The 208,795-nt window shown below is 45.9% G+C and overlaps 7 protein-coding genes, 1 non-coding gene and 2 pseudogenes across 22 annotated transcripts; 5 read left to right on the top strand and 5 right to left on the bottom strand.

Moving 5' to 3' along the window:
• Positions 1-11,313: 11,313 nt before the first annotated feature.
• Positions 11,314-12,136, bottom strand: LOC112298441 (14-3-3 protein theta; the record flags this gene model as incomplete). Its single annotated transcript, XM_045189645.2, is given in 2 exon segments — positions 11,314-11,836; positions 11,839-12,136. Coding segments are annotated over 2 exon segments (546 nt in total), but the record flags the coding sequence as incomplete, so codon positions are not given.
• Positions 12,137-15,086: 2,950 nt separating this feature from the next.
• On the top strand, positions 15,087-35,986 carry SLX4 (SLX4 structure-specific endonuclease subunit). Its single transcript, XM_053928799.2, is given in 16 exon segments — positions 15,087-15,138; positions 16,988-17,715; positions 19,135-19,359; positions 21,291-21,480; positions 22,375-22,593; positions 24,716-24,924; positions 25,051-25,370; positions 25,961-26,177; positions 26,593-26,681; positions 27,650-27,796; positions 28,632-28,804; positions 29,289-31,525; positions 33,715-33,817; positions 34,383-34,793; positions 35,246-35,582; positions 35,584-35,986. Coding segments are annotated over 15 exon segments (5,490 nt in total). The 5' UTR covers positions 15,087-15,138; positions 16,988-17,369; the 3' UTR covers positions 35,851-35,986.
• Positions 35,987-39,611: 3,625 nt separating this feature from the next.
• On the top strand, positions 39,612-72,970 carry NLRC3 (NLR family CARD domain containing 3). 7 transcript variants are annotated; one of them, XM_071222121.1, is made up of 23 exons: positions 39,612-39,899; positions 41,933-42,116; positions 52,290-52,327; positions 53,475-53,577; positions 53,774-53,834; positions 54,651-54,712; positions 54,961-55,162; positions 55,321-57,070; positions 58,093-58,179; positions 60,114-60,197; positions 60,659-60,742; positions 62,096-62,179; positions 63,513-63,596; positions 64,257-64,340; positions 65,011-65,094; positions 65,621-65,704; positions 66,304-66,387; positions 66,896-66,979; positions 68,876-68,959; positions 69,349-69,432; positions 70,140-70,223; positions 70,649-70,732; positions 71,023-72,970. In XM_071222121.1, the coding sequence occupies exons 7-23, from the start codon at positions 54,985-54,987 to the stop codon at positions 71,111-71,113; spliced, it is 3,198 nt and encodes a 1,065-aa protein (XP_071078222.1). In that variant the 5' UTR covers positions 39,612-39,899; positions 41,933-42,116; positions 52,290-52,327; positions 53,475-53,577; positions 53,774-53,834; positions 54,651-54,712; positions 54,961-54,984; the 3' UTR covers positions 71,114-72,970. The 7 variants fall into 7 exon arrangements, 6 of the variants coding, with proteins under 6 accessions (XP_071078222.1, XP_071078221.1, XP_071078220.1 ...); XM_071222120.1 differs by lacking the exon at positions 53,774-53,834 and having other exon boundaries at positions 41,951-42,116; XM_071222119.1 differs by lacking the exon at positions 53,774-53,834.
• Positions 42,950-43,632, bottom strand: LOC112298440 (large ribosomal subunit protein uL15 pseudogene; annotated as a pseudogene).
• A 6,313-nt stretch (positions 72,971-79,283) lies between the features above and the next one.
• On the bottom strand, positions 79,284-122,732 carry CLUAP1 (clusterin associated protein 1). Of its 6 annotated transcripts, XM_045189806.3 has the most exons (15): positions 122,180-122,583; positions 121,776-121,932; positions 119,124-119,235; positions 118,162-118,246; positions 116,542-116,721; positions 115,426-115,521; positions 110,504-110,587; positions 98,442-98,575; positions 96,338-96,479; positions 94,220-94,292; positions 93,303-93,380; positions 86,942-87,049; positions 84,974-85,029; positions 84,631-84,687; positions 79,284-81,578 (listed from the first exon to the last, which is right to left on the bottom strand). In XM_045189806.3, exons 3-15 carry the CDS (start codon positions 119,222-119,224, stop codon positions 81,432-81,434), a joined length of 1,341 nt encoding a protein of 446 aa, XP_045045741.2. In that variant the 5' UTR covers positions 119,225-119,235; positions 121,776-121,932; positions 122,180-122,583; the 3' UTR covers positions 79,284-81,431. The 6 variants fall into 6 exon arrangements, with proteins under 6 accessions (XP_045045741.2, XP_045045742.2, XP_024409060.2 ...); XM_045189807.3 differs by lacking the exons at positions 121,776-121,932; positions 122,180-122,583 and adding an exon at positions 122,596-122,732; XM_024553292.4 differs by lacking the exon at positions 121,776-121,932.
• Positions 122,733-122,865: 133 nt separating this feature from the next.
• Positions 122,866-131,758, top strand: C1H16orf90 (chromosome 1 C16orf90 homolog). 2 transcript variants are annotated; one of them, XM_045189805.2, is made up of 4 exons: positions 122,866-122,956; positions 126,284-126,383; positions 129,888-130,241; positions 130,625-131,758. In XM_045189805.2, exons 3-4 carry the CDS (start codon positions 130,103-130,105, stop codon positions 130,810-130,812), a joined length of 327 nt encoding a protein of 108 aa, XP_045045740.1. In that variant the 5' UTR covers positions 122,866-122,956; positions 126,284-126,383; positions 129,888-130,102; the 3' UTR covers positions 130,813-131,758. The 2 variants fall into 2 exon arrangements, with proteins under 2 accessions (XP_045045740.1, XP_053784741.1); XM_053928766.1 differs by lacking the exon at positions 126,284-126,383.
• A 4,183-nt stretch (positions 131,759-135,941) lies between these two features.
• Positions 135,942-159,722, bottom strand: NAA60 (N-alpha-acetyltransferase 60, NatF catalytic subunit). Of its 3 annotated transcripts, XM_045189804.3 has the most exons (7): positions 159,559-159,722; positions 152,757-152,957; positions 142,076-142,191; positions 140,525-140,654; positions 138,606-138,702; positions 137,567-137,801; positions 135,948-136,244 (listed from the first exon to the last, which is right to left on the bottom strand). In XM_045189804.3, exons 3-7 carry the CDS (start codon positions 142,183-142,185, stop codon positions 136,088-136,090), a joined length of 729 nt encoding a protein of 242 aa, XP_045045739.1. In that variant the 5' UTR covers positions 142,186-142,191; positions 152,757-152,957; positions 159,559-159,722; the 3' UTR covers positions 135,948-136,087. The 3 variants fall into 3 exon arrangements, with proteins under 3 accessions (XP_024409058.1, XP_045045739.1, XP_053784727.1); XM_024553290.4 differs by lacking the exon at positions 152,757-152,957 and having other exon boundaries at positions 135,942-136,244; positions 159,559-159,721; XM_053928752.2 differs by lacking the exon at positions 159,559-159,722 and having other exon boundaries at positions 152,757-152,960.
• An 11,101-nt stretch (positions 159,723-170,823) lies between these two features.
• On the top strand, positions 170,824-175,710 carry LOC112298483 (uncharacterized). The gene is made up of 3 exons (XR_011651483.1): positions 170,824-171,240; positions 172,827-172,908; positions 174,811-175,710. It is a non-coding gene; the product is annotated as an uncharacterized protein (transcript).
• Positions 175,711-182,427: 6,717 nt separating this feature from the next.
• On the bottom strand, positions 182,428-193,381 carry ZNF174 (zinc finger protein 174). The gene is made up of 4 exons (XM_053928721.1): positions 193,325-193,381; positions 192,123-192,854; positions 190,935-191,157; positions 182,428-187,706 (listed from the first exon to the last, which is right to left on the bottom strand). Exons 2-4 carry the CDS (start codon positions 192,528-192,530, stop codon positions 187,111-187,113), a joined length of 1,227 nt encoding a protein of 408 aa, XP_053784696.1. The 5' UTR covers positions 192,531-192,854; positions 193,325-193,381; the 3' UTR covers positions 182,428-187,110.
• Positions 193,382-203,604: 10,223 nt separating this feature from the next.
• LOC128779603 (zinc finger and SCAN domain-containing protein 32-like) lies at positions 203,605-204,291 on the top strand (annotated as a pseudogene).
• The last annotated feature ends 4,504 nt before the right edge of the window (positions 204,292-208,795 follow it).

Below are 208,795 nucleotides of genomic sequence, written 5' to 3'. Positions count from 1 at the left end.
CATGCCTGGGTTGTAGGCCAGGTCCCCAGTGGGGGGCGCGTGAGAGGCAACCACCCATTGATGTTTCTATCCTTCTCTTTCTCGTTCTCTTCCCCCTCTCTAAAAATAAATAAAATCTTTAAAAAGTAAATAAAATAAAAGGTATGGACTTTTTGACTGTTTGCACTGCCCAGATACCACACAGGCCGCTGGCACTGGTGGATCCGGACTGTGGAGTGCGTCTTTGACCACCTGTGGGAACTGTTAGCACAGCTGCCATACAGAAATACCCAGACCCTGTATGAACCCAGGCATGGTTAGAGTTGGTGTATCGGACATACATATAGATCCTTCTGGAAAGTTGCACAGCCATAAACTTGTCAGCACAGAGTGTGGACTGCCTTCCAGTGTGAAATCTCTTATTGGTGTGGCAAGAACATTCTGTAGTTAATCCTGTAGCAAAAACAATGGAACTTAAATCCACTAGTATTTCATTTACAAATATGGTTTCAGTAGATGAGAGACTTATACATAAACCACATCCTCGGGACCCAGAAAAAACTTTTGACTCAGAGTCCATAATCACTGTGAGTGGAGTGAGTCTCCATAGTTCTATTGAAGGGCTGATGGCAAACATGATGTCTTCAAACGCTAATAAAGTGCTACATGGAGTTCCAGGAGAGAATGGTCGAAGAAGTCAGGGACTGGATCTTTCAGGGCTTTGGTTTAAAATCTTTGGCTGACACTTTTGGCCAAGATGGAGGTGTAGGTAGACACACTGCACCTCCTCGCACAACCAAAAGAAGGACAACAACAATTTAAAAAGGAAAAACAACCAGAACTGACAGAAAATCGAACCACACAGAAGTCCGACAACCAAGAAGATAAAAAAGAAACATTCATCCAGACTGGTAGGAGGGGCGGAGATGGGCAGCCGGGGTGGAGAAGGGTGGAGAAGACTCGCAGCAACGCAGCGGGACTCAGAGAGGTGGCAGATTGTGGAACGAATGGGGCAGGCAGTGTGACCGCTAGCAGACCCCGCGGCCCCACATTCGTGCACAGATAAACCGGGAGGAACAGCAGGGGAGCGAAAGAGACCATGCCACCCAGGGCTCCAGCGCGGGGAAATAAAGCCTCAAATCTCTGATTGAAAACACCTGCGGGGGTTGAGGCGTCAGTAGGAGAAACTCCCAGCCTCACAGAAGAGTTCGTTGGAGAGACCCACAGGGGCCTAGAGCGTGCACAAGCCCACCCACTCAGGAATCAGCACCAGAGGGGCCCAATTTGATTGTGGGTAGCGGAGGGAGTGACTGAAATCTGGCAGAGAGTGGGGCAGGCGCCATTGCTCCCTCTTGGTCCCTCCCCCACAGCACTTCGACCAGTATTACCCCACCCTGGTGAAAACCTAAGGCTCCGCCCCTTTACATAACAGGTGTGCCAAGACAAAAAAAAAAAAATGGCCCAAATGAAAGAACAGATCAAAGCTCCAGAAATAATACAACTAAGCAGCGAACAGATAGCCAACCTATCAGATGCACAGTTCAAAACACTGGCAATTAGGATGCTCACAGAATTGGTTGAATTTGGTCTCAAATTAGATGAAAAAATGGAGGCTATGCTAAGAGAAACAAAGGAAAATGTACAGGGAGCCAATAGTGATGCGAAGGAAACTGGGACTCAAATCAACAGTGTGGACCAGAAGGAAGAAAGAAACATCCAACCAGAAAAGAATGAAGAAACAAGAATTCAAAAAAATGAGGAGAGGCTTAGGAACCTCCAGGACATCTTGAAATGTTCCAACATCCGAATTATAGGGGTGCCAGAAGGAGAAGAGGAAGAACAAAAAATTAACACTTATTTGAACAAATAATGAAGGAGAACTTCCTTAATCTGGCAAAGGAAATAGACTTCCAGGAAGTCCAGGAAGCTCAGAGAGTCCCAAAGAAGCTGGACCCAAGGAGGAACACACCAAGGCACATCATCATTACATTCCCCAAGATGAAAGAGGAGAGAATCTTAGAAGCAGCAAGAGAAAAGGACACAGTTACCTACAAAGGAGTTCCCATAAGACTCAGCTGATTTTTCTAAAGAAACCTTGCAGGCAAGAAGGGTCTGGAAAGAAGTATTCCAAGTCATGAAAGGCAAGGACCTACATCCAAGATTACTGTATCCAGCAAAGCTATCATTTAGAATGGAAGGGCAGATAAAGTGCTTCCCAGACAAGGTCAAGTTAAGGGAGTTCATCAGCACCAAGCCCTTATTATATGAAATGTTAAAGGGACTTATCTAAAAAAAAGAAGAAGATCAAAAATGTGAACAGTAAAATGACAACAAACTCACAACTATCAATAACTAAACCTAAAAAAACAAAAACAAACTAAGCAAAAAACTAGAATGAGAACAGAATCACAGAAATGGAGAGCAGCACATGGAGGGTTATCAGCAGGGAGGGAGAGAGGGGAGAATGGGGAAAAAGGTACAGGGAATAAGCAGCATAAATGGTAGGTACAAAATAGAGAGGGGAAGTTAAGAACAGTATAGGAAATGGAGAAGCCAAAGAATTTATATGTAGAACCCATGGACATGAACTAAGAGAGTAGAATGCTGGTGGGAGAGGGAGTGCAGGGCAAAGGGGAATAAAGGGGAAAAAATGGGACAACTGTAACAGCATAATCAATAAGATACACTTAAAAAACTGTAATGTGTTTTTAAAAACAAGCTTAAAAACATTAAGACTGTTATACATGACATGATAGAATATTATAACTCAGAATTTTAAAAATTCGGAAATTCAACAATTTAAGAATTAGAAATAAAAGAAAAAAATTCTGAAAGAAACACAAAAGTAGAAAAAATATGATAGCAAATAAACACTTCACTACTCTCTTAAGATAACTAGCAGGTAAAAAAAGACTTTAATAGAAAACAAAAATAAAGATTAAAAACAATCTAAGAGAAAGTTACAAATGTTGAAGATTGGCAAAAAAAAAAAACCCAAACCAAAACAAAAAAACAACCCCAAGATTCAGATAATGGCGTTTCTGGAAAAGAAACCAAAGCTAGAATTAGAATAAATGCTAAAAACTAGAAATGAGCCTGTCTGGGTTGCTCACTTGGTTAGAATGTTGTCCCATAAACCAAAATGTTGCAGGTTCAATTCCCAGTCAGGGCACATAACTAGGTTTTGGGTTTCATCCCCATAAAGGTGTGTACAGAAGACAACCAATCAATGTTTCTGTCTCACACTGATCTGTCTCTTCTCTCTCCCTTTCCCTCACTCTAAAATCCATAAACATATCCTCAGGTGAGATAAAAAAAAACATTAAAAATGAGTATGTGACTCAAAAGGAAAAGAAAGCTATAAATATATTTTAAATAATTTTCATCAGACTCTGACAGTGACACTTGAGCCAGAAGAAAATGGAAGTCACAGATTTAAAATACCCAAATTAGAAAAAAGTGTGATCCAAGAATTTTCTAGCCAGGAAAACCAAAGACCTTCAAGTATATATGGCACCATTACTAACATGCAAGAACTCAAGGAATATTGTTCTCATGAGTGCTAAATAAAGAACATATTAGAGAACCACACAGAGTAGACAGAAGACATCAACATACGGAACTGATGAGTTAAATATAGTTACTTATAAAACAAGACAAGATGAGGGTTAAAGGAGATAATATTATGTAATGCCTATATGACCTGACAATGCAGACACAGTACACTGTAAAAATCAGTGAAAGGAGAGTGGAAATAGTATAAGCAAATTTTTTTTTAATGTTTCCAATAACCACAACCAGTTGTGACAGCATTTTATATAAAGACTGCTGTATGTGTAATATAGAATAAAACAAAAATAATTCTGGAATATTTTCTTTTCTTTCTATCCTCTCCTGTGTCCTTGAAAATCAGGATTCTTAATATAGGACAAATAGATACATATGTCACATAGAAGTCATGAAGTAAAAACCCTGAACTCAAATAGAAACAGTACGAACCCACAAAGTATTTTTTATCTTACACACACACACACACACACACACTTTCCTAGCTCTGATCACTGAAAAGTCCTAGAAGCAATGGCCGATCCAGTACCAAAGAGCATTCCTAGCACCAAGGTCGTGGTTTTGAATGACCATTTCCCACTAAAAGAAACCAGGGTTTCTTGGAGAAATACCTAATTCCAAGTCTGGAGACGGGAAATGAATGCGTCCAAAACATGCTGACATACCAGTGAGGGGGGTCGGAACATGCCCCTCCAGAGTAAGTGGCTTTGGCATATTGATGATTTGAGTTAAAGGGACTTGAAAACAGCAAATACCAAAAAAAAAAAAAAACCCACACTCTGATTTTTCTTCTTTTTCTCAAAATCGGGAGATGAAATTCCCATATGAGAGATGTCCTCCCTACAGCAGAAGGAAAGTAACAGTCTCATCATCAAGGAGAAGTTGAGACTGAGGGAATTCTATAAAAAAAAAACCTTGTTAAAAATAATTCTTATCTTTCTTTAGCCTTCCCCTACAGTTTAGTCACTTTCCACAACTGCCTCTCTCTGTTTAATATAACAGCAAGTAAATTTTATAATTTCCTTGGGTCTTCATTATAAAGGTTCCTGTGTCACGTAAAATTTGCACTAAGTATGTATGCTTGATCTGCTTTACATCAATTGAATTCTCAGGCCCAGACAAAAAGAACCCTAGAGGATATAGGTAAAAAGTGTGCCTCTCCTACTCCAGATTTCAGGGAAGCAATCAATGACTACTGGGACTGTGTCAAAGGGACTCAGGAGCCAAGTTAAAGAGGCTTCCCCACCAGCCACAGATAGGATCATTTGAGCTTCAATAAGGATAGTAACTTCAATGAATTGAAAACCATTGAATAATTTAAATCCATTAATGAATAATGATTTTTTTCAAGGTATAAGAGAAAGTTACTTAGAAAGTTACGGAGGTAGTAGAAGTGAGCCAGCTGCAGTGTGTGGGCTCAGGAAACAAGTTACAGAAGCAAAGGAAGGGCTGGTGGAGTTTAGGAGAGAGAAAGGCAGAGGCAAGGCACCTGGGAGGAAGAGAGGGAAGGGAAAGTTACAGGCATGCTCCCGAGAGGGACAGAGCGCTCATAAGGATGTTTTAAAAACTACTGGTTACCTTCTGGAGATGACAAAACCAATTCATTACTTTGAAAACTGGACAAAGGGAAGAATCAAAGATTACCCTGCCTTTCCTATGTGAACTATACCACTGAGTAACTTAATAGTAGATATGGGGAAGGTTGGCCTTATAAAATTATTCCAGCTAATATTTGAAAATAAAATTATATTTAGAATATCACTATCATACAATCTCCAGTGAAGAAACAGATCTAGGGACCGCATATCAATGGCAGCTATTACGAAAAAAAGCCAATCCCCAAACCAGACATTATATGCACCCTGATAAATACACCACTCTCTGTAGTCACGCCAAAGGGATTAAACCCGAGGCTGATCCAGCTGTAAGTTTGCAGGAATTATAGAGGGCAGAGGAACACATCAAACTGTACTACAAATATGGTAATGAACAAAACCTACACTGGAAAACCCTACGAATCAACCTGCCAATGTCTGTCAGCAGACGCATTATAAGGAGATATAAAAAGATTGAGGGGAAGTACGTAGATTAAGAGACTTGAAAAGGTATATTGACTTTTTTTTATTAATGGATAAGACTAAACATAGGAGGCTAAGGTAGGGTACTGGTGAGAATATTACGGACATGATGGCCCACAAGCTGTGTAAGAATGTGAAGGGAAGGCTACAGGGTCAGTGGATTAGAAGTTCCTATTAAGGTTAAAAAAAAAAAGATGTAGTAGTAGTCGACCCCCAAAATGTAAACCTCAGATTCCCTGGGGTGTGGGGAAGAAGGATAATTTGGTGAAGCGATCAATTTGTATTTAGACAGATCTGGGCTGAGTTCTGGATCTGCTTTATTAGCTTTGTGACCTCACAAAGTTATTTACCCTAGGCCAACTTCCTCATTTATAAATAAGTACAATAATATTTATCTCATAGGGCTTTTCAGAGGATTAAAGGAGATAATGGATGGAAAAGACCAAAGAAAATGGGGAGAACCAAGATGGCGGCGTAGGTAGACACACTGCGCCTCCTTGCACAACCAGAACTGACAGAAAATCGAACGGCAAGGGGGTCCGACACCAAGGAAATACAAAATAAACATTCATCCAGACCGGTAGGAGGGGCGGAGACGGGCACCGGGGTGGAGAGGACTCGCGTTGCGTGGCGGGACAGAGACTGGCGGAGAGTGGGACAAACGGCGCAGGCAGTCTGACCACTAGCAGACCCTGCGGCCCCATATTCGCGCACAGATAAACGGGAAAAACGCCGGGGAGCGAAGCAGACCATGCAACCCAGGGCTCCAGCTCGGGGAAATAAAGCCTCAAACCTCTGATTGAAAACGCCCGTGGGGGTTGGGGCGGCAGCAGGAGAGACTCACAGCCTCACAGGAGAGGTTGTTGGAGAGACCCACAGGGGCCTAGAGTGTGCACAGGCCCACTTACTCGGGAACCAGCACCAGAGGGGCCCAGTTTGATTGTGGGTAGCAGAGTGAAAGATTGGAGTCCGGTGGAGAGTGGAGCGGGCGCCATTGCTCCCTCTCAGCCCCTCCCCCATGTACAGCGTCACAGCGCAGAGACCAGCGTTACCCCGCTCCAGGGAACACCTAAGGCTCCGCCCCTTAAAGTAACAGACGCCAAGACAAAAAAAAAAAAAATGGCCCAAATGACAGAACACTTCAAAGCTCCAGAAAAAATACAACTAAGTGAGGAAGAGATAGCCAACCTATCGGATGCACAGTTCAAGACACTGGTTATCAAGACGCTCACAGAATGGGTTGAATCTGTTTGAAAACCATATGAAAAAATGAAGCCTATGCTAAGAGAAACAAAGGAAAATGTACAGGGAACCAACAGTGATGCGAAGGAAACTGGGACTCAAATCAATGGTGTGGACCAGAAGGAAGAAAGAAACATCCAGCCAGAAAAGAATGAAGAAACAAGAATTCGGAAAAATGAGGAGAGGCTTAGGAGCCTCCAGGACATCTTGAAACGTTCCAACATCCGAATTATAGGGGTGCCAGAAGGAGAAGAGCAAGAACAAAAAATCGAAAACTTATTTGAACAAATAATGAAGGAGAACTTCCCCAGTCTGGCAAAGGAAATAGACTTCCAGGAAGTCCAGGAAGCTCAGAGAGTCCCAAAGAAGCTGGACCCAAGGAGGAACACACCAAGGCACATCATCATTACATTCCCCAAGATGAAAGAGAAGGAGAGAATCTTAGAAGCAGCAAGAGAAAAGGAGACAGTTACCTACAAAGGTCTTCCCATAAGACTGTCAGCTGATTTCTCAAAAGAGACCTTACAGGCAAGAGGGGGCTGGAAAGAAGTATTCCAAGTCATGAAAGGCAAGGACCTACATCCAAGATTACTCTATACAGCAAAGCTATCATTTAGAATGGAAGGACAGATAAAGTGCTTCTCAGATAAGGTCAAGTTAAAGGAGTTCATCATCACCAAGTCCTTATTATATGAAATGTTAAAGGGAGTTACCTAAGAAAAATAAGATAAAAAATAGGAACAGTAAAAATGACAGCAAACTCACAGTTATTAACAACCACACCTAAAACAAAAACAAGAGCAAACTAGGCAAACAACTAGAACAGGAACAGAACCATAGAGATGGAGATCACATGGAGGGTTGTCAATAGGGGAGTGGGAGGGGGAGGGGGTGAAAGGTACGGAGAATAAGTAGCATAGATGATAGGTGGAAAATAGACAGGGGGAGGGTAAGAATAATGTAGGAAATGTAGAAGCCAAAGAACTTATAAGTATGACCCATGGACATGAACTATAGGGGGGGAATGTGGGAGGGAGGGGGTGGGCAGGATGGAGTGGAGTGAGGGGGGGGGAATGGGACAACTGTAATAGCATAATCAATAAATATATTTTTTAAAAAAAGACCAAAGAAAGTGTCTGAGACACAATTCATAAATGTTCTTTTCTTCCTAGAGGTAAAATTCAGTATTTATTTGGGGCCAGTTCAGGTTCAAAACTAAAAGGTTCCTATACTAACTATATGCAGCTTTTCAACCTCTGAAAAATGTTTGTTACCCAATCACGTGAATGGGACTACATATGATAAATGTGACTAAAGGAATGTGACATAAGCATGAAATGTGAACTTTTTGAAAGGAAATGCGTACTCATGAACTTCCCTTACACCACTCGGCTAACCCAATGAAGGACTTAGTGGGGCAGTAATGAAACCTGGCACACTTTTAGAAATAAGGCTCATTAGTACAATCACTAAAAATAAGCAGATATATATTGTAACATGTTTTCCACTGTATATACCACATTTTGTTTATCCATTCATCCACTGAAGGGCATTTGTGATGTTTCTACCTTCTGGCTATTGTTGAGTCGGAGTACAAGTTTTTGTTTGAACACCTTTTTTTTTTCAGTTCTTTTAGGCAAATACCTAGGAATAGAATTACTGGGCCGCATGGTAATTCTGTTTAACTTGTTGAAGAACCACCAAATTGTTTTCCACAGCATCTACACCATTATGAACCCCTAGAGATACACGAGGGTTCCACTTTCTCCACATCCTTGCCAGCACTTATTTTCTGTTTTGGGTTTTTTGGGGTTTTTTTTGTTTGTTTGTTTTTTTAAACGGCTGTCCTAGTGGATGTGAAATGATATCTCATTGTGGTTTTGACTTGCATTTCTCTAATGACTAATGATGCTGAGCATCTTTTGGGGGGCTTGTTAGCCATTTTTGTATCTTTTTCAGAGAAATATCTTTTCAAGTATTTTGCCCATTTTCTAACTGGGTCGTCTGTCTCTTTGCCGTTGCGCTGTAACAGTGCTGTGCATACTAGACCCCACTAGACACAAGGTTTTCAAATACTTTCTCCCATCCTATGGATTGTCTTTCCCTTTCTGGATAGTGTCCTTTGATGCACAAAAGTTTTAAATTCTGATGAAGCCCAACTTATCTTTCTTTTGTTGCTTTCCTTTGCTTTTGGTGTCATATCCAGGATCCATTATCACATCCAAGGTCACCCCAGCACCATTCCTTCAAGGGATTATTCTTTCCCCATTAAATGGTCTTGGCACTCTTGACCAAAATCAATTGTCTGTGAATGCGTGGGTTTATTTCTGGACTCCCGATTCTATTCCATATCTATATGTCTAGTCTTATGTCAGTAACACAGTCTTGATTACTGTAGCTTTATAGTAAGTTCTCAAATCGGAAGTATGCATCCTTCAACTCTGTTCTTTCCAAGATTATTTTGGCTATTTATCATTCCTTGAAATTCCATATGAATTTTAAAACCAGTTTTTCCACTTGAGGAAAAAATGGCTATTGGAATTAAAAAAAATTATTTCTTTTTAGAGGGGAGAAGGGAGAGAGGGAGAAACACCGATGTGTGGTTGCCTCTCACATGCCCCCTACTGGGGACCTGGCCTGCAACCCACGAATGTGCCTAAACTGGGAATCGAACTGATGACCCTTTGGTTTGCAGGCCAGCACCCAATCCACTGAGCCACACCAGCCAGGGTAAGGCTATTGGAATTTTGACAGGGATTACATTTAACCTGTACATCACTTAGGGGAGTGGCACCATCTTAACTGTATTAAGTGGAAGATGACTTAATTTTAACATTGAAATTATGAGTGCCATTATTAACTTTATTAGGGAAAATGCTGCTTTGCAGTTGAGGCCGGCAAATCTGCATGGAATCTCCCCTTAAGCCCATCTAGCAAAATTAATAGAGCTGTATTACACAAAAGATGGTAGTGGTAGACGACAGAAATGTGGCATAATCTAGAATGATTTTGGTCCATTTTGACATATAATAGTTACTTCCCCTCCTGATTCCCACAATTTTGGCAGTGCAGGAAACAGGATTATACAAGAGTAAAAAGCACTGGGAAGACAGACAACTCTTCCCTTGTTCAATCTGCTCTCTTCCCAACCCTTGCCAAGATAAATGAGCGGGAGCTGGGCAAATTTTGGTTTTGTGACTTATAACCAAACCACAGAACTGGAACAAGGGCCTTTCACTTCTTCCACAGAACTGTTTAAAACATTAACTCAATGGAAGATGCCAAAAGTTTTCAAAGGAAATATTTCAGGAGGGTAAGGAAGTGACAATCATAGCATATTCAACCTTTGCTTATTCCCCCTGTACCCCAAAAATGATCTACTGCTATGGGCCTGGAAAGAGCCTCTACTTGGAATACATTGTCTTAATTTTTCCACCCATTTCTGCATCCATTTCCTCTGATAAACTTCCAAAGCTTTACCAGACATAAGGATAATCCTAGCCCTTTTAAAAAAAGATTTTATTTATTTTCAGAGAGAAGGCAAGGGAGGAAGAGAAGGAGAGAAACTTTTATCAGTTGCCTCTCATATGCACCCTTACCAGGGAGTGAACCCGCAACCCAAGCATGTGCCCGACTGGGAATTGAAACAGTGACCTTTGATTTCATGAAACAACGCTCAGCCGAGCCACACCAGTTAGGGCAATCCTGACTTTTTAATATATTAAATGTTCCTTCATGTTATTGGCTTACGGGTTTTGGCAGTGCAGCTCTGCCACAAATGCTGGCAGGAAACATGTAGTATTCCCAATGAAATAACATGGATCTAGTAACATTGTTTCTGGACACTCCCTTCAGTTTAGTCACATTGAGTGACTCCTGCCTAGTTCTAGTGGGAGAGTGTGGACCTCAGACTTCTGCTGAAGATAAATCACAGTGAGATCCAGCCAGGTCAAAGGGGCTCCCATGGCTGACCTTGGCCCAAAGAGAAAGCTGCCCCAGAACTTTGTTCCCTGAAGGAAAGAATTGTGTCTCATTCTAAATCCCAACTACCCCTCACCCAGTTTTTTTTTCCTGAGGTTTAAGTGAACTTTTATTAGGAAGGGAAGCTGTCAACTGAAACAGCAGCAAATGAGTAAAGAAGGAAACCTCCTGCTGCTACAGATACACAAGCCCTCCACCGTGTATGACCCAGGAGGCATTTCAATTTGTGACCCCTAGCCCAGAAATGCCAAATGCTTTTTCATTCAATCTAATCTTCTGGAGTCCTACCCAAAAGGAATACATGAACATGGAGAAGTTGCTTACTGAAAGGAAGCCCCCAAAGAAGAGCAAGGGAGAGAACGTAGAAATTACGAAGTTATGTAAAACACTCTTTAAACTGTAATTAACTACCTTTTCATATCTTCACAGTAATGTAAGATGGTCATTTGCAGAATTGGTTCAGATTACTTTAATACCAGATACATTTTCAGTCCTCTATGTGTTTGGAAGTTACTTATGTTTATGTGAAATGAAGCTATTAGTACTTTTCTACAGCAGTAACTGCACACCTGGAAGGCCGAGGCAAATACAAATCAAGGAATTTTTCCCAAAACTGAAGTGTGAAAAGACTATAAACAGTTGATTCCATACACATGAATGGGTTTCTTTGCTCTAGCAAATCCAAATGGAATAAGGAATGGAGAAAGGCTTCTGGAGGGAAGGACAACACCCTGTATGTAGTTAGTTTTCTGCCCATTCTGCCACATCGCATTCTTCTCCGGCACTGTCTGATGTCCATAATGTGAGGCTGTCCCTAAGCAGCTGCATGACGAGGGTGCTGTTTTTGTATGGGTTTTCATTCAGTGTATGGAGTTCTGCAATGGCCTCAATGAAAGCCATTTCAGCCAGTGTGCAGCCAAGCTCTGGGTTATTCAGGATCTCACAGCAGAATACAGAGAAGACCTTACTCTCTGGATTAGTTGCGTTGGTATTAAATACTTATTCAACAATTCCAGGACCGTGGTGCAGATGGATGGCAGCTCCGACTCCACTTTCTCCCCATAGTCCTCAATCAGCTGCAACTTCTTGTCTGAGGTTCGACAGGTGGACCAGTGGCCCCCGACTACATTCTTGTAGGCCACCAAGAGCAGGCTGCACTCCTTGTTGGACAGCTCAGTGCTCTGCTCCGTCACAGCCTTCACGCAGGTGGACATGTCATTGTAGCGCTCAGCCTGCTCTGCCAGCTTCGCCTTCTGGATCAGCTGGAGCAGCGATGGTGAGTACCGAACGGATCAGAGGCATTGGCGGTGCTCTGACTTCACGTCTCTGTGGCCACCTAACCAGTTCCACCACTTTGATCTGCTTTTCCTCACCCAGTTTTTGACATCTCTTTTATATTTAGCCTATGAGATTTGTCCAGCAGGTATTTCTTAAATGTGGTGAACAATCAGTCTCTAATCTAGAGGCCATCAAAATCATCTGTAAAACTTTAAGACACAGGTTGGAAATTCCCCAAGATTTATCAGCAGGTCTAAGGGTGGTGTCCAGGCATTTCCAGATTAAAATATTCCATAGGTAATTAAGTTGAGAATGTAAGGTTTAAGGAACACTCCTTTCTCTACATTTCAGCTAACTCATTTTGCTTTAAAAATACTCTATGGTCAGATTGCGGGAGAAGAGGAAGGTTTTCTTACACGCCTTCTAAGAGATTTAAATCCTAAATTAGACTCAGGCCCTTAATTTTCAATTTGGAGAAAAATAAGCGCCACCTTTACAACTGTCCTTCACATCATCCCAGCCACATCCCTGTGCTTTAATCATGTTTTAAAAAAGTGTTTTTCAGTATCTTATGATGTTTTGACATCGTAAAAATCTTGCTGGTGGGAAGACTGCCCTTTCCAGGGCTAGCTAATTCCTAAAGATAGTGATCAACTTACTTGGGAGCAGCCTCTCATATGCAAAATAATCAACTCATTTAAGTCTCACAGACCAAGCAAGTATTACCCCTGCCCCAAATCATCCCAGGACTAGGTACATGGCAACTAGAAACCATTCCTATTGCCCTAGACCTGCCAAAATTACTCACACTAGCCAGTCCTAAAAGGTTTACCCTGCCCGGCCTTGCCTTTCTCACAGAACAGAGGGTCTGCCCTAAGCTTTCCCCTAGCTCCTGCTTCTGCCTCCTGGCCAAAACCATTCTGTGGTGTGGCGTGCCTCTTCTCTCCGGAAATGTAATACCTTCTTCTTTCAATGGCATTGGCCTCTCCATGTTGTCACTCAGGCAATTCTATAAATTAAAATCCTGCCCCTGAAAATGAGACACCTCACCCTACCTATTCCTCTGTGCTGCCTACAACTCTCGTGCTAACTGATCCAATCAATTGGAAATTATATTACAAACTAACTTAGGTTTCCAAAACCAAGTAACATCTCCTAAGCTCCTTCATAGAGAACAAGCTCTTGGGCCCTGCCTGAGTAGCTCAGTTGGTTAGAATGCCATCCTGATACGCCATGGTTGCTGGTTCCATCCCAGGTCAGGGCACATACGTATGAGAATTGCCAATGAATGGCATAAATAGGTAGAACAACAAATTGATGGCTCTCTCTCTAAAATCAATAAATAAAAATTAAAAGGAAGAAAGTTCTATTCCAAATGTAGTACGACCCAGCAATTACTCTCCTAGCTGTATGTCCAAATGAACTAAAAACACAAAACTTGTACCTGAATGTTCACAGCTGCATCATTTATAACAGCCAAATATGGAAACAGCTCAAATGTCTATCAACTTACAATAAACAAAATGTGGTACAGCCATACAAGGAAATATTATCCATCCATTAAAAGAAAGAAATCAATTCATGCTACAACATGAAACTGAAAATCAGTATGTTCAGTAAAAGCCGGACAGAAATGGCCACATACTGTATGAATGAATCCATTTATATAAAATGTGCACACCAGGCAAATCCACAGAAACAGGAAGTACAGTAGTGATTGCTAGGGGATGGAGTAAGGGGGTATGGGGAGGGATTACTAATGGTACAAAGATTTCTATTTGGGGGTTATAAAATGTTCTGGAATTAAGACAGTGATGACGGTTGCATAACCTTGTCAATGTCCTAAAAACCACTGAATCATACATTTTAAAAGGGGGATTTTTATATGTGAATTATATATGTTTTAAAAACCTCTACGTATTCTCTCCCCTCCAAAATTACTCTTCCTGTATCCCATTATTTCAGTGCTTTGGACCACATTCTACTCAGGTGCTCTGGCCAGAAACCTACAAATTCTAACAAATAATAGGTCGTGGCGTCTCAAATGCCTTACTATTTCTCCATTCCAACTGCTAATTCAGGACACCCTCATTTCTCACCTAGATTATAATGGCCTCCTAATAGGGCTCCAGTCTTGCTACTCCAGATCCATTTTCACACTGCAAGTAAAACTTTCTTTAAAATCAAAATCTTCAACCCCAGGTTGAAGTCCAAAACCTTAATGTGATTTGTAAACTACCTTAAATGGAGGCCAGCGGCGAACCCCTCCAGCCAGACTGGAGACTGTGGGTATCACCTCAGCCTCGGCTCGCACAGGATGACTCTCCAGCTTACACCTCCCAACCTCTAGGACTCCACCTGTTCGCTACCATCACCAGAAAGGAGGTCTCCCTTCCCGTCAGGCCTCATTTGGTGCGTCTCCAAGTCCCTCCTCCCTCCGTTTACTCGTTGGTTCCTCAGGCAGGTGTGATGGAAGGGCCACTACTGAATATGCAAACATATCCTGTGTACACCGTGGTGGACCCAAAATTCAGCTTAAAACTGCGGCGGTGTCCTGAACTCACCCCGACTTTTCCTCAACACTTAATACTTTCCTGGACGCCACTGCAGCAGCCGCAGCCACCGCCACCGTTCAGGACTGCGGCCACAGGGCTTTAAGACACCGCATTCCACCGCGCACGGCGGCGCGTCACCTAGCTACGCCTCACGCCCCCCCACCCCCCGAAACTACTCTATGTCTCGCGCGTAGGCCGCGGAGGAGGATGGGAAACAAGCCTCCCTGAATGCTCTGAGCCTGCGCCAACGCCTGCGCAGACGCAATTCTCTGCGGGGGGGGGGGGGGAGGGGGGGCTGGGGAGCCGGGCGGCGCATGCGCAGGCTTGAGACTCTCCGTTGAGACGGTGCCGCGGCGGCGCCGGAGGTAGGAGGGGCTGGGCTTTGGGGCAAGGAGTGTGCACCCGGTTGTTGGAGATCCACCCGACTCGGGCCTTTCTCACCCCCTTGCAGCCGCGGGGTAGACGCAGGAGCAGTGCTTGGGTGGTGGAGGCCTAGGCTGCCTGAAGGGAGGAGGTTGGGTGGGGGGGGATCCGGATACCCACGGAGTCACTGCTCGGGGGACAGTCTGGCAATCGGAATTAGTCCTCAGAGTCCTTGGCAGCCCTTCCCCAGGCTGAGCCCCCGGCCTGTTTGCCGTGTTACCGAGTTGGAGGGAACGGAATGGTCTGCCCCTCAGGTTCCCATTCATTCTGTGTTCGCTAGGAGCCTGGCGCAGCCGTAGGTACCAAAGCTGAGTAGGCAAAAGTCGCCGGCTCTCTGGAAACTTGAGGTCTCGTAGGACCGGCTACTTCGTTAAGCAAATGCTGATTGAGTACCTACAGGAGATGGGATGTCTTAGCAACAGAGATGTGGAGACAGCAGTGTGGAGGGTGGAATTTGCCTTAGCGCTCCACATCCAACAGGATAAAATTGTTTGGTTAGCTTAATGTTCCAAGCGCCAGGACACGGATCTCTGCTGAAGCCTCCTCTCCCACCCCAACTTTCTCTTCGCTCCTATTATACCAAGCTCTTTGCAGTTAATTAATTTAACAAATAATTGTCGAGTACTTTTACAATCAGGTGCCTATCAGCCAAAGAGAATACATAGTAAAATATATGAATCTGTGTGCCCTCCTTAAGTTTTGAGCTAGTAGGGGGCAGATAATAAGTAAATGAATAAGAGTTGATGCCCTGCAACCGTAAAGCCTGGGTTTGATCCCCGCCCTGCCATTTCAAAAGCTGTGTGAACTGGGGCCAGTTCCTCATTCTTATGCTTGATTCCTTGCTGTAAAGACAGGATGACAGTAGAGTCTACCGAATAAGATTGTTGCAAGGATTGAATGAATTAGACTTGTAAAGCAGTTACACTGGTGCCTGGCATATAGTAAGCATTCAGTAAATGTTATGTTACATATGATTATAACTTGTGATAAGTGCTATTGTGAAAACTGTGTGATGAAAGAAAATAATAGGGATGGAGAGAGTGTACATAGATAAAGGATGAGGGGAAGCATCTCTAAGGAGGTTCCGTGGAAGATGTGAATGAGCCAACCTTGCTAAGTAGATTGTGTCTGCGTAGCCCAGGAAAACTAGATGATTAATCGGATTACTTGGACAGTGGAGACTACATTATTGAATTTGAAATGACCTTTCTGCCCCTGAGTCATTCAATTTTGATTTTTGAATCCCACTAAACTGTGCTGATGCAAGTGGTCAGGCCCAGAAGGCCTCACCCTTGCATTTGGACAGCATTCTAGTCACCTGAGTTTGGAGCTCTTGCCGGGGTGAGAGGATGGAGAAAGTGGCCTTTTTTGACTTGGAAAAATTGGTTGTATCCATGAAGGATGAGCCTCCTGTGTTCTTGCCTTTTATTTGTTCCTATCTCCTGAGTGTTCAAGAGCATATTCATTCTCATTCTTCCTCTCTCATTGTGTTGCTTGCTGTTAGAGCCTGTGGTGGCTAGAGGCCTTGGACCAGCATAGACCTAAGAGATAGTTTTTCTAGATTTGGGAATCATTATGTTTTTGTGGTGACCGCTCTTCATGGGATTTATTCCCCAGATTTCAGTAAAAACAATACTCTTCCACGATGCCCAGGTGTTTCTGTCTGGGACAGAACAGGCTTTGATGGGTTTGGAGATAACCCCCGTGCCCACATTGTGTTGTGATGTCCTATAGGACGATGGGCCTGTGTTAACCAAGCTGTAGCTGAGTACTGACGGGTATTGTTACTCCCATACTCTGCATGCTCTTACGCCTTCTCAGAAGAAATGGCACAAAATGACAGTATCTGTCCGATTACACCTAGATGCTTTTGGTTTTCCACAGATGTGAAATTAGATGAACCAAGTGTGCTTTATCACCATGGAGATCTTGGACAATGACCTGAGAATCAACTTCATGTGTGTTCTATCTTGGAGGCTTCTGTTGGACAACGAAACCTCTCAAATGTGAACTTTTAACAGAGGGAAGCTTTAAATGTGCTGTTTAACACAGGATCAAATTGAAGAAAACTGTTTTAAATCATTATGGAGGGGAAAACAGTACTTTTTTTCTCAGTTGTGCAAATTTTCCAGGTATCTCAGTGAGCTTTAAAGAAGAACCCCAATGTAGCTGTGATTCTGAATGAGGCCCAGCCAGGCTTATTCTTGGGCCCCCAATTGACCCTCCGTTCTCTGAAAACCACTTTGAAATCCTTCAAACTGGTCAGATGATGGATGAGTCCGATGACGATTTTAAGGAACTCTGTGCCAGTTTTTTCCAAAGGGTGAAAAAGAATGGCTCCAAGGAAGTATCAGGGGAAAGGAAGACAAAAAAGGCCTCAAACAGCACTCAGACAACAAGCAAACCGAAAAGAGCCAAACCAGCTGCTACCAAGAGCAAAACCCCTCAAGGCCCTAGGGAGAGGAAAACCCGAACTGGCAGCCAGGCTACAAGGACGAGAAAACAAGGGGCACCCAAGCGGCGAGAGCGTGAACCAGCTCCCCCTGAGAATGGGGAAGGAAGTATGCCCGCTGCTGCTGTGCTCCGGGAGAGTGCGTGGGGCTCCCAGACAGGTAACCCAGCCAGAAGCACTGCCAGCGCTTCCAGAGAGGAAACCGTGGGTGATTCGTAGTATTTTAAACCAGGTGTTGGAAAATTTTCTGCGAAGTGCCAGGTAGTACGGTAGATTTTTTTGGCTTTGCGGGCCGTACAGTCTCTGTCACAACTCCTCGATTCCCTAGACAATATGTGAATGAATTGTGTTCCAGCAAAACTTCATTTACAAAATGAAGTTTTGTACAGGCAGCCGGCCCAAGGACCATAGTTTGCCTACTCCTGTTTTAAATAACAGTCATAAAAGGTAGAACCCCTGTGTGAGTTTTCCACATGATTATGTCTGGGGCCCTCTTCCAGTTTCCTGTGAATGTTTACCTTTATAGTTGCCTCACTCTGTATAGGAGTCACACGAACATGAAAATAACCCTGCTGCTCGCATTTTCTCTAAATCGTTCCACGGTGGGTGCCCTATGAGTTTAAGTTCCAGGAGAATCTTCAAGTTCTTCCTTTCTCCTCCAAATACCTTTTAATTTCCCCCGCCGTGTTTTTTAGTTGTTGTTCATTTGTTTAAAGCAGCTTTCCCACTGTGCCGCCCTTGATGTACCTAGCCGTGTGCTTAGCATCTATTCTCCATGCAGAACTGGAAACCAGCCTTGCATAGCTAATGCAGAGCAAAGTCTTTGGGTTCCAGACTTCTGTTTCTAAGTTTTTCTCACCTTCACTTCCTGATCTTAAATAATATTTTGTGCCCAGGGTGGCCGGCATGACCTCTGAAGGGAGTGGCGGTAGAGGCTTAGCTCCCAGAGGCTGTTGTGAGGCTTCAGCAATGTTGCCGAAATGCGTTGGTCCTTCATGCTCCTCACTGAGAGAGCGTGGCTCTGAGAGTCTAGTGAAAGGTATGCACGATTTCCACAGAAAGCTGCACCCCCACCATACCTGCGAAATTGACATACAACTTCAGGGGCTTCACGGGTCCCCCCTGGAGGCCACCCGCCAGGTTAAAGGAGAACTTCTGACCTAGAAAGATATAAATGTTTGCCATCACTGTCTCTTCAATAACAGCTTTATAGAGATATTCATAGGGTGTAAAATTCACTCTTTTGACGTGTACAGTTCAGTGGTTTTAGTATGTTCACAGCTGTGCAACCATCTCTACTACCTAATTTTAAAACATTTTATCACCCCCAAATAAACCCCGTACTCACTAGCAGTCGCTCTCCCTTCCCTCTCCTGTCACAGACCTTTACGACAGGTACACTTCTCTTACCACAAACAGCGAGGTTACCGCGAGATACTCAGTCCTATTCACACTCGTGGGTTAAACCTGAACTCGATGGTGACGGACCCCTGTGCATCTTATGTCTAACCTGTATTTGGTGGCCGAGTGTTTGGTTTCTCCTCCTAAAACGGGCGCATGTGAATATTTTTCTCCTCAGAGGCTGCTCCTAACAGCAACTCCCAGCCCCTTCCTCCCCATATGACTGCGACGGTGCCAAGTCCCTCCAAACCCCGGGCGGCCGAGGTGGTCCTGCGGCGAATGCAGCAGTTCAAGAGAGCAGGCCCCGAGCGTTTGAAACGTGCTTCAGATGGGTGCTCCCTCCAGGCTGCACTTGAAGAAGATGTCCCAGAGGGCCCTCGAGAGGCCATGATGGCGGGGAACGGTATGATGGGAGTTTCCTGTATTCCTAACAGGAATCAGTTCTAACCCTGGAGGAAGGGGAACAGGAAGAAACCAACCTTCACTGCATTGTCTGCGGAGGGGGGGCTCTGCCTGGCATTCTACCTTTGCCATTTCGTGTCGTCTAGCCAGAGAACAAAAGGTCCCTGGGTCATTACTCACTTAGTTTCTCTGACAAGGCACCTCCTTCTCTTGTTTTAATTTTGACTTTTTCTTTTGAATTTTTTCCACGTAGAAAAGTCAGAGAATATTTTACAACAAACCCTCTATGTCCTCAGCCGAGATTTAACAGTTGTTAACACTTTGCCATATATTTTTTTTATGTCTCTATAAAGGTACGTGCTTCTTCCGTACCATGTGAAAGTAGGCGGTAGGCATCACGGCGCTCTACCCCTGGGCTCTCCGTAAGCGCACCTATTTCCATAATGTTGCCTGGTACCCAGTTCATAGTCAAATTTCCCCAGCTGCCCCAAGGATGGCGTTGGTAGCTGGTGTCCGAGGGCTTGTCAGAACTATAAGTTCGTTCATTCTCTATGGCTGTAGCCAGTCGTCTCTTCAGGTCTAAAGCCTAGAACAGCCCCCTTGTCTTGTTTTTGTCTTTGTTTTAATGATACTTTTTGAAGAGTACAGGTAATTGTCGTAAAATTTACCACTTTCTGGATTTGCTTGACTGTTTCTTCATGATGTCATTCAACCCCTTCCTGCAGCCTCTGGGTTGCATCACACCGAGCAAATGGCAGGTCCCATTGGCTCCAGGGTAAACAGTTCAGCATCTGTGGTTTGTAGGTGCTGTGCACCACCCCAAGAAGCCCATGATGTCTGGTGGTTCCGGTCTTTATCCTCTGAACAGTATGAATCCTTATTTTTGATGAAAACATATAAAAGGAAAAGGAGTAGGAAGAAACTGTGTTGACAGGTGTACGGCTAATGGGCATGTGGTCTCATGGGACTGCATTTGCATGTTTCACCCTAGGAGAACTGATGATTCTCAGGTGACCCCAAAGCTCCACACAAGTAGCAAGGTGACATCTGCTGTGGCATCAGTCCTTGAGCCCTTGAGCACCCAAGGGGTGCAGAGGAGTTGCTTAGCCAGTATGGGAGCCCAGTGCCTCTCCCGCATGTGACTCAGTTGCCCCCATATATCTTCACGTCATACCCAGTAATGCTCAGGAGAGAGGAACCACTGCTTCACTAAAAGTAAAGGGGAGGGGACACAAAATAAACCATGATGCTTTTCTGTCTTTGGTGGAAAGAATGACAGGCCACTAGTAATATTCAAGAATTGGGAATTTATGAAGTTCCAGGGCACATCTGTCGTGAATGCCAAGGGTCTGCTTCAGCAATCTCAGATGTGACGGGGTGGCAGAGGTAGGCATGCTACCTTGGGAGCCGCCTCAAGGCGTTTCACTGTGACGTGATTCTTCCAGGATGGGCAACAAAGGTCATAGAGGTCGTAGCATTAGGAAAGGTTGAACTTTGAAGAGAAAATGTGGATTTGTTGGAACAGAGCCTTATAAATCTGGCATGTCCACGGCAGCTGACTTTCGCAGAAATGGGGAAAATGAAAGTTCTCTAGGGCTCGCTACTCAAAGAGTGGTCCTGGACCACCAGTGTCTGCCTTACCTGGGAGTTGTTAGAAATTCAGGAGCTCAGGCTCCACCTAGACCTTCGTAATGTGAACCTTCATTCAAGCCACGTCCCCAGGGGGGTTTACCCATATTAAAGTTTGGGAACTGCGGTTGAAGGAGCCCCGTTTCCCGCCCCACTGCCCTGGATGGTGCCTGCCACGAGGCAGAGTCGTACGGGGTCTAGTTTCTCCATGCGACACCCGCTGTCCTTGTTCTGTGAGATCTGACAGATGTGCAGAGGTCTGAGGATGAGCTCGTCCTCATGGACCTTCGTGCCTCTCCGCAGGGTCTGGGCCCTGGCTCCCTGCCACAGAGAGCAACGGTGCAGTGGCCTTGGCCCTGCAGCAGGAGTTTCAGCAGGAACGAGCCTCCGCACATGACGGTAGCCTGGAGGAGAAGGGATTGTTCTTCTGCCAGATCTGTCAAAAGAACCTCTCGGCTATGAACGTGACGCGGAGGGAGCAGCACGTGAACTGGTAGGAGCAGCTCAGCTGTCACCTTTCCCGTGGGCGAGACCAGGGCCGGGGGTCCCTATGGCTGTAGTGGTAATCTTGAGATGCCTTACAATAGCACCTCAGTGTTGGTGTCAACCTGCCCTTGCTTGTTATTTTTTAACAGCTTTATTGAGAGATAATTCACATGCCATACAATTAACGCATTTAGAATGATCAACTCAATGAACTTCATTTAGTAATACTCACAGTTATGCAACCATCACCATAGTCAATTTTAGAATATTTTCATCACCCCAAAAAGAAAACTTGTACCCATTAGCACTCGCTCCCCATTTCCCCCGCCCCAGCCCCTGGCAATGACTAATGTGCTTTCTGTCTCTATCGATTTGCCTATTCTGGACATAAGTGGAATCACACACTGTGTGGCCTTCGTGTGTCTGGCTTCCTTCACTCAGCATAGTGTTTCAAGGCCCCCCCATGTTGTAGCATGTGTCCGTGCTTGCTTCTTCTTTATGGCTGAGTAATATACCATCGTGTGGATTGACTACATCTTGTCTGTCTACTCATCCGTCGGCGGACTTTTCCGTTGTTTACCAGTTGGGTATTGTGAATAGAGCTGCTATGAATGTGCATTTCATGTGTTGGCTTAAGTGTCTGTTTTCAGGGCTTTTGGCTATACACGTAGGAGTGGAATTGCTGGGTCATATGGTGAATCTGTGTTCGATTATGTTTAATCTGTCCCTGCTTTCTTCAGTCACCTTTGCTAACAGATGCCGAAATTCCGTATCTCGAGGCTGACTACAGGTTGTGTGGAGGGACCGGCTTGCGGGGGATGAGGTTTGGCCCGCAGTGTGTCCTTGTAGATGTGGAACCACCAGGGAAGGCGGTTCTCCTGTGCTTACTGTCTTCCTTCAGGTGCTTGGATGAGGCTGAAAAGGCACCGAGACCTACTGCACCTCAGATCCCTGAATGCCCAATTTGTGGCAAGCCATTTCTCACCCCAAAGAGCAGAATTAGTCACATGAAAAAGTGTGCAGTGAAGATGGAGGTTGGCCCCCAGCTCCTGCTCCAGGCCGTGCGGCTGCAGGCAGCTCAGTCTGAGGGGGCCTCTGGCACCCTGGCGCAGGCATCGAGGTGAGTTAACTGAAAAGGAAAAAATCAAAGAAGTACTCTGATTTGTTCACTAAAAGGAAAGATAAAACCTTATGTAGTGTTGGAGGGTCATAGAGCCCTCTTTTGTTCTGGAAGTGAAACAGGAGGAAGAAATCGGCCATGGTCTCCACAGGGATTGAGTCGGGGACAAACTGCCTCCTGCGTGGCTTTGAAATGGTCCATGTGGGTGTGGCTGTGTCTGTGGAAATGACCAGTTGGACTGGTTTCCTTGAGATCCTTCTTTCTGAGAATTTTCCATTCCCAAGGCCCCACAGTCAATGCCCTCCAGAGCAGCTAAGAATTTGCTAATTCCCTTTACCACATCAATTTCACATGTGGTCCAGCCTCACTTGCATCTCAGCGTCGTCCGATTGTCACACTGTTAGTGTAAGATCACTTAGCATAGTTCAGAGTTGGTGAGACAGAACCGTAGGCCTTTAAAAATATTTGCATGAATTAAACGCTTAAGTGTTAAAATAGGAGGCCCTGCTGATGACACAGGTGTTCAGCACGCGAACCACAGGCGCACACGTGGCAGAGGGTCAGCCTTGTGCTGCATCGCCCCTGCCGCTATGGTGCCAGAGTAGACCCCAGCGTTACAGGGACCACGGGCAGCTTTAGCCCTGGACTGCTGACGGTGTGGGCCTTCCTAGACAGCTGTCAAGAGCAAAGGGAATGCCAAAGGCGGTTGGTTTGTCCTGGCCACTGCCTTGTACACAGTTTCTGGGCCTGTGTGCTGCGTCCATGCTGAGATGGGGAGGGCAGAGGCTGAGTCTTTGCTGGTGAGTCTGTCTGCATTTTAGCGTAGCAGCCCTAACTAGCATGGTAGACTTGGAAGCCTTAAGGCTGAGAATAGACATCACCTAAGCCATCACTTGCCTTTTGCCAGGACCATGCTGAATCTACCTACTCAGGTAAAATAAATCTGCTTTTGAAATCCCTCCAAGAAGTGAAGCAAGATGTGTGAGGGTTCTTCTGGAAGGCTGGTACAGTAGAAAGCCACAGATGGACCCCCTCACTGAGACTTTGAGCCTCCCCTGCCCTAAGGCCAAGCCTGGGGTGTTTGGAACTCTGGGGTGGTCATGACACCCTGGCCAGGGCACATGTGCTGGTCAGAGCACCCCACTCGCCTCTACACCCCTCGCCTGCTTTCATCAGGGCCCAGGCCCTGCCGGATGGGTCCAGAGGCACAGCCTACATAGTAGCCCCAGGAGGTTGGTGTGGCTCCTTTCCCTTTTGGAGGCTGTGGTTATTGGAAGTCAGACCTGAATTAGGGCTTGTTTAGATCTTCTGAGATGGTACCTGAGATTCTGGTATCATCGCTGGTCCAGTGGAGGGCATGAGACTTTGTGAAAGCCGGAGGTGTTTCCAGAATGCCCTACAGCTGCAGGGAGGGTGATCTTGGGATGGCTGTTGGTTTCTTTCTCACCTTTACCCTTCTGCTTCTTGCCCAGCCTGTTGGGCGTCAGCGGGCAGTCTAGGTTCTCTCCAGCCAGAAAATCTTTCAGTAAATCTTCTCCGAGCCAAATGAGTCACTGCACGTTGGCCTCCGAGCCCGCTGGCCACATTGGTGATCCAAACTGAGAGGCCTTTCCTTCAGGCCTTGGGCAGAGGCACTGCCCTGCAGCCCTGCAGCCCCTGTAGGAGGGAAGGAATCCTTTCCTGGCCATTGTGTCCAGGACCACCTAAGGGGCATCTGAAGTATGAATGGGCAGAAGTTGTTAGAATCCGGGGTGCTGACGCGGAGCCATCGAATGTTGACTTGACTGGAAGGGCCTGGCCGCCTCTAGGGTGTACAGGAACGACACTGCCCCCCCAACCTGGCTGGGCAGAATCGTGCAGCAGGACCGAGACCCTTCCGTGCCTGGACTGCGCTGAACTGTTGGCCTAGGATTGCGTGAGCTTGCATGAGGCATGGAATGAGCACAGTGAATTCCAGAGCATTTGATGCCTCTGTCTGGTGGGTCCACATTTACTCGTTTTCTCTTCCCCTAAGAGAGGAGAAAGGGGTCCAGCCCCCTCTGGTCCAGTGGGGACCACGTCAGAACAGAATGTGCTCACAATTCTGGCTGTCACTAACCTTTCTGTTTGGCTGCCTTTTAAGCTTCAGCAATCACGTTGGAGGTCTGAAAAGGAAGGGAGCCCCCAAGAAGAAGGAGCCACAGAAGAGGCGGAAGGTCAATGAGCCTGAGGTGCTATCCGAGGACCTGCAGGTGGCCATGGCTCTGTCCCGGTCTGAGATGGAGCATGCGGCTGTGCCCGCGGCGCTCACGCTGGGAACTGCTGGTTCGGAGAGGAGAAGGCTGACAACAGGTATATGTGTCCACAGGTGGTGGCTCCAGGGGAGCCTCGCCTTCCTGCCTGTGGCTGAGCGTTACTGCCGGGCCTCAGGCTGTGCGGATGACTCTGTTACTAACTGTCAGTTTTCCTTCAATCTAGAGAAGAGGGGTCGCAAGAAGAAAGCACCCCTTTCCCCACCCCAGCTGTTAGTCCAGGACTCGGAGACCACAGGAAGACAGATCGAGGATCGTGTGGCCCAGCTCTTTGTGGAAGAGGAAGTAGAGTTGTCCAGTACACCACCACTTCCTGCAAGCAGACTTTTAAAGGAAGAGCTAGGAAAGGCCAGCAGGTGTCTGCAACCACCTGAAGGGAAGCAGAACTTTCTGTGGGAGGGCAGCGCCCTGACTGGGGCCTGGGCCCTGGAATCCTTCTACACAGCAAGCCTGGTGCCTCCTGCGGCGCCCCAGGAGTCCGCCAAGGTGTGCCCTCCCCTCCAGACACACGTGGCTGGGCTCTGGGTGGTGCGGGGAGGGTTTGGCAGCTCTAGGATTATAGCACTGGGAATCAACAGCTGGGGGACAGAAAGTTCTAGGAGGAGGGGAAGGGAAAGGAGGAAGCCCGAGGGTGTCAGCCACAGGGTGTTTCTTCTGGCAGTCACTAGATGGCTCTCCTGGTAAGAACAGGGAGGACCATTGGTTCCCAAATGTATTGTATTCCTGCAGAGTTTGTTTAAAATGCATAATCCCAGGCCCCTTCCCAGACGGCTGACACGGTCTGCCTGTGATGGGGCTCAGGAATCAGACAAGCCTGATGCAGGTGGTCCTAGAGTCCATATTTACTTGCTTGAGGCCACTTAGATGATATTAGGGGGCCAGGGGCTCCCAGGAATCTTTCTGACAATGTAGATGCTATGGGCATGGCCTCTGCCATGACGGAGAGGCCTGCTAACGGGTGGTGATGAAGCAAAGCTTCCTGGGGCTCCTCTGGGGTGGCTGGCACCATCGGGGACCGTCTGGGTGGTGGGTGGTACGGCAGTCACACAGTCACTCTGGCTTCCGACTTCTTTCAGAGTCTCACGCAGGAGCGACCAGTGTCACCTGACCAGCCACAGCCAGGTGTGCACATGCCACCTGCTCTCCACAGCACCTGTCCCAGAAACCCACCGCCCTCTGGCAGCCAGAGGGAGTACCAGGCCCTGCAGGACCTCATGGACCTGGCAAGAGAGGGATTGAGCAGCAGCCAGTTGCCCAGCAGCGGGGCCCTGGCTGACTTGGGGGGAACCACAGGTGAGACACAGGATGGGACACGTGGGCTGACCCCGCCCTCTGGGCCCTCGCCACCCTGTGACCAAGACCATGAAGGCAGCTCAGATTTAAGGTTCCCTGGTGTGTTTGCACCAGGTGTGTTCCCTTTCATTTTTTTCCCCTCAAAGGTGAATGTGACACAGGTGAGTATCACCATTTCCTTAAACCGTAACCAAGGATAGAGCCGTTTGTCCAAAGCGAGTGATCGGTGGCCTAATTGTTTATTTTACTGCTTGTGTTCCTCTCTGTTGGAAGGAGGGGTGGTAAAAGTGGCTTGTGGCCATCACTTTCATTGAAGAAGTCCAAGGCCCCTCTGCGGTCGGCTCAGCCCACAGCTACGCTCTGAAGGCTGACGTTGCCCGGAGGTGATGTTCTTTTAACCTGTGAATTCTCTCAGGGATGGATCTGTTGCCCGGTGGCCTTCCACTGACTGGGTTTGTCCTGCCAGCTGAGGAGCAGCACTTGGAAATGGGCAGCCAGGCTTCGGTAAGGACCTCTGCGTGGGGCCTGGCCCTGCTCCGGCTGTGTAGCCCTGGCTGCTGGTGCTCATCATATGTTCGGTGCGGTCAACTCACCACCAGCCTGAAGGCCCTCATAGGAGTCCACTGGCCCCCTGGACTCTATTTGAGTCGAGTCAGGCAAGAGCCCACAGCAACCTCCTGTCCCCCTGATGGGATTCCGCCATGAGTCTTTGTCCCTTTTGTCACTGAACTGTGGGGGTAGCTCATTTACCAAGCCCCGGGAGCCTGCTCTGCCTGGGATCCCAGAGGGCCCGCCATTACTCAGAGGCCACCTCATTCAGCTGAGTGCTCTGTGTACTCATTGCTTAGAGTTTCATTCATTCATTCATACAGGATTCACTCTGCCCCTCTGACATACTGGTCTGGGCTGGCCTCCCCGTAATAGTTCATGTTCTGTGCTGGTGATGAATTACGTGAGAAATTGGTTTCCCTTAGAGTGGTTGTCACACCATGAGTATGTCAGCATCACACCCACTTCTCCTGGTGACCACAGCACATAGAGGACTTGGAGCTCCTCTCAGCCGGGTCCCTGAACCGTATCGGCTGGGGGTCCTCACCTGTTACACCAGGCTGGAAAGATTCTTCACAGGGCCACACAGCAACGTGAAACACCAGGCATGCCGCACACGGTGCTCCCACGGCCCCCACTGCTGCAGCTCCATCTTTTAGAACACCCGTGCCTCTCCATCTGCTGGTCCCTTCCACCTTAGGCCCGGGAACTCCATGGGGTAGAGTGTTTGAGAAAGAAGTTAGCGTTTTGCCGTTCTGTGTTGCTGAATGACTTAAGGTAACTTAAAGGTGGAATCCAACGTAGGGACCCTATCGAGAGGAGTGCAAGGGTCTGCCTGGCCACCCAGCATCATCCCAGTTGGGGAACTTGCACAGTTAGAGAGGCGAGTGAAGATGGAAGTGACAGCTCTCCTCCTGTTTCAGCTCTCCCTCGGTTTGCTGGTTGCTGACTTCAGTGCCATGGTCAACAACCCGCACCTGAGTGACGTTCAGTTCCAGATGGACAGTGGGGAGGTGCTGTACGCGCACAAGTTCGTGCTCTACGCCCGGTGCCCGCTTCTCATTCAATATGTAAGTACGTGGTAAACGAGCTGCGCCTCCGTGCAGCCCCTCCGTCCCCCCTTGAGCGGCTCTGTCCTTCTCGCTCTCCCTCCTCTCCCTCTGCCTTTCTCGCCCTCTCCCTGCCTTTCTGCCTCTCTGTCCCTCACTGCTCTTTGCTCAGGCTGTCTCTCTGTTTTCCTGCCCCCCTGGCTCCCCCCCCTGAGCTCCCTCACTTCCACTCCCCCCATGCTGTCACCCGTCTCACTCCCTGCTCTCCTCCCACTGCCTGAAACATTTTGTCCACAGTTGTCATAAGGTTACACTTCTGTGGAGAAGACATGTTTGATGATAGGACGTGGTATGAGGAGACGACCTCAGGCTGGGGAAACATCAGATTTTCTTGTTCTTGTGCCATTGAATAAAAATCCTCCCCCCCCCCCCGCCCCAGAATTTTCTGTTTTCTGTATTTGCATAACTATGAAGACTTATAATTGACGTCTTTAAAGTTGAACTGCTGACAGACATGTCCATGTTGACGTGTGTTTGACGTGAATATTGTGTTATTGGAACCCAAGAAACCGTTGTTGGTCTCTCAGAAAGTTCTAGTGCCTCTGAAATGTCTTGTCAAGAGGGAACCATCTGAATTCTTGAACATCTATCCCTGATTTGATTTTGAAAACAGAGATGTTTTATGGCTTAAACTGCAGAATTTCTGGTCAACAAAATGGAACGACAGGGGCTAATGCCCGTCCCTGGGCTGAGGCCATTTGTAAGACTTGAGACTCACAGGACTGCCCTCCCCAAGACCACCACCTTCGTCCCACGTCATGGCTGTCCAGTCAGCAAACCTATACTTCACTCTCAGGTAAACAGTGAAGGATTCTTCGCTGCAGAAGACGGTGACTTAAGAACCCAGCGCGTCCTGCTGAGTGACGTGAGCACGGGGGCTGCCCGTGCATTCCTGCGTTATCTCTACACTGCGGACACCACCGGCCTCCCTCCCCAGCTGGCCCCTGAGCTGAGTTCCCTGGCCTGCAGGTCTGCATTGTTCTTTCCATTTACTTCATGGCTTCCGACATTAACTGATGAGCGTTATCAGGTTGATGGCTCATGGGAGGATCAGGGCCGCATCCTTTCTGTTCCTTTTAGTACCAACTTTATGCCCAGTGGTGACCTTGAACAAGGCATATTGATAGGAAATCTGGCCAGAAGTGGGCTCTCGCAGGAATGCCGAGGCTGCTTGAAGAGTCCTCTGCCGAGTCATGTGGCTTTTAGCTCCCTGGATGTGATGAGAGAGTGGCCCTCGGCCTTGGCCTCCGCTCCCCCCGAACACTGCTGTTCCTTAGTTGTTCCAACACTGAGATTAAACAGTGGCAGTTCTTTCCCCGGTCCCAGAAACAAAAGTGGATAGCGGGCTTAGTCCACCTCCCGTGAATTTGCACCTAATTCTTGCCTGTGCCGGGGGCTCCCGGCTGCAGCCTCTGAGCAGGGTGGTGGTGATGCCTGGTGTTTTCTGTTGCAGGTTTGGTGTGAGTGAGCTTGCTCACCTGTGCAAACAAGCCCCTGTCGCGATGGACTCAGAGGGCAGACAATGGAAGGAGAAGGAAGATGAAGCTTGTGAAAGCAGAGCAGAGAACTTCCAAGAACTCTTAAGGTCAATATGGGTAGGTGAAGAGGAGGAAGCAGAAGCCTTGTTGAAATCTGAGGGCCTTGAAGAAGATAAAGAAAAGGTTAACGAAGCAGAAATGGAAGAAATTTATGAATTTGCAGCTACTCAGCGAAAGCTGCTCCAGGGGGAAAGAGCTCCAGAGATTGAGGAAGCAACTGATCAGCTTAGAGAAGATGGTCCCACTTCCGGGCAAATCCTAGCAAGCATCCAGCTTAACGAACAGTCAGGAAATGCAGAGCAGGTGGAATCATCTTGGCAGGGAGGTGATGAGGCCGCCGCCAAAAGGAAAAATGTGGGACAGTCCAAGTTCCTGCCACTCAAGGGCCAGTGTTCAGACGTGGGGGATGAAGCAGAGGCACCAAAGGAAGCACTGGGTCATACTAGCTCCTGTAGCCCTTCTCAGGGCTGCTCGGCAGAGAGAAAGGAAGGGTCCTTTTTGTACTCAGTTGATGTCAATGATTATAAACAGCCCTTTTTATCAACCCCAGGAGGACACCCTGAACCATCCCAAATAACAAGTGATCACAAGAGAGGCAACAGCACTGTCAGAGAAAGGGCGGGGAAGAACTCCCACCCCCCCACTTGCCAGCAGGAACCTCCATCATATCCATGCTTCGTCCCGTCACAGCCTCCTCCAGGCAGGAGTCCCCGCCAACCACACCCTCGCCCTCATCACTCAAGAGACTTGTCGCTACCTATACCGCAGTCACAGGGCAGAGCTTCCAGGGCAGCCTCCCAGGACTTACCATCGAAGCAGAGGAGGGGCCAGAGCCTTCTCACGCTACGTAACCATCCAGGCTGTGAGAAGGGCAAAGAACGTGGTTCCATGTCGGAATGCAGAAATAAAGGGGTCTCGTCAGAAAAGTCTCCGTCCATTGACCTTACTCAGGCAAAACCTGGCCGTTGGAGCTGTAGACCTCAGAATTCTCCGTCCAGCATGAACAGGGAAGATGAGATTATCCTTTTATTGGATTCAGATGAAGAGCCAGAGCTAGAACAAACCAACATAAAGCCAGTTTTTAATGGTTCCCTGGCAGAGGGGAATGTTCTAGAAGTTAGCCCCAAGTTCTCTGACCTGTTCTCCATCATCGATGTTGATGCAGACCAGGAACCTTCCCAAAGCCCACCAAGGAGAGACGCCCCAGTACAGTGGGAGGAGGGGTGGCTGTCAAGGAACCAGGGCTATGTGGGTGGCAGAGGGACCCCCCAGCTGTTCTCTAGCCCCAAGAGCAGCCCCGAGGACAGCACCACAGACACCTCATGGCTGGTGCCTGCCACCCCACTTGCCAGCAGAAGCCGTGACTACTCATTGCAGACCCAAACCTTGGGCCTCAGGTCCAGGACTTCAGGATATGAAAAGGCTCAGCGCAAGCCCAGAGCTCCATTAGAAAGCAGAGATGGACCCAGAGCCACTAGTAAATTTTCAGGAATTGTGCCCCAGACATCATCATCCTGCCCAATGCCTGTCAATCCTAGGAGCCCTTCTAGTCCCTGCCCCAGGAGCCACCAGCACTTTTCTCTGCTGGCCCCTTCTCCGACCTCAGGAGACCGCACTGATTTCAGTGGGCAGTTCCTGAGGCACTCGCTGCCTAGGCTGAGCCTGCTGAATCAGGGCACAGCGGATGAAGTGGTGGAGGTGGAAGACAGTGAAGATGAACAGGAGGTGGCTTCATATCAGGCGAGCAGCAGCCCCGTGCTGGACAGCGCCCCCCCCATTCCAACTGATGACTGCTGTTGGCACGCCGAGCCCCTCTCACCTATCCCAATTGACAGTCTGAACCTCGAACGGACTGGCCCCCTGAGCACCAGTAGCCCAGGTGGTAGGGCCGGGGAGGCCCCAGACAGCAGTGACTGCCGCTCCCCTGCACTCCAGGGCACCACCCCCATTCGAGGAAGCTGCATTGGCCGAAGGAAGTCTCAAGAGAAATCCCCTCAGCCCAGCTCCCCTGGGAGCAGCAGGCTGAGCTTCTTGAATTCACGTCTGTGGGACGATTGGGATGGAGAAGAACAGAAGTCTCCAGAGGTTCTTTTTCTGGCCCAGACACCGAGAGCTGATGGAGGTCAGAAATCAGAAGGGTTAGAGAAGCCAAGTGAGTAGTGGAAAGAGGTGTTTATCTTTTACACTAAGTGCCCAGGTGGAAATCGGTAGTGACAACATGGGTGGCAGTGCTGAAAGGCCTGCTGACCTGTGACAAGCCCCCTCATTGCCTTGCAGACCCCTGTCCACAGCTGAGGGAGAATAGGCTTGCTATCAAACATATACTTAGTAAGTCAGAGCTTCCTAAACTTGCCTGGGCCCAACAGCTCACCTGGGTACTCATTAAAAACCCCTGCCTGTGGACCGCACCCCAGACCACGGAACCCGCACCTCTGAGAGGCCAAGGTGCGCGCCTCAGGTGTGTCTTAAGATCGGGCAAGTGCAGTTCCTTAAAAAGTTAAACAGAATTGCCATTATGACCCAGCAAGTCCTACTCCTACTCAAACAGATCCTTGTTCACAAGTGTTCGCAGCAGCTGTATTCACAGTGGCTAAAAGGTGGAAACAACCCAAATGTCCCCCCACTGATTGAGTAGATGTATAAAATACGGGCTATCCAAAAAGTGGAATGTTACTCAGCTGTGAGAAGGAATGAAGCACTGACTTTTGATGCAACGTGGATAAACCTTGAAAACGCTGCACTGAGTGAAAAGTCAGTCACAAAAGAGCACATATGGTATGATCCCACTGATGCAAAAGAACCAGAACAGTCAAATCCATAGAGACAGAAAGCAGATGAGTGGTTCCTGGGGGCCTCCGGGAGGATGAGGTGCTTGCTAGCTATGGGATTTCTGCTGGGGGGTTAACACGTTTTGCAACTAAATAGAGGGGTTGTTGCACAACAATGTGAAGATACTAAGTGCCACTGAAATACTTTAAAATTTTATTGTGTGAATTTTATATCAATTTAGAAACAACAGATGGGGCTGAGAGAGAGGCCTGTTACGGGCCTCAGGCCTTTCATCCTCGGTGGAGGATGCCGAGTCCCAGCTCATTTCAGTCGTAAGGGAGAATCAAAGTACCTCGTGTAGGCCCTCAAGGTGCTGCCCCCTCCCCCAGCGGGCAGAGTGGCACTGAGCAGTGACCAGTAACGGGGAAGCAGAGCTTAAGGACAGAGCGTCTGCCTGCAGCCTGGTGTTTCGTTTCCTTTTAGAATCCTACACCAACCGGGCCCCATTGACCAGCACTTTCAGCCTTGAGCAGGCATCAGAATTGCCTGCAGGTTATTAAAACACATGTGGCCGGGCCCCACCCCAGAGTTTCTGCTTCAGAAGGTCTGGGGTGCGACCCAGAATTTGCATTTCTAGCTGGTTCCCAGCTAGTGCTGTGAGAACCACTGCAGGAGACACTAGCCCAGAGGCCTTAGTCTCGGTCTGAGGTGGGCTTTATGGGGTGACGAACTGTCTGAAATCACAGAGTTTTGTGTGTTTTTCAGGACGCGGAGCCTATTTGCATTGGAGTCTCAAACAGCTCATAAAAGGGATAAGAACCAAAGTCCATCTTCTAATTGTCCCATTTATCTTTAAAATTACCCATTTCTTTCTTTCTTTCTTTTTTTTTTTTTTACAGATTTTATTTATTTATTTTTAGACAGAGGGGAAGGGAGGGAGAAAGAGAGGGAGAGAAACATCAATGTGTGGTTGCCTCTCGAGTGCCCCCAACTGGGGACCTGGCCTGCAACCCAGGCATGTGCCTGACTGGGAATTGAACCGGTGATCTTTTGGTTTGCAGGCCGGTGCTCAATCTTCTGAGCCATACCAGCCAAGGCATAAAATTACCTGTTTCCTTTTTTAAGATAACAGCTTTATTGAGACATTTTTACATACCATAAAATTCACCCTTTAAAATGTACCATTCGTTTTTGGTATACTCGTGTCTTGCATCCATCACCACTAATTCCGGAACATTTATATCACCCAAGAAATAAATCCTGTATTTATTGGCAGTCACTGCCTTTGCCCCATCGCCCCAGCCTGTGGCAACCACTCATCGGCTTCTGCCCCATTCACACAGTGTCAGCATTGCACAAGGCCGCCATGGCCCTCACTGTGGGCTGAGTGACGCTCTCTAACGGGAAGACACGATGCCAGAGTCCAACGGTGAAGGGGTGGACATCACTGCTCTCATGGAGCAAATGGGACTGGACTTCTCCAAGTGCATCCTTCTCTTGGTTACACTAACATCAGAAGTGGTCAACCCAGGTCCCTCCTGCTGAACCCTGTGTTTCTTTTGTTCTACCCAGAAGGTGCTAATCGGAGGAAGAACTTGCCCCCCAAAGTACCCATAACGCCAATGCCACGGTATTCCATCATGGAGACCCCGGTACTAAAGAAGGAACTGGATAGGTTGGTGGTGGTCTTGAAAGCTTGCTCATCAGTGGTCCCCTCCTTGCGAGTGACCAGGCGTAGTGAGGCTGGGAGTTGTAGGACCTGCCGCCAGGCCCATCCTGGGCTGTGGTTTGGGGCTGCTGGAGGGAGAGGGCATGTGTCCCTGCCAGCTCTTCGCATGCTGTTCCCCCAATTACCCAGGCACCAAGAAGCTAAGAAATGAGACTCCTCCAGGTTACCCATCAGGTGGCAGGTCCCCATATGTCACGTGGGTGGAGATGGGACCATGGCCTTAACAATCTGTGTAAGGAGACATGATTTTTTAAAGAGATCAAAACTCTCATATCGTAATGAATGCTGCATTTCACGTTGGGCCCAGGAAAGTCACCGCCACCACCATTGCTCAGAGCATGGGGAGCAGCCTTTCTGGAGTATTCTTCAGAGTGAGCTCAGTTGGCACTCAGGATAAACACTCATCTCTGAATGGTCGTGGAAGTCAGGCATTTAGGATTTCAGCTGCACAAAGCCATTAATTTGTAGACAATTATTTGCTCTGCTGAAGTTCACCTGTTTCTCCATTCAGGTTTGGGGTGCGCCCTCTGCCCAAACGCCAGATGGTCCTGAAACTGAAGGAGATATTCCAGTACACTCACCAGACACTGGAGTCAGACTCCGAGGACGAGAACCAGTTCTCACAGGGGCCTCTGGAGGCTTCTCGCAGCCAGACCTGTGCCATCAAAACCACCAAGGAATCAAAGGCAGCGGGCTGTGCCAGCCTGGAGGCCCCTTCTGACCCTATTCCCCAAAGGTCCAAGGGGCCAGCTAAGACCAAGGGCACCCGACAGCAAAAGCAGCAGCCTAGTGGAAGCATCCCTCACGTGTCACCAGCCAAGGTGCTGCCTCTAGGCCCTGATGATGATGCCCAGCTCCCAGCCTCCCAGGAATCCACGGCCACCTCTGTGGACAGCAGTGACAGTTCCTTAAGCTCACAGAGGTAACCAGATCAAAGGACAGGGCCAGTGGCTTCATAGGTCCTCTGATCAGTGGGTCCAAGAGTTGGCATAAGCAAAGCGCAATTGCTGATGTTCAGAAACCCCAGTTTTCTGGGTGTGAACTACAGGCTATCCAGGTGGGGCTCAAGGGCAGCTTCCTGTGGGCCTCCAGAGCAGTCCTTCGGAGCTCCCACCTCCGCAGCCCGCAGGACACTCCCTTGAGTGGGGCCGGCCCAGTAAGCCGCCTTGGTGGGGACAGGACACTGTCGATGGAAGTTGCTGCTTCCTGCTCAGGCCGGCAGCTAGAGTGCCAGGGACACAGCACTGGGGGGTCATCCACGCCATGCGCAAGGCTTCTCAGGGGACAAAGAAACTCTTCTTCAAAGAAGCTCCTGGCCTTGGGGGAACTGGGAGGAAGGGGTGTCACAAAATATTAATACCTGGTTCTTTTCAGTTCTTCCAGTGAATTTGGAGTGGCCTTTGAGTCTGTCGGTGAAGATGAGGAGGGTGAGAAGGGGGTCAGTGCTTCGCAGGCAGTGGACGTGGAGGAGGCAGTGAGGTGCTACATCCGCTCCACCCCAGCCCTTTACCGCAAGGTCCTGCTCTACCAGCCCTTTGAGCTGTCGGAGCTGCAAGCAGAGCTGAAGCAGCAGGGCATCCGCATGGCCACGGGGAAGCTGCTGGATTTCCTGGACACCAACTGCATCACCTTCACCACTGCTGGGGCCCGGAAGGAAAAGTTTGAGAGGAAGAAGCAGCAGCCCATGGGCAAGAAGAGGAGGGGCAGACCACACCGACCGGCCCATTGCCCACTCCCCTCCCATGGCTGTTAGCAGAGCCCATGTGAGGGTGTGTGGCCCTTTGGTAATCCAGGCCTCCACACACATTTCTGGGCTGTGGGACCACATCTGCTACCCCTGTGAAATTGATGACGGCACCAACATGGATCAGCTTCCTTCCCACTCCATCTCCTGGAGTGGTCATTGGAACAGGCCACCCACTGGATTTAGGGCCCTTGGTTCCTCCCTCTATTGGTGCCTACTCTTTGTCTCCCTTTAACCCTGTTAAGCCCATGTGTGTTTCAGAGGGGCAGTGGGCCTCTGCCCGCCGTCCAGGGCGAGGCCTGACTTCGCACATCTTTTGCTTTCTACGCCTGTCAGTTGCAGTCCGTCCGTCCCTGAGATGGATGGCCAGCCTGCCCTGTCCATCTTCCTTCTGGCCTGCCCTGTCCATCTTCCTTCTCAGCACTCACGCTGTTACCCCAGCCTCCACCAGCAGACTAGGTGTCCACAGGCCTCCTGTTCTGCCGTGCGCCAGGTGCTCTGCTGGCCCAGCTGTCCTGCCTGGACACCTGTCATTGTCACCAGCAGTCTCCAAACTGGACAGTGCAGAAGGACCCAGCACAGCTCTGAGGTCCCCAGAACAAGCACGTTCTCTGTGACCTGGTTCGGTTGGTGTGTGTTAAAGCTGCCTCCAGCCTCAGGAGCAGTGTGGGACATGGGTAAGGCCTGGGAGAGAAGAATCGGGTCTCTGCACCTTGTGAATGTCTTGTCTCTTAAATACAGTGTAGTTCATTTTATACGATGTGCAATAAAAACAAAAATGCTTTGTGAAAACCTTCCGGATTTTCCACTGTAGAAAAATAATGAGAGAAGCTGGCCATGAGCTTCACCCACAGCTCCCTGCTGTCCAAAGTATGTCTGCAGGAGGCCTTCGTGCCTGTTCTTTATCTCAAGGGATAACCCAGGCCTGCCGGCTCCTCATTTCACTTTGGTTCTTTCCTAATAGATGTTCATTCATCCACGTTTGTCCATACAACCACATCAAGAGAGTCCTTACCAGGTACTGAGCTCCAGCCCTTAATGCTTAAACGAGGCCCAAAGCCCAGCAGCCTCACCTGGACTTTGCCACAGATGCAGGCTCAGGCTGCCGGACCCACAGTCAGAACCTGCATCTCAATAGGATGAGTGTGAGGCCTACTCTGGCCTGGGTGCAGGGCCCCAGGAGGGAGGGGAACAAGTTGGTGCTTCCATCCATCTAGTGGAACCTGTCCTTGTGCCCAGTGTGAGCGTGGCCCAAAGGGATGGCTTCCTGGAGAGGGGGTTTGTGAGCCGGGCCTCAGGCATGCAGAATTCAGGGAGGTGAAACGGGGTTCCCTGAACACGTGTGCCCTGGTTTGTGACCAGGTGGAGAGGACCTGGCCCCCGCACGTGCGGCACAGGGCCAGATGATCGGAGGAACAGCAGGTCTCAGATCCCAGAGCTGCTGGCAGGTGATTTGTTCAGACTCAAGATGGAGTCTTGCCTGGTTCTGAAGGTACCATGGGTTTCTTACATGAAGGGCTTGATCTCCCTCCCCCAGAATGGACTAGTTTAGGGAAATGAGGTGGAGTTAGGAAGGTAGGAGGCAATGGGGTCCTTACCCAGCTTCGCTGTCTCATGGTGGAGACCATGGACCCAGATGCAGTGGAGACTATGGACTCATGGCAGAGACCATGGACTTGGACATGCAGTTTTGGGTGCGTTCCCCTCAGAGAAGCCTGGGCACCCTTGCTCCTGGGAAGGCACGCCAGATACACAGAACATCACCAACTCATGGCTGATAAGGAGACATTGGGGGAGAGGTTTAAAGAGATACGAAGCTGAAGGCCAAGAAAGACTGATAAGGCAAAGCTTTGTGGCCGAACACCCTGGCTGATAGGGTTTGCATAGCATGCCCCCCAGAAGCCAGCAGGGGTCAGCAGTGGGCCTGGCCAGGGCTCCAGCTGGGTTGTGCAAAGCAGGAAGCGGGGTGAAAAACCAGCCACTGCAATATAGAAACCGCCACAATGAAAGCATCATTGATATCCAGGAAAATAACCTTGACCCTTCCATAGAAATTAGACCTGACTCGGGAACTGGGAAATTAGGGCCAACTGACTGGTTGAAAAGGAAAACAGTGGCAAAAGCTGCCCTCTCCCAGCTCCTACAGGAAGGCTGAAGGAGCCAGACCAGCAATGGGCCTTGTGGACAATGGGTACACAGTTCCCTCCCAGAGGCTCTGCCCTGCCATGAACGGGGCTGAGAATGAGAAGAAAACATACTGAGCCTGAAGCAGTGGAACATCCTCTACTCAGCGAAACTGCAACAACCACACTTTGCTGTGATGTGAGGATTTCCTGAGCCTGTCCCACTTCCGGTGGCCTGGCCATGGCCTGAGCATCGTCACTCAAGGCAATTAAAAGAACCACAGCCCAGCTCTATCAGGGCCCAGACAAGGGGGCCCTAGGGCCCTTCACAACCCCAACAAAGGCCCCGCCCCTACAGGCAGGAAGCCTCAAGCTATTGCTGAGTTGGAAAGGGCCCAGGCTATTGCCTGTCAGGCCGACCACAGCTCTGGGTGAACGGAAAGCCCCAGAGTGAGAACAACCAGGGAGACACTGCCCCAAACATGCAAACACCCTCAAGAGAGTCAGGAGAAAGTCCCCTAGCTTCTCTCACAGAGGAGCCCATGGACCAGCCTTGTCTGGTGGTGGAACGTGGCTTAGAGGTTGGGAGGAAAGGTGTTCGTAGGCAAGTGTGGAGTCCAGGATGTCCCCTGAGATCCCCATTGAGGAGGCTGTCTCCTCTTGTGCTCAGAAGCTATCCACTCTGAGTTATGAAGGAGGAAGAGAGGGGGCCTCTTAGCCTCTTTCAGGTGACAGATACCCCCCAGGCCCCTGCGGTTTCCAACATCCTGTGGGCGGCCTCATTTCAGCCGTCTTCACAGCACCTTGAGGCTGAGGCTGTAGCAGCCAGTCTGTGCTCTGCCTGTCTACAGCCTCATCGGGCTACCCCAGGACAGCCACTGCGTGTCTCCCAGCACGCAGCAAGGTGCTAGGTGCTCGGAAAGCACTGATGGGAGGAGCCACAGAAGGGTGCCACCATAAGGAGCACCTCTAATCTGCTGCCTCACTGTCCTCCCCTCCCCTCCTCCCCTCCCCTCCCCTCCCCTCCTACTCGCAGCTCTTGAGAAAGGGCCAAATACAAGCACACACACACTTCCCACCTCCCCTTATACACAGGGTGCTGCATGCATCCAAACCCACAACTCTCCTGCTCTACAGTCATCACTGGTTCCCACTTGCTTGCTGAGGGAAATTGAAGCCCCTATTACTTGGCTCCCACCTTGTCACCTGCTTCTCTCCATGGCTTGCTCCCTGTCCCTGGAGAATGTCCTCTACTTTTCCTCTATTGTAATTTTTCTCATATTTTTCACTCTGGGCCATGTCCTTCCGCCTCACATCGACCTATCAGTGCAGCCCGCTTGCTGAGGTCCAACTCTGGGACCTGAGTGAACTGCCACACTCTGCTGTTCCAGGGTGCAGGTGACCTGCCTTGACTCACAGGAAGACATTGTGGGGTATAGCTGGGTTCAAGGTGCCTCTTGGGAGCTAGAGAGAAGGAAAGCAGGGGGGTTAGAAAGGGCGACGAGGGCCCAGGGTATCAGAGCATGCCAGTCTGGGAGAGGACATGGGCCAAGCTCCGGGGAGATCAGCTTCCTTCTGTGTGGCCTTGGGCAGGTCACTGAACATCCTCACTGCTTTCCCTACCACCCCCAAAGCAAAGATCCGCTGATGGTGAGCCTGTTTTCCTTTGTAGTTTTGATTAGACCACTGTCCCCTGAGCATCGTGTCTGCAGGGGCACTGGGTCCTCAGATGAAGACCCTGGTGGCACCCCCTGCCTCTCTGACCTAGAGGGCGGTGATGTAGCCAAGAACCAGCAAAGCGGTCGTGGCTTATCGATTTGCCTGATAGGCTGTTGGCTTTTGAAATCAGACAGGAAGGAGGGTTGAGGTGGAGCCGGCACAGGAAGAGGTGAAGAGCCCTGGCTTCTGTGACAACGGGTGGGCTCGGGGACAGCAGGAGCTAGTGGGCTGTGTCCCTGCTGCCCTGAGTAGGACTTTACTCCTGCCCTGGACGGATCCTGAGGACTCAGGGCCCAGCCAGCTGGCCACAGAGAGACGCAGAACATCCCCACCACCGCCAGCTGTCCCTGTCCGCTGAAGCAGGGCTAAGCGTGGGACCACAGGCATGGAGCCCCCACCGACCCCCTAGTCTTGGCATCTCTGGGGCAATGAGGCCCAGGAGGTAAGTTGAGTCCAGGCTGCCTCAGTGCAAGATGGGGTAGGAAGAGGAGATGGCTGGCAGGTAGGACCATGATTTTTGAGGCTGAGCCGTTCTACAAAGAGGTGGCTGGGGTAACTCCAGCAAGGTGTCCCCATGGGTCCCAAGAGCTGCTGAGCAGGACTAGTTCATGGTGTAAAATAAACCAATGTGCCCAAGGATGGCAAAGGGGACAAAGAGCATCTCCCTAGGTATCGGTGGTGGGACAGGAGGAGCAGGAAGTAGCCAGAAAGTGCTGCTGCAGGCAGGCAGAAGGGACGCTGAGTGGTGCAGCCCACTGGTCAAATTGTGAATCAGTACACCTGAGCACCCCTCCTGTACCCCCTTCCACCATGACATGGAGGTTACCGTACCAGACCCACCCCAGGGACCTGAGGGCCCAGGGAGACAGTGCAGGTGGGGTGGGGTTTGGCACTCCATGCCTGCTCCATCAATGCTGCCCACCTGTTGGGCGAGCAGCCCCAGGGGCCTCTACCAGCACCACCCTTGGATGGAAATGAGGTTCATCATGCTGAGAGGAACAGTAACCACAGAGGCCTTCTTGGAAGAGGCACTGCTGAGCTGGGCCAGGGGTGGCTGTTGGCCATGGAGTCCTCCTCTATGGCCAGGCTCCTGGGGCCCTGGGGTTCCTCCTGGTCCCTTCGCACATGCTTTCCTTGAGCCCAGAGGCTCACTCTTGGCCACCACAGGCCACCCTGTGGCTAACTTCCAGGTGGGGGTATATAGATTGGGCATCCCCACCTGTGTCCCAGGGCTGCTGGGGTCCCCAGCACTGAGCCTGTCCCTGTCTTCCCACTGAGGCTCCAGGGCCCAGTGCAGTCAGGAGGGCCATGTCTGTGGCAAAAGCCACCCCTTCCTCTGGGAAAGGCTGTTTGGTCTCAAGTCAGGAGAGAGGAGCATCCAAGAAGCTGGGGCCAGACGCACGGACAGCTCAGGCAGGAGGTCAGTACTGTGGGCCCCCCACAGCCACCCAGTACAGGTGTGCAAGGCAGAGGCCACAGTGAACACACAGGCCAAGCAGACAGCTAGGGCTGAGGCCTCTGGAGGGAAACGTAGGACAAGACGAGACTCATTGGCCCTGGCTGGTGTAGCTCAATGGATTGAGCACGGGCTGTGAATCAAACGGTTGCTGGTTCGATTCCCAGTCAGGGCACATGCCTGGGTTGTGGGCCAGGTCCCCAGTAGGGGGTGCATGAGAGGCAACCACACATTGATATTTCTATCCCTCTCTCGTTCTCTTCCCCTCTCTCTAAAAATGAATAAATAATAAAATTTTTTTAAAAAAGGACAAGACTCATTGGTTTGATGAGTAAATTGGGACCTGGGTCTTCTAAGAGATGGGGCACAAGCCCAATTGTCAGGTCTGAGCGACACCAACAACAGGGAGCACATGTCCTTAGCTGTACCCTGCCCCAAGGATGAAGCTCTGGGGGACACATGAGAATGGGGAAACCCAGCCCCATGGAAGTGGCAGTTGTCCCCCAATTGTTCACCTGGTCTTGCTCTGCACCCTCCAGCTCAGACCCTCTGCAGAATGAAGGCTTCCAGCCTTTAGATCCCCAGCGGTGACCTGAGGCCCACTCACCCTTAGTCCTCCCCTCTTTAAGCTGGGCTTGCAGGGCCTCCTGCCACTCTCACTGGCAGCTGTCTGCACTGGACAGGGTCTACCTGACCATCCCTGGTGGCCTGTGGTATGTTCCACCCTGCAGGGGTGGCATCGGGGGCCAGGTAGCCACCCCATTGAGGGAGACCCCTCATCAGCCTCTGATGCTGGCCCCGGGAGATCATGGGAGTGGGGTACTTCCTGGCTCACCTGCTGGAGTCTCCTTCTCTGACCTTATTGAGATAAGGTGTCCAAAGGTAAAGGCCGGATGGGGAGAGGGAGTCTTCTCTGACTGGGGCCTGAGTAGGGGTGCCAGATAACATACAGGACACCCTATTAAATTTGGATTTCAGATAAACTATGACATTTTTTTTTCATTCTCACCCAAGGACAGTTTTTCATTGCTTTTTAGAGAGAGAGGAAGGGAGAAAGAGAAACATCGATGTGAGAGAGAAGAATTGATCGGTTGCCTCCCGTATGCGTCCGGACCTGGGATTGTACGCCGCCTGACCTAGGATCATACCTGACTGGACCAGGGATCATTTGCACCTGGACTGGGCACTGAACCCGCAACCTAGGTATGTGCCCTGACCAGGAATCGAACCTGCAACCTTTCAGTTATGGATGACGCTCCAACCAACTGAGCCACACCAGCCAGGGCAACAGTGAGATTTTTTAAAAAGTGAAAGTATGTCTGTCCAATTAAATAAAATATATACATGTTGGGGCCCTAGCCCAGACCAATTAAATCTCCAGGTGGTTGGAGTGAGCAGTAGCGTTTTAAAAATAGCACTCCATTTTTAAGGAAAGAATGCTCATATGACTCAGCAATTCCACTTCCGAGTATATGTACCCTGAAGAATTGAAAGCAGGTACTTGAACAGATATTTGTGCACCCACGTTCCTAGCTGCATTCATCACAAGAGCCAAACAGTGGAAACAGCCCAAGTGTCCATTGACAGATGAATGAATAAACAAAATGTGGCCTTCCATAAAGTGGAATATTATTTAGCCTCAAAAAGGAATGAAATTCTGATGCACGTTGCAACATAGATGAACCTGAAAACATTATGTGCAGTGAAAGAGCTAGAGGCAAAAGGACCAATGCTGTATGGTTCCAATTACATGTGGCCCCTAGAGCAGTCAGGCTTGTGGAGAAAGTAGAGTGGGGGGTGCCAGGGGCCGTGAAAAGGGGGACGGAGAGTTAGTGAGCACAGATTTCAATAAGCACAGATTTCCATTTGGGAAGATGAAAAATTCCAGGAGGCACGTGTTGGTGATGGTCACACAACAGTAGAGATGTGCTTACGGCCACTGCATCGTATGTTTAGAAAAGGTTAAAATGGTAACTTTCATTTGCTTATTTGTTTTTTCACTGATGAGCATTGAATGAATTCCCCTCTGTGTGGCTTCAAGCTACCAGCACACACGCCCCACCAACACTCTCAATCTTCTCCTCAGCCCTTCTGCTGAAGAACTTGGCCTTCAGAGTGACAGGCTGCTTTGGGAGCTTTCCCTCCCCCAGAACTTTGTCGTAGCCCCATCGCACCACATCAATGATGGGAGTGGCTCCGGTCTTGTTTTTGGCAGCGTTGACCCATGTCTGCTCACTGACCGAGGCCCACAGCTTATCCAGGTTGACAGTGGGGCAGAAGCTCTGGTGCCTCTTTAAGTGGTCGTGCCTCATAGCAACCTTCCCAAAGTGCCCTGGGTGACATTTGTCGAAGTTGACCCTGTGATGATGCAAGCCACCAGCATGACCTCGGGCTCCTGGGCGCTTCCTGTGCTTGCTGAAGCAGCCGTGGCTGTGGCTCACATGGCCCCGAAGTTTCTGGGTCTTCCTCATTCTGGATGGCACGTTGGTGGCCAAGATGCAAGAGCTACAATGGTAACTTCTATGTTATGCATATTTTACTACAATAAAAAATTAAATTAAAAATACAGTTCTCCAGAAAATGTCCTGCCAGAGCTGAGAAGCACTGGCTCTTCTTTAGCATGGTCTCCTCTTACTCTTGGCCACCACCTGACCGCCAGTGAACGGTAGCATGTCCGTCACCTGGTGGGCGCACGTGGCCATGGTCACCGCTGGGCCATCGCTTCCATCAGCCAGTCCAAGAGCAGGACAGAGACCTTAATGCACTAAGAGGATGCCATAGCATTGCTTTGTTTTGGTTTATGTACATTTGAATTTTTAGATAGCAGCTAGCACAACTTTTTTTAAATCAAGGTATAACTTACAGAGAATAAAGTGAGGTCAATAAATTTTTATGTTTATACACCTGTGTGTCCGAGAGCAATGTATAGAAGTTTCCAGCACCCTAGAAGACTCCCTCATGCCCCTGTTCAATAGAACTGCCCCCACGGGTAACCCCTATTTTGACTTCTATGAGCTCAGATTAGATGGGCCTGACTTCAGACGCCTCTGTGTGGTCACAGAGTGTGTTCTCTGGTGTCAGACTTTCTTCCCTCAGCCCGTCTGCGAGGGTCAGCCGTATTGCTGAGTGCATCAGTTGTTTATTCCTTCTCATTATTACATAGGGCTTGATTGTATGAGCACACCAAAAGCATCTCATTTACTGCTTTTTAAAGATTTTATTTACTCTTAGAGAGAGGGGAAGGGAGGGAGACAAAGAGGGAGAGGAACATCGATGTGAAAGAGAAACATCGATTTCTTCTGCAACCCAAGCATGTGCCCTGAGCGGGAATGGAACCAGTGACCTGTCGGTCTGCAGGATGATGCCCAACTAAATGAACCACACCAGAGAGAGGCCATGTTATTGTTGATGAACTTTGGTTGTTTCTACTTTTTTGGATATTATGAGTAAAACTACTATGAACATTCTGGTACTGTGTTTGGTGGACGTAAACACTCATTTCCATTCGGTGAATACCCAGAGGGAGAATTGCTGGGTCACAGAAATATGCATATTTAGCCTTATCACTACCAAACATTTTTCTAAAGTGATTTTAATTTGCATTTCTCTGATGATTAATGATATTCTCTTTTGTCTTCACATTTTTTGGCTCAGTTTTAATTGGGTGGTCTGTTTCTTACTGATTGTATGTGTGTGTGTTTGGGACATCTCCTAATCAGTGGTTTGCTGCTTCACCCTTTAAGGGCTGTCTTCTAATGACAGATATTCCTAATTTTGATGAATACCAATATATCATTCTTTCCTTTCATGGTTATTGCTTTTTGCATTTCACTTGATTTTTGCCTAGCCCAAGTTTGTAGAGATATTCTCTTGTATTGTGCTTTATTGTGTTAGCTTGAACATTTAGATCTATGGTCCAGCTTGAATTAATTTTATGTATGATATGAGGTAAGGGTCAAGGTTGACTTTTCCCATATAAACACACATTAGCCAGCACAACTTAATGCAAAATCATCCTCTCCCCACTGAATGTCAGTGGAGCTCTGTTGTAAAGCAGGTGACAGTTATGTGTGAGTCTGTTTCTGAGCTCTCTGTTTTATTGCATTGGCCTATTTGTCTGCCCTCGGGCCAATACCTATAGCTCTATATCGAGTCTCGGTACTGTTTAGTGGAAGTCCTCCAGCGTTGTTCTTTTTTTTAAAGTTTGGTGATTTCAGGGTCTTTTGCATTTACGTATATGTTTTAGAATCAGCTTGCCAATTTACCCCCTCCCCTTCCCTCAAAAACAGCCTGTTTGGATTTTTGTTGGGATGTTATTCAATCTATAGATCAATTTGAGAAAAACTGACATCTTAATAATTTGGAGTCTTTCTTTAAAAGAAAGATTTTATTTATTTATTTAGAGAGAGGGGAAGGGAGGGAGAAAGAGAGGGAGAGAAACATCAATGTGTGGTTGCCTCTCGCATTGCCCCCCCGACTGGTGACCTGGCCTGCAACCCAGGCATGTGCCCTGACTGGGAATCCAACCGGCAACCCTTTGGTTCGCAGCCCGAGCTCAATCCACTGAGCTACACCAGCCAGGGCAATAATCTGGAGTCTTTCAATCCATAAACATGGAAAATCGCTCCTTTAGGTCTTCTTTAAATCTCTTAGTATTGTTTTATAGTTTTCAGTGTAGAAGCCTTGCAAACTTTTTGTTAGATTTATCCCTAGATATTTGATTTTAAAATGGTACTTTAAATTTTTACTTTCAGTTTGATTGTTGCTAGTATATAGAAATATAACTGACATTTTGTGTATTGATCTTATGTCCAGAAACCTTGCTAAGTTCACATATTAGTTCCAATAATTCAATTTATACATTGGATTTTCAATGTATACAATCATGTCAACTATGAACAGTTACAGTTTTATTTTTTCCTTTTCCAATCTTGATATCTTTTATTTCTTTCATTTGACTTATTGCACTAGCACGAAATATTTTATTTTTTAAAAAGATTTTATTTGTTTACTTTTAGAGAGAGGGGAAGGGAGGAAGAAAGAGGGAGAGAAACATCACTGTGCGAGAGATACATGGATCGGTTGCCTCTCACACACCCCCAGCTGGGGCCCTGGCCCACAACCCAGGCATGTGCCCTGACTGAGAACTGAACAGGCGACCTTTCAGTTCACAGACCAGCACTCAATCCACTGAGCCACACCAGCCAGGACAAATAATATTTTTTAAAATCAAACAAACCATCTGCTATAAGAGGTTATCTCTGGGGGATGGAAGCAAGGTATATACTTACTTTTGTATTGTTTAAATGTTTTTAAGAAGCAAGTATTACTTTTATAATTATGTGATCAATTTATTTACTAATATATTTTATTGATTATGGTATTACAGTTCTCCCATTTTTTTTCTTCCCTTTATTCCCTTCTGCCCTGTACCTGCCCCCACCATCATTCCCCCACCTTAGTTCATGTCCATGGGTCACATACATAAGTTCTTTGGCTTCTACATTTCCTATACTATTCTGAACCTCCCCCTATTTTGTACCTATCATTTATGCTTCTTATTCCCTGTACCTCTCCCCAATTCTTCCCCCTACCCCTCCCGCTGATAACCCTCCATGTGATCTCCATTTTTCTGATTCTGTTCCAGTTCTAGCTGTTTGCTTAGTTTGTTTTTGTTTTTTTAGGTTTAGTTATTGATAGTTGTGAGTTTATTGTCATTTTACTGTTCACATTTTTGATCTTCTTTTTCTTAGATAAGTCCCTTTAACATTTCGTATAATAAGGGCTTGGTGCTGATGAACTCCTTTAACTTGACCCTGTCTGGGAAGTACTTTATCTGCCCTTCCATTCTAAATGATAGCTTTGCTGGATAGAGTAATCTTGGATGTAGGTCCTTGCCTTTCATGACTTTAAATACTTATTTCCAGCCCCTTCTTGCCTGCAAGGTTCTTTTGAGAACTTGGCTGATAGCCTTATGGGAACTCCTTTGTAGGTAACTATCTCAATTTCTGTTGCTGCCTTTAAGATTATCTCCTTATCTTTATCTTGAGTAATGTAATTATGTTATGCCTTGGTGTATTCGTCTTTGGGTCCGACTTCTTTGGGGCTCTCTGAGCTTCCTGGACTTCCTGGAAGCCTATTTCCTTTGCCAGATTGGGGAAGTTCTTCTTCATAATTTTTTTTCAAATAAATTTTCAGTTTCTTATTCTTCCTCTTCTCCTTCTGGTACCCCTATGATTTGGATGTTGGAATGCCTAAAGTTGTCCCAGATGTTCCTAAGCCTCTCCTCATTTTTTTTTTTTTTTGAACTCTTGTTTCTTCATTCTGTTTCAGTTGAATGTTTATTTCTTCCTTCTGCTCCAAACTGTTGATTTGAGTCCCGGTTTCCTTCCATTCACTGTTGGTTCCCTGTACATTCACCTTTATTTCACTTTTCATAGCCTTCACTTCTTCCTCTATTTTGCGACCATCCTCAACCATTTCTGTGAGCATCCTGATTACCAGTGTTTTAAACTGTGCATCTGATAGGTTGGCTATCTCTTCATTACTTAGTTGTATTTTTTCTGGAGCTTTGATCTGTTCTTTCACTTGGGCCATATTTTTTTTGTCTCAGCATGCCTGTTACATAGTAAGGGGCCAAGTCTTAGGTATTCACTAGGGCGGGGCAACCTATGTAGCTGTGTTGTGGTGTTGTATGTGGGGGAGAAGTCGGAGAGGGACAATGCCACTGGTTCAGATGTAGGCCAGGTTTCAGGCACTTCCTCCACTACCCCTTGGAGGGGCCCTTCTGGTGCTGATTCCCAAGTGGGTGGGTTTGTGTATATCTAGAACCCTGTGGATCTCTCCAACGAACTCTCCTGTGAGGTTGGGAGTTTCTCATGCTGCCTCAACTCCCACAGGTTTTTCTCAGCCAGAGGTTTTTGAGGCTTTATTTCACTGTGCTGGAACCCTGGGTTGCATGGTCTCACTCCCCAGTTGTTCCTTCTGGTTTATCTGTATGCAAGTGTGGGACCACCGCGTCCTCCAGCTGCTGCCTTGCTGCCAGTACTCTCCACCCTGGCTGCTGGCCTTGCCCCTCCTACCAGTCTGGTTGAATGTTTCTTCTTTAACTCCTTGGTTGTTGGACTTCCATACAGTTCAATTTTCTGGCAGTTCTGGTTATTTTTTTCTTTTTAAATTTGTTCTTCTCCTTCTTTTGGTTGTGCAAGGAGGCAAAGTGTATCTACCTACACCTCCATCTTGACCAGAAGTCCTGATCAATCTATTTAAATGAGAAGGAAGGAATACATGTTTGCTAGAAAAATCTAAGCAACTGAAATTCACAAAATAAGAAACAATTCCTTAATCCTGCTGTCATATATTTCTAATTTTTCTATAGCCAGACAAAAATGGTATCCTCTAAAGAAAGAAATTAGAATCCATCATAATTCTCCTCTGTACTTTACTATTTTTCACATAAAAATACCTTATAAAACATTAAGGAAGCTCAACACATTCCAAGTAAGATGAATTCAAAGAGACCCACACTGAGACAAATTATAATCAAACTTTCAAAAGACAAAGACAAAGAGAGAATCTTGAAATTATCCAGATAAAAGCAAATTGTCACACACAAGGGATCCTCAATAAGATTATCAGCAGACTTCTCATCAGACACTTCAGAGGCCGGAAAATAGTAGGGTGATATATTTAAAGTATTCAAAGAAAAAAAACCTGCCAGCTAAGACTCCTATATCCAGTAAAAATGTCCTTTAAAAGTAACATAGAAATTAAGACATTCTCAGATAAGCAAAAGTGGAGGGAGTTCATAACCACTAGGCCTGCCCCATAAGGAACACTCATGGAAATTCTGCAGGGCGAAATAAAAAGACAATAGACAGTAGTAACTCAAAGCCATATGAAGAAATAGAGATCTCAAAAAAGGTAAATACATGGGCAACTATAAACACTAGTGTTATTGTAACAATGGTTTTTAACTGTACTTTTTTGTTTTCTACACTATTTCAGAGATTATGACATTTAAAGAAAATAACCCCAATTATTAGTGTGCAAACTAGTACCGTATTACTGTAACTTTGGTTTGTGACTCTAAATTTTGTTTTCTACAAAATTTAAGAGTCTAATATATTTTTTAAAAATTATCAGTTTATGTTTTAGGGCACACAATGTATAAAGATGTAATATAGTAACATCAACAACCAAAAGGGGTAGGAACAGGGATGTAAAGGAGCAAAGTTTTGTATGTTATTGAAGTTAAGATGATATAAATTCAGATTAGAGTGCTATAACTTTAAGATGCTAAATGTAATCTCATGGTAACCAGAAAAGGAAATGAAAAAGAAATTAAAACATTTCACTACAAAAGATCAACTAAAACAAAAGACTGTAATGCAAGAAATGAGAGGGGAAAGCTATAAAGCCTAGAAAAAACAAGTAGTACAATAACAGAAATAAGTCTCTCCTTATCAATAGTTACTTTAAATGTAAGTGGATTAAACTCTCCAATCACAAAAATTGGCAGAGTGGATAAAAACATGTGATCCAACTATACGCATATACAAGAGACTCACTTGAGACCCAAAGCCACAAATGGTTGAAAGTGAAAGGATGGGAAAAGATATTCCGTGAAAAGTGAAACCAAATTAAGCAGGGGTGTGGCTATTCTGACATCAGACAAAATATACTTTAAATCAAAAAAGTTTATAAGAGACAAAGAAGGACATTATATATTAATAAAAGATTCAAACAGCAAGAAGATATAATAATTACAAACATTATGTACATTATGACAGACCCTCAAAGTGTATGAAGCAAAAATTGACATAACTAAAGGGAGAAGTAGACAGTTCTACAGTAATAGTTGGGGACTTCAACACGCCACTCACAATACTGGATAGAACATCCAGATAAAAGACATACGGAAATACAGAGTGCGGCAGAGTAAACACCTGCTTGAGTGCGGCTGGCAGGGTAATAATATGGATGTAATAATTTATACTTTTAATTTGAACGTTTCACATAAAGTGTCATATGGTGTGCTTGAGTGTGATATTGTTATGTTACAGAATTACATGCTTATGATTTTGTAATAAAAGAGTTTGTAATATAAAAAGGGGCGTTATTTGTGCCAGATGCTGTAGAAGACAACACAATAAATCAACTAGACCTAACAGACACATGCAGATCATGGTGCCTGACAACAAAACACACATTCTTCTCAATTTTCCAGGATAGAACATAAGTTAGGGCACAAACTGTCTTAACAAATTTTTAAAGATATATATTATTCCAAGGGTCTTCTCCAATGTGATGAAGTTAGAAATCACTAACAAAAGGAAAACCAGGAAATTTACAAAATGGTGGAAGTTAAACAACATACTTTAAAATAAATAACTAATTAATTAAAGAAGAAATCACAATGGAAATTAGGAAATACTCAGAGATGAATGGAAATGAAAACACAACATTCCAAACTTACGGGACACAGTGAAATTGGTGCTAAAGGGGAAACTGATAGCTATAAACAATATTTTAGGATCATCTTTGTAGCCGTATCTTTGTGCACTTGACTAATCATTTCTTTTTTATATAATTGATTTTAGAGAGAAAGAGGAAGGGAAAGAGAGCGAGAGGGAAACATCAATTTGTCCTTCCACTTATTTATGGATTCATTGGTTGATTTTTGTATGCACCCGGACTGGGGATTGAACTTGCAACCTTGGTGTAAGAAGATGACACTCGAACCAACTGAGCTACTCAGCCAGGGCTCCAGTTATTTCTTTAGGATAATCCCCAGAAGTGGGACTTTTAGATTAGAGAATATTGAATGGCAATAGATAATGACAAAGTATGATCCAGAACTGTACTAATTTAACCTCCCACCTACTACTCCCACATTCTTATGAATGCAGCCTGTTATGTCATTATAATCTTTGCCAATTAGCAAGTGAAAAACAATTATTCACTGTTTTTATCTTTAATGAGTTTGAGAATATTTTCAATATCTTAGTCATTTATGCTTCTTTGAATTATCCGTTTCCTTTTTTTTCTGTTTCTACTGTTTCTGTAATTATCTGTCTATGTTTCTAATTCTATTGTACTCATTTCACTCTTATTGATTTATAAAAGCTCCCTATATATTAAAGATATTAATGCTCTTTTATGTATTAATGTTGACTCCTGGCTTGAGGTTTTTGTCAATCTTATTTGAGACATTTATTATTATTTAGAAATATTAAATTAAGGCAAATCTCTTAGTCTTCCTCTTATGACTCCTGGATTTTTGGTCTTGCTTAAAAGAAGCCTTCCTGCCCTGGCCAGGGGGCACAGTTGGTTGGAGCATCATCCTGTGCACAAAAAGGTTGCGGGCTCGATCCCCAGTCAGAGCGCATGCGGATGGCAACTGATCAGTCTCTCTCTCCCTCTCTCTCTCTCCACTCCCTTCCCCTCTCTCTAAAATCAATGAACATATCGTCAGGTGACGATTCTTACACAAAAGAGTATTTTCAAATATTCTCGCCTATTTTCTTAGTGTGCTTTTATGGTTTTGTATTTATAATTCAAATTCTTTCATTCAAATTGAAATTAAATTTTGTGTTCAGTGTGCAGTAAAGCTCAAACAAAGTTTTTCATAAGCTAAACAACTGCCATAACAGCATTTCCACTGCTTTGAAATGCTGTTTTTGTCACCTTATTAAACTTCTTCATAGGTAAATAATGTAAATATATATTTGTTCCTGAACTCTAACCTATGTTCTATTGACTTATGTTCTAGTCCACCCTATTTTATATAGCTTAATATAAATGGGAGCTTGTATTCAACAATGCAAGGTTGGTTTATCGTTAGAAAATCTATTAGTATAGCTCACAGATTAAATAAAAGATCTGATACTCACCAGTTATGTCACTCCCTCCAGTGGCTTCCCACCACACTTAGAGTAAATCTAAAACTCCTTACAACAGTGACCAGGTCTCAACCCCACTAGGACATTGTTTGTGTCCTAACCCTTTTTGTGAGCCCACTCGCTTATTCACTGTGCCCCGTGACTCAGGCCTTTCTCTGTTCCTCTAGCATACAGGGTGTTTGCACTCGCTGTCCCCCTAGCTCTTTACCTGATTAACTCTTTCTCACCCTTTAGATCTCCGCTTACATGCAGTTTTCTCACAGAGGTCTTCCCTGGCCACTGTGACTAAAGCATCCCCTTCCCCCGACACCCCCATTTCCCCTTCATCACTCACGTGGTTTATTTCATCCACTAATCACCACCAGAATCGTCCTGCTTATCCACTTGCTATCTTCTTTGTTGTCATTTCCCCACCCCCACCACACTTACATGGTAAGGACTTCGTCTAACTTGTTCATCTTCACATCCCCAGGGGCTGGAACTCCCTGCTTCCCAGCTGTGGATCCTGAGGCAAGTTGCTTAACCTCTCTGAGCCCCGTGTCTTCACCTATAAGAATGGGAGAAATAATGGTAATAAGAGTGGTTAGAAGAAGTACATGAAATGATGTAAATACAGTGCCTAACAGAGTGCCTGGAACAGAGTAAGCCTTCAGTAGTAGTATAGAATGTTATTTGAATGGTAGTAGGAAATGAGGAGTTTAAGGGATCTTTTCTAAGAAGAGAAGAGAACTAATTAGAAATCCGCCACAAACATCAGGCCTAACGGTTCGGGCTGGAACCACTCCCGGTGGAGTCAGGAATGAGATGGGGACGCCTGCCGCGACTGCCGAGATCCAGCGGCGCTTGTGGGGGAGCAGCAGGGCCGGCCGATGTAGAAAAATTATCCAAAAGAAAAGTTATAGTTTTCAAAAAGAGATTAAATTCTTTGTAGCACAGAATGCAAAAGGCTGAAGAGAATTAACTCAAAAATGATAACTAATATGAATACTTAACATGTTAATGGAATATGAGATAAAATACAAAAAACCTGTCTTTTTTTATACCAAAAAAATCAGGAAAACAACACAAACTATTTAAAAGTACCTAGACACAAATAAAAAATTGGCAAGATTTAGACTTTAAAAAATGTAGTTTTACTAAAGGATCTAAAGAAAGACTTCAACAATACCCACATTAAAGCGACTTCAACCAAAACCCCATCTGTCTTTTTCAACCTTAGTTTTGACATTTAGAAGAATAAAAGAGTGAGAACAACCAGAAGAATTTTGAAGAAATATGAGTGGCCTTGCCCTGGACTATTTATAATGTTCCCAGATTAGTTCATCTACCACAAATTTGTTGTACTCAACTCTCCAACACCACTATGAATTAAATGGCTGGGAAATGCTATTTTACTTGTTACTGAACTTCTAGCATTTCCCAGGTAAAAAGGTTCATCCTGAGTTAAAATGTCCAGGAACCCCAACACAAATCCAAGGTTGATAGTTGAATCCTATGGCTGTAGCCAGGACCCCCCCCACCCCTTTTTAAGTGAATAACATTGAGACCCAGAGAACACAGGGCTGGAAGGCATGGCTGAAGCTAGTTCAACGAGCTGCTGCTCCCAAAGCAATAGGTTTGACTTCTGCCCAGCCCTAAGTCCAGTTTTCTCTTCTAGACCCCTGGAGGAGGATGGCCAGCCCTCAGCCCTTGAGTTCCTAAGGCCCTGCTGGAGGAGCTGTGGTGGGAGGACCTTGGGCCAGACATCCTGCCCACTGCAGGTGAGAAAGGGGATGAGGTGGGGGCAGGTTCAGAGTCCTCAAGTGTCTACCTTAGCTGAGGGAGGGATACACAGGCAGGGTAGCTGGCCTTGGCAACAGGACCCACTCATATCCCCAGAGAGGAAACGTACCGTGAGCAGGTGGGACTCAGACATGGCTTTGCCTCTTAGTGCTTCTGCATCACTGTCCCCTGCAGAAAACAGTGCTGCCAGTGGGTCAGGAGCCCCTGCTCTTCCGGGAGACCCCAGGAAAACAGAGTAAGAAAAGTAGCTATACAACTGCTCTGAGAACCAACTCTGCCCTCTCTCTTGACTTCTCCATTCTTTCTTTGTTCCCATTTAGAAGAAGAATCAATAAATAGAAATCTCTTCTTCTTCTGAGACAGAGAGAGAGAGAGAGGGAGAGGGAGAGAAAGAGATTTGTTCTTTCACTTATTTATGCATTCATTGCCTGATTCTTATATGTGTCCTGACCGGGGATTGAACCCGTGACATGGCATATCAGGATGACCCTCTAACCAACTCAGTTACTGGGCCAGGGGTATTCTTTGTTTCTTTTTTAATCACTAGACTTTAATTACTAGCTTTAGGTTTCCAGAAAACTTGAGAGAAAAGTAAGAAAAATTGAGTACAGAGATTTGCATATACCCCCTGCCCCCTGCATGCACCCTCCCCCACTGTGGACATCCCCACCAGAGTGGCACATTTGTTACGACTGATGGACCTACAGTGACACATCATTATCACCCTGAGTCCATGGTTTGCATTAGGGCTCACTCTCGGTGTTGTACGTCCTGTGCACTTGGACAAATGTGTAACGACATGAACCCACCACTGTGGTATACCACACAAAGTAGCTTCACTACCCTGAAAATCCTCTGTGCTCTACCAGTTCATCCCTCTCTTCTCACCCCGCCCCCTGGCAGCCACTGATCTTTTTACTATCTCCACAGTTTTGCCTTTCCAGGATGACGTAGAGTTGAAATCATACCGCATGTAGCCTTTCCAGATTGGCTTCTTTCATTCTTCCCTTCTTGTGAAGGGACCTGCTCATAACTGCACTGCCATTTCCAGGTTACAAATGAGGACACAACGGCACAGAAGGCTCAGGCGGCCTGCCCAGTGTCACACAACCAGTAAGTGGCAGAGCTCAGATTTGAGCTTGGGCCTGGGTTCTTGTCAATTTGGTCCCCTGCTCTCAGCATCCACAAACAAACAGCCCTTCCAACTCCTTCCTGGAGGCCAGACAGTGGGCCACTAGCTAGGGGAAGAGAAAGGGTGGGTCCCCAAAGGGTAAGTCCCCACACATGAGGAGGTTCCTTACTTGTCCCAGGCCACTGGGCAGGGAGACAGCAGGCAGCAGGTTCAGGCCCTCTCTTCACAGCTCCTGGTGGCAATCCTGGACTCCATGAGGAAGCAGGAGGTGCAGATGGGCGGGGAAGCTGGCCAGGGCCTCAGTGCTGGCTCCCCAGCTGAGCATGTGAAAGCCCTTGTGGACTTGCTGGCCGGAAAGGGCTGTCAGGGCTCTCAGGCCCCACAGACCCCTGAAAGGACACCTGACCCCACACAGGGGCCTCATGGCAATGGTAGGCAGATGGAGGGGTATTCCCAGGCCCTCTCCCGGCCTTCACCCTGCTCCCGACTCTACCTCTTTCCCCTTCCTTTCCCCTGCCCTCCCAGTCCTCCCCCTCCCCTTCCTTTCACCCACCCTACTCAGCCCTTCCCTCTGGCCTCCATCCCGCAGACTCAAGGATACAGAGACACCGAGAGGCCCTTCTGAGCAGGGCAGGAGGCAGCCTGGAGCTGGGTGGCCCCTCACCCAGGCTGACCAACCTCCTGCTGGTGGAGGGCCTGATGGACTTGCAGCTGAGGGAACACGACTTCACCCAGGTGGAGGCCACACGTGGGGGCTGGCGCTCCACCAGGACCATCGCCCTGAACAGGCTCTTCCTGCCTCTGTCTCGGGTGTCCATCCCACCCCGCATCTCTATCACCATTGGGGTGGCTGGTGTGGGCAAGACCACCCTGGTGAGGGACTTTGTCTGCCTCTGGGCCCGGGGACAGGTTGGCAAGGACTTCTCACTAGTACTGCCTTTGACGTTCCGGGATCTCAACACCCATGAAAAGCTGTCTGCAGACAGACTCATCTGCTCCTTCTTTCCACATGTCGGGGAGTCTGGCCTGGAAGTAGCAGCCCTGGCCAAAGTCCTCCTTATCCTGGATGGCCTGGATGAGTGTAAGACTCCTCTGGATTTCTCCAACACCTTGGCCTGCACTGACCCCAAGAAGGACATACAAGTAGACCACCTGATCACCAACATCATCCGGGGAAACCTCTTCCCAGAAGTTTCTGTCTGGGTCACCTCCCGTCCCAGCGCTGCTGGCCAGATCCCAGGGGGCCTGGTGGACCGGATGACTGAGATCCGGGGCTTTAACAAAGAGGAGATCAAAGTGTGTTTGGAGCAGATGTTCCCTGAGGACCAGGTCCACTTGGACTGGGTCCTGAGCCAGGTGTGGGCCAACAGGGCCCTGTACCTGATGTGCACCATCCCAGCCTTCTGCCGGCTTGCAGGGTTAGCACTGGGCCACTTGTGCCGCCATAGGCGGGGGCCCCAGGACACAGAGCTGTGGCCTCCAAGGACACTGTGTGAGCTCTACTCTTGGTACTTCAGGATGGCCCTCAATGGGGAGGGGCAGGAGAAGGGCAAGATGAGCCCTCGCATTGAGCAGCTGGCCCACAGTGGCCGTAAGATGGTGGGGACGCTGGGCCGCCTGGCCTTCCATGGGCTTGTCAAGAAGAAGTACGTGTTCTACGAGCCAGACCTGAAGGCATTTGGTGTGGACCTCTCTCTGCTGCAGAGCACCCTGTGCAGCTGCTTTCTGCAGCGGGAGGAGACCCTGGCCTCCTCAGCAGCCTACTGCTTCACCCACTTGTCCCTGCAGGAGTTCGTGGGGGCCGCGTATTACTACAGCGCATCCAAGAGGGCCATCTTCGACCTCTTCACTGAGGGTGGTGTGTCCTGGCCTCGGCTGGGGTTCCTCACACATTTCAGGAGCGCGGCCCAGCGGGCCATGCAGGCTGAGGATGGACGACTGGATGTGTTCCTTCGCTTCCTCTCCGGCCTCTTGTCTCCAAGGGTCAATGCCCTGTTGGCTGGCTCCCTGCTGGCCCCAGGCGAACACCAGGGCTCCCGGATGCAGGTGGCCCAGATCCTTCAGGACTGCCTACGCCCCAGCACGGCCATCTGCGCCCGGGCAGTCAATGTCCTGCACTGCCTGCACGAGCTGCAGCGCACAGAGCTGGCCCGCAGTGTGGAGGAGGCAATGGAGAGCGGGGGCCTGGCCAGGCTGAGCGGCCCCCAACACCGAGCCGCCCTGGCCTACCTTCTGCAGGTGTCAGACGCCTGCGCTCAGGAGGCCAACCTGTCCCTGTGCCTCAGCCAGGGCGTCCTCCAGAGCCTGTTGCCCCAGCTGCTCTACTGCCAGAGCCTGAGGTGGGTGCCAGGATGGGGTGTGCAGGGTGTGTTGGCAGAGGAGAGAGTAGAGGACCTGGAAAGTGCTTCCCCTCCACCATGACCCTCTGTATCAGTGTCCTGGGCTGTGTAACCAAGAACCAAGAACTGGGTGACTTAAAACAATAGAAACGTATTCTCTCACAACTCTGGAGGCAAGAATCCAAAATCAAGGTGTTGGCAGAGCTGTGCTCCCTATGACACCTGTAGGGGAGGATCCTTCCTGCCTCTCTGGCTTGTGGTGTTTGCTGGCAGTCCTTGGCTTATAATTGCATCACTCCAATCTCTGCCTCCATGGTCACATGACCACTTTCTCCATGGCTGTCTTCACATAGAACTTTCCTTGCTTGTAAGGACACCAGTCATATGGGATGACAGTCCTACCCCACTCCAGTATGACCTCATCTTACCTAATTACATCTGCAACCCCCCCATTTCCAAATCAGGCAGCACTATTGAGTCACTGGGAGGTCAGAATGCCAACACATCTTTGTGGGGACACAGTTCAATCCATAACACCATGTGAACCATTCCAGTGCCGACAGAGGCCACAACCACTCATTCTCGGCCTATGCTCTGTCCACTGCTCTAATCTTAGTAGGGGGTGAGGGGAAGGCACCAGGGCCATTCAGGACCTGAGAGCAGCTTCCATGTCCTCAGAAGTAAAACTAGTAGCAAGTGTCCCACAGATGCACACAGTACGTGGGGCTGCTGGGAAGACAGCCCTCAGGATAGGAACCCTAGGGCTTATGCCACTGAGCCTCCCAGTTCACCTTTGTAGGATAAAACTCTGTGAGCATGGTGGGTGTGCTGTCCGAGATCTCTGGGCCGTATGGGAGGAGCTACATCAAGATGGAGAGAAGAGAGAGGGAGAGGATCCCAGCCTGGTGTCTGAGCTTAGTGCCCCCTCTTGCTGCCCCAATGCCAACCAGGGACCTCATTCAACTTTCCTGTGTTGGGGGTTGTGGGGGGGAATACTCACTATTGCTGTTTGTCCCGACCAGGTTGGACACCAACCAGTTCCAGGACCCTGTGATGGAGCTGCTGGGCAGCGTGTTGAGTGGAAAGGACTGTCGCATTCAGAAGATCAGGTAACGCTGACCCAGGAGATTCCTCCCAGGGCAACACCCTGTCTCTCAGGGTCTGAGGGCTCCTTTCAGAAGCTCTGATGACTTAATTGAGGAAAGTGCTTTGGACAGGACAGGCACTGCATAAGGACCTGCTGTATTAGCAGGCCTGTCGTCTTACTAACCAGAGGTAGAAATGCAATTTCTTTGAAAGAAACATGATAATGACAACATCTCATTATTAATGTTTTTTCATTCATAGGAGCTGTCAGCAAAATAATCAACTTTCAGTGTTTGGCTTAAAGGAGTCTAGACAGTGCTCAGAAATTTTTCTGAACAAAGCTTAACATTTCCTCTATGGCCACATGCTTTTCTTGACCTCTCTGTAGTTGGTCCTCAGTACCACATCCCTGTTTGAAATGCCCAAGGGATGCCTCACAAAACACATTCAAGGCTCATGAAATATTACTCATAAAATATTATACAAATCTTGGGGTGAGGAAGGTGGGGGGCAGAGGCTCTCTAGAACCTGGGGACATTTATATAGAAGGTAATCTGGATAGTCTTCAAATGTTTTGAAAGCAGCAGAATCCTTTTATTTTTAAAGTGACCTAGCAAGCAGAATCCCAACAAGTCAAATAGACAAAAGCGGAAGGAGCTGCTGGAACTGACAGAAGAGGAGATGGGGGCTCGGAGTCCAGCACGTGACTCCCTCTCAGACTCCTGGTGGCTCCTGAAGCTTTCCTGTGGAAGCCTAGGGGCCCTTGAAACATGGCTTGAAAGCACTGGGGAATCTAATTGTATCCCATGATGCTTCCCACCATTTTAAATGTCTGAGAAACATTAAACTTCATCAGCTACCATTTCTGAAATTGGGTACATGAAGCAACATTAGGTTGATCCACCAGCATATTCTTGGAATTGCCCTTTCAAGGCAGATACAGATGTGCTTTTTTTATTTTTGAAAAAGATTTTACTTATTTATTTTTAGACAGAGGGGAAGGGAAGGAGAGAGAGAGGGAGAGAAACATCAATGTGTGGTTGCCTCTCATGCACCCCCCCACCGGGGATCTGGCCCACAACCCAGCCATGGGCCCTGACTGGGAACGGAAACTGCTCAACCCACTGAGCCACACCAGCCAGGGTCAGATGTACTTTTTGAAAACTTTAAAGTTAGTTCTGTAATAACTCTACCATTTTCCTTTCTTGCATTAGAAAAAGGGCTGGCACCTATGGTGTGCTAGAACTATGAGTTTATGAGAGATGATTTTTAAAAAATTTTAATCTGTTGATTTTAGAGTGAGAGGAAGGGAGGGAGACGGAGAGGGAAAGGGTGGAGCGGGGAAGAGAGATTGATTTGTTGTTCCACTTATTTATGCGCTCACTGGTTGATCCTTGTATGTGCCAACTGGGGATCAAACCCTTAACCTTGGCATATTGGGATGACGCTGTAACCAACTAAGCTACCCGGCCAAGGCCTGGGGGCTGATTGTTAAATTTTCAGGAATATTTGCAAGCTGTGAGTGCCTGAAACTGGCTATAGTGGAAGCATTTACACTGTAAAAAATGGCCAATGCTACAAACCACAGTTTTTGTATTTCGCTTTTTCCCGAGAACCAGTTTTCTGGCACAGCACTGGCTGGGGTGCATTGGTAGGCTTCTGTAACTGTCCGCCCTCTTTCCTGTGATGCGTAGCAGCTGTTGTGCCAGATTCTGGCCAGACTGGAACCCTTTGCCAGCATACAGGTCGGTCTGCCCACTCTGGTCCTACCTTGTCTGGCTCAGAGGCTTTCCTGGGCCTAGCATTTCTGTTCCAGGGTTCACATGATCTCCACTTGTGTCCAGGCCCTGGTGATTCTGGTGAGGCTGAGGGGTCTGAATCATGAGCCTGGAGTTGAGGAAGAGACAATGAGATTTATAGACTTAAAATAACCACTCCTTTTCCTCCCCTTGGGCAGCTTGGCTGAGAACCAGATCAGTAACAAAGGGGCCAAAGCTCTGGCCAGATCCCTTCTTGTCAACAGAAGTCTGACTACTCTAGAGTAAGTAAAACACCAGAGGCTAATCTTGCACTGTTGGGACAGGGGGTACTTGTGAGACATCCTGTAAAGTCCCCTTGACCACCTCTCCCTTGAGCGGGTGCGAAGAATAGCTGAGCAAACAAAGTAGGGTTCCTGCTCAGCTATTCCGACTCACCCGGGAAGCCCCAGAATACTAGCTCTGAATCGGGTGTTATCATTCCCCTTTCCATACTTGGCCCAAGCGCGCTCGTCCATCAGATCCTATTTTCTTCTCCCCATTACACAGGGCCACCTTCAGAATCTCTTTCTTTGTTTGCCTACATAAAAATCTCTGTCTCACTTCCACAAAATATGAAACCCCAAACCCTGATATATTCTGTTCAAGAAGCATAGATTTAGAGGTCAGTGTAACTTCTGTTCCTCCCTCCCTCCCTCCCTGGGAACTAGATGAAAGAGAATGGTTCTTTCTTTCCTTCCTCCAGCCTCCGCAGTAACACCATTGGACCTCAAGGGGCCAAGGCACTGGCCGATGCTCTGAAGATTAACCGCACTCTGGTCTTTCTAAGGTACATGTCACCAGCTTCCCTGTGGAGAGGGACCAGAAAACCTTCTCCTCGGGTGCCACCCATGGAGTGGGAGGTGATTCAAAATGTGGCCATGAGATATCAGCTCCCACTCAGTGGATACCGCAGGATCATGTATCCCAAGCAAGTTTCCAGGTTCCAGCTCCTCCCAGGTTATTGCGTCTGTGTTTATGGCCTGAGCAGGGGATAGAGGGGAAGGGGGTGGGTAGAGGTACGTAGAGGAGGAGGGGCAAAACGATCTATGAGGAATTCCCCAAGACCATGGTCAGAATGTCCCCCTGAGGTGTTTTTCCGAGACACTGAAAACCCATCCTCCAGAAGATTCTTATGGTTTGGTGTGGTCTGCTGTGCTTCTTTTAGGGGCCAGTGCTTGTACCCATCCTTAGCTGAGCGTATGCCACCATTTTGTTTTGTTTTGCTTTATTTATTTATATTGAGGTGAAATTCACACAAAATTCACCATTTTGAAGTGTGCAGTTTGAGGGCACATGAGACATTCACAACTGTGCAACTATCACCTCTATCTAGTTCCAAAATATTTTCAGCACCCTAAAAGGAGACCCTGTACCCATCAGCAGTCACTTCCCATTCTCCCCTCCCTTCAGCAACCACCAATCTGCTTTCTGCTCAGTGGATTTGCCTATTTTGAATATTTCATATAAATGGAAGCAAACGTGTTGTAAAGGTTCATCCACATTCTTGCATGTGTCAGTAGGTCATTCCATTTTATGGCTGAATAATATTCCATTCATCAGCTAATGGACATTTGGGCTGTTTTCACTGTTTGGCAATGCGAATAATGTTGCTGTACACACTTGTGTGCAGTATTTGAGTACCCATTTCTAATTCTTTTGGGTAAACATCTAGGAGTGGAATTTGCTGGTCACATGGTAACTCTGTGTTTAACCTTTTGAGGAGCCACCAGTCTGTTTCCTACAGCAGCCACACCACTTTACATTCCCACCAGCAGTGGATGGGGGCTCCGATTTCTTTACATCCTCGCCAACGCTTGGGTGCTGTGACTTTCAGCTGTAATTAGGATATGGATGACCTAGCTTCTGTCATCCAGATATCATGGGCACCTTGTCCCCAGTCCACAGGCAAGTGCTTAGAGACCCAGAAGGGAACCTAAGGCAGAGAAGCAGAGGGAAGGGCCAGTTGTTCCCCAGTGGCTATGTGGTGGGCATTGAGGGTCTATAGTGGTCAAAGTCCCCCTTCACTGAGGTCAGCTGCTGCCCCTCCTTGGGCATTGGTGACACTGCAGTGGTGGTTCAGGCCACCATTGGGTGCCCTCGTGCTCTCCATCAGGGACATGCCTCTTCCTTACCTCCACAGCCTTCAGAGCAACACGATCAAGGATGATGGTGCCAGGTCCATGGCTGAAGCCCTGGCAGCCAACCGGACCCTCTCCGTGATACAGTGAGTAGACATGTCGGCCATTGGAGAGCTCCCTCTGTATTCGCCATCTCTTCTTCCAAAGGCCTCTCTGCCTGTTTTCTGCAAGGAGGGATGGAGGGGGCAAGGTCCCGAGGCTTTCCGACTTGTCTGGACGGCCCTAGAGAACTTGATGTCCATTGCTTTTCCAGAGGACAGGTGTTGGGAAAAAAATTAAAAATAAAGCCTCCTGCAAATCCAGAAAATCCTCTCCACAAATGTGAGAAAGAACAAAACAGCTTTATTATTTGAATAAGCAGTCAGCTGGACTGTATGCGCATCATAGGCAAGCCACTGAGAAGATTGCAAAGACAGGCAGAAACCACACCCTTTTCCATAGCAAGCATAACATACATGTTTCCAAGATAAACAACTGGTCCTCAAGGAAGAGGACCGGACAGCACTGTTTGTCACACATAGTTCATCTTAAATTAGCCTGGCTCTTGGGCTACCCATCTGTGTTTGTTAATGGCCTTTAGCCTTAACTTTTAAGGGAAGTTAAGACCTCATATCTTCATAACAAGAAGGCACTTCCAACCTGGAGCCTGTACTACCTTCTTTGATGTGTACTTTTCAAAGAGATGGCTCTAAGGCCCTTACAAAAGACATTCCAAGTCTGTAAACTTTGGCAAGAGGTTTTTATTTACCTTTTAAAAATATTTACATACTTCTCAAAAGGACAGGGAAAGGATTCACAATTATAATGAGGAAATACACTGAGAAAAGGGAGAAGGATGTCTCTTTTTCTTTTGGAACCAGGGAAAATTCCCTTTTGCTTAGATTGTACTTACCCTCACACAGAAGAGGCCCTGCCCTGCCTACCCTTCTGGGATGAGCACGGGGTTCTCCTGTAGCATCCCCTCCTCCAGATTTAGTATAAGACGGAGTAGCTTTTGGAGAAGAGGAACCTAGGTAGAGGAGGGTCTGCCCTGGGAAGACTGTTGGGTTGGGAGACATGCAGGTAGACTGTTGAGTGTTGAGAAAGTTGTTCGGGTAAGGAGCCCGTGGCACTTCTAGGTGGAAGTTCCCACTCAGGAAGTTGCTAGATATTATCAGTGTCTACTGTCTCTGCTTTCCAGTTTCTGACAAGGCAGGGCCTGGCTGCCCTTGCCTCTTAGTCTCCATATAATGTTGGTCTGTTGGCATCACTTCGGCAACAATGGGCGGACCTTGCCTGGAGACCCCTCCTGCTGTGCTGTGATGTGTGGAGATGGCACTCAGCACTCAGTAGTCTCTGACCTCCCACCTTGAATCAGTGTCCTTGGCCTGGGAATGGCAGTGACCAGCTTTGCTGAAGGACCCCTCTCCTCTCTCACAGCCTGCAGAACACCACCATCGGGCCCACGGGAGCCCAGAAGATGGCAGATGCCCTGAAACAGAACAGGAGTCTGAAGGAGCTCATGTGAGAAATGCAGAAGGGCTAAATTGGTATCCTCAGTGACTGACACAACGCCCAGCCCATCATAAATATTTGTGAGCATGTGGATGGATGGATGGATGGATGGATGGATGGATGGATGGATGGGGAGATGGATGGATGGATGGGTAGATGGATGGATGCATAGACTAGTAGATGAGTTGGATAGATGGGTGGACAGTTGAATGGATGAGTGTGTGAGTAGATGGATGGATGGATGAATGTATTGGTGCAGGATACCTGACTTTGAACTCCAAAGCACTGGATCGGGAGAATGGAGACTCAGATTCCTGGGTCTGAGTGAGCTACGACTGTCTCAGGTTCACATTTGCTGCTTTCTCAGCTGGCAGAAGAAAATGGCATTTCCTAGCCACCTTCATATAAAGTTTCACAAATACCTCCCATTAAATGGGTGGTCCCACCCCCTGACCCCTACTGCCCGCCAGGGAGCCAAGAAGGACTTTGCTAACTTGATCTCTTATAGGAGGCAGGAGGCCTCTGGCCAACCAGCCTCAAGTAGGAGAAACTGTGCTGGAACCCTTGATACAACAGAGACAGCCCTCCCCTAGACCCTGATTTCCAGGCCTTACCCTGTCCAGCTGCTGCAGGAGGCTGGCTTACCAGTGTGTGTCCCATCTCTTACAGGTTCTCCAGTAACAGCATTGGTAATAAAGGTGCCAAGGCCCTGGCCGAAGCCCTGAAGGTGAACCAGGGCCTGGAGAGCCTGGAGTGAGTCTGCTTGACCACCCTCCGGGGGTGGCTGTGGGCGGGGGTGACTCCCCCTGTCCTACTCAGGTTCCCCATCCAGTAGGCGGGTGGGTCCCGGAGGAGGGCTGTCAGTCAGGGCTACTTCCCTGCCAGAACTCAACCAACCACCGACTCCGGGCATACTATGATCTACCCTGCCTCTTCCATCCCACCGCACCAGCTCTGTTTCCCTGGACTGTAGAGGTTGGTGTTGGCTCTGGAGTTATGAGAATGACAACAACCACTGAGAGTCCTTTAGAAGTTGGTGCAGGTAGCCAGAAAGGGGGCCAGCTGCAGTGGTCTCGGTGTGGTGTCAGGGAGATTGGCACCGCCCCATACTGGGGAGACTCAACTGTGCCACTTTCTCTGTAGGCTGCAGACGCAGCACATGCCTCCTCTCAGGGGCTGTTTGGAGCCACCCAAACCAAGGCAGAGCCTAAACTCTGGTGCTAGACTCACCTGCCCTGACCTAGCAGGGGCTGGAATGTGGGCGATGGGAGAGGAGAGAGGGCTGATGAAAAGAGCGATGTGGGGTGGCACCTGCCTCAGGGATCCCCCAACCCCCTGCTGAACTCAGTGCTTCAGCTGGACTGCTGGCTCCCTCTGGGTCCTGAGACAGCCACACCAAACGTGCCTTCTCTTCTGTATGCAGCCTGCAGAGCAATTCCATCAGTGACGCAGGAGTGGCAGCACTGATGGGGGCCCTCTGCACCAACCAAACCCTCCTCAGCCTCAAGTAAGTCCCAGCCTCCCTCTCCAACCAGGTATTCTTTTGGCCGGGGGTCTAAGGGAATTTTTTTTGGAGGGGGGGAGGAAAGGCTGCACTTGGAAGCCCACACCTACTCCTGTGGGCTGGTTTTGGTGAAGACCTACGGTTAGGCAGCTTGATTCTGGAGCTGACATCCTGTGCTCTTCCTGTTTTGGGGAGGGTGGGGGCAGCTGTGGCCATCAGCTGGCCAGTTCTGCTGCTCCCTGCCTGTACACAAGCTCTTTAGGTGCCCAAGCATGCATGCTTGCCCCGCACAGCTCTGAGGTCCCATTGTTTTATCCTCTTTTAACTGTTGACAGTCCTAAAGGGGAGACACTTGGCTGCCTAGCCACCAGAACCTGGGCTTGCCGGAGGCACACACCACACCCAGAGGCTCAGGAAGGCCAGGTTCCACCTGAAGTTTCTCTGGTTCTAAAAGCCTGAACACCTGGGCTTGTCTCCCCCAGAGGCCTCATCTGCCTGGTCAGCAGCTCAGGGTCTTCTCTTTCTTCAGCCTGCGAGAAAACTCCATCAGCCCAAAGGGAGCCCAGGACCTGGCTCGAGCACTCTGCACCAACAGCACCCTGAAGAACCTGGAGTACGTGAGTTGGGGGGGCAGGTTGTTTTTCTTAAGACTCCTTTATGCCAGGGCCCCAACCACACAGAGCACAGGGACTGATGAGCCAGGCCCTCGTCACCGTTGCCACTGTGAAAGGCTGAAGGAGGCTGAAGGCTGAGAGAAGGCAGCCGGGAGACTTGGACCCTGGTGGCAACCCTGACGCAAGTCCCCCAGTCTCACGTCATAAATTACTTGAGGATGAAGTCAGTGGCGACTCTCCGCCCACCCCCCTTGTCCCGTGGTGATGGACAAGCACGTGGAAGGGGCACCGTTATGAGGGGCAGCACAGTACAAGGATCAGGAGTGAGTCCCTGGTGCCTCTGCCATCTCCCGGTGGGTGATGTGTCATGGAACCTCACTGAGCCGAGCCTGGGCCCACTCTCCGTGGGGTTGTCAGAATTTATCACAACAGTCCAGGGCGTGTGCCTGGCACATGCTCCATAAGCGTGAGCTAGGCTATCCAGTGGAGCCGATGTAGCCCTTGGGTTGGAGGAGAGCGGTGTGGATTCCCTGGAGAGCAAGGACAGGGGACATCATGGCTGGCTTCTGCTCACTTGCCCCCATTCTCCTCCTCCCAGCCTAACAGCCAACCTCCTTCACGACGAGGGTGCCCAGGCTATCGCAGTGGCTGTGAGAGAAAACCACACGCTTGTGTCCCTTCAGTGAGTCCTCGGTGCCCGCGCCCACCCCACCCCCTGCACAGAGCTGAGGGGCTACACCCAGACTAGCTGATGCAGGAGGCCAAGTCCAGCTCTGGGCACCCCCTACATGGTCTCTGGGGCCTCCAGCAGGTCACTTGCAGAGGCCACCAGCCTTGAACCCTGATCTGCTTCCTGAGGTTGATCCATGGAGAGGCCAATGGTGGGAGGTGGGTACCCACGGCTGTGCCTCTGTGTCACATGCTTTCTGCAGGGGCCACCAGGAGTCTTTATTCGAGCCTGTCCCTGTGCTCGCCACTCACCAGAGAGTAAATGCTGACTCCTTGGGCCTAAGGCTGAGGAGGGTCACAGAACTGAGGAGTTCTACCTGTCAGTGGTCCCTATAGATCCCACCCTGCAAGGACTCCATCCTCTGGTGTCAGACTCTCCGGGAGGAGACCCCTCTTTCTGGAGCCCCAGGACCTCCTGGGCTGCCTTGGGCCACCTAATCATGTGGTCCGTGTCTGCCTAGCCTGCAGTGGAACTTCATCCAGGCCGGTGCTGCCAAGGCCCTGGGACAAGCACTACAGTCCAACAGGAGCCTGATCAGCCTCGAGTAAGTGAGGCCTCCACGGAGGCCAGGGGAGCAGGGGAATCTGCAACCGCAGTGCCCGCCAGGCGCAGGGCGCATGCGCTCAGCACACAGCCTCCTCTGCCCTAAGGCCAGCAGGCGTGTTTCCAACCTGATCTGCTTTAAAAAAATAACGGCTTTATTGAGAAACAATCTATCCGTTTAAGGCGTATAATTCACTGGTTCTAGTATATTCACAGTTATATAACCATCACTACAGTCAAATTTAGAACATTTCTATCACCCTCTGAGAACGCCCATATCTACTGGCAGTCCCTCCCCATCCTCCCCTGTCCCAGGCAACCACAGATTTACTCTCTCTGTGGATTTACCTTCCTTGGCATTTCATATAAATGGAACCACACAATATGTGGTCTTTTGTTTCTGGCGACTGCCGTTTAATATGTTTTCAAGGTTCATCCACACTGTAGCGCGTGTCAGTACTTCGTCCCTTTCTGTGGCCGAGTAGTACACCACTGTGTGGGTAAGACCACAATCCGTTTATCCTCTCATCTGTTGTTGCACCTTTGGGTTGTTTCCACTTTGTGGTTACTACAAATAATGCTGCTATGAACGTCCGTGTACAAGTTTCTGTGTGGACCTATGCTTTCAGTTCTGTGTGTACAGCTGGGAATGGAATCGCCCATTCAAATGGTAACTCTGTTTAACCTTTTGAGTCTTATCTGCTTTTGACGCTACTTCTCTCAGCTTCCAGGATATCCTGTCTCTGGCTAGTTCCGTTTGATTCTGAAATACTGGTGTTCCTCGGGGTTCTGTCCCAGGCCATCTTCCCTTGAATGCCATCTCTTCCGGCAGCTCTCACGGGCTTTAAAGTCCTGATGGCCCCACATCTATATCTCAGACCTCCTTCCTGAGCTCCAGACCTATACCTCCCAGTCCATACCTCCCCTTGGGAGCCTCTCCAGTACTTCAAATTGCCCAAACGATCTCCCCCACAGCCTGCTCTTGGCTCCCCATTATATGAACAGAACCAGCCACCCAACTGTGAAAAGTAGAAACATCGTCTTCACTCTTTTCATTCCCAAGTCCTGTTGCTTCTCCTCCCAATGTCCCGCCCCCATAGCCACTGTCCAGGCCACCAGGCCACCAGCATCACCCACCTGCATCCCTGCAGCAGCCTCCACCTCCAGCCCACCCTCTGCAGGCCAAGATCTCTCCCAAACACCAATCTGGTGAGATGTTTCAACGGTTGCCCAGTGCCTGCCAAGTGAAGTCCGACCTTCAGCGTGGCTTCTAGGGGGCCCAAACATCTGCTTCCTTTATCCCTCCTCAGCTTCCCATCACACTCCAGAGACTTGACTCAATGTCTTCGGGCTCCCTAGATGTGCCAGTCCGCCTCCCCTGTCTCTTATTCTTCAGGTTTTGGTTTAGACCTATTTCTCTGGGCAGCTTCTGGGACCACACTGAAACCGTTACTTGGCCTATAGTGACAGCTCATTTAATTACGTCTCCCCACTTGAGTTCCATGAAGGCAGAATTGGCCTTGCTAGTACCCAATACACACTCGAATGTCCGTTAAATTATTAGCGCCAACTAGTTAGAGTAGCCCAGGGATAGAGGGCTTTTAGTTTCCTAGCTGTCTTTGGAAAGCACACCCTTTTTGCCCCAAGCCCTTGTTGACAGTACTTCCACGTGTTCCTTTTTCTCGTTTGCCTCTGTTAGTCCAGACTTTTGCAGATCCCAGACCCTTCTGCATGTTAATTAGGAGGCCACGGGGCTGCAGTGGCCACACAGGGTGACCCGGTGTGTATAGTCCATGGTGGGTGTGGTCTGAATTAAACAGAAGGTCCAAGCTTGGCATGTCATGCTACAGAGCTGGCCCTGTGCCCTGTGAGGCCGGGCGTCACTCTCTGTGTTCAGTTTACAGGAGAATGCCATTGGGGATGAAGGCGCCTGTGCAGTGGCCAGTGCACTGAAGGCAAACACAGTCCTCACTGCTCTCTAGTAAGTTCTGACATGCACGGCAGCCCAGGAAGCCAGCCCTCCACCATCCTTTCATACGGAAAATCCATTATTGTTTCCCAGTCAAGGAAAGTGCGTTTGATTTTCCTACTATTAGCAACCAGGCAGAAAAAGGGATGTCCAGATCATCCCTGCTCCTGCAGTTCTAACAAGTAAGATTTAGGGATACAAGAAGTGTTCCCCTCCAAACTCTCCAGGAGACTACCTGTACTTCCTATATCCGTAGTAGCTAGACATGTCCTAGGCAGTGGACAGTGTAGGTAGAAGATGCAGCATCCTCTATGAATGGAAGCTGGGCCCAGGGCAGGTATGAGGGCGGGAGAGGCCTGGCCTGTCTGGCCTGTGCACGTTGACAGCATTTCCTCTTACAGTCTCCAGGTGGCTTCCATTGGTGCGCCGGGGGCCCAGGCACTGGGGGAGGCCCTAGCTGTGAATAGAACCTTGGAGATTCTTGAGTAAGTATTTCAGCCTCCAGCTACAGTTTCCTGCCTAAAGAAGCCAAGCTGTTGATTCAAGATGAATAGATACAGAAGCGAGAGGTCAATTTACACAAAACTCACAAATCATTGAAATACCTTCACTTAGATCAAGCATGCCCCAGCTTCCCCATTCCTACTTCACCCCTTTTCCCTGGGAATCACTATTGTTGGCCCTCCTTTCCTTGAGTACCTGCTCTTCTGGGTCTTGTCCAGGCTGAACTTGTCCCGAAGCCCTGTGTAAGGGCTCCTTGGGGTGGTCTGTGACCACTGATCTCGGTCTTTAAGACCCAGAAGTTTGGGGCCTCAAGCTCTGCGGGGCTTTCAGACCCGTCCATGTCATCCCTGCTCCTGCATTTCTGTGATGCTGAGCACACAGGGACTGCTGGACGGAATGTTGCCTCTCCTGTCTCAGCCCACTTCTGTCTTCAGATTGGAAAAGGAGAATGAATGAAGTCTCTGACAAACTACCCAGGTTGGGCCGGCCTACCCCCTCCTGTGTGCCCTGCTGCTCCCCAGAGCCGAACTCCACTCTGTGCCTGGGAGTAAGGAAGGAGCAACCTAATCCCGCTTGGTTGCTGAGTCCATGCTGCCTCTAACCAGTAGCCCACATTCATCTGCAAAGGTATCATTTCGGAAGGCTCTCAGCCATCACTGTGCCTTACATTTCCTGTCTTGTCTTACAGCTTAAGAGGAAATGCCATTGGGGTGGCTGGAGCCAAAGCCCTGGCAAATGCTCTGAAGGTCAACTCAAGCCTCCGAAGACTCAAGTGAGTGGTTGTAGAGCCCTATCTGCACCCCAGGGCAGACGATGTTTCTGCTGGAACCTTCCCCACGGGATAAGATGCTTTTGATTTTCTCCATAGCTGCTGCCTTCTGAACAGAAATAGTTGAGACTGTTCTGGTCATTATAGTCTATATTGTGGATGGGTTTGTTCATTCTGCCTAGCTTAAGTCAAAGGTAAATCACTTAACATCTGCATTTTTGGTCTTACATCCTCCAAGGCACTCGGATGGGAAAAGTGGCTCCTTAGAGATGCTGGTCTCAGGGTTAAATGCCACCTTGACATTGGTATGGTACCTGGGGACAAATCAGCTCCAGAATGGCCCCCCAAGAAATGCAGTGCTGCTTCCTGGGGTGTGTTCTTCTGTCCTGAATAGCTCACTGTGGTGTCTCCATCTTTTCTTTGCCTAGTCTTCAAGAGAATTCCTTGGGGATGGATGGGGTGATCTGCATCGCCACTGCACTGTCGGGAAACCACGGGATCCAGCATATCAAGTGAGTGGGGCCTGGCAGCCTCTGACCTGTCGGGCCACTCTTGCTCACCCTTAGAATCATAGGTCAGACCCTGCCTTCTGTCTGATGCTCAAAGCCAGCTAACTCCCAGGCCCCTCAGCAACTCTGGGGTAAAACTCAGTATAAGAGAAAGCCACTCAGAGCCTTGTCCATGGGAGGGATCCTGGAAGCACAAAGGTTGTCACCCAGAGGTCTGCATTTTATGTAGTGACCATCTGCTCGTTACTATCCTTTAGCCAGTTTTTCAATTTGTCCTAACCCTTCTCATCTAGTCTCCAGGGAAATCGCATTGGGGAATCTGGTGCCAGGATGATCTCAGAGACTATCAAGACAAATGCTCCCTTGTGCACTGTTGAAATGTGAGCAAAGCAAGTTCCTGGTGGACCAGGCAGGTGGAAGCCTTCAAACAAATGACCATTTTCCAGGGTGATTCCCTGTGGTCTGGGAATGACACTGATCCACACGCAAGCTGGTCCCCTACAAAGAGGCAGGAAAGATGCTGCCAGAGGAGGTCACGAGCACCTACCTCTCCTGGTCCAGGGTCAGTCTAGGCAGGAGTGTGACGGACGCTCTGGCATGGCACACAGAGGAAAGGGTCTTCTGCCAAGGGACCCAGGACTTACACCTTAAAGCTCAGCTTAAAGGGAAGAAGCTGGTCTGAGCTTATTCATACCTTGAGGTCTCCATGTGCCCCCAGCTTTTTAATTGTTACTGCCTTTTCTCACTCACCTGGTTAAAATCATCTCCCTCCCTCTGAAGTGAGTTGCTATATTCCCACCCATTGGCACTGGTAACAGAGAGGACCTCTGTTTTCTTAAGAAGAAAATTTTAGGAGTATGATCCTTAGAAATATATGGAAAAATACGGGAATATTTTGAAGAGAAATAAAAGCTTTAATCAGAATTCTGGAGACAGAGAGAAAAAATCAACTTTCCCAAGGATTCTGCCATTTTTTATCCATTACAAAATCTCTCACAGGCATGGAGTCTGGCACACTGGTTCAATAGCATGTGAAATGTTGATGCCTTAATAACGTTATTCTACACTGGGCTTCCAAACCACTACTCCGCTCCAGCTTCACTGTGCGGCAAGCTGAACTGCCGTGTGGCAGAAACTCTCTCCGATGCCTGTGTTGGAAAGGGAAAGATCCCGAATGGAAACTACAGTTTCATCAACTAAAAAAAAAGGAAAAATGTTTATAAAGATTATAAGGTAATTATTTTAAAATTTGAACAGGAAGCATTGTTGTTCCAAATGTTTCTTTAAAAATGAGTATTCAAGGCAAGAATCAACAACGGATACTAAAACCATGGTTGAAAGCCAACTGAGGAAGAAGATACCTGCATAGTCTCAAAATATCACCCCACAGTGGGTATTTAAAAGGCACCTTACAGAAATTTTACAAATGGAGCTTTAACCAAGTAATTAAACTTAATGCCACCAAAACTGGGATAGATGGACATCAGGGGCCCTGATGTGATGCACTTAGGAGGACAGGTTGCTGATGTAGTGTTCCTGCCAAAAACGTGTACCTGAATCTAATGATGAAAACACTCTCTGACAAAATCAGAATTGAGGACCATTCTGCAAAAAAAACTAGCCTGACCTTCCAAAATGTCAATGTCATCCAAAATAAAAAGGCTGGGGACTGTTTTAAATTGAAGGAGATTAAAGAGACCTAAGAACTTAATGCAAGGTCTTTGATTGGATTCTAGACTGGAAGAAAAAAATCAACCATAAAGAATATTTTTTTGGAAATTGGGAACGTTTGAACATGAGGCATGTGTAGTATTTATTGTATTACCATTTTTAAAAGGTATTTTTGCTGGGTATTGCCAGTTTCTTCTTTCAGTGCTTTCAAAATATTGCTATATACTGTCTTCTGGTTTGCACTGTTTGTGGCTGAATTGAGGACTCAACAAAACAAGAGGTGCAGTAGCTGGATGTTGAAGAAAGCTGTGCCATCTAGGAACCTAGCACAGGAGAAACCTCAGGGGCCAAAGGAGTGGAGAAAAAGTATGCTCTTCAGGGACTGTGAGAGCAAGCCACCCTAGAATTGGAAGGAAAGCCCCTACTTTCTCCAAGGTCTCTCAAGCACCCTCTACTGACAAAGCTTAATTAACATCTTGCTAGCTGCCAAAGGAGAGATGTTACAAAATAACACCTCTAAAACAGAACAGGCTGAAAGGTGAATTTGGAGCTGAGGTAATAAATTGATAAACCAGCACAGTGGGATTTGTCTTGTTTTTTCTTTTTTAAAATTACATTTTATTGATTATGGTATTACAGTTGTCACAATTTTTCCCCCTTTCCAACCCTCCACACACAACCCACTACTCCCTCAGGCAATCCCCACACCATTGTTCATGTCTGTGGGTCATGAGTATAAGTTCTTTGGCTACTCCATTCCCTATACTCTACTTTACATCCCCGTGGCTATTCTGTGACTACCTATTTGTACTTGTTAACCCCCTGACCTCTCACCCATTCCGCCACACCTCCTCACCTGGCAACCATCAAAACACTCTCTGTATCCATGATTCTCTGTTCTACTTGTTTGCTTAATTTGTGTTTCAGATTCAATTGTTGATAGATTCATATTTATTGACATTTAATTGTTCAGAGTTTTATCTTCCTTTTCTTAAATAATTCCCTTTAACACTTCATATAATAATGGTTTGGTGATGATGAACTCCTTTAGTTTTTTCTTGTCTGGGAAGATCTTCATCTGCCCTTCGATTCTAAATATCTTTGCGGGTAGAGCAATCTTGGCTGTAGGTCCCTGCTTTTCATGACTTTGAATATTTCTTGCCAGTCCCTTCTGGCCTGCAAAGTTTCTTTTGAGAAATTAACTGACAGTTTTATGGGAATTTCCCTGTAGGTAACTAACTGCTTTTCTCAGGTTGGCAGCTTTTAAGATTCTCTCTTATGTTTAACCTTTAGCAGGTGTCTTGATGATGCTAAGGGTTTAATGGGTCTTGGGGTGGGCCTTTTTGCACCCATCTTGCCTGGGACTCTCTGTACTTCCTTGATTTGCATGTCTATTTCCTTCACCAAATTAGGGAAGTTTTCTTTTATAATTTTTCAATTAGAGTTTCAATTTCTTGCTCTTTCTCTTCTCCTTCTGGCACCCCTATGATGCAAATGCAGGAACCCTTGATCGTCCCAGAGGCTGCTTACACTATCTGCATTATTTTGGATTCTTTTTTCTTCTTGTTGTTCTGAGTGGTTGTTTTTTGCTTCCTTATGTTCCAAATCATTGATTTGATTCTCGGCTTCATACACTCTACTGTTGTTTCCCTGTAAATTGTTCCTTATTTCAATTAGTGTATCCTTCATTTCTGATCTTTTTTACGCTGCTGAGGTCCTAAGTTGTTGAGCATCCTTATAATCAGTGTTTTGAACTCTGCATCTGATAGATTGCTTATCTCCATTTTGTTTAGTTTTTTTCTAGTTTTAATCTGTTCTTTCATTTGGGCCATGTTTCTTTGTCTCCTCTTTCTGGCAGCTTCCTTGTGTTTATTTCTATGTATTAGGGGAGCTGCTATGACTTCCTGTCTTGGTAGTGTGGCCTAATGTAGTAGGTGTCCTATAGGGTCTGGTGGCACAGCCTCCCCCATCACCCAAGCTGGGTACTCGAGGTATATCCTTCTTGTGAGCTGAGTACACCCTCCTCTTGTAGCTGAAGCTTGATTACTGTGGGCAAGTCAATGGGAGGGACTTACCCAGGACAGTCAGTTGCAAGGACTGGCTGTGACCACTGACCACCAACCTCCACCCTCTGTCGAGGATGAGCTGTGCAAGGGCAGGGTTGTGGTGCCCTTACGTGGTCTGTAGCTGTCCACTGGGTGTGCAGGCTCTTGGGTTTCCCAGGTGGTACAGGCCAAGGTCAGCCCCACCTGTGTTTTTGCCTGGGGCCACCCTGCCTAAGCTATAAAGCAATCTGAGATGGCTGCTACTGGTACTGGGCTTGGAGATTCCCAGGAGGAGCCAAGCTATGAATCTAGGCTGGTTGCTGCTAGTGCCAGGCCTATGGCCTCTTAGCAATACGTATGTGGGCTGGGAGCTCACTCAGGCTGGCTTTGCTTGTTTCAGAGGATTTAGGAAGTTGTGAAGCATGGTCCCAGACCAGCCATTCATATGGAAAAGCAGCTTGGGTGGGCCCAAGTCAGGAGGGATGGAGATCCTGGGGAATCTACAGGGCAGGGACCAACAGTATTAGCCAGGTTGATGGAGTCTCAGATACGGCACCAGCCTACCAGCTCTTCGACTCTCTAGTGGGAGGGTTCAAAGAAGAGACAATGGCCCACCTTTCTGTCTGGGAGAAGGCTGTCTACCAGCTCTTCTCTTGATTGCAGACACTTCACTTTCTCCCTGTAGCCACTGGTGTCTTGCAAGCTGCTACCCTGGTGCTGAAACTCAGAGAGAGTGAGTCTGATTAAGTCCGTGTGTGGGTTCTTTAATAGCAACTGCCTGAGACTCCAGAAGTTTCTTCCATTGACTCAGTCCCTGCTGGTTCTGCAGCCAGAAGCCAGATTGGGGTTTATCTGTCTGGCACTAGAATCCTGGGCTGGGGGGGCCTGGTGTGCGGCTGGGACTCCTCACTTCTGAGATATCCCTCCCGAATTTTTACCTGCCACATGTGAGACCAGCCTGTTCCACATCTCTGCCCCTTCTTCATTCTAGATGGATGTGGTTTCTTTAATTTCATAGTTGTCAGACTTCCATTCAACTCGATTTCTGATGGTTCTGAGTGGTGGTGGTTGTATAATTTAGTCGTAATTTTGATGTGACTGTGCGAGGCCCTGTTTACCTATGCTGCCATCATGACCGAAGTGTCTCATTGTTCACTTCAGAGTTTCTCTTGCTACGTCTTCAGGATCAGTAACATATTCTTCTGCAGTCTGATATGCTCTTAATCCTAGTTTGTATGGTTTGATCTCATTTTTTCATTCTCTAGAAGTTTTGAGGCTTTCTTTGTATCTTCCATACCTCTCCTTAACATGCTCATGCTTTCCTCTACCATCTAACTATATAGAATATAGTTATAACTGTTTAGAGATGTCCTTTTCTAATTTGATCACCTATGATTTCTGGGTCATTTCTTGGCCTGTGTATTGATTTTTCTTATTATGCTTGGTAATATTTTTTACAGTGAAATATTTTTATATTTAGGATTAGCCAGCTGGACTCTATTTAGATTATCTCCACTTTGTTGGCAATACCCAAAGCAACATAGCTGGGGGCCGGTCTAACATGCACTTTCTCTCTGTGAGACCCAATCAGGTGTTGACCTTGGCCACATCGATGTCATAGGGCTTCTTCACAGCTTCTTTGATCTGTTGCTTGTTCGCCGTACGTCCACAACAAACGTTTGTCTATTGTTGTCTTCTATCTCCCTCACGGCTGACTCAGAAGAGTGGTCAAGCTTGTTTCTCCTTGGGGTGCTCTTCTGAGGATATTTGGGTGACCTTTGGAGCTGAAGTGTCTTTGTGCCTGGTATTTTTTATTGGACACCAGACATTGGGTATTTTATCTTTCTGGATGCTATTTTAAAAAATATTTTATGTATTCATGTTTAGAGAGAGGGGAAGGGATGAAGAAAGAGAGGAAGAGAAACACTGATATGTGAGAGAAACGTCACTCTCTTGTCTCTCGTGCACCTTCATCCAGGGCCCTGGCTCACAACCCAGGCATATGCCCTGACCGGAATCAAACCGGTGACCTCCTGCTTCACAGGATGACCCCCAACCCACTGAGCTCTACCAGCAAGGGCTGGACACTCTTTTATATTCCTTAAAATACTCAAGCTTATTCTGGGACACAATTACTAGAAACATGTGGATCCTTTCAAAACTTGCTTTTAAGCTTTGTTAGCCAGGATAAGACATCCTTCACTCTAGGGTTACTTTGGCCATCTTCTGAGGAAATGCCTCAGTATGCTGGGTCTACCTCAAGCCCAAGTCAAGAAAACTGTTTTGGGCCAACCGACAATAAACACTAAAGAAATCCAGGTGTAAAAAATGGTGAAATCAACCTTTTCCTTACCTCAAAAAGTAGCTTCTACCAAACTGGTTGTCTGGTATGTATGTTTTCAATGTAAAGTATGGATTTGGGCAGAATGGCTCCTAATACAGGCTTTGTTTCATCGATCTCTCTGATTCGACCACCTCCCATTCCATGAGCTGGTTCCTCTCAGCAAAAAAACATGTTTCCCTCACATACATACATAAAATCAAAAGCCCTCTGGTCCTCCAAAATGTTCTTTGAACACGCTTTTCTCCACCAGCTTTGTCCTTTTTTTTATCCTCGCCTGAGGACACTTTTTTCCATTGCTTTGAGAGAGAGAGGAAGGGAGAGAAGAGACAGAGAAGTATCAGTGCAAGCGAGCAGCACGGGTCGGCCGTCTCCCACATGCGCCCTGACTGGGGATCAGTGCTTGGAGTGGGGATCGCAGCTGTCCAGACAGGGGGCCTCATACTTCCGCATCCAGACTGGGGATCAAACCTGCAGCCCAGGCACAGGCCCTAACCAGAAATCAAACTGCAAACCCCTGGGTACAGGACAATGCTCCAACCAACCAGGCCACATTGGCCAGGGACAGCTCTGTCCTCTCTTTTCACTTGTGACCGTGCCCTTTCTGAACAGTCATCAATACTCACCATTTTGGCTTCAAATTCCAACCTTTCTTCAACTCATCACGTGTTATCTCACTTTTCCTGGCTAAAGTCCCTGATACCCTAAATGTCAACATCCATGCTTTCTCTTACCCAACCTCATTCACAAGGATCTAGCACTTGCTCACTTTTCCTTCCTTTGGAAATTCTCCCTTGCTTTGGTTTCTGTAACATTACAACCTTCCAATCCTACCTTCTCCTTGCCACTCTTCTTCAACACTCTTTGAGAAATTAAATGCATTTTTCCTAATTATTAAAGTAAAATACAGTCACTTTAGAAAATACTTCCCCAGGTTCTTTTTCTGGTTCCTTGTGGATGTTTCCTCTTAGACACATCTGTTTCTCAGACGTCCACCCTTAGCTCTCCTCTTATCCCGCGCATTCTCCCCTGAGGAATCTTATATGCAAATGATTCTCAAACCTAAAATTCCAGCCCTTACCCTTTTCCAGACTGTATATTTATCTTTTTAAAAGTTTGTTTTCATCAAAGTAACAGACAGTACTATACACAGTTTAAAAAGCCAAAGAATATCACTATTCTTAATAATGGAACACAGTAGTTTTCTGTCCTTCCTGTTCCTCCCCTTTCTGAATACCACTACTCCCAAAACTAAGTACCCTACATACACTATTAATTGCTGTATCATTTTAGAGAGTAACTATTGACTTTCTATTTTAAAAATATTAGGAGAAATAAGTGGCACTGGGGGTGTGTGTGTGTATCACTTTATGTCCCCACTTTTTGTGTCTTCCTCCTTCCAACATAGTTACAGTATGATTTTGGGTTGAATCATTATTTAGTGTTTATCTTATGACTTTATTAGTATGGATCACTTTCTCCCTATATAATTGTTCTTTCTAGAATTAACAGTTGTGGTCCTGACCGGGTAGCTCAGTTAGTTGGAACACCATCCCAATTCACCAAGGTTGTGGGTTTGATCCCCGGTCAGGGCACATACAAAAATCAACCAATGAGTGCATAAATAAGTGGAACCACAAATCGATGTTTCTCCATCTCTCCCTCTCCCTCCTTCTCTCTAAAATCAATTTTTTAAAAAGAATTAAGTTGTATTATTTTAAAAATTTACTTAATTTTCTATGGCACTATGCTTGATTCCTTTCCAAACTGTCCAAGAGAAGTGTAAAATCTGAATCCTATCTCTCCCAGACACACTGGTTATGCCATCGGTTCCATTTTTCTCTAATGATACACCTCCAGTCACATCCCTATTGAAAGGACTTCTGTTCTGAGTAGGAGGTAGAACCTTTTAGTTCTCTTCCAGTTCAGCCAGTCCTGGATTCTAGCACCCAAGAGTTCCCCTGAACCAATCTAACAGCTGTGATATTTATGTAGTATATTGCTAACCTAAAGGGATACATCTTCCCTTAAGACAGGGGTGCCAAACTCATTTTCACCGGGGGCCACATCAGCCTTGCAGTTGCCTTCAAAGGGTCAAATGTGATTTTAGGACTGTACAAATGTAACTGCTCCTTAACGGTTAATTGAGAGCTCAGCGCTGCCGCTGGGTAGAAACAAGGTGCTGGGCCAGATAAAAGGAGGTAGAGGGCTGGATTTGGCCCTCGGGCCTTGTGTTTGCCACCTGTGTCTTAAGACATTTGTTTGATATTGATACTATAGTTTAAAATGCTAATGAAACACATCTCACATTTATTCCTTCTTCCTAAAAGGGAAACAGTTCTCCAGATTTCCAATTGGAAGTTTGTGGACTTTGTTCTTCATGGCTACCACCAATAAAAATTGAGGACTTAAAAATTTCTTTATGTTTTCTGTCAATACACATATTTTAAAGCATTTTAAGAGATCCTTTAGTTACACAGTAAAAACAACAATAAACAAAAAACCTCAGCAATGACCTAAACTCTAACTTTCTATGGACCTAATCACTCAGTCTTCTTTGGAGCCTGAGTCCGTGCTCTGCTGCTTGGCTAAAACCAAATGACACCTGGCCATAAGGCACTTGTAAATATGACTCCTGGATCCATCACAGTTACGAAAATACATTATAACTGTGAACAAGTACTTGCAGCTCCTTTGCTGACAGAAGTTACTGAGGTAAGGAAGTGCCACACAATGGTGAGACTGCACAGAGTCAATTAACTGAGGGATCAAAGATGACCAAGAAGCAGGTGAAAGAATGAATCACCCATTAGAGTTGTTCTCTCTCTGTACATTTTATCTGTAGCTTGGGGTTGGACTCCCATGCTAATGCCCAGTGGGGGTTTGGGTGACGGAAGAAACTGCGAGATTTTCAGGAGACTCCGCTCAGAGGGCCTCAACAGACTAATAGCCAGAAGTTACGGGGATTTACCTTCCTGGCCCTGGAACCCTGGGCTGTGCAGTCTGGCCTGTGGCTGGGATTTCTTGCTCCCAAGGTAACCCTCCCAATTTTAATCCATCACACATGAATGTGAGACTTCCCCTTGCACCTCGCTGCCTCTCCATGCCACACTGTGTCTCCGTGCCTCTCTGCCCATCTCCGTCTCTGCCCCTCTTACCTGTCTGGATGAACACGGCTTCTTTAAATCCTTGGTTGTCGGACTTCTATACAGCTCAATTTTCTGACGGTTCTGGGTGTTATTTGTTTTGAGGTCTAACTATAATTCTTTCTGTGGTTGCACAAGTAGGCGAAGCGTGTTTACCTACGCCTCCATGTCGACCGGAAGTCCCTCCTCTTTTGCACTTTAGGAAGCCATGGCATTTGAGATGATTATCATGGCTCCCAACACATCTACTTCCCATTTACCTTACTGTTTCAAAGATGGCATATTCTAAATTACTGAGGGATTAACTGAATGCTGAATGTTTGAAAAAGGGGGTAATCTCATATATAACATTTAGGAAAGGATAAGACAAAAAAGCAAATATGACATAACTGTCACATAGTCTCCTAAAATTTACATGTACCATATTAACCTGTGAACTTTTCTCCAGTGAGTATTTGTTATTGGTGCAAATAAACAAAATAATTATATTTTCAAGTAAAACTTATTTAATAATGTAAAAATATGGTAGTAAATACATTTATTAAGAAAAGTCACTTCAGAAGCCTTCTGACTTTTTAACTGAAAAACAAGTGAAGGACGTGGACATGGACAAGTGTGGTGATTGCTGAGGGGGGAGGGGCAAAAGGGGACTAAATGGTAATTGAAAAATATAATAGAGATAATATATATTTTTAAATGTAAAAACAAAAGAAAAACAAATAAAAACTGTTCTGTGCTTTCCAGAAAACAAACAAAAACAAAAACAAAAAACACAGCGCCACCTGTCACTTCTCTTTTTACAGTAGGGAAGTTCTAGTGTTCCTCACATAATTCAATTCTGGTTTATTTTTTAAGTTGGAAACACAAACTGTACTAACACTTTTTCCTTAATTTGCTTTGCTAAGAAGGAATGTTAGCCTCCTGAGAGAAAATGGAGACTTTATAACCGGGAGCATTTCTGTTGCCTGATTATCAAGAAAACTTGGTTTTCATCTTATTTAGCTAACTTCCATGCAGAAAATTTTAGTAAAATACATTTAAAGCTTGGTATTGTGAGCATGCAGAAGGAAAAAATAAGACTGTAAAATGAAATAAGAGGCTGAAATTAACAGCCTCGAAATTGCACAAGCGATTAACAGTCTGCCACTATCCCTGAAATGAGTCCCTGTGCGCTGCCCAGCCCCAGGTGTGCCTCACCGACATAGAAACTTATTTCTCCTTGAGTTTTTGTCCTGTGGATGTGACTCACTAAGAACACATGCATTTCCCAAGTTTTAGGAGATAAATAAGGCAAAAAACTCATCTTTGGGGTTTGCTCCGGTTCGTGTTTAAGCTTCACGGGGTTATACACAGGAGGCTAAAGCACAAATAGGTAGTACTTCATTAACAATCAGCCCACTGGCTTCGAGAACAAAGTAGGGTTCCTTCCTAACCTTCTACGTTGCTGTTTACCTACCAACCTGAGGGTTTTAATCTGCATGGGTCCCTCAGTAAGAAGGTCAGAAGTCATTGTCACTCTCTTCCAAGGGCTCAGGTTTCCGGACCCTTCGACTGGGTTTAGCTGGGGAAAGAGCAATGCTCTCGTCTTCCAAATCGTCATCTTCTTCATCATCTTCCATGTCAATTTCACTGTCCTCCGAGTCTTCCTATAGGAAAAAGACAACAAATACAATTGAGGGCCCCATCTCATTTCTGGCACCTTATCAGCAAGACCCTACCTCACTTTTTTACTAGCTCAATAACTGGCAAAATCCCCACGTGAAGGAAGAGCTCGGCAGAGAAGCAGTCAGGCTGTGGTGACATAAAAATGGGCCAACATCTAGATGTTGCTGGCTGGAATACAGAGCTCATGATATCACCTAACTGCTGACCCTCCAATACCAACATGCAGTCTAAGGTTGGTGCCACAGGGGCTGCCTTCCCACTGACGTCTCAGGACCACCAGACCTGCACCAAGGCTCCCTGGATGCTGCTTTGCCCATGGGCCCAGAGACCCACCAGTGGGTAGTTGGGAGAGTGGGGACTTGAGTGAGGAAAGGAGAGCTTATTTTGCTTCTGACAGATTGGGGATGGAAAGCCACACAGAAAATGAGCATAAGGAGCAAAATTTAAGGAGCACTCTCCTCCATCATCTAGATCTAGGGTGACCAATTCAGCTGATTTTAAAACTTCAAGTTCTATATCCCAGGTAAACCAGGACGGCTGGTCATTCTATCTCAATTATTCCCACTAGCATACACAATGTAATTTCCTTCTTAAAAAAAAAAACCTCTCAAAATTTAATCCTGTCTTCCTCTCCAGCTGCTCTGCTCTGTTTTCTATTCCCCTCACAACAAAACTCCTTGAATGAATTTTGAGCTCACTGTCCCCACTCGTCCCCTCTCACTACCTCTTAGGTACCCTCTAGTTAGGCTCTCACCCCATCAACCCCTCCAAACTGCTCTTGTCAAGATTGACACATTCAGCACGTTCAATTCCAATGGGGTAATTCTCCGTCCTCCTGTTTGACCTACGGGCTCCTTTTTCCCTGGCATCCACTCGTCTGTCCTCCAGAGCACCCTTCTGTTTGGGTTCTCACCCCATCTCACTCCTGTGTCTTGCCTCACTTGCCCAACCCTGTCCATCTCCCTGACCTCCACACTGTGGAGTCAGCTCAGGGCCGTGGGTCTCCTCTCTTCTCTTTCTTCTCTCTCTCCCCAAGCATTGCATGTAGCCTCATGCTTAAAGACCACCTAGACCTGACTTTGAACTCCAGACTTGAATTTCAACTCAGCACCAGCATGTAGACATCTAGCAGGGCAACTCACACTAAGAATACCCAAAAACCAAACTCTCAATCTGGTCTCCAAGCCCCTTCCTCAGTTCCACCCCAGCTCAGGAGGTGAAAACTGCTTTTGGCCAATTATGCCAGTCAAGGCATCCTTCATTTTCTTTAACACCCCGTGTCCAATCAACAAAATCTGATGGTTCTTACCATTGAAACATGTTCAGAATCTGACCACTTCTCAATACCGCCACTGCTACCACCCAAGGCTAAGCTACCACCACCATCACCTCTGCACTAGACAAATGCCTCCTCTCTGTGCTCTCTGACATATGAGCCAGCTCTTGGCACTCCTGGGCTCAGGATTCTGCACCTTGCCATTGTACTCAGAGAAAATGTCAAGTCCTTGTCACATCCTGCAAAGCTCTGTACAGCCCCTGCTGCCTCTCCTGCTGCTCCTGCCCCCAACCCACTCCATTCCAGTCACACCATCACCTCTGAGCCTCGAATGCAGAAACTACATTTCCTGTGACTAGAATGCCTCTCCCTAGCACCATGTCCCTCCTTCCATTCAGGCCTCTGCCCAAATGTCACCTTATCAGAGAGATCTTCCCTGACCAATCAAAAGACATTCCTCATCCCTGTCACTCTGTTCTAGAACCTGCTTTATTTTTCTTCTTACCACTATGAGCCCCGATGGACCTGCCTCACTATTGCTGGACCATAAGCTTAATAAAGTTAGGGACCTTGTTTCTATTAACGGCTGCATTCCCCACAGTCCATAATAGTGCCTGGCACATATCAGGCACTCAAAAACCACCTGTCCAGTGACTGAGTGAATACAAGAAGGACGAACTCTCACGCCTGTGGGGTGGTACATGAAAACAGCCTCCCTGAAATAAACACACAACAACAGGTGCAGAACCCATTTAAGCTGCAATAGTGCCTTTGTTCTGAAAAGTACAAAGCTATACAAGCGATCAAGCAAATCATGAGAAAAGAGGTCAGCCAGGGGTCTCCAGGCAGCTCCCACACCAGACTTTCCTTATTTCTGTCTTGGATGAGTAAGCTAGATGGATAGAAGCTGTTTAACCATCCATCCCCTACCTCGTTAAAATTTCTGAGGTGGTTTCTCTGCTTTTCTAAAGACCGCCTTCTGTGTGTTTAAGGTTCTATCGTCTCCATGCACCCTGCCCAGCACACCTGAATGACCTCCCTCTCCTGTGAATGTCTGTGACAGTACACACTGCTGGTCATAAATAAACGGACCTTTTGCACAAGAACGTAAGGCCCACACTCGGTCTCTGTGCAGCCACTAGGGCCACCCTCTAGACACATGTGGCATTCAACTTGTTGGGAAGGTCTGTGACCGGGATTAGTCTAGTCACTCTTTGCCTCTTGGGACTCACAGCATTGCCAGGGACTGCAGCAAAGAAGGCCCAGAGTGATGGGTGGAAGAGCCCCAACAGCTGGGCCCCAGCAGGGACACCGTTTCCCCATTCTGGTTTGTAGGTTTGCATCTCAGTCAGTTATCCACTCAATAATGTTCAAGGTGCTGCAGCCCCCTGCCCAGTCTCTCTGAGGCCCAGGTCTCAGGAGAGCCTCCTTTTCGTGTTTCCTCCCCAGAATGGAGATGAAGAGGGGGCTAGTCTTGACCCCGGGCCCTCAGCATCCCTTCCTTTCTAGGTTATGGTGTGAGGGCCAGATGACTCCCCAACCACAACATTTCTTGTCTCTTGGCTCAGCCCTCACTCCTCCTCCTTAGCATAAGCCCCTTTAGGCAATCTCACCATTCGCTGTTGGACCCATTTTGTTGGGCTTTTTGCCCCAGAGACAGAAGCATCACTCTTGGGGAAGGCTCTCTGCTGGTCCTGAGCAAGCACGCACACACAGACACACACACACAAATGGATGAGGTGAAAAAGAAAACCAACCTGCTTCTTGGAGCTGTAGGTCTTGCATTTACCTAACAGAGCTGGTGGTCCTTCCATCTTTGGAAAGTGAGAGTAGACAGAAAATGAGAAGGAAAAAAAAGTAGGGCAAGCAGGTTCATTTGAAAAGAAACGAGCCATCAACAAGCAAAGAATAGAGTCCAGCTCCGTGGGAGGCCAAACTCTGCCACAAATCCAGTAACAAGCCTGGCAGAGAAGCCACACCTCACACTAAGCTGCTCAGATGTGCTTCGTTCCTGGCTGATCGAGTCCCTGCGGCCAGTCCCTGCGGCCAGCCCCGGACCAGAAAGAACCCAACTGCTAAAGGAAGCTGGTCAGGACTCACATCGTCATCGGAGTCTCCGCCTTGCATTGTGCCCACGATGCTTTTGTTAGGTCTTCCTGGGGAGAATAAAAACATGAAGAAATTGCAAAAACCTTGTACAATGAGACATGAATTGGCATTCAATATTTGCTTTCCTTTAGAAAGTTGGGAAAAAGAAGAATCATAAAAAATTTACTCAAGTAGCATCCAACTAATCAGAACTGTTGACAAATGGTAATGGACTTTTTGCATTTCCACAGTGAAACAAGGGGGAAGGGCAGTAAAACGTAAGCATGAAACACAGATCAGAAAAACTACGGGTGCATCCTACAAATGCTTTAGGGAAAAACCACTGAATCCCATTATTAGTGTGTATACACAGTGGGACAGGTATGCTATCGGTTGAGAAAAGAAATATATTCTCCCTTTGTGGACCCATGTCAGAGTTTCAGAAAGAAAAACATTTAAGTATCACAATTAGTTCATCTTTGAAACGTCATCATTATCCGAGTGATTCTCCATTCCTCCTTTGCAAGTCAATGTTGTCCAGATGTGACTTCTGCAAAAACTCAGCAGGCGTGGAGACAGAGAACTGCTCTCACACCTGAAGGCTGAGAAAGGAACACCTCTGTCGCGAGGTCCAAGCCTTAGGAGAAAGGCATTGAGGTTCAGCTCAGAGAGGAACTAGCTCAGGACAGGCTTGGATGTGACCGCCAAGATCTATTTATGAAAATTTTTCCTTGGGTCAGATAAAAAGCATATCCTGTGTTGTTTCCCTTCTGCAGTGGTGGTCAGCAGGAGAATTTAGGAGCACCGGTGCCTTTACTAGGTTCCGAACTAACCACATACCTTTTTAGAGCCTTGGCTCCCATATGTAGAATGGGAGTCATAACCTCTAACCTCTATTGATGTCATGAAGCTGTTAAAAAATAAAAGAAAAAGAAAACCAGAGTATCTAACTATCCTTTAAAAAGGTGACTGTAATAAATAAAAATAGGTGGGCCTAGAATAAGAGAAAGCAGTTAGCAACAAAAGTTAATATAAAATGATCAAAAGAAGATGCTTTACTACTTATGTATATAAAAACTCAATCCATTGAGTCACACCAGCCAGGGCAATACATTTAATTTTTTTTTTTAAAAGCATATTGCGGCCCTGGCTGGTGTGGCCCAGTGGATTGAGTGCCAGCCTGCAAACCAAAGGGTCGCTGGTTCATTTCCCAGTCAGGGCACATGCCTGAGCTGCAGGCCAGGTCCCCAGTAGGGGGCACACAAGAGGCAACCACACATTGATGTTTCTCTCCCTTTCTAAAAATAAAAATAAAAATAAAATAAAATAAAAAGCTGATTGCAGAACCAGACACATAGTCTGGTCCCATTCAGGTTAAAAAACGTTTCAGGTGATCTTTGTGTCCATGTTTGAGTATGTGTGTGTGTAAAAGCAATTTGGAAGGACACACTCTTAGGCCATTGGCCATGAGCCCTCTAGGGTGGGGAGCGGGACATGAGCAAATCCCCACCCAGATCTACTCCACACATTTTACTGCTCTGATCTGTTGCAGTGAGCAAGTAAAAATTAGAACATTTTTAAAAGGCAGAGGTGCTTGTGTAAGTCCCTCCTTTGTACATTAATTCTCTGACCATACAGTACGTAACTGCTCTGACAGCAGTTTTGGATACAAAAAGGGCAGAATATAGCTCAATGGCAGAAGCAGTGTGCTCTTGTGAACTCCGAGAAACACCAAGCCACAGGTAAGAATCGGCCGTTCTTGGAACCACAGGGAACAGCACTAGTGGCAAAGGTGACCACTGAGCAGTGTAAAAGCTGAACCCTGACGAACAACAGGGCAGGATAAACCCCAGAGCAGGGCCACTCACAGTGTGCTCACAGGCCTCCACACCGAGCAGCTCTGACCCAATCCCGGCCATGGTGTTCTGTGACAGACATGGGGGGCGGGGGGGAGACGGCAAGCGGAAGAAGCCATCGTACCTTGCATGAGCACCTCCACGGCTGTCCGCGGCTTGGACGGCCGCCTCTCTTCCAGTTCACTGTCGGACTCATCATCATCCTGGATGTCAATGTCCGAGTCATTATTACCTGGGAGGAATACAAGTAAGCCAAAAAAAAAGGGGGGGATGGGGGGAGCAGATCCATCACTACTTCTGAAGCAGCCTCTGTCCAGTAAGGCTGTTGTGCAAGCCATCTGCTTGTCTCAGCCTTTCTTTTGGTGCCTTAGATTTTATGAGACTCTCAGGATTTGCTTGTAGTTAATGCAGACAATAGGCTGGGGTTTTTTTTAAAACAATTTTCCAAAGCTAGAAATAAGTAGGTCAGATATATTAGAACGAACCACTATTCCACTATGTGAAACTAAACAATTGAATAGCCAGTTGTCAAGGCAGTTGGAGGGGGGAAAAACTCTCTTTTCAGTCTTAGGCTGTGTTACAGAACTCAAGCTCCTTGAGGATAACAAAGATGTCAGAGACTGCCCCCAAACAAGACTGGAGGCAACAAGGGGACCAGGCTAACGACGGCCTGAGCAGGGCTGGCATGTGGCAGACGGTGACCTGGTGACTGGCAGGGAAACTGGTGCTCGTAATACTCTTTCCTGGAGACGATCCCGTTACAGAGAAAGGCCACTCTCAGTGTTGTGGCCTTTTACATTCACTTCTTAAATACTCTTCCAGAGTTTTGTGCAGGCTGAACATTTCCTAACGTAAACTTACGGAATGAGAATTTCCACAGTGGGGAGAAAAAGTGTTCACCACCCAGTCCCTCCCTAGCCTGCCACCGGGGAGGGACATCGGTTTTAAGGATTGAACTGGAGGCGTGTGCAGTTGCTGCTGATTGCTGACTCTAAATCAGTTTGGAAGTACAGTAAGTGGTCATCTACAGAGAGGCTTCGCTTAGGCCCTGATGTAAGAGGGTAATGAAACGGTGGCTGCCTCTGGCTGGGCACTGAGTGAAGGTTTTCTGCCTTCTTTAGCCACGGAAAGAAGAGCTGTGCTCCACAGCAGAGGGCAAACCTGGGAGCCGGAGCGTGTCAACAGCAGACTCTTGCAAGACTTCAACACATTCGATCTGAAAATTACCACCTTACAAAAGCCCTTACAGAGAATATGATTAAATATTAATACAAATTAATGACTATAAAATGAAACCACTGTTTAGCTTAGCTCACTTTTTACTTCACCCAGAAAAATTATGACATTAAGTCCGTAACAGATGCAACATAAATTGAATGATATTGTGAATTTTTAAACTGCATTAATACAGGTATCTCAGGCTCAGCATGATTTCTTCTGACAACTCAAAAGCAATACACTGAGGACTAAGTATTGTGTTGGCCAAAAAGTTCATGTGGGGTTTTTTTGTAAAATAAAAGACACATTTTCCATTTTCACCAATAACTTTATTGATTTGGATATTCTGAGTGTGTTGGCTATCTCCTGCATGGTATAATGTTGATTCTTCTCAATTAGTGTCTTGATTTGAATGCTATCAACCTCAACTGGTCTACCCAAACACCGACCAGTGAGAAATCTCCAGTACAAAACTTCGCAAACCACTTTGACACATTCGATCAGTCACAGCACCTTCTCCATACACTGCACAAATCTTTTTTTGCATTTGAGTTTTTACCTTTCTTGAAATAATAAAGCATAATATACCAAAAATGTTTTTTCTTCCATCTTCAATATTAAAATGGCCACACAAAAATTCACCAATTTTGATATTTTTTTAAATGCACGCTGATAGAACAGTTGTCACAATACAATCTAACAAAATTGCTTTGAATGGAGTTAAAGACAGCTAAGAGCTACTAGAGCTATCTTGTGGAAAAAAAAAACCAAACTTTTTGGCCAATCCCATAGGTAAATGCATGCTGACACTGAAAATCATGGAATTGTCAGTGACATGCTAAAATTACATACAATAGACAATGGTGCTGGTAAAATTCAACAGGGAAAGAACAGTCTTTCCAACAAATGGTGCCGGGGAAACTGGATAACCACATGCAAAAGAATGAAGTCGGGTCCTTACCTCACACCATAAATCAAAATTAACAATATGGATCAGAAACCTCTATTTACTTACATTCATTCTGTTCGTATGTGTGCATTTCAAATGTTAGTAGATTTATATTTTAATTCGTAGCAAATAATGTCTAGATTTGTTAATATTTTATTTTAAAATGTTACATTTTTATGGATTTAGAATGTTTGCCACCCCAAAATGTGTCACTTTGGGATTGATTATTTTAGGTTGGCTGGTTAATTTTAAGAAAAGCAGACCTGGAGGAAGCTCTGAAAAACAAGTTTTTAGTTTCCCTTTGTAAAAGGACATTGACTTTTGTAAGGGAAATCTCCATTTGTAAAGGTATTTCTTTCACTATACCTGGCCTGCCTTCAGTATCTGTGGAGAAGGCTTGGACTTAAATTTCCCTAACAATCTAAATCTTGTTTGCTGTGCTTTTCCATAACTGACTCTCTTAATGCCAATATCACCTTGTCTACAGACAAGAAGGTGGTATTAAATGTAATGGCTTCTGCCATTGGGGGAGTTACTCAGTGCTCCTGGGTTTATTCTTATGTACAGGAGTTGGGCATATTATGAAAGTTCTTTCTCCTGCTTAAAAAAAATATGGATCAGAAATCTAAATCTACTAGTTAAAACTATTAAACTCCTAGGAGAAGACACAAGAATCAGTCTTGGCGACCCTGAATGAGGCAGGGGTTTCTTACTTAGATATGACACTAACACACAAGCAGCCCCACAAAATGGACAAATTGGACGTCATTAAAACTTTGTACAGCACAGAACATCAAAAACGTGAAAACACAGCCTAAAGAATGAGAAAATATTTGCAAATCACTTAAATCATTTATAAAATACTTTATCTATTCTAGTGTCCAGAATACATAAAGAACTTCTACAACTCAATAATAAAAAGACAACCCAATTTAAAAAATATGCAAAGGACTTGGATATCCCTCCAAAGAAGATACTCAAGCGGCCAATAAGCACATGAAAAGATGTTCCAGGTCATTACCTATCAAGTGAAAGTCACATCAAAACCACGATGAGACACCACTTTATACCCACTTAAACTTCAGGCAGTTTCTTTTGAAGTTTCTCCTTTTAGATCAGCACTGTCCAACAGAAATATAATGCCAGCCACAGATGTAATTTTAAACTTTCTAGTAACTACAGTGAAGTAAAAAGAAACTGGTGAGGTAATTTTAATGTTTTATTCGATCCAGTATATCTAAAATGTCACTTCAATAAGTAACCAATGTAAAAAATTATTAATGAGTAATTTTACTTTTCTTTCATACTAAGTCTTCGAAATCTGGTGTATATTCTCCACGAACAGCACACCTCAGTTCGGACTGGTCACACTTCAAGTGCTCAGGACCACACGTGCTGACGGCTGGGCAGAGGACAGTGCAGTTCTAGACTTGGAGTTGCCCGAGTGCCTCGTCCATCACTGTGGGCTGGCGCAAGGCCTGACACACAGTAGCCATGCAGTGAATACAGTCTGGGGCAGAAACAGGTTTACGGCTGTTCGTATGGAAAATGATAATACATAGTAACACAAGAATAAACTCTGTTTTGAGTACTCACAACTGTAAACCCACTTTTGCCCCACCCTGTATGTGTTAAACGCATAAGCATCTGCTCTCCGTTACACCAGAAAAACAGCATCACAGCCAGGTTGTTGTGACACTGTGATTTATAACAAGAAATATCCATCTGGTCTTCATCCCTGTTTCTGGCGCAGAGCTCTCAAACCCCAAGGACTTTTTAAAATGATGGGAGCAACAATGGTCTCTCTTGTTATGTTAATGAGGTGACTTTTGGATCTCACCCAGGGTGGGCCCTGGTTGCCATATGGTTAGAGAATTGGAACTTTTAGTCCTGATTTCTGGGGAAGGAAGAGGGGCTTGAGGTTGAATCAATTGCCAGCAACCAATGATTTGGACAATCGTGACTACATAATAAAGCCTCCTTAAAAACCCAAAAGGAATATCCTGTTGGCCTTTTTTGGAGAGCTTCCATGTGCCACCCAAGGTCAAAAAGGACAGAACCCCCTGTTCAAGATTTTGTCCCGTGTATCTCTTCATTGGCTGTTGATTCATACCTTTTAATGTCCTTTGCAATGCATCGATAATTTAGTGAGTAAATAGGTTTTCCCATGAGCCTTTCTAGCAAATTAATCAAACCCATGGAGGGGGTATAGGAACCTCTGATTCACAGCCAGTCAGAAACACGAGTAACGACGTGGCATCTGAAGTGGAGGGTGACCTGGTGGGACTAGGCCCTTTCTTTACCTCTGGAATCTGGTTCTATCTCTGGGTAGCTAGTATCAGAATTGAGCTGAATTCTTAGACACCTTGCTGGTGTCCAAAAATTGCCTGGTGTAGAGAAGCGCACACGCACACACACACACACACGCACACGCACACACACACAGAGGAATTGGTTCCAGGAACCCCATTCATTTACTCAAGTGCTTTGTAGAAATTTCTGGGACATTTTATAAATTTGGAGGACTCTTTAAGTTCCTAATGCTACATACAGCAAAGAATCCTACTGGCGATACCGTTATAAATTTACCACCAGTAATGAGGTTTAAAAGGATGGTGGGAAAATGAAAAGTTGCCCTTGACTTCTATTACAGGCCATCTGAACAAATTACTTTGCCTTTTTAATCTCTGAGGCCCTATGGCATTCTCCCATCTCTAATCACTCAGACTTTCTCTTCCTCAAGTCCTTTACGCTAGACCACCAAAACCAAGTCCAAGATGACCACCTCCTGTTTAACAAAGAGGGTATCAATCAGGTATGAGCCCCTCAAACACATTACACCTTCTAGCTCCTCTAACTTGCCTGAGCTTAAGTCCTTGGTGTTCACACACATTTCCTCAGTGAAACCCATCCGTTTACCTGGGCTCTGGCTCCCAGTCTTTCTAGGGCTTTCCTCATCTGTTATCTCCTTTTCCCAGCTCTACTGATTCAGTCTTCAGGGAAACAGCATCCCCTCAGTGAGGCCTGCCCTAGTCCCCTATTTAAAACTGCAATCCCGTCACACCTTCACTATTCCCACCTCTTACCTGCTCCCCATGGCATTTTTCACCTTCCACATATAGCTTGCTTATTACTTATCTCCTAGCATGCTAGCATGTTGCTAGCATGCAAGATGGGTTAGGGCAAGGATTCCTGTCTTTTGTCCACTCACGTATCCTCAGCACCTGGAACAGTTCTTAATGCTTCGCTAGGTTGAATCAGCTGCCTGAAGAGTGGCCTGAGCAAGATGATCTCTTCCAGCTCTTAGGTTTTACTAATTCTTGCTCCTGATTTATGTCTATGTACTATTAGATTTTTGGTTTGAAGGAATCTTTTGCAGATGGAGAAAAATTCGGTCTTCCTTTATATATCTTCTCCCTGATCCAATACTCTGGGCAATGTTCTCACATATGCAGAAAAGTAAAGAAAGACAGACCATCTTAAGAATGTGAGGACGAGTAGAAATGAGAATGGTCCTTCATAAATATTGGGTTGGCCAAAAAGTTCGTTTGCTCTTTTTCCCATAAGATGACTCTAGTAGTGCTTAGTTGTCTTTAACTTCATTTGAAACAATTTTGTTAGACTTCATTGTGACAGCTGATATATCACCATGCATTAAAAAAAAGTATCAAAGTTGGTGAATTTTTATGTAGCCATTTTACTACTGAATGTGGAAGAAAATATGCAACATTTTTGGTACATTATGCTTTATTATTTCAAGAAAGGTAAAAACATAACTGAAATAAAAAAATATTTGTGCAGTGTGTGGAGAAGGTGCTGTGACTGATCAAATGTGTCAAAGTGGTTTGCGAAGCTCTGTGCTGGAGATTTCTTGGTGGACAATGCTCCACGGTCAGGTAGACCAGTTGAAGTTGGCAGCGATCAAATAGAGATATTAATTGAGAACAATCAACAGGGAGAGAGCCAACATACTTAGAATATCCAAATCAATAAAGTTATTGGTGAAAAGGAAAAATGTATCTTTTATTTTATGGAAAAACTAAACAGGCTTTTTGGCCAGCCCAGTATTTTCCTAACTTCTCTCTTCACTCCAAGCTAATTAGTGCTATCCTTCATTAAGTTGGTTTAAACTGGAAATTTTTCTGAAAAAATTTAATCACACATTCTTCTAAGAATCTTTGTCCTTCAAGAGATCCCAAACCTATGGATCACAAAGTGAAAGTCTGGGTTCAGAAGAACAGAGCAAGATCAGTGAGAAAGGTCTTAATGTGCTGGCCTGGGGTGGCGCGGGATGCAGCCAACCAGCTAGAGCTCTTACCTGTGCCAGGCCTCCCAGGAGGGTATAAACTCCATGCAGGCTTATCACTTAGGGCAGCTTCGGGCTCTCCTGGCTGACCTGGAACCATAAAGGCGAGGGGCTGCTTTGGCTAGAGAGGTCCTTCAAATTTCCTAACCTTACCCCAAGAGGATTTCCCAGCAGTTCTTATTCTCCTTCCAGAGTTTCATGAAAATCAGGAAAGGCACAGACCAAGTACAAAGAGAGAGAGGTAAAAGGGAAAAGACAAGAGAGCGCATGCCTGATGCCCCAGGCATACTGCCTTCAAGCATGGGAGAATAAAACATATCGATCGTCATGAAAACAGAGCAAAAGGAAAAGTAACTCTGTGAGACAAAGCCATCAATTCAGCAAGAAGGTCACATGCTGCTACAGTCCCAGGGCTGACTTCACACCTTGGTGAAGGTCACGGATGAAGTGTGCCAACCAGTCATGAAGAATTCTTTCCCAGAATCTAGATCTTGTATGGAGGTAACTCCCACTTCTCCAGAGGTGAGAGCTCTGCAGAAGATGGGTGTGTGGCGGGGGGCCTAGCTCCCAGTAAGTGACCTATTGGCTTGCATTACGGTGCCTGTTTTCCACCAGTCTGCCCTAAAATAAGGAACTCTACAGACCTCCAAGACAAAATTTTCTTTTATAATTATATATATTATATATGATTCAAACTATCATTTAAGCAGAGAAAAACACTATCTTAGTTGGCATAAAAGCCAAATGTGCTGTAAATACTATGTAATTTAATCCAGTCTCTTCAGTTCTTGACTGAATTAAAATGGTACCTGATGTTAAAGTTGAGAGAAAATTGCCTTTTGAAAATAAATAAAATAGACATATAAAATTTTCAATGCTAAATATGCTACTCCAGACTAAACACAGCTATTTAAAAAGTACAGACTTACTTCCACTCTTGAGCAGTCTCTTTTCTTCTTCCTTCAGCTTGTTCTGCATCAGACGAAGAGTATTTTCAGCTTCCTATGGAACAGGAACAACGAGATACGGAAGAGATGAGCCTTGCTTGGACATTTTATTATTTCTTACCGTTTGTGTAAGCACTGCTGAGTTTGTGGTGTAGAGTCAGAAAAAAATCTAAAGAGAAGGGATGGGGAGGGCACCAACAGTGCCTGAGATACCACCACAGTTGGGAAACCTGACAGCATCTCTGTCTGTAATTGGCCGGCGGCCCTGTGGAAAGGGAGGGTCTCAGAGGGGACACAACTGACTCAAGATGGGCCTGACTGGCCCCCAAATCCATGCTCCTCCCACGACACCTCAATGCCTCTGAAGAAAACTGAAAGATACAGAAATACTCATCGTGTTTGCCCACACAGATGCATCAACTGCGGGCACTACAGGCCTCTTGCTCTGAAAAGAATAAAGCATGAATTTCATTATTGTAATGTCCTGCACAACTCCAGCCCTGAAAGATGCTAACTGGTGGGACTGATCAGGATGGGAAAAGAAATAAATACCAGTTTTACTACCTAGAGGATCAAAAAAAAAGCTAGTATTTCAGTTACATTATAAAACGTGGCCCTGATTGCTGTCAAAACAGAAAATGGGAGAGGAAATTAGGCTTTAAAAGTTTGTGTTGCTATAAACATTAAAAAGAAAGCATGGTGTTTCGCACACAAGATATTTTGAGGGATCAGGTATCAGCAGCACAGAGTAGGTGTGACCACAGGAGAAAAAGAGGGTAAGTACCCACGGAAGGAAGAACACACAGGCTGAAGCATGGTCCTCAGCATGTTCTCTGGACCCAGATGTGGCCCCAGACAACAGTATAAAATGGTCAGTTTATTTTCACTGGCCCTTTATTGTTCTTTCCCAGGCACCCAATGTCTAAAATGTCCTGGACTCCAGGCTCCCTCCACTGCTCTCAAAACGTGCCTGTCCTACACCCCATTCCTCCAGCGTCTGCCTCTCTGCCATACGGTAATTTTGGCAACAGGATACTCATCAAGATAAAGGTGTCCAGGTGAATGCGGTATTTACTCCCAGCCAGCCCTCATGGACAGCAAAATGGTATTATCTAATTCCGACACCCAGCTTTGTAAGAAAGCTAGCACAACCTTTATCCCAAACGCTATCGGGGACAGCGTAAGAGAGATTGCAAACCGATTTCACCATGAATATAGACCCTGCATGACTCTTCTTGGCTTAAACAGTAATATCCCTAAGGGATACGGGCAATTCAAGAAGTGAGAGCAACTTGGTCCAACTTTCTTTGCTCTGAATTCCGTATTTCTCAAGTCACGCTGGGATCTGAAATACCCCTTCCTACATGGCCTTAAACACTAGGATGAAAGGAACCTGTAAGACAACCGGTCAGGTTCAGGGTCATACATATTTCCCAGAGTAATGAATGAACTCCAATTCCTCATTATAAAGCACTGTCTGATAAGCTAGTTCAGGTAATTCAATTAACCAGGGCTTGGAAAATCCTTAAGTGAACTGACTAAACATGTTTTTAGACTCAAGAACAGTTGCAGAATTTGTGGGACTCAGTGCAAAATATAATGCACTTAAAAATTATTAAGCATTTCAGCCCTAGCTGGTGTAGCTCAATGGACTGAGCGCCGGCCTGAGAACCAAAAGGTCGCTGGTTTGATTCCCAGTCAGGGCACATGCCTGAGTTGCAGGCCAGGTCCCCAGTTGGGGGTGTACAAGAGCCAGCTGATTGATGTTTCCCTCCCTTCCCCTCTCTCTAAAAATAAATAACTAAAATCTTTTTAAAAATTATTAAAAATTTCAAGATGGCAACAGTAAAACATTAAAGCAAGCACAGATTCTTCTAAGCTTAAAGTCCCGTGTGACTGCACGGGTCACACGTTAGCCCTGTCTACAGTCCTAATGGACCAAACCCTGATTATAAACGGATATCAAAGATCACTTTGATAAACTAGTATCAAACATTCATTGATTTTTTTTCACCACGATACTGACAAACTGACCTGTCGAGGTAAAAAGTGACACGCGGGAAGGAGCGGCCCGTGCTGACGAACTGGTTACACACTTACCTCAAACCTCTCTTGCTCCGCCCTATGGTGATCCTCCAGCTGTTGTTCCAGATAAGCCAGATTTCGAAATTTCTCCAGATAAATGTCATACTGCTTTTGCAGTTCTTCCTCAATCTTCTCATATTCGTCCATAAAGGCTGGCCTAGAGCGATGAAATGAAATAAAAAGTGAAAGACTAATCAATATACAGTAGTTTGAAATCGGTATTCAGAGTTTCATATTCCGCCCTGGTTTTCTTTGAAAAGCCTTGAATTAATTGGTAAAGGTGCTTCACTCTAACTACTTGAAGCTAATTTTCCCCTTTTCTATTCCCTCCCCCCAAAATGAAAATACTTTTTGTAATCAAAAAGATGTGATTTTTGTAAAAACTTCAAATAATGGCTGAATGTATGAAGAATAAAGTAAAAATTATTCATAATCCCATTACCAAGTATAAGCACTTAATATCTGACATACTTCCTTCCAGACTTTTCTATATATAGATACATAGAGAAAGGCATTTTTTAACAAACATTAAGTATGTTACCTTAAATCAGCGATTTTCAACCAGTGTGGCACGGCACAGTGGTGTACCGCCACCCCGGACTATTGAGTCAGGGGCACTGACACCTTTCCCCTTAGATTGTCAAATAAAAAAATGACAACCGTCAACAAAACAGTAGCCTTTCAGTGTGAATGAATCAAAATTATACCTATTTTTTGTCAGATCAGCAAAAAATATAGTTTTTGGTGTGACACAGAATTTTAGTAATTCATTTGTGCCATGAGATGAAAAAGGTTGAAAATCACTGCCTTAAACAAAGTTCTACGGTCCTTTTTCTCAGTCCATATGCCACAGATTTCAGGAAGGAGTTTAAAAGTTGGCATATACCACACAGAGCTCTCACAATCAACATATGCTTTATCTTAGTTGGGCATAGCACTCTGCCGTCTGGGCGTCCCAAAATTTAACCAGCCCCCTAAAAAGGGCAACAGAGGTTGAGACAAATTAAAGTTAAGTTTTTAAACAATATAAATTGAAAACCAAAACCATAACATAAAAAGCAATTGCAACTGGTTTGCTGAATTACTTTTTTCTCTTATTAAAAGGGAAAACTCCATTCTTTTAAAAATATAAACAGATAAACTAAAAAACAATTTTATAATCTCCTATAGTAAAGCAAAACACAGAAACTTCCCTATTAAAAGGACTTGAGGTTTAACAAAAAGTGAATTTACACTTGAATGGCAGAACTTTTTAATGCGAGAAATCTAGCTGGTGGCCCTGAGTCCAGAGGCAGGAGTGTGGTCCCTTGGCTGGGAGGAAGCTTTAACACTCCCTGGGTAGCTGGCTGCTGTCGCCAGGTGCTCCCGCAGATCTCAGCACAGCAGCCAGACTGTGGGCCAGTCACCAGGATTTCAAAAGAGCAAGACACATTTAGAAGACATACAGCTGCTGGACAGGGGAAAGAGTAAAGAGAGAAAAATAAAAGGAGACTGAAAAGGGAGAAAGAGTAACAGCATGAGAGAAAGAACAACAAAAAAACAGCAAAGGAAGGAGGATACAAAACAAGAGGTAGGGAACGGGGAGGTGGGAGAGGAGGGAAAGAGAGGGAGATCCAAGAAAATAAGAGGAACGTGTTGGCCTAGTGACCTAGAAGGTATTTTGCACCACCATCTATCCGCATTCCCTGGGAAACATACTTTCAGTGAGGGAAAATCAGATGAAGATGAATTACTGGTGAGGAAATAAAAGTCTAAGATCTATTTAAACCAAGAAATGGAAGTATGTTTGTTTCCACCTGATTTATGGCCAGATCTCAGGAGACCAAGTCTGGTACAACTTGTACCATCTGGATTTACTTACTTTTCCTTGAGTTCCAAAAAGCTGTAAAAGCTGAGTGGACGTTCAAAAATTTAAACAGTTTTCCAGACACATTGAAAGCAATAAGGGAATGAGTTTGGTGGTGTGATTGCTTGAACACGCAACACATGTACATTCTGAAGCCTTAGGCAAAGCTTCTTCCACTGCTTGAAGGGTTATCATCACTGACAATACATTCTCTCAGTCTGTTCAAACTTACACAGACAGCTTTCTATTCATTCTTCGCCTGTTCTTACCTACCTGACACTCTGCAGAGTCTGGAGTCGCTTCCGGTTCCTTTCCAGTTCTAATTTCCTCTTTTCGATTTTGGCTTCTAAATTAGCTTCGTCAGAGGCCACGTTATTCAGCAGGTCTTTCGTCTTCTGAACCTGTGCCTACATTTAATAGAAAATGAATGAAACAATGTGCCAATGAGGACCTCCAAGCCGACAACCGGAAGGGTGGAATTTCTCAACCCGTCAAACACGGCAACATCACGATAAACAAAAGTGGAAGTAGGCAAAGAGCAAACTCTCCCTGAATCATTACTGGTTTAACCAACTGTTCCCAGGGGAAAACATCACATAGGCCCAGGCAAAACTATGTACCCTCTCCCCCCATGAGGAGAGGGTGTTTCTTCCCAGGGAATCAAATGCAAATGGAAAGAAGAGTGTCCTAAGCAGCGTGGAGAGAGGCCCGAGATCTCCTGTGATGCTCATTCGTTTAGATTGGTTATATATCACTCTGAAGTGTTAAATCTGCCTTTACTTACATCTTGTCAGGCTGCTCCTGTAGTTACAAATATCTGACTCCTAGAATATACAGGGGCGGGCAAAAGTAGGTTTGTGGTTGTTCGTATGGAGAAAGGCATGCGGGTTGTGATTACCACAACGGCTTTATTAACTCAAAAGAACGTCACAACGGCACAGCGCACTTAGGTCCAATCTCATTAAGCGCTCAAATTGCCAGCCTTCATTGTTTACACATTCCTGTAGTCTGCTTGCTATACTCAAGCACACATTGGCACAGAGTCCTTGCCTACTTTTGCCCATGCCTGTATGTACACACAAACATGCCTTTTTTTAGGAGGGGAAAAAAAGAATAGCTGGCCACAGTACTAACCCACTGCCTGCTGGGACTGAGAGAGAAGGTTCCTTTTCTCTCTTACTGGCCACTGAACGTTCACTACAGACTACAAGAAACAAAGAAACCACTCTGCGAAGTCAGACAGAATGTGGCCATCTCACACAGCATCCATCAATCAGACTCGGACGGAGCCTGGGCAGCAGTGGGACGGAGGCCCTCGGCAAGGAGGGCCGAATAAGAAAGTGAAAGAGATGAGAGATCACTGATGAAAACCACAGGCCTCCCTTGGCCTTTGTAAGAGCAAGCCCACTTGAAGCAAAGGTGGTCCAAGGAAACGCTGTGTGCCTTCACACTCGTGTTGTCTGAGAAGCTGGGGCCAGATTGGGGCCTGTGGCTCAGACTTGCAATCTGTTGTATTAGGAATAATGTCTAGAACGCAACCAGCTGAGGGTGGAACTGCCTCCCCAAGTTTGGGCTCTCTGACTCTGCTTTAAGTTCCTGACGGTCAAGATGGGGTTATCCCCTCCAGTACTCTGCACATGTGTAGTGCTCCATAATGATTTACTGACTGTTTACCTCTCAGTCTCTGAAACGCTACAGGGTACACGAAGAAATCACATAAGGAGCCTGGCCACTCTCTACGACTCTCAGAGACAGTGTGTGTTTGGAAGTAACTACTTTTATTGATAAGGAGATTACAGTTCAATTTTTTTTTTTTGTCTAAGACAACTAACCACTTCCAAGATGCTTTCCTAAAATAAAATCACTAACCATCCATTTGCTGCAAGTGCTTTACAGACCCCAGTGGAGAGCTTCCAGGCAAGATGCTGGCATAGGTAGATGCAGTACTCGAATCCTTCCGCAACCACATCAAAATTATAACTAAACTGCAGAACCACCATCCTTCAGAACCACCTGAAGTTCAGCCCAAGATGGAGGCGTAGGTAGATGTGCTTCACTTCCTTGCACAACCAAAAGAAGGATAACAACCAATTTAAAACCAAAAAACAACCAGAACTGGCAGAAAATCAAACTGCATGAAAATCCAAGAACCAAGGAGTTAAAGAAGAAACATTCAACCAGAATAGTAGGAAGCGAAGAGATGGGAAGCCGTGGCAGAGAGGATGCGTGGAAAGGCAGCAGCTGGTGGACTGGGGCAGGTGAGGTGGCAGCTGCTGGACAGGGATATCCCACATTTGCATGCGGATAATCTGGGAGGAACAACTGGGGAGCGAGGCAAACCCCACAACCCAAAGTTCCAGTACGGGGAAATAAAGTCTCAAAACCTCTGGCTTTATAAACCTGTGGGGGTTCCAGTGGTGGGAGAGGCTCCTGGTCTCACAGAAGAGTCCGCTGGAGAGTCCCACAGGGTCCTAGAACGTACACAAACCCACCCACCTGGTAATCAGCACCTGAAAGGGCATAATTCGCTTGTGGGAAGCAAGAGAAGTGACTGGAGAGTGGGCGAGAGACAAGCAGGAGAGCAAGCAGCACTGTTCCTTCTCTGGCTCCTCCCCCACATAGAGTGCCACAATGCAGTGAAATGGGTTGGCCACCCTGGCGAATAACTAAGGCTCTGTCCCTTGCTATGTAACAGGTGCACCAAGATAAAGAAATATGGCCTAAATGAAAGAACAGATCAAAACTCCAGAGAAAGAACTAAGTGAAGAAGAGATAGACAACCTATCAGATGCAGAGTTCAACACACTGGTAATCACGATGCTCACAGAAAATGACTGAGTTCAGTCACACAAAATAAAGGAAGAAATGAAGGTTATACAAAGTGAAATAAAGGAAAATATGCAGGGGACCAACAGTGAAGTGAAGGAAACTGGGTCTCAAATCAACAATTTGGAACAAAAAGAAGAAATAAACATCCAACCAAAACGGAATGAAGAAACAAGAATTCAAAAAAATTAGGAGAGGCTTAGGAACCCCCAAGACAACTTTAAACATTGCAACAACCAAATCATAGGGGTGCCAGAAGGAGAAGAGGAAGAGCAAGAAATTGAAAACTTATTTGAAAAAATAATGAAGGAAAACTTCCCTGATCTGGTGAAGGAACTAGATTCTCAAGTCCAGGACAATCAGAGACTCCCAAAGAAGTTGGATCCAAGAAGAAACACACCAAGACACATCATAATTAAGTTACCCAAGATTAAAGATAAGAAAAGAATCTTAAAAGCAGCAATAGAAAAGGAGACTGTTACCTGCAAAGGAGTTCCCATCAGACTATCTGCAGATTTCTCAAAAGAAACCTTGCAGGCAAGAAGGAGCTGGAAAGAAGTATTCAAAGTCATGAAAGGCAAGAACCTACCAGTATATCCAAGATTACTGTATCCAGCAAAGCTATCATTTAGAATGGAAGGGCAGATAAAGTGTTTCCCAGATAAGGTCAAGTTAAAGGAGTTCATCATCGCAGAAATGGAGATCACATAGAGGGCTATCAGTGGGGAGGGGGAGGGGGAGAATAGGGGAGATGGTACAGGGAATAAAAAGCATAAATGGTAGGTAGAAAACAGACAGGGGGAAGTTAATAATAGTATAGGAAATGAAGCCAAAGAACTTACATGTACCACCCATAGACATGAACTAAGGTGGGGGGAATGCTGTAGGGAGGGGGATAAAGAGGAGAAAAAATGGGACAACTGTAATAGCATAATCAATAAAATATACTTAAAAAAAAAGAACCACCTGAAATTAAGCTGAAGAAAACTGCAATAACTACGGATATAAAGAAGGCACAATGAGACAGCAGGAGGAGCAGAGAGATGGAATGGGCTGGTCCCAGAAGGGTATCTTGGTTGTCCAGGTCCTTATTGAAGAATGAGGGGTCCTAGTCCCACACCAGGGCCCCCCAGTCTCTACAGTCCAGAATTCTAGTGACAATGATGGGAAGAGAAGTCCCCACAACTTCTGGCTGTGAAAATCAGCCAGGATTGTGGCTGAGTGAAAAAGTTCTTCAGGAGTTCCAGGTGTTCCTCTTAATGGAACCATATACTAACTTACTTGGACTCACTTGCCCTCAGCTCCGGCGCTGGGGCGGCAGCTCAAAAAACCCTAGAGACATACAGGGAGGAATTGAATTATCTGGCATCAGGGTAAGGGGATGGAGGGGCAGCTTTTCCCCAGGAATGCTGGCAGAGGCCATGTTCCTTTGCTAAGCACTAGCCCCCAACAAAGCTGGCAGGCAGGCACTATATCTGAGTCCCCATCACCTGGCTAACACTGCTTACCCGACCCTGGTGATTCCCTGAGACCCGACCCCACCCCACCCAACGTATGAGCCCACCCAAGCTGTTTCCAGTAGCTTTTCCATACAAATGGCCTGTCTTATCTCAAGCTATGGACTTTCCTAAAATCTCTCAAACAAGCAGCATATGGCCTTGGCATGTCCCATACCTCTTGCTAAGTGGCCCAGGTTTGGCACGAGTGGCAGCCAGCCTTGGTTCACAGCTGGGCCTATCTCAGGCACCTTCAAGGCCAGCATAAGTAACGGTCATCTACAGATCACTCTGCAGTCATGGCAGGCAACGCTGGGCAGGCACAGGCATTGGCTGACATTGGCCTGCACCACTCAGGAGACCCCAGAGCTACTGCACCTGGTAGACAGTTTCAGACCATGCTGAGGCACCCACCACCCCACCACCTCTACAGACAACACACTCAAGGGGCAAACTCAGCAGGCCCTAGAACCCCACTGATGTGAGCCCTGCTCTGTGGGATCAGCCACTGCACAGCAGATCCTTCATGGTGGCTGTAGTCAGTCCTCGCCGACCGGCCTGGGAGTAAATCCCTTCCACTGTCGTGCCAACAGCAATCAAAGCTCAACTCCAACAAGAGGGTACACACAGCCCACATGAGAGGTACACCTGAAACACCCAGCTTGGGTGACTGGGGAGACTGCATCACAGGGCCCCACAGGGCACCTACTGTACAAGGCTACTCTACCAAGATCGGGAGACAGAGCAGCACTACCAAATACATACAGACAAATACTGGGAGGCAGCCAAAATGAAGAGACGAATAAACATGTCCCAAAAGAAAGAATAAAACAAAATTCCAGAAAAAGAACTAACAAAATGGATACAGGCAATCTATCAGATGCAGAGTTCAAAACACTGGTTATAAGGATGCTCAGTGAACTTAGGGGAAGAGCAGATGAACTCAGTGAGAACTTCAACAAAGACATAGGAAACACAGATAGGAAACATAAAACAACCAGTCAGAAAAGAAGAATACATTACAGAGAATCGACAATGGAGTAGATGAAAGAGAAGATCAAATCATCGATTTGGAAGATAAGGAAGCAGAAAATACCCAATCAGAACAGCAAAAAGAAAAAAGAATCAAAAAAAAAAAATGAGGATAGCAACAGAGACTGGTTTTGGGAAGACAATTTTTCCACAGACAAGGTCGGGGAGAGACAGGAGCACAGAGCTCAGGCAGTAATGTGAGCGAAGCTTCGCTTGCTCACCCGCCACATACCTCCTGCTGTGCGGCCTTGTTCCTAACAGGCCATGGACTGGTACTGGTCCATGGCCCAGGGGTTGAGGACCCCAGGTATATGGAACCTCTGGGACAACTTCAAACATACGAACATTTGCATCATGGGGTGCAAGAAAAAAAAGAAAGAACACAAGAAATTGAAAACCTACGTGAAAAAAATGACAGAAATCCTCCCTATCCTGGTAAAAGAAAGGGACATACAAGTACAAGAAGTGCAGAGTATCCCACACAGGACAAACTCTAACAGGCCCACACCAAGACACATCATAATTAAAATGCAAAAGGTTAGTCCTGGCTGGTGTAGCTCAGTGGGCCTGTGATCCAAAGGGTTGCCAGTTTGATTCCCAGTTGGGGCACATGCCTGGGTTGTGGGCCAGGTCCCTTGTAGGAGCTGTGTGAGAGGCAACCACACACTGATGTTTCTCTCCCTCTTTTTCCCTCCCTTCCCCTCTCTCTAAAAATAAGTAAGTAAAATCTTTAAAAAATAAAATAAAATAATTAAAATGCAAAACGTTAAAGACAAAGAGAGAGTCTTAAAAGCAGCAAGATATCAATAAAAAAGAAGAAAAAGAATAAAAAAGGAGCAAGAGAAAAGCAGTTACCTAATACAAGGGAGCTCCCATAAGACTGTCTGATGATTTCTCAACAAAAGCTTTTCAGGCCCAAGGGATTGGCAAGAAACATTCAAAATGATGAAATGTAAAGACCTACAACCAAGATTACTCTACCCAGCAATGCCGTCATTTAATATTGAAGAACAGATAAAGAATGTCCTAGACAAGAAAAAGCTAAAGGAGTTTATCACCGCCAAACCAGTAAGGTGTCTTTTCTAAGAAGAAAAAGGAAAAAAAAAGATCAGAAATATGAATAATAGAATGGCAATAAATACCTATCTGTCAATGATTACTTTAAATGCAAGTGGCTTAAATGCTCCAATCAAAAGACATAGGGTGACTGAATATAAACATCACCCTTACATATGCTTTCTACAAAAGACTCACTTCAGATCAAGACACACACAGACTGAAAGTAAAAGGATGGAAAAAGATATTTCATTAAAATGAAAACAAACAAAATAAAAAAGCTGGGGTAGCAATACTTTTACCAGACAAAACAGACTTTAAGAACAAAGGTTATAATATGAGACCGAAGAAAAACCCCAGCAATTCCACTTCTGGGTATTTATACAAAGAAACCTAAAACACTAAATCAAAAAGACATACACATCCATGTTTGTTGCAGAACTATTTACAACAGCCAAGATACGGAAGCAACCTAAGTGTCCATCAATAGATGAATGAATCAAGAAGTGGTGCACATGTACAATGGAATATGACTCAGCCATGGAAAGAATGAAATCTTGACATCTGCAACAACATGAATGGATGGACCTACAAGGTATTGTGCTGACTGAAATAAGTCAGACAGAAAGACAAATGCCATATGACTTCACTTATAGATGAAATCTAAAAACCAAAATGACCCCTGGCTAGTGTGGCTCAGTGGATTGAGTGCCGGCCCAAGGACCAGAGGTTCTCTGGTTCAATTCCCAGTCACGGCACATGCCTGGATTGCGGGCTGGGTCCCCAGCAGGGGGCGCTGGAGGAGCAACCATACATTGATGTTTCTCTCGCTCTCTTTCTCCCTTCCTCCTCCTGTATCTAAAATAAATAAATAAAATTTTTAAAACAAAACAAAACAAAATGAATATGCAGAACACAGACAGACTCAGATGCAGAGAACATTTTGTGGTTGCCAGATGAGAGGTGGGTTGGAGGGATGGGTGAAGGGATAAGAAGTACAAACTGATAGTTACAGAGTACTCACAGTCCCAGGGATGTACAGTACAGCATAGGGAATATAGTCGATAGTACTGTAATAACTATGATGGTGTCAGATGGTCACTGGATCTATCTAGGTGATCACTTCATAAATTATATAAATGTCTAATCATTGGGTTGCACACCTGAAACTAATAAAATATTGCATGAAAACTGTAATTGAAAAAATTTAAAATTATTTATAAAAAAACACCAGCAGAGATATGAGTTCACTTTCATAGGAAGACAAGGTGGGTCTCCTTTCTGAACAAACAACTCAAGTTAACGGCAACTATTTCTCTGAATCAAAATCAGATTAAGACCTAGTGAATTAATCTGACATCAAAATAAAAATGATTTTTTTTAAAGTATCTATTCCTCAAAAAGGGAAGATCAATGTGATCTTTCTGAAATAAATAACCCCTTTTAAATATCTGTGGGGAACTGTTCCACGCGTGGGAAATGTGGCTCAGCCCCCACTTGGAAAACCAGTGGGGAGCAAAGTTGGTGGGCAGGACCCACGTCCATGGACAGGTTCTCCCGTGGGGAATCAGGCCTGCACTGTACATAGGCTGCTATGAGACTTGCTCTTGCTAAAACTCCCTCACCCTGAATTGAGGCAGCAAATGTTTACTGAGTATCTTTAACTTCCTAAAGTCTGCTAAACTACCCAAGTATGGAGTGTGACCAGTTCCCTGCCCCACCCCCCAGCAGTAACATCTTGTCTTTGAAGTAATTAGAAGTATTCTGTCCTCTGTTGTCCTTAAAAGGTAATCACCTTCAGTGAACCTGTGCATAGTAAATGAGGACCATCCTTGATGTAACGTGCCCAGAAAAGCAATAAAAGCCTGTCCAGGCAGGGGTCGGCTCTCTCTGTTGGGCTCTCTCTAGCCCTCTCGCCCTCTCTCACTTAGAAAGTGGCCAAGCCGTCCCTTTTCCTCCACAGGATTTCTGTAGTCCGTGTGTATTTGTCTATTACAGCCACAACACTGGATCCTGTGGGCCAGCCACGTCAAATATCCATGTGGTTATGATTTTGTTTTTAGAATTATCAAGTATCATGGGTATTTTCCAATGATGAAAAGATATCTTTTTAAAACATATACTTTTCGATTTCATTTTTGAATTGTAGTTGACATATTGTATTAGTTTCAGGTGTGCAACGTAATGATTCGACATTTTTATACTTTACAAAGTGTTCGCCACCATAAGCCTAGTCCCCACCTGGCAGCGTTTGCAGCAGTTACAGTGTCGCTGCCTGTGTCCCCTGTGCTGTACTTTCATCCCCATGACTATTTTTGTAACTGGCAATTTGGAATTCTTCATCCCTTTCACCTTCTTTGCCCAGTCACCCAACCCCTCCCCAACATGGCAACCACGTTTGTTCTCTGTATCTATGCGTTTGTTGTGTTTTGTTTGTTTGTTTGTTTTTTAGGCTCCACATGTAAGTGAAATTACACGGTATTTGTCTTTCTCAGTCTGACTGTTTTCACTCGGCACAATACCCTCTAGGTCCATCCATGTTGGAAATGGCAAGATTCATCCTTTTTGTGGCTGAGTCACGTTCCACTGTGTGGGAGTGTATCACATCTTTTAAATCTCTCTGTCTATCGAGAAACACTTGGGTCGCTTCCACACCTCCACTGTTGTAAATAATTCTGCAGTGAACATAGGGGTGCCATATCTTTTTGAATTAGTGTTTTAAATTTCTTCAGATAAATACTCAGAAGTGGAATTGCTGAGTCACATGGGAGCTCTATTTTAATTTTTTGAGGGATCTCCACAGTGGCTGTACCAATTTACAGCGCCGCCAACAGTGAGGTAGCGTCATCGCGTTGTTTGTGGACTTACTGATGGCCATTCTGACAGGTGTGAGGTGAGGTCTCCCTGCGGTTTTGGTTTGCATTTCCCTTAGGATCAGTGATGTTAGCATCTTTTCATGTGTCTATTCAGGCCATCTGCATGTCCTCTTTGGAGAAACGTCTATTCAGGTCCTCTGCCCATTTTTAAATTGGATTATTTGTTTTTTTGATGTTGAGCTTTATGAGTTCTTTATATATCAGACATATCATTTGCAAATAACTTCTCCCATTCAATAGGTTGCCTTATTGTTTTGTTAATGGTTTCCTTTGTGGTGCAAAAGCTTCTTAGTTTGATGTAGTCCAATTTATTTATTTTTGTTGTCTTTTGAAATAATATCTTAACAGGTGTTTACTAAGTAATGAACTGTGGCCTCATCTGGCTGGTTTGATACATACTTAGCGCTAAAGATACATTCATGCCATGTGAGGTTGATTCAGCCTGAACAATGACAAGCACAAGATTATCATGTTAATATTTTTAAAATTTAGAAACAATCATAAACTTACAAACAGCTGGAGGTAATACTGAATACAAAACATTTTTTTCTCGACCCAGGTGAGTGAGATGCTGACCTGACGCCCCGTCACTTTTAGATACTGTAGTGTGCGTCTCCCATGAATGAGAACTTCCTCCTAGGGAACCGCAATGCAGGCACCGGAACAGGAAGCCCACACTGGCGCACTACTGCCAGCTGACCCACAAGCCCACCCAAGTTTCCCCATTGTCCCCATGAAGACCTTCACAGCAGGTGGAGGTCGGCCTTGGCATTCAGTTGTCATGTCTCCTTAGCCTCCTTTGGTCTGGAATGGCTTCTGAGCCATTCCTGGACTTTTGTGTCCTTTTCACTATTGAAGAGTACAGACCAAGTGATTTATAGGATGTCCCCCATTTGCCTTTGTCTGATTAGCTTCAGACTATGAGTCTTCAGCTAGCACAGATATGACTATGTTAGATTATGTGTGCAAAAGTTTGATTTGTTCCAATTACTGGTGATGTTCGCTTTGATCACTTGTTTTAAAGGGGTGTCTGTCAGGCTTCTCATATGAAGTTACTCTTTTCTTCCCCTTTGTAATTCTTTGTGTCTTGTGGAGAGCTACTCTGAAACTATGTGAAAAACCAGCTGTCAATATATTCACCTATTTCTTCTATCAGTGAGAATTCATGAGCTCCCATTTCCTTCAATGGTCTGTAATCCATTACTATTATTTATTTAGTTTGGTGCTAAACTGACCCTGGCTGGGCCCGCAGAAGCTCACCCAAGCTGGCTTCTGCTCCTTTTGACAGTTCCCTTTCAGTGGTGGAGCACTTCCCTGCTTTCTGGCACAAGTTCTCACACCTTCCTCTCCCAGCTTTGGAATAAGCCTTCTCCCCAAGACCCCTGGCTCCTTTTCATGGAGAATGGCATGTAGAAGATTTGGGTGCTGGGAGTGCTCAGAGCTAAGAAATGTATGAGTGTGTATGTGGGTGTGCATGTGCATGTGTGTGTATATAAACACTGAACATGTACATCCAAATTTATTCCTAGATCTATCTCTATATATGTCGAAAACCATGCACTTAGCCAGCAACTCCAACTTCATGGTTCATTCTAATTTCTTCCCTTTTCATATTTGTCACTCCCTTCTCCAATAGTGAGAAACTCGGCTTCTGTTATCTTTAATATATAAGGTAGGGAGAAAGTGGGTTTACAGTTATGCACATGGAAAACAATAAAATAATAAGCAATAATACAAGAATAAACTCTGTTTCGTGTACTCGTAACTGCATTTACTTATTTGAATCAATCTACCTGCACATAACCAATCTCCTATCTTGGCTGCCCTGCCCTCTTTACCCTGCAGAGGCTCTGGTCCCCCATGCTGGCCCCCCAGGGAGTATTACCACTTTATAACAGGGTATTCTAAAAGCCTACCAATCTTAGAACCTCACACAACTCTCAGCAAATTGTTTTATGCCTATTCCTATCTTACTTAAGGCCCGCCCCACCTGTGTCTACTGCATAAAATGAATTCTATGCAGCGTTTGAATCCCCACCATATGCCAGAGACTGTGTACGACGCACCCTGTCGTTATGAACGCTCAAAGGGGTCCCACGTGGCAGGCACTGCCTTTCCCCCCACTTTACAGATGAGGAACGTGAGTGGCAGAGAGGTTGACTAACATGGCTAAGATCACATGGTGAGATTCAAACCCAGTCTGAGCCTAGAGTACCCCTCACTGTCTGCCTTCCAAATGGATGGGCAAATAGTCATTGATCAGTGGCTACACAGTAAAGGATGGTGATCATTCTATTTGTTATAGCGCTGTCAGAATTAAGAAAACCTAACAATCATTGAAATGCCCAGCCATGAGAAACTGGTTAGATAAAGTGTGAAGAGTCCATAAAATGTAATAGAATGATTGAAGTATTAAAATTGACAGATGTTTGCCTGGCTGGGTAGCTCAGTTGGTTGAAGTACTGTCCCAATACACCAAGACTGCAGTTCAATCCCAAGTCAGGGCGCACACAAGGATCAGCCAATGGATACAAAAATAAGTGAAACAGCAAACTGATGTCTCTCTTCCTCCCTGTCTCTCTGAAATCGGTTTTAAAAATTAACAAATTCTAATAACATTAGAAGTTGTACATATTTATAATAAGGGGAAAAATAATAGTAACTGTAAGTATTCTAGAATGTTCTCTAAATTTCTCATTTCCCTACTAACATACCCTTCTTTGTCACTAGGCCTACCTTGTTCAGTTTTATGGAGGCAAGCAATCAGTATTTTTGAGGCCCAGGCACAAAAACATTAAATAAAAGCAAAGTAATCAGTCCTGACCAGTGAGGCTCAGTAGTTCAGGCATAATCAGGCAAAACCAAAGGTCACTGGTTCGATTCCTGGTCAGGATACGTGCCTGGGTTATGGGTTCAGTCCCTGGTCGGAGTGCATGCAAGAGGCAACCAATTGATGTTTCTCTCTTACACTGATGTTTCTCTCCCTTCCTTCCCCCTCTCTAAAAATAAATAAATAAATAAAATCTTTAAAAAGGCAAAATAATCTTACCAAAATATCTTTTATTGCAATTCTCATCACTTTTTCAGTCTCGTTTATTTCCAGAGGTCTGGCAATTGCTTCTGTTCTCAGTTCCTATGGGAAACAATGACATAAAATTACATATATTTTCAAAGAGGAATTCTCAAAACCAATCTCCAGACCTAGATATGACTATGGACTGGTTCCTAAAAGTTTCATTAAAACGTGGATCTCACTTCCAGTCAAGATGGCAGCATAGGTAAACCTGGCACTCATCTCCTCCCAGAAGCACATGAAAATTACACCTAAACAACAGAACAAACATCATTCAGAACTGCCTGAAATCTAGCTGAATAGGTCTTACAGCTAGGGAATTAAAGAAGCCGCCATATCAAGACTGGCAGGAGGGGCGGAGACACAGAAAAGCTGGTTTCCCACCCACACGTGGCAGATAAAAATAGAGAGGGATCTCTTGGCTGCAGAGGTCCCCCCTGAGGAGTGAGGGGTCCCATCTGCACACCAGGCCCCCCATCCCATGGTTCCAGTGCCAGGAAGAAATGTCCCCATAACTTCTAGCTATAAAAACCAGTGGAGATTGAAGCTGAGAAAGACTAAGTCCCAGGTGTTCTTAAAGGGCTTGCACCCAGACTTACTCCCTCTGCTCTCCAGTGCTGAGGCAGCAGCTTGAAAGGCACCAGGACATATGGGGAGGAACTGAATTGCCTGGCATTAGGGCTAGAGCTGGGCGGGTGGCTTTCTCCCATACAGAAGTGATGGCAGATACCACTGTTCCTTTGATGAGCCCTCCCCCCACAAAGCCAGCAGGCGGACAGCATATTTGAGACTCCATCAACCTGGCTATCACTGTTTTCCCCATCCTGGTAATTCCCTGAGGCCCTGCCTCACCCAGTCGCAAGCCCACCCAAGCTGTTTTCAGTGGTTTTTCCATACAAATGGCCTATCTCAGCTCATGCTTCAGATTTTCCTATAATCTCTCAAACAAGCAGCATCCGGCCTCAGTGTGTCCCATACCTGTAGCTATGTGGCCCCAGGCCCAGCAGTAGCAGCAATCTGCCTTCATTCACAGCCAAGTCTCACCTGGGTACCTCTAAGCCCAGCACAATTAGCAGCCATTTGTAGCTCATGCCAGGTGGCCCCAGGCAAAATACAGGCAGCATAGGACCTCGGCTTGCACCTTTCAGGAAGCACCAGAGGCAGCAAAACCAGTGGACAGCTTCAGATCACACTGAAGCACCACTACCAACCACCTCCACAAGCGACACAATCAAGGGGCAGACTCAGCAGGCACCAGAGCCCCACTGAAGTAAGTCCTGCTCTGTGGGGTGGGCCCCTGCACAGCTGATACTCCACAGTGGTTGGGGTTCAACGATTGGTGGTTGCAGCCAGTCCATGCAGCTGGCTGGCCTGGGGGTAAATCGCTCCCACTGAGGTGTCAACCACAATCAAAGCTCAACTACAAGAGAAGGGTGTACACAGCCCACGTGGGGGGTGCACCTTGAATGCCCAGCTTGGGTGATCAAGGAGGCTATGCCACTGGACCCTACAGAACCCCTACCACATTAGGCCGCCCTACCAAGACCAGGAGAGTACTTGCTCTAATACACAGAAACAAACACAGAGAGGCTGCCAAAATGAGGAGACAAAGAAACATGGCCCAAATGAAAGAACAGAACAAAACTCCAGAAAAAGAACTAAACAAAATGGAGACAAACAATCTATCAGATGCAGAGTTCAAAACACTGGTTATAAAGATGCTCAATGAACTTAGTGAGAACTTCCATAGCATAAAAAGGACAAGTCAGAAATGAAGGGTACATGAACTGAAATGAAGAATACTTTATAGGAAATCAACAATAGAGTAGATGAAGCCAAGAATCAAATCAGCAATTTGGAATATAAGAAAGAAAAAAACACCCAAGCAGAACCGCAAAAAGAAAAAAGAATCCAAAAACATTACAGCAGTGTAAGGAGCCTCTCTGAAAACTTCAGGTGTACCAATATTTGCATCATAGGGGCGCCAGAAGGAGAGGGAGATCAAGAAATTGAAAACCTATTTCAAAAAATAATGACAGAAAAATACCCTAACTTGAAGATGGCAACAGACACACACGTCCAGGAAGCACAGAGTCCCAAACAAGATGAACACCAAGAGGCCCACACCAAAACACGTAATAATTAAAACGCCAAAGTTAAAAGCAAAGACAGAATCTTAAAAGCAGCAAGAAAAAAGCAGTTAGTTATGTACAAGAGAACTCCCATAATACTGCTAGCTGATTTCTCAACAGAAACTTTGCAGGCCAGAAGGGATTAGCAAGAAATATTCAAAGTAATGAAAAGCAAGGACCTACAACCATGATTACTCTATCAAGCAAAGCTGTCATTTAGAATCAAAGGACACATAAAGAACTTCCCAGAAAAGAAAAAGCTAAAGGAGTTCATCACCACCAACCAGTATCATATCAAGTGTTAAAGGGTCTTCTTTAGGGAGAAAAAAAGATTAAAAAATATGAATATAATGGCAATAATAAATACCTTTTAATAACTGAATCTAAAAAACAAACAAGCAGAACAAAAACAGATTCCTAGACAGAGAACATTTTGATGGTTGCCAGATGGGAGGGGGGTTGACGTAGGGATGAAAAAGGTGAGGGGATTAAGTACAAATTGGTTTTTACAGAGTAGCCATAGCAATATAAAGTATAAGGAATATAGTCAATAGTATTCTAATCACTATGTATGGCTTCAGATGGGCGTGGGATTTATTAGGATGTTCTCTTAATAAGTTATGGAATATCTAATGACTGTGGTGTACACCTGAACCTACAATGATGCATGTCAACTGTAACTGAAAAATGAAAACTGATTTAAAACTTTAAAAAAAAGGATCTCTGATGCAAAAACACTTCCGCCATCACCTTCTCCCAATGTATTCTGTAATTCTGCTGCCAACCCGGTCTCTCTCCAGTGCTCAAGGCCTCCTTTTTCAGCTACAGGCTCCCGGTCCCCATATTCCCACGGGCAACTTGCCATCCCTCATTCTTCTCCTAAATTTGCTTCTTTACCTACATTGTGTTCAGGTGACCCCTAAACCAAGTGCAGCTCAACTTGCTGTGTGAATCCCCTGCCATCCCCTACAATGTCTATCATTGGCAAGTTCAACCAATGAGAAGAGTGGCCTTGGCTCTGCCCCTAGCATCAGTAACAGACCAATCGAAGGAGCATCTGTGCTTATTACATCAGTACCGGGAATTCTGAGACATGGTATTTTAACGTGGATGCAGTTATGAGATTCCTGAATCACTTTATCAAATTCTGCCTTGGGCTTCCTTCCTTTACTGCACTGTGCACCTTACTTCCCCACTGGCAGAAAACTACTGAGGAAGGCGTTAAAACTTATTCAAGGCTCAGTGCCCTGCCTGTGGCTGGTGTTGATCCTCAGTGAACACGGGCTGAGTGCATAAAGAACAAAACTGGCTAGTGGATCTTTCTCAGATAATAACTGCACACAGAATTTGCTAAGGGTCCCATGGCTTCCAGGGCAACAGTTCACCACTGATTGTTTCATGAAGCCCTTACAGCACAGTGCTAAAAGGGCCCCCAGGGGAATCGTGGTGAAGTTTCACAAGGGAGCCAGCAGTCTGCTGACAAACAGCAAGTGACCAGCTCTTGTCTCTAGGTCTGTTAGGAACATGTACAGACTGCTGCTGCAGTAGGAGGGGAGCGATGGGGGGAACTGGGACACCTGCGACAGCATAAACAATAAAACATTAATTAAAAAATTGGAAAAAAACAAAGCAAAACTGGATGCCTGGCTTTCGTGCCCAGACATTCTGATTCACTGGTTTAGGGGACAACCTGGACGTCAGGTGATTTCAAAGCTCTATGGGAACCCTCCAGAACCACGCTCTTAAACAATTCCTCAAACATAATGGAAGGAGCACACTTCTTGAATGACATCAGCTAGAACAGGATTGTGAATAAATTTAAGCTGTTAACATTAACTTGGCTGATTGGTAGTCACTGCCTGTATTATTGGTTCCCAAACTTTGCTATGCATTAGAATCACACAGAAGACTTCAAATCTCCAATGCCCAAGTCACATTTCATACCAATGACATCAAAATAAAAGCCCGGCATCAGTAGTTTTTAAAAATCCCCAGGTGGACCTGACTGGGTAGCTCAGTTGGCTGGAGCATCAACCTGTACACCAAAAGGATGTGGGTTTGATTCTTGCTTTGAGCGTGTACAGGAGACAAACAACTGATGTTTCTTCTCTCTCTCTCTCTCACCAATGGACAATAAATAAATAAATAATAAAAATAAGCCCTGACTCAATCTGTTGGCTGTGGCTCAACGGGTTGGGTATTGTTCTGCAAAGTGAAAAAAAAAGCAGCCAGTTCGATTCCCGGTCAGGGCAAATGCCTGGGTTGTGCGTTTTGTCCCCGGTTAAGAGCGTGTGCAAGAGGTAACGGATCGATGTTTCTCTCTCACACTGATGTTTCTCTCCCTCTTTCTCCCTCCCTTCCCCTCTCTTCAAAAAATAAATAAATAAAATCTTTAACAGTGAGTAAATAAAAATAAACATCCCCAGGTGATTGCATTGGGCAATTCAGGAACCACGGCTCAGAGAGGGTTTTGTGGAGAAGAACGTGGCTGAGTGCACCGGGAAAAGCATCACGCTCAGTAAACTCTGCCGTGGACACAGAAGAAAAGTTTCAGCAACATATTTTCCATTCCCGAACTAGAAGTCAAAGGCATTAAAAACAGACCAGTACCCACCGGAACCAGGAATAGCAGCTAACACTATATATTACGTTCTCACACATTATTCATTTATCCGGGTACAGTTTAATAAAATCAGAAGAGCTGGGGGGGGACCTTAACTATCTGCTTAGCTGAGAAAGGAATTAAGTGCTCTGAGCACTGCTTACCCTCAACTCTACCTCCTTGCCCAGCAAGTCATACAGAGATGCTCCTTTGGAGGTGATTTCAGAAGCAAGCTGCCTGGCTGCTTTCAAATCGGCAATCTGGAAGGAAATCATCAAAAACAGGGAAGTGACAGGTTTTTTTAGCAGGCATGCAGAAACAACCAGTCTGTTAGTACGCACCCGTACCTCCAGTCAGTACAGTGACTACAGGGCACAGCTTCCACAAGACAGACTCATACTTACATGCTGTGGAAGAGAGCTAGCTCCCGGACACCAGTTTAGGAAACACCGACCTAAGCACAAATGAGGCTAATTCAGGGTCTCTCTAAAAACCCCAAAGTCAAGTCAAATGCAATCTTCAACCAGGAGGTGTAGGGGGGTGACAGTTGACGTGCTTCTTCTGATTTGGACAAGGTCACACCAGGAGGCCCTGGCTAGAGGAGGGGCAATCTGAGGGACACTTTTCCTAGTGCAGCATCCGGATGCCCTGTTCCACCCTTCTGTCCCCTCATTCTCTGCCTTCAGACTGCACTTCACAGGGCTGCTGTGAGGCTCAAATGAGACAGCGTGCAACACTACCTGGCTCCCGCAACGGTGGCAGTCACTGCTATGAAGATGATGAAGAAGAAGAAGATGATGATGATGATGAGTTAGCATCTAGCCCTGTGCACAAGTTTCTTTCTTAGGATTTGCATGTTATCCCCTCTTCCTTGAATATGCTCAATTTTCAAAGAGCCCAAAGGAACATTTCCCTACGCTCATACTCTCTCTCCCCTAAACGACAAATCCCCAAAGTCTCTTTTATTATCAAACCATCCGCAACAACTCTCAATATTAATTCGTAGCTGACAACTTTCTTCCTATTTCCTTAGTCCTCTAGGGTTCTGTTTCCACTAGCTCTAGCTTCTCCTACCTTACTAGCAGCAGGCTTTCAGTACATAGTTGAATTAATTTACTGTGACTTCTGCTTTTATGCAAACACTGATGAGTACAAAACTGACAAACCGCCCTCAGTCAAGGAGGAAGGAAAGAAGTGGTTCTGTGAGTGTATGACACGTTCCGTTTCAGTGTGAGAAATACACATCCCATCCCTCACCGCAAGCCTCTCATTGTCCTTACCTTTGAACCGAGATCGAACTTGAATTTGCTGATATCGTCCTCTCCTATTTTAGAGCCCTCTATCCCTTTGGTCTTCATAGCGTTATAAAGGACGGAGGTGATCTTCAATAGTTCTTTCACCGCATACCCATCTGCTTGGTACAGTTTCTTAGTATTGAGTTTGATATGTGCCTTGGTGGCCTATTTTCAGACAGAAGGAAACAAAAACAGTTTAAGACCCTTTCCATGTAAAATCTAAACTAAATCTCACGTAATCTCAGGTAAGTTGAAAATGTCTCTACCAACACTTGAGATATAACCTGATTGTGTTAAGAGTCAAGCTTTCCAGTGACTCACACATTGCAAGTGGGTGTGTAAAGTGATACAATCTTGATGGAGAGCAATTTTTGTGTAAATGACAACAAAATTACAAGTGCACATATCTTTTGACCTAGCAATTCCAATCCTGAGAATCTATCCTAGAGATTGATATACTCACAAATGAAAGGAGATACATATAGGTTATGTGTTATAGCATGCTTCAAAGAGCAAAGTTTACAAATACCTAAATGCCTATCTACTTAAATTACATAAATTGTGGTTTGTCCAGGCAAGCAACGCTACTCCAGTGTTAAGAGAATGAGCCCTGGTGGGGCTCCAACTGAGGTGGCTCACTTGGTTGGAGCATCGTCCTGTACACCAAAATGTTGTGGGTTTGATCCTCAGTCAGGGCACATTCCTAGGTTGTGGGATCAATCCCTGGTCGGGATGTGAAAGAGAGGCAACCAATCGATGTTTCTCTCTCCCTCTCTCTCCCCCTTCCTCTTGCTCTAAAAATCAATAAATATATCCTCAAGTGAGGATTAAAAAATAATAAAGAAAAGGTTTTAAAAAAGAGAATGAGGAAGTTCTATATGTATTTGGAAAGTTCTCTGAAATGTACCATCAAGTGAAGAAAGCAAGATTCTAAACAGTACACCCTCATTTGTGTAAAAAGGAGGAAAAGAATATATATACGCACTATATATATATTCTATATTGAACATATAGAATATATATATTCTATTTGCTTATATATGCATAAACTCTGGAAAATATTAATAGTGATCACTGCCCTGGCTGGTGTGGCTCAGTGGATTGAGTGCTGGCGTGTGAACCAAAGGGTCACCAGTTCTATTCCCAGTCAGGGCACATGCCTGGGTTGAGGGCCAGATCCCCAGTAGGGAGGGGCGTGCAAGAGGTAACCAACTGCTGTTTCTCTTGCACATCGATGTTTCACTCCCTCTCTTTCTTGACCCCTTATCCTCTCTCTAAAAATAAATAAATTACAATCTTTAAAATAATAATAATAATAGTGATTACATGGAATAGAACTAGACTGATGGCAGAAAGAATAAGAATTTTACTCTCTATCATTTCATGATCTAAAACAAAATTTCTAAACCTTGAAATATATTATCTATTCAAAAATAAATAAAAATCTTAACAAATAATGAATTAAAAACAAAAAATTTGTTGGCGAAATGCCTCTACAGAACCTGGTAATGGAATGGGTATAGAACCTTGAAAGCAACCCAACGAGGGCTCATCTCTTTCTAAGGTACTTAATTTTACAACTCCATCCAATAACTACGAACTAACCATGAACTGGGCAACTGCCTTAATGAAGAAAACCCGGTCTTGTTCCGTCTCAACCTCAGAAGGGATGTCAGTCTGAGGCTCATACCTGAAAGAGAGAGAGAGGGAGAGAAGACACCAGTTAATTAAGTATAAAGTCCCCGAAAGAGAAAGTAGGCAACTGTGAAGTCAGTGGATCTGCAACCAGAAGCTCTCTGAGTCCCCTGCTAAGTAAGATAAGAAAGACTTCAAAAGCAACACAAAATACCAAACACCCAAGGGAGCAAATCCTCACCCTAAGAATAGGTTTAACTGATTTCAAAAATCCCATTTGGAGCTCAGCTTACAAAATTAAATCTCTCTCAGACCTCAAAGTTTAATTAATCAAAATGAATGCTTTGGCTGATAGCCCTTGACCCAGAGCTAAGTCACTTTCTTCATGTTATTGATGACCCGCCAGGACGCAGCAGACTGCAGCCCGGGGCCTCTTTTTGCACAGCTTGCGAGCTAAGAAGGGTTTTTACATTTTTAAAGGATTATAAAAAACAAAACACAAGGCAGAATATGTGAAAGAGCTCTTACATAGCCTGCAACACTGAAGGTTCTTCATAAAAAGTTCGCCGACCCCAAATGTTAGATTCTACGTTTTACACACAAAATGAAATTGAATTTCTAACCCAGTGTACTCATTAGAATGGGTAGGAAGGGCCCTGTCCCTCCTGATGACGGTGAGGGGGTGGGGAGGAACTTGGACCCCAGTTATTGCTTCCCACTGAGAAGTAGTCTCCTTTTACCTCTGCCTGGTATAGTCCTTGTCCCACGGCATTCTTTAAATCTCAGCTGATTTTTAACAGGTTACAACTGAGTCTGTCAAACTCAAATTTTATTGAACTCTTCTTTTAGCTTTACAACAATATCCTGTTTCTAGGTGGCTAATAAAGAATATCAGTATTCACTTATAGATTTCAATAAAGTGTAATTCTAACCTTTTCACAAGCCAGAGAAGAACTTCAGACACAAGTCCAAAATTTGGTGTGCGGAAGTTTTCCATAGAAATATGTCGAGGGTACCCCAAGGCTCTCATCATCTCTGTAAAATCTGTTCAATGGCAAAGGCAATTCAGTCATTTCATCATCAAACAGCAACTACTTATTAACTTACTTTCTGTGCTTTCCCTTCTTATTTCAAATCTATTGACAGTTTTAGGGACTATTTATCAACTCTCTAAGAGGAAAAGAAAAAAGTAGATAAAATAATCTGCTTCCTGAAAAACATAAATTATTTAAGTTCCCTCGGAGAAGTGGTAGCTGTACATTAAAATGGGGTTTAGGGATTGGCTGTGAATTTAATTCCTTTTTTTTAAGGATATATTTATTGATGTTTTAGAGAGCGATGAAGAGAGAAACATCGATCTGTTGCCTCCCATCCACATCCAAACCAGGAATCGAACCTGCAACCTACATATGTGCCGTGATCGAGGATTGAACCCACAACCTTTTGGTACAAGAGACGACACTCCAGCCGAGCCACCCAGCCAGGGCCATTTCTCTCTTGATATCTCATCTCTCTTGGATATCTTCCTACCACTCAAAATGAGAAATACCTGGCACTATAAAACATCATAAATAAAAACATTTTAAAATGTTAACAGTGTTTATTTTGGGGGGTGATGGTGTTAGGGTAAAGTTCATGTTGCTGAGTTATGTATGATTTGTCTTTTTTTTTCTTTTAGTGAGCACATAGGACCTTAATAACATAAACTGTTAAAGATTAGTTGTACTGTATCTAGAGAAATCTTAGAGAATGAGTGATCTGTTGAGCACTATTTAGATTTACTACAAAACAGATTAAGAAACAGTAGGAACAGTAATACTAATACTTGTTGACACCAGACGTTGCTGTCACTCAGCCTTTTTATTTTTACTTTTTAGATTTTATTTGTTTTTAGAGAGGGGAAAGGAGGGAGAAAGAGAGGCAGAGAAACATCGATGTGAGAATCATCAATCAGCTGCCTCTCGCACGTGCCCCACCTGGGTACGGAACCTGCAACCCAGGCATGTGCCCTGACCAGAAATCAAATGAGTGAACTTTCACTTCGTGGGACTACGTCCAACTACCTGAGCCACACTGGTCAGGGCTGTCACTAAGCTTTCAGAAGGACTCAGAAGTGAACACAACAAACAGGTTTTGAGTTACCACTACGTGCCAAGATGTATGTTCAGTGTGCTCACGGCTCTTTAATGTCCGTCCTCACCCTTCCTGAAGGTAGATGTTCGAAATGTCTCAACAGCATTCACAAAGAAACTACACAGGCATCAGAGGGTAGGTTGGATCACACCAGACAACAGAAGAAAAGGCATGAGCAGAGAGAACAGCAATGGCACTGAGGGCCTCTGTCACTGTTTTTTGGGAAATCTGAATAGAGTGATGGAAAATCAAGCAGCATCCAGTCAGGCTCTGCCTAAACACTTCTTCCCACTGAGCAGTAGTTAAGTTCTGTTCATTTTGCAGTATTCTTGTCAAAACGGAGACAATGTGAGTTAGATTCAAATTGCACAATTGTACAGCATTCACTTAATGCCAAAATATTCAGAAATCCCCTTCTTGTACACTCTTCCCAGTACAGCTCCACGCAGCGTCCCCTAGCAGAGTGCTTGCTCAAACTGGGAGGGAAGAGAAACTTACCTCTACAACACACAGTCACCAAGAATCTTTAAATCTCAGAGGATTTAAATTTAAATTCACACTATGGTGCTGGTACGTGTAGCAACAAAATGTGATGTGTCTTCCCGTATATTTACATCGTAGGAAAAACCAATTCATAACTGAAAGAAGTAATCTTCAATGGTAAAATTTCAGGTACCAGCAATTCCATTAGAAAATTGGCCTTACAGCACAGGTGGCAAACACCAGGCCCATGGCCCAATCCGTCCCGGCACCTTGTTTCTACCTGGCAGCAGCGCCAAGCTCTCGATTAACTGTTAAGGAGTAGTTACATTTATACAGTCCTATAATTACATTCAGCCCTCTGAAGAAAACCGTGAGGCTGATGTGGCCCCCGGTGAAAGTGAGTTTGACACTCTGCCTTACAGAGTCCCCTCATATCACAACAAATTGGTAATCACCTGCCACATCTATGCAGGTGGAGCCAGGTAGCTGACCTGCTTCTGATTCAGAAAATGACACTGTATAAAAAGGTAAGAGATTTTGATTTACACAGCACTATGTCTTGATCCCTGCTCCCACCCAGTTCCGGTGTGTGACCTAAAACAAACTACCTATCTGAGCCTCAAATATTTCACCCAGGAATTAGACCACTTACCTCACCGTTAAAGTGAGGACTAAAATACGATATGAATGTAAAATGCCTAGTGTGGAAGTAGTAAGAACTAACTCTCTTTTCTCCATTTTTCCACTTCTCCAACCTTCTAGCAAAGGCATTTGGTTTCCCTCATCCTCATCAGCCCCTTTACAAAGGAGGAAGGCGTTGGAGGTTAGACAACTGAGTTCAAATTCCAGAGCCAGCTCTCACCACCTGCGTGTCCCTTCACTGAGATCCTTGACCTCCCTGTGCCCCTTTGCTCATCTCTAAATATAGAAGCATACTTATTCAAAGGAGTGAATAAAATGATGCCTACCTGGCAGATCGTAAAAACTCAACAACAAAAAAGACGCAATTATTATTCAGCAGTCCCCTCCTCGGTGTTCTTGTTTTTCGTTTCTCTGAACTCTAATCGAACCCAACCCCAAAACGGTCCCTCCGTTTTTCAACTTGGTAGCGAAGAGTTCAAGTAGCTATACAAATCATTTAAAATTAGATAAAATTAACACTTCGGTTTCTCAGCTGCCACAGCGAGTGGCAGATACAAAACCAGAGCTGGGGCGTTGAACCTGGGTGGGGGTGGGCAGCAGAGGACCAGGGGCGCCCCGGAGGCGCAGAGGCCCGGGAGGGGTTCGACGCAGCTCAGACAGGAGGACCCAGCGCGCCGGATCCCGAGTCTCTCGGGAGGCCCGCAGGTCGCAAGGGGCAGGGTTTCCTTACTGCGGAGGTCGCGGAAAGACATGGCGCTCCAGTCCCCACTAGCCCGGAGTTTCCGCCGTTCTCCGCGGCTCCCCACTCAGCGCTCACGCGTCTCTGTGGCAACGCACGGAGTTCTCGACGGCGCACAGCCGGCGTCAAACAAGAGGAAAAGCGGCGCAGACGGACTGCGCAAGCACGCGCAAGGGGAGGGGGTGGCAGGCGTGGGGATGTCCCCGGAGACAAGGAGGGAGGTGTGGGATGTTACTCCCGACGTGGAGCTCCGAGCCGCAGGGCGTTCGGGTCTCTTTCAACGTTTTGCAGACAGTTACTTGACACTGGCTGACACGTTCTGAGCACCTACTATGTGCCTGACACTGTGCTAAGTGCGCTATATACTGCTTCCCATTTCCTCCTCCATTCCTCTAGAAAGAATGTACCATAATGTCCCGAAGCTGGGTTTCCCTAGCTCAGCAGCGTTCTCCCTCCCACGTGTAAAGTGCTAGCTGCGCCGGCGTCAGAGACCCAAAGAAAAGACCGCGGCGTTAAGGGGCAGTACCCCGCACTGCAGGCGGTACAGCTTAATCGCCGTACCGCAAGGTGTCAGGCCTGGACCTGAGCACGCGCACCCGACTCGTTCTTCACGACAGGCCGGAAATCGTCCCGGAAGCTTGCGCGCCGGCGGTTGTCTTGGTGACCGCGTCTTGTCTTTTTTTTTTTTTTTTTTTTTTCTTTTTCTTTTTTTCTTTTTGGAAAGAGGAAGAGATTGTGCGCTTGGTTGAGAAACCGGAAGACTCCAGGGTAAGGGTAAAACCCGCAGTGCGGCCAGATCTCCCGGGGGCTTACCGGGGAGCCTTCCCCAGGGCTGCCACAGTGTAGGACAGGCGACAAAGAAAGAAGAGGTGGGAGATGAAGTGAGCTGAGCTTGGAAGGGCGGGCGAAGAGGAGGGACTGCCAGCCGCTGTGATTTTCTCTGCCCCTTTATTGATGCTGGCTAAGTAACAGAAACATAAATGGACCCTAAAGAGAATCCCAGATATATCCACATATATATGGTCAGTACGATAAAGGTGACGAAGCACTTCAGTGGAGAAAGAATAATTTTTCAATAAATTACTTTAAACAATTGGAAATCCAAGTAGATGAACCTCCACGCAACCTAAAATTGTCACATCACGGGAAACTGCTGTCTACATCAAGGGCCCTATTAAGTCCTTAAGTTAGAAAAAACCCACTAAAACTATCTTTTCTGGAAGAAAATGGGAAAAGCTTTATGACAGGGTAAAGCAAGATTTCTTAAATACACCAAAAGTGTAATCCTTAAAAAATGTTTTCTTAAATGGACTTAATAAAAAAATTAAAACTTCTTTGCCCTGGTTTGTGTAGCTCAGTGAGTTGAGCACCCGCCTGCAAACCAAAGGGTGGTTGGTTCGAATCCCAGTCAGGGCACATGCCTGGGTTGCTGGCCAGGTCCCAGGTGGGGGCCACAGAAGAGGCAACCACATATTGATGTTTCTTTCCCTCTCTCCCTCCCTTCCCCTCTATCTAAAAATAAATAAATAAAATCTTTTTAAAAACCAAGGCTTTAAAAGAAAACTTAAAGATATTTTTAAGAAAATGAAAGAATAATCCGTCCAGAAGAAAATATTCACAAAATACAGCCAATGAAAAGACATATCCAGAATACATAACAAACTTTCAAAACTAAATCCAATTAGAAAGTGGACCAAAACTTTAAACAGATACTTTAAAGAAGAAGATATATGGCAAATAATAAGAAAAAGATGCTCGAGGTTATTAGTCATTAGGAAAAATGCATATTAAACCACAATGACATATCACTCGGCAGTTATTAGGATGGCTAAAACAAAAAGCCTGACAATGAATGCCAAGAGCTCAAAAGGATGTGTACCAACTTGAACTTTCATACATTATTGGTTCTACCGTTTTACATTCCCACCAGTAGAGTAGGAAGGTTCCAGTTTCTCCACATCCTCATTAACATTTGTCAGTTTTTTAAAAATTATATCCATCTTTATGGGTGTGAAGTAGTGTCACATTGTGGTTTAAATTTGCATTTCCCTAATGACGAATGAGCATCTTCATTGAGCATCCTCTCTTGTGTTCATTGACAGTTTGCGTATCTATGGAGAGATGTCTGTTCAACTTCTTTGCCATTTTTACATTGGGTTGTCTTTTTGTTGTTGAGTTGTAAGAATTCTTTATATGTTCTGAATAGTACACTCTTAGCAGATACTTGATGTGCAAATATCATATTCTGTACGCTTTTACTTCTTGATACTGCCCTTTGCAGCAGAAAAGTTTGAAGTTTTGATGAAGTCCAATTTATCTGTTTTTTTGTTACTTGTGGTTTTGTTGTCATATCTAATAATTCATTTCCAAATCCAAAACCATAAAGATTATTCTTATGTTTACTTTTAAGACTTTCATAGTTTTAGCTCTTACATTTATGTCTTTTGATGCAATTTGGGTTAATTTTTGTATATGGTGTGAAGTAGAGGTCAGCCATCATTCTGTTGCACGTGGCTCTCCAGTTGCTCCAGCACCTTTTGTTGAAGAAATTCTTTCCCCCATTGAATAGTCTTGGCATTCTTGTTGAAAATCAACTGACCATAGATATATGGGTTGATTTCTGATCTCTCTATTCTATTTCATTGATTGAGACACTTATCATGTCAGTTCCACACTATTTTGGTTCCATTTTGGTCAAATTTAAACTTTTCTTTTTTGGTTATTTGGGTTCCCTTGTAATTCCACGTGAATTTTAGAGTCAGCTTCCCAGCTTCTGTGTAAAAGGCCGTGGGGATTCTCAAAGTGTCTGTAGGTCACTGTAGGGAATGGTGCTGCCTTAACCACATTGTCTTCAACCCTTGGACAGTAATATTTTTCCATTTACTTAAGTTTTCTTTATTTTTTTTAGCACCTGTTTCATAGTTTTCAGTGTTGTCTTGAAACCCCTTGGTGAAATTTATTCCCATTTTATTCTTTTTGTTCTTTGCCAGTGGTTATAAAATACAACTAACTTTTATGTTGATCCAACTTTGCTGAACTTTATTAGCTCTAACAGTTTTATTAGCTCCAACAATATTGAGTGTGAACTAATTTTTCTCTGCGTAAGATCATGTCATCTGTGAATAGAGAGAACTGAAAACAACTTTAAGATTTTTTTCAGTTACATGTGACATTCAATATTATGTTTCAGGTGTACAGCATAGTGGTTAGACATGTATGTAACTTTTAACTAATCCCCCCGGTAAGTCTAGTATCCTCCTGGCACCATACATAGATATTTCAACATTATTGACTTATACTCCCTATGCTGTATGTATCTTCATGACTATTTTTTAAATTTTCATTGATTTTAGGGAGAGGAAGGGGGAAAGAGAGAGAAAGAGAAAGAGTGGAACAACATTGATTTGTTGTTCCACTTCTTTCTGCATTCATTGGTTGATTCTTGTATGTGAACTTGATGTGACTGGGGGTTGAACCTGCAACCTTGTCTATCATATTGGGATGGTGCTCTAATCAACTGAGCTAGCTGGCTAGGGCCCTCCTGACTATTTCGTAACGGCCAGTTTATACTTAAGCTCTTCACCTGACGATGCTTTTATTGTTCTTAGAGCAGGGGTGTCAAACTCATTTTCACCGGGGGCCACACCAGCCTCGCGGTTGTCTTCAAAGGACTGAATATAATTTCAACTCCTTAGCAGTTAAGGAGTAGTTACATTTATACAGTCCTAAAATTATTTCAGCCCTTTGAAGGCCACCATGAGGCTGATTGTGGCCCTCGGTGAAAATGAGTTTGACACCCCAGTTTTAGAGAGAGGAGAAGGGAGAGAGAAACACCTATGTGAATAACATCAATCAGCTGCCTCTGCATGTGCCCTGACTGGGGATCAAACTCATAACCCAGTCATGGGCCCTGGCTGGGAATCAAACCTGTAACCCTTTGGTGCATAGACGATACTCCAACCAACTAAGTCATCTGGTATGGGTAGCCCTTCACCTTTTTTTACCAAGTCTCCCAATTCCCCATCTGATAATTATCAGTTTGTTCTCTGTATCTATGAGTTTCTGTTTTATTTGTTCACTTATTTTGTGTTTTAGATTCCACATATAAGTGAAATTATATGGTATTTGCCTTTCTCTGTCTGACTTAATTCACTCGGCAGAATACCCTCTTGGTCCACCCATGTTATTGCATATGGTAAGATTGCATTCTTTTTTATGGCCAAGTAATATTCCATTATATATGTACCACTTAGGTTGCTTCCATATTTTGGATTGTAAATAATGCTGCGATGAACGTAAGGATGTATATATATCTTTTCAAATTAGTGTTTTGGATGTCTTTGGATAAATAGAAGTGGAATTCCAGAAGGGGAATTGCTGGGTCACATGATAGTTCTATTTTTAATTTTTTGAGGACTTCATACTGTTTCCATAGTGGCCGTACCAATTTGTAATGCCACCAACAGTGCACAAAGGCTCCCTTTTGTCCACATCTTCAACACTTGCTGATTTATTGATAATAGCTATTTGACAGCTGTGAAGTGATAATCCCATTGTAGTTTTAATTTGCATTTCCCTTATGTTTAGTGATGTTGAATATCTTTTTTTTTTTTGCCTATTGGCCATCTGTATGCCCTTTTTGGAGAAATGTCTATTCAGGCCCTCTGACCTTTTTAAAATCAGATTGTTTGTCTTTTTGGTGCTAAATTGTATGAGTTTTTAATATATTATGGATATTAACCCCTTATTCATGTATCATTAGTATCTTCTCCCACTTACTAGGTTTTTTGCTGATGGATTCCTTTACTATGCAATTTTTTTAGTTTGATGTAGACTAATTTTTTTTTTGTTTCCCTTGCCCAAGGAGACAGTCCAAAAAAATATTGCTGAGAGCAATGCCAGAGAGTTTACTGCCTATGTTTTCGTCTAGGAGTTTTATGGTTTCAAGTCTTACACTTAAGCCTTCAATTCATTTTTTTATCCTTATGTATAGTGTAAGAAAGTGGTCTAGTTTTTTTTGCATGTATCTGTCCAGTTTTCCCAACACCATTTATTGAAGATTATGCCTCATTGTATATTCTTGCCTCCTTTGTCATACATTAATTGACCGTATAGGTGTGGCTTTATTTCTGGGCTTTCTATTCTGTTCCATTGATCTATGTCTATTTTCATGCCAGGACCATGTTGTTTTGATTATTATAGACTTGTAGTATAGCTTGACTGTCACAGGTAGCACAATATCTTCAACTTTGTCCTTCTTTTTATTTTTGATAAGCAACTTTATTTTGAAAGTCACAGGGGTAGAAAAAGTGAGCCAGCTGGGCTGCATGGGCTCAGGAAACAAGTTACAGGATTAAAAGAAGGGCCCTGGGAACTTAGGAGAAAGGAAGGGAAAGGGAACGTCCCTGGGGAAAAAAGAGGGGAAGGTATGGGTGTGCTCCAGAGCGAGCACCACCCAACTTTGTTCTTCTTAAGATTGCTTTGGCTATTCCGAGTCTTTTATGGTTCCATATAAATTTTAGGATTATTTGGCTAGTTCTGTGAAAAAATGCCATTGGTATTTTGAGAGGGATTGCATTGAAACTGTAGATAGATTTGGGTAGTATGGACATTTTAACTATGTTAAATTCTTCCTATCCATGAGCATGGTATATGCTTCCATTTATTTGTATCTTCTTAAATTTCTTTCTTCAGAGTCTTATTTTCTGAGTACAGCTGTTATGTCCTTAGTTAAATTTATTCCTAAGTATTTTATATTTTTGATGCAATTGTGAATGGTATTGTTTCCTTAATTTCTCTTTCTGATAGTTCATTATTGGATATGTTTTTATTGATTTTAGAGAGGAAGGAAGAGAGGGTGAGAGAAACGTGGATATGAGAGAGAAACATCCATCAGTTGCCTCCTGTATGCGCACTGACCAGGGTTCAAACCTGCAACCTAAGTATGTGGGCTGACTGGGAAGCAAACCTACAGCCCTTTTGGTACCCAGGACAATGCTCCAACCAACTGAGCCACCCGGCCAAAGCAAAAATGTGACTGATTTCTGAATATTAATTTTGTATCCTGCTACTTGATTGAATGAATTTATCAGTTCTAGTATCTTTTTAAATTAACTCTAGAAAGGGGAAGGGGGGAGACAAGGGAAACAGAGAGAGAGAAACATCAATGTGTTGGTCCACTTACTTATCCATTCACTCATTCATTGATTCTTGTATGTGCCATGACCAGGGATCGAACCTGCAACCTTGGCATACTAGGATGATGCTCTAACCAACTTGAGTTATCTGGCCAGGATATTGTTTTCATGGACTGTTAAGGATTCTCGCTATATAGTTGTATTACCTGCAAATAATTGAAGGTTTACTTCTTCCTTTCCAATTTGGATGCCTTTTATTTGAACATTTAACCTTTTAAGAAATTGTTTCCCAATGTAGTGGAGCCGTTTAACATTCCCACCAGCAGTATATGAGGGCTCCAGTTCCTTCATATCATCTTTCTTCACACTTGGTATGAGCCATACAATACCACATCATTTACTTATGGGAAAATGGACAATTGAAAAAGTTGTGCAGTGCCCCAACCAATGTGGCTCAGTCGGTTGGGTGTCGTCCTGCAAAGCGAAAAGCATGGTTCAATTCCTGGTCAGGGCACATGCCTCGGTTGTGGAGTTGGTCCCTGGTCGGGGTGTATACAGGAGGCAGCCGATCAGTGTTTCTCTCTCACATCAATGTTTCTTTCCCTTTCTCCTTCCCTTTCCCTCTCTTAAAAAAAAGAAAGAAGTTGTGACTTCCCCAGGCACCCAGAGCCACCTTATCAGCACGCTCAAAGCACTGACCCAGGTTTCGCTGAGCCTGTCCGGCTAATCCTTGTTTCCCATCCACGTGTCTGAGTGACAGCCTCCAAGAGCTGAGTCTGTTTTGTGTGGCCTGTCACAAGCCAGAGAGACCAGGAACTACCTCTAGGATTCTGCCCGCTTCCCTTGCCCTCCTTCCACCCTGTCCCTGTCCTGGGCATCATCCTACCCCAAACTCAGGGGTTCCAGGAAGGCTGGAGGTCTTCCCTGTGACATCACATAGCTGGTTGCCAAGGGAGACCAGCAGACCTACTCCCTAGGCAGGGGAGAGCAAACCCCTGCTGCACAGAAGGCTGGGCCACTCCTCCCCCATCACACAGGCTCTCAATGGAAGCCTTGGTCTGTGCGTTCTCTGAGCTGCGCATAAGAGAAGGTGCAGGGCTGTGGGGAGAAATGGCAGGAAGAAAAATGTCCTCTTACCCTGACCTGGGCCCAAAGCCACCAGGGTCGCCTCAGAGACACGCATGCTTGGGAGAGAGGAATGGCCACTGGTCCGTGACCTGTGACTGGACGGTGTGATTCTGCACCCACTGTGCAATTTCTCTACTGGCACCAGAATACTCTTTCCAGGGTAGGGGGTAAAAAGGGACCGAAAGGGCTTGAAATCCTGAAAGAATTTGGTGCCAAGGCTAAGGCTTCTCAGACCTCTCTGTTGGCTGGGAGAGAAAAGAGGAGTAATATGTTGGGTCAGGGGAGGCCAGAGTCAGGACATTTAGCGCTACTGACAGGCAGGTAAGCTGAGGGTCGGCAGGCCAGTGCAGAAACCATCACGTGAACATGGGGCTGTTTCCCCTCATGGCTGCTGTGGCCAGCTGGCCACCACCCTCCTGCTTTCCCCTCCACAGATGCAGTAAGCTGGGCCCGAGGACTCCCCAGTCACCCTGACACACCATCCAACATCTACGAGGGAGGGCTGGGGGCCCAGCAGCAGCAGTGCCCCAGTGCCCAGGGAAGCAAGCCCAAGAACTTCCGGCTGCGCCACCTCAGGGGCCTGCCGCTCTACCTGCCAAGCCACGTGCAGCCCGCTGGCCAGTGTGAGAGTCACTGGCTGGGCCGGCTCATGGCAGAGGGCTGCCTCCCATGGCCTGAGGGCATGGCCTGGCCCCTGGACCTGCCACAGGGGACTCTGAACCCAGATAACAGCCACCACTCAGCCCTTCTGGAAGCTCAACTGCCCAGGGACAGCCTGGGAAATACAGGTGAGCACCTGTGCAGGTGAAGCAGGAGGGTAAGACCCAGGGAGGGGTCGGATTGGAGACTCAGGTGGACCCAGATGGGCCCTTCTCCACTCCCAAGCCTTCTGGGTTTCTGTCCCATCTCTACAATTGACGAGCTCCCCCACTTCTGGGCTGGGCTTCAGTTTCCCCATTTGTAAAATGAAGGGTTTGGGTTAGATGAGGGTCCTTCCAACTTGAACCACATTTCTCCCGTCCCTCTCCCTCCCTCATGGGTTATCTTTAAAGAGACCCACCCCCTCCACTCCTTTTGAAGGATGCTGGGTTCAGGGTGGGAGTCATAGGATGAGATAAGCTGGCAACCTCCCTGGGTCCCTCTGAGTGACTCCTCTCTCCCCTTTCTTCAGCTTCCAGTCCTGGCATGGATCTAGCCGAGGGCACCCTCTCCCAGCCTGGTACCTCTGAAAGCTTGGCATTCAGACCCAAGAGGTCCTGGGAGGCCTCAGAGGAGTCCAAATGTCCACTGTGCAAGAGAACCCGCTCTGGGCCTATGGAGAGGCCGCAGGGATCCCAGGGCCAGGGCTGGTTCTCATAGCTCAAGACAGGAGGGGAAAAATGACCCAGAAGTGGTGGAGGAGGCAGGTCTAGAGAGGGAGGCTCAGCACCACCAGTAGCCCCTCCAGACTGAGACACCTGCAGCTGCCCAGCACCAGAGCCTGGGCCAGCCTCAGGAAAACTCGAGGGGAGGGAGGGGGAGACCCTGCAGGAGGGACAGAAAAAATAGAAGCCGGGGCATGCCCTTTGCAACCTGCTCCAACTCAAGTCAACCACTTTACCTGGGAGGCCAGGCTGAGCAGAGTGGAGCTCCCAAGAGGTAGGGGAGCCCACAGGTCTAATCTCAATAAAAGCCAAAGCCTGCATGCATCTCTGTCCTTCGGTGATCAGGCCAGTTCAATTAGAGACACAGTCCCTTGGCACCTGTGTTTCCGAGAGCGAGTTTCTGTGTCATTGGTCCTGTTGATATTTGAGACCAGGTCATTCCCTGTGGCGGGGGCATGCCTGCAGCATTCGTAGCATCTACCCACTGTATTCATCTAGCTCCCTTTGCCCAACTGTGGCAACCCAAAGTGTCTCAATAGAGTCCAATGCACCCTGGGGGCAGCATCACTCCTGATCCATGTCCCTGGGGCCTCAGGCCTGCCAGGGCAGGCTGGGAGCACAGATATTGACTTCGGTGACCCTCACTGTCTGGCTGACCTCCAGTCCTGGCAGCCTGGGTTGGGTTCAGGCAGAGCTGCCCCTTTTGGGGGCTCCTGCCAGACCCACGTGATACTGTCTGACACTCTGGACACTAGGACAGCTGGGTTCCTTCCAGACTCAGGGAAGGAACCTTAGGCCCCTTCCCTGCTCCTGTACTTTGGTTCCACCTTGGACACTGCATAGGTCCCTGGGACAGCAGATTCTGGAGACTTTGGTCCCTGAGCTGTCTTCAGGTTATTAGTAGGGGTGTCACCCTTGTCAGTGAGAGTCAGACTGCAGTAGCTAGAGAGCAGCCATGAGAAAGCGGATGTTTGAATATTCCAGCTGTGACCAGGGCAGGTGTGTGAAGGACACAGCCACCCAGCTAGGTCCATGAGGTGAGCCCCACGAGGTATCAGAAAGGGCAGCTGCCTTCTCCCACCACCCCAACACTCACTCCCCCAGAAGGCTGAGGTTGGGGGACCTGAGGGACCACTGCTCAAGACAGACATTAGGGAGCTGCGCCAGGTACCGGGCAGGCACCAGGCAGAAGTGAGAGCATGCCAGAAGCCCTAATACTCAGTCCTTGGAGACAGTTACATCCCCCTCCCAGCCCACTTTTTGATTAACTGTGGCTCAGAGAAGAGCACAGACTGCCCCAGGGCTGGATCTCAGGAAGCCCAGGCTACCGTGGCCTCCACTGGGCCACGTCATGCTAGTCTGGCCCTATGTAGGACCCCCGCCCTTCACTTGGGACTGGCTGTCTCTTGCTTTACCAACAGAACGTGGTGGAAGTGACATGGCGTCATTTCTGGCATAAAGGAGGCTTGGTAGCTTCGTGTGTGTGTGTGAAGTCAGTGTTCACTTAAGCCACCCTTAAATGGTAGGAAACCAGCCCACCTAGGGGAAGTCACCGCTGAGCTCCACACCACCTGAGGAGTGGACCCTTCAGTCTGTTGAGCCACCCTCCCCGAAGCATGGAGGGCAAATGAGCCACAGGCTGGGTCTTTCCCCAAGGAAGGACAGTTGCTACAGCAACGTATCAGCTACAGAGAAAACTGACTTGAGTTGGCCTCTAAATGGTTCTTCCCTAAACCTCCCAAAACTTTCTTGAAAAGCACCCCCAAAAGGCTGAGAAAACTCCCTGGCCACAGCATGCTGGGGACAGGGAGCTGATGTAAAGGGGTACCCAAGGCCTCAAACAAGCAGACATTTGTGGAAATACACACTGGTCAAGCTGGGGCACTCTCACTCCACTTCCTGAACAGCCAGTAGGTTTGGAACAGGGCCGCCAGGAGTCGATCTCAGCCCTTGGGAGCCTGTCCTCGAAGCCCAATGGGCTGGGAGGGCAAAGTTCACCAGAACCCCCTCCGCTACCCACCCCAAGTTGATACCTGGCCATACAACTGAGCAAGGGCCCCAAGGAGTCACCCCTTAACCCTGAAGCTGACCCATTAACAAGGAGAAAGCAGACTGATGTTTCAATAAGCAATGGTGTAACTCAGCACCAGGACACTGCTAGGTACTCAGAGTCCAGGCCAGCTCACTGACCTTACTCCATTCAATACCTCCAGCCTCCACACAATCCCATGGGCTCCCCGCAGCCAGCTCTGCAGATGCCTCAGGAGCTGTTCTGGAGCAGGCTGTCTGGGTGGTGCTCTGCCCTCAGGGAGCAGTACACACCCAGGCTTTGGAGGGGCCATTCAGGAGCTGTGTGGCTCCTGGGTAACTTCCGGCCCTTGAACCAGTTTTCTTCATCTGTCTATTGGGGTGAGAATAACATGCCCCCCTTGCCCTCAGGGTGGCTAGAAGCTTTAACAGGAGGTTGGTGGGAGCATGTGGTCCCAGGCTTGGCCCAGACTCAGGCTCCCATGGTAGGATGTCCTGGCCCAGGGGCCCTACCTGACCACTACACTGAGTCACCTACCGAGCTTTCTCTAAGCCAGGACAGCACCCCCCAGAGGACCAGGCCCAAGCTCAAGGCCTAAAGCTGGCCAAGGAGACTCCTGAACAAATGGGGGCAACTGCTGAGGACCTGCTGAGTTTAGAAAAAGAACCCAGTTGTGCTTTTCACCTCTAGAACCTCCTTCCCCAGGACTGCATTATTTGGCAGGATACTTACACAAAACAATCGGCCCTTTTAGCTAGAAGCCATCCTCGGGACTTGATAGTGACAAGCAGTTCCTGGGCAGCCCAAAGCCACTGCCCCAGCAAGGAGGCAAATCCCCACAGGAACGGCCCAAAGTGCAAGACAGAATGTGACCAATTAAAATCTATTTATTGTTTGTAATGAGACAAAACACTACAATCTGTTCAACACTGGGCTGGACACTGCTGTGATCGGGGGCAAGGAGGAAGGGGGAGGGCAAAGCCTTGGCGCAGTTATGAATGTCCAAGGCAGAACCTTCAGGAAGACTCTTCCCTTTCTCCAAGAGGCAGAAATAAAAACCACATGATAACCGTTGATTCAGATTAGAGAGGACACCGAGCTGGGCCTCAGCTCGAAGCTCATGTCAGGGCAGAGTAAGGACCAGTCAGCAACAGTGTGAAGTGGCCGAGGAAGGAGGGGTGATTTTCCTGCCCAGGCTCACCTTCATCTCAAGAAATGCCTTTCCTCTACCGTAAAGCCAGAAGAGCCCCTGGCCTGGGAATTCCAAGGGAAGAAAGGGTGCCAGTCTGAGGCCCCCTTGCCTGGTTATTCCTTCTCCTCCCGCTCAGGCTGGTGCACTGTGGTGACGGCTCCATGACACTGCAGCAACGCTGGGCACGACTCCGCCAACCCCCTCTACTCTGGAGGGCAGGGCAGGGAGCAGGCAGCTGTGGGGGATGAAGTGGAGGGGAATGCCAGAAGCAAGTGATGTCCACACACATGCGTCCTGGCGCTGACACAGCCTCTCCTGTCTCTGCCCCCAGAGGCTGAGGGACCACAAGGCACGTGACTGCCTCCAGTCCCAAAGGCCAGGTCCTACTTGACCAACACCACACTCAGCTTCTTGCCTGCATCTGGCTAGGCCTTGGAACCAAATCTCATGTGACTGAAGGGCTGGAGGGGAGGACTCCCGGGACACTCACCAGCACCTGTCCTCAGCCTGGCTCCCTGAAGCAGTTCAGCTGAATGGCACATTCAGCATGTGATGGGTAATTCCTCACTCTCTGGGAGAGCAGGACTAGCAGCAGAGGAGTGGGAAACTTTCCCATTGTCTGATGACCGTGTCAGGGGACTAAGCCTCAGAGCTCTGTGCTTGGGTGAAAAGCCTCCCTCCCTCTGCCCACCACTTGCCAGCCCTGGGGAGGTAGGGGCTGCTCCCCAGGGTTTTGTGGGCTGGTTCTGGATGAGGGTTTATTTCACCCCCTCATTGTTCTGAGGCTCCTGTGTCTTTAGGGTCAAGTCTATCTACAACACTTGGATTCCTCCATCCCAGAAGTTCGTTCTGGCTTTGGAGGAAGGAGTTGGAAGAAACAGGCAGTACAGGGGAAGGGTCCGGTGAAGAGGTGCAGGGAAGGAAGCCCCCTCCTGCCCCTTTACTTCCAAGGCAGCAGAAGAAACTGACCACAGTGAACACTATGGCCGGCCTGTGGGGCTGGTGCACTCACATGGGAGCCACACCAGGGCACAGGCAGAGGTTTCCAGAGCAGGGAGGAGGGCTGGAAGAGCCTGCAGGAAAGAGAAAGAGGAGCAGGGGTGAATGCCTTTGCAGAGATGCTATGCCCCACTCTATGTCTGGCCTAAGAACCCACAGATGGTCCTGGGTGCCCCCCCAGAGTACCTTCTAGTGACCCCTGGGCTCCTCAGCCCCAGCACAAATCAAGGCACTGGGCATGCCAGCCCTGGTGGCCATGGAGCACACACTGAATCACCAGTCTGCTCTAGGGTGCGCCCATGCACAAGAAGGCTCAATAACCCTGAACAGCTCCTATGTTTTCTGAGGTCTGAGAGAGACAGGCCCCCTGCAGCATTCACAGTAGTTAGAAGTGGCCATGTCTGAGCAGCGCTCTCATTTACAAGGTGTCCACCTCAGGGAGCTTCGCTGTAAGCTGTTGATGTCGCTGGTGTTAAGGCTGACATCTGAGCAGGATCTACAGCATCTGAGCATGCCTGAGACATAGCAGCTCCAGACACCCCTTGGAAGGGTAACGAGTGGCTATGGATGGGTGGGGAGATGGGGCTTGAGCTTTTGGTACCTTTCCCTTTTTTGAACCATGTGAATGCATTATTTTTTAAAAAGTCATTCAGGAAGTGAAAAAATAAAGTTCTGGCCAAGGGCTCAAGGACTCTGCTTTCCTCCAAGTTTCCATGAGTGGATCAGGAACTACCTCAGCCCTCGGTGCAGCAAGTACCTATCCAGAGCCTTCTGTCTTACTGTTCAAAGCACCAGGCCCTCCATTTCTCAGCATCATCATCCCACTCAGTTCTGCTCCCATTCCCCACCACCTGTTCTGGCATACCTGTTGGAGACCGGGCACACCCGCCCCACGACGCTCTGCTCCTGAGCCCTTGTAGCACCGGGCCTGCAGCCGGGGCAGGCAACGGGCCAGCTCCTCTACAGAGTACAGCCAAGGTCAGGTGGCCAGGAAGGTGGGCTCCACAGGGCGCCGAGGGGTGGGACCTGTTGGAGGCTGCCCGGCTGGCATCACATGGTCCGGCTATACTCAATGCCGCCCTTGGTGGAAATGCTTGACCATGGCAGGAAACTGCAGAGCAGGCTGTGGGCCTGGCGGTAAATCCTGTGTGGGATGGAGCAGGGGCTCAGGTTTGCTAGAGCAGAGCCCAGGTGCTGGATGTAGTCCGTGGGGCTCTGTTAAGGAAGACACCAACTCGCTTTGCCCACACCCCCCTAGGGTGGTGCTGTCAGCAGGGGCCCGAAGAGCAACCTGCAGGACTGTGTGCAGACAGCATGCCATTCTTAAGGGAGGCCAAGAGTCTGATCCGCCTCTGCAGAGTGCTGGCAAAGCTCCTTAGATGGAGGGGCCTCCACCATGAAAAATAATAAAGGTCAGCACATGGGTACAAGAGGACCATCCAGGCAAGGGCTCAGGCATATGGATACCCAGACTAAGGCTGAAGGATAGGGACTGGATGCTGCAGGGAGGGGTACAGTAAAAGAGCAAATGTTCGCCCTGGCTGGTGTGGCTCAATGGACTGAATGCTGGCCCGTGAACCAAAGGGTTGCAGGCCCGGTCTCCAGTAGGGGGTGCATGAGAGGCAACCACACATTGATGTTTCTCTCCCTCTCTTTCTCTCTCCCTTACCCCTCTCTAAAAATAAAATCTTTAAAAAAAATAAAAAAAAAAAAAAGAGCAAATGTTCCTGGTGCTCTCCCTACTCTTAATCCTCAGAGGGGCAGGGCTGTGTCCCTGTGACATGGAGGGGTCGACAGTGCTACACCTTAGACAGCACAGAGACCCATCTTCACACAAGCGTGGAGGCCTGTGCGTCCTTGTACCACCTTTCTCTTTCCCGCGCATTTTCCTATGAAATGGACAAATCCCAGACTCATTTATTTAATTACACACACATGCAGACGCAGTATTTTCTGGCCCACGCCCTATGACTATTAAGAAGTCTTCTGGCTTCCCCCTTACCTGTCAAGGGCTAGAGAGAGTTAAAGAGGAGGGAGCAGGGAAGGGACATACCTCTGAGTCTTGTACCCCACACCCCATATTCAAGTGCTCAAAACAACAAATAACTCTTTCATCTCGTTTTTCCATGCCAGCACACAGGCCCCACGAGGGCAGGGGCTTTTGTCTATTTTGTTCATTGCTGTAGCCTCTGCATGCCAGCAACAGGAGGCTTTCAACCAACTACTGGATGAATGAATGGACAGAGGGATGAGTGGATCTTGGACCAGGAGGGTGAAAAATCCACCCCTCATGCTGAGCTGAAGTCCAGGAACACTGAGTGTCAAACCACGTCTGGCTTCCCAATATCTGCCACCAGACCATCATTTCCAAATACATGCAGACCAGACTACCCACAATACCGTCTCGTTGGAGAAAAATGCGTCCTGTGAGCTTGGCCTTGTGAATGTCATCTGAAAGTGACCACAGCTCCAGCTGGTTCACAGGCCCTACTAAGAAGCCAGTCCCTCGCCCCTGAGAAGAAAGGATATAGGATGGTCCAGGGAGGGTGGCCGCCATTGATGTAGAGGACATAGGTGAAGCCATCTTTGAGGACCCCACGGATGGAGTAGTAATAGGGGAGATAGTGGTGCTGCTTAAAGTCTCTGTTTTCGTAGAAGTTTATTGCTGTGTTGTTGGTGGTGAGGACGTGCAGGTAGATGGCTTTGCAGTGGTCCTGGGCAGTGGTGGATATGTGATCCTTTAAACTCTCAAGTAGAAGAGAACCTGCAGGTAAACGGGCAGCAGTCAGGATGGCAGAGAGGTGAGGAGGAAGCATGAGGCAGACAAGACAGTCACCTACAGATCTCTCTGCCATTGTATCAAAGACTGACTTCGCATAACCAGCTACTGTCAAAGTCCCTAAAATCCCACAGCCAGACAGAGCCTGTTAGCTGCAGACCGCTGGGTGCCCAGGACCACGGACCCAGGCTGCATAGTTCCCTCTCAAGGGCTGGACCCCCAGTGGAGGCTCACTAACTTTTCAGACAACAAGAAGTCTAAACCTAAGGCCAGGAAAATGGGGAACGGGCAGGCCTGGGTTACAATAAAGACTGCTATTCGCTGGCTGTGTGGGGAATTTGCAGGTAATATGGATGGTATGGCACCCCAGGTGTGATAGGCATCTGCTACATGGCAGCCAGGACTGTTTCTTCAATTATGTTTTCTCTGCTCTTAATGAAAAATGCCTAATGACCAGACTTAAGCTGTGTGTAAGGCAGCAGGTATGGTCAAGAGGTGCCCATTCTATAATGAGGACCTTTGGAAGTTGTTAGTAATTTGATCTCATCACACTTGGGCATGAGGCCATAGTAGAAAGACCTGGTAATGTGTGGACAGTTCATGGGCTGAAATGAAAGTCAATTTGGGGGGTGGGGTGCAGGAGACCTGTTGAGAGGAGGATGAAGGTCTGATGCAAAACGGAGGAGGGGTAGAGACACAGACAGAGGGATACTGAAGAGCAAGAGTCATCCAGATTTGGGAAGTGACTAGATGTGGGTGGGTAGGGTGTATGAGCCCGGCCCCCCTTACCTATGCCGTGCTTCCTGAATTCCTTCACTACTCCCAGACTCAGAATGTATGCAACTTGTGTGTCAACAGAGAAGTTGGAGGCTAGAATATCTCCATCCTAAAGAAACAGTCAGAAATAAAGTCAGGTCCACATGAAGTCAGTTGAAGTACCCGGTCCCACCGTAGAACACATCTCATATGCTAACTCTCCCACCCACAACACCTCAGGGGACACTGGGGCAGGAAGGGACAGAACAGAGCGTGACGGAGAGTCACCCCTACTCCATGGAAACCAGAGGGTATGGGCCTTTCTGCTAAAAACCGTTAAAAATAAGGACACTCACAAAAAGTTGTTTCTCTTTGGAATGGGTGGTAGGCCATACAAGGAAGGACACTGACCCAGGCAAGTGCGGCTATGGTGGCCACAGGAAATGACTACGCTGCGTGGGCTCTGCGTGGTGCTTGCACACGGCAGCTGACACACCAAGAGACCAAACAGCCAGACAAACACAGTGTCTCCACACAAAGTTGAAAAGGGGGGATTAATATTAGTAAGGGGGATAAATTGTAATGGAAAAAATACAATAAAAAAAAAAACTATTTAAAAAGAAAAGAAAAGTTTAACGGATCCTGCACTGCCTCGGATGGTCTTGGAGTAAAGAGGGTGGGCAGCTTGGGCAGCCCCGCTGCTGTGCACACCAGGCAGAGCGGCATGCCGCGGCCGGCTACCCCGTGCGTGTCTCTTGGTTTCGGAGAAAGAATTCTCGACTGAGAGTTGTGAATTCGACCACCATGAGGTTCTGATGTTCTTCTACCTCACAAAAAAGAAGGCTCAGTGAATTATCCTCCCTGGAAAGGACGCTTGGCGACTTGGCCTCTCTGGTTAAGTGAGTGACTCCTGTGTGCTGGGAGTGGGTTGGCCTGTTCCTGTCCCCTCTCCCCACTCTCCTGGCCCTGGCCCCGGCTCTAGCACTCCACACCACAGATAAGCTAGATATAAGCAAACTCAGTTTCAGGGAAGGGAGTATCCTTATTATTCTGGTTACTTTAAGCCCATAAAAGGGTCAGGGAGGTAAGGCAGGCACTTCATTTCCCAGCTGGTGTCTAATAGGCCCTGCTTTCTCTTCCCAGTGTTGAATTCGTCCAGCCTCTCAGCAGGGCCCAACAAAGTGCCAGAGTGCTGTATCTTAGCACTAAAAAGGCGGGAGAAAAGTTACTCAGAAGAAACCAACTTTGCCAAAATCTAATAATGGGCAAATTAGGGGGAAAAAATTGAGTGTGTCTGGTCTTTAAAAAAGAGAGAGATCCTTCTTGCATTTTTAAAGAAACAGCCTCAAGCCAAACAAAAAGAAGCAGTTGCCAGTTGGTGGACTTTGTTCTCCTCCTTGGAGTAAATACCCACGTGGGAAATGCCACTCAGTCGTTAAGATGACCAAAATCATTAGGCAGAATCTTGACCCAAGTCAACCACACGGAACAATGTGTTTGTGACCATGACCTCGCATTTTACATTCAGAGCAGGACTTGCTAACCTGGGGTCCACAGACTCTCCAGGGTTCTCAGATAGGTCTTGGAGGGGTCTATGAAGTTGAATAAAAAATATATATCTTTATTTTCACTAACCTCTAACTGAAACTTAACATTTCCTTCAACACACCACAGCAGTATTAGCAGTTTCTGTGACACTGTCATCAATACAAATCACAGTCCCTCGCAACTTCAGAGTCTCAGTGGGCCCCCCTCCTAACTTCAAAATGACAGTCCTTAGTAAGAAGCTGTGGTCAGGACTTGTTACTGAACGCACATACGACTGCATCACGTACACAGAGAAAGAAACCAGCAGGGTGTGAGTCTGGGCTCCTCAGAGAGAGGTCCACAGAGCAGGCAGCACGATTCTGTCCCAGGGCCCCGGCAGCCCCATCATCACCGCACATACTTACCTCCTTGTGTATCTTGGTCCTACTTTTTATTTCAGCTACTATCATTCCTACAATGGTGCCCCTGTAGGTTGCGGCGAGTGAAAAGAACTTCTTGTTGGAGGTGATGTCACGATACCATGAGTCTGGGTACCTGAGGAGAACAAACTCAGGTGAAACTGCCAAAGGCCAAGTCCAATTTACATTGTGCTTCAGACAGGGGACCCACAGGGGACTCGAGCTACTCTGTCCACTGCTCCAGGGTCGACAAGGAGCCTACCACTGAGTCTCCACTAAAGTGTATCATTCTCAGTGAATCATCTTCTTAAAGCAGCAATCCATCAGGACAAGATGGGGAATTTCTGATGGGAAAATGGTTTGATAAGATGTAAGATAAGGGGCAGGGCTGGGACCCTTCCATGACATTGTCTTCCTGTGAGCAGTGCCTGGGGGGGGCAGCTGGAAGAGTTCAGACTCAAGACCTTTGGTAGCCCGAGGGGAGCAGGGAAGAGAATGTTTCCTGCAAAGTCCTAGGACACAGTGATGAAAGGCAGGTGACTCAGCCCCAGAAAAGGAGACTTAGTGACAGGGAAAGGGCACTAGGGGCTTTAAGGGTCTGTGGCTTTGCTTCTTAACTTGGGACACAAGTTAGCCCAGATGCCTTTCTTGAGGCTGAGAGCTGGAAGAGGGTGTCAGACCCTCCACTGTGTGGAGATTCAGCAGAGAGGTGCTCTGCTTGTGTCTGCTCTGCAGAGGCCACTGAGCAGCCACCAGAAGGCCCTACGGGGCCGGAGCACTGTCCAAGCTCCTCTATGGTTGCAGTGGGTGAAATCTGAGATGAAGACTCATAGACATACAATGTTCAGCAGGATCTTGTTTATTTTTAATTTTTAAAAGTTTGCACCTATTTTTCTCAACAAAAGCTCTATGTGCATATTACAAAAAAAAATGTAGGAAATACAGTCAAGCAAAACGAAATAAACTTGTAACTACTAATAATCTACCCATCCCAAAATACAAAACACACTTTGCTAGATGGTACATATCTTCATAGGCTTTTACCTTGTGCATGCTTTCAAATGAAAGTAGAACTGTGGTACATACTATTTTCTAATCTGCTTTTTTCATTTACTATCATGTAAAAAAAAAATTCTTGTATATATCTTGAATGACAGATATTTTTTTCCTGACTGAGTAATATGGCATTTCTGCATGTACATGCCCTAATATATGTCACCAGTTCCTTACTGGTAAGTAACTTAAGTTGCTTCTCAATTTTCAGATTTATAAACAGCACTGAATCAAACATCTTTGTAATTAAAGTTTCTCAGCAAAGCCCTTTCGGGGAACTCTTTGCATAAGGGACACAGTGAGGTGGTGAGGCTCTGATGGCCGTCAAGGAGCAGGGCCTGGATACTTTGACAGGCAAGATAACTCTGGGCCACCATGACACCTCCAGGTCATCCTCACCTTTGCACAAGCCTGCCAGCTTCAGTGGATCTGTGGGTACTACCCCCATCTGCTCCCCCACCCCTCCAATCTGCAGCTGGGGGCAGCGGGGGCCACTCAACTTACTCAATGGGGAACCAGTCGCCACAAAGATGCTTCACAGTGTCTATGTCATCGTGGCAGAGGAGGCGCAGGCTGACCTCGCTGAGGGCGCTGGATGGCACCACCTCTGTCATTCACACCTGCAGGGAGAGAAGCAGTGTCAGGAAGGCAGCCAACCGTCCTCCCCCAAACCCCCTATCTAGCCCACGGACCCCATCATGGCACACTTACTTCCTCTTCCTCCTCCTAACCTGTGAGGCAGGAAAGACAGGAAGAGTAATGCCTTCCCCCATGGATGGCAGTGCCCTCAGTAACTGCATGAAGCAATTATTGTCCCTCACAATGATCCCCTGTACCAGGTGTCACAGTCGCCCCCACACTGCAGACAAGGAAACTGAGGCTTGGGAAGGGCTGGCAGGATGGAGACCTAGGGTCCCCTCACTGTTCACGTAAGACACTCCTGACCCCCAGAGAGCAGCCTGCCTTTGGTCAGCTTTTTCTCTCCTCTCTGCCCCTCTGAGCTGCCCTCTGAGCACCATTCCTGCCCAGCTGGTCTCCTGTCTCCCTCATGCCGCCATTTCTCCACTGCATAAAGCACAGGCCCCATCAGCTCCACTGCCCCGACTTGGGCCAGTGGCCACCACCCCTTTAAGAGCAGCCTGGGCGGGGTCCAATGACCTGCTGGATTTCTAGAAGTGGCACTTGCTGGGTGGGTCATTTTTCCTCCTTTATCCAGCAGATAAAGACTTATGAGAAAAAAGGAGAGAGAGAGAGAGACTTTGCAAGACACCAGATGTTCAAATCAGCGGTCAGGAGTTGCTGACCACTGTTTTAAATCAGGAAATTGCATTCAGCCCAGGTTGCCGATGGAGCAGCTGCCCTGGGTCCAGTTAAAGTAAGGCAAGGAGGCAGGGAGGAAGGCCAGGATTGGACTCTGACAAAGGGAGCAAAGGAGTCTTTTTTCTTTCTGTGGAAAGCTGGTAATAAAAGGCAAAGGATCGTGCATTTACCACATCTTTTTAGGAGGAATAATGATAGAACTGAAATGTCATAACTTTGTAACTGCTGATGAAAATAACCAAGACAAGCAAGATTCATCAAAGGCTTTTTTTAAACCACCTAGTGGAGGGTGTTGGGGAGCAGATGTGAGGCATGAAGGCACCCACAGGCCTTATTGATCACAAAGGAAAAGCCTTTCAATTTCAACCTCGATTCTGCGCTCACCACTTCCCCAGTGAAGCAGCCCAGCTTCTCTGACCAGTGCCATAGGCGTGAAATCCACAAAGCCCTCCGGTTCCTGCCTAAAATGCTGCGCCTGCAGCCAATCGTACTCCGGACCTAACTTCACAACTACAGATGATACCCGGCACACAGGCACACATCCTACAGCACCGTGGCATCGGACACGCACAGAAGGGTGGCATTCTGCAAGACGCCTGGCCTGGTCTCTTCAAAAAGTCAATGTCATTAAAAAAACAAAGGCAGACTAAAAGACAAAAGGAGACCTACAACCAAATGTAATGTGTAAAACCCCTACTGGGGGAAAAAAAAAGTCAAAACAACATTTGGTAATAATTTAATTACAAGCTAGACAGCAGATGGAATTGTCATTAACTGTCTTAGATGTGACAGGGTACAAGTGGTTGTATAGAAAGTCTCAGGCCATGTGTGCTGAAACATTCTGGAGTAAAACATGAGGTCTAAAACTAACTTTAAACGTTCAAAAAAAAATCTCAGCTACTTAGGAAGCAAATAGGACAAAATGTTATTAACTGTTGAATCCGGTTGGCAAGTAAGATATAATATAGGAATATACTGTCCATACATTCGATTTTTCTATCATGTATCTGAAATTTTAAACAATAAACATTAAGATCAGGGAGGCCCTGAAAGGGACTAACTTGCCTAAACTCACTCTAGAAACCACAGTTCAGCAGGTGGGCACCATGACAGTCCCGCTGATGCCCAAAGGCCAAGGGACCAAATGTCCTGCTCTTATTGCTCAGCAAGCACAAGTGGAGTGTCCCTTGGCAATTCTTCAAGGTCACCTGCTCCCTTGACCCCCGCTTGTACCTGGTTCTCACAAAACCTCAGGCATTCCTGTGAGGGTCCCCAGGAAGGCCGTGTCCTAACCTGCTACCTGCCATCAGGGCTGAAATCCACCCTGAGGCTTGACCACAGGGCCAGCGGGGCAGCTGCTCAGCCCCTGAGCCCTGGACACATCCCCAGTGTACTGTGCCCGGCAAGAATGGCTCCTTTGAGGGCCGGCCATGGGCAGCCCCGCCAAGGATCAGGTGCTGCTGGGTAGTCAGGCCCAGGGCAGGAGCCCCTCCATCTGGATAATGGCAGGTCAGCTGCTATGCCCCTTCCCCTTCATGGTACCAGCCAGCCTGAGGGGGAGCATCTGGGGTGGGGGTTCTAGAGGGCACATCTGCAGGGCTGGAAATATCACTGTGACCTTGGTGACTTCAAAACAGACATACAGGGTGGGTAGGGAGGGAGGAGGGGGCAGAGGTACTGCAGAAACTCCATGGCTCTGGGACCACCCTAGGTTTGGTCTTTCTAGAATAGACTCCAAGGGGTGGGGAATGCACCACCCTGACCTGTCCCTCTGCACAGCATGACTCAAGAGTTGAAATAAGGGGGCGGGAGGGGTAGAGGGATCGAGCAAAAAAGAAAAAGAGAAAGAACTCATGGACAAGGACAACAGTGTGGTGACTGTTGGGGGTGGGGTGGGTGGAGGTGGAAGAGGATTAGGGGAGATAAATGGTGATGGAAAAAATAAAATGTAAAAAAAAAAAAAAGTTGAAATGACAAGGGACCTACTTTCTTCTCCCTTCTGTTTTCAGGAAGCATCTGAACACTGCCCACGTGATATCTGTAAGGCGAGGGGGGGGCCCTCCTGTGACCCCGCTCGCAGCACTGAGTGCCGGCCCTTATCCGGCCTGCATGCCCCCGGGCTCTGAGGGGTCTGGAAAGGAAGCTCTTCAGGACAAGAAACGGGAATGTTCCTGCCTGAGGCCTGATGGATCCCAACAGGTGTTAGGTCAGGAAGAAGCTGAGGTACCACTCGCATCTTAGGAAGGACAAGTGTTCCCAGCAGTGCTGGAGAAGTCTAGGCACTCAGCAGGGGACAGAGGTGGTCTCTGGATGCACACTCTTTATGGAACCTCGAGAGCTGAGCTGACCCAGACAAGTCTCTCCAGGCAGGGATGACAAAACAATGGACAGGATCATCACAAAAGTTAACGGGAGAGGCCTGTCCTTTCACTACTGCTGGGCTGTGTTTATATGAGTCCTTAGTTCCAAACACAAAACAAAACCAAAATACCAACCAAATAAGAAATACCCCCAGACATGGCAGATCTGAACTTCCCATGTTATCTGTTTTCTTTTCGTTAAGACGCACATTCAGAAAGTAAGACACTGTCTGGCCCAATGTCTTGTAAACAGCTTGACTATCTGGCCTACACAGCAGGGCCACTCCAGTGACCAGCGCCCCTCCCATGGCCACTGCTCCAGGTGCCCATCCCCGAGGGCACCCAGGACTGTCTATGTTCTGGTGAGTGTGACCTCAGGGACCTCATGCTGCCTAAGTGGCTAGCTACCTCTTGGGAGATGGACTGGCTGACCAAAATAGGCAGGTCCTGAGTTTTTATGAGTCATCTCTGTCCAAAATATATCCTAGCAGTCACTGGCTAGGAGGTGACTCCCTAGTCGTCCTGGGTAAAAGGGCTGTTTGCTCCACGGAACACAACTGTGTGGGTTCAACAGGTCCACTGCCGAAAGCACGACGGAGACCAGCACATCACAGCCCCCAGCTGTGATGGAGGTTTCTCCATGGAGGTTTCTGGACAGCTTCCCTGGAGGTTTCTCCACAACCTCTACCACACAGGTGACCCTCCCTTCCCCTAGAAAAGGAACAGATTCCACACCCACACCCACACACACACACACACACACTGAAGGTGTTTTTATCTTGTTAGATATGAGAATAGCTTCGTGGTTATGCAGAAGATGTCCATATTCTTTGAGATGCACACTGAATATGTAGGGGTGAAATGACAAAATGATGTTCTGGATTTTAATTCAGTTGGAGCAAAGGTGGCAAAATATTAATAACTGTTGATCTGGATGATGGGTATGCCAAGTGAATGTTTAAAAAAAATATTCGAAACTAAAATTAACCACTGACCAACCAAACTTCTCCACCTAGGCTGAGTTTCGGATATGGACAGCAGGTTTTCCGGGAGACAGATTTCAATGCCTCTGGTGTCTTCACTGGGAGCTCTGGGAAGCTGCGTCACAGCCTTTGCACACCTCCTCCCTGGGGACAGTGAGTTCTCAGCCGATCCCGGGTGGCTAACTGCTGAGCACTCTGGATCCCAGACGAGTCAGGCACCGGATTCACAATGTTATGAGGGCAGAGATTACTGTTTGGGACCCATCTTAACCAACCCTCCAACTCTACTAAGGTTTTAAAGAGTGACAGCGCAGACACGTGCTGTGCAGTCTACGGACACAGGGCGTTGTTTTAGGAGCTGTGCTTGAAGTTGCCCAAGTTGCTAGGTATCACCACAGGGCCACTTGAAGGCAACACCCTTCCTTTTCCCTCAGGGCCAAGAAAACTGGGAAAGGCAGAAAGCCCTGTCAAAAATGTGAGCCTCTGGAACACAGTCAACGATCCTACATCACCCCAGGCCCAGGCAAGGCCTGGGCATCAATGCAGTCTTTCTGGAGAGGGCTCCTGAGACAAGGGTCTTCCTCTCTCTGTTGTAATCGGCTCCAGGGAAAATCCTGGCGGGAGGAGCCCAATTACCTAACCACCTCCCTAATCCAAGTGCCCAAACAAGATGATCTATAAAAATTCTGCTCAACGCCCTAGTGATAATATAACCCCTGCTCTAACCTGAGCAAGGAAGTACGAGTGGGAGTCCACTGTGGGCTCACCAAAAACCAGCCCTCAAGCGGAAGCAACCCCAATGTCCGTCAATGGATGACCGGACTCAAAATGTGGTCCATCCATACAGTGGGTATTTAGCACTATGCCTGCTACAACGTGGATGAACACCAAAAACAATGTTGAGTGACAGAAGGGCCACACACCCGATGAATCCATGTATATGAAATGTCCAGAACGGTCAAATCCATAGGGACAGACAGTAGATTAGGGGTTGCCTACAGTAGGGAGACCTGGAGGGTGATGGCAGAGGGTGTGGGGTTTCTTTTGGAGTGGCGAAAATGTTCTGAAATAAATGTGACGGATGCGCAGCTCTGTGAACACACCACCCATGCTGAAAGGCGCACTGGGGATGGGTGAACTGTGTGGCATGTATGACATGAGGGCGTTACAGCCTCAAAAAATGCTGTTAAAAATACAGCCCTCATCTTGAGAGTGAATGATTCTTTTGTGAGCAAATGGATAAAAAAGATTCTTTTTGAAGTAAGTCATAGTAAATTCCAGAAAGAATCACAAGCTTTCCCGCCTGCAAGTCAAACTGCAGGGATCATGCAGGTGCCCTGTGGTGGGGCTCCTTTAGTGGGGTTGGCCCAGGGCCCACCTCCTATGGGCCCACCACCGTGCCAGGTCTGCTAGGGTGGGGCTGGGGATGCTCTGGGGAAGACGAGGCTGAAGATCACGGAGGCACAGACCCACAGAGATGAGGCAGAGCCACCAGCCCGCCAAGGCCAACGGGGTAGCTTACTCCAGATTTGGGCCGACTTTAGTATGTCACATTCAAAGAAAAAAAAAATCTGTCAGTGGCTTGGAATGTGTAAGAAGTGACCAAAGAAAGTTATCAAGTCTCAACTAAGCACATGTGTGTTGCCCACGAGTTTTCAGGGGGTAGCTGCTTAGATGATTTCGAGAAAGGAAAGATCACTCTAGATTTCCCCTAGCTAGAAAATTAACACAAACCGCAAACCACCGGATAAATGTAAAGTCAGCTTTCAGCCCCAATGCATGACGCGTGCCAGGAAACTCCATATTGTCCTCTTCCCTGGCAAACCAGCTCTGGTGGTTGGTCTGGGTCTGACAGGCTCAAGCCAGCCCAAAAATCAGGGTGACTTGACTGCTCACCCTCATCACCCTTGGCAGAGCTCCAGATGTCTCATCGGCTGTGCCCCAGTTTTCTTAACCAAGAGCAAATGTGCTCTGAGCTCCTCCTACAAAAAGGAGCTGCAGGACAGGCTGCTGTCAGCTTGCTCTCACCAGTCACTCCACCAGAGCTGGCAGGATGAGTGCAGGCAACTGGCAAAACCAGCTGGCAAAGCCAGGGTCTGGATGGCCACAGACAGACCTGGGACACCTGAGGAGCTGGAGCCACTGCCCAGTCAGTAAGCGCTAAGATGCAAGGCCTTGACCTCTGTGGTTGCCTCAGCAGAGGACTGACTGCAGAGGCTGTGGGTGGGGCACTTCCTGAGGGGGTGGAACTGTTCTGTATCTTGATGGTGGTGGTTACACAAATGAACACATATGCACACGTTAAAACTCATTGAGCAGATTCTCTTGTATGTATATAAGCTTCAACAAAGTTAATGCTAAAAGATTAAAAAACCACGTACTTTGAGGTTTGATAGGAAAGGGAGAGATCCATAATAAATCAGCATCTCTTATGCCCTGGGATTTACATATTTTTCTCCTAGTATCCTTGGGACAAGGCTCTTGACCAAAAGGGGCAGGTTTGTTCCCTGTTCAGTTTTCAAGAAAAACAGTGGTCTCCAAGACACACAGCTATTTGTGGATTCTCACATCCCTATTAAAAGTCCTTCCATGTTTTGCAAAGGCCAGTTCTTCAGATGCCTTGATTTAAAAACAGAAACGTCACATTTAACTAAGGGAGAAAGCAGGATATTACAGCGCCTAATCTGCCCCAGCCCAGCTGACAGAAAGGCACAGGAGAAGGAGAATCTGGCACCCTGTGCCAGTGAAAGAAGGAACAGAGTCAGAGAGGACGACTTTAGAGATGGCGGCAACGCAGGTGGGAGGCTGGTGTGGCAAGTGGCTGGTTTACCGCTGAAGGAACAAGTCAGGGAACCCACATATGGCACCTGTAGGGACCCCACTGGTCCATCCAGAACCATCCATCACGTACTAATCTCTTATCACTATGGGCTATTGTTAGAGCTCAAAGGACAAAAATTCTAAGACTTGCTAGAGAACAGGTGACAGTGGGCAAAACCAGAGCAGAGGCCCAGGGTTAGGCCCTCTGTTCTGTTCTGAGCCCTGGGGAGCTGATGGGATGGGCACCGAAGCCACAGATGCACAAGCCACCTCTTGGTATATATTTCCTTACAAAGACACTGACGTGTCTACATTACAACAGTAGGGACATTCTGTACAGAAGAACTCGGTTCACTTGAGTTTTAAAAAATTTTTATTTACTGATTTTAGTGGGGGCGGGGGGAAACATCAATGTGTTGATCCACTTAGTTTTGCATTCATTGGTTGATCCTTGTATGTGCCCTGACTTGGGATCCAACCTGCAACCTTGGTGTATCGGGATGACGCTCTAACCAACTGAGGAACCTGGCTAGTGCCACTGAGGTTTTAAGTGAAAATATGAAGCTGCAAAGGTCAAGCTTGTGGTGCAAATTCTTCCCAGGGATTCCTGGGTCTGCATCATGTTCTTGGCCTTTAAGAGGAGGAGGAGTGAAGTAATTCAAGGAGGGGCAGAAACTGGATTCTCCAAGACCCAGATGAAGGGCCTGCTGGCTCAACCCTCCTTCCGTCCTTTCTCCTTCCGCAAACCCCGTCTTCCTGAGGGTATCTGCAAGCCTTGTCTTTCTTCTGCGCTGAATGACCTTTCTGGTCCCTTTACCCAAGGCTGCTTTTTCCTGAGGACTCCGTGGTGGCTCTAAGGATATGACGTCTGGATGTCTGGGCATTCTCTCCCCCACAATGCTTCCCAAGTGCCTCTATGTGCTCAACCAGGGGGACAGATGAAAGTGGAAGACTGGCTGCCAAGATGTCCTTAAGTCCTCAGGAGCATTTTCTATCTCCCTGCCATGTCCTGGAGATTCAGAATCTGGGGGGCTTGAAATGGAACTGTTCTGGGTTCTGGGGGGGGTCCTGGCATCGTCATGACACCCACAGGTCCCTCTACTCCCACGCCAAGTAATAAAGCCAGGAACAATGCCATTTGCTGCAGAGCCCTCCCCTTTGTAGACTGTGTCCTGAGGCCCTAGGTCCAGAGGGCCTCTCCCTTGCTCCAAGATAATGCTTCTGGGTCCCAGACAAGCTGCACTGAACTTTAAAAAACCCCCCTTTCACATCTGGCCACTGTGACTTGGTTGGAGCATTGTCCCATAACCAGAAGATTGTGGGTTCAATCCCTGGTCCGAGCATGGGTGTGTGTGACCCCCAGGTCTGGAAGTGCACAATCCCCAGTATGGGCACTTACAGTAGGCAACTGATTGATGCTTCTCTCTCGCATCAATGTTTCTCTCTCCCCCTTCCTCTTTCTCTAAAAGCAATGGGGAAAAAAGTCCTCAGGTGAGTATAAACAAATTTTTTTAATTAAAAAAAAAAAATCACTCTTTCCTCTTAATGGCTCCTGCCCTGGCTGGGTAGCTCAATTGGTTAGAGCATCATCCCAATACACCAATGTTGCAGGTTCCATTCCTGGCCAGGGCACATATAAGAATCAACCAATGAATGCAAAAATAGGTGAACGAATTGATGTTTCTTACCCCCCTTTCTCTCTCTCTTTAAGATCAATACATACAAATTTTTTAAAAAGTGCTCTGGGCTCTACCCTTGACCTCAGCAGACTTAAGAGTATTCAGGCCAGCCATGACCACACTGCACCCTCCACCGCCCTAGAACCTTCCCTTCCTTCTCTTCTTCTACCTCCAGTGGTTCCAAAGCAAACTTCCTCTTCAAAAAGACTAGGCAACCTCCACTTATGCTCCGGATGCTGGAGTCACCGTGACCCAGGGTCAAATCCCAGCCGATGTCCACTGAGACATCTGTCCTGCTCCATGCTTCAGCTTTCTTATCTGTCTCTGGGAAGACAAACGAGATGGCCACTTCCAAAGGGCCACCCCAATCCCTCGCCCAGCTCCTTGTCTGCTCTCTCCCTGGCTCATGCACCCTGTTCTTCAACATTTTCAACCTTCCCTTTTGCACAAATCCCCCTCCAATGGGCTGTAAATACATGTGTACCCTCTTTTGGACAAGCCTCCTGCCACCTTCTTTCCCTTCAACATAACCACTTACAACACCACATTTGCTGCCACCTTCTTGCTTTATTCCTGCCCTGTACTTTCTGCTCCATCACACCGGGGATGAGAAACCAACAGCTTCCCGTCCCTGAAATCCAGCAGCTCTCCCTCGGGAATTGCCTCCTCTGACTCTCTACAGCTCACACTTCAGTTGACCCCTTTCTCGATCCCCCGACTCCCTTCACTCTATGACAAAGCACTACCCTGGTCTTTTCCCAGCACCCAGGCTTTTTCTCAAGTGAAACACCAAGAAAGATTAGCACTCTTCCATGGCACAAGGATTAAAGACCACCAGGCCTTCAGGAATGCGAAATTCTGCAGATGCCATATTTACAGACTTGGAAAATTCAACAATAAACTTCAAGCTCTTGCATTTAGGGTAGAGAGAGGAGAAAAGAAAAAATAAACCAGTGATGGGCACAGGACACTGCCTTGCTCATCAGTAAAATGGGTCAAGGGATAAAAGGAGAGAGTGAGAGAAACAGTGAACGCTTTTCATGGCTGGTCTGTTCAAAGGAGCAGCTGCCAACGGGGGCGGTAAGCCGTTTCCTGGGAAGCCTGGGCTGCTTCCAAAACTTCAGTGTAGAAAGAACATGATTACTTTACAGGGTGACAAGAAATGAACACTCAGCACTCTAGTACCAAACAGCCTTCTTCTTAAAATCCAACCATCACACTCTCAGGGGAGCCCGTATATTCGTGACATTTAATTTAAGACACATGTTGCCCTGACTGGTGTGGCTCAGTGGGTAGGGTGGTGTCCTGCAAACTGAAAGGTCACCATTTCGATCCCCAGTCAGGGCACATGCCTGGGTTGTGAGGGTCAGGTCCCTGGTTGGGGGCATGTGAGAGGCAACCAATCAATGATTCTCTCACACATCAATGTTTTTCTTCCTCTCTTCTACTTTCTCTAAAAATAAATAAATCAATCTTAAAAAGTATGTACATAAATCAAGAGCTATATTTAAAAAAAGACACATCTCTTCAAGCATAAATTGATGACACTGAAGGATTCCATTTGCATGAAATTCTGAAACTGGCCAAGGGAACTGCTGGTGACAGAAATCAGAAAGTGGTTAAGAGGGGGACACTGAGAAGGGGCATAAGGCAACTTGCTGGGGCGATGTCGATGTTCTGTGTCTCCGTCAGTGGTCATCAGACACATGCATCTGCTCACTTAAAATCTGAACACTTGGCTGTATGTTAATTACACCTCAACTTTAAAGATGACAACAGGGGGTTCCGGTGTGGTCCCAGGTCCAGACCATTCTTTCCTTTGGGCCAAAGAGTCTATCATCCCCTAAATTTCATACTGAGAATCTACTTCGTTTTTTATTTACCAAAATTGTATTGAAAATCCAAGCCCTGCTCTAGGTACTGGGGTTGCAGCAATAGGCAGTTAGAAATCTCGGGTTACACGGGGGAGGGGGTGTATAGGGGACTGAGGTTTGGGCTTTCCTGCACCATTACAGATACTCACAGAAACCACTTTCTCTTGTTCAAAGAATGCCATGGCGAAACAGCACACGATGGACAGGAAAAGGGCTGTCAACTCGGCTGTGTGGGGAGGGGCTGACACAACTGTGCGGAAGGGATGCTCTGCTCCCTGAGCCACAAGAACAAAGGCAGGGGTTCGATGCCCTTGCCTCTTCCCCAAACTGCACCTCAGATCCAAGGGGTCCTACTAAGAAAATGAGAAACATCTACATGTGGCAACATCTTTATCTTTTTTTAAAAAGTGTAGTAAAATATATATAGATTTTATCATTTTAACCATTTTTAAGAGTACACGTCAGTGGCATCAAATACACTCACATTGTTGCATGACCACCACCAATGATGGCCGCCAACGACCACCATCTCCTGAAACTTTTCATCTTCCCAAACTGAAACTCTGTTCTCCCTGCTCCTCCTGCTGCAGCCTCCAGCCACCATCTCACTTTCTGTCTCTACAAATGACAACAGCAACATTTTATGCTTACTGACACCTCTTCACTCAAAATGTCAACTTGAAAGGAAGCCTTCAATTTCACTTAATCGGACTTCCATCAGTCTCCCACAGGTGCGGCTCCACCCACAGCACGGCCTCTTCGACTTCCCAGGAAGGGAAGATGCCAGACCCAAGCATCACTTCAGCACGACAGAGGCCTCCACGACAGTTCACAGCATCATGTACTTCGGAGACGTGCTCTTCAGCTTTCCATTGTGTTCAAGATGAGATCTTACTGTGTTTGAAATTCTACTTTACCATTTTGCTTTTTTATTTCACGTCCACAGTAAAACGACCAGATGAGAAAGGCAAGTTCTCAGGCCACCACTGTGCGTACGTACAACTTGTATACCCCAGCGCTCCTTCAGAAGGCATTTGGGCTAACCTTGGTCATGGCAGTCTGAGAGAGTCCTCTCATTGTTCTCAGGACCACACCAGAGCAGCTAATGAGCTTCTACAGGAAGGAGGGCTGGATTGTGGTATCCCACCGAGGACTATTTGCCTTTTGTGGCCCCATTAGGTCAGTGTCATAACTGGAGAAGGACAGCCCAGGTTCAGAGAAAGTGACTAGGACAAAAAGGAAGAACAGAGATAAGAGCAGGACCTGGGAGGGTCTGAACTGGGGGCCAGAGACATGAAACCAAGACCATAAAACAGACAGAGAGACCTCATGGTTCCATTGCCTGAAAGCTCAGAATAGTCACCTTCCTGGAATAGAAAATGAGGGCACAGATGAGCCTGCGCTGCCAGCTCGCATGGTTACACGGAAAGATGCAGCTAGAGCTCAAAGCAGAGACAAGCGGGGTGGATGAGCTATAAGGATGGTTTGGTCAAGTAGTACCTTTGCAAAACAAAACTACCTGTATGATTACATTTTTGCCAGATGGGAATCAAAGGGTAGTAAAGTACCCAAGACTGGACCATGCCCGGGGCTCAAAACCTAAAGAGGATTGGTTCTTCTACAGAGAACCTCAATAGCTACAAGCAAACCTAACATCGTTTAATTTGAGACCTTTTTTTTTTTTTTTACAACGAGCTTGGGCTGTTTTTATTATCAGGAAAAAAAGACTTTCAGGTGGTATATAAAAATTATGAGCACACTTTTATATTAAAATAATCTTGTGCTGTTTTCAATAACTTTGACATTTTATAGTGTCTCTTCAAATTGTTAAGTAGAATAATTACCCATTTTGCTCCAAAATAGACTCAGTGCCAGTTTTTAAATCCCATACTATTGCAGTAACATGGCATTTTGTGCACTGATGCCAGAAATAAACAGATTCAAAGTTGTAATGAAGCAAAGAGGGGCTGGTTGTGGATAAGGGTGCTGAACAGACTTGTAAAAATATTTTAAAGGGTTCCTGTGTAATCATTAAAAAGCAGTTTTAGCCCTGGCTGGTATGGCTCAGTGGATTGAGCACCGGCCTGCCCACTGAGATGTCACTGGTTCAATTCCCAGTCAGGGTACATGCCTGGATTGCAAGCCAGGTCCCCAGTCAGGGGTGTAGGAGAGGCCATAGATCGATGTATCTCTTGCACATCCATGTTTCTCTCCCTCCCTTCCCCTCTCTCTCTGAAAATAAATAAATAAATATCCCAATGAAAAGATTGAAAGTAAAATAATGAGAAAAAACAGCAATTTTAGTGGCTACCTAAAATCCAACTTTAAAAAATATGTATGTTTTAAGACAATCACTTAAAAAAAGGTTTAAAAATAACATTACCCCCATCCCTTTTTGAGGGAAGGGAATGTTCTTTTAAACCTTTTTGACTATGAACAAACTATGAACATATGTTCACAGAATAAGAATTCACATGTGCCCTGGCTGGTATGGCTCAGTGGATTGAGTGCCAGCCTGAGAATCGAAAGGTCGCCAGTTTGATTCCCAGTCAGGGCACATGCCTGGGTTGTGGGGCCAGGTCCCCCACTAGAGGCCTGAGGGAGGTAACCAATCGATGTTTCTCTCCCTCTCTTTCCCTCTCCTTTCTTCTCTCTCTAACATAAAAAAATAAATAAATATAATATTTTAAAAAGTTTTTATTTTTTAAACATTTCATATGCAATATAAAGGAGAAAGTAAGAATCCCCTATTCACCCCATTGCTCATAAAATCACTGTTAATGGTTTCTGGTGTTTTCTACAAGAAAATTAGTATTTTAAATAAAGAGGGCTTGTCTGGCAAGGGGCCCAAGGTAGTCTTTTGGGGTGTACAGGTAGCTCATGCCATTACCATTTATCAAGCAGTGTACTTTTCTCTATGTATATTTTAATGAAAAGGTTAAAAATGGAAGGCCAGGGTAAAAGGGAAGTACCAATACCTTGAAAATAAGTATAAAGAGCAGCAAGAATCTACTAGGGAGACCTTCTGAATAGTTTACAACTAGAGTCATCCTCCAAAAAGAAACGAATTTGGAAAAGGTACCCAGCATCACTCCCATGAAGTACGGGAATGATGGAAACATTGTTGCATTACATATTCCAGATAAGAATTCTTTTTAGTACCTAAGGGACAATTACCCACAGCCTATTTTGTAAAATGAAATTGCTTTCTTCTGCTATTTTCAAGATGGGCCCAAATTTTAATATTTTGCTGCTCAAACAGACCCTATTTCAGTAATGCACGTAACAAGAAAAGAACACAATTTGATTTTAAAAAAATAACTATTCAACAAAAGAACTGAAAAAAATTTCTTTTCACATTGTGGTCTGTTAAAGATGACAAAATACTTTTCTTCGGCCTTCCTATGGAAGCAAAGGTAACAGAGTCTTTCTCAAATGTTTGTTCTGTGTCTCTATCCACAACAACCTCCTCTTTCCTTCTTTACAACTGTGAAACTGTTTAGAATGTTGATTTCTGGCATCAGTACAAAAAATGCCAAGCCATTCCATGGGTATGAAGTTTAAAAGTTAGCACTAAGAGTTTATTTTGGGACAAAATGGATAATCATTCTACCTACAATTTGAAGACACATTTAAAAATCTCTAAGTTTTCATACTCATAGAGAATTCTTGCCATCATTATTTGGAGTGTCTGGCCCCTCCCTGACATGTGGGCCCTGCCTGAGCAGGAAGTATGTTTCAAGTGAAGGGATGGGGAGTCTGAGATGCTAACAGGATGGGACTAGGGACTGGCTCTTACTTGCTGTTAATCTCCATCCACCTAACCATCTCAGCTCAGAGCCGTGGCCACCTCAGGGTGACTGCCATGTGCCCGCCAGCCTCCACAGCCAGATACTCAAGCTCCATCAAGCACCAGTTCCCGTATTGGCATGAACCCCAAACCACTTCCTGTAGAAAGCCCTGGCTCCCTGTTCAGATCCCCTTCCTAGGACTTCACAAGCACTGAGCAAACACCTTAAGGTTCGTAACAGAATATGAACCCTACTATACGCACGCTGGGTTTTCAAACACACAGTTCTCTTTAAGGAGCAATGTTAGCTGACCGGGTCTCAAATAACTCTGAACTGACCTGCTGGCCCATTCCTATCAGAGGTCATGCTAAAAAGAGTGGTATTTAGGGAAGGAGGCCTAATACTGGAGTTATCGTGGATACTAACAAATATTTGCTAAATCAAACTCAGCATTTGAACTTAGCCAGAAAAAGACCGAGTAGTTCCAGCATCATTCTTGCAGGTCAGCATTTTACTTGAAAGCGCTACACATGGACACAAGCAGGACCAGCTTCAATGCAGAGTCTATACATCAAGTATGTTTTCTACAAACAAGGGACTGAGACAGAAAAACCATGAGGGCTTTGTGGATTCTTTCCAGAGAGATGTTGAAGGTGGAAAATGGAGATAAAATGTAGAGATAGAGAAGCCACCGTAGGAAAAGACACTGTCTCATAAGCAGTCAGCTTTCTGTTCAGGTTGAAGAGCTGTCACCAACAGTGAGACCTCTGGGCTGTTTCAGCAGACAGAAGACATGCACTGGTCTGAACGGAGAGCTCTGACAGTGAGCTTCTCTACAGTGAGTTCCTGGTGGCTGTTGCAATATGAAGATGCCACGTCCACCTGTTCTAAATGCACTTCAGGCTTGAGACATCAAACTGTTGCTAACAGGTACACTGAGGCTTGGAGACGGGGCAGAGCACCCAGGTCAGCAGCACCCTTCTCAGTTCAGGTGTATCTTTAATCTCCTTCCAATCTCCTATCATCCAGGAATTTTCTTCCATCCAGGGCATGCTGTTACTCAACAACTTCAACAAGTCATATCCCAAATCTGGAATAGGCGTGGTTAAAATAAACAGTGACAAAGTCACTGCAAGTTACAACTGGGAGAGGCCAAAGATAGGAAATACACAGGCCTTTTAAAAATGTGTCTATATTTGTTATTCTGACCTGTTAATATCTCTCCATGTCCTGGCTTTTTTCTTATAGGTTTTGTTTTCATAGAAAACCAGATAGCTCGGTATGATGGAACTGAAGCAAACCATGGTCCAACGGAGAAGGACTCATGAACACTGCACTCTCAAAGGGCCGATTTGGACATTAATTCTTATGGCTACAAAATTCTGGAATGGAGGAGCTGAAGACCTCTGTGCACTGCCATGGCTGATTTGTCCATTTGGAAAGATGACTGGGACTTACCGTATTTTGCCGTGTATAATGTGCTCCCGTCCATAATGCACCCTCAGGTTTTTGACCCAAACTTACAGGAAAAAAATCTTTCATTTTAAATTTTTAAGTCAATTATTTATTTACTTATAGTTAGAAACAAAACCGATTATCATATTCCAGGGTATTATTTTGCATACATATATCATCATTGCTTTCTAGAGTTACGCTCTTAACACATAAGTGTAAGTAAAAGAACTAGAAACATTTATATAGATATGGAATTAGTACTACCCATGTATAATGTACATCCTTATTTTTCCCTAAAAAATTTGGGCAAAAAGTGCACATTATACAAGACAAAATACATGTATATTTCAGCCACCCTTGAGTTTCTTCTAGTCTTTAATACCATCTTCTCTAACTGAGCTTAAAATGACTCAGGGACTTGAGGGGGAAGGCTAAAGAGATGGGGGAGGGGAGAGAGAGAGAACGAATATGAATGACTGAATTTGTTTTTGTTTTCAGTCCCTTTCAATGCAATGATGCTCAAGACTCCCCTTCTTCCCTGGCACTATTGCCCGTAGAACTTCTATCACTCATCTCGACTTTACGAAGTGCTAGGAGGGTTTCAGTATTTCTGTAGATGACCTGGAGTAACTGTCCCAGTTCAGTCAAACATTAACTAGGGGTTTTCTGTCTTTAGTTCTCTGGTAAAGTACCTGTAACCGGCAATGTTCTCTCCAGTTCTGACACTAGGATTAACAACCACTCCAGGCACCACAAGGAACTACTGCATGGGGCTGTTATCCTTTCCTTCAGGACAAATGAGTAACAAAATCATATGGCTCGAGAACTTGGCAGAACGAAAACAGATCAATGAAACAGCCAATGTCCACGTTTACTGCACAGTTACTCCTTGCCTCGTCTCAGGTCCTGGGCTCCGTCACCCGCTGGGCAGGCACACAGACACTTGCTGTTAGTGGTTCAAAGAAGGCCCACAGCGTCCCTCAAAATGTTCCCAGTGGGACAAACCACAGATGCTACAGATTCCCTCTGTTCCTTAGGAAGTGCCCAATTCGGCGGAGAAAGTCAGAGTAGGGTGTGCATATAAACTACCAGAAAAGTAAGGAACTGATTTATCTTACTACGAGAAGGTACAGCTGAAGAACAAGTGGAGACGGCCAAGACAGAGCCCCCAGGCTTTCAGGAGTTCACAGGAGAGCAAACAAGCCGGCAAAACAACTACAAACCGTGCAACAAGTACAAAGTCAGTCGAGGAGGCAGCGAGTTGTTCAACTGTGAAAAGGCCGGACACTTGAACCTCGAGTGAGACCCAGCGGGTAATGCGGGGCAGGCTGCATTCCGGTCCCAGACATCCCCAGCAACTCGTCCTGGGGCCCGGCACCGAGGCGCCCTAGGCGAAAGGGCCGACTCCCACCTAACGCTGGGAACCACGCCCCTCGGCACCCCTGGGGTTTGGGGTGCTGCCCCGCCTCACCCCGCGGCCCCCTCCTCACTCCTGCCCCGCGCGAGGTCAGTGGTGGCCCCGAAACCCCGCGGCGAGATGGGGGACCGAGTGGCGTGAGTGCCCCTCGGCCTCCCTCCCCCAGCCCCCAAGGCCCCCTGCGCCACCGCTCGCCCCAACCCGAGCTCCTCCTCCTCTCTATTCAGGATCCTTCGCCCAGAGCAGGGCCCGCGCCTCCACCACAAGCCAGAGCCCCCGGGACCTCACCTCAGTTGGGAGCCGGCCGCAGCGCACGGCGCCGTGGGGCTCAACGCATCCTGGGGTCGCAAGGAGCCGGAAGTGGGGCCGCACGGAGCCCCGTAACGAGTTATGTAACCGGCAGGGGCCGCAGCCGCTACCGAGACGGCGGTCCGCGGCACTTCCGCCCCTCGTGCTGGGCCGGCAGCCCATTGGCCACTGGGGCTCACGTAGGTTGCCGCCTCCCCGAGGCCGACGCCGCCATCTTAGGAGCGGGCAGGCCTCCCTGAAACGAGCGGCGGCGAAGCTGGGACGCTGGTGGGGGAGCGTTTGCGGGGTGAGGGGGGCGTATGGAGGGTGGGGGGAAGCTCTGACAGTTCACTAGGGTGCCCAGATGAGGCGGGCCTGATCCTAAGGGCCCTACGCGCAGACTGGCCCGTTGCTCACAGCTCTCCGGTTCTCGGCTACATTTCCCTTGTTTGGTCTTGTGCTTGTGCGTGATTGAACGACTCACCCGGCTGGCAAGCAGCACCACCCTGTCTAGCGCCGGACTTCAGGCCAACAGTCCGAGGTCCATCTCCGCAGAAAGGCAGTTTAGGGCTGTTACTGTGTAAATGGGCAGGGGTCAGTTGCCCTCAAATTGCAGGAGGGCCTTATCACAAGATGCAGGGAATCGTGTTGAGCAAAATCTGATGTTAACTGTAAAGCAGGAATTTATTCTTAGCCTCCCAATATCTGGAACAATGGTTCATATAGCCAAAGTGGAATAAAAAGGGCCTGCTTACAGCCAAGGGCTACAGCGACCAATCCTTAAAGGATTTAATTCATATTCAAGAGAATAAACATCACAGATTAAAAGTCTAAATAAAATATTGTCAGAAATGTTAAAACCTTATTCTTTTAACATTTTGACAAGGAAATGGTACCTAAATAGATTTAAAGTTTTAAGGTAACTTGTATAAAGAGATCGAGTAGTATAACAATGCGATAGAAAACAAGGAATAAATCATCCATTATCTACGTATGTGTAGTGGCTGGGAGAATCCTGATTTATGTAAAGTAACCTGTATTTACATTTCCTTTTTGGTAGCTGTTTCTGTAAGTTCCTATCTTTTGTAAAAGGCAAAAAAAAAAAATCATGGGCACAATGAAAACTAATATAACAGTATTTACAACTCTGCAGAGTTAAAGATTTAAGTACTACAAACATACTACTGTAAGCAAAAACGCTATGGTAAACCGTGTTTAGGCCCATTCAGAAATGAGCACTCTACACAATTTATTTAATGTGTCATTAAATTGCTTATTAATTAATAAACGTATTGCAAAACATTAAGAGTAATTAGAAAGAGCCACACAATACATCAAGATAAAGGACAATAGGACACTTAAGAGTGAGGTGGGAGAATAAAATGCAGACTTTGAAGCCCTACGTACTTTCTAGAGATGGGCTGCAAATTTAGATCCAATCTTTCCAGAATCCACTTTGAGGAGAGTGTGTCAGAAGTGGCTAATCGTCCCCTAGTGTCCATTGTCCCATTCCTCTTCCCCTCCCCCTCCCCTTCCCCTCCTAAAAAATAACTGCTTTATTATATCTTCTCGGAGCTATAGAACCTTACCCTCTATAGCAGGTAAATAGCTGTCAAGCTAGGTTTATATTTCTTGGCCTCCCTTGGGGCAAAGGTGAGGCTATGTGCCAAAGTTTTTACCAATGGACAACAGTGAAAGTGATAGGCATCTTCTGTGTTATGTCCTCAAAAGGAACTTGCTTAAATGTTAACAATTGATGAAGCTAGGTGAAGGGTACATAGATGTTTACTACATTATTCTTTCAGATGATCCCATTTGAAAATTTTTAAATAACAAGAGTTAAAAAAAGAAAATTACTTGCTTTCCTTGTCCTCTCTCTCCCCTTTCCCCATGGATGCAGTGGTAAGCCCCTTCAATCATACAACAGAAGCAAAACCCTAAGTATGTCCTTGCTACTCAAAATGTGATCTGTGGTCCAGCAGCATCAGCATCACCTGGGAGCTTGTTAAAAATGCAGAACCTCAATCCTCACCCAGATTGACTGAATTATAATTTGCATTTAAGTAAGACTCTTCAATTAAAAGGTTTCCTAAGTGATTTATATGCATATTAAAGTTTAAGAAGCACTCCCTAGCTGACGACAAAGGAACATTCTGTTGTTTCTAAGATTCAGTGTACAGGTGAGCTTAAAATGAATTTAAAATGAACTGTCAAAAGTGAGAAGGGGCCCTAGCTGGTGTGGCTCAGTGAATTGAGTGCTGGCCTGTGAACCAAAGGATCGCCAGTTCAATTCCCAGTCAGGACACAAGCCTGGGTCTTGGGCCAGGTCCCCAGTGGGGGGCATGGGAGAGGCAACCACGAGTTGATGTATCTCTCCCTCTCTTTCTCCCTCCCCTCTCTCTAAAGCTACATAAATAAAATCTTAAAAAAAAAACCTGAGGACATACATATCCATTCAAACTTTAAAAACACTTTTTAAACACAAATGAGAAAATAACAGTAGCTCTTTTCCCAGGGCTTACGAAGTGCCACACACTGTGTTAAGCGTCTTACATAGGATCTCACTGATCCTTAGGACAATTGTTTCAGTTAGGTACTATGTTACTGTAGGGATAGTCAAGATAATTGTTCTAAAAAAACATTCCACCTTCTCCCACTGTGAGTGGTATTGACTCCACCCTCAAAATGATCTTAATCAGCGCTAACCAATTTGGTCGGCCTTCCCCCTGGGCTTGGCGATTGACTTAGATAACCCAGCAGGTGGGAGGGGCACCTCTTGGTCACAGGGATTGGTTCAGGAAAGCTCTAATCGGCACTGAGCTCAGCACTGATTGGTTCCTCCAGTTTTTGCCTTCTTGGTTTCTTTTTCTCTTTTTGGTGTGTTTTGAGATATTTCTTACATTTGATCGAAGAGACCACTGGCTTTGGGATGAGCATCCTCTCCTTCGTTTATCTACTGAATTAAATAAAAAACAAAACATGCTGTTCAGTTCCAGAAAGTTTTGCTACAAACCTCCAGTCCTTTTTATTGCCGGTAGCGCCGTCATCTGTCTCCTCCGTTTTGTTTCTGAGAGCTCTGCCTGCTCCCCCCCTCTCTTACTGTAAGATCTTTTCAGGTTTATCATTATTTTTCTCTTGTCTACTCGTGGCTCTTTTTACCCTCTGGCCATGGGTCAAGCAGAGAGATACCTAGAGGTACTATGACTGGGCAAAACCAGCAGTCTCTACAATTGTAGTCTAGCCACATTCCAAACGGCCACATAGAGACAGTCCTTTATGGAGAACTGGAAGAAAACCCCTGAATTCCTGCCTCTTCAGCTGCCGAACCCTCCCCCTTCTTCAGAGATAGGAAGGAACCCAGATTCCTCTGGGCCACGCAGTGCAACAAGCTACCATCTACTTGAGCAGGCTCTGCCCTTCTAGAGCCCTAGCTTAATTACTCTGCTAATTATGGAAGTAATACATACTGTACTAAAAAAGAATTAACTTTCTCTGCAGTCCCTTGAATATCCAAGGCCAAGATCTCTCCAGAAATTAACAGCATTTCAATTTCACTTCTTCCCTTTGTTCCCAGGCTCTCATTGGCCCATACTGCTTACACTGACTTGGGTGATGGCACTGCCTAGGGCCCCACTCACTGCTGCATCGGATGGACTGAGGGTGGGGAGAGGGATAGCAGGGGTTGATGATTGGGTTTCCCCACCAAATACCCAGACATTTGGGTTGTAATGTCATTGCAGCTAACAACCTTGTACAGAAATCTGTACACAATTCAATTATTTCCTTAGGGAAAATTCTTGGAATGTTGGTTAAATTTTTTCAAGTGAGAAGGCTCCTATTTCACACATCCTTACCAACATGGAGTATTATCAGTCCTTACCTCTACAATCTAGGTGAAGATCTCATTGTCTTAATGCGTATTTCTTAGTAAGTTTGAGCACTTTTTCCTATTTTTATTAACCACAGATATTTCTTCCTTATATGATTTTTACAGATCTGCCCAACATGGTACTTTGATTTTGATTTTGATTTAATTTGGGGGAATTTTCTGACATAAACATGTTTTAGAAGTATGAATGCCCGTGGTAAATTTTTAAAAAAGATTTTATTGATTTATTTTAGAAAGAGGGGAAGGGAGGGAAAAGAGAGAGTGAAAAACATCATTCAGTTGCCTTTCGCACACCCCCAGTTGGGGACCTGGCCTGCAACTCAGGCATGTGCCCTGACCGGGAATCCAACCAGTGACCTTTCAATCTGGCTGGCATTCAATCCACTGAGCCACGCCAGCCAGGGTGTCCATGGTAAATTTTCAAAAGCAGGACAAAAAGTAAAGTTTTCCTCCCTTCTGACTGGAGAAGTAAGTTTCCCTCCCTTCTGACTCCAAGTGCCAGAGTTCCCCAAGTAACCACTCCTACAGTGTCTGGTATCCTCTCAGAGATCTTATTTACACAGACAAGCAATATGACATTTTCCTAAATAAAAAGTGAGTGTGCATGAGATGAGGGCCATGCTTGGATATCGGATTCTTTTCCTTCTTTCTTCCCTCACTTACAGAGAGCCGAGCACTGTGCGAGGAGGTGCGGGTACAAATGGTTGACTGAGATGCATTCTCTGCCTTTGAGAAGATACATAATTACAAGATGGTTTGATAAGGATTTCATCAGAGGCACTTACATAGGACAATGGAATATGGGTGGACGAATACTTGCTGAGTGTCTGCTACATGCTACTCATTGTATTACAGTGCTTCCTGAATGTACTCATTTATTTGCCCAATGGCCCTGAAAGGTAGGTATTGCTCTCCCACTTTACAGATGATGAAAGAACCCCACCCAGCTCTTTATAGCATGCGGAATGAAGCTTCGTTCCCCAGCAACACCATGAAGGATGAAAGCCAAAGAACAAACGAACTGTTCCACCATTTAAAGCTATGATGCCTTCTCTTGGATCATAACTTTCCTGATTCACCCAGGAAGAAGCTAAGTTTCCAAAAGCAGCCTTTCCAGGAAGACCCTAAAAACATTTCTTCAGGGTCCCAGAAACAGATCATGAACAAGCCATTTCACTGGCAAGCTCTGGGGACAGTCAGCCTGTTGACCAGCGTCTGTTCTGCCTGAGGGGACTCTGAACCACCTGGCAGCACCCCCACGAGAGGAGAAAGACTCCCTGGGACTGGCTTGAGTTGGAGTAGATTATTCTGAGTCATGGTTCTGCAGGTTTTATTAACATTGCATGGATCAAAGCCAGTACAATCAGGAACCAAATATTTTGCTTTCAAAGAAATTCCCTTTTGGTGTAAAATGATGCAAGTGTATGAGAGATCACCGAGGATGATACTGCTTGCTGCAATTAGAACCAAGACACAGGTGACAGAGATAGATGTAATCATTATTCCTATTTTGCAGACCGTGTGGTCACTTAGCCTGGACTCAGAGAGTCAGGCCAGTATATTGGGACAGTCTGGCTCTCCACTTACATTGGCAGTGCACCCTGAGATTGGGCTTACCAGCCAGACTCACAAGACTGAGGCTTAAACCAAATGATGCCAAATGCTGGTTTGCTTGTCTTGTAGTTAAGAGTCACTCCAATACTTGGATCCCTGCTCCAGGCACTTCTCCTCTATACTATTCCTGGGAAGCTAGATTACCAACCAGAAAGTTCTTGGTGAGCAGGGTATAAGAGGAAGGAAAACAGAGTCTTTTACTCAGGCAGCATACGGCACAACAGACCCTTCCATGGTGTCAGGAGTGCTTGTCCCCCAAGTCAGTGTTCCTGGTGTCCCAACAGTGCCGAAGGGCCGCCACGCTCATGATGACCCTTCTTTCTTTTGGCGCCATTCAAACTTGGCCCCTCTGTAAACACATTCCTTTTCAGATCGTAAGCCCTGACTTCACTAACTTTCCAGGTTTTGGTTAAGGTTACTTATTTCTACAGAAATGTGATTTTATTTCTATTTTCCCAGTCTAATTCTCAAAATTCAGCCTTATTCTGTCTATGTTCTTTGGAAACACCTCATTACTGGAAGTGATACGTGGACTGCACTAATTGCTATCTGATTGCTAAAGGACCAATATATGATAATTTTAATTTTAAAACCTTTTCAGTTATAAAGCTCATACTTTTTGAACATTGACTTCATGCTCAGTGTTGTAAAACACATTATCTCATTTAATCATCCCGACAATCACATGAGGTAGTTACAATCATTATTCGTGTTCTGCAGATATGGAGAGTGAGCCTTATAGAGGTTAAATAAGTAACACGAAATGATAAGGCTGTTAGGAGGAATTTCAACCCAAGAAATCTAAATCCAGAGCCCTGACTTAATTACTCTGCTAATTATAGGAGAAATGTATACCCACTGTAACAAATAAGAAAAATATAGAAAAGTAAAAAGAAGAAAAAAATTCCCTTTCCTCATTATCCAACAATGATCCCTCAGCATTAGCATGTCTCCTTATTGCTCTTTTCAGTATATTTTTAATAGCTATGGCATTTTATCTATAATTTTATATCTCATTTTTAAACTTATAATTGAAGCATTTCCTCATGCTATTAAAAACTCCTTATAAATATCATCTTCATTGGCTGCAGTCTTTCCTCATACTTAGACATTAGGTCATTTCCAATTTTTCTCTACTCTGCAATAGCCATCTTCATGTTTTTCCATATATTTCAATTAATCTTCCATTTTCAACATATTTTCTCAGGATAACATGGCACCTATTGCCAGTTGCCCTTGATGTCTAATTTCTCCTACGTTCGCATTACAATAAAACTTGCGCTTCGTACCTGGGCATGTGCTACCCAGAATAAATACATACCACGCTTCCGAGCCTCCCTTGAGCTAGGTGCTGTTATGTGACCACAGGACTAGCTAACGGGATGTGAACTGAAGTGACAGATGCAACCTCCCAGTTCCGCCCTGAAAAGGAAGGGACATGCCCTCCCTTTCCCTTTCCTGCTGGCTGCCATGCACATGTGGAAGTGAGCCAGCGGACTGGAGTCACGGAAGCAAACTCCCTAAGGGCAGTGCAGCACAAAGAAGAAGGAGCCTGGGTCCCTAACAACTTTCCTTTTATTTTTAAAAATGATTTTCTTTCTTTTTAAAAAAGATATTATTTATGTATTTTTAGAGAAAGGGTAGGAGAAGGAGAGGGAGAGAAACATCAATGTGCGGTTGCCTCTTGTGTGCCCCCGGCTGGGGACCTGTCCAGCAACCCAGGCACGTGCCCTGACTGGGAATCCAACCCGCCACCCTTTGGTTCACAGGACAGCAATCAGTCCACTGAGCCACACCAGCCAGGGCCCTAATGACTTTCAGGAGCATAGCGATCATACTAGCTTGCATTATATGTAAAAGAAAAATACATCTCTATTTGTTTAAGCCAATGTTACTTTGGGTCTCCTTGTATAGTTAATGAAATCAAATGCCCAATCAATACAGAGAGGTTTTACAAATTAGATTGACAGGGACTATGAAAAACTATGAATAGTTTTAAACCTCACAATGCAAACAGTGGGGATAAATTACTTTACAAAAGAATATACTCATTCACCCATTTACCAGCGAAGTAAAAGCAGTTGTTTCAGTAAACCTTCTTTATCACTCAGTATTAATAATTTTTTAAAAATTGACCAATAAAGTAGACTTCATTTCAGGATGTTTCCTCTAACTGAGAGCATCACATACGGCAGGACACAGTAGGCTCTGCCTCACCCCCTGGAACTCCTCCCCACAAGGCTGGCTCAGTGCCTTGTTCCTCCAGGTACTGCCCTTCTGCATGCTGCAGGGGTGAGAGGCAAGGCCATCACTCCCCTCCTGGCCATGCTGCCTCCGTAACTCCTAGGTCAGTTGTCTCAGACAATTAAACTCCTGATCTCAACTCTCTAAATCTGATGGCCCTTTGGGGATAAATTAATTATCTAAGCATGCAGTCCACTGACTACTATACAACCCATTGTTTCTTTCCCACCCTCACTGTCTAACCTGCATTCTCTGTAGATTTCATTGCTTTCCAGGGCTTTCTGGTTGCAGCTTCTGTTCTATTCCATAATCAGTAACAGTTGGTCCACAATCTTACTTTGGAAGCATTTCTGGCCTCAATGACTAAAATAGAATTCTGCTAGAGTTGACATGGAGCAAAGCCATTTTCTGGTAATGGGATTAACCGAGGGGGTACATTTTAGACATTTTAGAGCCCTGATCCCGCTTCTGATGAAGGAGCTCCTGCCCAGCTAGAGGTAATACTAGTTTCAAAATCATGACAGCCTTTTGTTTGTGGTGAAAGTAATTCCTTCAGGCACGATCTATAGCCATCCTTTCCTCAATGACAGACTGGATACTAGTAAACCTACTTTTTTAACTGCTCAGTCAGGCATTCTGGATACCTGTGAGAAAAGCCTCTGTTGAAGTTGGGGGAAAAAAGATAGCCTTTTTTATTTAAACTCCTTTGATGCACTGTGAGAAGGTCCTGCCGATTTCCCGTCGATAACATACACTGAAGGCTATAAAAACCAGCGACTTACTTTTAAGTAATGTACCCTGAAAAACAGTGCCATCTGGGAATGTTAAAAATACTAAACTTAGTAAACAATTAATTCTAGAAATCATGTTTAAAATTACCAAGGAAAATACATACACTGAGGAGTAAACAGTGGTAATATCTAGGTGATAAGAATGTGGTGCTTTTATTGTCTGATTTTTTCTTAGCTTCATTTTCTAACTTCCTAAAATGTATATATACTGCTTTTTAAATGATAAACAGTTATGTTTAATTTTTTAAAAAATGATGTGATCTTCAGAGAGAAGGCAGATGTTTGGCTATAGGAAGAATCTTAATACTGACAATTATTATTATTACTATTATTATTATTATTATTATTATTAAAGACTGAAATAATGAAACTTGTCAGAAGTTGTGGCAGAAGGATTTTGAAAATTTTGACGGTTAAAATGTTTCACTTGGACATATAATAGATATATACTCAAGCATCTCTGATTCGTTAAAAATCAAGTTAGGCGTATAACTGTCTTTTTCTTTCAATCCCAGTCTATCTTAGACTTCCTGTCTCATCCCTTTACTTTCAGCAAGATCAAGTTTTCCAGCTTCTCCTTTCTTGCTCTGCTTGCTTAGTTTTGGTTAGAATGTCTGGGGAAGATTCTGCTTCCTTTCCCATTTCAGAGATATGGGTCGTCCACTGAGTTAATGCCACAAGCTTCATTTCCAGCCATCGGAAACTGTTTATCTGTCTGTAATAATGAGAACACAGTTCAAAGGAAAGAGCTATGAGAACCTCTCACTCATTCTTGGTGAAAGGGCTAAAAATCAAAATCAGGAGAATCTGAGTCCCAAATGAGACATGCCTTAAATAAGAATACCATTAAATATAAACAAAGGAAAAGGGTAAAGGGGACTCCTTGAGCAGCACTGTGACTCTACAATGAACATGCTTTTGGTTCAGACCAATATATACCAGGCTGTTAGCGCTTCTTAATCATTTATGTTTTGGATTGGTTTAGGTCATAGGGACGTTTGTCTTTATCATTCTTACACCTGCCCCTTCCACACCTCTTTCCTTCCTCCTGGAACAACCAGATACATCTTTTGGGACCCACTCCCACAAAACCTAGGTCTTAGCTACCTGTCAACTGATGTCACTTGTGGCATTCCGTTAGTTATCTATCTATTCTACTTCCTTCTTTTTCTTTTCCAACAGAGCCCTGATTTTGTGCAAATAGATGGTCAGGGAGTCTGGGCCCTTCCCACAGGGCCAAGGAGGCTTTTTATTCTTGATAGTGACTGGATCAGGATAAATAAGTACATGGCACAATGCATGTCACCTTCACCAACCTGCTAAGGATGGCAGAAGAGAAATGTGAAAGCACTAGGACCTTGATGGTGTCACCGAACCCCTGAATTAACCAATCTGTAACTGCCTTACATTTAAACATGGTTTTGTTGGGTTTTCTGTCACTTGCAGCTGCAACTATCCTGCTATTCCGCCCAATTCCCATACCTAATTTGTGAATTGCGACAATATTATTTCAACAACCATGCGACTGTTCCTTGAGTATCCTTTTAAGTATAAGTACATGCCTGACACTAGAATAAGAAAATATATTGAGGTTCACTCAGAATTTTCTATTAAGGTACCCATCAACCTTGGATTTTCATACAAACACCTCTGAAAACTCACAACTTCCTTGAAAACAGACTCTGAGGAGAGGCATTCTGAGCTCTTTGCACCTGAGAAAAGCAAAGTTGTATATTGGCCAAAAGAACCCAATATTTTTATTTTTTAATTTTTAAAACTTTATTGACCTTCAGAGAGGGCAAACGGTGAGGGGGAAAGGGAGGAAAAAGAAAGAGACAGAGATAGATAGAGATGTGGGGGGATTTGTTGTCCTACTTATTTACGCATTCAATGGTTGATTCTTGTATGTGCTTTAATCGGGAATCGAATCCACAACCTTGGCATATTGAGATGATGCTCTAACCAACTGAGCTACCTGGCCAGGGTGGGAGCTCAGTTTTTAAATTCCAAATCCTCACAGCACAGCACCGAGTGCCATCAGCAGGGAATACATGTGGCAGGGGAGCAGGCCCCATGTGAGGTATCATTAGACACACAGCCTTCTGAGAAGCAAATCGACAGTTCTAATCCCCACTTCAGGCTCTGAGCTTGACCTCAGTTGGGCTGCAGCCCCCCAGAATACAATGCCTCTAAGCCAGTGATTTTGTCTTCCTTCCTTTTATTGTTAACACTATTACAGATACCGCCATTTTTCCCCAGACCAGCGACTAAACTACATTGGGTCTTAGACTAGCAATCCGGCCTAAACCGATCGTAACCTCGCTCACACTGACTCTCCATTATTTTCCACGTACCCGCAGTTAGCCCAAGACACAGGGTACTGCTCGGGCCAAGACTAGGCCCCCATTTCTGGTCACTTAGTCACCTCACCCCAGCGAGACCCAAGTTTTGGGCCCACAGGGCACTGCCCGCTATAGCCAACTTTCGATACCTATAATCTTCCGGGATCGAGTCTCCCGTCTTCTTGCAGTCATCCTTTCCGGAAACATTTACGTCCCTCTGGAGTTACTCTAACACTCCACTTCCTGGGATCAGCAAGCAGGGAGCTCACCAAGGAGACCAGGCAGCGGAACCGGAAATGCTTGCTTGGACAGAGACTACATCTCCCAGAATGCCCGGTGACCTATCCGTCTGGCGTCGAAGTCAACAAAAGGAAAACTGACCCTTCCACGGTCACGCTGTCCAATCAAAGGGCAGAGTTGCTTAACAGCTTGAGGCCGGCAGCCCCACCGTTGGGGAGAATGAGAGCGTGGGTCACTCACTGTGGTCTGTATTCGTGATCTCGGGTTTCGATTGGGGGTCGCTTTCTGCTACTTCTGCCTGGGTAGCGGGAGGTTTCCCAAAATCATTAGTTCTGGAGCGGGAGAAGGCCCTTCCGAGCTTGGGACCATGAGAGGTTCCATTGGCTCAGGTCTTAAAGGGGAGCGAGGAAGGCTGGCGATGCGCGAAGGAGTTTAGCAGCGGAATTGGACCTCTAAGGACTACTTTCGTCCCTCCCAGTTCTGACCCGAAGCCCGTGTGGCGTCTTGAAGAAGGCACTCCCGCATCCAAAAAGCGTCCACGCTCTCGACAGCCGGGGCCCAGGTGAGATCAGGTCCCTACCTCCCAGTCCCACTTCCAGTAGCTACTCTCTGTGCTCTGCCTGCCCTATTTTAGAATAAAGTAGGCCCTCTGTAATGGGAGCGCCTCTGGTCTCCAAATATCCCTTTCAACAAGCTGTTTTCGCTCCCAGGCACATAGGAGAAGTGGCTTACCAAATTCTTACTTTCAGAATCACCGCCTGGGAACGAGACGCGTAGTAGAAGGCTCTTACGGTACCTCAAGTGTCTTTCTGAAATGCTGCTCAAAGTACAGATTTCTAGGCTTCCATACCTGTTGAATAAACACGAACAAAATCTCCAAGTGATTGTTAATCCCATTGAAGTTCTGTTGATTTATATAGGATTGGTAAATTTAGGGAAGAGGGAATAGGCCTGGATGTGATACCACAGTGAACTTAGCAATGAGTGTCATGTGGAAGAAGGAGAAGGACTAGCAAAGGGAAGGGTGTTGGGAGAACCCTGAATCCCTGTCTCTTCTATGATTCTTCCTGGGCTGCTTAGTTGTCTCCTTTACCTTCAGCAAGGGTGTCCAACTCGAGGCCCAGGATGGCTGTGAATGCGGCCCAACATAAAATCATAATTTTACTTACAACCTTGTTTTTGCTCATCAGTTTTTGTTAGTGTTTTGGTATTTACTTATTTATTGGGTATTTAAAGGATTTTATTTATTTATTTTTAGAGAGAGGGGAAGGGAGGGAGAAAGAGAGATAGAGAAACATGGATATGTGAGAGATACATCAATCAGTTGCCTCTTGCACATCCCCAACTGGGGGACCTGGCCCTGCAACCCAGGCTTGTGCCCTGACTGGGATTCAAACCAGCAACCTTTCACTTCACAGGCTGTTGCTCAATCCACTGAGCCACACCAGCCAGGGCTAGTGTTTGTGTATTTAATGTGTGGCCCAAGACAACTCTTCCTCTTCTGTTGTGGCCCAGAAATGCCAAAAGGTTGGACACCCTTCCTAGAGCATCCTTACTTAATGTTCCCCGAGAGTTGTTCCCTAACCTCTCTCTTCTAGTAATCCCTTCTAGAACTTCACAATTTACTGTCTTGGTCCTTATAGCACTGACTCAAAAATTATGTACATTTTTAGTCCTGTCTGGGTAGCTCAGTTGGTTGGAGCATCCTCCCATATACCAGAAGGCTTCAGGTTCAATCCGCTGACAGGACACATACCTAGGTTTGATCCCTGGTTGGGGTGCCTGTAGGAGGCAACGATTGGTGTTTCTCTCTCACATTGATATTTCTCTCTCTCTCCCTTCCTCTCTCTCTAAAATCAATAAAAACATATCTTCAGGTGAGGATTAAAAAAGAGATATGTCCATTTTTACTCACTCCTTCCCAATCCCCACCAGCAGCCCTTAGAACCCATTTATATCCCATCCCCGGTACTCAGGAACCCTTTACACTAAGCCGTTTTCTCCCGTGCAGCTAATGTTTCTAGCTCTTCTCAGCCTTCCTGGACTGAGTGAGGGGATGGTGTTCCCAGCTCTTGTCCGGAGGTGGGCTCTCATGTTGTTTAAGGGACAAATGCTGTATGAAGACCTGACTTGTGTATTTTTCTCAAGAGGAAAGTGAGTCTGCAACCTGCCCAGAGGTCCCTCAGCAGAGACACCACCCAGGAGTGTTTTGAGGATAAGGCCTTAATGGGTAAGGCAGTTGTTTTTCTGAATATTGGAAGTTTCATCAGTTCTGTGATGAGGATTTCATGTCTAATCCACATGTTGGTGTGGGGGATTGGGACCTGTCCCCGGGAACTTTATGTAGATATGATAAGAACTTGCATGAGAGTGCAATTTTCAAAGGATAAGATTTTTAAAACACAAAAATTCTTTCTAGTACAGTGACTATGGTTTGTCATGAGATATTGGCAATACCTGGTTACCTTCTCAAATATTTGTTATAGCCAATTCACAATTTTACTTCTGAAACTCCATTAGTATAGGTTACTATCCTCGTTAAAGACTGGAAATCGATGACTGTTAGGAGGGTGCTATGCCTTTTTTACCTAAGGGGAACTCTGTGCTTGAGTAGATTTTATCCCTGAAGAAGGTTGACTTTTTGAACTATCCTATAATTCATATTTTATATTTTTGACTTTTTTCTTCATGTTTTCCTCTATCTTATACATATGAAGTATCTTTAAATAGATATTCCTACATTCTTTCTACTAGTTTTATCATCTGTGTTATTTCTGGGCCTGTTGATTGATTTTGCTCCTAGTTATGGATCATATTTTTATGCTTCTTTACATGTCTGGTAATTTTGGGTTGGATGCTGGACATTGTGAGTTTTATGTTGTTGGAGCTGGCTTTTTATTGTATTTTTAAAAATATTTTTGAACTTTGTAGTGCAGTGCAATGCAGTTACTTGGAGTCAGTACATTCCTTTCAAGGCTTGCTTTTTACTTTGTTAGAGTGTGTTCAGAGTAACCTTTAGTCAAGGGTGGATTTGGTTTGCTGCTAAGGCAGTGCCTTTCTGAGGATACTGCCTGTGCCTGTTAGGGAGTCTTTCCACTTTGGCTGTGGGAACGTGAACTATTGAACTGTTATGTGAACTCTGGAGATTGTTCTGTCTGTTCCTTTTTGGTAGTTCTTTCTCTGGCCTGGGGTAGTTTTCTCACATGCACGTACAGATTAGTACTTAGCCAGAGTCTTCAGGGGGCCCTGTCTAGATGTCTAGAGCTTTCTGCCTGGGCACCTGCCTCTTCTCTGATATTTTGCTGTCGAATTCTAACCATGTTGGCATCCTTGAACTTGGTCTCCTCAAATCAGCAAAACCACTGGGTATTGTTTGGATTCCCACAGAATGTACTGCAGCCCAGAAATGCTTCCCAGCTAATAAGCTGGGTCAATAATAGGGCTGTTTCTTTGGGAGGAAAGACCCCTTTTGTATTGATATATTGGCTTTATAAATTAAGGAAAAATATTAGAAAGAAATACTTTTTAGCAGGTCCAAGTTTTGTCAGCGATCCTAGCAGTGAGACTGGTTATTATTTGCCTGTGTTTGGGTAGCAGCTCTACCTTGATCTTTCCTCAGTGAGAGGTTAAAAAAAATTTTTGGAGAACTCTCCCGGTAACAATAAAACTATTTCTAATAACTGTAGTGTTTCTCTGCTAGGTAGAAAAATACTCATTTGTTCTCTTTCTTTCTTGGTAAATATGAATCCCACTCTCTGTTCCAGTTGTGGTTGCTCAGCTATCACTTGAGATTGCTTAAACGATGAACAGCTCTTGAGGCTTAAATAGACTAACTGGAAAACCTCACCTCTAGACCATGTCTGTCAAGATTGCCCTTAGTTCCTATCCCATTGGACCGTGACTTAGTTGTAGCTATTTTCTCCTTCCTCTTCTCGTGGGCTTGCCTAAAAACTGGATTCTCTGGGAAGCCAGGAGAGCCTGCTAACGCCTGATCTTGTATATTATCAGTGACTGAGTTATAGAATAAAGCACCTGCAGTTCCCTGGCCCTCTGTGTAGCTACCTTAGCCTGCTTCCCCCCAGCTATTTCAGGATGTTGTTTATGCTTTGGTTTGGTTTGTTTTTATCAACAGGAGGGGAAGGCGAGATTGAGAATAATCAGCAGCTAAGTCTTGAAACTATAGGACTTGAAGAGCTTGCCCTAGAAGAATACTCCACTGCTGTGCTCTTTGAAAGGAAAATATCAGGTGGAACTTCTTTCAAGAAAAATTTCATAAGCCTTTTAGTTACCATTGAAAACTATACCCCATTAATAGAACTGTCTCAATGTTAGATACCAGAGCACTTTGTGAAATTCTTGAATTTCCTGCAGAAGAAGCCAGAAATTTGTACAAGTGTTCTGAATGCAACCAAAGCTTCTGTGAAAATTCATACCTTGTTTTGCATCAGAAAACTCACTCAGGAGAGAAAAAGTATAAATGCGATGCCCACGGGAAGATTTTCAGTCATAGAGCAAACCTGAGGATGCACAGGAGAGTCCGTATTGGTGAGAAGGGCCTTATCACCGTGCGGAGTGCAGCAGCAGCTTCCACCAGCACTCACATCTGACTCAGCGCATGAATGTCGACATAGAGGAGAAGCCCTACACATGGGGCATGTGTGGAAGAGGTTTTCTGTGGCTCCCAGCATTAGCACAGCATCTGAAAACCCATGCTAACCAAAAAAAAAAAAGCCTGTGAATGTACCAACTCTGGTAAATATTTTGGTCAGAAAACAAATCTTGCTTTGCATGAGAAGACGCACACACAGCCACCTACTATCAGTACGTTCAGTGCGTGAAATGCTTGAGGCGGCCCTCACATCTTGCCCTCCCTGAAAAGGGCCACAAGGATGACTGAACACTGCAGGGATTGTGGGGGAAATTTGTTTTTGTTCTCACAGTTCAGACTCTTAAAAATGTCCCGAATATGCGATGAGCTTTCTTTGTATCTGAGTTTATTTCTTTTTAAAAAATATATACTTAAAAGATTTTATTTATTTATTTATTTATTTATTTATTTATTTATTTATTTAGAGAGAGGAATGGAGGGAGAAAGAGAGGGAGAGAAACATCAACCAGTTGCCTCCAGCACACCCCCAACTGGGGATAGCCCACAGCCCAGGCATGTATCCCCACCTGGAATCAACCAGCAACCTCTCACCTTGCAGTGTGACGCCCAACCAACTGAGTCACACCGGCTAGGGTTCTAGGTTTATTTTTCCTCAGAGTGTTCATAAAGAAGAAAAGTCCCATAGATGCAAAACGTATGCAAAAAGTTTAATTTTGGACTCAGAGCTTGTGCACTACCAGAAGAGCCAGACAGGAGACAAGCCTTTTAAATGGACTGTGTGGGGGGAGTTTCCAGTTGAATGTGCATCTCATTATTCATTAGTGAACCCATATGAAAAACATTATGTATATACAATGGATTTTCATTAATGCTTGTGCTTTTCAGTTATCTATACTAAAAATGGGGAACAATTACCCTATGTGCTGAGCACTTTACACACATTCCATGTAATATTTAATTTTCACCACAACCTTAATTTAGGCACTGTGATTTCTATTTCATAATCAAGGAGACAGACACTGCCACAGCTGGAGAATGGAGCCAGAATTCTAACTGAATGACTCAATTACTGTTCAAATTCCATTTGTACAAGTTGGAGAACACATTTTTTAAAAAAATCAGTTTTCATTAAAGGTTACTGCTAGAGTTCTTTTAGTTTACATGGTTTCTAAGGAAGCTTTAGAAGGAAGAGAATTAATTTTTTTTTTGCCAGTTCTGGAGATACAGCAGCTAGGAAAGTAAATACTTTTATATCTGTACGTTTTTTTTGTTTTGGTTTGGTTTCTTTATTTTTCATATACTAGAACATTTAAAAAAATTTTTAAATAAGCATTCCATGTTTGAAAACAAAGTTTGTTTTTTATTCCTTGTTTTCTACTTACTAACATGCAAATTATAATCCAAGTCTTGTAGGTTTGGCCTCAGCATTGTTGCTCAAATCTCGTTTCCATTTCACTACCAGCATCTCAGGGCTCATGTACTGTCCAGGACCGCTGCGGTAGTTCGTTAGCTTCTCACTCTGCCTTTGCCTCTTGCCTTTTCAAACTCTAACTGATGGCATGCAAACTGCCAGACTGCTCTGAGCTGCTCTTAAATTATTTACAGCACCAGGAGTCATCTTGGTTTAACCAAATGAAGCCCCCATTTTTCAGTTCAACTTTCCAGACCTTTGGTAAACAGTTAATATCATTACTTCCCTAAGCATACTCTGTATTCTGAGCCAGTTAAAGTACTATATACCTTTGAGGCACACTGCTAATACAGGCTATTTTATAAAAATTTTCATAATCCTGCCTATTCTCTTCTTTTTGAATATTTTTAGCAATTTATCTACATTTCTTATAAATTACTTGCAGACCCAGTCATTTATGCACTAGATTCATTCAGTCTTTTTTGCCAGGCTCTGGGAGCCTTGAAGAATGTAGCTGTGCCTTTTTCAATTTTATAGTCTTTGTTGTTGTTGTTCAAGTACAGTTGGCTCCATTTTCACCCCACCACACCCCGCCTCCCACCCCCGAACCTACCCACTTTGGTTTTGTCCATGTGTTCTTTCTGCATGTTCCTTGATGGCCCTTCCCCTATTTTATCCCTCTCCCCGCTCCTCTCTAGTTACTGTCAGTTTGTTCTTTATTTCAATGTCTGGTTGTATTTTGCTTGCTTGTTTTGTTGATTAGGTTCCACTTATTGGTGAAATCATATGCTATTTTTCTTTTACCTCCTGGCTTATTTCCCTTAGCATAATGCTCTCCAGTTCCATCCATGCTGCCATGAAGGGTAGGAGCTCCTTCTTTCTCTCTGCAGTGTAGAATTCCATTGTGTAAATGTACCATAGATTTTTGATCCCCTCATTTACTGATAGGCACTTAGGTTGCTTCCAGCACTTGGCTATTGTAAATTGTGCTGCTATGAACATTTGGGGTGCATAGGTTCTTTTGAATTGGTATTTTAGGGTTCTTAGGGTATAATCCCAGCAGTGGAATTGCCAGGTCAAAAGGCAGTTCCATTTTTAGTTTTCTGAGGAAATTCCATACTGTTCTTTACAGTGGCTGCACCAGTCTGCATTCCCACCAACAGTTTACTAGGGTTCCCTTATGTGAGGTATTATGCTTATTGATTTGTGACTGTTGTACCACCCTTGCATCCCTGGGATGAATCCCACTTGGTCATGGTGTATGATCTTTTTAATGTATTGCTGGATGCGGTTTGCCAATATTTTGTTGAGGATTTTAGCGTCTATGTTCATCAGTGATACTGGCCTGTAGTTTTCTTTCTTTGTTGTGTCTTTATCTGGTTCTGGAATTAGGATGTTTATCTCTGGGGGTTTTTGCTATAACTATCTGAATGTAATATTTGTTTGATATTATTACTGTTTTACTGGAAAGGCTTAGAAGCTTTTTCTTCCCCGTATGTGAAAAGTTCCCAGATGGGTTGGGACTAGTTAGTGTCTTGACGGCTATTAGTATCTGTGGAGTTCCCGTTCTCAGATCTGATGCTGTTGGCCGTTGTGATTAAGCGTTTATAAGGAATTTTGGCAATTTGACTATAATCATTTTTGGTCCCTGGACTTGATCAAGGGAAAGATACTTGCTCCTCTCTAGGGAGATTTACCTCCAGTCTCTACCAAGGCACATTATTACCAGTCTTGCTATGAAAAATAGTAACTCTTCTTTAGTAAGCATGCCAGATACGTTAGGTATATCAGGTAAGTTAATCTTCAGAATAAATCTATGATAAAGAAAGGGCTATCCTCATTTCATAACTAGGAAACAAGCTCACAAAGGGAAGTCAGTACGTTGCCCAAGACACAAAAACGCAGTTTGCTGAAGCTGGCATCTAGCCTTGGGTTTGGTCTCTGACGCCAAAGGCTGTGCATTCTGCCACCCCGCATTATGTGTTGGCATTTGTATCACATGTTAGCACTGCAAGCATCTGAGGAGATGGATAAGGGTGGTCCTCATGGAGGCTCTGCTGTACGTGCATATCCTAGATCCCTTCACACTCCTTTTGTGGTTATCCCGTGCCTGACTTACATGTGTGGTTATAAAGCAACAAAAAAACGTTTTAGCCCTGGCCAATATGGCTCGGTTGGAGCATCGTCTCGTAACCTAAAGGTTTCAGGTTCAATTCTTGATCAGAGCACATACCTAGGTTGTGGATTTGATCTCCGGTTTGGGTGTGTATGGGAGGCAACCATCCTATACTTCTCTCTCACATTGACATTTCTCTCTCACCCCCCTTCCTCTCTAAAAGCAATGAAAAATATCCTCAGGTGAGAGAGGACACACAAAAAAAAAGAAAAAAAGGAACACTATAACTTCAAACTCCCATCCCTATGTTCAGATCAGAGACTGCAAACTGTACAGTCCTAATAGTTTTCATTGGGTCAAGGTTTAAAAAAAAATTCCTCTCCAAAGAAAAATACATACAGAATTTAACCAAAATACTTGAGAATATATAGGTCTTTAGGTACTGTGTTATATGTAAATGTTGGAGCATTGTTATTAAATGGAATGGTTATTGTTTAAAAAACAGGGAATCTTGTAAATGTAAATTCATAGTTTCTCTTTAAAGTGAAATTGTGTACGTATCAGCAAAATAGCATTTAAGTGGGCTTTTAATTGGGATTTGAGAATGGAATTTACATTTTAAAAGTATAGAGGTACAGCATTTACTAAAATGGGATTATCGCTGGGAAACCTCAGGAGCAATAACAGTCCTCTTTAAGACTAAGTGGATGGAAAGTAGTACCTGGAAGATGTGATCTTTCTACAGAACAGCAGAATGAGAACTGAATGTTCGAAAGGATGCTGGCTGCCGCTGTAAGCACTTAATACTGGTTTGAGTCGGGAAGATCTGTTACTGAGTAAAGAAAAGGGAAACCGATAGTCCTAGCCCAGTTCCACCACTCCTTTCCCCCTTCTGTCTTTCTTATTTTGTTTCCAGTTTGCTTTTCCAAAGTTGAGACCATGTGCTCTGCAGGCTAAGGTCACCCTTGGTTCTTTGTTTATGATATCTTCACCCTTAGGATACAGGACACCAGTCTGCTGGTTCGTCAGGGTCTTAAATTTAAAAGCAAGGGCTTCTAGAGTTTTTTCTTCAAGCCTCTCTGAGGTGCTTAAAATTGTGTAAAAGATAGTCTCCAGTTAGATTTGTCAGTCAGCTCTGGGATATAATGATCTTTGCTAAATACCAAAAAGCACCATCTCCCTTGTCTCCTGTTTCTGCCTTCAGTGGGAGTAGCTGGCAGTCAGTGCCTTTTCATCACACACTGGGGCTCACAGTTCAGTCGAGTGAATGAAGAGTGGTGGGGGTGGGAGGGAAATCTAACTGGGAAAGAGGCCTCTACAAGCAGAGTTGCTGCAGAAAGAAATAGGAAGAATTATTTTAGAAGGCACTTGGACAGAACGGGTCTGATGTAAAAGCTGGAAGCTGTCATTCCTTCCTTTGCTATGGAAGTATAGGGGAAGGTCAGAATTTATGCCAAAAATGCTGTTCTGTATATACCTCAATATGGAAAGTCACCTTTCCAGATGAAGCTTCTTCACAATTAACTTCAGGTTTTACATTTTTCTTTATTTTCCAGATGTTGGGAGATATGTCAAATCTCCCTAAGAGATTAGAAGAATAGCACTTTTACAAAAACATTAATATAGACATAAGCGTAATTAAAATATCTCTTCGGCGTAATAATATTAATGATTGATATGCAGAAGAAATATTTTTTTTAAACCCTAAACGTGCCCTGGCCAGTGTGGCTCAGTTGGTTGGGCATCATCCCACAAAGCGAAAGGTCGCCATTTCGATTCTGAATCAGGGCACATGCATGAGTTGCAGGTTCGGTCCCCCATCAGGGCACATGCGAGGCAACCGATTGATGTTTCTCTCACATCAATGTTTCTGTCCCTCCCCCTCTATCTAAAAATAAGTAAATAAAATCTTTTAAAAACGCTAAGTGTTAGTTACTGTGAAAGAGGCATATTTTCAGTAGTTTGTTGTGCACTTGCACCTGAACATGATGTAATTCATGCACCTCTGAGCCCTGGCTCTTGGTTCTGCTGGAAAGAGCTACAAGGCCGACTGGAGGAAAGGGAATAGGCACTGGTGCTGTCACAAGCGGGCAGGAAGTGTAATGGTGGTCCACGTCCAGTATGGAATTCAGCAAAAAGCTTGACTGAAATATTTCTCAGTTATGATCTATAGGCATAAATGGAATAATTTAGCAAAGATGCACAATTGCTACAAGCCATGTTTGAAGGACGTGAGATAAACGTGATGTTTGTATAAAATAGGATTGTGTTGAGCCAAGACCACAGAGAATGAGACTTGAACAAGTTGAGTCTACATCTTACTACTTTGAACCCTCTAGGAATAAAGTCTTAATGTCCAAAGTAGCTTTCATCGCTCAAACAGAGGAACCTGGCCCAATAACATCCCTGTCTGTAAAAAGTGTAGGTGAGGCAACATCCATGGGTGGCAGAATGGTGCTACACTTGAAGGCTAGGCTGCCTGGGAAATTCCAAGAGGGGGAACTGCTGACACCTTGAATATCTTGGAACAAAAACGACTTGGCTAGCAGGTCCACATGCCTGTTAGAAGTGCATTTGACTTATTTGGCTCATTAGCCCATCCCTGAACCAACCCCTGTGGCTAGAAGGCTGTAATAGACTGGCCAGGTCTGGTCCTCAACCCCTCTCCTGGAGCTGTGGTTGGGGTCAAACCCCACCAAAATCACATGGGTCAAGTATGAAGGAAGAAGTGACTCTAAGGGATACTTACGATACTAGAAGAAGAGAGGATGGGTATTGGGGTGAAAAGTAACAGATAAGTCGGAGTAGAGAATCAGGTAATTAGAATAGTGATGAAAATGGCTAATACTAATGAAGTGCTTATATGCCTGACCCTTCTGGGCTAAGCACTTCTCCTGGATTATTTCACCAGTATCATTCACGTTCTATACATGGAGAAAATAGGGCTGGATTGTAGGGTATGTCAGGAAGAAGGAGACAGGCTGGAAGTCTAGGTACATTGTTGTAGGTGTGCTGTAAAGTCGCCCAGCTTTTAATGTTTTGTGCAAGCATCCAGAAAATGACTGAGTCTCCATCCCCTGACAGGCCAAGAGACTAATCATCAAGTCTACCTCAGAGCATCTCAGGGTCAAAGGAGAGGCTGTGAGGTGCACCTCTGAAGAATCGGTACTGCCATCAAGTGACTGTCCTTGCAGGACAGAGCTGGAGCGTCCTGACCTTGCTATCAAGTGCAGCCTCCCCCAGTCACTTCCCGGCATGGAATTCCTGTTTAAGTTTCTTTTTTATTAGTTATTGTTGCAGTTTTACATTAGCTTAACTGCTTTATTCATATGCCTCCCCACCCCCACCACAAACTGGGCTGAGACAGCATGCACACCGTCTGGATTCACCATAGCACCCCGCCCCCCAGCACCTAAAGGTGCCTGAGGTATTAGTAGGCATTCAATAAATAGTTTTCACAAGGGTGAACAAGTTTAATGAATGAACCTCCAGGACAGCATTTTAGCTTCAGGCCATCTGTCCCAAGCAACTGCACGATGCCTCCTGACGCAAGAGGGACGCAGAACCGGCTGGAACTACATTTGGAGGGCTCCACAAGGGCCGGCTCCAGATGGCCCAATCAGAGGGGAACAGTGTACATTCCGTAGAGGGGCCCGCCCCTCATCCATAGGCACCCAGTATCTATGTCCTATCTGCCAATCAAGCCCAAGCCCAGCCAAGGTGACACTGTGTTAATTTCAGCTCCTTAACTGTTAAGTAGTTCCATTTATACAGTCCTAAAATTATTTCGGCCCTTTGAAGGCAACTGCGAGGCTGATGTGTCCCCTGGTGAAAATGAATTTGACACCCCTGTTCTACAGCAAGCCCTTCCCTCGACCTCTGCACTTATCAGGGCACATGCATGAGTTGCAGGTTCGGTCCCCCATCAGGGCACGTGCGAGAGGCAACCGATTGATGTTTCTCTCACATCAGTGTTCCTGTCCCTCCCCCTCTCTCTAAAAAGAAGTAAATAAAATCTTATTTACTGTTGCAGGTATTCCAGAAATACATGACACTACTCTCATAAGACTCTGGGTCTTCTGATAAACTTTTCATTGACTGTTTGAAATTAATGTATTTACAAAAAGTAAGAAGCCAAAAGATGGAAACCACCACAATGTCCATTGACAAATGAATGGCTAACAAAATGTGATCTATACAATGGAGTATTATTCAGTCCTAAAAAGGAAGGAAATTCTGGCACGTGCTACCACATGGATGAGCCTTGAGGACGTTACGCTAGGCAAAATAGGCCAGTCACGAGAAGACTGTATGATTCCACTTATATGAAATACTTAAGAGTAGACAACGTCATAGAGAAGGTAGAATGGTGGCTACCAGGGTTTGGGGGGAAGGGAGGAATAGGGACTTGTTATTTAATGGGGACAGAATTTAGGAAGATACAAAACTGCTGGCCCTGTCCTGACCAGGATGCTCAGCTGGCTGGAGCATCATCCCACAGGCCAAATGTTTGCGGATTCAGTCCCTGGTCAGGGTGCGTATCTCATGGGTTAGATTCCTGGTTGGGCATATACGGGAGGCAGCCAATAGATGTCTCTCTCTCACACTGATGCTTCTCTCTCCCTCCTTTTCTCTCTAAAATCAATAAACATGTCCTTGGATGAGGATTAAAATAAAAAAGGTCTGGCCTTGGCTGGGTAGCTCAGTTGGTTAGAGTGTCAACCCCAAACACCAAGGTTGTGGGTTTGATTCGTGTCAGAAGCAACCAATGAATGCATAAATAAGTGGAACAACTCTCTCTCTCTCTTCCCCTTCTTCCCCTCCCTCCCTCTCTCTAAAATCAATAAATAAAAATTTTAAAAAGAATCCTCTTAAGAAAAGTTCTGGAGATGGATGGGGCAATGGCTGCACAACACCGTGAATGTATTTAATGTCACTGCACTGGCCACTAACAATGGTTAAAATGGTAAAGTTTAGGTTATATATATATTTTACCACAATAAAAAATAAACAACCCAATGAAAAAAAAAGCAGCATAAGGTTTATGGAAAAAGGAGGATTCATCCGCTTCAGGGCACCTGTCTCTAGGACACCAGTTTTATTCATAAACAGCCCTTTGGAGAAATTCTCCCTTTCCAGGACGTTGTCTACGGTGGCCACGGTATAAGCAAGTGCCACAGGCCTTGAATCCCTATGGCCTGCTTGTTTACTCTAGGCACAAGGGTTTGGGTCTGAAGAGCTGGCAGAGTTCAAGACGCTCAGTTTTACATGATGCATAATTCATCCTCCTTTCATATGACATTTCCCAAAAAACAATATGCTTTCACACACACATGTTCATTTCACCAGTCACATAAGTGGAGGGAAAAGGCTTGGCGAATTTAAGTGACACATCCAGGTCACGGGTGTGGAGAATGAAAGAGCTGGGAACAAAGCCATCCCTTGGTCTTAGCTTGGTACAAAGTCCATTCCTCTGGTTTTCCTTTGAAGCCGTCTCAGATCTAACTAAACCGAAGTCACCCCTGAGGCTAAGGTAGGTGCTTGGGGTTCCTCTAGCTGGCTCTGCTCTCATCTGGTCCCAGATGAGTTCCTGGATCCAAGAATAACATTCGGAGAGGTCTGCCTCACACTTCCGTTTCGCTGGCTATTTAGGAATTGTGACTGTATTGGTCACTTTTGTATTTTGGCAGGTGGCAGCTGCTTTAAAGAGATGTATTGCAATTGTGCAAAAAAGTATATTACAGCAGAATGGGAGAAAATATTGGCAAATCATACATCTGGTAAGGATTCCAGAATATATAAAGGACTCCTACAACTCAACAATAAAAAGACAATAAAAGGGCAGAGGTTTTGAATATCCACTTCTCCAAAGAAGATACACAAATGGTTAATAAGCACATGAAAAGATGCTCAGCATCATTAGCCATCGGGGAAATGTAAATCAAAACCACAATGAGATACCACTTCCTATCCACTATCATGGCTATAATAAAAAAAAAAAAAAAGGTAAGTGCTGACAAGAATGTGGAGAGATTAGAACACTCCACACTGCTGGAGGGGGGGGTGTAGAAAGAAGCAGACCCTATGGAAAAGTCTGTCCGCTCCTCAACTGAGTCACCACATGAGCCTCCTAGGTATATACCCAAGAACAATGAAAACACATGTTTGCAGAAAAACCTGCACATGAAAGTTTATAGCAGCATTATTCTTCTTTGTTTTGTTTTACTAACTCCTTTTATAGCAGCATAATGGCCAAATAGTGGGAACAACCCCAAAGTACATCAACTGATGACTGGATAAACAAAACATGATCCATACAATAAAATATTAAATACCATCCACCACCATAAAAGCATACAGTAACGGTAATTCCTACAGCGTAGAGGGATCTCATATATATTATGCTGAATAGGAGAGGGGGGCGCTCAAGCAGCACAGCGTTGGGGGGTGCCTGCTAAGGTGATGGGGTTTCTTTTTAGGCTATTGAACATTTTCTGAAATCAGATGGTGGTGATGGTTGTGCAACTCAGTAAATACACATAAACACTAAATTATTGAATTTTATGGTATGTGAAATACACCTTAATAAAGCTATAATAAATAGCACTTTTGTTTTAGAACGTGGGAGAAATTTCAACACTGTCTAGTGGATGGTATTGGGAAGTCACTGTTAGTTTTGTTGGGAGTGGCGATGGTACCCTGGGACAGGTTTTACAAGTCCTTGTCTGCTGTAGATGGAAAATGCTTTTCAGACAAATCTGCTGGGTCCAGGCCCTCCCTCCTCCCTCACCTATGCATGAATGCTCCCCCATTCCCTGTCTTTCTGAAGGTAACAGAGGACCAAATTACCTGAATAGGAGTCATCCCACCCCAGCATGGGTAAGTTCAGGGCAAACCCAGGAAAGACAGTAAAACTTTCAGGTTGCTCCATGGGAGAGGGCTGCACACAAGAGGAGAAAGATTATTTTCCTACATGGGTAGCTGACTGCGAGCCAGCAGGTCAGTCAGTGTTTTGTGCTGAGACCCTCTACTGGAACCAGGCATAGGTGAGGGAGATGGGGAACCTACATCTGAAGAACTGAGTAGACTACAAATGTCGCTGGACACTCAGGAGACTTCCTCCAGGTCTTTAGACACTCACGGGCCCTCATCACCTTATCTGCCAAAGGAAACTTGGGCTGGGTCAGGTGAGGCAGCATCACCTTTTGGGAATGAGTGCTAGTCAGTGTGTAGGGTTAAGTATGAAGACTTTGCAGAGCAAAGGCTGGCTTGCCCAGGGTGACTGAAGACTGTATACTGACTGGGTTTTAATTCCCACTTTGACAATTAAGGGTGGGATTAGATGATCTCTCAGGCCTAGTTCCAGGGCTTTAACATTTTATACATTTTGTCATTTTTAGAAACGTCATTTTGGCTTAAGTTACATACCATACAATTAACTCATTTCAGTGATTTTTAGTAAATGTACTGAAATAATCCAGTTTTAGATCACGTTCACCACCCCATTCTGTTATTCTTAAAGCTACTGGCTTAGGCAAGAAAGGAGAATAGTAAGGCTTCCCTTGGACTCTCCTTGGCAGTCTACACCCACTACTTGCTTCTTGTTCTGGCTTTTCCCTACTGCTTGGGCAGGGTGGCAGCAGCTGTGTAGACCTTTTCCTAAAACAAGGGTGCTTTGGTATAAAGAGACCCCTCAGTACGTGTGTGTGTTTATTTTGGTAAAAGCACTGTATAGTTATCTGGAAACCCTATTCTCACACAAACACGTTCATACTCTCCCATCACGCATCCTTCGTTATGAATAGCTAGGAATTACAGAAAGAATAGTAGGGGATTTATATGCCAATGAACTTATGCTTTGACATTCTTGGGGCTCACCCATCTTTATTAGGAAGCGTATGCATGATAAAGATTGTCTGGTATGACGATAAATGTATAACTATATGTAGGATATACCTTTGAGGATAAATAAAGCGGTGCGGGAAAGATTCAACACGGGGTGGGGGCACCTGCAGGACCATCCTGATTCTCCCTCAGTGGTAACACCCTGCTCTCCAGCAGAAACCCCAGTTCCCTTTCCACCAATACTCAGACCTGCCATTTCTTCACCTTCCACTGTGCATGGTCATGTCCCCACCAGCTTCTTCTGGACTTCCGGGAAATGTACGCAATCATTCCTCAGGGACCTCTTGCTCTCCTCGTAAGTCACCCAGACGGTGATTTACCATCAATGCAAGTAAGGTGAAGGAGAAACACAAATACCTTCCTTCTGAACGGAAAGACCAGGGCTCTGCTTTCAGTCCCCATGGTGAAGTCTGTGATGCTGGTGAAGGTTTGAGCTCTGGCGAAAGCTTTTCCCACACTGGCTGCACTGGTATGGCTTCTCTCCGGTGTGGATCCGCTGGTGCAGTTTCAGCGTTGATTGCCGCCCGAAGCAGTTTCCACACTCTCCGCACGTGTAGGGTCTCTCCCCTGTGTGGACTCGCTTGTGTCTTTTCAGCTCTGAATTCCATGTGAAGCTTTTCCCACAGTCATCGCATTTGTACGGTTTCTTCACTGAATGGGTCGTCTGGTGACTAAGACGTAAACGATTGCTCAGGCTTCTTTTACTTCCCTTGCTTTTCTTTAGCTCTCTCAGTGGATGGCTTTTTAGGTTGCTGATGTATTCCAGTTCCCTGCAATGTCTCTGGAAGTGAGTGAATGGCTTTTGAGCATTTGGGGGACTGACTTGCCTCCGTGACAACCGGGACTCACTCATATTTGCCCCTCTTGGTTCAGGACTCTGCAGACCGTTCCCTTTGGATCTGCTTGGTGACACTGCACGTGGTTTTGCTCCTTTCGCTCCCTCCTGCTGTGGATTCTCCTTGTTCTCACTTTTCATGCTGGGGGCCTCTATAATTAGAAAGAAATATGTTTCATTTTCTGGGCTTCAAAGAAAGAACCTCACTCAGCAAAAGAGTTATGAAATGTACTGTAAGGTTTCTCAAAGTGTGGCCCCCTGTTGGCAATTGGCATCAGACTCATCTGGGGCACCTGCCAAACAAGCAGGCTGTGAGTCGGAATCTCTGAGGGGATGGAGTGGGAACTGGAAATTTGCAGTTAACAGTCTCCTGGTGTGATTCTGATTTATATTAAAGTTAGGAACCAAGTTCTTCAACCATCTCACCCTTCCTAAATTTAGGAAAGGTTTAGGAAAGAAGAAACAGGGACAAGAAAACCTGTAGGGCCTGAGTATCAACTAAGGAATGAAAAGAGAATTGGAGTTTCAACACTGCAAATATATTCTCTCTTCATGGACACTCAATGGCCACCACCATCTCTACAAATAATGGTAAATCCAGTGAATGTGGAATTTTCTTTCCTTATAAAATTGCCAGCATTTGTGTTTGGAAACTGGAATATGGGTTAGATGTGCATCCTATTTACAGAGACTACCTAACTTGTGACCACCGGGACTGAGAATCAGGATGGAAATGAGCTGAAACGGCCTATGGGCAAGTAGAGCATCTAGAACTGTGCTATCCCAGGGAATTTCTGCAGACAGCCCCGTGTGTGCGTGCACGCACATGCACGCACGCACTACTCACTATGGCAGCCACTAGCCACATGTGACCGTTGGATACTTGAAATGTGGCTAGTGTTGACTGAGAAACTGGATTTTAACCTTTTAATTAATTTAAATAAGGAGCCTACAGAATTATGGTCAACTGTTTTCCAACAAGGTTGTCAAGACAACGAAATGGAGACAGGACAGTATTTTCAATAAATGGTGCTGGGACAACTGCATTTCCAGATTCAAAAGAATGAAGTTGGACTCCTACTTCACAACATATATAAAAATTAACTCAAAATGGATCAAAGACCTAAATGTAAGAACTAAACCAATCTCCCTTTGAACAAAACATGGGGGAAATCTCTGTGGCTCTGAATTAGGCGATGGGAATTTAGGTATGTGACCAATAACACAGACAAATAAACAAAAAATAAATACATTGGGCTTCATTAAAATTAAAAACGTTTGTACTTGAAAGAATACTATTAAGAAAGTAAAAAATACAACCCACAGAAAAGGAGAAAATACTTGCAAACTCTATATAAGGATCTAGTATCCGCAATATGTAAAGAACTCTTTTCTTTCAGCAATAAAAAGACTAACCCAATTTAAAAATGAGCAAAGGATCTGAACATTTCTCCAAAGAATATATACAACTGGCAAAAAAAACACATGAAAGGATGCTTAACATCATTAATTATAAGGAAAATAACTCAAAACCTCCATGTGATACCACTTCACACCTAAAGGATGGCTATAATCAAAAAGACCAACAATAACAAGTATAATCAAGGATGTAAGGGAAGTGGAATCCCCGCAGACCGTTGGTGGGAAAGTAAAATTGCACAGCTGCTCTGGAAAACAGTCTGGCATTTCCTTAAAAGGTTAATGATAGGCCCTGGCTGGTGTGGCTCAGTGGATTGCGCGCAAGCCTGTGAAGCAAGGGGCCGTTCTCTTGATTCCCAGGCAAGGCACACGCCTAGGTGGCAGGCTAGATCTCCTAATGGGGGGCACACGAGAGGCAACCACACATTGATGTTTCTCTCCCTCTCTTTCCCCGTCCCTTCCCCTCTAAAAATAAATAAATAAAATCTTAAAAAAAAGAAAAGGTTAATCATAGTTATCATATCACCCAGCAATTCCACTCCATACCCAAGAGAAATGAAAGCATGTTCACAGAAAAACTTGTAAACAAATAAATATTCAAGTAAATAGCCCAAAGTGTCCATCAATTAATAAACAAAATGCCCATTGATACAGTATCATTTAGCCATGAAAAAGAATAAGGCACTGACACATGCTACATCATGGATGAACCCTGAAAACATCATGTTAAGTGAAAGAAGCCAGTCACAGAAGATCACATATTGTATGATTCTGGACAATGAAATGTCCACAATAGGCAAATCCAGGGACAGCAAATAGACAGTGGTTTCCAGGAATTAGAGAGGGAGGGATGGAGAGCTGCTAATGAGTATAGGTTTCTTTTTAAGGTTATAAAAATATTCAGAAACTAGTGATGGTTGTACAACTCTGTAATTATACTAAAAACCACTGTATTTATACTAAAATTCACACTTGAAAGGGTGAATCTTATAGTATGTGAATTATATCTCAATAAATACAACTTAAATAGTTGCATGTGGCTACTGGCAACTGTGTTGGTCAATGCAGCTCTGAAAGAAGGCACTGTTGGGTCTTAGGGATGAGAAGCATGAGAATGTACTCTCTCGGGAATCAAATGGAAGGAGACAGAGAAGGCACACCCACCCACTTGCCTCTGCCGAGGCAGAAGGGAGTATGGGCGGTCCGCTTTATTCAGGACCGTGAACGCTGTAGATATGGGGCAGTTCTCCATTCCTGAGTTCTGAGAATACTCAAACCTAAGGGTTTCACTGAATGTAGCAAATATGAAGGGATCAAGGTTCCAGCTTCCTTGTAACTAACTTTCTTCTCTAACCTGCTGACTGTATCCTGTGTTCACATCACCAAGCCTGTCATTCAGTTTTAGTGATCACACGGCTGCGTGGAACAGGGCTGGCAGTTACAGAGCTGTGTGGAATAGGGTTGGCTGTTATCCCGGCATTGTACCAAAGATAGGAAGGGAAGTGGACACAAACGTTTAAAGCACAGAAAATATTACAGGAGAGAGAGGCAGAAAATAATATGGAGTAGGCTTTTTCTCTAGTGAAAAGAACATGTTTAGGTGCTTTCTAAACATGGGATCATTAAGTGATGAAACTCAGCTACATCTTGCATGGAAGTTCATCAGTGGTCATATTTGGATCTGTCCACTATAGGAAGCTCTGAAAGGGGTAGAAAAGTAGGCAGTAGAATAGTCCTATTGTGTACTGCATTGTCAAATAGTCATTAACAGAAAATAAAAATATACTTCTTATGTGCAGCATCATTACCACTCTTGTTAGTGAAATCTGTTTGGGAACAAAGATCTATCACATACAATATTAAAAATAAACCCAACACCTGGTGTATGGCTTTTCAGAGCCACGAATGCTTTGATGGAGATAAAGGACTGATGAGAAGGAGAGGAGGCACAGAGTATTTACCTGTCCCAGCCAATTTGGTGGGTGGTTCCAGAAGGAATGGGGATTTTTCCCAGTGATGGGGGCTAAGCTCGTCCTGAGGTCCTGCCTGGGAAGGCTCCTCCAGACAAGTCTCCCTAGGATATCTCCTAGGAGTTTGTAATTGAAAGTCTGGCAGTTCCTGTTCTCCAAGCTGAGATCCAGTTTTCTCCAAGAGCACCTTCTGCCCCTGCATGCAAACGGCCACCTAGAAACAAGCCCCACGAATTAGAGTACAGCCAGAGAACTGACTGAAGGCAGCTTGACCTCTCTTTTGACCCCTTTATCCTGGAAATTCCTGATAACAGCATACAGGTCAGCTTTGATAGACACTGCTGAAACTCTCCAAGGAGGCACAGGGAAGGACATGGAGAATAACCAGAATAAAGCTGCTTCAAATCGGCCAATACTTGAGTGGATACTCCTAAAGCTTGGGCCTTGCTCAGGGCCCGGAGTCAAAGTCATCAGAGAGCAGGCACAGACATTAGGGTTAGCCACGACATTGGCTCAGCAGATTCCCACCTTCTGCCCAAATGTCTTCTTACTTCTGAAAACAGGCTCTGTAGGACTAGAAAACAATATAGTGGGGCCCATTAAAAACCACTTTTATGTAATAGATTGTTCTTCCCAAGGCTCCCCTGGTAAAGACGTCCAAGTAGTAGCAGGGGTCTAAGAGGACTGCCCCACTCCTGTTCCCTGCTTCCATTCCCAAAAAGCACATGCTTGTTTGCTTCCTGCTTAGGGCTGGACTTTGGTCTGACCTGGGGGGTGAGGGGTTGGAAGGAATATTAGCCAAATGAGCTGTGACTTACTGATCCAAAGGTAATATGCAAGACAATTCACTGGAATAAAATCCAATGAAGTTCCCCCCAAACCAAATTCCTACCCAACAGGATGACACTAAGAATCCCAATTGTAGGAAAACTTCAAGAGGAATGGATGGGCAAAGCTCTTTCAGCAAAGAATCAATAACCTTAATCTATCTTCCACTTCCTCACTGCAGTGCCAGTGACTAGGTTTTCTGAAAACCTGGTACATCTGGGGGAAGGAGGGCTGTACCCAAAAATAGAGGCCAGAAGACATGTTTGAAGCCATCTAGGGAGGGGTCCAGAGACCAAACACTACCCGGATGAAAAAGAAATCCTGGGGACCATTAGAGAAGACCCTCCTTACCCACTGCTTTGGTCTCTTGGCTGCTCTGTGATAATCTTCCACCAGAGTCACCATCTCCTTGCTGTTCATTGGACATCGATGCCTGACCCGAGCCTGGATCTCTGGGGGCAGGATGTTCAGAAACTGCTCCAGCACCAGTAGCTCCAAAATCTGCTCCTTGGTGTGCACCTCGGGCTGCAGCCACTGCCAGCAGAGCTGTCGGAGACGGGAGAGTGCCTCTTGGGGTCCAGACACCTCTTGGTAACAAAACCGTCTAAAGCTCTGGCGGGACACCTCAGGATCCGGGCAGTCTTTTTGCGGTAGTGCCCCCCGCTTTTCTTCTAGCTTTGTTATAATGTGTCTTTCTTGCTTTGAGGAAGCCTGAATGTGGGACTGAGAGCTCAAAGTTATCTCCATCTTAGCCGCCATTTTGGGGCTCAGGAGACAGCCTTTCTCTCCTTGTAAACAGCTCAAGCCCAAGGGATCATGGCCCTGGAGAAGTCTTTCCGAACGGTGGAAAGATGCTAGAAGCGAAGTTCTTCTGAGGATGTTGAGGAGAGGATGCAGACCAGGTCTAATTAAGTTACCCCAATATAAAATTCCTACCCAACAGGACAGGGCCTTCTCATTCGTTGGCCTTGACCCCAAATTCTTGAAGACGACACAGTCCCCGGCAGTGGAAAGAATCTATCTTTCCGTCAGTTTCTAGAACTGTCTTGTAAAGGAGAAGAGTCATAACGTCCTAAAAGGAAACTGGGGAAAATACTGCTTTTATTTTGGCAATAAGCACACGAAGTCTCGGGGGTGGGGTGGGGGGTGATGCGCAATATGACCTAAGGGGCTGACAGGAATCCCTACGAAAAGTTCAAGTTGTCAGCCAGGCAGCCTGCACCAACTGTTCGGCATCCTAGTTAGGCAGACCTCCGGCATCTCGCCGCGAGCTACAGGATGATCTCAGGCAGGTCGCGGTGCACTCCGGGGGCTGGGAGTTAGCGAAAGCCTCCGGCTCGCGACCAGGAAGGTTGGAGCCACTGTGGCAGTTCGCTCCAGAGGATCCGAAGGCCCAGTCGCTCCAGCCTCGGAGAGCGCCAGTCTCGGGCCCCGGGCTTGGCAAAACTCCCGCTCTTGGCTCAACTTCCCGGCGGAGTGCAAACCCGGGCTGGCCCCTGGAAAGATAGAGTCGCCAACAGCCCCACACCCGCGCCCACCTGCAGCGGACTCACCTCTCAGGGGACCAGGAAACCAGAACCCAGGAGCCAGGGCTAGGGGCGGGGCAAAAGCCTCCCACCGCTGACACTCCCACTGGCTGCGTAAGAACTACGCCACGGGAGAGCCCGCCTATTCCTTAGAGGGATTGGCTCTTTGAGGGCAGTTTCTTCTGTCTATTGGCTGCTGTATCTGTCGATGCCGGTGAGGAACGGTGCCCAGCCGTCGCAGTGCACCCCGGGAGTTGTAGTCCGGTGTCAGGGCCTGCGAACCTTAGCAAAGAGCACACCAATGCTGCGGCCCGGCAGCTGAACTAGTTTAGAGAGTTGTGAGTGCATGTGTCTGATTAGTGCCCTACTTGCTCCAGGCCGGGGGCTCGCAGCTGGGCCCCACACCGGCCTGGGTGCCCTTTGCCGCCAGAGTCTTTTTAGGGCGATCGGGCCAGGCCCCGGAGGCTCTCGCAAGCTCCGCGGTCACCTTTCTGCGCCCTGGTGCCCTCGGTCCATCAGAGATAACCAGTCCGGGTTCCTCCTGGCCTTTGACCCTGATCGTCTCATTCCCCGTCTCGCGGCAGTGGGAGCCAGCAGGTGTTTTAATACGCCACTTCAGCCGCAGTACCGAACCTTAGTACCCAGTGGTCTAGGAGTACTCACTGAGTGCATCCTTGCCGAGTGAAAGGGAATCAGTCTGGTCTCCATTCTCATCCGGCTTTCCGCTGAGGGGATTATCGCCAGAAGGAAACACGTTTTTGAGAGACCAGAATTTTAAAATTAAGTATGAATGGAATGGGATGTCAGGGGTCCCGAGGAGTGCTGGCTCCGCCTTCTTCACTAAACCAGCATTTATTGCCCTGACTGGTGTTGGTTCAGTGGATTGGGCATCGTCCCGCAAACCGAAGCGTCGCCAGCTGTGTTCCGACGCAGGGCACTTGCCTGGGTTGCGCGCTGGGTCCCCAGCCCGGGGCCTGCAGGAGGCAACCCCGTTGATGTTTCTCTCTCACATCCGTGTTTCTCTCCCTCTCTTCCTCCCTTCCCCTCTCTCTAAAAATAAATAAATAAAATCTTTTAAAAAAAGAAACTAGTATTTATTATTCTTTCAGATAAAATGCAGGTGTATGAAAATGTGTAAGGTAAGGGGGGATGTGTGGCCTGCTCCTTTTTTGTTAAAAAGGACTGTTAACATCATCTTTGATGCCTCTATCTCTAGCCCCTACTGCCACATTGAAATGTAAAGAGAATATAAATGCAGTTCAAGTTCTTTGGAAGAAAGCCAACCCGAATCTTTTTTTTTTTTTTAAATTCCTGTAAACAGGCTTATCCCTTTTGTGGAAGAGAAGTGGAATGTTGAGTGGGACATAACTGAAGATAGTTCCAGTCTTACATCTTCCCAATTTAGCAATTCACAGGAAATTCAGAACTTCTCCCACCCTACCTGTGTGTAAAATCTCAGAAGAATTTTGACAGGCCCAGCCTTTTTCAGGTACCCACTCCTGGAGTAGGTAGAAGGGTACTGTAATGATGAATAGCCCCACCAGAATAGCCAATGGAATAGAGAGTGCTCTTTCAAAAAGGAAGATGCTGCTGCTGTCAGAAGTGGGGAAGGAATGCTGGGGAGGGGACCAACATACAGCACACCATAACAGTCATTTATCATCCAGATTTTATGTGATGGTGGTGGGAGAGAGGAGGGTGTCACAGCAATAAAGAGGTTAATTGAGAGGCACTCGTATACTATTATCTTCTTAAGAGGTGGCAATTGGGAAGGTGGGTCCAGGCTTTTTGAGGGTGGGAAAGGGCAGGGACAAGACCCAGACATGGGGACCATGAGAAGGAACAGCTGGACTACAGTGTAAGTAGTTTGAGGAATTTCTTAGCAGAGAGAAATCTGCCTGGGAGAAAAGTATATTTTTTTGATATTTCTGGTGCTTTGGGTCCTTGGCTTGGATTGTTGGAGGGAGTAAAGGAAAAGGATAGAAATAAATCATAAGAAGCAGAGGGAAGGAATGTAGAATGGTTTTATGCTATATTTTTTCCATTCTCCCTTCAAAGTTGAGCCTTTTTCAACTGTGATTCTGCTCATCTGCGTCAATCTCATGTCTCTGGTTCCTTTCATTGGTATCCAGGAGAACTGCTTCCCAATGATATGAAAAGAAATGGAATTTAATCCTCAGGGTGGAAGTGGCAACCAGTGAGCCAGTTCCTGAAGTGAATGATGGCTGCAACAAGAGTCCCCAAGCACACCCATCACCAAGCAAGGCCTCCGCACAGGGACAGAAATCAGCTCTTCACAGCAACAGCCTTGACTACGAAACTTCTTCCCACTAGTGATTCAGGCAGTTCTGCTGTCAGGAGGTAACTGGCCCCATGAAGCTTTTAGCACACTCTTGGAACACAGCTGAGGCCTAAGACATACTCAAAAGAGCAGATCCTGGAGCTGCTGGTTTGGGGGCAGTTTCTCACCATCTTGCCAGAGAAGATCCAGACCTGAGTGCAGAAGCGGTGTCCAGAAAATGGTGAGAAATTTGCCCTGGCTGGTGTGGCTCAGTGGACTGAGTGCTGGCCTGTGAACCTAAAGGTTGCTGGTTCAATTCCCAGTTAGGGCACATGCCTGGGTTGCAGGCCAGGTCCCCTGTTGGGAGCATGCAAGAGGCAACTGATTCATGTATCTCTCGCCCATTGCTGTTTCTCTCCCTCTCTTTCTCCCTCTCTTCCTCTCTTTCTGAAAGTAAATAAAATCTAAAAAGAAAATGGTGAGGAAGCTGTGGCCTCTGGTTGAGGGTGTACAGAGAGTACCTGGGCAACAGTTGAGGAAAGGAAGCCAGAGTCTTCTGGTTTTGATTATAAGAAGTTGGGGTGAGGAGCACAGGAATCCAGTTACTGGTCATGCTAGCTCTATGCCATTCACCAAAATACTAGGTAGCTTGAGTTGCTCCTGTGCCCTAAGTCTATGGGAAGAATTTCACATTTGCTGAAATAACTTAGACATTCATATATTTAGTGAATGTTTAGAGTCTCTAATTAAGTAAAAATGCTCAGAACAGTTCTCTAAAACATATACTCTCTGCATGCAGCCCAGAATGACTATGAATGCAGCCCAACACAAAATCGTAAATTTACTTAAAATATTGTGAGATTTTTTTAAGTGACAATGGTATGCCAGCTATTAGGGGGGTTATTTTTTATTTTATTTATTTATTTTTTATCCTCACCCTAGGACATGCTTATTGATCTTAGACCAGGGACTGAACCCACAACCCAGGCATGGGTGCTGACTGGGAATCGAACCCTCCACCCCTTGGTCCATGGGACGCCATTCCAACCAAGTGAGCCACATTGGCCAGGGCAATATTGGGGATTTTATATTGAACAAGACAGGCAGGGCACCTGGCCTACCGGATCCTGCATTCCTTGGAAGAAACACAATATGCAAATGAATAAAGATACTTACAGATAAGTGCTCTGGAAGAATGAGCAAGGTGATCTAATAGAGGATGACTGCGGGGGAGTCAGGTAGTGGGGCAATGTCCTCAGAGGGGACGTTAGTGCTGAGATGTGAGAAGGAGCTGGCTGTGCCTAGAGCGGAGAGGAGAGCGCTGCAGCCCTAGGGCACAGCACACTCCAAGAGCCTCAGGTGGGGAGGACTTTGATGTTTGGTAAAGAAGGGAGGGTTTGTGGCTACAGCTTTCAGGATCAAGGAGAAACATGGTACGAGAGAAAGTGAGAGAGGAAGGCAGGGGTCATGTCATGCAGGGCCTTCCAGGCTGTTAGAAGAGTTTGGGTTTTATTCTGTGTGCAGTGGGAAGTCACTGAAGAGTATTAACAGGGATGGAAGTCATGTTACATTTTTAAAAGATCTACTGGATTATGTACAGAGAGAAAATGGATTAGACTTGTAGGGGTGTCCAACCCATGGCCCACAGGCTGCATGCGGCCCAGGATGGCTATTAATGTGGCCCAAGACAAAATCATAAATTTACTTAAAATATTATGGGGTTTTTTGTGATTATGTGTCACAGTGTATTTAACGCGTGGCCTAAGACAACTCTTCTTCCAGTGTGGCCCAGAGATGCCGAAAGCTTGGACACCCCTGGAGAGGGTCCAGCAGCAGAGAGGATGCAGGGCAGACAGTTAAGCTGCAATGACAGGAGTTCAGACGGGCTGGAGAGTACAGAGAGAGAATGAGGAGCAATGTAAGGGATCTTTCGAAAGTGGAATGGATTGCACTTGGTCGTGTATGAATTTGTGGGGAGAGGAAATGGTGGTAGTGCTGAGATCACAGGAGCTTTCTCAAGTAGAGGCAGACACTCTCACTTCCAACAAATGTATATCACTTTTAGCTCCTCTGGTATGTCAGGCTCTATACTAGGTGCTTTCATATTAATGATTGGTTAAAGTGATTGAGACCAAATTCTATTTATTTTTATTTTTATTTTACAGTGGCCCTGAGAATATTTCTCTTCTGCTTTCCTCTGTGTCACATTCTTTTCTAATGCTACCCTGAGGGGCTGTAAAGTGCAGCTTAGGCAGGAATGTGTCATCACAGATGATGAGGTCTGTTCTCAGGACCTGCATCCTGGGAAGGACTTGGAAGTGCTCTCAAAGAGACAGCCCCTTTGGGAGCAGCCAGAGAATCACCGAGATCCCATCTGAAACAGGGAGTTCCCGAGAAACAGACTTTGAAGGGGGCCTGGAGCCCACACCAACCACCACAGGAACAGCCCGGAGGTAAGCGCAAGCCTGCGCCACCCCCTGAGGTGGGGCAGGAGCAACCATCTGTGGGAAATGCAGGTCTGAGCTTGCGTTTGCCTCTGGGTTCCAGATTAAATGCCTTTGAAATATGCCTAAGAAACAAGATTTCAAATTAGTTGATGGTAATAGCACATTAGTAGGGTGCAGAGCCATTATGTGTTAGCCAAATTCTCTTTTATTACAGTTTAATTCTATTATTTTGTATCAGTCGTATTAAGGTGAACATGTTTACAGTGGCCTTCTGCAGTTCTTTATGTACTTAGAGACATTGAATAAGTTGCCTGCCCGCCCAGCTTAATCTCTTCCAGAGTACATTCCTCCTATTATTTTTGTCTTTCTTCCAAAGCTCTATTTTTTGTTTTTATTTGTCTCAATTTTTCAGAAAAAAATTGAATTAAAGAAAAATTTTCTTAATTTAGGTGATATTCACATCATATAAAATTAGCCATTTAAAAAAAACATTTAAAAATTTATTTTTAGAGAGAGGGAATGGGAGGGAGAAAGGAGGAGAAACATCAATGTGCTTGAGAAACATCATTCAGTGGCCTCTCACACACCCCGAGCTGGGGACCTGGCCCACAACCCAGTCGTGTGCCCTGAACAGGAATCGAACCTGCAATTTTCCAGTTCACAGGCTGGCACTCAATCCACTAAGCCACACAAGCCAGGGCTAAAATTAGCCATTTTCAAGTGAACAATTCAGTACCATTTGATACATTAAAACTGTTATACACTCACTACTGCTGGCTGGTTCCAAAACATTTTATTCCCCCACAAGGAAACGCTGTCCCCATTAAGCAGTTGCTTTTCATTGTTTCTGTATGGATTTGCCTTTTCTGGACATTTCATAAAAGTGGAATCCTATAATACATGACCTTTCGTGTCTGGCCTCTTTTATTTAGTATGTTTCCAGCATATATCACTACTTCATTCCTTTTTATGGCTGACTCACATTCCATTGCATGGATAGACCAAGGCTCTAAATTTATAAATCTCTTTCCAAGAAGCACTCTGGCTCCATACATTTCTAGATACCCTAAAGACCACTGCTGCTTTTTCTGCTTAATTGAAAGATGCCACTACAAGTTGCTAAATAAGTTTTGAAAGCTAGCTCATCTATATATAGCTCAAGTCCTGTAGGAAAACTTGGTATCTTCATGGTGTTTAAATTGGCAAGCATCTGTTGATGAAATGGATAATTGTCTAAGAAGTTTATTTGCTTTTATATTTATTAAAAGATTGGTTATTTATTTATTTACTTACTTACTTACTTACTTATTTATTTATAGAGAGGAGAAGGGAGGGAGAAAGACAGGGAAACATCAATGTGTAGTTGCCTCTCGTGCGCCCCCTACTGGGGACCTGGGCAGCAAGCCAGGCATGTGCCCTAGACTGAGCTGCAACCAGTGACTCTTTGGTAAAAGGTGAAAGATTTATACGATCTGAAGAGAAACCAGAGTATCAACCAGCGACTCTTTGGTTCCGCAGGCTGGCGCTCAGTCCACTGAGCCACACAGTCAGGGCTACTTTTGTATTTTTTAAGTGATATAAATACGCTCTTTGCCACTCCGCATTTATTTCTTTTTAATCCTTGGGAAATCTGTGCTCTCTGGTGTGTGATTTCAGAGGCTCTGGGGTCTGTAAGTAAAGGGCGGGAGGCAGGACTCACTGGGTTCCAAGTCTGCTTCCTTCACTCACCATTCCCATAGGCTGCTTGGATCCTAAGTGTTGGAACTTCCAAATGTCCTCTGAAGGTCCATTAGTAATTATCAAAATGAACCGTTTCCTTTGTAGAATTCTTGAAGGTGGGGATCTGGGAAAGAGTATATTATCTTGGTCTGAAATAAATAAAAGGTCTGAGGTAAATAAAATACCACGCTACTATGGTATTTTTCAGAGCATATGGTTATCTCTAGTATTTGGCTATGAGACATTCCCTCCCCTTCCTCCATTATTAAATTTTTGAGGGGATGGGAGGGAGGGAAACCCACAACATAGGCATGTGCCCTGCCTGGGAATCAAACGGGTGGCCTTTTGGTTTGTGGGACAATGCCCAACCAACTGAGCCATACCAGCTGGGGCAGCGCCCCCCTCCAACACACACAATTATTGTCTTAAAATTTTTCTTTTGATAATATGTACATATTTCTTTGGGGTTAAAACAACTTTTTTTAAAGCTATTAAGCAAAGAAGAATCTGGTGAAATAAACTTTTTTACACACAATGAGGCCACTGGCTAGGAAAGCCTCCCTCAGACTTGAGTGTGCATCACACCCATCTGCGGACCTGTTGAAACAGATTTCCAGCCACCACTTCCAGACTTGCTGATTCAGCAGATCTGAGGAGGGGCCCAGGAATATGCGTTCGTGACAGATTCCCAGGTGCTGCTGATGCTGTTGGCCCAGGGACTCCACTCAGAAACTTTAGTTACGTGGAAGCTGCTCTCTTAATAGTGGATGTTTCTCCCCCAGCCTGGCGTACTCCACAGGCTGCCAGGAACCATCTCCAAAACAGGGGTCTTTCAGACCAGGAGACAAGTGCTGTGCTCTGTACTACTGAGACCCAGGTGACTTGTGGTTGACATTTTTGATTTCTTGAAGTTCCCATTTCACTTTGCACTGACTCTCACTCTAAAATTCATTCTTTCCCAGAGATGTTAGACTTTTATGTGGTCCATTGAGCTTGTCCTGGGTTGTTTTCTTATTCTGTCCACACTGACATCACATGACTATTTACCTACCCCATCCTTCCCTCAGAAGCCTGACCTTGCCTTGCCCTTGCCTTGCTTTGCCTCTGCCCTGGTGACTCTGGTGCTCTCTCTGCCCCACTGCAAGGCTAGGCTAGGGCAGTGCTATTTTGTCAGTGTTATTACAGGGGCCAGGCATGTGTGAGGACAGAACTGTATCCCTCTGTCAGGAAAGACAGCACACCTTGGACCTATACAGAAGGCCCTCTCTGCTGGGGTGTTACGTAGAAGCATGGCAAACATCTTGCTAGGTAAGGATCTGCATTCCCTCTAGGGCCAGAGTGGAGGTGCTCAGTTGTTCAGAGAGAAAGGGAGAGTCCGAAAGAACCTGAGAAGGAAGGAGACAAAGGCAGTGGGGAGTCTGTTAGGTAAAGGAAAAGAAGGAAAATACTGAGAGTAGGCAAGAGATGTAAAGAAAAGGAAGACAGAGAGAGGAAGGCCTAGAGAGACACACACAGAAAGGAAGACATAGGGATGGACACAGAGACTGAAAGGAAAGGAAAGCAATGGAGTCAGAGGTCTCCTGACAGGGACGGACAGCATGTGTGAATAGTGAGCAAGAACAAGGGAGGGGCGTGAGAAGGAAAGCAGTGGGGACAGAGAGTGCGAGGGGGTCCGTGGCAAGAGGGGGCGAAAGATAGGAAGAGAAACACGGGACAGGAGACAGAAATCAGTGAGGCATAGACTGCAAGGAACAGAGGAAAGATGAACGAACATGTGCTCACACACAGGGCTGTGACATCCCCAGTGGCAGAGGAAATTCACAAAATGACCCAACCATGAGATCCACTTCTATGCCCAGGTCCTTCCAGAGGCACCAAGAGCCCTTTGTCATTGTCAGGAATGATCACTTCCTTCCTCAAATCAGTTCTGCCCCATGTGGGCTGCTCCTCTTCAGAGAGGCCTCCCTGCCCATCAGATTCAGAGACACGCTCTCGGCAGCTGGCTTTGGCCTTGATAACTCCTCCCTGCTTCATTACATGCAGGGTTTCCTGCTCACAGTCTGAATGTCATCTCTGAGCTGAATCAGAGTAAACACACAGAGACCCCAGATATTCACTGCTGCAGAGTGAAGAAAAGTTCTGAGTTCCAGCTGAGAACTCTGAGTCACAACTGAGACTGGAGTTGAAGCCCATGAGACAATAGCAAAGGGGGGAGAGAAAAATAGTGATGCACAAGAGCCAGACTTGGTTTATGGAAAAGTAGCAGGCGTACCCTTGGCCACTAATGAAACCAGGACTTTCCTGTCTGTTTTCAGAGAGCCTTGGTTTTTAAAAGAAACTCCAGTGTATCAGCAGAGCAGCCAACTATATGGGGAAGTGGCTGAGCTCTTCTGTGAACGTTTCCCAGAAGTGGGTGGAAGTAGGCAGAAGTGTCCTGTGATCAGCTCTTCTCTTCTCTGAATCTTTGCTTCCCTCCTAGACTTGCCTGTTCACCAGGTCCTCTTATGCAGCCACACCCCCTTAGGGATGCCACCACTGTGGAGACAGGCAAGCACTGCCCTGAGGGAAAATGAGTGGGATTCAGGATAATTAAAGAGAAATAAAAAGAGCAGCTTTAGTAAATACACTACAATCTTTCTCAGTTGGACAGTACGGTTTGTCTTCTGCGTGATGGTAGTCAGTTCTGGCATAGTTTTAGAAGCTTGTATGGTGGGCGGCTAGAAACTTGCATTGAGGTATCCAGTCCTTGCTGATCTGACCTCTGTGTTCTTTGGCCTGTGGTGCAGATATCTCATTGGGGCGATGAGAACAAGACACTCCTGGCCACTCTCAGGAATTCTGTTTCGTAACTCCAGAGCCCGTAGTAGAACTACAGGCTGTGGGGGAATAAATCCAGGGGCAGGGTTTTCTGGGGACCCCAGAGCAGTGTCACACCAAGTTCAAAAGCCTACAGTCAGGTTACTGCAAAGTGAGGAGAGGTCGCGTGCCTGAGCCGTGTGTCTTTCATGAAGAAATAGATGCCCTTTCAAGCTCCTCTGCATCTCCTGTGGCAAGTGATGCTGTTTCTGGCCAAGAGGGAAGTGATGTGGAGTCTGGACAGCTGAGTCAGCAGAACAGGGAGTCCACAGAGGTTGGAGCAGGTACCACTGTACATGGTATAGCCAGAGATGTAAAGGACTGCAGGGTTCCTGGCCAGGAAGCTGACCTGCCAGTCCTGTTTCCAAACAGATTGTAAGACCCTTGGTTCTGATGGTCAAAGGATGGGAACGTACACTTAGAAAGGGTTGTTTCTGCTCCTGGCCTTGTCTTCTTGACAAATAACCATACACAGGTCAGAGAGCTTCGGTTTCATACAGTTTAAGGCTGATTTCCCTTGCATTTTAGAGCCCTGGTTTTGCATTTGCGGGTCTCTTTCAGAGTCCACGTCATTTTTTCTCATGCAGTTTCACTTCCTTTGCTTCCCTACATGGCCCAGTTGGGCCCCCAGCCCAGACTCTACTTCCCTCCTTTCATAACCTACATCTGTGCTTGCCAGACACTCAGAATTGCTTTATTCTTCTTCAGCTGCCCAAACTTGGGGTGGCCTTTAAAGATTCGGCTCCCAGAAGCTCAGCCATCAACAACTGAGAACACACCTCCAGACAGATCGGCAGATGCCACAGAGCTCCGCCCTTTGCTGCAGCTTTGTCATCATGTCAGAACATCCAAAAAGTCACAGAATAAGAGAAAAGCAGGGAGATGTGCACTCTGAAATGGGAAGATTCAGGAGAAGTAGAAATGAATATGGCTTCACAGAGAAAGTCTAGTGGAGAAGTTTTTTTGCCACGCTGAGGTAAAAAACGTTCTGGGCGGCTGAGCCAATGTTAAGAAAGCAATGTAGGCATTGTCCAGGGGAGAGTGAGGAGACAGCCCCATCCCAGGAGAGGATGAGTCACCAGAGACTCTGGACTGAGGAGAAGCCCTGGACAGTCTCTTGTGTGGGAGAAAATGCTCTCAGAGTTCCCCTCCTCTTATCACCAGACAGCCCCTGAGCTGGAAAAAGCTTCTAAATGTCACATAAATGTCACAGATATGGGAAAAACTTTAGCTGAGGTTCTTACCTTCTTCGACATCAGAGACTCCACACACGAGAGAAGCCTCCCAAGCGCGGTGAGTGTGGGCAAGGACTCAGAGAGTGCTCCAACCTCACTGCCCATCTGAGGACTCACACAGGGGAGAGCCCACACCAGGGTGGGGAATGTGGGAAAAGCTTCCACCAGAGCTCCAGCTTCACTGTCCACCAGAGGACCCACACTGGGGAGAAGCCTTATCAGTGCACCATTTGTGGGAAGAGATTCAACAACATTTCCCAGTTTAGCAGTCACTGGGGAGTCCACCCTGTGGAGAGTCCATCCAAGTGTGCCCAGTGTGGGAAAAGCTTCAACAACAGCTCCAACTTGACTGCTCCCCAGAAAATCCACACTGGGGAAAAGCCATACAAGTGCCTTCAGCATGAGAAAAGCTTCACAAAGAGCTCTGCCCTCACCCCTCACTGGGATACACAGTAAAGAGATGTATCATGGGAAGGAAGAGATGTGCATTGTTTGTAGAAAACCAGGCACATCAACTCTGTGCTTCTTAGATTTCCTTCCGCTGTGGAGAGTTCTGCTGGCCAGTCCCTGGCTTAGCAGTAAACTTCTTGACAAGTGGATCTCAAGAGCCATGTCCAGGAATAGAAATCAGCCTACAAAAGTAGAACTCTTTCTATTTCTGCCTGGAACTTCACTGTCCTGTCTCACTGTGGATTTCCACTTTGCTTTGTAGGGGAGAAGGTTCTAAAACCCATAATTCCTGCCAGGAAACTAGAGTATCCTTGTTCTGAACAAAGAACACATGCCTAGTGGCCTGAGAACTGTTTCTGGGCCACATCAGAGAAGAAATCGTCCCCCTCCCCTCCTGGGGAGCACATCTAGAATTTTAACAGCCTGGATCTATTCTGAAGCAGTAATTGACCTCTAGGCATTTACCATTTTATACTACTGCTACCTTCAGGGCAGATCACTACTCTGCAACAAAGTCACCACCTGAAGGGGAACAAAGGAAAGGAAGGACAGGCTAAGTAAGCCATTTGGGCAATACTAAATCTAAGCGACCTGATCTTAAAGCAAGTGTCATATCTAGGTTAACTTTGTAAGATTTCCCATTTTACCATCACCCCCAACCCAGTTTCTGGTTTCTTTTCTCTTACACAGTTTTTACAAGTTTATAATCACTGCTGTTTATGATGAAAATAAAAGTGTTTCTCCCTCCACTTCCTCAGCCTTCGGTTGTAGTTTTCTCGATTAGAAACTTTACACTCAGGTTGAAGCCTGTGGGATCCTGATGGGGATCCAAGTGTAGAACATGCTTCGGGGCAGTAGGACTGAGAGAGAAGAAAAAGCAGGAAATGGGGAAAGGACGAATAGAATTGGATGGGAAGGGTTTGAGCTGTCACCAAGAATGGAGATCAGAGGCATAGGGAAAATGCAGGGACCGCATGAGGCTCTGTCTGCAGATGAAAGGAAGGCTGGGTATGAAGGGCAGTAGAAGCAACATCAAAACTTACCAACTTAGAACAAGGCATGAATATTTAAGCTGTTGTGAAATACCCATGCATATAAAGTGGCAGATGGATGGTACATCATCCAAGGTCCTTGGCCTGTGCACTTGATCTGTTAGTACCTTGGCTAAGCTCCAACTTGACTGCTCCCCAGAAAATCCACACCGGGGAAAAGCCATACATGTGCGAAGTAAGAGTGACATGGTCTCAGCCTTTCTAAGGAATTAAATACGAGCAAAGAAGAATGCATATTCTACTTCAAAGGGAAAGAAGGAGAAGCAAATGCAGGTCAGAAAGATATACTTCAGTGTTTCCCCAGTTTGAGCCTTGCTGGTGCCACCCCACGTTCCCCTGCATACTGTCTCCTTGAGCGTGGCCCTTATGACAAGCTATGCAGGCCAGTCCCCAGTGTCACACACTTACCTCTACTTTACACAGAGGCAAAAAGGAACATCTTCCAAAATCCCTGGCAAGGGCAAACAGTTGGGCTTGAATGTGACCTGTTTGGGACAGCCTGACTTCATTGCAGATTCTTGGTGGGGAAGGGGATGGTCCATGGGGTAGTTATATTATTAAAGGGCTTTGGATATGAGCTCCAAGAAGTTAGAATTTATAATGAGCACAGCCAGCGAAAGTAAATGAAAATGCTAAGGAAGTACCTACTCACTGAGGCCTCACTGTCTGGATTCTCCCACTGATGGGTTGCAGTGGCCAGGGAAACTGTGATGCAACAGTTGACCTCCTTGCAGTTTTGGGTTGCCTCTACCCTTCAAATTGCTTTATTCTTGAGTAGACTGGGCAGAAGAAGGAACACAATGCTAGAACTCATAATCCTGGCCCATGAACTATTTTGGATGGTCTGGAGTAGACAGGTAAGAATTGGAGAATTCATTCACTGAAGGAATATTTGATTGGTACCAGGTATTGTAGTAGGAGCCAGATACACGACAGTGAACAAAGACACTGTATCTTCTAGAAACATCCTCACTGGACCCATCAGAGGTACCAGTACCAATCAGGCAGCACCACCTAGCCACCAATCCCCTATGATTTGAATGCCAGCTCAGCAGGGCCTCTCTTCCAACCTTCCAAGTTCTGATAAACACAAACTTTTTCTTGTATTCTCCCAATCCCACGTGTGGTAGTTGCTTCCTATAGTTATGATCTCTGTTACCTTACTGTCTACCTCCCATTGCCCAGTACAGCCTGTTACTGCACTACCCACTTGAGAATGAATTTGAAGTAGGCAGCACCCCAAAGTCTACAGAGTTCTTCAGATATGTAACATTACCCTCTTGGTTTGGTGTAGCCATTCAGAGTTTCATTAAATAACCAACTTTTCCCCCTGTAAATTAACTAGTAGGGCTTTTAATATGGTTTCTTTACCTCCTTCCTTCACTGAAACATTTTAACTAATTGATCAAGGTTTTCAATTGACACTACTCCTTTTTCCCAAAGATCCCTAACCATTCCCCATAGACTGGGTCAGATATTCTCACTCTAACACAGAGAAATGTAGGGCAGAGCCTATTGATTGCCACCCTTTTCACACATCAGTTGTGGTTCCTCCGCCTAAGGTGGCAGATGGGTGGGCACAGCCAAAGCAAGGGCTGGGCCTCTAAAATCTCCTCACACCACTTTCCTTTCCTCTCGCCACCTCTTCCATGCCTGTCCTGTAGGGGGACTGCCTTACCAGTCAGTTTAGGAACAGCCTGAAACTTCCAGTGTCCTGAACCAGGGTGTCCATTTTATTGCTCACCTCACCATGAGTGGATCCTCATTGTCACTGTTACCAGGTCCAGCCTCCTTGCAGTCCTGTTGCTCATCCTTGGCTTGGCTTCGGGGTGGAAACAAGAGAAAGACTGAGCACTCTTTACTTGTGGAGAACATAGGACACTAGAAAGGAACCTCGCCACTCCCTGTAGTAGACTAGTTAGCCTGAAAATTTTTGAAGATGTGGCTGCCCTACTCTGGCATCTGGAGGAAGCTGCGCTCCTGAAGCTGCTTAGGCAATCCCCATTCACTTGGCCATTCTAGTGGCACCCATCGAGTTTTTTCATAGGTTTGGGATTACTGAGAATTGCAGTTTAAGTCTGGGTTTCCTGGTAGCTCCAATCCATGCCTGCCATCATACATTGAGTGCCTTGCATAGTGACTGGAGTAAAAGATCAGGATTTTAACATGGGTCAAATCAATTTGAAAATCTTTAATTTCTTGTCTCTCACACTCAACAGTTTTTCTGGGTAACAATTCCTATGCAGCCTCTGAGCAGAGACCTTATATTGCATGTTAGTATCACCAGGGCAGTATTGTTATGATGTGTATTTATAAGATGAATGTCTATCATCCCCTAAAAAGAATGCAAGGTTCTTAAAGAGCAGGGTATTTGATTTGTTCATTGCGGAATCACAGGATCTCAAATAGTGTGTGGTGCTAAATACATACTTAGCAAATGAATGAGAGGGTGAAAATATATGAGAGGCCTGATGAATTGACAGCATATCAAGAACTTAAGCATTATAAAGAATACCAAAGGATAGTAAGAGTGGTCATTGGCTCTGACACTGTCTCTGGTCCAATTTCACTACTCTCATTCTAGGGCAGGATTTCTTAACCTGGGCCCTATGTTTGGGGCTGGGCAGGTCTTTGTTGAGGGTGGGAGGCTGGGTGTGTGTCCTGTGCATTCTGGGTGATTTGGCTGCATCCTTGGCCTCCACCCACTAGATGGCATTAGCATCCTCCAGTGGTGACAACATAATTGCCTCCAGACATTGCCAAAGGTCTTTGAGGCACAAAATTGCCCCTGGTTGAGAACCCCTCACCTAGGAACATAACATTAGACCAGGCTGGTACAAGAGTCTTCCATTTGTCCCCCCAGTCTTCTTACAGAGCAGATCTGGACTTCTTGACTTTTTACAAATCTAATCCAATTGTATAACTACTGTGCTCAAAAGCCTTCAAGACCTTCTATTGCCACTGAAATATACCATGATCTCAAGCTTGCAAAACTCTCTCTGGCATTCAAGGCTCAACCTGTCTCAGTCTCATTGTCCATTACCCTATAGACATCCTATAATCCAGTGCAGGTGACCTGGTCCCAGGTCCTGGAACAGTCTCTGTGCTTTCCAGTCTCAGTGCCCTTGCCCACTAAACTTTTCCTGCCTAGAATACTCTTTCCCCAAGGCCCATTCATTCTATTTACACTGAACACAAGAGGCTGCCGGTTGGCATCCTACGCAAACAGGTAAGGAAGGGTACCTAAGCCTACACATTAGAAATAAGTAAAAAATTTAAGTTCTCAAGGAGAACACCATCAAAGAGGCAAGAAAACCACAAGATGATGGTTGCTAACACCACCGCCACTGCTTTCTTGAAGCCTCCTAATTCTTTGAATTTCTTGGCTCTGTCTGTAAATCTCTCTCAGGGCACCTTACTTCTGGCAGGAGTAACTTACTTCCTAGTACCAGAATTTG

This window comes from Desmodus rotundus, chromosome 1 (genome assembly GCF_022682495.2).
Source record: "Desmodus rotundus isolate HL8 chromosome 1, HLdesRot8A.1, whole genome shotgun sequence".
NCBI lineage: Eukaryota > Metazoa > Chordata > Mammalia > Chiroptera > Phyllostomidae > Desmodus > Desmodus rotundus.
The sequence above is the reverse complement of the archived record's forward strand: the minus strand, read 5'-3'. Positions and strand labels throughout refer to the sequence as shown.

Bases quoted from the DNA above. Each gene is read 5' to 3' on its own strand.
- C1H16orf90 (XM_053928766.1), top strand. From the start codon at position 130,103: ATGGCAGAGGGCTGCCTCCCATGGCCTGAGGGCATGGCCTGGCCCCTG. The intron at 130,242-130,624 runs GTGAGCACCTGT...CCCTTTCTTCAG, and splicing joins GGACAGCCTGGGAAATACAG to CTTCCAGTCCTGGCATGGAT.
- CLUAP1 (XM_024553292.4), bottom strand. From the start codon at position 122,201: ATGTCTTTCCGCGACCTCCGCA. The intron at 110,588-115,425 runs GTAAGCAGTGCT...TGTTTCCCATAG, and splicing joins GCAAGGAGGTAGAGTTGAGG to GAACTGAGAACAGAAGCAAT. The intron at 96,480-98,441 runs GTAGGTAAGAAC...TCATCGCTCTAG, and splicing joins CAGACTCTGCAGAGTGTCAG to GCCAGCCTTTATGGACGAAT.
- NLRC3 (XM_071222122.1), top strand. From the start codon at position 54,985: ATGAGGAAGCAGGAGGTGCAGATGGGCGGGGAAGCTGGCCAGGGCCTC. The intron at 55,163-55,320 runs GTAGGCAGATGG...TCCATCCCGCAG, and splicing joins ACAGGGGCCTCATGGCAATG to ACTCAAGGATACAGAGACAC. The intron at 57,071-58,092 runs GTGGGTGCCAGG...TGTCCCGACCAG, and splicing joins CTCTACTGCCAGAGCCTGAG to GTTGGACACCAACCAGTTCC.
- ZNF174 (XM_053928721.1), bottom strand. From the start codon at position 192,530: ATGGCGGCTAAGATGGAGATAACTTTGAGCTCTCAGTCCCACATTCAG. The intron at 191,158-192,122 runs GTAAGGAGGGTC...GCTTGTTTCTAG, and splicing joins CCAAGAGACCAAAGCAGTGG to GTGGCCGTTTGCATGCAGGG. The intron at 187,707-190,934 runs GTAAATACTCTG...TTCTAATTATAG, and splicing joins CACCAAATTGGCTGGGACAG to AGGCCCCCAGCATGAAAAGT.
- NAA60 (XM_045189804.3), bottom strand. From the start codon at position 142,185: ATGACAGAGGTGGTGCCATCCAGCGCCCTCAGCGAGGTCAGCCTGCGC. The intron at 138,703-140,524 runs GTAAGTATGTGC...CTGTTTCTTTAG, and splicing joins GGACCAAGATACACAAGGAG to GATGGAGATATTCTAGCCTC. The intron at 136,245-137,566 runs ATATCCTTTCTT...ACAGAGCCCCAC, and splicing joins CACCCTCCCTGGACCATCCT to GGACTACATCCAGCACCTGG.